The sequence below is a fragment of the Thunnus albacares genome, chromosome 14 (genome assembly GCF_914725855.1).
Source record: "Thunnus albacares chromosome 14, fThuAlb1.1, whole genome shotgun sequence".
NCBI lineage: Eukaryota > Metazoa > Chordata > Actinopteri > Scombriformes > Scombridae > Thunnus > Thunnus albacares.
In genome coordinates this window covers 6,887,428-7,149,357 of record NC_058119.1, presented here as the reverse complement: position 1 = coordinate 7,149,357, position 261,930 = coordinate 6,887,428, and the positions used below count along the sequence as shown (strand labels likewise).

Here is a 261,930-nt window from a genome sequence, read left to right as displayed (position 1 = left end):
CAACATCTGAAAAGACTGAAACACCCATCAGGCCGTCTTTTCATTAGACTTCCGCCATTAAGGTGGAGTTCATGAATAGTTTCCATAATGTGATCCCAGTTTGATATTCTGCACTCCACCACTCTACCACAGCAGTTTTCTTACACTCATGTGTAAATTAATTGCATTTATATCAATTAGTCGGTTATACAATATTTGGGAAGTTATTAAAAAAAAAACCCAGTCAAATTTTAGTGAAATGTAATTCAAGAACACTATCTGCATGTTTTCCGCTACTTTCTGTTGTGGGCAATATTTTTTCTGTATCAGTGCCATATGAATCTGATTCATAAGCCTTTCCACAGCATTTTGAAGTGTCATAGCAGGAAAAGCACAGGTGGTACTGATAATATTAACAATGTTTCCATCCCAGCAGTTTTTTAATGCAATGCAGCAGTTAACAATGTCATTGGTTGCACATGTGTTTGACAAATGAAAATGTCTGCTGCGAAAAAAGTCTTTTTAACTTTAGTTTCCACTCCATATTCCCCCCCCCCCCCCGTCAGTCATGTTCGAGCACTTATCTGTATTGTTTAAAGCAGACTTGAATTACTGTTTTCTTTAGAGCACCTCAGCAGTGTTTGTTTGCTGGGAATAGCCCATGACCCCTGAGCAAAGGCCCGTCCATGACTATGTAACCCTGAAATTACTGTGCTACATGATGCTTGTAATAACAGCCTTCTAACATAGAGAATTTGGCATTGCACTCAACCACTTTCACCATTGCTGCTGCTGCTCATGTACCAACAGAGATGTGTTGACATTATTAATTCATTGTTAATCTAACTTACCTTGCAACCAGTTTACTGTTGGTTTTTTTTTGCTTTGAGATATTGCCTTTGTAGAAAAAGAAGCTAAACAAGAACCAGATTGTGAGAATACAACTCATTAGCATATAAACAATGCGCTCTGTCTCTTTCATTCACTCACTCACACACACAAATCCACCTCACCTATCTTATTAAAATCCTGTTTCCCCTGTCTGACAGTCACTGCACCCTGGTGTGACGACAAGGTGCAGCAGGAAGGAAGAAACATATTCTGAACAAGAACTGTATAATCTGGCTGTAACACTCATGTCATCATTTCTACACTACATTTTGTTATGTGTTTGCAGCTCAAACTTTTTCTTTTTTTTCTTCAGGTTAGAACAGTATTTGTTTGCATAGGTGAGGAGATGTTAGATGACTTGACAGTCAGGTCATGGTCCTGTACTGCACTGTGTTTGTTTTTTGTTCCTCTGCTCAAGTCAAGATGGATATCTAGTTTTGGACAGATCAACTTTGGCCATGCAACACTGAGTTAAGACTATAATGTGATATGTTTTATTGCTGGAGCATTCACTTAGTCAAATACTTGATGTATCAGTGTCATACATGCCTCATAAAACACTGTCCTTAACTAGTTCAGTCACACAGTAGCAGTTTCACGGGCACTTCTGCCACACCCTGTGTCCCACTCATTGTTTGTTTCAGACTGTTGTTTTAGGACCTCTATCAGTTATGAGTTTGACAGGACTGACATCTCAAAACCAAAACTGTACAGTTATATATGTACAGTATACATGTACTGTAGGGGTGATCAAGCATTTTCCATTGTTTCCTAAACTGTGGAATAGTTTGCCTCTCATTATTACATCTTACCCCTCCATTGATATTTTTAAAACTGGTCTTAACACCCATCTCTCTTTTTTTAATAGTTATCACGAAGCAATGACTGGTCACACTGTTAGTTTTCTGTGCAATGCTGCTTGGTTTTCATGATTTTATCCAAATTCCGTTTACTCTGTCTACACTTTTATTAATTTTCTTTTGATTCTCATAATTATGTCTGTCTTTTTTATTTTTTATTGCAGTTCTCAGTCTCCGTAAAGCATTTGGTCAACATTTGTTGTTTTTAAATGTGCCCTATAAATAAATTGACTCGACTTAACTATATATGCAATTGCATGATCCACATGTTCTCTTCTTTCAAGTTTATGTTGATGGAAACTATGAACAATAAAAGCTGGTAAATGTTGTGTGGAAGGCCTTTAAAAGTGGCTCCCTTATAAACCAGTTTCCACTGCTTTACTTTGATGTATTGAACACTTGGGCAGAGTGGTGAAGTGCATGTTGTAGTAGTTATAGTAACCATATGAAACGTGTAATTTTATGGACATTTACAGAAGATCAAATATGTTTTCTGTAAATCATGGTCGACCTGAAATAGTGAGTAAGGTTCAGACACAATGCATGACTCCCTGACAGCTCATGAATGCTGGGAAAATGTAAACCAGACAGATTACATCAGTGGCCTCTCTGTGACTTTTGACTTTGTGGTCTAATGACTTCTTCCTTCCTTTCTGTCCTCCTCTGCAGTGACTCTGGGACACAATCAGTCATGCCATCAGACATCATGCATTTCTCCAAAAGCAGATACACATCACTTACACAACAAATGTGGCAGATCTGTCTATCTTTTACATCCCTTACAATAAAAATGAAAGTTTCTTCTTTTTCTTTAAAAGATGGAACAGTTGATACATACACACAGTTCCCAAACAGAACACTAAAAAATAACAACAACACATTTCATTGCCTTGGACTTTGATCAGACTTTTCCCCTCCTCCCCTCCTACTGAGTAAACACATGAGCAAATAATTTATCTTGTCTCAGAAATAAATGAACTTTACCCACTAAATTTAGTTTGAGTGATAAAGTGTGTTTTCCAGAGTAGTTGGTAAATGGATAAATGTGACCATAGTGACCTTTCACATTAAAATCATCCATAACTTCTGTGCTACAAGTCACTGACACTGACTGATAAATTAGGTAATATCCATTTTTAAGTTGCAGGCAGAACTTGGCCAGCAGGTGGCGCCTAAAGAATTAGTATTAAGATCATCCCATGTGCATTAAGCATGTGAGGAGCACAGGTACAGGACACATTATACAGATGTCTTCTTCACCATCCGCTTTATAGACCAAACGGATTTCATCACTGCATCGACTGAGACACAACAGCTCGTTGTGGTTGTGGGTGGAATAAGCCAAAGATCAAGATAATCTGCTCTTAAACACAGTCTTGTGCTTCATGTCGACAGCTCCAGACACATTACCTAGTCTGCATCTCTGCATGCAAAGGTGAGGAAAGCCTGAGTCACGTCTCTTTGAGCAGTTACATTATGTCTTGCTCTCCTCAGGTAGAGCAGAACATGATGATTATCTTCATTATCAAACTAGATTACTTCACAGGTGGAAAGGAAGACAGTTGTCCAAAACACCAATGCTTTTGTGTAAGCACAATTGAAAAAAGCACAATCTGTGTATTTAATTTGATATAAAGACTTCAAATATATCTCTAAAGTCTTTATTTCTCACATATCAATCTGAAGGTAGCAACTTCTGTATTTTATATGAAACATTTTTAGAACAAACACAAGATAAAGAATCAAAATCACTTGTTGTACATATTGATCTCACCTTTAAAGTTTGCACAATAAACTGAAATAAACTTGAAACTTGAAATATCACATACTATTTATTTTGAAATACAAAGGGCAAAATGCTCTTAAAAAACTTGCTATTGCACCTTACAACCAAGTTGCATGAAATAAAAGCAGCTAGAAAGCCTTTGTAGTAGTCTCAGGAGAGACTGTTGTAGAACATCCGACAGCTTCAAAGAGCATCTGAATTTGTTGGTTCTTTCTACATTTTCTTTTGATCAATGTTTAACTAGGTCTGCAAGGTAAAGGTTTAGTATGCAGCAAATTCACTCATGGCAAAGTGGAGAAATATGAGCACAAGTGCCAAAAGGTGTCACAGAATTCACCACTAGTAATGATGTCTGCATTTATAAAAGGTCTTTTCCATCCTAGTGGGAAATGCTGGTTCAGGTCAGAATTTAATTTTTGTGAGCTGTAAACTGCTGATTAATCTCTTCAGAACAGACAGTGATGAAGTCATTCTCATGAGGCAAACTGCAGAGGGGTTGTATCAGCAAGACAGTTCAGGATGTGGTTGAGAAGATGGTTTATTGCCCGTGACACGATGAACTGCTCCAGCATTCAGCACAGATTTGTACTGTCTGAGGCCAGTGAGGCCATACAGGGGATATGTTGTGTTATTTCTAAAACGTGAGATAGTAAGTTGCTAGAGGAGCACATGGGGGCAATATAATGGCAATGTAAATACTTCATGAATGCTCAAAGGAAGATAAACACTCATTGTTGTATAGTACATGAGGATGTGTTGCCACATGACATTACAATGAGAAAACTAATAAATGGATAACACTATATACACCAGGTATCATGGCACACTGGCAGCAAAGATACTGAAACATTTAAACTTCAATCATGTATTGCTACATCAGCAACAGTATACTGATGTTCAGCCACTGTGTGATGGTTTATAACAAAGGTGCAAAAGGGTTGAAAGCAGTGGTGACCACCAAATTACCAGACGTTTGACAAAATCCTGTTTAATTTCCTTTATTCAGCTGCTGTTTCTCCCATTCTTCAGCTCTGTCTACTTCTGCTGTTACTGCATCTATTTCTGCAAAGGGTCTGCTGGGTCTGGGTCATGCCGACAATAATTTTTAAAGGACTTTTAATTGAAACAGCGATTGTTACTATTAGTACTTTACTGCTTTAGTTTGTTCTACTTTTGAAACATCAAGAAGAGGGAATGTAATACATACATGTCTAGCCTTGTTCATTTATGGATTTACTACAAATTCCAAATCCCTACCAATAAATAATTAAGCCCCCAATCAGCCCCAGCAAGCATAATCTGTGACCATGGATGAGAGTTTTGACTTGTGGTGATGTTGGCACACATTGGCCACAGAATTGCAGATGGTCACATGATCCCTCTATCCCCCCAATGATTTTTTCCCATATACAATCATTATTAAAGACACTGCTGTAATTTTGTCTAAACATCATAAATACTCCAACATGGCTATTAGTATTATCAAAATTTGAACCATTAGGCCAAATAAAAATGGAAAAGAACCAAATCAGCAGATTATTTTTGTGTTATGTGTACAGAGAGTCAGCCAGCTCAGCCAGGGACTCAATGCTCTTTAGGCTCAAAACTTTTTTTTTTGGCAAATACGCCCAGTGACCAACTTTTATGTGAATGAATGTGGGGCCACAGTATCCAGTTGTCTTAAAACATCCATAATGCTCACTCACTGCAGTTTAGGAGAGACTTTTATTCCACTCTTGATACCTGATTTTCTTATTTCCTACTGGAGACCATACCACATACTGTTCTGCAAACAGCATTATCTCCACTGTGTGGGAATTAAGATTCAAGATTCAATACTTTGTTGCCATATCAACATGACTGATTGGAATTTGTCTTAGTTAGTTCACTTAAACACTTAAACAGAAAACAGATGAAAATAGTAAAACCACTCATTCATAAAGCACATAATACATTAAACAAAGTAGAAAACAGAATATCCAATCCATAAAATAATCATAAAAGCATAAAACAATTGGGTAAAATAAAATCCAACACATAAGAACACCATAGATAAAACATTTGCACCTGTAGGGAAATTAGCAGCAGCAGCAAACAACCCGCTAAATAAAATGCTTCAAGTGCATTAAAAACATCTGCCCTAATGCACTAATATGGTGGGAATAAGCCAAAAAAGATTGTCTTACATGTTTTGAAAACAGACTCACAACCCTGGCATGTCTCCATGCTTCCCGAAAAATGAGCCAGGTTCCCATAAGAGAAATATCCCCAAAAGTCTTGAAATCACAATTAAGATTTAACCTGGGTGGTGCTTCCTTAAAGGATCATTCTGGATTATTACAACTTGGGTATTATTGTTGAAGGTTTGGTCATCATTCTTTCCAGTTATAATAACATTTTACTCACCAAGTTAATTGCTGAGATGTGTGAACGCAGCAAGACCGCTAAAGAAAAGTCCACCATGGTAAAACATAAGAGGTCAGTTTTTACAACCCCAAAAAAGAGAAAACAAGGGCAGACTGTGAAATGATTATCCAAAGTGTCTGTTGGAAACATCCATCACAGTATACAGATCCTCCTCTTGCTTCAGTTTTGACCTTTGACCTTGCTATAGTTGTACAAGCTGTTTTCCTGTGCAATGAGAGTGGGTGCACTCACTTTTAATTTTACCTTTAAATAAAATGGTTTAGATACTCTGGCTTGGCTTGTTTTTAAAACCTGTGTGGTCGCTGGACTTTGCTGTAGCGATGTTGCTGTTCACAGATCTCAGCAATGACTTTGATGACTTTTGGTTATCATAACTGATAGAAATGACGGCAAAAACTGTGAAAATGAGACCCAGCTTGTAATAAACTGGAATTATCCCTTAAACATGGGTGCTGGTGATGCTATTGCCAACGTATTGTAAGCTAGAGGCAGATATCTTTGTTTTAGCGATGCCGCAGCCTCTTAAATCAGCTCAAAATACATATGATGGCAAAGAGGGAATAAAAAAACAAGACAAACAGTAAACAATACATCTCCCCCCCTCGTCGCCTGAAGCTTCAGTTTCTCATGTTTTTCTCTCTTAGGCTTTATTTGTGTGGTTGCTGAGTGAAAGCCACCACAGTGGCAGAGAGGCCCAGAATAGCCGAGGGTGGGGAAGGCCAGGCGGACTTGCATGTGGGCTGCTGAGCTGTGTGCTCTGTAGTGTCTCTAAACCATCCGCTGGCCTGTGGAATGGAGGCTGCTTCCTCATGCATGCCAGTGGTCAGAGCCGGGCCTACACACCCTCAACTATTTCTGTCTTCTTCCCTTGCTCTTTTTCATTTTCTCTCTCTCCTTCTGTCCCTCTGTTTCTCACATACAGCTGCCTTTTAGCATTATAAAAAATATTTGGAAACACAGTGGAAGAATACAGGAAGAAGAAAATTGAGTTTAAGAGGGAAAATAGAGATTCACTTTGTCCTCTCCCCTGTGCTCCTGTCTGACCAAAATGTAAAATATATATTTTATTATTCTCCTTTATTTTCACTATTCCCATTCTATAATTTATTATGAGCTGAATAAATGTTTTGGCAAATGTGTTTGACTTATTTATTCCATATACTGTCTGTTTTGAACCTTGCCCAGCTTATTTTTGGCCGCTTTGCTGTAATACAATACTGGTGACAGAATATTTATCTATTTTTTCCCTTGTCGTAAACTGCTCAGGGGAAGGAAATGCTTAAATGTAAATGTAAGTGTTAATAAATAACGCATGCAAAGAGTTAGACGGATGTTGCTATTTTTGGATATTTAAAAAAATGTAAGCAGTACTGGAAGAGGGATAAACACACCCTATGGTGTTGTTAATCACAGCATCAGTCATCAGAGTGAAACGCACTTTTAATGATAACACTGACATTCCTGGGGCGTTACTGTTGCTGATCACACAATTATATGTGGCTGGTTAAGTCTAATTCAATGACTAATGAATGTTTAGCTCCCTCGAGGCAGGGTAGTATAATCTGAAAGAAATGTGAAACATTCCTTTTGTTCAGTATCTGAATGTGTTGGTGAACTGCCCCTCTGGGATATATAAATTCAAAACAACGTAATGACGGGCTATCAGGGAATTCTTCGGCCGTACAGAGAGTGCTATTGTTTCAGGGAGGCCTTAAGTTAACATTTGTTATTGTCCGGCTTTCTTTGCTGACTTAAATGTGCAGTATTCACCAACACAAAGGACCATACGAGTGAAATATTGCCTGTTTGTCCAGATACATTCCAGGCACCTGGTGAAGCACAAACACACAGACACTCACTGTAGAAGAATGTGTTGAACACTGTATAAAACCGCTGCTATATCTCCCACTCATAAGCTCTAACTCTCTCTATCTCCCTCTTTCTCTCCCACACTCACACTTACTGTTCTTTAGTAGCCTGGAAACATGCCAGCTACTGGATTTCTCTACTGTGCATTACATACATGACATACCGCAGAGGCCCACTCTGTATGATTTAGTGACCTAAATTGCCCACGCTGTCAAACCCAACACTTTTCAACCCAGAGATGTAAAGAAATCCCCCTTGCCTCCATCCCCTATAATGCACCCCAGTCTTGTCTTCACATCTCTTTTCAGACACTTCTGTCTGTGTCAGCGGCTGAGGGCTCTGATTGACGGCTAGCCTTGGCTCCAGAAAGTAAGAGATAAGCAGGCCCAGCTGGGACAAGTTTTGTGTCTGCCCACATGATTTAGGCCTGAGTCTGGGACAGCAGAGGGGACCAGCGGCGAGCTGTGTCCCGCCTTCCCCCCCACGCCATGTCAAATACATACCACATGGGAGAGGTGTAGATCAATGTTTGATCTGCCCTGCGGGGGGAATCAGGATATCCAGGGCGGAGCGGTGTGTCTCTCTGTCCTCAGCCTCTGTGTGACCCAGCTGCTATGGGCAGAGAGGATAAAATATATGACTGCTCATTATACCACAGAAAAAAAGCTGATGGGCTGATCCTGGACTCCAGTCTCATCATTTTACAGTTGTGCGCTCTCTCTATGACCCTGCTGACTGGTAAGGTTAGGAGGTTGCATTACATTCTACCTCAGTGAAGTAGAGTGGCTGCTAATCATGCCATGGGAGGTGAGTGATGGCGCAGTAATAGTAGCAGATGTTATCATGGAAGAAAAAGGGTTTCTGTCTGACCTGGAAGAGTGGAAGGTTGGAAGATCATCATCCATTATTTTGTAGTTAGCTATAACGGATAATAAATCAGTGTGAGTGACGATCAATAGACAAGACCAGGGTCAAATCTGTGAAACATGGTACACAGGGTTGTTATAGAGTTATTTGCCTGCATAAAGTACAAAACAACTTTCCCTTTATCTCTTACAACTGCCTCACATGCCTTTGCTTTTTCACTGTCTGCATCATTTCAACATATTTCTTCTCAAAATATTACAACACACAATTATGTAAATATATTACAGAAGTTTTACAGATAGGTAAGATAACTTTTAGCCAAATTGTAGTTTTCTATCATTTGAATCCAATAGCTTAATAGCTCTGCAATAGCTCAGAAACATTCACTCCTGCAGTACATTTCAGTTTAACTGATGTTAAAGGAGTTCATGCCTAAAGTGCTGTACTCTCCCATTATGGTTTACGGTGATTTATGCATTGTTTTAGCCTGTGAATTGCTCACAGGAGGGAAGTGGACCAAAAAAGATTACTCACACATAAGTACTATTCGCCAAAAGTGAACTCAATCAGAAGTGAAATGACTTGCTGTGAAAATTTAGAAGAGAAATAAATAAGTGGGGATTTTTATTCATCACTCCCTCGTTCACTGACTCACTACTCGCTATATGACAGACATGCAATGGTTTACTCAACAGTGAGCAGTAAATCAACATTTCAGACATTTACTAATCGTCGTTTTGCGTCATCACTGACAGCAGTGGAGTCACATAACAGTAATTCTTGCATCTAAATGTGACCATTTTTTTTATTTCAGTGTGTATTTTTTAAGGCACTAGTGGATCGATTTACACTCCGAATTTGGACACTTAAATGAAATGGCAGAGGGTAAAAAAGAACATTATAGAGAAAATAGGGAGTGATTTCAGACACAGCCTAAGAGTCTACAGCTATGCTAGAGGCCATATGAGGCTGTACTAGTGCTAGAAATGCTAGTAAGGCATTTCAATAAATCCACAAATGTCAACCTCATGGTGGTGCTAGCAGTCAGTAGGAGTCATCCTCTGGAAACCATGAATGCTTAACAAATTTCAACAGTAATCTATCTAATAGTTGTTGAGATATTTCAATCTGGTCTAAAGTGGTGGACCAACTGACTGACTGAGTGCCAAAGGAATAGTGAGGGTAAAAATGTAGTTTCTTTCTTAAAAGGAGAATTTCATTGAGTATTGGATTAATTTCAACCTAGATTATTTTAAGTAAACAAAAAAGTAATAAAAATTGACAGATACAGGTACTGTAAATGATAATCAGTCAGTTTCCAGTGATATGTACTTTATAACCGATCACTTTAAATGCTTTGGTCAACAAAAGACAAAAAGTGCAAACACAAAACCATGTTGCTAAATTACAGCAACATAACAAATTTAATTTTATTGCTACCAGCCTTGACCTCATGATAAGGTATTCTTTGGGATCTGAGTGCTCAGAACTTCCCAGGACTTTTATTAACTAAACCTTTAATCAAGAATATTGGATGCTTACAGGCAACATTAGATCATAACCTCAGTCAAATTGTATTCTGAAACTACTAATTTGTTAACTGGAAGGATCTCTGAAAGATGCATTTGTGAGTTAATTATCAGTTTGGCTTCCAATCAACGACCTCTTTGATGGTCACAGTGTTGACACCGCACACGGTTTGTGTACCAGCTATCAAATGCCCTTCCTTTCACATGATCAGCTCTTTTGTGGTCTCTCTGTGCCACAGTCTTTTTGCACACGCTCAGTTTCATCGCACACGCTTGGTGTCTCAATACTTCTGTACACGCTCACTGGCTCTGAATACAATAAAGGCTGAGGTATCCCTGGTATTTGTCTAGCCCCCGCAGCAGCTCCCTCTGCCTTTGACACATACTGGAGTTTCTGAGGAACAAGCCGTTATTACAGGCCTCCGCACAATTCTCTCTGTGGTAATCTCAGTGTTTGAGTTGATAAATGCAGAGTACGATACTGTGTGTGGTATGTATTGATGTTACATAAAGTGAAGGGTCAGTTTGTAAAGAATGTCTGGGTCAGTACACTTCATTACGTTGGAGTAACTGAAGAGGTGTCAAGTTAAAAAACCTGCAATGTTCTTCACTTTAGTCGACACGTTTGGACAGGTCGCCACTGTTTTACCGCTGTCAGCTTGTAAACTACAGCGTCAGCATTACCAGCTTTAAAAGTCATGGCAGAAGTATTGTAGTTTGGAAGTTGTTTTGGGAAGAAAAACATGTTAAAAATATCATCTTCACTTCTACTACCACCACCACTTCTATTTATTTTTTGTGGAAATTTAAGTTTTCTTTGTCTCTTTCACAAGAGACTGTGAGGCAGTGTAAAGGTGGATTGCATGTTAAGATTTGTTCATTTTAGCTCAATGTCTGTGTGGCTGTGGGATCAGTTGCACCTCTACTCAAAGTTTTGCATAATTCACGTTTATACTTTGCCAAAGATGAATTCTTTGTTACCCTATACTTCAGATTATAATTTACATATTTAGAAAGTCACTAATTTCTCTTCAAGCTGCACTTATCAATATTTCTCTATTAACAATGGATCAAGTAACTATGTTTTATGCCAAAGGGGTTGCTTGTAGTGACAAAACAAAAGAGAATTATCATCCTACTCTGCAGTTCCCTCAGTTCTACTGACCATTTTAGCATGTCAACTGTTTTGGTTTTAAAACCTACAACTTTACAGTTTTGTTCAGTCCTACTACTCCCATAGCCTTGTTCTCTGCCACAGCGGGAAGCTGTTTTCAGCAAAAAAGTTCTGCTAAACCCACTGTACACTACTTTCCAAGCAGTGAGAGACAGGCAAAGTTATCAACTAGCAGGTGAACACAGTGAAGCATTTAGGAGCTAAAAAGCTGTGTATTTCCCTCAGGAGACCAAAACAGAGCTAAAAAGACAGCAAATGTTGGATTTACATTTGTCAAGTGGCCAGAAACATGACCTCAGATGAATGCTATGTTGCTCCTTATCTGCTGAATGTTTAAATAGGCAGGACAGGAAAGGGTTGCTTACACGTTGCCATAACAACTTTATAAGGTGATAATGTGTCAGTGTTGGGTTTACTGCTTGTTCTGTTTACCCAAAGTAGCCAAATATCAATTAATGCAGCTTTAAAATGTCCACCTCCTGTATAATGCTATGGTCACACAGTAATTCCTAACAATTATAACTTAACATGTAGTTTTGAAAATGTTTAAGAAAGATTATAAGCTACTCCGTATAAAGTAAACCAGTGTTGATGACGGTGTGTTTCTCTGCTAAACTTACCCCATAGATGTCCATTATTTGAACAAAGCTGGTGGCATTATTCTACATCTGGACTTCACAGACTGAATGAGGAACCATAGGCATCCGTGACTCCGTTGTCACAAAAAAATATATGTGTTTAAAAGTTGCTGGCACTTCTATTAGTTGTCATTTTGATACAGAACACACACAGTACTGTATGTGTACATGACATAGCCGACGTCAACTTATCTAATATCTTCGGGAAAAAAAGGAAACCAAAACACAAAGATTAATTAGATCCATTTAGGAAAGAACGCAGTTACATTCACTGTTTAAAAAGAATGAAATTCTCAAATTGAAACTGTTGAGATACAAAGTGCAGCAGATGGTGTCTGGGTATCTTTAAAAGTCCTGGCTCAAATCTTCCCGTGCCTTTCTGCCTTTCCGTGCTCAGCCTTGTTTTGAAACCAATCATATTCTTTGCTGTGGGATGCTTGCCATACATAGAGCTGCCACTAAAATGAGCAACAATGCCCAAGAAATCCTCAAAAATGTGTTTCTTATTTCAAACAACACAATTAAGCAATTTTATAAGAAGTATGAATGCAATCAACTTAATCAAAGTGTTTCTAAGTCGGCAGCTGGAAACCTCCAACGTTTCTAATGAACTGAGCTTTTGGAGATAATCTCACCAGATGTTACAAAGCACACTGCTGTTGCTGGAAATAAAACCACACATACTTCTATTTAAAGCCGGTAAAATGTAGCCAACACACACTCACTCTGATAATGTACAGTGCCGCAAAACACTCCCAGAGATCATAAATATTCTTTATTATTATTGGCATTATCAGCTCAGCTAAATGAAATCAAAGACATTTTTGACAATAGTTTACAATTTTCTGCACTAAAGCTTCCACTCGCAACATAGTCTGTTTTTTTAAGTGTCACCCACAGGCGGACAATTTTTTCTTCACCCGTGGAATGTTATTTACTGACCAAACAGATAAGACTTTCATAAACCAAACTGGGGCGACACATGAATTCCCAGTGGACATCCAAGTAGGCATGAAGAAAAACAGGAAGTAAGCTTTCAATCAGATTGGAGGTAACCCGACAACGATGTGTTTCAGTTGAGGTCGCTCCCCTCCCAAACTTGTCATGCAACGACCATGTAATATACTCCAGGTTCAAAAATAGCACTGAGCCGCTATTCACTCAGTATCTTACTTGTATCTCTCAAGGAGTGGTGAATATTTTTCCCCTTGTGACCAGTGAAATACACTACTGAAAACTTTACTGTCTGAGCTGTTCCTCGATAAATGCATCCAAACATCAGTTTACTCACATTATCTCCTCACATGAAAAAGCATTATATAACCATTGCTGTGTACATTCTCTGAATTCCAACATGGTGGAGCATGTTCCCGGAGCCTGAAACACATTTCTAATGAGGAACAGACTCTGCCAGGGACCGAAGAATAAATCAAAGATCTGCTAAGGACACTGTATGTACAGTACACCGTGTCCCTCAAGCTATCCGAAGATCTCCTCCAGCACATGTGACATCTATGACCAGTGTTATCACTAATATCCCGCTCCCAGCCGATGATGTGAATGCAGCCCAGGTTGAGGCCTCCAGCTGACCTCAGCTTGACTCTAGCTGGTATCCTACTCTGCTCACCCCTCTATGATATGGGCAAGGGCAGTCTGCCAATTCTCAAGGGCATAATCGTGCTTTGGTTGTGGATGGAGCAGGATGTAGGCTGGTGGAAATGGACAACCACAAGCTGATTGCAATAGGGTGGCTTGTGGCACAGCTACTGGAATTCTAGTGGGAAGACTCACTCCTTACCAAGTGATGTATCACTTGCTCTCTTTCCAAGGATGTGTGCCAGACATTGACACACTAGCGTAGATGTGGTCAGATAGTCTACTTGTAGAAGAGAGTTTGTCTCTGCAAGTTAAGAAAAAAATCTCCCCTCGCATACTCTTACACTATCATCAATTTGAGATTTTTAATGCATTCCAGGAGTTATTTTGTGATGAGATGTTACATTAAATTACTTTTGCTTGTTATACATTTTCCCTCAAAGCTGCCTGTTTACATCTTCCAGAGTGCATGCCTCAATTTGCTGCAATCAGTTGTGGTTTATACATGGAGATCACATTGGTGTGGAGAAGCATAGCAATAATGATAGTGAGCAATAACATTAATGAGTGAGTGTTGGCAAGTTTTTCCCATTTGCAAAATTAAAGAGTCACGCCCTTTACTCCAAATGCAGCATGACCGTGGCTGCATTGCATTCTGGTCTACTGAGGCTGCCGGTGGAAAAGTGGTAAGGTTGGTATCTGTGTCTCTTTTGTGATGATCTCTCACTGTTTGACTGTTTAAAGCAGCGTTTTTGATTTGTTTGCTGAGGCTGATGGAAATGTCATGAGTTTTGCATGTATTTGGTCATAAACAAAAGTATTGGACAAGGACATTGCAATTCATCCTGTGGGGATCATGTACCAGACTGCATAGCAATCCATCCAGTAGTTATCGAGACATGTCAATAAAGAACTAAAATGTCCACCATTAGGTTGACGCTAGAGGAAAAGTCAGAGTATCACCAAAGTCATTAGAACAGATCGTCTGGAAACCATGAACGCACCAAATTTCATGTCAATCCATGTAAATCAGGATATTTCTCTCTGAACAACAAATGTCAATCTAATGGTGGTGCTGGAGAGAAAGTCAGGGGTCATCCACATTTAGTCAATTACATATAAAACATTCCAAACATATTGTTGCTTAAATGTAAGGAACACAAGCAGCTATCTGTTACAAGTGTTGAAGTCTTTTAGAGTGAATGTTTCCTTTAAAGGTTTGTCTCCCACTTGAAGTTTACTTCTTTTTTGTAAAAAAACTGAAAAAGGATCGGTAGGAAACCAAAAAGACGTCTAGTACTTACTGTGAATAGAAACTGTCAAATTGCATGTAGAAGTACTGAACATAGTTATTGCGCTGACAAGTTGCATGACAAAAAAAAAAATCTAATTGAATTTGATTGAGGGTGTTGACCACTGGCTGTCCTTGCTGTCGAACTCCACCTTTCACCTTTTGTGAAGTTTGTTCAGTTGCTAAAATAGACACTATAGCTGAGGTGTTACCTCTGGCGTGTGTGGTCTGCTGTAATTCAGGATGGTGTATCGCCCGCGCACGCACACAAAAAAACATTTTGGGATACGGCCACAGAGCAAGACAGTGTTTAGACTACCCACAATCCCCTCCTCCTCTCCGTTCGGCTACACATCTCCTGCACTCAGAACATTGGCCAGTGCCCTCAGTGTCGGGTCCCTCCCTGTGTGCTGCATGCAGGGCTGAGAACATTGTGAAATGTTTACTGTCAGGAGGAAAATAAATGTGCACAAGTGAAATAGTGCAACCCTGAGAGAAAAGCTTTGATAAGAATGTAAATGGAGCAGTTATAGACAAGCCTGTCAACATGTGGCGTCAGGTCTCCAACTGTTTACAATATATATTGAATATGCGTGCAGAACATGTTGACAAATGCCATGAAACCCCCTCCAGGGACTAGTGGGGAGGAATTTTGTTGTTATTGCTACATATATCTTTATTATTTTAAAGTTGTTCCCTCTGGAAACTAACCATTTCAATGCCCTTCTCAGATTTATTCATAAACATGAACATTTACAAGATGACATTACTCTGTGTCCACACTTGGCCCCGTAAATGGCGGCTACAGTAATGGCTGCAATTATTTAAGCGCCCACAATATATTTTTCCATATCCTCTCTCTCCATGTTGTCTGTGTCAGTCACGTGATAGATGGATTACATAAAGTACATAAAGACTGGGCAAACTTCCATTACACTATCACCAATTTCAAATAATTGCACTGAAAAGCAAACAGCAGCAGCCTTTTTATAAAAGATATTCACTCCCACTCCCCAAACTGGTGCTTTATGTAAGTGTTTGGTATTTCTCACCTCACCCACTTGGCCTCCCTCAGACACCAAGTGATAATGATGTAGTTTACTCCATAATGGGTGTGAACACATGTGTTGTAGCGGCTGGAGGAGGAAGGGTGGAGTCGGCTGATGTATCAACCGAGTGAGACAGAAGAAAGTCATCAGCCACACATACTATAGAAGCAGGTTGCACCTCAAGAGCTACAACAAGCAACAAAGAGGAACATATTGTATGTCAAGTGCTGAGTATGCTTCTTAACTCCTGTTTTCCTCAGTTGATTCCCGAAAGGCTTGTTGACCTGTCCTGAGATCAATGTGTGGTGCGTCAGTTGGAGAAAAGTGACCTCAGTGGAACACTTTAGACAGGACACCTCAAACTGTAGACAAACCTCAGTTAACAGAGAGCCCTTTTGTGTAAGGGGCAAAGCAGACCAAGGCAAATTAGCCTTGAACTGGAATAAAATATAAGTCTAATTCCTCTAATAACACAAACCAAAACACAACTTGTGATGGAAAAACAAAAATAGGTTGACAACCATATTCCTGGCAGACACTGAGTATTCAACAGAATACAGCATACAGTACAAGCTTATGCTGCTGCCTCGGGTTTGGTGAAAGTATAACTGAAGGTATTCAAGAGCAAAATTCTCCAAAACACTGTACAAGTGGGCTCACCAAGGAAACTGAAAAACGGTCTGGGCTAATAAATATCTAACTGTGGGTGGTTGTGACATTTTGGAAACTCATAATAAGGCATCATTTGTAAAGCATATATTAGTTGAACCTACTGGCTTTATTAATGGTCAGAAAGTGATTTATTAATGATTAATGAAGTTTGGTTTGCCAGAGTGAGACAAATCCCTTTGGCTGGTTTATATCCTTATCCACCATAAATTGGCTTTTTAGCCAGCTCCTTTCTTATTAAAATTTACACCTGCTGACTTTATGGTTTATTAAAAAGTGAGTTTTTATTATGACTTACTAACATACAGTATAAAACTATAGGTTTGATGGCTTATTAGAAAGCGAGTAAGTCAACAAGAATGGTTGAGTTCCTTGCTTTATGATAGATCTGCAGTTACAAATACACAATAATTATGATAGTTCTAGTCCTCAATAAAAGGTTCTTACACTACAGTAAATGAAACTGGTTAAAAGTTACTTATTAGTGGATTTTGGTTCAGACAAAGATTTTTCACAATCATAACCTGTCAACCTATATCCTCCCCTTTAATCTTTAATTTTCATTTCCCCACTATTGACTTAACTGACTAACTTTCCAACAATATTAACATTGTATAAGTATTATTTTGGTTGTTAACACTGTCAATGTCCCCTTGCTTAACGCTGCTTTGCATAGTTAATGTGTGCAAAATGCGGTTATTAACAGTGCTACTTGTGTGTTTTGTGTGTTTTCTTGCTTCATATTGCTTTGCATTGCTACATATACTGAATAGTGGATGTTGTTATTGTATTATTGAATTAATAGTTAGCTCTGTGTGGCTTCTGCGATATCTCAAGAATACTGATTTTGTCACTGGTGTCACTTCAGTATCTTGCTGTCCTATGTTTGTATTTCTGAACCTGTAACTTAATGTGCCTTTTTCCCAGAGGACATTTAGACATGTCACAGTAGGAAAAGCTCATTTGTAAATAATATGATTAATTATGGCTTAATTCCATTTAGCTGCTACAGTTTCAGGGCCCTGGTACTGTTCAAGTTGGCTCACTGTCACACTGTCATGTCTTACTGGAACACTTGAATCATATGGAGCCAGCATTAATGTTATTAGTAACGCTATGATACTCACTATGACCAGTCAAAATGTATGCTGTGAAAAAGACTTATTGGTGTAAGGACATCTTGCCAAAGAACTGCTGAAAATTTGCCAGCAAGCAAACACTGGTACCTTTACAAATGTGTAGATTAATGTGTATCCTTTTAAATAAGTAAATGGAATAACCATTTATAAAGCAAATATCTACAACTTAAAAACCCTTTACATTCATTATGCCTTATTAGGAAGTGCTGTGAAAGTTATCACTGACTAAATTTCACATCTCTCTACTACAGGGCAATTTATCTTTTCAGGGGAATTACTGACAGTATCCTTTTAGAGCAGTTGCTCCGGAGTTTCCAAGGTTTAATGGTCTTCCTAAATGAGAAGACAGTGTTGTGTTCCACTTACAGATCATGTGCCGGCCACATGGACGCCGCGATGACATCACCCCAGGGCGACACGACAACACCATGCTAAAAGGGCTTCATTCACAACTGCTGTTTAACTGGTGCTAAATAACGCTTGTGTAAGCTAAATAGAGGGTGTCTCAGCGACTTTAAGCTGTCGACAAACAGACACAACCCTGCATTCATTTAAGTGTAAGACTTTGCAAATCGTTATATATAGCTAGTTATTACAGTTGTGCATCCTTCACATGAAATATAGCAGTAGGGAGAAAGCAGATTAAGGAGAATGAGCTAACCAGGCCAAATTTACCAGGGAGGAGGAGTGGGAATTTGTGGTGTTTGCAGAAGGATCTGCTGCTTCGTAGGTTGGACAAGGCAGGATTATTGTCAAAGTACTATTTGGACTTGTGAGGACATGCATTCACTCCTTTTCCTAACCGCAAACATACACACACACACACACACACACACACACACATTAATTGAAATACAAGCACCCATCCCCCAACATTTATCTTCTTTCCCCTGCCTTTGTAACACACTGTACACATAGAGACACACACCTCTTCCCCGCTTTCCCCATTCTCTTTGGGGGAAACTACACAGAAATGTGTGACATCACCTCTGAGCTGCACCAGTTACCAAGGTGATGAGATTTTTTTTCTATACAAGAATAGAACAGAAATAAAATGGGATTCACAGTCGAGGTCCTTGTCCTTGACTCGAGGGCATCAGGTTAGAACCTTTACACACTGTCTCATGTCAGTGCATTTAAAATCACAGATTCCACGTGAGGAGGTCTGTTTTGGCTGCAGCTACCTATCTATTAACCTATTTGTAAATGTCCTCCACATGTGCTGCAGTGCTGCAGTATTCTGCAGTAATTAGTTCATTCACGTAGTGTCGCCTCAGCCTTCTGCAGCTTTCAAAAATAAAGGACTGTGCACATGATGAGTAACATTAGAATATAAGGGGATTTTACAGAGAGTGAGAGATGTAGTTCGGGAAAATAATGGCTGTTAGAGTATGTGTGTGTGTGATAGACAGATAAGGATAAGAGGCTCAAAAGAGACAGAGACGGAGAGAGTCCAGTCAAGTGTCTGCCGGCTGCTGGCTGAATTTACAGAATAGCTCTTATCAGATGTGGGCAGTCACAAAGTCAGACAGGGTGAGGCACAGTGAGTGAACACACACACACGCACACACACACACACGCACACACACACACACACACTTCCTGTGAATATGAAGGACTGTTTTAGAGAGGAGAGAAAGCCAGACATCCCACGAGGCATTTGCTTTTCTCCACACAGAGCGGATTTGTTGCGAGACCAGAGCTTGTGCTCAGTCATCACTGCAGTTCCAACAAGGCACAGGAAGCACGGAGAATCCTCAAACACCACAGAGCTGCTTAAAAAATCTGAGCCCTGGGTAGGAGAGAGGACAGACATGCACAGGTGCTGCTAGAGAGAGAGAGAGAGAGAGAGAGAGGGGAGGGGAACGAGAACACAGAGAGAGAGAGGCAAAGAGAGAGAGAGAGAGAGAGGAAGAAGAGGGGGAGCGCGGGAGGTGTAGGAGGAGACTTGACTTGCTTCAGAGGGGAAGAGGAGCCGGAGAGCAATTCCAAAACAGCTGTCCGGCAGACGTCCCAGTCGACAGAAGTGCAGCCCCGAGGCAGAGACAGGAGGCAGGGCAGTGTCAACAAGCCACAGGAGCAGCACAGCAGCCACTGAACACACACACATCAACCTGGGGCTGCAGCGATCAGGAGAGCACCGGGGAAGGATCAAGATCTCCCCATCGATATATCTGAGGTGAGTGAGAACAGGAACATGTTTTATATCACACTCTGCTGGTACAGGAATCTGAATTAGAGGCTGGGATAATGTTGCTGCAGTTTACCTGCTGCCATGTTTTAAGTGTCTAGGTTGATATTTTTCGTCAGTCTTAGCAAATGTCTGCAGCAGAATGGGAGATAATTTAAGTAACAGTGAAACGTGTGAACGCGTGCATGCATGGTAAGTCAAGCTTGTACAATAGTGTTTGTGCAGCAGACGCTCTCATACATGTAACACAAGAGCTGAACTGTTAAGAGCAACATGATACACTCCCGGCTTTCCAAGAGAGACATTTTAGTCCGGCTACACACTTAAGGCATGTTCCTCTGAAACGCAGAGCTGGCTTTGCCTTTATCTCTCAAGGGGAACAGATTTGGAGCAGGTTTTTATGGGTAAACTGGGAGGAAAGGACTTTTTTCTTTTTGCCTGTATGTGTTGACATTCCCTTCATGTTTCATACGCTTTGATTCGGCTTCCTGCTCATCTGTGCCAAGGATAACTCTGGCAAGTGCTGGCCATGCTTGCGGGTGGCACAAGGGGAGCGAGAAAGAAAGACAGAACAAATACTCCACCCTGCTATTCGCCATAGTCCCGGCACAGCCACCAGGCCCCTCGAAAGTAAGGCCTTTGCCTATAATTGAGGTTTTTTTTATGTGACAAACAGCTCAATCTATTCTGTAAGGCTACCATTACCCTTTGTGGTATGTGCATTTGCTTTTTATAACAGCCCCAAGGAGAGGGTCTTTTTGCTATTCAAAGATGTGACAGAAGTCAAGGCCATGGTTAGATGTTAGAGCAGTATTTGGAGTTGCCTTGTAGACTACATTATGTCCCACAGTGGGCAGAATAGAAGTTTGTCTCCTACACACTGGTGATGTTACACTGACCACAAGTACAACAGAAGTGCAGAATACCATGTTATTTTTCAACAGCTCCGATTTGAAATGTCAGCACAGTAATCCCATCACGAGGGGAATATTTAGGGGATGCATAGTTTCTATTTTAAAGAATGGGGAAGTTATATACAGGTCATGTTTTGAACAGCTGCTCTCTTGAGCCTCGCTCTGACAATCATTCATCATCAGCTTTGGTGCAGTTTGGCGTACAGCATCATCAAGCTGCATCATTTGTTTAAACTACAGTAGGGTTACACTGCCACTAAGAATATATTGACCCACTTGTTTACACGTGACTTTAGGGCACCCAGAAATACCCAGACAAATCACGAGCCATGTGTTTAATTACCAGATACCAACCCCTCATTTATCTGCCCTCACACTCACAACTTTCATCACCTCGCTCCTTCTGCTGCCCCCTCACTAATAAGTAACCCTCCGAACACGAACTGATGAGGCTAAGCTCCATTTTTAAAGAGGCTGGAGTGGCTCCAGATCACTTCATGCCCAGACAGATAGCTGTTGCTGACCCAATGACACAGTGGCTTTATCTCGCAGCCCCCATTATGACTGGATGGCTGCTCAGGCAAGCAATTTTGAAGTAAGGTGCCATCAGATTCCCACTTCCCTTGAGGTGTTAATGAAACCTGTGACTGCATTCTGCGTTGGTGGTGCCGTCAGGTTCGGACTGGTAAACACGTGCCACGCCACCTCTTTTTGGAGCAGTTCCAAAAGGACGGCGCAAATCTGGCTTTGGCTGGGAGCTATACCAGAATACACCTGCTCATCTATTAACAGTCTGCAGAGACACAAATTGATTCATTGGGTCAAAAGGCCATAAGGATCCATCCTGGGATATCCTGACTTGTTGTACTTGATTCATTTCCTCTTGTGCCAACACAAGGTCAACTAAAATTGCTATGACTCTTCAGATTGTCGGTGTATACTTCAGTCAATACTAATTTACTCATTAAATTAACCCACATGTTGGTTATGCAGTGGATCTCCGGCAGCCACGACCGATATGAGCATATTGTTTTCCTCATACTTTGCTGGTGGCCTCTGGAATTCTTCTCATGTTTGCCATAGGAGCCAAACTGGTCTACCAGCAGGATGGCTGACATGAAGGTCAGACTGTCAGGCTTTCAGCGCACCAGCTGACTTCTCACGGGCCACAAGTGTTGACCTTGGGAAGGATATACAGCAGATATCCCCCTGTGTGAGTTGCAAGAGTTGCTCTTCTGCTAGAGGATTTCCTATGAGTTCCATCTATACTATTGATCTCAACCAGCATTATCACCTATTATAATGCATGGCCTGTGTGTTTTTCATGCCACTGGAGACCAGAGGGTCCACACAGGCCAGGCAGTTGTTATAATTTCATCAAGGCAGACCGATAATCAATAGGTACTGTAAGTTTGATAGCAAGTGTTCCAGATAGCAATGACTTTCTATTCTTGGAAAAGCGCTGCAGAAGTTGACACAGATATAGAAGCATGCACCCACAGGAAGCAGCTTTTGGCTTGGTGGTGCATTTGTTTCACTTCCTATCCAAGCCCAATTTCCCACTGCAGTGAGCATCAGCTGTCAAGGTCAGAAAGGATTGAGGAGCGGCAAAAGGGAGAGATGCTAAAAAAAAAAAAACCAAGTGGGAGAATGAGAAATGGAAGAAAAAAAAAATAAGAGGAAAGCTTGAGCTAAATAAGTGAAGGATATTGCTGTGCCCCCCCTCCCTTCATCAAACACTGCAGCAGTACTCTTTGCCCTCCCCCTTCCCTTTCTCTCCATCACTATTAACAAACAAACATGCTCTCCTTCACACACATGGCGTGCATTCAAAACTGCTATCTCTCACGAGCGCAGTCAGGCACCTCGCACAAACACTTGAATACACAAGCGCCCTCGGAGAGCTATGTTGCCATTCACCACACTCACACATGTTCTGCATCCCTCGGTGTTTGTCATGTCTATATATAGCTCCATAGTGCTCGCTGGGTGACAGGTTTATTTGTGTCGTAATGGCACCCCCCAAATTAGAAGATTTCACCCTGTATTTCATATCCACAGTTTATCGACGTTTTTGCTCTTATAAGGCTGATACTGATGGTGAAAATGATGTCGAAAATGGATGTCAGTGAAGTGGATTCCAGGCTGCTATTTGGATTCAAATACGCAGCAAGTGTCTGTCTCTCTGGCTCCACACTAATGTGCCTGCTGAATAAACATAGCCTACTTAAAGTGTCTCTGATAAGGCTGATGCAGTGTGTCTCTATGGGGTCGGTTGCAGCAGGAATGTGGATGTTTTCTCAGTGAAACCTTTTTTTTGAGGGGGGGGGCGACTTGACCGCCCAGGCACTTTTTTGCAGCAGTGCACTCTGTCAGACGGTCACTGCTGACAGACCTCTCATAAGTAAATATGTCTATAAATGGGCAAGCTCTCTCTTCACTTGTGCTCTCTCCCACCCCCCCATCACACACACACACATACTGTCAACTCCCTTCCTCCACGGAGTGTTTTTCCCTTTCTCCTTGGTTGCTATGTCGGTCAAACCTATCTCTCCTCTTTTTACAGAGTTCATCCTACACTAAGCTGGCTGCCAATGCGGTGACATTTTCTGTTGGGTTTGTAATGGAAAAGCTCTGAGGAGGCAACATACAATTAGGCACCTTTTATCAAATCCAATACTGCTTAATAATGTAACCCCATCCCAATGTATTGAGCAATCCAGTTGGTATCTCAGCCCTTATTCAACCTGAAGCCGATCCTCTGCCAATCAAAGCCAAATCAATTCACACTCTGCATCACCTTCTTTCTTAAGATCCACTTGCTCTGTAATCCCTCGCTCTATCTCTCTCACACAATCCCGCTAAACCCCTTAAACCCCTTTCCTCCCCTCTTTCTCCCCTCTGGTCCATCTCTGTCTATCTCTGTGCGTGTCTGAGCAGTAGCTCGCTCCTAAAACAGGCTGCCCTGCTCTGATCCCACTAAAGTCCCCCTTTGCTTCCCTTCTCCCAATCTGCGGTCCAGCTGTTCCACATTAGCACATCCAGAGTTGTGGAGGCCAAAGGAGGCTCATGTGTGGAAATGTGAATAGAGCAGCAAAAAGCCTTAGACCCGGGCCTCATCCACCTCTGCTCTGGCTTTTAAACTCGCCAGATGCAAGAAATGGATGAGGATTTCTTTTTTTTTTCCTCGCAGGATCCAGAGTTTATTTCTGGGACTTGTGTTGGTGGCCAGATTTATTTTTCTCTATAGCAGGACAGGAGGTTTGTATCAGCAGCACTCATCAGAGGAACTTTCAGGACATTTGTCAGTGTTGTGATCATGTTTTACAAGAAATGATGACTTATTCTCTATTTGTCTCCTATTTCAGGAAAGTGGAAGTGACCTTTCTACACTGGCAGACATCACCAGCCGTGCTTGGAATCCCATTTCCTGATCGATGCCACAATTGCTGAAATTATTTTTGGAGTCCTGCCTGACCGGTGTATTGCTGAGAATGTAACTCGAGCCTCTCCCCTGGGGAACTGTAACGTCCAGAACTTAAAGAGCACTTCCGACTGTTCTGTCCTGTATATCTGAGTTCTCTTCCACAGTTACAGCCATGCCAGCAAAAGCACCCATATACCTGAAACCCACTAATAATAAGAAGGGGAAAAAATGTCGCCTGAGAGATATTTTGTCCCCAGACATGATCAGTCCACCGCTTGGGGATTTTCGCCACACCATTCACATTGGCAGGGGTGGGGAGAGAGATGCCTTTGGAGACATGTCCTTCCTCCAGGGGAAGTATGAACTCCTACCAGGGAAGGCAGACGTCCACCCTCAGTATGGCATCCAAAGTGAGTTTCTGCGAGCAAACAGCACTGGTGATGCTTCCTTTGCTGAGACCCCCTCTCCTGTTCTCAAGAATGCCATCTCCCTTCCGACCATTGGTGGCTGCCAGGCGCTTACACTTCCCTTGATCTCCTCCACCGTGTTCTCCATGCCCCCGGAGCCCTTGGGGGACATAGTGGGGCCTACACCTCCCATGAAACCTGACAGTGCTGAGGAGGTAGAGATCCTGCAGATGGATGCTTTGTTGCGCTCAATAGACGTCTTCAGCAGTGAGCCTTTGTCCATCTCCACAGATATCCAGTCAAAGCCAGACGTCCTTCTGGATCTGCTGGAAAACACAGATGAGCCAACCTCTAAGGCAGTTGCCAAAGCTAACAAAATAAACAAAAGTGAAACCCGGTTTGACAAGCCATCATCTTATTATATCAATGGTCACAGCAACAGCATCTACAAAGCTAACGGAAGCCTGAACAGCAACACAAGCACCGACAGCTTTGACAGCTTTAGCGGTAAAGAGGACTTCAAGACCAAGATCTGCAATGGCAGCGGAGGTCTCAATGGCAATGGCAACTGCAATGGCTATGGACACTTTAACAATGACATTACCCTGGGCTTTAAGGAGGAGCTCTCCAAGTGCAATGGAGAGTGGGTAGACAGAGACAGTGGGGTGGAGGAGGGCCGCATCTGTGATTTTGAGTTTGAGTTTTCCAAAGAGAAGAGCACATCGCAGGATTCCCTCGCCCAGATCACGGGGTCATTCCTCTCCCTCGAACTCGATCTGGGCCCATCCATCCTGGATGATGTGCTCAACATAATGGATAAACCTGCAGCAAAGAGCAGGCCTTGAGCTGCAATGAGGCCCCGAGAGGAGAAAGGGAATTATTAAACTATAGCCATGAGGAGAGAAAGACTCAGAAAGCAATCAAAATGGTGTCTGGATATATCATTGTGATGAAAATGAGCTACAATAGACAGAGCTGCTTATGTTTTTATTGTCAAAACATATTATTATTCTAGCTTCTATGGAGTGTTGGTTCTTCTTTTTTTTGTTTGCCATGCCAGCAGCATGTTCATGATGCATGTGCTATTGAGTTACAGCTAAAACACAGCCATTGTGCCTTTGATTTTAAATTACTGTAAAATGCTACATGATAGATTTGTGTTCTTATGTTGACTTCCACACTATATACAAGATAACTTAACAAGTGTTGAGGTCCTTTGCTTTTTCTACACAGTCTTGAGTCTCAGGCTCTCTTTGAGCATATTGCATTTTGTGACTTTTAGCGTGTTTAACAAAGCACTATTTTGTTTGTCACATCATTCATTTGCTATTTCAAACAACAGAACACTATGCAGATTTGTGTTGTGAAAATTGTAACACAAATAAATTCATTTTGTCCTATCCTGCCCGATTTCTTGCAGGGAATGTGTGCATGTGCCAGAATTGAGAGTCCTTTCCAAAAATGATTAAACAAGTTAACTCAAGAGAGGCTGAGAATCAGAATAACTCTGGAAAAAGAAGTAGCACAAGAGGGAAAAGGCAAACAAGAAAGATACCAAGGGGAAAAAGAGCCACAGATTGACAGAAAGAAGGATAGAATGGATTTATTTTCTCGCCTCTGGCATTCCTTACATTCTGCCTCCCTGCCCTGCAGTGGGAGCACCGGTGGGCCTTCATCTGCCCAACCAGGCGCCTGCTCCATTTGTTTGCGTGTGGATGGGACAGGCAGAGGAGGGGTCTTTGAAATTCCCTGCATTCCAGCCACTGAGCACAAGTGTCCAGGACAAGACATAAATCAGCTGTTTCAAGTGAGGAGGGAGGGCCTTGGTCTTAGAGCCTCACTATCCATCAGCCAGAATGTATAGAGAGATGGGGTTATAAACCACACGCTTACAGCCCACAGGCAAACTTTGTTCAGTGCTGAGTGATAGATGATTCCTCTTCTTCTGTCTAGTTACAATAAAGATATGTTGACCCAGCAGTGTTGAACAAAACCCTTAAAGAGCAGGACAGAAATTATTAGCCTTCCATGCAGCCTCTTGAACTCCACTACCCCTCCGCAGTGACCTCCTCAGCCTGATCCTCTGTCCCTATGGACCATTCAGTGTAGACACATGAAGGGTAAGTCATAACAAGACCCTATGAAGGCTTATAGCAGGCTTCCCCCTAATATCCACTTGCCGCCATGTCATGCTTGTGTAGAGAAAACAAGATCACCTCGATAATAATTATCTGGGTTCAATTCCACCTCTGTCATTGAGCAAGCCAATGTGGCTAACCTCTCCAAATCCTTGAAAGGCCTCAGAATGTCTGTAAACAACCATAACCAGCCCAGCCAAGGCATCTGAAGCCGTTGTAAAATCAGTAGTGTTTTTCCATTGGCACTTTTGGCCACGCCAAACCATGTCGCATTGATTTGCATTTCCATTACCAGTCTAAGCATGCTGAGTTGTGCCGAGTCATGCCCGAGATAGACCATCTCTGGAGTTGGGTCAAAGCACGCCTAACCCGCCTCTAAGCAGGTTGTGTTGACATCTTGTTGGTAGGGCCAACCACAGCCAAGACGTGACGACCCCCCCATCTCCCTGTCAAACAGGCATGTGTTGCAAGACTCACCTCATGTCTGTGTTGGAGACCAGATAGAAAGATATTTTTAAAAGTCTCTGTATGTTCTGCTCCCAGTACTTTTGTAGCTTCTAAATGAATCTCTGTGGTTTGAAGTTTAGTTTCTCTCCTGCGTCCCTGTTAATACTTTCAGATCTCTGCTTTATTTTACTGTTTCCTGTTCACTTTCAGCTGTATAGGAGTCATGTTAAGTTACTGCTGATGAAAACCCATTTCCTGCTTTTGCTGCTTCATATTAAGTTTTTAAATATCAAAATAATGGGTGACTTATATTGTGAAGAATTTATGGGAAATGAATTTGTATATGGCGAAGGCCCAGAGATGTTAGAGGACATGTGAACATTCCTGCACACAAAAAAACCCATGTCATGGCATGATGCCCCAGCCATGGAAAATCCCAACATTAGTGCTAAAGACTTTGCATATGCTGAGCTGAAGCATACGACTTCCAAGCTTGAGTAATGAAAACCTTTGCTGTCAAGATAATTACTATTCTTATACCTGCAATGGTACACCATTGACTTGATGACAGCCTTCATTTGACAGGCGTGGACCCCAAGCAAACTCCCTTTGGTTTACAAAAGAAGCTGTGACCACAGAACTGTAGCATGTTGTGTAACATAGAAGAATTTCTGTAGGGATGCCAAAGATCTCGGACACAAAATACCAGGAAATACCAGTGTTTTATGAAATCCAATACAAATACTCGACATATGTTAGACTCTGAACACTCCCTCTATGTTCTCTGACTGTGAGTTCAGTGCTCCTCATGGAATACAAAGTGAAAGGATTTATTTTTTGTTTGTTTGAGCGACCAGTTGGCTTTGTGCCTTCATAGTTCTAGAGGTTTGTCTTATGTATGATTGATGTTTCTATTATGTAAAGTCTAGATAACAAATCACTGCATCTGTATTTAAATTGCACAACTTGAACAGTGCACTGGCTACTGGCAGATGCAGAGTGTCTTGTCTTGTTCCTGGCTTTAGTCTTCTCTAAGAGCCTGGGGGCAGAGGAGAAAATACCAGAGATGGTAGGTAGAAATAGTCCTGGTAGACTGTTTCTCATTACCACAGGGCCAAGGTAGAAGTTTGACCTGAAGAAACCTTGACTCCAACTGCCTCTGATATTCCAAGTTAACACCACAAACATGCTGTACAGCAACACAATCAGGCAACTCATTGTGCGACACCCACAGACTCACAAGCAGAACAATATTCCACTTGTTTTACAGTCACAGCTTAGCTTAGTCTTTTCCAGTTTGCTTGATTTTCTCAAGAGGAAAGATAATTTAATTGAAAAATGAATATTTTTCTTTTGAAAATCTTTGTTCACATGTATTTTGTGGAGCAAAACTGGTGTTGTTGAAAACAGGGGAGTGATTGCCAAATTGGTGACGTTAGTCAAGAGAGGGAGGTGACAAGGGTGTTGCCACTACCTGCTGCCTTGTAATTTCCCAACCAGTTGCTTTCTTGACAAAACAGAAAAAACCTAAATACTCAATTCTGTCTTTTGGACTTTTATGCTGTGGTTTAGTATGGTGGTGCCAAGGGGGAAAAGAACATACCCAACTTTTTAAGCATGTTAACATGTTTTGGGTTATGCTCCCCAGGAAATACATGTTTAATACATTTTGTGAGGAGAATTCTATCATATAAAATATTAGAAAATCAAGACAGAAAGGCTATTTTTTCAAAACATTTGCCCTTAGGTTACAGATAAATCATTTGAGCATTTCATGACTGTTCCTCCAGCAGATCTGTGATCCGGGGGATCCAGCTCTTCAGTTTCCTGGGCTAAGGTGAAGCTGTCAGTTCACAGATGAATAAGCTTTGGCCCAGAGGCCACTGGTGCCAAAGAAAGCACAGCTCAGACCCAGCAAAATTTTCCACCCAAGCTCCACAACAGAGCAGCATAATGTGCACACTGTCTTTCACATAGAGGTGTTGGTGAAGGAGCCCCTCATAGCCGGACTTGAGCTGTGGAAGGCGGATGAGAGGGGAAACTTTAATAAGATGTTTCCCTGCTCGCTGGCCCTAGATGGAGACAGCAGAGACGTGAGCTGCAGGATAAAGATTCTCTTGTATTCACCTGCTGTAAATGTTCTACCACACAAAATGAGCCCTGAACCCAGATAGAGTACTTTCCATACAGCAAAAAGACATCGGCAGAAGGAAATATCTGAGGTATGAGCACAGCTTTTCTCAGAAATATTATTGTTAAATATTTCTTTTGCTTGCTGGGGAGATATCATTCATTGTTGATACATACTGTACGTGCTCCAAAAATTGAATGCCATGTCCATGATAATCGGGGCCTGAGTAGTAGAAGTTTCTTGGAAACATTTACTTTGGGATGCTGAGCATGGAGCTTGGACTAAAGTGTTCTTCAGATCTGCTGATTTAGCAGCATAGAGCCGCAGCTCCCTTTCAAAAGACAACAACAGCAGAGTGTAGAGAGAGCTTATTCTCAGGGGTGAATAAAATGAGCCTGAGCAGGGGTTGATGCAGTGCAGATACGAGCGAGCTCACATGCAGTTTGGTCTGGCAGGAGATGGATACCTTAGGTTCACTGCGCTGTTGACTGTTGTTTGGCTGACAGTAACCATAGCGAGTTGAGTTTGTATCTTCCGCACGTGAGGGCTGCACTGAAAGGAGGGCAGAGAGAGGGCGAGAGTTAAACAGAGCAGTGTCACCTCAGAGGCACCAGAATACCTCCATGACAAAACCCAGGCACATTTAATTGTGGTGCCACACTATGTAGAGCAAAACAAGAGCTACTGTATGCTTAAATATATATTTCATTTATCTGCAATTTGCATCTTTACTTGAGGGCATTTTGCACTTTGCTGGAATCTACATCTGATCCAGTGTGAATTCTGAAATTCATAAGTGTTCATACTACATGTCATTAAAGTTACAGCAATACTTTAAAGTAATTTAAAAGGTGTTTTAATTAAGATTCTTATCAAAATGGATCAATGGATGATGTGTTATATGAACAAGATTGCTTGTAGTGACAAACCCACAAAATATCCTAATATTTGCATTAGGAGTTGGTGGAGACCAAAACAGAGCTAAAAGAAGAGTAAATATTTAACTTACAGTCATCAGGTGGAAACACAACTTCAAATGAATGTTGTTTGTATCTGCTGGATGTGAAAATATGCAACTGTTTGCTAACATGTTAGCTTTATTAACTTCATGAGGTGATCTTATGTCATGTTATATATGTGTTTTTAGCTGGTTGTGCTACCCAGAGGTGGCTTAAAAAATAATACAGATTTAAAAGTTATTACAATAAATACAAAAATTCGGATTATTTTTAAAACGTATAGTTTAAAAATCAGTGTCATTTGGCATAAGTCACCCTAGACTAGTGAGGTTGATTTTGTGCTCAATATACCCCTTTTTCATGTTCAAAATTGTTCAATTCAAAGTATAGAAGTTTAAACTGTTTTGATACAGTTAATTTATCTGTGAGGGGTTCACTGTACACTGAGTGACCCTGATGGAGGCCACAAGCCTTTGCTTAATTCAGTATATTTAGGGGTTTAGTTAACTTTAAAACAAAACCACAGGAAAGCTAAACTAAAGATAACTGTTTTCCTCAGCAAATACTATACTGCATGCATGTTTTAAACCTTTTGATAAATGGTCATGTCTAATACCAAAACTATTTAGCTAATATGAACTTCAAGTAAATAAAGGAAATTTACACATTTAACAATAATCTGTATTTTCCCCCTAACTAATATCCACTGATGTTTGATTATGTCCTGCAATTCAAGCAGGGCATAATCTACATAGCCTCCAGATACTGTACATTACTGTATTACACACACAGTACATAGGCCTACAGCTTGCAGACAGTGACATTCACTGTCCTCCTGTCAGCTTTATGATAAATACTGCAAGGGTGCTCTGAGACATAGGGGTGAGCACAAAGTCTGCTTAATCGGCTTAATTTACAACAACCCCCACACTGCAAACAATCCATGAATAATTCATATTTATTCATTTTTATTCCAGTTCAGGAAGAATGGGTCTGTGACTGAGCACAGTAGGATGGGACAGTAATGTATGCTCTTTGTCCTTCTAAGGCAGCGCAAGGGAATGAAACCAAAGGCTGTGATCATGTGAGTCTTTCTAAGATCACCCTTGTCTATTTTTTGTCTCTTTTCAAATGGCATGCCCCCAACCCAGGGCAGCAACCGCCCATTAGGGTGCTCTCCTATGGTGCTCTATATTCACCCATAGGAGGTATTTATACATTTGCTCTATACTACATTTCCTCCAAACAACCCTCTGTGAATTCCTGCAATGCCATGCAGAGGGACTACTGGGCTTAGGGGTACACCCCCTTATAGATGTAGGTGACATCACTTGCCATCTTTTCCTCTTGCAGGTCAACAACATCTCTGTCACCCTAATGAGACGACCGTACCCAGTCACCTTTTGAGATACAATAATGGGGTCAGGTCAATGAGTTGCTTTGGGAGTGGTGTTTATTGGCGGATACATGCCACTCCCATGAATAGTTTAAAGGTTGCTATAGTATAGTCTACTATAGTATATATAGCATATGAACTAATGTCTACTGTTAATATTGTCTTCATTGCAACAAGGACTACTTCAGTAGTACATTTTGCATTCTTTCCAAGAGTTGGATGAGATCGATACCACAATCATATGTTAATTCTGCATCCACACAATGTCAGCAGAATGTGAAGAGCAGCCAAACCTCCCGTTCTCTCTACTCTAACTTGTGAGGTTTTTTTTTTTCTTTACACGCAGCTAGGTGGCCCTCCAACAGGTAAAAACTACATAGAACTGTGCAATCTGTTTAAAAAAGTGCAATCTGTTTAAAAATGATTAAAATAAATACCTCACTGTACCATAGACAATGGAACGCAGCAGTGCAACCTTGTGGGATTTTTTTATACATTACACATAAAAAAAATCCATCATTACTGTAGTTAAATGAAATCAATATGATCCCGTACTTAAAACAATCTAGTTAATTAATTCACCAGTACCAGTTAATATAGCCTGCTTAACCAACTGCATTATCACTTGGCAAAACTCGATATGCATGCAGTGATGGAGACAGAGTTGGTTTAGCAGGTAGAAAACCCCACTCCACCCCACCAACATGATGTGTTGTGTTGTGTCCATGACTGGTGTATTTCAGCTGTAATGTTAGCTCATAGACTGTATAGCCTAGCATAAATGTTGGGAACAGAAGGAAACAGCTAGCTGTCTCAAAACTTCAAAATTACGTAATGAGGACAATTTCTGGTTGTAAGGGGAGTTAGTTTGGAAAGTAACACAAAAGAACTTACCTGTCTGTCTCTGCAGCATTTCTGGCTATAGTGTGGGTGACTAGCTACTGTTGGTAAGCACAGTTTCAGTATAGGTCTCTGTACAGATGTGACATTAGCACACCTTGCAACTTCACTGTGACAAGACTCCAAGAAACCACCGCCTCTGCATTTGTTTGTGTACTTGTTAAAAAAACAAGATAATGTGTTAATTAGTGAACTTTAGAGGTGTTGGTCTGTGTATGTTTGAACTTTGGACAGAGCTGGGCAGATTCTGCCTACCTTTAATCTCTCTGCTCAGCTAAGCTAATTGCCTCCCAGCTCAGACATGAGAGTGGTATCAGCTTCTCATCTAAATATTGGAAGGAAAGTGAATAAGCATATTTACCAGAATATTTCTTCTTTTTAAAAGACTCATCCTCCAGAAAAGTTGCTCCACTGATGAACAGGGATTTGACTGTACTGATTCATGGGCTGTTGATAGAGTGTATATAAAGAATGGACGATGTGTCCCCACTTCCTACCACTACGCAAAAGTGAAGCCAAAATATCTCATTTCCGGGAGCTGTCATTTTGCTTTTGTGACATCATTTGAGGCCATAGCCTGCACAGTAGAGTCGCCTGATGGAGGTTTGAGAGCAGCTGTCACAGCTGTCAATCATGACGTCACACCCACTTTACATCGTCAAATAAGTAATAAAAAATACTTATCAGATATTATCAGAAAAATGAGCACTTGAACAAACAGCGTGCAAAGAACGACCTACTTTTGGGGAGCTGTCATGTCGTCCATATTTATCTAGTGTCAATGGGGCTGTTACACCATGATGAGCATTATTTAGTGCTTATGGCTCTCTGAAGGCCTTTGTAAAGCTTACAGCTCTGAAATAGCAAAACTACCTAAATTTGCCAGAAAAATATCTTGGCTCCAGAAAGTCAGCCTCCTGTTCTTTTTCAGTGGAATTACTTCTGGTTGTGTCTCTTGATAACATGCTGAATTCCTGACTGTCTTATTTCTGCAAGAGAGATGACTCAATACCAAAGTGTCCAAGACTATGCAGTAGTTAGTTACAATACATTTTTAATGTGGGTTTTGAATGTCTTCCCTTTCTGATGCCAGGAATCTGCTCATATTTTATTTAATCAGTGTCTGGATGTTATAACTGGGGTTTTAATCTTCTACCTGTATGGCATTACATAGCTGTAGATAGTGAAGTGCATGTAAGCACTGAGCATTCGGGTCAGAGGACTACATTCTTGCCGTTATGGCCTACTGCCTTCAGGATTCTGCCTTTTAAGGTAAGACCCCACTCTGTTTCTGCTTATCCCCGTGCAAGCTTGATCCCTCTGTCTCCCGGGGGCTCACTGGGTGCCCCAGAGTGTCCTTTTATAAGTTGTCACCAGCCAGTCATGCGATCACATCTGTAGGAAATTTCCAAGCAGGTTCCTTCCCTACAACCCTAAAAAGAAACAGCAGCTGGCTGCCATTCATTTTACGCTTTGTTTGGAGGAGCTTTTACACTAAAGATTTGCACAGTTGAATTACGGCCGGGTAGTAAAGTGGAACAACACACAGCATGGGGAGAGCTGGAGAGAGCAAAAAACAAGATCTCCAAACTTCAAATTTTAGGAAAAAAAGGCAAGTGTTATGAACGAGTGCTGATGATATTCGCATAGTGCTGTGACCTCTGTCTCGCTCTCAAGAGCTGCATTGTGCTTTCACCTGAAACACACCAAGCTATGTCTGCGAAATTCATCTCATTTCCATTTGACACCATGGGGAGTAAAGCAATAAAACAGCTTATACTTCAGCCTCTTTCACTGGATTGTCAATCACTGTGAGGACTGAGGAGCGCTGGCTCTCTTCATAACCCCCGTCAACATTAAGAATGTCTTGGCCAGAGTCCTGGTATGCATCAGGATCAACATTAGATGACTACCAAGAGTTTTAACATTGAACAATACAATAAGAGTCAGTGTGTGGATGCAGACATCTCAAAGGATGATTCAATAGCTCAAAGCAGAAAGACATATTTTATATTTCTCTAGGAAATATATATCTTAAAAATCTCTTCCCCTCCTGATAGGCCTATAATTCGTGTTATCAATTCTTCACCCAGGCTGGCAGAGGTAAAACAGTAAATCGAGTGAGCCCTCTATAGGCAAGTTGTGCCATAGCACTGAATTGCACTATAATATTGTTTTGAAAGCTCTCTTTCCCAGCAATATACCACAGGTTTGCTTTGCTGCTGATGGCATGACTTCTTTGTTGCACAACAACCCCATTAATCCCACACACCAACTCTTACATAAGTGACCTTTCCCAGGGATCACAGGTCACAGGGTCTTCTTCTTGCGAGAGGGGAAAATACCAAAGACGTAGTCTCCCAGATGCAAACTTTGTTTTTTGGCCGTCAGCGGTTTGAGGAACATGGCACCGATGTCAGAGTTAATGACCTCCGAGTGCTCATGGCCTTCAGAACTGCTCGCCTGTCCAGTTTTTGAAAAATGTCCATATGTGAAATTGATGAATTATTGATAGTTAGATTAGTCAGATTAGGAGAACCCAGCCACAGGAGTAGCGGTAATTACAGAAGTACTGCTGCTTTTACCAGTAAAAACTCAATGTGTCAGTGGTCACAAAATTGGAAACATATAAATACAAGGCACAACCAGGACACTGTTCAGACAGAGACAATGTTAGTTACACTGAGGTTGTGGAACAAACACCTTTTACTGAGTTTGGGTGGGAGTTTTTATCTGGACACTTATTAAGCTTTTCTAGCACTCGCAATTAAAGGAAATTAATGGAAAACAGAAGTATTAAAAGTTGAAGGTTTTAAAAGATTTGACTGATATTAATTAATGTCCCAGTGATCTAGTGGTCTAGGATGCATATCATGTAATTGCAACGTCGCGGGTTCAATAGACCCTTTTCATGGCAGACATTTTGACATGTTTAAGCAGAAAAACTACAGGTGGGATAATATAACATTAATGAGCCAGCTCCAGGGCTCTGGTATTTTGCATGCTCACTCACTGACGTGCTTACTGGGACATTTAATGGGATGGCGCCACTGTTAATGTTATTGTATACACTTCTGCTTTTCCTGCTTTGACAATGTCTGACGTGAAAAGGGTCTACTCCAGCTTTGGATGTTTGTTATATATCAACCCCTTTGCACTTTCCCAAGTTTCTTGACAATCTCTACTGTGATATGTCAAAATTCAGTCAAAAATGCCCCAAAAATTTATGCAGAGTGGATCCACTAATGGTGGGGAATATAACCTTATTACAAGTGAAAGGAAAATACCCTTTATCCCCACTGTAAATGAGTGGATTACCTCAATTACATGAATAACAGCATTTGAAAAACTGTCATTTAGGCTATTAAGTAGAGGTCATGATTAGTATTTTACTGGCAAAAATGGGAATAGGCCTTTTTCACTGAAAATATTTTGACATGTCACAGTAGGAAACACACAGATGTCAATAATAAAATTTACAATGGCCTAATTCCATTTAACTGCTTTGGTTTTGGAGTTGTGGTATTGTACAAGTTGGTCCACTTTCATGCCTTATTGGGACACTTGACTTGAATGTTTGGATCTTGTTAATGTTATCAGTAACATCTGTGCTTACTTTCTACTGTACATATAACTTCACTCATTTATTTCATGATGAGACTGTATCAAGTTTTTCTTTGTGCCTTTTTGCTTCCCTATGTCTCCCCTCAAAATCTCTCAGTACTTCACAGTGGTTACAGTGATATCAGGATGAGAGAATGGTAGCAGCACCCTCTACTGTTAAAATAGGTGTCTCCAGACCATCTAACCTGATCATTAACAATCTGAAGGCAGCCTCATTTAACAAAACCCCAGAGATTTAACAATCATAGCTTTAACTTTATTAAGAGGATTTTACCTTTGCAGGCACATCGCCAATCTCCAGACCACCCAGATTTGTCTCAGTACTTGACTAGAACATTCCACACTTATGAATGTCAAACACAATTAGGGCTGAATGTGTCCCCAGTTGTCCCTGGGACTGAGGTCTCCTTAGTTTAGAGAGATTAAAATGTCTGATGGTTGTTAAAATTTGCTCTAGATTACGTGTATATCATATAAAGGAATCTGTTAAATTCACATGTTCTTTAGTGTTTGTCCTGTCAGACAGTGTTGCTGGGTTGTCAAACCATTGTTACAGCTCAAAGAAGGTGTTTTGGTGATCAAAGTATGCAGATGACAATACGGATCAACATTTTTGTGCTTTAACCACACAGATCAGAAGATCTTAAGACGATCATGGCACCTCATGGGTCGTCCAACTCTCATCCTTTATAGCACGGTCGCATGAGTGTGATATACAATTATAATAACAGAAATGAGATTTTATTCAGATTTAAGTAAAAGCAGGAGTGTCAATCTAACGCAACTGAAAATGTTCTGTCAAGGGTTACTCTAAAGCTCTTTTACAAAAGTTATGTTTTACTAATGAGATTATCTGCGTTTGCACTTCCCTCCGAGGGCCGGGAGAGGAAGAATGAAAATGACTCAACTATTTTGTGGTTTGGCCTGATCCCAAGTTCTTTTGCATGCAACCTGCTAATTCGTCCGGCCGGCTAACGACCTGCTTGCGTGCCAGTCGATCATTAGCGCCCCATCAGAAACAGTCACCAAACATGTCACATGCCCCATAGTCAGTCTATTCAGGGCTGACTGTTGGAGGCCGTGCAGGAGCAGAGGTGGTCAGGACATACACAGCCAAGATCTTTGGGGAAAAAGAAATGAATTAGCAGTGAGAAGCACGAGACTATTGAAAGCAGCTTTACTGTTTATATGATTTTTAAACAAATTAGAAGTCCCACAGCAACTGTAGTGCTGTCAGATTCAAAGCACCTGGTGGACTGTGATTTACAACATATCTGCAGGATGGACAGGTTGAACTTTAAGAGGTCAAAAAACTAAGAACACAAACATTCTAAAAAATATATAGTATAGTTATCGTAGAAATGCTTGTTATTGATCTTTTTTTGTTGTTGTTTTTGGGTTGTTTTTTTTTTACAATTTTTAAAGGGGTCACTAAAACATATGGATTGTTGCCCTACTGCTCTGTTACTAAACTCTTCCATTGCTGAGGCTTCTGCTGACACCCCAAAACAATGAAGGTGAATACGATTTTGCGTGTTATGCTCAAAACTTTACAAAATTACTTTTTTTAAACGCAGTAGGTGTCAAAATCTTTTTATATACAGTAAATATATAGTATTTATTCTTTTGATTTGGGTGAACTGACCATTTAAACCTCCAGCAAAGCCCCTTAAACCATTTCAGCTATGTATATATTCTATTGAAAAGTATTGCATTTGAGAACTTTCCAATTAACAAACATTGAAGTGAAACAAATAACACAATAAAACAATAATGTACAAACACACACACACACAAACAAAGCTGCCAAGTGAGTACACTGAAAGTGCTGCACAGTATGTCTGAAAAATTCTGTCACTCACTCCAATCCTGGGGTTGTAAGAATGGATTTTGTCAGGGAACTGTTTTTAATACATCTCAGTTTTTGATGAAACCATATGAGAAATTGACCACTGAAAACTTGAGGAGGTAAGGAGTTTCTTGGGTGTGCATTAAAGATTATTGTTTGCCTGGAAGCAGATGCAATATAGTTTCAGAATAGCCGAAAATTCAAATAAGGTTCAATTTATGGCTCAATGTATTTACCATAAAACTTATAATATCAAGCAGGGCTGTCATCTGTCACACTGCAGTGAAACATGTATAAGTGTATGACTGTATGTAATCTGAACTTGGAAGAGAGTAATCAGAGAACAGCTTTGAAATAAATCAGCTATTATTGACTGAACAGGAGTGTATTCTATGCATATTCTCGATCCAAAAAGTCTCAGATACTTATTTATTTTGTACTTAAATACTCAGCCACTAACTGTATATACTCTGTATTTCTTTTTTGTAGACTGTAGAGATGACTGTAATCCTCTATATAATGTCAACTGGAACACATTTTGAAAAGCACTGAAACAGAGAAAAAAAGGTTCTGTACCATCAGCGACATTCAATACCAACAGTACTCAACATAACACTTTAACAGTGGTTCATGGCCACTGGCTTCTTATTTTTCTGGTGCACCTACCACTGAGAGCCAACTCCTATTTAAATGTATTATCATAAATCATAAAGTAACTCTAGGGGTACTCCATTTGGTAAAAAAAAAAAAAGTGCTATTATTTGAGACGGCTGTAGTTCAAAGGCAGATGTAGATGAGAATAGACAACAGAAGAAGGAGCGGGCTGTGGCTTGGTGAATGCTACTGTGTGCAAATCTCAACTCACTCTTTGATGTACTGTAAAGCTGATGGTGAGACTTTGCGCTGAATGTCAATTATTCTCTTTCTTGGGAGTCTCTCCAAGAAAAACTAAATGTAAAAAAGTCTATTTCTGTTTTGCAAGAAGAGAGGAAAGAAAAAAGAAAACTCTCTCCCAGTTTGTTCAGCTTATTTTGGTCAAGTGAGTGAGTTTGAAATCTAATTATTAGTATTTTAAAAGCATATTCCACCAACTTAAGTCTTTATCATGTGTAAAATTGAAACTTGATTTTGGACAGTAATCACATTATTTTTTGGTACTGAGCTAAAAGGATATAGTACTACTACAGTATGTGTCTGTACACTGTGTTAGGTAGTCTTGTAATGTGTGGAACCACTGGGTGGCACCCTGCCATAACTGAGTTCTCTGTAAAACTGACAACAGATGATAATTTATCTGTGTTGCCATGAAATCACACAGAGCTGTGTTCTCTCAACTGGGCACATAACCCAAAACGTTGTGAGAGTTAGTAAGTGTCTTAGCATCAGAGGACTATTGTCACAGGCTTATGGTTTTATCTGTGTCCCCAGATCAACTCCTAAAGGTGTGTTTTCAACATCCTCATAAGAACAAATGTGTAGAAATGTTATGCATATGCATATGACCGTATACGTGATCTTAGATATTCCTCTTCCCTCGTATGAGTTAGGCAATTGTTAAATCTGAGACACTGTTCCATCACTGATGGAACATGTGCACAAGGACACACATGCATGCACACACGAGTGACGTATTAAATACTTCTTCCAATGGTATCACTATTCAGTCAGTGGCAGTAACACACTAAGAAACTCAATACAATAGCAATACTCCAGCAAGCGCTGGATAGACGAAGACTGGTAACTAGCATAAATGGAAACAATGCAGGTTTAAAACTTTTTTAAAAATCTGCTTTGCAAATGTTTTATCAAGAAGGAAACACATTCAACCAATTTGTTAGACCTCAGTTATACACAATGCATTTTGATGAGAATGTTAACATAACTTTTGATTGTTTACAAGAAAACTACAGGGCTGCTGCTTTTCTAGGACAGTGGCTCCTAACTTTTTGAACTTGCGATCCCTTATCACAGGGCCTTAATTGGATCTATATTTGTGCGTTATGGGAACTGGGACTGGAACTGCAACTGTGTGATTGGCTGCTTGTGTTTTCTTCTACTAGTTTCAGATACCATCATCATCAGATATCAGGTGAATACAGTATGAAGCAACTTGAAAAAAGGCTCAGTTATCTTCTCTTATCAGTAACAAACATCTGTCAAAGCCTTTCCACTGCAAACCTTTCGCTTACTGTGACCTTCATTCTCTATCAAAGTGAGTAAAACAATGTAAATACAGAGACCATACGAAATAGTCCAATATTCAGTTATACCACCCCACCATCGCTCATATCACAAAGTAAACAACAGAATGTAACTACTTTGGGGAATATAACTAAAGAATGATACTTTCTGATCATGTATGACACACCCTATGGGATATAAACTGGTGAACTCCAACAGTGAACTAAAAATCAAACCTATGGCACAAGTATCTACAGTGGAACTCCTGTTAACCCCTTGTGTCACATATAAATCCAGCTTTAGTGTGGACATGAAGTGTGAGCAGTTCAACAAAACTGTTTGCTTCACATATTGTTTTTTTTATTTTTTCTGGAATTCTCTTTTTATTGGGTTATACCAAAGTCCATACAAACAAGGTAATCATTTACATAGGCCTTAAAAGCCTTATCCATCCGAGCCTTCTGTATAACACAATTGGAACCAAAGGTAATAAAACTCAGATAGACGCAAAAAACTCAGTAGATAATACAGAAGCAAATGAGGACCAATAAGGTAAATAAAAATACAGATACAAAAATAGAGAATGAAATACAATATAGAAAATCAAACTTAAAAACTAGAACCATGATACTCCATGATACTCAAATCACATTACAGAAAGTGTAAGAAAAAAAACAAACAAGTCAAAGAAATTCACATTAAACAAATAATGGTTGAACAGGTGTAGTGTACACAATCCAACTTTCCCATCTTTTCAAAAACTTGTCCTGTTGCAGTCTAATAGAAAAAGTAATTCTTTCCATCCCAAAAATATCATAATGTCCATCTAATCATCAACTGTAAGTATTTCTGGTGTTAGTCGCTTTCTGGTAATGGCTTTCTTGCCATGCACTTAGAATCCAAAATAGATATCCACCATAAGACGTAATATTTTGTGATGGCAGGGCGCCTAAATACAAGGTCTCTAATTTGAATGTGTCTACCTGGAGTACTTTTTGCATTCGTACTTTATGAACCTCCTGCCAAGTAGGAATTAATAATGGGCAAGACCGGAGTATATGATAATAATTTGTCTTGTCTCCAGCAATAGGAAGATTTGGTATAATGACTCTTCCGATCTGGAGTAATGAAGAACCTAATGAGGTTTTTCCAACAAAACCCTCTCCATAAAGCCGAAATTTGACTTTTCCATTGTAGCTCACATAAATTCTCCCATCCATCTTCCATTATACCTAGGTTTGCTTCCCTTTCCTATTTTTGTTTTATACAGTTGCATTTTGTTTGTTGTAGACCTCTATAAAGCTTTGAGATGTTCGAAACATAAGCTTCTATGAAGACTTTTAGTAGAAAATTGTCCTTGTACTTTTGTTTATTTACCTTCATTAATTGATCAATATAGTGCCAAACTTGAAGAAATCTGTAAAAAAAAAAAAAAAAAAAAAAAATCATTATTCAAGCCATACTGCATCTTCAGATTTTGAAAATTCTTCATGGAGCCCTGATGGAACAAGATATAGTATATTGTTTAGCCTTGAATCACCTATCCCTTAAACCTTAAGTCTACTCTTTTAGTTACAAAATCTGGGTTGTATGCACACCATCCCAAAACTTTGATAGCCTCTTTTAAATGATTTTGTGCTATTACATTGTTGTCCACAGCTTAAGTGGCAAAAAACATGGGCTTCCCAAGTCAATGAAGTTATTCAGCAAAACATTTTCCCCAATTGCAGCTTGAATTGGACACTCCTCTGTTATAGCCACCTCAATCTCTTTCCGCCTAGCAAAACATTCAGGATTACACTAGCACATCAAAGGCCTATAATAATCTTTTAAACATGGGAGTCTGACCCCTCCCTTGTTTTCCACCAACTGTAGGCTCTGACATCTGTTTCTAGGTCTTCGCCCTTGCCAAATGTACCTCGAAATAAGTTTGTTCCATCCTTGAAATTGTCAGTCTGGTAGATCTAGTGGAAGGGACTGGAAAAGCTATCTCAATTTTTCTCAATTTGAGAACCAAAATTAAGAAAAGCTATTGGGTCCCATCTTTTTATGTCTTCCCTAATATTTTGATGGAGAACAATTTTGTTAAATCTTTTGCTACCTTTTCTCCCAAATATCTCATGGATTCTGCTTCCCACTGTAACTGAAACTTTGTCTGTATGTTTTTGAGGGCCTGTGCTTACACTGAGAACTTGTTTTTTTTTTTTAAAAAAACATTCAGTTTATAACCAGAGAAGGAACCATATAGTTTTAGAAGTGAGAATAACTGTACAAGTGAATGTTCTGGGTTGGACAAATACACAAATACATCATCAGCAAATAAGGAAATCTTTTGTTCTCATCCCTTCATATATATGCCTTTAATATATTTATTCTGAATAATCCACTGGCTCATGGGTTCAATAAAAATCGCAACAAGTGAGGACTAATTGGGCAGCCCTGCCTTGTTCCTCAGTCTAATACAAAGGGGTTGGACACTGCTCCATTTATCTTAATTCCTGCCCTTGGTTTATCATAAAAAGCTTGTATTGTTTTAATAGAAGTACTATGAGTCAAATGTTTTCAAAACTCAATATAAAAATGATCAATTCACACAATCAAATTATGCTTTGTTATACGGCTAATTACATGTAAGGTCTGTCTGATGTTGTCTTGAATTTGTCTTTGGTGAGCAAAGCCTGTCTGACCTAGGCTGATGATTTGTGGTAAAAGTCCCTATATTCACTTTCCCAATATGTGTGTAAATATATTATAAACTTGGTTTAACACACTTACTGGTCTAAAGTTGCTGCATCCAAGTTTATCCTTTTCCTCTTTTGGACTCAGTGAAATTACAGCTTCCCTCCAGGAGGTGGGTATCTTGCTCTCCTTAAGGACCTAGTTGAAGTTGGTATACGGAATAATCAATGGGATCAATGAATCTTTCATTACTACTTTGTACCATTCCGAGGGGAACTCATCTGGGCCCGGGGCCGTGTTTGATCTGAGATGAGCTATAGCTGTGCTAATTTCTTTCTCCAATATTTCAACTGCGAGCTGATTACTCTGCTCACTGGTTAATTTAGGTAGGTGAATTGTCTTACAGAAATCCTCCATTTTTACTTTGTCATATTGTAGTTGGGAATATAAACTCTGATAAAATGATTCAAAACAACTTTGTATATCTTTTCATTTGTGGTGTATGAGGTTAGTCAAAGAGTTTTTAATTTCATGAACTGAATTCTCAGCCTGTTGTTGCTCTTCGTTCATAAAATTTCTGTTTTGTAAATAGTAACCTTTTTTGTATGTCTTTTGTGTATATCTTATTTATTTCATTCTTTTTCTTCATTAGTTGCTCTCTATTTTTTTGTCAGTTGTATCTTTGTGTTCTGTTTCAGATCTGATTGTAAATAATCTACAAGACTTGCCAAGACCTCTTTCCGTACCCTGTGCAGCTTGTCATGCATCCCAACGTATCAGAGGGGAAACCTTGCCATTATTATTCTGTTCCAAGTACTTAACATCCCCCTTGATTTGATCCTTCATGTTGTTAAGGATGTGTGTTCAATCTCCACAATGTATTTCTTTGATCCAGTTCAAAGACATCCCCCTCTTGCCCCCCCCGCCCCCCCCCAAAAAAAATTTCCTCTTATCAAAACATATCTCCTTTCTGTGTCTTTCTTTTCAAATATGAGTTCAAAACTAATTTTGCTGGAGATTAGTATCATCACTCTCCTCTTATTGCCGGTCAAATATGATGATGAAAACTGGTACTTAAAGACCATTCTTTTTAATTTTAACATGCTCTGGCTGTAGGGTGTGTTTCTTGCCAAAAAGCAACTTTGCCTTTATTTCTTTTGAGTTTTGATAACATCTTGCTTCTTTTGACTGGATTGAATAAACGATTTACATTATAAGTTACAATTTTAACTGCTTGCATTTAGCGTCCAATAAAAATCAACACAAATATTGATTGTAAACTGCATGTATCAAAGGCAACACCCCAGAGACTGTAGGGAATGACCCTTTGGATGGGCAGGAACATTGTAAGAGCATTAAGAACTGAAGAAATAACTTCCATTTGTGGAATCTTCATTGTGACCCTAAATAAGCCCCAATGGAAAGAGGGCTTTAAGGGGTGCCTCTCCTTCCGACTGGTGGGAGAGGGCCTTCGTTTGCCAACAGGCCTTTGTCCAAGCTGATGTCCATTCACATGTGCAGCTAAGGAACAATCCCTGTCTAGTACAAGTATATTCTTAGTTATAGCCAACAAGATGCTATTTTTGTATGCGGTAATTATTTACAGTCTGTCATCCCATGACTGAGTGCCGTGTCCACAGCACTGCCAGTAAGCGCCAAATTCTAAAACTTTCCAGTCATTTACAGTCACACCAGGTCCCGGCGCCTAAAAGCCTGGAGCCTTTCCTTTTAGTCCAGAATCATGCCAGTGCCTCCTCAGTTCCCTGCTCTCCTGCTCGTGTGCCTCGATAAGTGCTGAACCTGTTCCAAATGAGACTTTTGTGTTTGATGACAGCCACTGGGAGCCCCCTCTTTGCCATGTCTCTTCCTCTGCCGATCCATACAGCACTGTTCCCTCCCGGTAGAAAACTCTTAACCTGGCCAGGAACAGAGTTTGAAATTAGATTTTCTTCTCTTTTATATTCCCTTTGCTTCTTCAAAACATCAGGCACATAGTTTTGATCGAGATTTACCCTTCTTGCCAAGACAGTCTCAATATTTTGTCTTTCATTCTGTAACTTGACATTTTGGCCACAATGAACCTCAGTGAGGCATTCAAGGGCTGCCTCAGTATCATGACACGATGTGCTCTTTGAAGTCATAGTTCAACTGAGGCCAGGAGCTCCAAATTTTCCGGCGCTCTACATAAGAAACCATTGACATGGAATTCTCCTCAGCTCCCTCTTTAACTCCATGAGTTCTGATATTGTCTCTTCTGGAGCAGCCCTCCAAGTCTGTCAGTGTAGCATCCAGGTGAATCTGAAGTTTCAGCGGCTCAGTTATGGCTTCTACAGTAGCTTGTATCTGGGTTTCGGCTGCATCAGTCCTCTCATCAGCCTCCCAGATTCTCGTGTTAGTTTTATTTATTTCTTTATGAATTTCTTTCAGCTGCTGACTTGTCTTTCCTAAACTCCCTCAGTTCTGTCAGAATGAGGCCGGTTCGCATTGTCTGTTTGTTCCCCATTGAAGTCCGTTTGCATTTTCATCATCCTCCATAGCGCTGCTAGCCAGGGATCCCTGGTCGACTCTGTCTCCTTTGAGTAACTCGTACTGCATTGACTTCTTATTCTTTCCTCTAGGTATTCTTGAGGCCCACAATCGTGCATCCAATTGTAGCGAAAGTTTTTGCAGATTTGGGTTGTAGTGGGCTACTTTCAACTCAAAATGTCGGGAGACCATTTTCCTATGCTGCCATCTCCTAGCTTGCTAACCCAGAACAGTGTTTCCCACAGAATTAGATCCTATCTGTGGCGGTAGCTGACCTGGGGGGGTGGGGCTTTCTTAAATTAATTATTCAATAAAACCGTATATAAGGTGCTCCACTGCAAAAAGCATGCAGCTATGTACAGCTAACCTTTACAACCCAGCTGTATTTTGGCAGTGTTGTGTTAAGACCATAGACTAACTTATCAAAGACAATTTGCACGGTTTCCGCCAGTGTATTGCAAGTTGACCCCCCCACCGGCCTAAGCATCTGGGAATTTTAATACGCTTTTGGAACTAAAATGCGTTATACAATAGTGTAGCCACTTTAAGGAATGGCTCAGTGCATAGCGAGTGTGTGGTTGAGAGAGAGAGAGAGAGAGAGCGTGTGTGTGTGGCTGTGCCGACACCGGTCTGTAGCACACACAGACAAGGGGAGGACGACTGCCGCTTAAAACCAGAGCAACCAGCCTGCCATCCAGAGAGAGACACACTGAGAGCAGGCAGAGAGCGGGAGAGTTTCTGCTGAAAACAATCACCAAGACCCGGGGAGACATGAGAGCAGCTGCTCTCTAACAGTTACAGCAGAGAGCAGGAGAGAAGACAGACGTCTCACTCCGCTACTCTGTGCTGCGACTCTGCTGCAGCTGTGGACTCACGGAGCAGATGCTTTTGTTTATAACTGTAGTGTCAGTCTTCCGGCTAAGTATTGATAACACAACAATCCTTCCTCCCGCGCATGAACATGTTTTGATTCAGAGTGAGGAGAGAGGGGATATTCACAAAAGGGTCCATTGTCAATGTGTGAAAGAGAGAAAGAGTGGGCTGAGCAAGTCAATGTGCTGTATGCAGCTCTACTATGAAAAAAAGACTTTTTAAATTGTAAAAAAAAAAAAAAAGAAAAGAAAGAAAATCTAGCGGGCCCCTTTTGGGAGGTCCAGACCATTCATTTCTGTGAAGAAAACGAAATGAAATTGTTATTTTTAGAGCTTTGATTATTTTTATAGATATAAACTTTAAAGGATAAAGGCACGGTGAAGACCTGAACACAAGCTATATTCACAGAGCCTTCATTCTCTGCTAAAAAACCTTGTCCTGTATTAAAAAAGTACGCATTGAAAAGAGCTAAAGAGCTAATAGTACAATGGCTGAGCGTCAGGGAGAAGAAAACACTGCATTTGTCTAAAAGAAGCCTATTGAGTATGTATGATTGTTAAAAATGAAAAAAAAAAAACATAATACAGACAGAGAATTGTATAAAAAGTTCCTAAAAATATAAAGAAAACTCATCTCTGATGCAATATTCACAGGAAATAATCTGCTCAAAATTCATCCAAATCACTAATTTTACACAAACTTTTGTGGTATTGCATTCACTATTTGGGTTAATTGTACAGTTTATCAGTTGTTCTGTACTGTTATTATTATGCATTGAATATAATATGAAATATCCAGAAAATATGTCACTCAGTCAGGGGTTGTCAGTTTATTCAATGACAGAAAAGGGATCCCTTAAGGAAAAAGGTTGGGAACCACTGCTTTATGAGATGTGTAAAAAATCACCATCAAATCACCATCTTAATGAATGTTGCAGAAAAGTTTTTTCTACAACAGAAAAGCAAGCTACATGTTTACTTTCTGAGTCACTAGATTTCCCCTACGGTATTTGCCCCGGAGGAAACTGATGGGCAGATCTTCTCCACCCTCAGGAAGAGACAAAACATAAACATCAGATCTGACTCCATCATTCCTCACATAATGAAGATATTCAAGTGTTAAAGTCCACAAAATTCTAATTGTCAGGTTCACTGGGGAGCAATCATTTCATAGTGTTTCATTAAACAACTTCATATGCCCATGACTTTATTTTCAAACACAAGAGTTTATTATATTACCAAACCGTCTGAGTTCAACACCATCTTATAACCCTGTGTTTGTATTAGCAAGGGCCCCTAGCTGGCACTAATACAGAAAATTATGAGGGAATATTCCAGCTGCTTAATCCTTGCATGCTAACTGATCCATTAAAGCCCTAAAATGATCCGATCCAAGTCAGCTTTCCTAAATTATATAAACCTTATTAGAAGAGTTTAACTACTCAGAAAGTGGAGCAGTAACAATACAGCCGCCATATGACTGAAATCTCATTTGGGGACGCTGCAAAATTATGTTGTTTTTGAAATCTGCTCTGTAATCTCACATGAAAACCTTTTGTTTCATGTTTAAACCAATTGCAGTGACTTAGCAAGCCATGTGGAAAGTTTTTGTTTGGTCTTAAGTGGTCACATTTCAGTTTCTATACTGGTAAAACTTCAGCAATATATATTTTTCATGTGTCAGTGTCTGTGTAAATACTGTATGTGCTAACACTGCAGTTCATGTATTTGTCCAGTATTTGCACGTGTCTATCAGAGTGCATCAGAGAAGCAGAGCTGACATTTGACTTATCACATGACTGACACCTACATAACTGTGATGAAGCCATAATGTGTTTTCTGCCAGAAATGTTGTCTCCAAAGAACAGGCAGTTTGTAAATCCGCAAGTTAAGCTGCTTGTTTCAAAGTGGTGAGATCAAGGAAAGCTCTTCAAAGCAAGTTGAACTGTCAAGCAGACAGTTTCAGTGTTTGAAGTATTGGTTGCCTTCAGCATATAAATGAAAAGTAGTTGAAGGAAATCTGAGTAACTAAATGTATCACAGTGAGAACTTTCCAGGGAAATGGTCACATTCACTATTTTTCACAGCCAGATAGTGTTGATTATTAAGCCTCATGTGCCATCTAGTGTTCAAATCAATATGGTGCAACACCAGCTACTGCCTGTACAGTACACCAGTGGACAAAATGTTAAAATCTGAGAGTCATTCATGTGACTTTTTTATCAATCAGGTGCTTTTTGATGGAATTGAAGGCATAATTCATCATATAATGTAAGTTCATTTCAATGGCTGTTGTTTACAGGTGAAAAACACAAAGTATCTTTACAATGTAGTGGGAGGCTGAAGATGAAAAAAATCTAAAGCTGATATTTAAATTATGAACTCTACGTTGGTAGGTTTTAATAATAATGTCATTTTGTGTCAACAGTTGACATTCTCTGCCATGACTTACCATACATCTCTTATTGAACACCTGATCATCATCACATCTAGGTGTCAGATTTAAGTTTCAGAGAAGTTTAATCAACCTATAACTGATATTTGGGAGTCAGCAATAATACCTAAACTCAGCCAACCAGTCAGTAACTTGTGTAACAGGAAATACAGATCATCTGGAGGTGTGGTTGCATTGTACAGTGTGTTGGCTTTTGCCCTGGTGACTTTTCATAACAGCAACTTGCCTTGTTACCTTACTGATTGGGATTAAAGTCAGGTGTTTAGTGTCTGACTGTCTGCTGGTGCCTTTCATACAAATTTGCCAATCAATAATGACACAGTGAAGGTGAAATGAGCGGGAAAAGTAAACAACTGTGCAGTGTTGGATAAAATGATAGGACTTTAGTTTGATCAGGCGTGTGTGTATGTCTGTCTATAGCCATTAAGGTATATGTAATAGGATGAACAAAGGTACATTTATGTTTTTGCATCATTGCAAATCAGTTAGTCAAATATTTTGTAAAATGTACAGTTAGCATGCTCTGTATATGAACACACACAATGTTTGTTACATAGTAGTATACAGCACATAATATACCATATGGTGGACGTCTTGTGAGAGAAATGGACCAAATTGGGACCAAATTCAGGATTTTGGACCAGCTGCATCCTGAGATGAAGGTGCTTCTGTTTCCATTTTATGGCCTCACCACTCACCAAATACTCCTGACCTTCTGTGAGCAATGGATAATTATAAATGCATTTAAATGATTAAATGTTTCACTGTATGGTTTCACCCTATGCTATCTCTGACAGCTGTAGGAGGTCATCATGTATTCTCTCTGCGCTGCTTCATCAAAGGTCATTAAAAGTAAGGCCACTTTGCTTACAGGATGGGAGGTAATGGCATTAACCATGTGGCTTAATTCAATTAAATGCTTTTAAAAAGGCTGGCAGAGGAAGACAGAGACAGGCATGTTGAAACTCCATCACTCCAAGGTAATATATCAACCTGTGTATAGCAATAATGGGACTGTGGTAAGAGGTTACACCACCCTCTAGTTCAGTGAGGACTCCCAGGTCCCACCTTCCCTGCTATACCATGATAACTCAAGAGTCATAAATCACTTCACGTCAGAAATGATACATGATAATGTTTGTTACCCATCTTCCTTGATTGATTATTTAATTAGTGAGGATGATATCCTTTAAAGGGAAATTCTGACATTATTCTCATAAATGTGGTTGCCACAACTTCGGCAAAACGTGTTTTGTGAGATTACAGTGACCTTGACCTTTGACCACCAAATTTTAATCAGTTCATCTTTGAGTCCAAGTGGACGTTTGTGCCAAATTTGAACAAATTCCCTCAACGTGTTCCTGAGATATCACATTCATGAGAATGGGACGGATGGACAACCCAAAAACATAATGCCTCCGGCCACGGCTATCACTGGCATGGAGGCATAAAAACACTTGTCTCTAAGTCAGACTGAAAATAAACACAGTAAGTACTGCCCTGGATTAGCTACTGTCCCTAACTGCATAGAGATACTTCATATTAGGAGAACAATCATGAGTTATTTCACTTTGATGGTTGATAATATTTGGACCAGAGTAGGTAATAACCAGCCAATTTAAGCCTTTCAGGACATTTTTGTAATATCTGTTTACCTCTGTTGAAGATAAATGATAAGGAATAAATGTCTATTATCACTGCAGATGAATAGGTAGTTTTCTCGTTGCTTGGGCTGGTTGCCCCTGATGTAGATCGCTATGCAGTTAGCAAATAACACAGTAGCTAATTCAGGGGGCTAATTTGTGTGTATTCTTTTGGTCTGATTTAGAGAAAAGTGTTAAAAATGATTCATATTAAATTATTTTAAGTTTAACTGGGAACTTTTAGGAGGCTTGCTCTGCTTGACCTGATATAAGATGTTCAGGCAGAGTTTTCAAAAATCTCTACAACGGAAGAGTGAGTGCAAAGTTAGCAAGACCCATAGTCAGAACAAGCATAATTAAGAGAATAAGACCAAGACTGAAAATTTCCTGCCCAACTGAATTTCCTTTTAAATGTTTCATATCCTTGTGTCCTTTTAGATTATCTACCAGTGCTGTAAAAAAACTGCAAACAGCATTCTGAATATATTTTCCCTGGATGCACCTATCGAGTGTCATCCAGCTTCGCCCCACTGGCCGAGATTTTTATCACAGACAGGTGGAGCAGGAACGTGGGTGGAATTACAGATTTGTCTGCACCGGTGAATCTCTGCTGTCATAGTGGCCAGCTGCCTCCCCCAGGAAAAAAGCAATCAAAGGAACTCCCTCAGTGCTGGGGCACTGCCAGTACGGCTGGCAGCTGAGATTCTCTAAAGCAACGACGGGCTGAGTCTAAGGGTGAAAGGAGCAGATGAGGGGAGGGCTGATGATAAAAAATTCGACTTACTGCAATCAAGACCCTTTTTTCTCATCCAACCAACAATCATTTGCAGGTAATTAACAGAGAGAATGTTCCAGCAGACCCAAATATTCAGAAGTACCCTGAGATGACCTAAATGGGAAGAGTAAAAAACAAGACTTATAGGTGATTAATTCAGTCTTTAACCTTGTTAATCCTCAGACAGATAAACAGAGATGCAGCAGCTCTAATGCGTGCCCATCATGAGGTCTGTGTAAGCACCTCTGTTGAATTCTAATGGAAGATATCCCCCTTTTGAGAAAATACCAATGAATCTTAATTTGGATGCTTAGTTGCCTGTGTAATAGCTAGGGGGTTCTTCAGATATGACATGCTGTAATTTCATGGTAAGCAGTTCCTCTGAGCACCAGCCCCACGAAGCAAGAGTATGTTTTACCAGTCAATTACTACTAAGTGTTTATCTGCCTGCTCCTCCACATTAGGACTCAAGGCTGTTTTTTCATTTGATGAATTATGGATGCTTTGTTACAACTTTTATCTTGCATTTTCTGTGGTAAGAGAACAACTCAAAGGTGCAGTCTGGAGTCATTCTCTCTGGGAGAGCTGTCAAGGATTCGACAGAGAAGTTGCACCTGAGGGATGCAATGACAGAAACACAGACAATCAATTATCCAAAATTCTTCTCAAAACCCTTTTGAATAACCACAAATCCCCATCTATCCATCCAAGGTTCAGCTTCTACTTCCACTCCAGCTTCCTGGCAGCAGGAAAAATGAGAAATGAAAGACATCATGGTCCTCGGGGATAGTGTGCACAAGGTGAGGCAGTGAGATATGTCACTCTCTCAACTGAGGGTACATCACTGTTCTGTAGGGTTATGGAGTATCTGAGAGATGACCTCCTGAGCCATTTAAGCCTGGGCTGCACAACCCAAATGGCTCAGGCACTTAGGGTGGCACTTATGGTGATTTACACACCTCGGATAAATTAAGGGACAGAATTATGTCTGCTGCCAGAGGCACCATCCTCCGCCTGTCAGCTGAGCACTAAATCCAGCACACTGGACAGGAGCTTACCAGGAATAAATTCAGCAAGACTTTAACTGTCAATAATTCAGTTTAATAATGTATACAGGTGACATTGACGTTAAGGCATTTTGGTAACAATTCCACAGCATCAGTGTCACACTTTGAGAATGCACATCCATCAAAATAAAACACGTCACATAAGTTTTCTCTAGTTCACCATGGTTTATTCAAGTGTTTTTGATTGCCTTGCCTTCATCAGGTTGGTGTCTGAGGTCACTTCCAGTTAATTTATATACAATTCATTAAGTCATCAAATACAAAACATTATAATTATCCACTTCTTCAAAATTATTATAGGCAAAATATCATTACTATTAGTCAATACTAAAATTGTAAGAGAAATGTCGATCACCATATCTTTTCACAATATTCTAGCAAATTCATCTCAACTCATCAATGAGTAAAAATGTATATATGTAATATTTTATCCATTTTCTATCCAATTTTTCCTAGCAACCTATTTACACAGTAAGTAAAGTAAAGTCTTTACTAAGACATTTTTTTTAGTTTAAATGATGAGACTACCTAATAGTTATTAATACCTTACTTATATATTATGAGGACTGAATGCAAGTTTCATGAATAGTTTCCTATCATAGTATTTTTTCACACTTCACAATAGAGGCCATGGTAAACTTTGAAGTTTTCTTGTACCTTTACCAGGTTTTACTCTTATTATGTTGTTGCCATAAAAGCCCCCATCTCTCAAGGTTCAGCACTTATAAAACACCTCCAGTGCAATTACCTGTCCAGTGCTTCAAATAATGTCTTCAATAAAAAGTGAATTTGTCAAATCCTCCAAAAAGTTCAACGCTGCAGTTCTGACTCACACAGACATTACAAATCCCTGCCCAGTCTGGACCTTGCCGTGATTGTCACCCAATTTGAATTCAGCACACCCGACTGCCAAGAATACGACTTCCATGTCAGATTTTAAAGCCAGTGAGGAAGATGCAGCTCAAATATGACACAAACAAGAGAAGGTCTGGTGGATCCCTCTGTCCCTGCTTTTAATCACAGTGGCATTTTGAACATTGTAAGGTTGCTTACAAGGTTCAAGCTGAGCTAGAGATGGCAATCATTTTTTTTCTTTAAATCCCAGACTCTCACAGCAGGAAGAGCAGAAGAAGAGGCTGAAAAAGGAGGACACAAACAAATTAAACTTCTGGCTCTTACAGTCACCACTAAATCTGTCTTCCATTGCTTGTTCTTTTTCTTTGTACTCTTTTAAAGATATTCAAATGTTGCTCATTAACTGAAATGATATTTTGTCAGTGTTTGAATGTTAAATAGATTTTAAATCATTACATTTCTGTGAAGGTTTCTCACAAACCACATTTGACATCAATTTTCAATATGCCATGAAGACAACTATTCTTAACAGTCATTTTTAAACCTTTGATAGTGAAATATTGGCAGATTTCCTTTTCTGGTAGCAGTAAAGTGAGACTACTTGACTGATATATGACTCATTGACTCAAATGATCGCAGTCTTTCATTTCCCTGTTAATTTAAGTGTTATTTTCAACTGCCAATCTCACTCTCCCACACATCCTACACAGTTATTGCTATGTATTTTATCTGTGAAATACATTTTATTAATCTACCTCTCAAAGTCTCTTATTAGCTTCAAAGATAAGAGTAACCAGTCAAACCACGTCACTATTCTTTCACATCAAGGGTCAACACCTAGAATGTGAATCATTTCCTTGCACATTTTTACAAGACAACAACAAGAAAGCGAATAGGTATTTCCCAAAATGTTGATCTATTTCTTTAAATCTACATTTACTTTTTTTTTTTTTTGGCAACTTAAGCTGATACAGCAAACAGTTGCTTATATAAGGTTTAGAAGTTAAGTTAATTCACATATTTTAGTTATTATTTACATATTTACATGTTTAAATATTTATATCAGCATCTTTAAAACAGTTCTAATAATCTCCTGAATCTACCTCTGTGGTTTTCCTCACATCTACCTCAGTCTAGGTCCTTCTAGCCTCTGATCTGTTGGTTCAGCAACATGTGAATTAGAAACAAGAAAGTGTGGTTATGAAGCTGATGAAGTGTGGAGAACTGCTGCTTAAGATAGTTATCCATCTCCATCCTGCTGTTTCTTCTCATTAAGAGTGATCCAACTGCCACGTATCGAACCCTAACGTTACAGTTGGTGGCAGCGTGGTGTTATTTTGGTGGTTTTGTGCATTTGGTGAGTTTTATTCCCCTGAACTGTGGATATCATCACTGTGCTACCTTTATTTTTTTACTCTTTGACAGCAGCTGATGAACTGAAAGCTATAAATTTTGGAGATATGAAGGATTTTAACCGTTTTTCTCCATTTTCACGCTTTTTGAGCTGTAGCCCGCTCCCACACAATGACAAGGTCAGTGGATGTTACATGGACCACTGCCGCTGCTTTAACCCCACATACTGTCTCCAGTGCCCTGAAAATTGATCTTCCGCCTGCTTTTAAAAGAGATGGGACAGAATTTTTCACAAGCTGGTCTTGATGCTTTGAAGTGGCAGTGCAGGCTATTCAACTGATGCAGATTTATCTACAGTGATGGCCTCCAGCCTTCCGGCTTGCCTGACTGATGCTGCATTTCTTTACTTGGACAGCCTGCTTGCTTTAACCCAGAGAGACTATGATTTAGTAAAGGACAAACTCAGAGACATTTTTGGGCCAAAATAACTACTTCCATTCTCCCAAACAAATGTGAATGCTTGCCCTCGTAAACCAGGTGAAAGTTTGGATGTGTACAGTGCATATATCACTCGTCTTGCTAGAAGCTTTTCACATTGCACAAGAAGGTTCTGCCACTTTGTTGCCAGCTTGAACCCAATCTTACAGTCAAAAATTCATGAGATGGGTGCAGAGTATAGAAGCATAATGCATTCACTTGAGAAAAAAGAAATTCCCTGTTTTTCTGAATTAATGAGATAAATGTCCCAGAATTCTGAGAATAGTTTTCATGAAAAAACATTTGCTCTGTTTTTCTGAATTAATGAGATCCCTCAAAATCCCAAGAGAAGCTCTCATTCCTACTTGAGAGCTCGATTTTATGGAAGCAAACATGTATCGCTTGTTCAGTTTAATCTAGTTTTATTTTGGTTTTGGTTTGTCGAGCGAAGATTTTCAAAACTCTCTTCCAGCTTTGATAAAATGCCCCATGAAAGCCTCCTATGTGCCAGCTCATCCAGTCAATGGAAAGAGCCTGGACATCTTAGGCAAGTTAACCATTGGAATCAGACTTGGGAAACAGGTATGGCAGCAGGAATTTTAAGTTCTCAGAGGTGCTTACTAGCCAGTTATATTAGGTTGGGATTTTCTGGAAAAACTATCATACTTGTTTTAATGACCACATTATAAAATAACAGCAATTCTAGGCACTGACCGCAAACAATAACGCACAGCTAATAATACAACACAGTAAAAGTAGGCCGAAACGCGACAAAGTGCGATGAAACAGATTTAGCGAATAAGTCATGACGTACATTAAGCAAGTGACTTACTGTAAATGTCCACTTAGGTTACGTTTCTGCTCCACTGATGCATGAACAGATTATCATGAACACAGACCCTGGACACAAACTCGCCACGGACCCTTACCTACACATGCAAATAGTACACACGCAATGAATGTGCCCACCTCAAGCACACATAGTTTGGTTGCACAATAACACAAAAGGCAACACAGCCGCACAGCAGGTATTACTTTGAAATTATGATCTATTTTGACGTGTTTAATTACTGCCATTTTAGGTCTGTTTCGTTTTATACATGCCACATACAGCACAATATATACATCTTTAGTCAAAATACACACCTTAATTTAAATAAAACTATCAACAACAAACCCTGAAAGAATACATGAATGAACATCAAATGTAGTACAGAGCCACAGCTCAGTGATGAGTGACAGCCACAGTGAAATTTACCCTACCTAAACTTCATTGATCATTGAACATTGGCCATGAGTGACAGCATGTTCAGGCGTCTCTGTGTCATCCCTGTCCTTAGTTCATTTTTAATCCCGGACATTTGCGAAAGGACCATTCCTTCGCAGTTGCTGACAGGAAGCTTAAGATACAGTCTTAATGCAATGTATATATTGGGAAATGTTGACTGTAATCCACAATTGAGCGTCTCAATGCTGCAGTCTTCCTGTGAACACAGGATAGCAGTGCAGGTAATAGCGCTGTAGCACCAGCACCGCTGCCAACAGTCCTTTGAAGGAGTACATGAGTTATATATATATATATATATATATATATATATATATATATATGTATATTTTTATATGCACCTTTTGTATATGTGTAGCCTATTTAGAAAACTGTGTATATTATAAAAATCTGTGTATATGTAAAATATGAAATGTATGCAATAGGTGTATTAGTTAGTTAGTTAGGTGTATATGAGTATTTAAGATAGCTACTGTATTTATCAGAAGTCTGAGGAAGACCCTTGTGTTCGAAACATCACAGCAGAAAACAAAAAATTAACTTCTTATTGAACCTTAGTAACGTTCCTTACAATGGCATTCAAAACACCTTCTGTCAGTCATTTTAATACATTTTGAGACTGAAAGTCCACTTGACCTTCTCACCACGAGGTGATAGCTTTTCTGGAGCTTTCAATCATGTCACACAATCTTCCTCAACAGAGGAGAAAAGTGGAAATTTGAACATGTACAATTCCAAGATGTACAACTTTCTGTATTTCTCCACTTCCTGAAGAAGATGGAGTGATATCATTGAAAGCTCCAAAACAGCTACTAAATGGTCAATGTGGTATTTTGTCAACTAGTAAATTAATCTTTTTTTATTGATGAATGGGTTATGAAAACTTTTTAAAAACTTGCAGGAAATTTTACACATTTTTATTTAACAGAAAGCAAACTGACATCAGATCAAGTCCCAGTGGTCAACATTTCACATTTGTCACATTCAGCTGATTGTCAAAATGTGAACCATGTATCACACTGTACACCATTCACATTTTGTGCCTTTAGAGTACTTAGAACAACACAAGTTCTCCACTCTTAATATTGAAACAGACATTTAAAAGGGGCCTCAGTACAAAAAGCGAAAGCTGCTAAATACTGTAACAACCAAGAAAATGAGGCATTCACACTGACATTCACTCACACACAATCTCTCAGCATAGCACAATACTGCCCAAACACAGATATTTTTGTTAAATAGAAAATAGAGGTAGAAAATTTGGAGCACTAAATCTTTCTGATACAATCATAAAGAGAGTTGATTGTCAATGTGAAGATTCACTCAAACTGAGGAACATATTGTCAAACAGAATATTAATTGCAGTCATTTGGAATGAAATCTATCATGTGGGTTCATGAAGAACTCTTACATAATATTAGGCAGGAGAGAGATAAACTTTAAATGATATCATCAGCAGTGAAAGACCTGAGGGAGAAGCTTTCTGTGCTCTTCAAGGAACGTGGGCTGATTTAGTCAAAAATGCTTCAAGTTTAAAGTGAGTGTTCAAAATATGAACACTCACTTTAAACTCAACCAGTGTTTTTTGAGCCTAAAAGATCTTTCTCAAGTTCATTGCCACTGGAGCAGCTCTAGGGTTCGAGGCAACAAAGATTTAAACCTCAGTTCCTCTGGTTTCTCACAAAACTCTATTGAATAACTTTTCAACATGTGAATTCTGTCATGACTTGAGCTTCAAGCTTACAGAAAACTCGTATTCAACTCACATAGTCAGTATCTGGTCTCTGACTTAACTTGATAAACACAGCGCTAATATGGCTTTACCTGTAGGGGATCCTGAAATCTTTCATCTTTAAATGTTACTCCCTAGATACAAATTCAAAACACAATCAAGCACTGAAAAGGGATTTAGGAGGTAGAGAGACAGCAATATAAGCTGAGTATAGCAGAGCTTAAAAGAGACTGACTTGCTCCCCTCTTCACTACATGCAATTAGTGCCTGGACCTCGCAGCTCAAGGGCTGAATAGTGTCTCAGAGACACTAATCAGTTTCAGTTTATAAGACCAGATGGCCCACTTTGTCCTCTGATTCCTCAGGCAACTGTCCAGGTGAACATTTGTCTGCAAACACACATGCACAAATGCTCGCACATACACAAATATACACATGAGTATACAAAACCTAATATCTCTCATACAATTCAGCTCATAGACTAAGTCTATTGCCAGTCCTCCCACTCTTCAGGTTAATGTAGGAAATATAATTTATGAAAAGTGTTTTTGGAGAATGGAAAAATGTCAGAAAAAGAAACTTTTTAGAAAAAATCAATAAAGACACTGTCTCCCCCGGACTGCCTCTGCCTCCTTACTCTGCCCCCCGGCTGGCCTCTCTGGCCCAGGGGGAACCTGGGAGCATGATGCCTTTAGAGACCCACATTCTCCCTCTGACTTCCTCGGGTGAGGTTTCAGGCTCTGGGGTGGCTGATGATGAAGGCTAAGGTGAAAGCCAGGCAGACGTCGCCAACAATGAGCTGGTGGCACTGCAGGCTAGAGACGAAAAAAAATAAAAAGAAGACATACTAACAGTGCAATTAGAGAGAAGCTTCCCACTAGGGGTGTTGTTGTTCCAGTATGGAGAGTTTACTTGTGCTGAGTTATGGTGAGAAAAATCTTTAAGACCCTGTTTAAAGCCACCCACACACCCAAGATATAGAGAGAGCTTTGGTATAAACGCAGTCTGGCACTCATCAACTTATTGTGCATTTACCACACATACCCTTGTGTAACTGAGTGATTAGCATCAGTAATCATTTTTAACCACATGCCAAATATTGCAGTATCATGCTTGAGGAAAATTCAATGATTAAACTATTGTCTTACCTTAATGCTGCAATATGTGACGCTTCGTCTTGGCATCGTAGGCATCAATGATCTCTTCTGCTTTAACTTGGTCTGTGAGGTCACTCTTTTGTGGTTTCGAATACACCACGTTGCTGAGAATGAACACAACGGTAGTGGGCTTCATCCAGGATGGCTTACAGCTGGCTTACAGGGAGGAGGTTAAACAACTAGTGGACTGGTGCAACACCAACAATCTGTCCCTGAATGTCAACAAAAGGAAAGAAATCATTGTTGACTTCAGGAGGAACCGTCAAAATCACACTCCACTCTACATCAACAGCACCACTGTAGAATCAGTCAAGAGCACAAAGTTCCTGGGGGTGCACATCACAGACAACCTGACCTGGACCCTCAACACCTCATTTCTACCCAAGAGATCCCAACTTCCTGCAACGGATGAGGCAAGCACACCTCCCCCCTCCCATCCTCTCTACATTCTACAGAGGCACCATAGAGAGTGTACTGAGCAGCTGCATCTCTATCTCGTATGGAGACTGCAATGCCTCAGACCAGAAGTCCCTGCAGAGACTGGTGAGGAAAGCTGAATTGAATCATCTTCACTCTCATCCATTCAGGACATATCATGCAAATGCTGCTTGACCAAGGCCACCAGCATTGCCGGGGACCCCACTCATCCTCATCATGGACTCTTTGCCCTTCTGCCCTCCAGCAAAAGGTACCATTGCAATTGGTGCAGAACTGTCAGGTTCTCCAAAAGCTTCTCTCGGTTCCACAGGAAGAAATCAACAGTGTCTGTATTTATTGATTTATTGATATGGTTAATAAATTCAAAACACATATATGGCGCGATATTTGTGTGATTTAAACAACTGTCTGCTCAGATTATGCTTCACCAAACACGGTAAAAACAGACTCAGAGTGTAAAAAAACACGGGAGGTCTCCATGAGAATGTCTCGGAGTCAGTGTGGACTGACACATTTAATAAAATGGAAGTGTATCTGTTCCATGACAAACCACTTTCTATGTGAATTGGGCACAACCTCTCTCTCTCCAGTTCGCCAGCCCTCCCACCATTCAACTAGTGCTGGAGACAAAAGACTGTCATCTCCTCACACAGACAGCTGCTCTGATGACTTCTCCCTGTCCTGTGCACAAGCACAAACACCCCCTGCTGCTGATTGGCTGGAATACTGTTGTGTGGCTAGCTCAGAGTCACTGTGTTTACATGCCCATTTACAGAGCCAGTACTGTGTATGGACACCAATTTTTTTTTCAGCGCACACACAGAACAGACAGCTAGTGGACTGTAGTGATAGCTGAATTTGACAAAAAGTGTATTGCATTAGAATTGCTGACATACCTTTAATCTTGAATCTTGATCGTGAGTCTCTCACATGTTGCGGTACCAATGGGTAATGAGAGAGCCAATCTGAAAAGTTTCTGGTAGTTTGGATAATGTCCAGAGACAAGTTCCCTTTTGATGCTCTCAGTGGATACTTTTGGGATTTTTCTTGTCACCATTGTCATCTCAATTAGTGCAAGTCTGGGACTGATGGAGAGTAGGCTTGCATATTGGCTGATCAGGCTCTCTGCACCTCCATAGTCACATTTTAACACTGCATCCATACCTTTTGCAGTTGCCATTGACTAAATTGAAAACCTTGTTAAACACTTGCCCAGAAGTGTATCCAAAACAGGCAGGTATAGCTGACTTGCCCTTTTCTGCTTCATGCTTTGTGTTGCTGTGCCTGTTTGATGTTCTCTCTGACCAAATATGCTGGTGACAACTGCACAGTCAAGAGCAGCTGGTTGTTTGACAGACCACTTGCATGGTATCTCATCCTCGTTATCTACACAAACGCCAACTGACTTGCAGTATGTTTGGATTTTATTCCAGACGTCTTCCCATTTTTGATTAGTCCTTATGCTTTCCAAGCATTTTATCAAGGACTCCAGGCCTTGGACAATGTTGTGTCTTTCCTTTGAAATGCCTTGTGTGCAACATGGACCATGCTGAGTAAATGATGAAAAATAATTAGACTTGCACAGAAATCTGCACGTTTCACATCATTCATTAGACCAGACGCCTCCATAAACCTAGGATGTACAGTTCAGACAAAAGCTCAGTGCTGTAAGCTCTGCTGTAACAACTAGCTCCTTCCAAGTCTGCTGTTTGCCTTATGAGTCTCTGGTTGTGTGAAGAAGGTGTACAGACTCAAGGGTGAGAAAAAAATCCTATTATAATAATCTCCTGAATCCACCTCTGTGGTTTTCCTCACATCTACCTCAGTCTAAGTCCTTCTAGCCTCTGATTGGTTAGTTCAGCTACATATGAGTTATAAACAAGGAAATGTCATTGTTGTGAAGCTGATGAAGTGTGGAGAACAGTAAAGTGCTGCTTAAGAGAGATATCCATCTCCATCCAACTGTTTGTTCTCATTAAGAGTGATCCCACCACCACATATCAAACCCTCACATTACACTTATTTACACATTCAACAGTTACGGAGCAACATTATCATTCATTTGATATGAAGTCAGTGTTTCTGTCCATCTGGTGAATGTAAGTCCAATATTCACTCTCTTTTAGGTTTGATTTTGGTCTCTATCAATTCCTGATGGAAATATCTGGCTATTTAGCTGTTAAATGCTCCCTATGTTCACCAGCTAGTCACTAGCTGTGCCTGTTTGTACTGAGCAAGTAGTGTAATGTGGGGATTTAGAGTTTTTGTCTGAAAACAGCTGTCTGATGTGGCCGAAAATGACACAGATTGGTGAGAGTGAACCAAAATAATAAAGTTGCTGTTGATATATTTTAAAAATATTGATTATAGCTGCTTTAAGGAGACATAACTAAACTCTGATGTACACATGTTGCCTGGATCACTATAGGCATGCACAAGGACAATCACTCCCAGACCTGTATCAAGGAGTGTGACCCATGTAGTTTTATACAAATATGTTTGGCATATACATAAACCATATACAGTGTACCATACTTTATATGAGGCAATTTCTTGAGTTAGACTGTCCAGATGCACAGGTGTGGGTAGCTCCCAATGAGATGAATAAGTATTTTCTTTGTTGCAGATTGTGGAAGTTACAAAGGTGCAACATGCATGTTGTCAAAGTAGCTCTACAAAGTTACCTTGACATGTAATGCTCTATAACAGTGGATGGATTTGAATGCTCTAGAGAAAGACAGGCCATAAATTTACAATGACGATGATTATGTTGTGCCATCGCCTCTCACTAATCAAAAATACTCATCAGGAATTCCATTAGAAAAGGGCATTCGGTTAAAACAATGGCATGAAAAACACTTTTGATTGATTACTTCTGAAGCAATTTAATGAAAGCATATTCAGGGCTGGGCGGAATAAATGTCTCACTCAAAACAAAGAGTGAAAATTTGGGTCAACTTAAATAGCTGAGTTATGTCAACAGTGTGGGCAATCAGTCATTGGCACTTACGTTTAAATAATATTTGAAAATTGGAGCCTTACATACATCAAAGGAAAATGAAATAATAAATGTTACTGCAGTGTAATTTTAAGGTACTCTGAATTTAAAGGCTGTATTTTTCAAGTTGGGCAGGAATGGCATTGTTGACATGCACACTACATTTATACTGCATCAGATCCTATGTGCTTTCCACTCCATCATTTATTTTGAACATGCTTTATGCACACAGGTTAAAATTTGTGCTATGAAAGCACTGGGTTAAATGGCAAGGAGATGAAAAGTAAAGTGGAAAAATGTGCTTAAAACAAGAATGACATGTTGCAGTCTTCTCTCAAGGCTGAAAAAACTCCTTTAGTGGCCTGTCACCGGCCTGCCAGGGAAACTGCAGGAGGAGATAGGATCACTTAATCAGGGCAAGGCTGAGTCCTCTCTACTGGGGATTCAGTTGAACGGAGATAATTCAGGAGTGATGGCTTCAACAACATGGGTCACTGGTTCACACAGAGTTGTGGGACAGTTAGTGGGACTGATTGACAGTTCAAGGGAAAGTGCTATGAGACCTCACTGCTGCACAGGACCACATAGGGAATACATGAAACACTTTGCTACCATTATAAAAGTAAAGAAAAAAAGATAAAAAGGTAGATTAAAGTTACAAGGTCTTGTTGTTGCATCCAAACACTCCTATCATTATTCAACTTGATGAATTGTCTTCTATGACATTGCATCTAGTCTACAGGTGTAGTACTTCACCCATTTTCAAAGATGTTGTAGCAGCAGACGGCAAACACAAATTCCCGTTAAGAAAGCAGTGACAATGTTCACCTGCCTGCTGCACACTTAATTGATTTTTGCTATTGTTTTCTGCATGTAACTAGTTGATTGTGCCCACCTGCAGGCAATCACATACACACACACATAAATACAGAGAGAGAGAGAGGGAGGGAGGAGTGGCAGCAGGTTAGAGAGGCACTGAAATAGAAGTCGAGGGCACGGCAGATGATTTCCCAGGGGCAGATGTAAAGCTGCACTAATCAGTATATATATATATATATATATATATATATATATATATATATATATATATATATATGAACAATGGGTCAAATGACTGTTTGTGACTATTAGGGGTCACTCATGGTCACAAACTGAGAATTGTCACCTGTCTCTGCAGTACCCCTCAGCTCTAGATGCAGCAGGCAGCTGTTTTCATCAAAAAAGCCCTAAAAAACACACACTACCTGCCCAGGACCAAATGGCAGACAGACAAAGTTGGTGGCTAGCTGGTGAACATAGTGGAGGATTTAGCAGCTAAAGAGCCAGACATTTGCCTCAGCAGTTGGTGAAGAAAAAACAGAGATAAAAAGAGACTGTATATGGCATTTACATTCATCAAGTGGCCACATAAACATGACTCTAGATGAATGCTAATGTTGCTACGCTTCTGCTGGATGTGAAAAAGCTTTCTAACATGTTCGCCATAATGATATGTCAGTGTTGTGTTTACAGCTATTTCCACTGCTCAATCAAAAAGTTAAAGAAATAAAAAATGAATGGCATTGTTTCTATCTTATGTAGTATTTTGAAAGTTAACTGGAGCATCATGTGTTTTTGTGTGCTTAAAGCATGAACTTCATGTTCACTGTCAGGAATGAGCACCACCAGTGAAAAATTTCCCTGAGCAGAAATGCACACAGGTGGCCAGACACCGTGGGTGAACAGTGTAAGCAAAGGGCTGCAGCAGAGAAGCAAAGCACCCTCAGGGTAAACATAGCTGTGGCTTGTCAGTTCACTACTTCTCAAGTAGGTCGCTGGTAGATGGTTTTTATTGATTTGCAGGCACCACAGGCATCAGCTGCCAGTACCCCGCAGTCCAAACACAGGCTGGCACACTCAGCATTACCTTTCTATGTTCACTGTTCATTTTCTGCCCCCATTTCTGTCTCTTCATTTTATCAGATGACTGTATTGTAGCACTTTAATCCTGAACTCGAAATTTTGATGACTAAATCAGATTTGATCAATGACTCTTCTCAGACAGTGGTTACACATTTTTTTCATCTAGTAAACAGACAAAACTATCTCATGCACCAGGAACTATGCAACTTTTGGTCTAGTTCAAACACAAAAACAAAGCTGTGGTTTAGATGCCAAATATAACTTTCCCGTAACTTACGCAGGTTTGACATCTCATCTGTGCAGAGAGACTGGGCTGTAATGGGCATGTAAGCCATAAACACTACAGTTCAGATGGGTACTGTTTGTCAGTTTGTGTGTGTGTGTGTCTGGGCTCGTTAGAAGTGGGAAGCAGGCACGAGTCTCCCTCTCATTTGTCTCAGCTGGGCCTTCCTCTGCTTGTACTGATTACCACATCCACTAGAGTGTGATGAAGGAGGAGGATCATGTGAGGAGAAAGGAAGAAAAAGAAATGAAAGCCAAGGCGGCACATGAGACAGGGAGCTAGATTCATCTCAAAAAAGGGAAGTAATGAATGCAGATGAAAAATCTATTCCATAGCCACTGACCACAGTAGCCAACCTACACTGTCAACAGGAGTGCTGAAAAAATGCCATACAGTATGATACTGAGTTTGGGCTTGCTTTGCTGTAGTGTTTAAGTTCGTCAATGTAGCAATGTAGGGAAATTTTGTAACTACTGTAACTACAAGCATATGGCATCTTAACTAAACTGTAAATGTTTGTTTATGTGCATTTCACTCTTGTTTTGCAATCCTTTTTATCAATTTTGTTCGTTTCCCTTATTGTACTCTCCCTCCCCCTCTCCCTGCTCTATCTTCCTCATTGAGTTTGTCCTTGAGATACTGTACTGTACTACCCCTCACACACCCCATCCCTTTCCCTGCCATCACGTTTACATACTCACACATGCACATGTCTCCTTCCAAGCAAGACAATCTGCTGAGTGACCTGCTGGACACATACTGGTGACAAATGTCATTGGCATTTATTCTGTCACCCTTTCTCTCAGTTTCACGCTCCATTTATCAAACATTGAACTTGTCCATGTCAAAGTCTGTATCTAGTGTCTGTACTTTGATGCACATGTCCCATTGTGTACGCATACATACAGTATATTTGGAGAGAGAGGAGATTTATGACCATGTATTCTCATGGCTATAATCACACTTTGCATTGTATAGTAGCTGCTCAAACAAATGGATGCTACATTCATTGTGGGGCTTCAGTGTAGCAGCAGTAGCAGAAGCACTATGTTTCTCCTCAGATTACAATAGAGAGTAAAAGCTTTGCAGTCAAACATCAGGATAATGAATGGAGTCCAATCAATAGTCTGTCTGTTGAGAACAAACCCGTAGAGAGAAAGAACAAGCGCTGTTGAAAAAGACACACTTATTGATTATCTGTAAAACAAAGGTAAGAGATTTCCAAAGGATTTTTCATCATGCAACACACACTATCTATCATACATGAAATTATTGTACTGCTGTTAATGCCTCATAGATGCTGCTGTGTACTCCACACATCGACTCAGTCACATTGAACATACTGAAAGTCAGAGATGGTATTATCTAAACACCTCATTTTCATGTTTTGTGCTTTTGTTCCCTGTATCTGACATGGACATGCAGTTTAAGATACTCATGCAGTAATGGAAACACAACCACATGCTCATGCATATGTGATGTAATTTTGTAGAAATATTATGACACAATGCTTTTTAGCTCAGAGGCTGTACTCTATTGTATTGGAGTGGTTTCTTTGTACGAAATCACTCCCTATTTACTATACTGGGTAGAGCAATACATTTACTGTCCATCTTTCTTTTTTTTTTGTGTCAGAATTTTGAATGAGAAATGTACTGTATGCACTACACAGTGCCCTAAAAATATGCAAGTGTAGGCTATATTGTATAGGGAGAAGTGAATGACTGAATGAGGGAGTGATTTTAGACACAGCCTATGTCATTTTTCACAATGAATCACTGTTTAAATTGACGTGAACATCTTTTCCAGTTGACAGTCAACCAAATTTTAAAGAAATAGTTTGACATTTTGGGAAATACATTTTTTTTGCTTTCTTAGCAAGAGTTAGATGAGAAGATTGATATCACTCTCATGTTTGTACAGTGAGGCTACTGCCGGGAGACAGTAAGCTTAGCTGAAAGACTGGAAGCAAGCCTGGCTTGTAAAACAACAACTTGTCATTTTTACACTTACGTATTTGTATGTATCAAACCAAAGTGACATATTGTGAGTTTTAGAAGTGCCAGAAGGCAGATTTTCTTTTTAGTTGTTGACAGAGCCAAGCTAGCAGTTTCTTCCTGTTTTCCAGTCTTTAGGCTAAGCTAACATCTCCTGGCTCTAGATATTTAGCGTACAGACACAACAGTCATATCTTTTCATCTAACTCTGCAAGAAAGCACATAAGCATAATGCCCCAAATATTTAACAGTTCCTTTATGTGAACATAATTAAAAGTTGCAAGAAATAGAGGGTGAATTAGATGTGTGTTCAATTTCTGGGGTGAAGTAAATATTGAAATACAAATCCCTGTACATTAAACTCAGAGCAACCACAGAAATGGCACAAACATCTCAACAGCTAATGTTAAGGTAATGTTGCTGTTGTGGGAAAATGTTCAAATGGGCCAATAAATCTACAGGTAACCCACAACTTAGTGTTTAACTCAAAACTTATAAGAGAAAGACTCAAAGAAATACACTGGAAGCTGGTAGAGTTCAATGTACTACTATATACTTTAGTAATAATCCAGACATGACTCATCTCAGAAAAAAATGGTGTCTCAAACTTCTCTTACATGTATCAATTGTACCTGGCATTTTCCACATTTCTCACAATACACATGGCCTAGTGGCCTTAAATCATTGCACACAGGAAATCAAAATGTGACATTATTGATCATCCCCTTCCAAATTCCCTTGGGAACTGTCTCTTATTGACATAAATGTTATCTTTGCACAATTACTAACATGTTGCACAGTTACTAGCATAACTGAATGTTGGGGACATCTGTCTCCACCACATTGTCCATATTTACTGCTAGGTGAAGAAAAAGAAAACAAGAAATACACACAATAAGATAACACATTATGTAATGACTACATTCATCAGTCTTAACAAACTTTCCTCCTTAGTAAGCTGCTTCTAACTGCTCATAGACTGGTTGGAAGTGTGTGTATGAGGTAAGCACCCCTTCCTCTGCTAAAACTACATTTATGCAAAGCACGGTCAGACATCTCTGGATTAGAAAAGGAAAGTGCAAGTCAGCATCAAATGTGCAGATCTGATACCTAATACTTTCAGTCCACATAATAATATTGTTCCCCATGGTTGGAGGCGAGCTAGATTTGTGTGAAATTATATCAGCAGTTAAATCTAAAAAGTTGAGTCTTTTTTTTTTTTTTGAAAGGTCATTGTATACAAAAGAAATTGCAGTCTGTTTTCTGGGTTGCAGAATTCCCAGAAAGCTACTATGGAAGCTACTGACATTATTGTTCACTTTACAAATGTGTTTCCATTACCAGTCTATATACAGTATCAAATCATTACTTCATCAAAAGAAAGCTGTGTGCAATATTTGATCAAATTTGATCAGATATTGAGTTCATCCAGTATTTTTCTGCCATATTATTACATTTAATAATCCACCTAGTAGATCACTACTCTCTCTCTCAACCCTCTCTGCTGCAGAGAAAATACAGGTTGGTAACTCAGAGTCAGAGCAGCTTTAATTCTAATTTCAACCCATATTGTGTGCACTGTGCATTAGCCATGCACTCAGGTTTTTAAGAGAGAAGAATTTAATGTCTCAGATTCTGCCCACCAAACCACATCATTTATTTTCACTTTTTAAATATCCCTCCTAATTCCAGACATCTGTAATCTCCTGACTGTGTGGCTTCTCTGATCTATTTCCAAGCAGAGGTGCTGCATGGCAGCTGGACTCAACGCCTCACTGGTTCCACTTCACCGTTGATGGCATTTCCCTGTAAACCTTCCTGGGGAACAGATTGTGCTGCTTCACATGGTCCATGGTGGCTGATAGTGACTCTTTGGTGTGAAGCAGTTGTGTGCTCAGCAAATCGGGACTTTGTACCAGCAGCTAAAAAGCTGCAAGGATGCCATGAAATGACATCACACTCCTTCCTTAATTGGAATAGGAGAATAAAACCCAGCACCAGATTTCTCACATTGATCGTAAGAAAAACGTAAACCTTAAGTGTCTGATTCACCTCATTACATCTAATGAAATTTCTAAGGTTAATGATGTCTCTGTGAGTTATTTTGTCCTTGGCATTAGCCATCACACCTACCCTACTGCTGCAATGACATTAATGGCCACAACATGTTAAATGACCTCTGCCACAATACGTCATTGAGAATGTGAACGGAGCACAACACTGAATCACATTTTCTGTGTCAGTTGCTATTTACTTAAAATAATTAGCAGATGCTGGCGGCTGTCTGCCTCCACCATGTTTGCAACCGATGTGGGAGTCAATCAGAACTGCTGGTGGCTTCAATTAAAGCTAAAATCATTTGTGCACAAGCCAGAGTGGAATGATGCTCCCAATTTCTGATCACAGTAAATCAGTTTTCCCCGGTTGTGACAAACTGCATGAGATTGTTATGACAAGTTAAATGATGGTATTGCTGTATTGATGTAGGTGGGACATCACACTATAAATATGCATAATTTCACATCGGAAATATAGTATATGCCAATATTCTGCATCCTACGCACAGACACATACCTGCTCATCAGACAGAGATGCATTTGTTCTCCCACACATGCTCATCAGACATGATTAGAATGGCAATGATGTGATCACATCTGGGAGGCCAAATACAGCTTTTGCAAAAGTAATTCATGATAATTAGTTTCACAACAAATTGCCCTTAGCGTGGTGACTACAAATGACCCTTGTGGTATTTAATAATCCTATCTCCTTGGAATGGCTCATAGATTTGGCCTATACAACAGAAACAGGTACACTGACATAGTGTGTAATCTAAAATGGATGAAAGCATCAATATGACATTTTTGTGTCACCTTAAATAATAACTTCCCTGTATGCGATGCAATTGACACAGTTTGCAGGAACGTGAGCAAAACAAAAATCCGTCTATATCATCTGTAATAGGTAGTGTGTAAAAAAGATCATAAATATAGAGGTGAAGGTAAAGTCTGGCAAACACTGAGCAGCAAATGCAGCTTTAAGTGAAAAGTTTTTTAAAGATAAAAAGGGTAGCTGTTTGACTTTTTACTCCAAAAGCAGCTTGGGAGACAAGAAACTCAAACACTGAGGAGCATATGACGGATTTATAATGATGATTGTCATGACAAAACAGAATTTCTAAGTGTCATCATACAGCAATGGTCAACAAAGGTTAGCACACAAACAAATAATAATTGTGTTCAAGGCATTTTAAAGCGAGACTATGTGACTGACGCAGTCGTCCTTTTACACATTAAGTTGAAGCAAAGTATAAGCAATAAAACACATCCTATCTTAATTAAAAACGCTTCAGGGTATTGCTGCTACAGCCTTACTTGGTCTGGTATGACCAGTAGCATGGTAGCTCTTGTAGCTCTTGTGGCTATAGCAAAAGTTATCCAGTTTCCCATTTAAAGGAACAGTCTAAAATTTCAGAGGAATGCTTGTTTGGCATTTTAACCAGAGTCAGCGGGAAGATCTTTATAAATGTAATCTCTGGTCATCCAGTACAGAGATTCATGTAGGATGTTTAACCTAGCTTTTCTCAATGACCAGAAACTGTTAGCCCAGCTCCATCAAAAGCAAAATTTTATACATCATATCCGAGAGGTGTATTTTTCCAAACTGTCAGAGTTTTAAAAAGGGTGAACACCTCTCACTCAGGAGCTAAAACCTCATTATTTCAGTCAAGACTAAGTGTCCAGTGTTACTTCTATAGATAAGAGTTCCTGCACCTCAACGTAATTCTGAAGAGCGTTTCTAATAACATGCCAAGAGTACCGCTCAAAAGAACACAATATAATGGGCAGCTTTCAAAGGTTAGACATTAATGGTCTCCAAGATGAAGATCAAAAGGTCAGAGCCAATATGAAGACTTGAGAGACAGTTGTGATGCTTTAACAAGCTCATTGGAGGTGCCTGCACATGACCACCCCTCCAGCTCGTCTGCTTCCACAGTGTCAGTGAACTTATATGACTGATTATTATTCAAAGGCAGAATAAAGAGTCTCCACTTCAAAAGGGATCTGACTGAATCTTTATTTGTTCTGAATATTGCCTGGCAGTCAGCGGCTCAGTGATCGGTTTTAGCACATGTGACAGTTGTAGTTTTGTTGCCACACAGTGGTTGTTAAAAGTTAATAAAGTAAACACATCCCATCTCTGTATATTTGACCAAAACCACAATCTTTACCTTAAAGGCATAGTTCAACATTTTGGGAAATTTTTTTATTTGCGTTCTTGTAGTGAGTCAGATCGATACTTTCATTTCCCATAATATCAAACAGTTTCCTCAGCCAATTGCTGTCGGTGCTTAAACATAACTATAAAGTAACAATATCATGCTTTAGTTGCTATGAACAGACATTGTATCACAAGAACAATGGATGTTGTCAGGAAGACATATGTAATACGTTGTCAGTCAGCAATTTGAAGTGTTCAGTATAAACATTTTTGCTTTGCAATATGATCATTGAAAACATTTCCCCAATATATTTATTAAAAATGTCATTCAGGCAGCGTTATGTTTCTTTCAAAACATATTTTCTGTTGCAAATTAGTAGTATATAAACATCATTCTAGGAGACATGGTTGCCTACAGAGAGGAAAGTGTAGAAGTAAAGGCAGCCCTCTCTATGAAGTCTGTATGTACAGAATAAGGTATCATGAATTATAATATTAGCTATACTGAACCTGCCTGATGTGACAACTATTTTTATCAAAATAGGTAACTTTCTCATACAGATGAAAAGTATACAATGGTATGATGTTATATTAACAGCGAATCCTTTATAATAAAAAATCCTCCTTTTATAGCTTTCTGCAACAATTCCATACATAAGAAATGAAGGACTTTGAACTGGATGAAAGGCATTAATAAAGAATGACTTGCCTACAGGCAGGTGATGTCTGTGATGTTTTTTAATCAATGTATCATTAACATACCGTCAAAGTCAACAGTAAGCCCCCTAATATCACACGTCCACATGTGCCGTGTGTTTCGAATTTTGTTTATTTTAAATAAACAGGCTTCCACACAACTTTACAAGACAAAGCTCTGATCGCTGCAGAGGGAGACAACCTGAGGAAAGTTAGCATCTAAGCTCAGGAAAGGGACGTTTCCTTAATGTGTAGCAAATAACATCTGAATGAATCAATGGATGGATGGATGGGTGGATGGATGATAGAATGTCAGCAGCAGAGAGGATCATTAAAGTGTTACTTGTATCTCTTCGGGTAGCTTGAAGCCTGCTGACAGAACATGACAGATTGTGGTCCGCAGATTATTTTCTCAAACGTTGAAATTGATTCTGAATAGCACTCAAGCTCTGTGACATTTGCCATGGCAATTATGCTGAAGTAAGTAATCCCTATTGCAGAAACCAAAGCTCAGTTTGAAATGATGTACAGTCAGAGCACCATGAGATGAATCTCTAAGTAGGATAAAAGATGGAAAGAACTTGGGGGGGATTATTCTCAACGTCCTTTTGTTAATACACAAAGACAAATTTTAGTCCTTTTTAAATGATTTTCTTCTTAAATGTTGATTTTTAAGAAAATGTATGAATTTCTGTTAAAGCAAAGCAACACCAGTGTAATGTACTGTAGGATGTGTGTACTTAAAAACAAATGGGTTCCCAAGGTTGAAGAAAACATTCACTGCTCCATGATCACTGTTATCACCCTCAACATTTATCTTTAAGATACAACTGCACTGCATGGACAAGCAATTTCCTGCACAAACAGCTATTCTTTGCCTGTACATAAAGAGAATACATTATCCCTCTAAAGCTTTTCCTTCTCAGTGAGCCATGACTTTGACAGTAAGCAGGATGTAAATTCTACACCTCACACTCCAGCCCTGTTGTCACAGCAAGATGCAAACACCTGCTGTTAGAGAGTATGCCCTTACCGCAACAGACTGTACCATTTATGCAAGACAAAATCACCCTAATTCACGAATATGTACCACCTAATTAAGGGACCATATGAAAATTATAGAGGTGAGGAAGGGGGGAGAATCTTATTTTTGATTTTTGCAAAAAGCAAGAACCTCCCTAGTGTTATTGGTGTATTAATATTTTCTTTATCTCTTCTGCCCAAATGCACCTTCATGACCTGTGACACACATGAAAGGCATCTTTTTCGATGTAACTATTTGATCTTTATTTTTCTCAACAGTAAATTTCCTAAGGGATGAATGAGAGAGAATATACCCTCTCCTGCTCTCTCCAGAATTTTAAACTACACCCTCCCCCTTAATATCGATAGATAGATAGATAGATAGATAGATAGATAGATAGATAGATAGATAGATAGATAGATAGATAGATAGATGTAGATTATAAATCCGTGCTTTGTGATTTTTATGTTTGCATACTTTTGTACTATTTTTATTCTGTAAACTTTCACTGCTGTAGTAACCTAATTTCTCAAAATTATCAATAATTGAAATAGTAGCTAAATTGAGGTGTGTTTTTATGATGTGCTGATGTTTTTGAGGGAGTAAAACTCTTCTGGGGTCTGTGCAATTACTAAAATTCAATCATCTCTGTTTCCTGGCCATGGCAGGGCTCTTGTGTCTGATTGCTAGTTGCAAGAAATTGACTGTCACTTGTTTGAAATGTCAGACAGCCAGCAGCGGGCTTTCAATAGCTGTAATCACACGGATGAAAGAGCCTCCACCTGGAAAAATCACTAAGTGAAGGGCAGGTAAAAAAAATAAAAAAGTGGACAGATGGACGATCAGAGGGGAATTAAGGTGAGAAGAGTCACAGTGAATAAAACTCTTTGATTTGAAAAGGGTAGATTTTTATCTGTGGATTTTCATGAAAGTGGCCCTGCTTGGTGACATCAAACGTCATACGTGTGTGTTTGTGTGAATGAGTTAGGAAAAGATGGATTAGCAGCCACAGTGGACTGTTCTGCTGGCAAGGAACACGCAGTCCCTTGACGCAAACATCAAAAAACATCCAAACCTCCTTCCTCCTTAGTGTCTCACTCCTCACAGACAAGCACAAGACAAGACCACAGTCCCCATCAGCAAACCGATTCCTAATGATGTTAGAAGACTTCAAACGAGGCTCTGACTCAGCCCTGCTCCCACAAAGACGAGGGGTAATGCATTAAAGATGAGATGAGCTGATCGTCTTATACCTGCCTCCGTTTTCCCTTGCCACTTCCAGACAAATTCAAAGCTCCACACTCACACAATCCGTGTACCTTTGTTTCAATCAATATCCTATTCTGAAATAAAAATCAGAAAATGAAAAATGGGACTTTTGCATTGTTTCCTTATTATGGATTTTTATATAGTTGGTCAAACACGGAAAAATCCAGTTTCCTTTACTACAAAATGCAAAAGTGTGGCGGTCCAGCTCGCAGTGCATAACACCTGGGGGCCCAGCCAGTGCATAGACCTGGCCCAGTCTGTCGTGCTGGTATGGGATGCTCAGGAGCCATGGGTGCTTCAGAGCCTGTATATATGCTGCTTCTTTTTTTCTTTCTTTTCTTTTCTTTTCTTTCCTCTTGCCTTCTTTCTTCACTGCATGCATACATTTATGTACATTTATGTACGTTTATGTATATTCATGTATGTTTATGTATATTTATGTACGTTTATGTACATCTGACGCACTGCGCAGGGCGCACTTGATTGAGATTTTCACCACATCACTGGGTTCACATCACTGGTCTATAACGTGTCAACAACACACAGACTAGTATTAAGTACTTTTACATGTCCACTGTTTGGACATTGTAACAGGACACATTTAAAAGGACACCATTAAAATTCAATTAACATTGAGCATCAAGAAATGAGGTGATTGTATAAAAATGACACATTTTGGAATTGGTCCTTTTTAGTGAGTGGCTTTGTGGGTTGATATGGATATGGATTAATACAGAGCTTCCAGTTGTGAATCATCCCTATTTCCCAAAAAAGAACACTGAGCTAATATTATATGTACATTTTATTAAGCCAATCTTGGAGTCCTCCCCAGTGTCCTGACAGCCTTTCCTGGAAAGGAAACGCTGTCAGATGCACGCTGGGACTATACATGAGGAGCTTGGCTGCCGTTTCCCTCATGCTGTATGGCACCCTGATCTACTTCCGCTGAGCGTCATCAACTCGCAATCACTGCAGAGCAGAATAGCAGTCACTCAGTTGCCAAAGTGTTACTAGAAAGGGCCCAAATAAACTTCTTGAAAAAACCTTGTTCCCTGTTTGTTCCTCATATCTTTCCAGCTCACTATAAAACAAAGCCCATTGCTGAATAATAATAATAATAGCTGGAGATATGGAGTCGGACAGGGAATATTATTTTCTCAGTTCAGTACCCAGACAAAGAGACAAACAGATCAGTTTGAGGAAACATAAGATTCCCACCCACAATCTATCTACTAAAGCAAAGAATTACTGTCTGTGTGTGTGTATGTCTGTGTGTCCTTTGAGTATCTCTTGAACCGTTCATCAGACTGACTCCACACTTGGCGGGTGCATTGCTGGGGGAAAAAAGGAGTGCAGTGTCAAATTTGGTGCAATTTGGACACGTGACACAATAAATATTACTAAATTTAAACTCTGAATAAACAAGCTATCAGCAGCGGGGCAGGGCTTCTGGGCACGCTGCTGATGCTCTTTTGGTGCAATTTGGACGAATTTTGGTGACACGTTTATTATTAATGAACTGTTTAGTCTCACTGGTGAAGTTTCTGACTGGATTAAAACCATTTAATTTATTAAATCCTTATTGTTTCAATTGATATGTTTGTCAGTTGATACGCATGGTTCATGTTTTGAACAGGCATGTTTTGAATGGGCACTGCACTATAAATAATCATAAAGACTGGGCGATACTTGCATTTCAGTAATCTGACCAGTATTTATATCGGGAAACACAAGGCACAAATACAGCACACACATGTGGATTAAGTTGCTTGTGTTTTCTAGTGAGAAGTAAAGCAGTGCATTTCAATAATCTTCCAGACTTTTAATGACACAGATGGCACAGACTCAATCTTCCTGCGGGATATGATAACAGACAAATTCACTCATGCTGCAAAGTAGGTATGACTGGCGTCAAACCCAACAAGATGTACTCATTCATCACCACAGCAGCACCTAATTAATTTGTCTCTTTGAAGTTTGATTACGAGGGAACCATGCAGGAAATTCGTAAATGGTTTGTCTTTTTAATCTCTTTTTAAGCAATAACTGAGGAAATCATCAAAAAGAATTCTTTATATTTTGAAACATTGCTCTATTTTTTACATTTTGTTTAGAGTCCCTGCATCTGCCCAAAAAAATATTCCAGCTCATAATGCCCTGTAAAATTCTTCTGTACAGATTAAACAAACAAGATATAACATGTTAGTGAGGATTAGGGTTAGGGTCCCTGCTTACTATATAGTGCACTATATTTAGCCTCCACCATTTTATATTTAGTGTAACAATTCTGAGTGTGTAAATGTATCCATTAAAAGTAGTGTCTATATGTTCACTACTTTGTAATACAAATCCCACAATGCGATGCCACATTTTATAGATATAGATAAAAATCGCCATCGTTGGACTCCACAGCTGACAGTGATGATATGAGTGTCTGAAATCTCGATTGACTGCTCCCTATTGAGTATTAACGAAGGAGTGAATGAGGGAGTGATTTCGGACAGCCATATAAGTGAATGAGGGAGTGATTTCGGACAGCCATATTTTTGAGCTCTGAAGTAAGCCAGGCTGGTCGGGTTCCCCTGATTCCACTCATGCTAAGATAAGCTAATTGACTCACAGTTCTAGGAGAGAACGAGTAGCTCAACATTTTGGAAAATACATCTTTTCACTTATTTATGGTGCCTTCAAATGGGGTCGTGTTTAGCGTGTTCGCAAGAAGAGTCCATATGAACAACCCCCTCTTGTGGTATTCACAATTTCGGAAGTGAACATTTTCTGAAAGCTCTGAGTTCACGAGTTGTGATGTGTTGTTGACGTTTTCAGAAATGGCCATGGAAATTCATTTTTTGGTGGATTGTAAGTTAATATATTGTAATTTTAGTTGTACAGTTTTTCTTAGTAATTTTATAATACACCCAGACTTTCTAGCTACATTGAGCGATGGTTAATTTATAAATATTTGTCATCTTATTTCTTGTTCCTCTGCATGGCGTTGAAATACAACCTAAGTCAACATTTCTTGGAAAGAAGCGAAGAATGACAAGAGAACAATGAGGCGTCTTTTGTCGTCCCTGTTGCCTAGCAGCGGTGTTCTCACAACTTAACCACTCGAACACCAAGCATATCGTGTACACAACTTCCCATGTCAGAACCACAAGCTCACAAGTTCAGTTTGAAGGCAGCATTACTCTTATATCTGCCTGTTAATATTAAAGTGCAGCCAGCAAACAGTTAGCCTAACCTAGCTTAACAGTTAGCTAGTCTTGCTGCTTTAAAGCTCACTGATTAACACGTTTCATCAGCCTAATCTGTACAAAAAGTGTGAAAACAAGAAGTTATGGTTTTTACAAGCAGTATTGTTAACTTTGGGCAGAGCCAGGTTAGCTACAGTATTTCCCTGTTTCCAATCTTTACGCTACCTTAAGCTAACCTGGCTGTAGCCTTAACGGATGGGCACTAGATTGGTATTAAAATCTTCTCATTTAAGTCTTGGCAAGAAATCGACTAAGCATTAATAATGAATTGTAATTACTTTTGGTGATGCCTTAACTTTTCAAGCTTCAACATAAGACAAAACTCTTAATTTGTCCATTTGGTTTATGACCAATTGCAAAACATGTTGTATTTTGTTTAGTGTAAATCAGCAAATGTTAGTAAACTCAAGTAAGATGGTTAACATGACTGAACATTATATCTGAGCGTCTTAATGCTGTCATTGTGAGCATGAGCATCCACTTTTAGCATTCAGCTCAAAGCACTACTTAGCCTAAGTACAGCCTCACAGAGCCACTAACATGGCTGCAGGCTCTTTGTCCTGTTAAAGCATAATTTACAATGGAGATGGGGTTTTTTGTTTTTGGTTTTTGGTTTTCTTTTTGTTGGTTTTTTTTTTTTTAGAATGACACCAGAAAAACACCACAATTAAGAAAAAAGCACTGCTTTTAAAACAATGCGTCAACAGTATTTATTTACCTGAACGATTATCATACTGGCTGTCTGACTGTCAGAATTGGTCTGTGTGTGCAGTGCACCCACCTGGGTTGTACAGAGGTAAGGGATATCAGTGTGTGGGCTCCGGTGCTGGAAGTCATTCATTACACTCAACCATCTCTGCAGCCACAAACAATCTTCCACCTGACCTCCATCTACCTTAAACCTGGCCAGGACATAGCCGCAGGTCTGTTCTCACTATGAGGAGATTATCTGAACAGTGACGGTGACTCAAAAAGGATCAGATGGCCTGTAAACTTTCACCATCCTCTGACTGTGTTCTCTGGTTTCACCCCCAACTGTCTATAGGTTTTCAAGCCCCACAGGAGTCTACAGAATAGGACTGGATGTCTGAAGCCTGATTCCTTTCATCATCTATGATCAGCTTCACCACAGGGGCAACACAGTCATATCAAATGGCACACTGGTCTCCATTTAGGCAGTTGGAGGGAACCGCTACACACTTAGAAATGTGAGATGTGCTCAACACATAATGTGTTAAATTGTAACACACGTGCTGCTGTGTCAGATTTGACACAACTAATGTGTCTGTTCCTGTGTCTGTTTAACACATCTATTGTATCAAATAGGTCAACACAAAGATGTGTTAATTGGACACAAAGATATGTTAAAACATGTTTTGATAGATTAATATGCAACTACAACTTTATGATTAAAAACACGTTATGTGTAAATTATTTCCATTTGTGGAAACAAGAGAGAAACATGTACATTTGTTAATGTAAATTTATGACAGATTACATTTTAGACTTACACTTTCAAACAAATCTAAATCACATTGGCGGATTGGCAAATTATTATAAATTAGCCAAGTTATGTAAAATCTTTAGTATCTTCTAAGTGTCTTAAATTACATTTAAACCAGTTATCAATTTGAATCACTAAATTCATGTGTCAAGACTATTTTTGTTTTAGGGACTCACATCAATATTACAAAATAGCTGTATCTTTTTCCCAGTTATCTAGCTAACTTTCTAACTGTTTGATTAACTGATTAAGATGTCCACAACCCCAAAAACAATGTAATTCAATTTAAAATATCTATTCTGAAATAATCATGTCCAGACAGAACACAGTAATGAAAAACATAAAACATCTAATTGGAAACAATTGTCATCGTGTAGTTGCATCCAAAGGGCAAACATATTTACTGTGTATAATGAAATTAAAATCTAAGCTATGCAATTTTGCACCTTGGGTTCAAATACAGCTCACTAGTATCAAAGCTTGTCATATTATCTAAAGGCCAAAAATCTTATGTTTCAGTCATTGTAATCAGTTGATATTATTTTGTTCTTTGCACTGCAAAGGTATAAAAATGATCAAAATACTTTACTAGGATCCTCACAAACATGAGAATTGACTCATTATCTGCCTGTTGCAAGATATGAATGACTTCACCAAACAAAGGCTCTTCTCTATGGTCTGTTCTCAGTGGCACTACAGAACCAGTTCTAACTCTGGCCATACACATCAACACTGTGAGACACCACAAAGATAGTACTAGTCAAAGAAAGGTCAATTTCAAGAGTAAACATCAAGTTGTTCCAACAAGACATCTGCTTTTTTCAATGACCCCACACTAACAAGATAGGCATTGGTGACATCTATTTTCTTAGACAGATTATCACAATGTGTATAGTATTACATCTGTTGAACCTGGTGTTTAAAAGCCAATGTGTTTAACACATTTTTGAAGTTACAAACTGCATGTGCTAGTCTTTTAAATTTTTTTAAATTGTGCTTGGCTTCAAATCACATGCACCAGAGTCTATACAGAGGTCCAAACAAAATCATCACCCTCGGATAATGTATCATAAAATGAAGTTTTCAGAATGAGATTTGTGTCATACAGCAGTCTGAAAAGAGTATGGTGCTCTGTTATCAGCTCTTTCAGGAATACAGCAAGCCCACTTGTAACAACTGGTGCAAATATGATGCTGGGTTTTCCCTCTGTAAAATCAATAAACGCCAGTGTTGACTTTTTCTGTCTACAAGATCTCCTAATAGAAAGGGAAAGACCAGTTAAAGGCACCACATTTGAGACACTGTCTCTTTTACTTCACTCTCGCTGGACCTTAAGTACTTGGCTTGTTTTTCACATTTCCATATCCGTCCTGAAAACTTGAAATCTGGTCATTCAGCTTTTCAAAAGTCATCAGCTCCTCCTTATAAATGAAATGGCGCAGCATTAATTTTACCAAATTTTTTTTCACCAGGAAAAAAAGGCTAACATGTTGCAGCTACCCACTTCCACATCAGACACAGAGCAACATTAGCATTTATTTGGAGTGGTGTTTGAATGCAAGTCCAATATCCCCTCTCCTTTTAGCTCTGGTTTGGTTTCCACCAACTCCTGAGAAGTATATCTGGCTCTTTAGCTACTAGATGGCACACTTTCCAGCAGCTAGTTCCTAACTTTGTCTGCTGTTTGCTGCATCTTATGTACAGTGGGTTTATAAAGCTTGTTTGCTGAAAACAGCTGCCTGCTCCTTTAAACAGGGTTGCTGAACGCATAGTTTCCTACAGATTGCATGTGCATAATTAAAGAATCATCTTATCAGCCTGTCATATGGCAGAAATGTTCATTTTGGGCTGATGCCAATATCATCATGCATCCCTAACTCACACCCCTGGATTTCGTGTGAATGCAATCTAAATAAGCCACTACCAGGGAACCAAGCAACTTACCAGACATGGAATGTCCAAAAACCATGGGTACTCATTGAATTTTTCAGCAACAGTGGGGGAGTACTTGGTAATCCAGGCTCTGCAAGGGGTCTATGTTTTCTCCATGCCTGACTCGATAGCTGAAATGTTCTCAGCTGAGGGCTGCAATCTTTTGATCAGGGTGACCCCACTCATTTGTGCTGCTGGCACGCCAATCCTCCGTGATATCAGGCCTCTCAGCTCCACTGCAGTCATTGGTCACTTTTTGCTTCCTATAACTTCTCTGCTCTTGCTCAAGATTCTGTCTAAGGTTGCACAGTTTAGTCTAAGAATCCACAGTGAGAGACTGGATCATAGTAATGCTCCTGAGGAAGAAAGGAGATGTCAGTGAGCAACACTTTCCAGTTCTCCTTAGTGGTATGTAGGTCTCAGGCAACCAGATTAGACATTTGCTAAGCAATTTTAATCAAAATAGAATAAAGGCTGTGGTTTTAGGCTATGGAACAACAATACATTTTATATGCTGTAGAGTAATAAGACCCAAAAAAATACAAGATATACAATTCTCTTCACTTATTAAACATTCACCAAGGGTAGTGCACTGCTCTGATGACCTCCTGAAGGACAGTTAATTCAGCAATGTAGTCTGGAGCCAAACAGTGTAATATCTTATAGTAATTAAAATTATTTTACAATCAATTCTAAACAAACTGGGAACCAGTGTAATGATGCTAAAATCACAGTAATGTGATTGCATCGTTTGGCTTGTTAGAAGCTTGGCAGCAGAGTTGTATATGAAATTAGATTAAAAAGGAGCATGGAATTTACATTATTAAAATACTAGTTTTACTTACAAATCTTTCCCCTTGTCCTGCCACTGGGACACTACAGCCAGCTTCTCTGCACTAAGAGGTTAAATGGAAAATAGGACAAAAACACCACCACTTCCTCATACATTGACACAGGTACCCTTTTTGTTGCTTCAGTGCACTTGAACATTTTGTCAAGTGAAATATTCATGCTAAAGTTTTGACAAAGTGTGGTATGGTGCAATACTTTCAAACCCACCTCTCCACCAAATCTCCTATGCAAGCCTTCACAAGGAGTTTCCTTTGGCATTGACATATACCTGCAGTCTCATACTCCTTGAGAATTTGTGGGGCTTTCCTCTGAAGTAGTGACTGTGGGGGCTGACTGTGTTCTTGCGTGTTAGTGGCAGGGCATGTAGAGGGAACAATAGACACTTCATCTTATTGCAGTAATTTTCAAGGTCACGACAGCCACTTTCCACAGAGCTTAGAGTAGAGGCATGCATTTACTCAAGAAGCCTAATGCCTATCTTTAGTACACACTGGTCTTTCATTGGCAACTTACTCAGCTGCTTGATATGACCAGAAAAGCTCATCTCAATGTAGTTTAAAATTTCTACAAGAATATCATGATGCTTAATTCACTACCTCTACAGTTTGATATGGTTTTGACAATCATTAGCTAACTGTTACAACAGGAGTGGCTGACTCTGCATCTTGCATACAGTATAAGGTATTAACTGTATGAATCTACAGCGTACGTGTGTGGGTTGCTTAATCACCATGATTACGATTCAATAACTGAATGAAATTATGAATAATTAATGAAATTCATCTCCTTTTACTTGGTGAATAAATCAGATTCTGATTAATAGTTAAAAAGTGTTAAAACATTTTTTGTCTTTGGAAAGTGGAGTAACGCAGAGTGTACCTGATTTTGATTAGTCTCCCCAAGACAGGTTTCCACCTAGGGCCCTCTGGCTGAATAGTAGATATGGAATCTATCAAAGTCCTTCACGTCTACGCTCGTGTCAGCATCAATATATTCCAAGAAATCCACGTTACTCGAATAATCTATCAAGCACACAGACCATTTGCTGGGCTAAGCTTTGATCTATGAGATCCTTGGCACTGTTAACATAGAGAATTTTAAATTACAAGTCTCTTTCTCATCTTTAAAACTGGTTACAAGGACTTCAATAGATTCCAGGTTGTCATAGGTGTGCTGAAAAAAAGGAATACAAACCTAAATTAGCAAGGTAATTTGTATGGTCAACACATAGCCTACAGACATGCAAACCTATATCCACAATGTTGCTGCATAAGTTTTTTAATAGCACTCTGACTATAACTTGCCTATAACTTCTGCATAAAAAAGAAATGCAATATGTTGGCATGTAGCAGCAATAAGCCTTTAAAAAGTAGGCCTAATTATACACCAAATTGTTGTTTTTTTACACCACACACACAACTATGTAGGTATATGATCTTAATAGAGGTGATTTTTCCAACAAAACAAATATTGTGTGTAAAAACTACTTTTCTGCTCAAAATTAGCTTATTTCTGTCTGCTTCATGACATAATAGGCAAGACTCCGAGGTATTTTTCATTAGGCTGCTGCCAAGTATAAATATCAGAAAACTGCTAGCCTCTGTTTGTGCCTCACACAGAGCTGCTGGTAGCATTAATAAGTCTGATCAGAGACGGCAGAGAGGTGACATCGTACTACTCAGTCATTATTGCTTTTCTGTGGCAGTAAACACAACACATGGGCCTGTCAATAACTAACTGTGCTATATTCAGAGCTTTACAAGATACTCAGGGCTAACAATGGCAACATTAAAGATAGAGTCAGTAATTCTGGAGAAAGATTGTTCAATAAACTTTTTGTCAATATCTCCTCACGGTCCGCTAGCTGTCCGTTCCGTGTGTGAGCTGAAAAAAAATCTGGTGTTCATACACTGCACTGGCTCTGTAAATAGTAAATAAACAAAGTGGCTCGGACCAAGCCACATAATGCCAAGATAATCAGCAGGGGCCATTCATGTTTGTGCAAAGGACGGGGAGAAGTCATTAGAGCAGCTGTCTGTGTGAGGACAGTCTCCTGTCTCCAGCACCCATTGAATGGTGGGAGGGCTGGCGAACTGGAGAGTGAGAGGCCGTGCACAATTCGCATAGAAAGCGTTTTCTCACAGAACAGATAGACTTCCATTTTATTAAATGTATCAACACACTGAATCTGAGACAGTCTCACGGAGACCCCGTCTTTTTTATGCTCTGAGTCTGTTTCTGCCATATTAAGTGAAGCTTAATCTGAGCAGGCAGCACACAAATATTCCGCTGTATATGTGTTTTGAACTTATTAACCATATCAATTAATTAAACTGTTGATTTCTTCCCATGGAAATTTCTACTGTCAGTCAGCCTGGTGAAGACAGTTTGGCCGGCTGCTGTCCTTTCAGCTCCCCAGGAGCTGCAGCTGACAGAAGGCTGCTTCTGTGGACAGATGCTGTGTGAGAGGAACAGAAGTGACTCTACAGCTGACACATCGCTTTGGATTCCATATTTCTCTTTTGGTTGTTGATCTCAATGCACGTCCATGAATTTGGGGGCAGAGCTTCTGAAGGAGCACAAAGGGAGGGGTGTATTTATTTGGGTGTATAGTTCAAATATCAACAGTCTTTCTCCAGAATCACTGGCTTTACCTTTAACATGTTATACAGCAGGGTTATGGCTGCATACTGACACTCTCCCACATACACACACACACACTAGAGAGCCTCTCTGAGCTGCTAGCTAAGCTACAATGCAGGTACCACTCAGAAACATTTACAAAGGGCCATAATTGTGTTTCTGGTGCCTGTCAAAGCTCCAGTGGACTCTCTGTGTTTCCAGCATGGATCGTGTTTGTCAGTGTTACAGTTTAACTGGTGTTTAATGTCCAACACAGGATATGTGATACCACAGTTTGCATGTGGTGCACTCAATCTGAAAGGGGAGAGAAAATAAATGAAATTTTGGACAATACTATATTATTCCATAAACCTGTATGCCAATGTGTGTCAGATTTTGAGTTTAAATCCTAGTTGTGGATCTTTGGTGTCAGCATGTTCTCCTTATATTCAGTGAGTTTCCTTCAGATGCTCCAGTGTCCTCCAAAAGTGTAAAAACATGCAGGTTAAAATAATTGTTTTCAGTAAAATTTCTGTGTAAATGTGACTTCACCCAGTGATACTGATGTAATCCATCCAAGGTGCTTCCCAGTCTTTTAAATTAAAGTTGGTCCGAAGTTAAATGAGCCCAACACAGCTGGGATAGGTCATCTGTACAAGTGAAATACATGCATGTAATGAAGTCCGCAGACATTATGTATTTTTGTTTACCTTGTATAGTATACCTGAGTCTTTTAGCAGAGATGTTGCCATATCCAGGCTCAAACTGGCTATCCCCTCCTAGTGCACAGGAAACTGGACATTTCTCCACAGCAGGATTTGTTCTGCAATTTAATGAGTGTGTGATAAGTATAAATATAATGTTACAGTGCCAGACTGACAGAGATAACCAGTACCTTGCACACAAACACATTGCATAATGTTGTGTCCTGCTGCTGCAGTTGGCTCATTGTGGAGTATGCCCATTTCCCAATTGCTGGACACTAAGACCAGTGCTCTGCACATAAAGAACACAGAACCACTGTTTGCCAAACTTCTCACCAATCCATGTTAGAGCCTTTTCAATTCAAGAGCAGTTCATCAGGCACTTCAAGAGGAAAAGTTCATCTTACTCTAGTTAAACACTGATGTGCCCTGAGTTGCTCCCTAAATATTATCAAAATTGCACAAAACATGCTTTCGTCTAATGCATACATTAAAGGGGCCCTATTATTCTTTTCCTTATTTTCAGTCATATATTTAATGTTACAATGTCAGATGTTCATAATAAACATGGCCAAAGTGTCAAATAATGAGGTAAACATATGTAGAAGTAATCCCTGTGAGCAAAAAGCACTGGCTTAAGACTGCTCTGAATGCTTGGTTTCCAATGTTTTTTTCTACTTTAAGTCTGAGTCAACGAGTCAAAGAAGTACCTCACTCTCCAACTCTTTCGCTGGGGCCAAATCCATAATATTCTCAGAATATATTTTACATGGCCCAGTCTTTAACCGAAGAGTCTTCTTTTTCCTTCCAGCCCATATATTTCTGATTAATGTGAAACTATCAATGTCAGTCATTTGTGATGCATCATTTGAGGTGTAATTTGTGTCAGTTTACTCACAGGTTTCTGCATCGTCACAGGGCTCCAGGGACTGGGTGGGTGTGGATGGCCATTTGGAAGATTTTGAGAGTATGGGGTGTAATGAGGTGCATGTCTGTTGAGCCTGTATGTGTTGTGTCAAGATTTGTGCACGTGGTGGATTTGGCTGTGATTGACCAGCCACTGGAGAGAGATCCAACAATTTACTCAATTTGGCAGGGATCCTCTCCTCTGGCTTGATGTAATGGATGAGGTGATCAATGTTTATTTGATTTTTCTTTTCCCCTTTTCAGACACCAGGTCAGCACTTTAGCCACTGAGGGAGATTATTTTGAGAGGACCCAGCATTTCAGTTTCCATTTCCCCCCTTTTCTCTGTTCTCTTCTCTGTGTTTTCAGCAGACATCAACACAGTCACCTACTTTGTCAGTCCTCTCTGCGTACTGTGATTGCCATCAAAACCACAGCCTTACCCACGCAGGTCTCACCATTTAATTCAAACACAATTGGGAAATGGCTCATAGAAGCCAAAATACTGTTAATTCCCAATTCATGTAAAAGTAGTGCAACTGCAGCAACTTAATGTCAGCAAGCTAATGGTGGGTGGTGTTAATGAATCACTGTTGAATTGATTTCAAACCTAATTGTTAATGTTAACCAAATTTCATGCCGACTTTACCGAAATGAGCGACTGTTTTGCTATACTGTCCCAAATTGAATTTTACGTGGTTTAATTTTTGTAATAAGCACGGCAGAAATAAACCTCAAAATCACAACGGAAGTTAGATGTACCGTTAGGCAGCCATGGATTTTGTTAGAGATATGATTTGGCTGATGGCTTATATAGCACATGCCAAATTTACCTTAACACTTACAGTTTGATGAGAAGTCTCCAGTTTCATATTCCGAATTTTGATTTCAGTAACACTTAAGGCAAAATTATCTGACATGAGTGCGAACTGTGGCTGCCCCCAGGGTGTGGCTCTCAGGTAACCTTAAAGCGCTGCAGGAATGTCAGTTACTGGGTTTAGCCAAGGCAATAATTAGCTGAAGACCTTTAGAGTCAAATATGGAACAACAGCCAGCCAGTTAACCGTCAGCAAGTAACCCAACTTGCATACAGTAATTACACATAACGATAATAACCTAACTTAGATACAGTAATTACACATATAATTATACAACCAGAATTTCACCCTGCATAAACATTATTTGAATTTGAAATTTGCTCAAATCCAGCCAACAACTAATGCAATACAAAACAACACTTTGAATAAACACTCAACTGAATATGATTACATTGAATTGATATATTAATAAAAATGCTGCCAAGAAAAAGCATCCTAACTCTAATCAAGTACGTTATGGCACCAAGGCCAAGAACTAATACTAATTTTAAGGGTAGCAGCGCATTATAGCATTGACTTTTGTATTCATGTTAGCTAGCTAGCTGTTAAAGTTAGCATTACCTTAAACCATGTCCTAATTCAAAAATCCTCATATAACTATAATTTTATTTAAACTCCAAATTTCACATGCTTCCATAACACTGACATATGTTCATTACATTAAGGTAAACTAGTAATGAATACCTACTGAAAGGTCTGACAGCATACCAGGCGATGCAGCCTCCGTCTTTGTCTCCTTTGTCTCTGTGGTGCGAAGAAAGGGCGACCACCGCCCGCTGCGCTGGTATGTCATGTTGCTGTGCAGGATTTGTTTCATTTTCCATGGATTTGTCATTATCTGTATTTTAATTGTTGTGTATTAAATTTATTTCATTTCCATCTTTTACTTTAAATTTATTGCCTGCCCTGGTCTAAATTCTGACAGTGTTTTGTGTGGTTATAGTACCAGTCAGGGCCCATAATTGGTAATGCCATGCCCACAATTGAGAGACTGAGAAATATCAGATTAATTACATTAGGATAAATCTCCTTTCAAATTTAACAAACTATGCACATGTTGGCCCAAATTAAATTATCTTATGTTGAAATCAACACAACATGTGTTACAACATTTTTTTGTGTCATTTTTTAACACATCCCTTATTTTTTATTATTATAGCTTTCTTCAGTACACATTTCATTTAATTCCATTTCAACCTTTATTTAAGATACTCAGAAAAGTATTGAATTTACAGTGATGCCAAGATTACAAATAGAAAAACAAACAGACAAAAAACGAAGGAAACATACATAGTCAACAAAATCAGTTAAAACAGTTACAGACAGACAGTGAACGGTTACTAATTATATTCCTGAAATGTCCAAGACGTATGAGAGTATTCAGTTTTAGGTAACATTACAAGAGGTTCCATGCTTTTGCTGCACTAACACTAAAAGCACTAAAGTTCAGTCCTGGCACAAGGTACCTGAAGAGCCAGACAGCCAATGTTTTGTTTGAATTTGTCAACAAGGTTCTTGATATAGTGATTGAATGTGAATTTGGCGTCAAGCCAGATGCCAAGGTATTTGTATTCCCTGTCAATGTTTGAGCAATTGATAGAAGAGATGTGCAGATTACTGTAGTCTGAGTTTTTGGATCTTGAAAAAATCACAAATTTAGTTTTATTTGCATTAATTATCAGTCTGAGATTAATGAAGGAATGTTGCAGTGCATGACAGGGAAGTTGCAGTTTCTCGATGGCTAATTGAACAGAATCAGCAATACAGTATAAATTAGTAATCCGTGTACAGATGGGTTTGGCAGCTATGTAGGGAAAACACAATTTCATTAATATAAATGGTGAACAGGCCATCTGTGATTGGCTAATAAATGTGGCCTGAGGTCTGGTTTCTCTGAATACACCATGCATCTCACCACTACTGTGTACTGTTTGTAGTTCAGGAACCCGGCAAACAGTGTTGGGCATTACTCAGTTACTACTGGCATTACTTAACATGTTAGACGGATTACATTTTCAGTAATGATGAGTACTGTAAGGTAATACAGTTTAAAATTGTAGGAGGTGTAGGAAGGCCAATTAGTCTCTACCAAAAGAAGACAAATGCAATCCCAGACGTAAATACGTAAATATACATCATCAGCAAGAGGCTGCCTCAGTGTATCCCCATTCTGTAATTTATCTCTTTCATAGGTTTACATGAGATTTTTCTACATTTGTGTTGTAACATTAAAGTTAAACCTGCAGTGTGGAACTTTTATATATAAATGAACGTCCAATACATTCAAACCCTTGCCAAGCAAGTTCACACAATGCTGACTAAGCCTATCACCACCAGATAAATCTCTCTGTATTTCACAGTATTTGGAGTTTTTAAATCTCATGTCGGGGGTGACATTCCTGCGCTGGCCGTTTGGCCATTAATCATATAGCTTTTCTAGACTTTCCAAATGTATAGGACTGAATGGATCAAATTCTGATAATGAAACCAATTATTCCGTGGGGGTTGTGTGACGCTCAAAACAATTTACAATTTTGTGTAAGGTAATCACAGCCGAGTACCCCCTTTTATTCTCACTGCCAGAAGGGGGAGACAAAAGTCCTGCACTCCAGCTTTAACAGATATTCAATGTTTATTATCTTGTATAATGTCATCACACCAACCACCAGTCAGTTTCAGTATAATTAACCTCAGATACCATACAGCAAAGGTTATACATGCTAATATTGAATATAAAGGGTGCATTTACACCAAAACATCAATACAAGTAATGAGATATTCTATGAGCATTGCCTGTGTCAATACCTGTGCAGCCCCAGACACTGTGTGACATTTCCCTGACTTTTAAAGCTCCTGTGCATCAGTTCCACGTCCACTATGATTTTCACTTGTCTGCTACCTTCTTCCCCTGGAGTCCCGATTGGAAATAAATTACGGACTTATTTTTTATTGTCTGACAGTGACGTACACTAATCCTGGATTTTGCAGTCCCAGTGCTTTGCTGTTTCTCATCTCAGCTTTTACTTTTTGTCTTACGATTGCTCAATGTTGCATTGGCAATATGGTATGGTTATCCTTGTAAGAACGGTGATAACTTTAGAAGTATGCAGTGAATGGGCATGCCATTCTTGCTAGAAGAGGCTGAAATTTCTGATTATGCCTTCGATGATAGCAGTGAAGACAAACTAGCAAGGAATCTGACTAAAACTGGAAGATAAGACCATGAATTAGCATTTATAGTGGCTTTCCAGTTCTTTATGATTATAGTTTTGTCCAAAACACATTTGTGATTGGCTAATAAATGTGGCCTGAGGTCTGGTTTCTCTGAATACACCATGCATCTCACCACTACTATGTACTGTTTGTAGTTCAAGGAACTCAGCAAACAGTGTTGGGCATTACTCAGTTACTGGCATTAACTAACATGTTAGATGGATTACTTTTTCAGTCATGAGTACTGTAACGTAATACATTTGAAATTGTGTATTTACATTACAGTTACTAACACTCTGTTACTATCAGTTTGTGTTGAGTGATGTGACTGACCTGGGACGTGTTAGTTTGGAGCAGGGACCTAAGGTGTGGGGAAGCCGGTAAGCCTCTACCAAAAGAAGACAAATGTGATGCCAGAAAGTTGTCTTATTTACATGTGTGTTCTTAGATGACTTGCTAAAATTAGCCAAATTATATTCAGGAAATTTAAAGTTGTGTGAACACTATGGCCTCACTGTTAGGAAGGGACTTCTGGAGTGCTATGTCACCAGGGCTAACATCAAAGATCCCCTCCAGACATGTATGAAAATACTCTGCTTGGAGCAATATTGTGTGTCTGATACAGTTTTTCCACAAATGTCACATGTCTCCTTCTTCACTATTAAGTCCACTCTCAGTGTTTGTGCACTGGGGGCTTCAAGATTCCACATCATACTTGTGTAAATTGAATATTGGACTAGGATTGGCTTCCAAGCTGTTTGTGATGTTATAAATCATGTTCTGGACCCATCACTTAAACTCAGATTTTCAATGAGCACAGAGAAACCTTTCCCTTCAGCAGATGAGTGTGAAAACAGCCATCTAGTGTCAAACTGTGCACATACGTGACTCTGCACAGTGAAGAGAACAACATCCAACTGTAAGAACAAGAAGAAAAATATATATTTGAGTGGAGGGGAACTGATCAGTTAGCTGATGATGGTCAGTCAATAAATGTAGTCTGGCTGCTTGTTAAAAGATTTTTCATTTTCTATTTCTACATGTGTCATACAGAAGATGTGACACCTTGGAATGAAGGCTTTGGAGTTATTTAAAGGCACCTGATGGAGCAGAGTGACACATGTAATGTAACTTATTACTTACATGATTAATAATGTAACTACTTTTTCAATTAGTAACATGTATTGGGTAACATAACAGTTTCAAGCAACATGCCCAGCACTGCCAGCAAAGTGGGCAACCAGCCACTCCAGCTATGATGTTATTATTGTACTCCTGAGTTCAGCTCTATGATACCACTTTCTCAGACACCTGAATTTTAGACTATTGTTGTCTTAGGGTAAAAAACTTGGGAGATGTAACATGTAGAGAGTTCTATGAATACCATGAACTTGCCAGCTACTAGGTAATTAAGATTAGCCAAAACAACCACTCACTTCTCTGTATGAGGGAAATGAGAGAAGGAAACTGGTACTAAACTGCTGCAGCATCTAAACACAGTTTTCTTACTGCACATTCAAAGATGTGTAAATATAATTGCACAAAATGTTTTAAGTGTGAAATGTTTCCACAGACATGCTGTACAACACACTGCTGCTCAGTGCTAATCACATGAATGTATAATTTAATACAAGCTATAGTTTATCTTGTGTAATTAAAAACATTTTGTTTTAGAAAATCAGTGTCATCAAGATGTGTAGTGTAATAAGTAGGCTAATGCATGTTGAGCTGAACTCAGTAATCATTGGGTCCTTTTTCACTTCTGAACAACAGAAACAGAAGGATAAAACAACAGAACTGTCACACAATGCTCTGTAATAATTTCGTACTTAACCAAGATATGGGTTATTCTTCGTGACAAAAGAACATGTACATACTGTACATGCCCTTGAGTTCATTTCCTTTATCTGTGTGAGCAGTGAATACTCATTTCAGTTGAGGAAAATGGAAAGTACGGAACACCTGAGGGAGCTAAGAGCTAACGTGCCGGTGGTGAGAATGTGTCAGAGAGAAATGTGTGTGTCCTTACAGAGTGTGTGTAGTGTCTCCTCAACCTAATGTGGTTTGTCACACAGAAAACAGCAAAGGCCAAAGCTGGAGCAGGAGGTAAAACGAGGAGGGAAGTTATTGAGAGAGAGAAGTGAAGGCAGCCGGGGAAGTTTAAAAATGTGGAAGCAAAGTGTGACAAAGCTTGCTTATATGATAGAATCAGCACTTTATCCACATAAAAGAACAGACGTCAGTGTTTTTTTTTGTGTGTCACACAGTCACACAAGCTGCCAAACCACAAGGCAATGATCATGCAACACAATTATTAATTTATTGAGCTAGCCTGGCTAAACATTCACCTATAGCTACTGCATCTAAAATTATTTCAGAACACACAGTGCAAGCAAAATGTAAATACATCACTCATGTAACTTCACAGAAGGTTTAAAGGAAAAATATCTGGCATTTTGGGATATATGCTCATATGCTTCATTCAGAGAGTTAATCAATACCACTGAACATGAATCTAGACAGGACACGATTAGCCTAGCCTAGCATAATGACTGGTAGTGGGAAACAGCTAGCATAACTCTGTCGGAGTTTTCTCTAAATATCCTCTGAATTTTACAAATTAGCTCTTTGTATTTCATTTGTTTAATTCGTACACAATCAGAAATGTAAAAACAAAAATTGGGGGTTTTATGGGGAACTATTGAAATTATTTTTTGGCCAGGCCAGTGACTTCCTAAAGTTTCCACTGGCTACCTGGCAGCCTCACAATGATGAAAAGACTGCAGGAAATCACTGCACCCAGTAAAAAAAAATTGCTTCAGTAGTCCCCCATATAACCACAACATATTGGTTTTACATTTAATTTTTTGTATGGATTAAGACACAACTTGTTAATTAGTCAAATTTGAAGAATTCCTGTAAGATTGTGATGTCTTCATTTTCTATTCTAGTGTCTCTGATTCACCTAACAGCTGTTCTGTATATCCACATCATCTTTTGCCAGATAAAATGCAATAGGCCCTATACCTAAAGGTTTTTGCAAGAATCTGGTTACTCCCTCTAATACTGTTTATCGTGTGTGTATATTTCTCATGCAGATACATTGTATGCGATGTGTCCTCAGGCCTGACAGGGATGTTATTAGAGTACAGCAACATAATACCAGCAATTCAACCCTCAAGCTTGTACCAAGGAAATTATAAGCTAATGGAGTAATAGCAGATTGTAAAATAGCTTTTGGTAATACCTTACCTTTTTTTTGAAAATACCTTTTCACGTTTAATTACATGTTGCTGTGTCTGCAAATAGAGTCATGTTCAGTAAGTTGCCTGTTATGGAATTTTCCATCTTTAGGGATTACACTAGGTCAAGCATGGGCCTTGAAGTCACACTAATATTTTTAAGCAGAAGGAGACATTTTCTCCTTTCCTTGAGACTCAGAGTAACTGTCTGTGATGTTTGGGGAAAAGCAGGAGCCACTCTGATAAAGAGTGAACCAGCGTTGTCCCGGTAACCAAGGTTGGAGAGATGGCCCGAGACTCCCTAGACAACACAGATAGGTGAATGCATAGATTCGTGGGCATAATCAGACATTTGAACCAGAATATGCTGATGGTGATCTGAAGCTCCATGCAACGTGACCTGAACTAACATGGGTAAAGTGCAGTTCCTTGTTTAGAAACTAAATGAGCCAATAAGACTAATTTTTTATATCATGAGATGATTTGTTAGGGTTAAAGACTAAAAATCAAACCTTCAGAAGGCAGAACGGGAAGAGACAACATCTTGTGCAGAACACCTTGATGTTTACTGTTTCTGTTCTCTGCTTAGCCAAGTGTTTCAATATATATTCTCAGCATAAGACATCAAGGCTCCTCAACATTTTCTTCTTCCTGAGGTGTTGACCAATGCTCAGAATTTCTCCACAACTTTTCCTTGAAGTGAGATGCAGTGCTGCTTGAGAAGCAATTTACCATATCTAACATGATGACTGGAGTGTTGCGATTGCCTGACCTGCAGGACAGGACATAATTCAGATGGACATTAATTATGTAAATCTATTGTGAAATTGCAATAAATTATTTTTTAATAGCCACAAATTCTCAGGGGAACCTCCTCCAGACTCCCTTTATAGAGTTTAGATTTTCGGCCTCTGCTAAATCCACCCACCCACCACCACTCCAGCTTTTGAATTTGCAAATGACTTTTTGTAAATTAAGCCTCGAAAGGATGCTTAATATGATAACATGTGCATGTCTGTGCGTGTGTGTGTGTGTGTGTGTGGGACATCAATCCAATTAATGCGATGAAGAGGACCACCAGTTGTTTATGAATCAGCATTTCTGACTGTGACAGCAAAGGACATTTAAGATGACACTGAGGGTTGCTTGCAGTGCATGTTTCAGTGTGAGGTTAGGGGACATCATTGGCAAAGCTGTTCGTTATATAATGATGACCACTGCAGAGAAGTTAGAGCCCCAGATAACCACAAACACTCTAATTCTTATGGCAGATTTAAGAAGCAGCACTTGACTGGCGTAATCCAGCGGTGAGGTGAGGAGACAAGCTGATTGAGTTCTGCAGCAGAAAATAGACAGCTGACACTGACAGGTCCCACTGGGTGTCTGTGATGAGTGCTTTTAATGACTACAAGCACATAAACTCATGTATGAGGAGGGAGCAATTAATTGCATAGATAAAACTAAATCTATGACACTTTTGGCATGCAGTGGTATGTGAGTCAGTCAACATCTGCATTTGTGCAGGAGAAGATATGTGTTGTATTCTGTATTGACTTAAAGGAATAGTTTGTATTTTTTGAAGTGGGGTTTTATATACATATATATATATAGTATGTATACCTATTCATAGTCGGTGTATTATTTGCAGTAGATTTGAGTTGGCACACAGAACCAGACAACCATAAGCAGACAAGAAGCTTAGCAATGTATTGCTGTGGACGGGGCCAGCAGCAAAATGTATTTTAGCCACTAAATAAAGTATGGTAATAATAAAACTCCAGAGATGTCAGTCACATGAAAGAAAGAGGTGAAAACACCTTTGAGAGGAAGGCAGAGAGTTGGTGCTCAAAAGCAAACTGCCACACAGACATTACAGCAGGCTGTCTTTATAAAGAGAGATGTAGGTCGGGAGTCTGACAAATGTGAGTGTGTCTGTGTAGAAAAAAATAAGTAAAATCCATTACATCTCTTTGAAAAACAAAAGTAGCTCAAGGCCACTGAAAATACATAGTTACATGAAGCTTGGAATGCAAAGCTCTGGATGTCTGCACAGATACTGTATCGACTGTATCAACATTTATGAACAAATGAACAATAGCAAACAGTACTGTAAGGAAAATATTGAACACACTGATTATGATTTTCAATGGGAGTAATTTTTACCATGTTTATAGCCTATATAAGTGTTCAATTTTAAATTTAAAAAAACTTTTTTTTTTAAAGTAGCACAAAAATACAGTACATTATACACATATAGTAGGTTGCAGTTATGCAAAGCCCTCATCCATAAAAGGGGTAGACAAATAAGTGATACATTTGTTTATTTAAGCCTTTATTTATACTTTTCTGATGTTATAATGAACTTCTGAAATTAAAGCTGTATTCATTGATATCTTTTCTTTCTTTTTTTTTTTAGTGGAGCAAACTGACATATTCACACATTATCACCTTATAAAGTTGATATGACAAACTTTTTGCCTATTTACACATCCTACATATGCAAAGCAAGGCTGGTAAGAGTGGAGTTTCAGGCCAGAAAACCAAAAAGGATGGTGCAGCTTCAAATATGTAGCATTTAGGAAATGACCTCTGCATCCCTCTGCCAATCAGGTGACAACTCTTGGAAACACTGGTGTAACCCCAGACACTGGCATGACAACAAAACCTTTTGGATCCGTGCCTCCACTGGAGGAGAGAAACCTCCAGGGGTGGAAAACAGATACCAAGCATCCAAGAATACCTCCACTCCTCCTTTGAGGCTCTGAGAATAGCAATAATAACCTTTGTATGTGTCTCACTATGACATGTTCATGTTCACAACACAGGCTCTAGTTTACATTTCTGACACTTAAGCTCTAATGTAACGCTTTTCCACACATGCACACACATCTATCTTATCCAATTACTGCAAGAGAAAGATATGGTTTACCGTAATGAATTATTCATAACTCAATAAAGTGGCACCACAAAGGTTAGCGTGTTAATCTAGAGTCTGTGCCTCTGAATCCCTTTGAAAGGTAATTTCTTGAATTCAGCCGACATCATTGCCCACCATAATTAAGTTGCTTTTTGCAGGGGCAGAATTCTGCCCTCGTAGCTCCACATGAAATTTGACTTGGGTCTCATGAAACATTAAAACAAGGTGATTAAACTACTTCAGAGGAAAGATCCTACCAATGTTTAACCCTTCTTTGATTACACATCATTTGCAAAGAGCAAATATTTATCTATTCTTCACTCAATAAAGGAAATTTTGAAATTACCAATTGTTTTTTCGTTGATCCAACAACCACCTAACATGAGACATAACTTGTTGCAGATTTTGTTTACATCTCAATTTGATTTTACCCTGTAATAACCCTGGATGTATCTTTTAAACATTCATACATTTTTATTCCTCAGACAGACAGTAGAGTTCCTTTGGCATTTTCTCAAAGACACTTGACAGTGAAGGACAATGATGAATCGTAACAATAAATGTCCCCATCGCTGAACATCAAGTGTGATGATGACAATGACAGTCGCTACCCTGAGAAAGAAATGTTACATTACATTTCAAGAATTTACTACATGGCTTTATGAAATTAAACAGCTAATATAACGGCGAGCCAAAAAAAAGGAAAAGCGTTTTAGCTGCTACAAAAGTCTGAGGACAGATGTGAAAAGCTAAAAGAACACTCAGCATTCTGTTGACTCTGTTTCACTCTAGCACTGTATACAGCAGTGCATTACAGCTGCACCATCCCCTGTCCTCAAGTTCACATTCCTGGTTAATCCCTCAGAGAGAGCAGGGATGATATGACACAGCCATTTGAGAGAAACTGGTTTTGGGCACATGCATTATTTCTACTTAACATTTTAAAAAAAGGGCAGGCAACAGCTGCTATAGCAATAAATGTGGTCTAAATATAAGTCGGGAGGCTCCAGTCAGTGCCACTTCGGATGTGGATCTGAGAGTCGAAATCAGTTAGAATCTATCAAGCACTTTTGAAGTAGCTCATCATCACTGTCAAATATTTAGCTGGGTTATTACTTGAATAATTGAGACATGATTAATTAACAGATTTTGAGACATGATTAATTGATGAACACAAAGAAAATTAAACATATCTTAGAAAAACATAATCCTAAACCTAAACCTAGAAGATTAGGCTAAATTCCATTAAACAGGCAAATTTTAAGCATCAAAATCAAAATCAAAAGGAATAGTTAAACATTTTTGGGAAATACTCATTCACTTTCTTGCTGACTGTTAGGTGAGAAGATCAATACCACTCACATATATGTAAGCTAATGAAGCTAGAGCTAGCAGGCACTTAGCTCAGCATAAAAACAGGAAATAAAGGAACCAGCTAAACTGGGTCTCTCCAAAAAATTGGCAGCAACTCTCCGTAAAAAACAGCAACTTTCCATTTTTACATTTAACGTTTTAGATAAACAAACAAGATATAACGTGTTACTTAGTTATCTGTAGATATGCTGATAGGTAGATTTTCTTACCGGTTAGCTGCTGCCTAGCTAGCTATTTCCCCCTTTCTGCTAAGCTAACTGGCTGCTGGCTGTAGCTTCATATTTATCATACAGATATGAAAGTGGTATCTATCTTTTCATCTGACTCTTATTAAGAAAGCAAACTAGATAACTTCCCAAAATGTCAAACAATAACCACTTTAACCTTAACCAAGAACTGTCAGTACATTCATATCTATTTCATGCTCCAGTTGCTACAAACGGATATTTTATTGTAAGAGCTGGTGGGAAAACAAATGTAATAAATTGTCAATCAGCAATTTGCAGCATTCAGGATGAACATTTTTGTAACTTTGCTGATATATGATCATTAAAAAGGCAGGCTAGCTATTTCCTCCCTGTTTCTAGTCTTTAGGCTAAGCTAAACTAACTGCCTGCAGGCTGTAGCTTCATATTTATCATACAGACATAAGTGGTACTGACCCTAACTCTTATCAAGAAAGCAAATATATCTCCCAAAATATTAGAGTATTCCTTTGAACCCATACTTTGTTAGTCTTTGTTTCAAAAGCTGCACTGATCTCTTTGACAGCCCAGAAGTGATTTATTGTTTTGCTCCGGCTCTCTGCAGATACTTCGCGTATTGTGCTTTTTATTTCCACTTAAGAACGAAAGTTAATGACGAGAACTGGGTTCTCAGCAGAATGCAAAAAAGACAAAGACAACAGATTAACACCTTTACTTTTCCCCTGCAGCAGTGTGGTCATGCATACCAGTGGTTCTAATGATTGAATAAGCTGACAGGGCCTGAATATCACCTCTTTTCTGGAGCCCCACACCAGCTTATCCACAAGAGACAGAAGGCAATTTACTCAGTGAACCACTGTAGCATGACTGGAGAGTATCAGTAAAGGTACAATGATATTGAATTATGCGTAGATGTGCGAGCGATAGAACTTGTTCAGAGCTTGGCCCTGCCTGAGGTGCTGATGTTTGTGACATTAAAAAGACACTTAAAAATCATTATAAAACTGATTCACAGCACAGGGAGTGTAATTCTAAAGTAATTGCATCTCAGGGGGGCTCAGCAGTGGGTGCTTGTGTATATGCAAGCAGAGGTGCTTTGCTAAAGAGAGAGGGCTCATATGCTCACAGATTACCCTTAATAAGACTCCACTCTAGGACTTATCATGTTCAATGCCTAAATTGAAGGAGAGAGATACAAACAACTGGGAGGAGAGAGAGAGCTGGACAGATAGAAGGACTGCAAGAAATGCTTTGATTGGAAGCTTGACCTAGTTGTAGAAACTCTGACCACAGATAAAAGCTTTAGAGGAAATTCAAAAAAAGAAGTATCTGTCTTTAAGTACTTATGGAGATTATGGAGGCTTTAGAATTGATTTAAAGAAACACAAAGAATGATGCCTCCACAAGATGTACTAGACCTACATTTGAAGGATGTATTGTCAATGAAGCCTATTCACGTTCTGACGTATACAACACACATTGGACATCTTTTTGCTGAGGATATTAGAATGCCGTTGACCTATTTATTAATTGGATTTTGCTTTTTATTTTTAAATTGTTGCATATATATGGATCACTGTTGATTATTACGCTGCTGTACTGCTGCAGCAGACTTTAAACTGAGAGGTCAGTACTAATCATAGGAAAGCATGTGATGTGTGACATTCAGGAAAATGAACCATTGACCTCAGCATCTTCAGTTTCTTTTTATAGCACCCTTGGTGTAAAAAAGAGAACACGTTTTATCACAGTACCAGACTAGAGCATAAATCCTGTGACTATACCTTGAACAATATACCTTATGAACGAGCAGCACATGGGTGAGTCAGTGCTCAAGCTGCAGAATAATTACAACATTCCTAGATTCTGTGTGTCATGCACTTCCCCATCACAAACTCTCATGTCATCTTATTCAAGAGAGATCTGCTATTTTGAATCAACCTGTAGGCACTGAGAAATGAGGTCAGACGCAAACAACGTCGTTGCTGGAATACAACATTTCAACATAGTGACATTTCTCTGTGGACAAAAGGTGACAGCTGGAGGAAGGAGAGCACCTCAAAATGTCACACAAATTACAGACACACTACCAAACCACGCCTCAACCACTGCAAAATGCACACATAGTGGAAACCAAGTTTTTCCTTTTGGTGCCCTCTCTCTTTTCTTATTCACCTGCTCTTCTATTAGTCTTCCAACTTCCTTCCTACAAAAAAGTTTTCTACTGTAATGAAAACGTTCATACATCATCAAGTGTGCTCTGCCACATAGGCAGGAGCATAATTAGATGTCACATATAAAGTCCTGGTGGGTAGCTGAGGTGTGAGAATCATGCATAATGTCACCTGGGCCGCAGGTAGAAAAAAAGCATTTGTTAAAATAGATGAATGCTAAGTTCCGTGTTCCCAACAGAAAAGACAATTTGCTAGCATCGATAAATTAACATGTGTCATGTTTGTGTATCACAAGTGTTTATGTATGTATATGATAATTATTGATTTTTTTAAATACCCATAATAAATTTCAAATAAATGTTATCTGCATTCTTACATTAAAAACACAATGTAAAGATCCCCTCCAGACATGTATTAAGACATATAAAAAATACTCAGCTTGGAACAATAATGTGTGTCTGATATGAATTTTGTCTGACAAAAAATGTATAATTACCATGTTAAAACCCTTAAAATGGTGTCTACTCCTCCTCCCTCATTAAAAAAAATCCAGAATCTATGAATATGCAAATGTATTTCATGTGAAAAGTTTAACTGCTGGATATAAGATGTCTCCTACTTCACTGTAAAGTCCACTCTCAGTGTTTGTGCACTGGGGGCTTCAAGTTTCCACATCATACTTGTGTAAATTGAATATTGGACCAGGATTGGCTTCCAAGCTATTTGTGATGTTATAAATCGTGCTCTGGGCCCATCCCTTAAACTCAGATTTTCAATGAGCACAGAGAAACCTTTCGCTTCAGCAGATGAGTGTGAAAACAGCCATCTAGTGTCAAACTCTGCACATACATCATTCTGAAGCTCAAACATCCAACTGTAGGAACAAGAAGAAAAACACATGTTGAGTGGAGGGGGATTTACATTTTGTAAGAAATGTAAAATGTATATGCATTCTTGGTGTGTATTAAGTAAATTATTTCATTACACATCACACAACACATCACTGACTGCTAAATCAATAAACCCAGTTAACCTAAATACGACCGGAGATTGTTAGGGCACTTGCATTTCAAAATAAGAGTTTGAAATATTATACTGTGCGCTACACTAAGTGCTGGTGAAATATATCAGCAGTGGTCTCTAAGTGGGGTCCGTTTAGCGTCCGCTTAGTTTAGCGTCCTTGACATGCAAAGGTTTGAGAACCACTGTTCTCTGTGAAATTGTTTGTTTTCTTATATTAAATGGCTATACATGTGTATTTTAAATGAAGTGTTAAACATCGTTACCAAGTTCGTCGCAAAACATGTAGGTCAAAACTATTTTACTGTGAAAGTGTAGCCGGATGTGTAACGTATATAATCTGCCTGACTGAATTCACACTGGTACATTGACCCAGTTTCGGCTCACAGCAGTCTCAGGTTGGTTTGAATTAGCGGCGCGAGGTGCGCGTGGAGAAGCGGCGTGGAGCCCATCTCGTGCCTTGGACGCGCGCTCACACACAGCGCGCTGCACAATGCTGGAAACCAAGTTTTTATCCGCGCAATGAATCCTGTCAACGAAACTAGCGCCGAGAGAAGTGCAGAACAATACATTTTTGCAGTTGGCACCTACAAACTTCTCGCTTTTACCATCGGGACCATTGGAGTATTTGGCTTCTGTAACAACGTTGTCGTCATCCTACTCTACTGTAAATTCAAGAGACTGCGGACGCCCACTAATTTATTACTGGTCAACATAAGTTTAAGTGATCTTCTGGTTTCTGTCATCGGAATAAACTTTACATTTGCTTCGTGCGTCAAAGGTGGATGGATTTGGAGCCAGACAACATGCATGTGGGATGGCTTCAGCAACAGCTTATTTGGTGAGAGAAATAAAACGAGGAAACATTTAAATTAACATTTATTAAATCATTTATTATTTATGTTTGTCACATAAACCTCTTGCAAAATAGTTCAGGACAAACGCATTGCCTGTGTCTAATTATTATTCATTATTCGTCACTCTATTCGTCGCTATATTACAAAAATATCAAAATCGGATTTTGGCATAATTCAGAACATGAACAAATGCAGCGTAGTATGATGAAATTACAAGGCATCTTAAAATATGCACTATTCCATACAACGCAGGCAGGAAATAATGATACTCCACATTGAATTAATTCTGTGAAATATAGTTAAATGTGCTGTAGGTAAAAGAGGAACGTCATTATTATTACTATTACTATTATTATTAATAATAATTACTTTTTCTCTGTTCCATTCATTCACTTCCTCTATACATTTGTGAATGGTCTAAAAATACAGACTGGATGCTGTAGTCTCCTCCCATGAAGAGCTGCAGTAAAAACCTAACGACCTTGAAGGCCTCCTCATTATATACTATTTATCTTTTTTCATCAGTGGGTGTTTTTTTTTGATGTAAAGAAAGCATATTCTGATTCTGCAGGTGATTGCTTTATGCAGAAGACTGCTTTTGACACCTTCACTGTGCCTACAGCTTCAATTTCACAGTAACACGATTGTCCATTTATTACCAGCAGTTCTTGTTTTCAGCCGTGAAGTGTGAATGAATCCAGAAGGGTCACTCTGCAGGTCCCACCCCTGCAGGAATTATAGCTCAGGAGGATGGATGTGTGAAAATGAGCTCATTAGAGCACACCCTCAAGCCTTTATCAGCAAACCGAACACACAGATGCACTGCTCAGTTCTTTCACAACCTTAATGTCCTTTAATTGACATTGTCTTCTTTGCACATAATCTGAAGAACACTGTTGTCTGCTTCTGTCATGTGGCATCACACTTGGCAATGCTGCAACTTTGTTATTAACTTTGAATTGCAGATATGACACAAAGAAGTTATAATTAAAAACTTGCAAAGTTGTTGTTTAAATCCAGATTTGTACTTTTCATCCAAAGTGTGTTGGGATTCTGTATTTCATCACTGAAATTGCATTGAACAGGAAAAAATGTGGCATCCTGTTGCTTTGGCCCACACTCAGATGAGATGACAAGCCTGGCAGATAAATAGGGATTTCAATTACAGCAGCACCTCATCCTGAGAACCGTCGCACCCCTCCCTTGTCATTCACAGTACAGTACTGCAGCTATAAACGTTCGCATGCACAGTGTGACATGTTAAACCCCAAGGTCATGCAATTAGCCAAGGTGTGATTCGATGGGAACATCAAAATTCTGGAGAGCCTGCCTCCCAGCACCTGCACCTGATACAATATTTGCAATATGTGAATCCCTGCTGACACTGATTAATAAATCCAGTAGCTCATACGTTCTTCCTGTGTCCTCTACAGCAGAGTCCTCTGTAGACAAATATGTCGTCATCTCCATCATATGTATTACTCAGTGGAGGTTGTGTATTTGTAAGTTGTGTGTCTATTCACTTACATTGTTGGTGTGTTTCTCTCATTAATCAAGAGATCAATGACTTACAGACAGCGATGTACTGGAGTATGTAATTGGATAGATATATAGGTTATGTCAATGTGTGTGATGTGTATTGACTAAAAACACACTGAATCAATTTTACATACTGTGCCATGAGGACTCAGATTAGCTCTTTGACTTAAACGTTATATACATCTGGGAACAGCATGATGTATAAGATGAACATGAATAGCTACAAATATTTGAGTACACAGTGCATGTATCAGTATGAACCCAACAGCATCACTTTCTGTGGAAAAGCTGTACAAGACAGATCCAGGTCTTAGAGGTGTGCGTGTGGGAGTGAGGAGTCTCTTTCTATGAGTTTTCAAGGACGCTCAACACAATGTTTAAATGTGATGTTTCGCACCATGATGTTCAGAGTTCTGTTTGTACAAAGTGTGATGAAACTCATTCAGTTCAAAGAGACGCTGAGTAGCCGCTGACCCAGATCCCGCAATGAGCGCTCCGCATTACTCAGCGTGCCTGTCTCTCTCTCTCTCTCTCCCTCCCACTGCCAGGCATCGTCTCCATCATGACTCTGGCAGCCCTGGCCTATGAGCGCTATATCCGGGTGGTCCACGCCCAAGTAGTGGACTTCCCCTGGGCGCGGCGGGCCATCGCCCACATCTGGCTGTACTCCCTGGCCTGGACGGGGGCTCCTCTACTGGGGTGGAACCGCTACACTCTGGAGATCCACCAGCTGGGCTGCTCGCTGGACTGGGCATCTAAAGACCCAAATGATGCTTCTTTCATCCTTTTCTTCCTTCTGGGCTGTTTCTTTGTGCCTGTTGGCATCATGATTTATTGCTATGGGAACATCCTCTACACAGTGCAAATGGTAAGACATGCAGATATGCATCATGATAAATTATGAATTAGAGTTAGAATAACCATTAGAATGAATTAATGAATTACATATGAATGGCGGGTAGCTGATTCACATTCTCAGACCAAAATCTTGGAAGGAAACATTAAACAAGACTGTAGAAAATAACAATTGTGCTCATCCCCAACTAAAAATAATAAATAAATATAAATAAAATAAGTTATGACTGAATAAAATGAACATCTTGCCCCAATTGGAGCTGATTACAGATATAAAAGACAATGTGATATTATTATTAGTATTATAAATTGAGTAACGAGTAATCTATTTTTATTATGTCATCGTGACACTGATTTTTATTCTTAAATAACTTTCAGATCTTATACTACAACTGACATTTCAACTGTTTACAATACACACACTCAACCGAAATTTACGTCTTACTTCTCAACTGACTTTGCAACTGCTTTCTTTTTTTCCTCTTCTACTGATAATTCAACCATCCAGTGGTTTCACATCAACTCACAATTCAACTGCTCTCAAATCTTTATCTCCAAATTCAACTGCTTTAAGCGCTCAACAATTTAAGTGATACTTTCGGTCTCAGATCTTCACTTTCGAAATATCAACCAAAAAACGTATTCAGCTCCACCTCTCACAACTTCCACTGTCTTTCAGTTTATACACTTGAACTGGCACTAATTTACTTCCACTTCAACTGACAATTTCAGGGTCAATTTATCATCTACATTTCAATTGACATTTCAACTCCTTTCAGCACTTTTACATCAAGTGATATTTCAACTTTATTCAGTTTACACTCCAGTGCTTGCATATAATTTCTTTCAGCACTCACATTTTAAATGCCATTTCAACTTCTGTCAGTATTTGTATTTCATCTGCCACTTGTGCATACTTTCTCAGATGTGAAAAAAATGTCCCTTTAATATTCAATATACCCCTCATACAAAGATCTTCATATTATTACTTTTGGCTGAAGACAGATTAGAGTCTGACCAATAAATAGGCCCAGCCAATATAAAGTTATATTAGCTCATTGCAGATTTATCATTATCAGCATATATGTCAGCCTAACAATGACAGGAAGTTATGTTTTTTGAAACCAGTCCCATACATATTTTTTAACTGTAAAATGTCCTGCCTAGTACATTTCTTGGTTGCAATTGTTATTGGGAACCTTATCAAACATGTTTATTTATGTTATGGGTTATGTAAAGAAAATCAATATCGACCAGTATATCATTATCAGATTTTCTAAACACACAAATATCAATATCAGTATCAAAAAGCCTGTATCGATCAGGCTGTAGTACAAATACAAACCTAGCAGACTCTTCTGGGTTTTCATTTTAAGAAAAAGAAACTCCTTGACCTTCACTGGCCGGCCATCTTTCATTGCAGACTCTATTATCATAATATGCTTCTGTGCCTTCAGGGCTTGTCCTGTACAGTGGAAATCATTTGAAAGCTCATTTTGCGTCTGTACTGAGTTTTAGAAGTGTCACTGATGTATCAGCTGCACAAGACAGCCTGGTAATAAAGGACAAGTGAGTGGGCTGTGACAGTGAGAGTTGAGTATTTGTGTTCACATTAATGATTCCTGCAAAATTGATAGAATCAGGGATCCACAGGATTCTCTGATCTGTTTGTGTCTGTATCAAATTCTTGTTTGCGTCAGTGAGTAGATGGCCACTGAAGTGTTAGAACAGGATAGCATGTAAGCTAATGCGTAAACCGGAAAAAACACTTTAATCAACTCTAATCAAGCGACCCAGATGTCTTTCTGCAGCACAGTATAGTGCAGCTGCTTGCTTTCTTTGCAACCTTTTTAGGAAGTAAGAGCTGCTGCTTCCTCACAGTCTCAAGCTTTAGCTCATCAAAATTCCCAGCCTCTCTGAAAGTCCCTGAACACCTCAGAGGCCTGAGATGAGCTCATAACACATAACAGCATTTTGCAAGATGCTATGAAAATCTTCAAAGAGTACTCTGAACTCTACAGAGTATTTTTGAGCCAGAAACATGGAAATAGATTGTGGCTTCATTAGAAATAAAAACAGGCCTCATGAATAAAAATGGAAGTTTGCAGTGATTCAATCAGCTGCTGTAGACTGTCTTGGGGGAGTCTAGAAAATAGCCATATGCTTTATCACGTCATCACTTTAGCTGTAGGGTATATTCTAATATATAGTGTTATTAAGGTATTACAATGTTGTTTCTATGAGTTGTCAATTATACAAGATTATGGAAATATTGCAGTATTGGTAATACTTATTATATTATTAATACAGTTTTATGGACTTGAATAGAAACATTCTCAATGGCAGTGGCCTGTCCATTTCTCTAAATCTGCTGATAGTCATGCGTTTAAAGGTATGCTATCCATATAGAAGTAGAACGTGAAGAGTGGAGAGAGGTTTCCTCTGATTTTTGAAAGACAATTTAGAAACGACAGCCCTTTTCAAGTCATGAAAAGGTCACGAGTACATGTTTCTTAGTTTCTGTTCATCCATGTGGTTTCCCAGTGTATGTTCACCTCTACTACCACATCTCTTGTTTGTTTGGTTCCCAGCCACAGTGCAAAAGTCAGCTTGGTTCAGTTTCAGCATTTGCTTTATTTGGAGTGACAGCACTAAACTGAACCTGCTATAGACTAGCTGCAGTAAAAAAAATAAAAAAATAAAAAAATAAAACAGCAGAAACTGTTGCATCAGTGGTGGAAGATGTTTTCATATTCTTTACTCAAGTAAAAGTAGTCTCTGTAAATATGAAGCTACAGCCAGCTTAGCTTAGATTAGTTTAGCATTAAGACTGGAAACTTGCTTTGTCTTATTTGTTTAATTTGTACTAACACCAAAGTGTAAAAATTGCACTTTTGCAATTGGGTTATGTGCTGGACTACATCTGGCAGTAGCTTCATATTTACTGTACAGACATGAGAGTGGTATTGATCTTTCAAACGTGTATCTTACAAAATCAAACCATGCCTTTACCAAAAATTAAAAGTACTCATTATACAGGAGAATCTTAATCTGTCAAATAACTTGTAATTATAATTGTTAGAAAAATGCAGTGGAGTAAAAAGTACAATACCTGTCTCAAATGGTAAGCTGCAAAAGTAAGTGACTAGTATAAAATGGAAATACTGAAGTATAGTACCATAAAATTTTACTTACAATACACTACCACCTTCCACCTTTTTATTTTGACGACATGAAAACCTCATGTAATACAACCAGTCAAACTACCGACATCCAAACCAGTGACCATCTTTTCACTAGACAGCCTGTCAAACTGTTAACTTGTCTTACTGGCTAATATCTTTCCTGTTTGTTACAGCTGCGCTCCATCCAGGACCTCCAAACTGTTCAGATCATCAAGATCCTGCGGTACGAGAAGAAGGTCGCCGTTATGTTTCTTCTAATGATCTCCTGCTTCCTGGTGTGTTGGACACCCTACGCTGTTGTGTCCATGATGGAGGCCTTCGGCAGGCAGAGCATGGTCTCTCCCACAGTGGCCATTATCCCCTCATTCTTTGCCAAGTCCAGCACAGCCTACAACCCCCTCATCTATGTATTCATGAGCCGAAAGGTGTGTAGTCTTGAAACAAGTTTGAATTCTGAGTCAGGTTTAAGGCCAAGAAATAATGTGACATCAGTAAATAGTGTAACATTTATTTAATGCTCTGTGTAGATGGGGAGGGTGATGGCAGTGAGAAGGTTCAGGTCTCGCTGCCGTCTGGAATACACACTATGTTTTGCTCAAGAGTTTTGATTGGCCACTTCCTGTGTGTTCAGTCAATTGTATTCCCCTCCAGTGAGAACAACTGACCTCAGAATTTAATATGGGAAAATAGGGCAAATCAATGGGATCTAAATTAGAGGTGATGAGTTGCTCTCCTCTTGCACTGCTTCAGTTTGTGGTTTAAGCAGAACAGACAAGACAGAGGTGTTTTTAACATTTTAATAGCAGCATTTTTACACAGAAATTAGCAATTTTATGAAATTTGATTTCCTCAAAAGTGCAGCCGGAAAAAATGAGCAAAATGTGAAAAAGCAGCAATTTTATAGAGATGGTAACATCTGCATCATAGATGTATATGCCTCTAAAGGGTTCTATTCATATTTCCAAGCTTCTAATTGTACTGTATGCATGTATTGTGTGTGTAGGAGTGAAATTGTCACTTATACTCGTCTTAGTTTGCTGTCATCCTGCAAGGCTGATATCTTATTTCAGCATGTTTGACAGACAAATGAGTGAGGAGAAGGTGCTATTTCATTCCTGTGTTAAATACCAGCCTTTTATCTTTTCCCTCTGCCTCTCCTCCGACTTATCTTCCCACAGTTCCGGCGCTGTTTGCTGCAGCTGCTCTGTTCGAGGCTCTCTTGGCTGCAGCGCAGTCTCAAAGAGCGTCCCCTGGCTCCGGTCGAGCGCCCCATCCGACCGATTGTCGTGTCCGGCACATGCGGCAGCAGGGACCGACCCAAAAAGAGGGTGACCTTCAGCTCCTCCTCCATCGTCTTCATCATCACCACTGATGACTTCCGCCGTTTGGACGTGACCTCCAAGGCTAGAGATTCCTCGGAGGTTAATGTCATTCAAGTGAGGCCATTGTGATCCACAAGGACTGGACTTCTCACCCCCAAACACTCAGTATGCCTTAGGACCTGACATGTAATTCCAAGCCAAAATAGTTCTATCTGACCTCCCTGGACGTTTTTCTGCGTTTACACACAGTTACAGACTTGTTACAACTTCATGTAAATATCCTTCTGTCAGTTGCAGATTATCCCAAGATCTTTACTAAACCTATTCCTGATGATGTTTTGTCTAACCAGGTAGTATGAAAGTGTGACATCTTCATCTAACATCAGTTGTGGTGATATACAATACATACATGATGATGTAGTTAACAACTAGTAATATGTTTCTCTTAGAAAAAGAATCACACTTATTTGTCAAATATTCCTTATATGTGACAACTGTGTGTCGAGTATTTAGAGGCCAGCGGTGTTAAAGAGTTTGGATCTACATGTGATAGCGGATTTTGTTTTGGTTGGTACCCAACTGCAAGTGTGTAACATGGAAAATAAGCCTTAGCTCCTTAGCCATAAACCATAGTACACACACTGACATTATTGTGTATGGATTCAATAAAGAGATGCTATTTTAAGCTACCTAGCTTGTGTACTTTATCTCATTTTAATCTAAAGCTCCAGTGTGATGAGAGCAGTCACTGTGAAATGACATTTGGTGGAATTATATATGTGAGGACTACAAGAGTGTAATTAGATAAGAGGAGATGAGACTGGGACCTGGGTATGCTCCAGTGAGATGCTCCTTTCATAACCTCCTGGGCTGTCAGCTATGAATAGACTTGATGAATGGATTTCCATAGCTGTTCAAAACCTTATTCAGTGTGGATGTGTGAGTGAGTGGGTCAGTGACTGACTGAGTAGCATTTGTGTTTATACTTCTTCTAATTTGTTTATATGGAGTTCATTCTGTCCCAAACAATTTACATAAAGTAGATGCTACTGAAAAAAAATTGGAGGGATAGATAGATAGATAGAAAGAAACCACATGCTGAGGAAACTTCATTTTGCATGTAGTTACCACATCTGGGTTGTGGGATGTGTTTCAGCCGCTGCCATATTGAACCGGTGTTCTACCAGCTCTCTACAGTAGGAAATACCAGACTTTTGTGCTGCATTTGGATGTTCCATGGAATAAAATGCCAAAATTGAGGCTCAGTGAATCATTTCTGGGCGAGTAGTGATTTCACAACACTACTACTCTACAATACTCTAACACTCTACTGTCCGAACATGTTGAATTGCATATACTGTTTGCAGTAATCTTTGCAGTAGGACTTTCTATCATGGTTATGAGTCAGGTGAATTTGTAGCTTCAATTTTGTATTATTATTATCTATTATTACAGTGTCCACGTACCTACCCGATGATCTCCCTCATAGAATAAACGTTTTTTATGTTTACTAAATGTATATGTGATTAGGGCTGAATCTATATTGATCAAATCTCTCGTACACAAACATGCAGCCTACAACTATTTTAATTTTCCCTCTACTTTTGGTTTTATTTCTTGAAAATGAAGAACATGTCACTGTTATACTGGAACTACTTGATATAACTCACTATATACATCATTTATGTAAATAGTGTGGGAAATGGCAGTAGAGTGTGTGTGAAAATAAAATATGAAAACAGAATTGCTATGCCATAGCATAATAGACATGCACTGACATTTGACATTTTTAATAGTTATAACTATTTGAGAAGGTATTGAGTAGCCATTTTACAACACAATATGAAAACAGAATATACTTCTAAAATAATTACAAAACGTAGGCTCAACTTGAATTCATTGTGGTTATATTGGCTTACTGTGACTGTATTAAACAGAGGTATTTTGGTATGAAAACCATGACAACCCAAACTCTTTGAAAATTGACTGATTGATGGACAATTCAGTGAGTTATGGGAGCTGTAAGAGCAGACGAACCTCTTCTCACAATATACTTGTATGCATTCAGAGGGGCGACTAGACCAGACCAGTATGGTGGCCGTGTTGACACATTGATACAATGACTAGCAGCACCCAATGTGGTATCTATGTGTATTTATCTATGAACTCAAGACGCTTTCTGTGAGCCTGAGTTTAATACTGACTTTTTTGTTTTCACATTTAAAATTGTGCAAAATCATATTGAACACATAATGATTGATGATGCGATTTTAACAGATTTCACAAGTGTGTAACTGATACTGGTTTGAGCCCAGTGCTGGATTTTTTCAGATAAGATTTAAGAACTTATTTAAATCCAAAAATTCATTATGACTGGTATGAGGTACGACAATCATTATTACAGTACATTAATTACCTGTCTGAATTAGAGGATTTAAATACAATCTGGACCCGTCTAGTTCATTATAGTGTTTGATGCTCTGGTCTTTGCACTTGTCTATCAGATCAGACATGGTGCCAGTGCTCAGGAGGTCCCAAAGGCCACAAGCCTGTTCCACATTTTCTCAGCAGGGATGCTAAGCTTGCTGATATCTGGAGGATTTTTCACAAGGAGGTAAGAGCCTCCCAAAACAGCTCCTGTAGCACAGACCAGCAGGCCGCGGTTTATCACCTGTGAAAAAAAACACATATCTTTAATTAATTTGGACTCAGTTCTGTCAGGTTTATGCACAAAATTATGCTCACACCTTAACATAAGGCTTTGTAATGGAATTGCATTTGGGGTAGATCAATCATTAATTAACTGCAAAGAAATTATGTGGCATCTTTATGATGCTGTTAAGTTTCTTCACCCAACAGTAGCTTTAATGGGGTATTCCTGCAATTTGGGGGACGTGGGAGACACATATTACATAAAAAAGGTCAAAATCATGGCAGCAGGCGCCAAGATATTCTGACTTTAATCCCTAGCATGAGTCAAGCTCCGAAAATGCCATAATGTAACTGACTTTCACACATTATAAGGCAACCTTTCTGTTAAACATTTGAAGTCTCTGGCGCAAGTTTATGTAACCCTGATGACACCATCAGAGGTCATTAGCATCATAATTAACTGCACCAATCAAATCGAAAAGATTTTAGCAATTCTTTCAAGGAAATTCATCTGGAAATCAGCATCACAACTAACTAAACTCAAATAACTGTTTCAGAACATGGTCTGTATTTCCCTGTTTTACTTCTTCGTTTATTTTGTTGCTGTACTTTTTTGGACTACTGTGGTTAAACTGTTGTAAAAATACATTTTTAGAGAGATCAAGGGTTTTCAAGGTGTTTTGGGTTACGTCCACATAGCATCCCCATTCAGTCCTTGAATAACACTCATCAGGCTTATTATGATATAATTTATGTATAATAATGTGTTCATGGACTATTATAAAATGCTTTTAATCTGGTTTCTTTCTGATTGAGAGAGGAAGCTTATTGTTGTTTATTGTACTTTTTTCTAAATGCAGCAGTGTAGTTTACAGCATGTCCTGTGACCTTGCTTTTATCTTATAACATATTTTTATAATTATAACAGCCTCTCGGTTCTTGTCTAGGACACAAACCCTCATGCTCTATTTGTCTATTTCCATTTCACACAATTTTATTATATGGTCGACAATCATGTTTTGCTTCTGTATATGCTCCCTACAGTCTTCCTCTACATAGAGGTCATTTTGCCCTCTGTCCACTTCCCTACGGGTTTAAACAATTTACAAGGAAGGGAGGAAGTGCTGTGAAATCCCCGCTGTCCATCTGACAGTGAACCATTAGCGCAGAAGCCATCAGCACAGGTCACATCAGACAGTTTGACACAGCGCCAGGGACTAAAAGGCCAAACAGCCAAGCGTGAGAAATCAGAGACATTTTCGCTGTGCATCAAAGCTCTGTATTTGTGGCAGAAATAAATGAAATGTTTCTAAAAGCTCTTAAAACCCAGTGAGAGTCACATCCGCCTTTCATGCTCACTGCTGATAATACAGCAGCTTCAAAAGAGTCCCGGATTACAATACTAGGATGTTCAAAGGTATGAGATATCCTCCAAAAACGTTAATATGCAGCAAAGATGAAACAAATGACTCTAAAGAGAAAACATATTTTCACAAAGTGCCTTACTTTGTCTTGCCAATGCCAGCGCTCCACGGCTTCATGGTACCTTGTCCTGGTGAAGGTGACCTAGAGAAGGTGAGGGACAAGTAATAATGCAGGTTTTAAGGTAAGCCAAGCAATGTGACAGAAATGTTTATTAAGAAGATACTTGCCATTGTGTAAAGTGGAATTATTGTCTTGGGCATGAAAAAGTGGAGGAAGTTATCAACATGCTTTCGGAAGAGGAACCATTTGGAGTTGACATGTGCTCGCATCTACAAAGCAAAATAGTACATGTGTTAGTGAAGTGAGCCATCTGTCCTTCATACTGCAATGTTGTAAATACATCTTACATCCATATCAAAAACTCCACACAGTCTCCTCTACTCTCTTGGGCAAGACTGCAATGTTGGGAGATTAAGCTAAAACAAAGTGTTGTACATGACTAACATTTGTAAGATCTGTAAGAGTAACAACAGAGCTGAGACCAATTACTGGCATTTTGTGTGCATGAATTTTAATGTGCAGATGGCTGTTGCGTGCCTGTCAGATTTAACGGAGTGTAAATATCTACAGATAATTGGAGTCGGCACACCCAGAACCCGACCGGACTCTCTTATGCCTGTGAATATCTTTTCTTCATCTATCATGTACAAACAGTATGATACTTAGCTAAATCAGTCTTTAAGTGTAGTTTTTATCACCTTCACAGTGAATTATTGTTAGTGTGAAGCAGACTGCATCACTCTCAATCAGTCGCTTCTTTGTAACTCTGACCATAATTGGGAAATAATTAACAATTAAGCAGAATGTTTGTTGGTTGTTGGATTGATGCTAATTGATACTGTTAATAAGATGCTTAAGGACAGAATGTCTTCCATGTGATTACTACAGTACATCTATCACCAGTGGTGACATGTAATAAGGTATATTTACTCTTATACTGTACTTACATAAAATTTTGAGGTACTTGACTTTTGTGTTTCAATTTTATGTTTTTTTAAATAATTCATACTTAATTCATAAATATTGTACTTTTTACTACACTACATTACATACTTCACAGCTATAGTTACTTAGTTTCAGATTTGAATTTTACATATAAAAATAGGATCTGATTATAAAGTTTATAAACTATGATGCATTGACAATGCATGGCATCATCAGGGTTATTTTTTTTCAAACTTTGAAAAACTCCCTTCAGAGCTATGGAATAAACTGTACACTATAGTACTCATGACTGTAAAATCGGTTGAATCCCCCTTTAAGTAAAATTTTAAATATAGAACTTTAACTTGTAATGTGTTGAGTATTTTTGTAGAGTGGTATTACTATTTAGTAAAATTCTCAATACTTCTTCCACCAGTGTGCATCCCATCACTACCTCTAAATTAGCAGGATTAATCTCTAATGGATACCCTGACCTGGTGAGCTTAAATTGGACAAATTAAATAATTACTTCAATGTAGTTGTACATGGCCAGGTCTGCAATTGCGTGGTCATCTGGGACTCTCACTCTGGTATACTCAGGAAGTACAGCACCTGGGCGGATACGAAGGAAAACAATAAGATTTTCTTATGATTTATTGGTTCATTCTGTGTCCTCTCTAATCTTTGCTTGTGTAAAAAGCACTTACTGAGATCCTCATTGAACTGATCCATTACTTCGTCGAAGACAATGCAGTCCTCAAAGCCCTATAAAGCATAAATGGATGAATGAGTCTCCATTAAACCCTTCTCTCCTTTTCTTCTCCTCCATTTAATGTTACTTACAGCATTCATCCCCTGCCCATAGAAAGGCACCACTGCGTGGGCTGCATCGCCCATAAGGACACATTTGTCGCCAATGTGATACGGGGAGCACTTGACAGACACCATGGCCTGCGCAGGCAATCGGAAATAATCCCTCTTGAGAGCATCACTGTGAGGCACAAATGGAAGTAAAACAATTACAAACTCATTTTGAGCTATTTGTTTTGACAGATGCATTTTTCTAAACAAGACACTCGGGTTTTGCTTGGTTCCAAAGGTGTCTGTCACATGTGAATAAGCTGAAACAACCGTGATCTGTCTGTGCTGGTAAAGTTAAAAGTTAAAGCCAAACAGAGGAGCGAGAGCACACATTCAGTTGTTTATGCATGAGCACTCCAAATCAAGTCAACCAAAGGAGGAAGTTAGTGAATGAAAGCCTTGAGCGTTTCTACAGCTCACGCCTCCCCTATCTGTGGTTCACCTCAAATTAAAACCTCACTTCGCAAAGCCATGTAACTGTAAGTCTGCAATTTCACACTTCACAGAACATGGCTGTGGATGTGGCTGAAGTCGACAGAATGATGGGAAATGAAAGTGTTTTGGGGATGGCTTGGCAGGTTGGAAGAAGAGATAAAAGTAGAAGAAGAGGAGAAAAGGGGGTAGACAGGAAGAGGTGGAGGGATGGAGGTGAGAAAGTCACTTACACTCCTATTAGTGGTATGGCATCAGGGAAGTATTTCTGGAAAAACTCAATGACTTCATCTCCTGTGGTAATCTTCTCAAACTCGTCAAAGGGCATGAAGAGGGTACAGGTAAATGTCTTGTCCTAAATTGGAAAATAAACACCGTGCACAGTGATGTCAGTTCTCCAATTTGTTGTGCTACAATTCTTGTCAGGTTAAATCAAGTCATCTCTATTTACACATAGACAAAACACCTTACGTAATGGTTCACAAAGTGAACTTTTTACCTCCTACTGCTCTCCCTGTGGGACACTAGTGCTGTGTTGAACTTTCATTTACTGCTACTACTATGAAAAGTTGCTGTATTTTATGCATCAGTTGATTCGACTGTTGTATTTTTGGTCATAGTGGCCATTTTCAAAAAGAATGTCCTGGAGTAATAAGACTCTACAGTCTAGAGTATACAGCTCTGCTAGGCTATTCTTAGGCACAGCAGTGATTTGTGCTAAATGCTAACATCAGCATACTGACATGGTAATACTGACATCGCTAACATTCTGAGTACTATCTTGGTGCAAGATGAAAAGTCAGGGGCAGTTATTACAATCCATCCTCCACCACTGACCCGACTGTCAGAGAACACCAATGAAACCTTGAAAATATGGTGTCTGCCTACATTCAGAGCAGTCTGGCAGTCCAACGGTGTCATACATCCTTGAAAACTTTCTTTCAGAAATCACTTCAATTGTCGAATGAGCAAAAATACTCCTTTTTGTTTTTAATAGGGTGATCAATTAGGCAGATAACATAGCAAGAATTAAGCCACGCAGTTGGATGAAGAACAGACACAACACAAAAACCATGTGAGACATGTTTCTTTTGTTTTAGTGGAATATATAATCTGATTTAATCTGTTTATCCACAGCCTGGAGTTGCTTTCACAAAAGTTTTAAATTTCATATATGTACTCTTTATTTTCACTGATATTCTTTTTTATTTTTTAGTATCTATGATTAAATATATTTTAAAAAAAGGTTTACATACTTATTCCCAAAGCTTTGAGCCATATCCTGTGCTATATCTACTGAGGAAGGCCATGGGATATGGCTGAAGTTTCCAGGAAAAGTTGAAGGATAGGTTCACAATTTTTCAAGTGTGTTCGCTCACTGTAATGATTCCTCCTGCTAATAATGGTCATTAAAAGATCCCCTATTAGGGCGCTTTCAGTGTAAGTGATGGGGGACTTGACTAATTGTGAACCTATCCTTTCAGCAAGTGGGCCTTGTGTTTAGAATCATTTATTAAAGGTAAGTGTTCCAAAGGTCAAAAAAAAAATTAGCTCACAAAAAATGAGCATCCTTTAATAAATGCTAAATCCTGTGATTTACTGTATGCACAAGACATTTTATATGCATTTTATTATTCCTTATAATTTAATTGATGTTACTTTCCCGCATCTATAAAATCCTCCCTCCTGAATTCATGGTTGCATCTTTCATCATGAATACAAACGTAGAAACCAGACTCCACCCAGCAAGTGATGGATGAAAGTGCTCTGAGGTTGTGGGTGTGTCATTATCTGCCCATCTGAGCAGGTGCTATCTATCAACGTCACAACGTCCTCCCAGAGGACCACCTTTTACCACCATCTCTGTTACCATGGTATCCACAGCAGCAATAATGTGTCTGTTTAGTTTTTTTTCTCAGGTCTAATGTGTTCCTGGGAACTAGGGCAGCATGAATGCACTCCAGAGTCAGCTGCCTTAACCTGGTCTCACTAAAGAGAGCTAAGACGGCTGTTGCTGAGTCAGCCAAGCAGAAAAATCATTTTAGGGATTAAGAAGGGCAAGAGAGACAGAGAGAGGTCTGTCACAAAAAAAAAAAAAAAACAGACTGATGAGAAGGAGGACGCAACTGCTGTGTGAAAAGTAGGTTTAACCTCAGGGAGCTGAGACGTTTTACAGTGTAAGATTCCTGATGAGTAGGTCTCCACTGGCTATGAAGCATCTGCAAACGAGGCTAATTAACCGTATGAGAACATCCCAAAGGTCAATCATGGCCTGGAATTTTCTGAATTGATTATGCTTTTGTCCCTCTGCAACAGCTAGTGTTTACCAGATAATGCGAGATAATAACCTCACAAATAAACACGCATACATTACCCAACTTGCAACTAAAAAGAAGCAAAAAGAATAAACAAAAAATGACTCACCAAGTTGGGCAGGGCGATCATCATGAATGTGTTTCGAGGCCAGATGTGCAGATAATTAGGCTTCATGGCAAACTGCGGATAATGATGAAAGCAAGACAAATGAACGTGAAGATATCCACAATGGTGCCTGAATACTGTGAGCATAACACTAGCAGCATCTCAGCACCTTCACTAAAAGGAGGGTACTGTATGGAGGACTGACCTCTCCATTGATGGGTGGCATGGTGAGTTCCATGTAGCCGTGGGGGATGTAGGTCTGGCTGTAGTTGAAGCGGCTGCGACGAAGGAATTGCTTGCGGATGGCAGAGAAAGCTCCGTCACAGCCTACAATCAGGTCTACCTTGATCTCCTCCTTGGACCCGTCTGACCTGAGTAACATACCAGAGGCATGACAAACGTACAAAACAGTAATAACAGCTGGATTTAACTCACTTATAAAGTAATAACCAGATATATTTATCTTGTGTTTTTTATTACATTTCCCATATTTGGCATTAAATGTTTTTTCTCAGCGTCATTGATGTTGACATCTGCTCATTGCCTTTAAGAGCTGCTCCATGAAACAGGAGTCAGTTTTCCCAAACACCCTTGAAACAGTCTGATGCAAAACATTGAAAGTGCTCATAGTGCACAGAAAGGATGTTGGCTCTGTGATCTGACTGTTCACTCAAGTGTAACTGTAACACTTGTTAAACTGTTAAGCACATCTGAATATTTTTCTTGACATCTTATTTAATGATCCTTACAGGACAGATAATTATGTTTAGTGTTGCCAAATTACTTTAAACAGCATTCCAATTATTTAGACATCAATCAACAATGCTGCAGGGTGTAATTGATTTGATTATTCTTGACCCCATTTCTAATACTAATGTATTCATCACTTTCAGGTCACATCTTGTTTGAGGTAATTCATCAGCATGCAAAACTCCAGATTTATGGGTTACAGATGCATCAGGTCAAACCATAAGACATCACACACTGCTTATGTCTGAACTGGGCCCTCACACATTTATATCTTGATTAGGGTCATCAAAATTATATTGTACATATACAAATGTAAAGATGTACAAATGCAAAGCTAAACATCTAAGAATCCTAAAAAGTTTGTTTCTTAAAGGGTACAGCTCTCAGTCTCAATACAGAACATGTGGACTCCATCATGACAGTTTGGGTGATCTGCAATGGACTGTAATTACATATTGGAGCATATATGCCATTTTGACCATTTTAGCAGTGTGAATTTAGTCTTAGTGGCAACACTATACTTTAGGTCCCCTTATTTAACATTTATGAGCAGTATGCAAACATTTATTAAATAGTTTATAACTCACTATGATGATGTTAGCAGACATAAGTGCTTATGAATGTATCTGTCAACTACTATAACTCCTCCTGAGGGCACCCAGAAGTGGAGGTGGGTGTAGGAAACAGATCATTAATGACAATATACCTAAATAGTAGTAATAAACACTTAAAATATGCTTATATCTGCTTATAACTATATTACAGTGTCCTTTAAACCATTCATTAAATGTTTATATACTGCTTATAAATGCTAAATGCTACAAGGGGGACTTAAGTAAAGTGTTACCTTATTGATCCAACCTTATGAACAGCATTATTTTAAAGGGGCACCAATTTTACACATGAAGTTCAGGTTGGTAGTACTACTCAGCGTGTGTAAACAGTTGTCTGTCTTCTGTAGTCTCTTGTGAGTTCCCCACCTTTATGAAAATAATAAATTTGACAGTATCTGTTTTTCTAATCAATGTTATGAGGATCTATCGCTATCCTTATATTCATATGTTTCACCATGAGATGTTGATGTCATATCACGTCTGCCCACCGCGGTGCTTCCCCATTTCATAAACTAATTAATCAGATTACAATATTGACTGTGTTCAGTGATACTCTAAAGCCTCATTAACATATTAATCCTATGGCGATATAAGTAGATTACTGTACGATTATAGAAGAGACTATGAGAAGAAAGCAGGTCATGCACATGTTTTCATGCTGATGGCTATCTGTACATTTCCTGACTAGTATGGGAGGAAGCTGGCTATCTCTGTGGCATCAGGCTCCTTGTGTACATTTAATTATACAAGCTGCAGAGAACAAATATGAGCTGTCACAGTTCAGTTACAGGGCCAGAGAGGGGGGATGTGTCCTAGATGTGTAAGGTACTCGCCAGGGCAATTTTTGGATTCGAGGCACATTCATTGCCTTTACGGAAAACCTGAATAAAGTGCATTAAAGTGTTTGTGCACTGTGGCAGTAACTGCACAGTGACTCATTCTAATGCACAATTTCAACTAGGTACACGCCGAGCCACCAGGCATAACAATAAATAAATACAGATGACGACATACACGTCAAATGGATTTTTACACATTTTAGATAAAGCAAAATTCAATTTGAAGAAGTCTGTGATCAAATGAAACAGTTTGTCGCCCTGCATACCGTGTTAATAAGTCACTGCATGTCTACTCTAATTCTCACAACTGAAACAACCTGGAGGTGTTTCAGTGTTAATTGGGTTGTAAATTGTGTGTCACATTTACCTCCAAGGACGACGAATCACAGAGCTACAAAAAAAAGTCACGCACAGAGGCTTAAAAGGCAACATGTTTATCACCGTCCCAGACCTCTGGCAGTTAGCATGTACAAGGCCACGTGTTTACATGCAGGGAACATGGTCAATAAAGCTGGAGTTAAAACAAAGAATCCAAATGAGCAGATCCTCCTACTAGATTAGCCTGTGTGTATGTGTGTGTGTGTGTGTGTATGAGATTGGTAACGATTTACCTGACAAAGGTCATTAAACCTGTTTCAGCACTCCAGTCCTGCAGTTTGTGGTCAAAGTTCAACTTTGTGTTTGGATACTTCTCTGCCTCTGTGGGGGTAACATGTTACAAAAAGAGCTTATATCACACATGCAGGCATGACATAACAACAGCAGTTTAATATGACAGGTAATATCTCATTAAAAAACACAGGAAACTTTCACAATACTAATAAAACGGAGTGAGGACACAGGCAGTAAAGTGCTCAAATCAACCCCCTGCTGAAGGGTAATGACCTCACACTGAACAGCATGAATCATGAAAAACACATCACAGCAGTCAGTGAATCTGGTTTTGTGAAAACCTGATGTTTAGGCTGTCACACTCTCAAAAATCTCTTTATCTCCACGTTCATTCCAGGAGTCTGGATCGGCCCTGATAAGAGCGACGAGCTTCACAATCAGCCTTTTTTTCAGGCAATCTAATTAAAGACAGCCCCATGTTGTGACACATTATCTCCAAGCGTACACTGAGGCACTTCATTAAATATTGGGCAAAATCCTTTTAGCCCAAAAACACTAACACATCCCTTGATGTACTTGTGCAATTTAAAGACTCGCATGAAGCTCTGTAATGCAGTGGGATAAGCTGTGGATAAGGTGCAGCTCGCTAGCAAGCAGCCTAATTTAGGAGAATTGTTGTAAAGAAAGATTGAGTCTTTTAACTGGGAGCTTTGTGCAGAGTTCATGAATTAAGAATGTATTAAGGGTATAGACTTGATTGATTCAACTTGACTAAGGCATTCACACGGGCTGAAGTAGAATTCAAGAACATTTATTAACATACTGTGTAATATGCTGTTTGTTAAAAATAGATTGGGGATCCTATTAAGTGATACTTTGCAACTTTTAAAAGAACTCACAGATTGTTACTCTTACAACTAAAAAGTTGAATTCATGAGCTGCTACAGCATTTCTTGGTCTGGTATGACCAGCAGCTTATGGAGGCTAATATTAGCTAATGTTAGATTGTTAATTGTTACTTGTGCCTGCAGTAACCATTGTTCAACAAAATTTAGATGGTTTTGCTTTATAAGTCCGTATGTGTCTTCAGTTTGGCAATAATTTGGTTATTTTGACACACATCTTATACCATGCAGTGTTCAGTGTCAATGTACTGAGACTGTTTAGCACAGTTATGGAGAGACACTTACCTGTTAGCAGCTCTTTGTTTAGATTGGCTCGGTCTACTGACAGGATGTACTGAAAGCAGAACAATCTGTATTATAGCGCAATTCCACAGGTACTACAGCTTCACAAACAGACACTCTATCACTGTTCATTTGAAATGGGAACAGGAAGCCTCTTGGGTTTATATTGTGTCTTCCTACATTCATGTCTCGACATGCTTTCATTGTCTTTCCTGCACATTGTTGTTTAATTTCATTTACCCATGAGATTAACAATGACAAAGAATTCCAGACAGACCAACCATAAATACAAATAACAGACACATTTTATAATGACATACAAACTCAGATCACATCATTCTGACCTCATTCCTGGGCTGCAATGTTTCATTGTTATGTGATAAAAGTAAAGTCTACACATGTTGTCGCTTATGCTGATCATCATGTAGTGCATCTTTGAGTCATTTCAGCCACCCTGCCAGATCTCTGCGTATATATATGCATACTGTGGTTTATTTGTGTGTGTGTGTGTGTGTGTGTGTGTGCGTGTATGCGTGTGCGTGTGCGTGCCTCCAAACACACCTATGTTAATGCATGTGCTGTCTAGCAAGCTGCAAAATGAATATGTAATCTGCAAACTGGCACAGTACATGAGGCAATTCTTACAGTATGCTTACTAACAACCAAACACTTGTAACTCAGATGTAGTGGGGAACTATTTTCAGATATTTGGATCTAATAGGAAATTGTGCAGATAGTGTTAATATACCAAGCCCCTAAAAGAAACAGTTTACCAAAGTCAAAATAACAAGATATAATGGAACTGCACAACCTTGCAAATAATAATTGAATCCATTAAAATATGTTATTAATACCAACTAATCAGTAATTACAGTTATGTAGTTAATCCAAACTTTTTGTGTATTTTGTTACTTGTTTAAATGTCTTATTGCAGGACATCATCCTTGGAAATGACTTAGCATATCTCTTAAATCACAACAGTGTAATAACTATACAGTACTTTAATAACTGACACATGTCCTACAATTAGCAAGTGGATAATATGTCACTTAAGTCATGTCCCGGCCTTTTCTGTGCTGTTGTAATGTGTTCAAATAACTCTAACGGCAGGCTTACCTGGCCTTTCTTGCCATAGGGGATTGGAGACTGTTTCCCATTGTGGGAATGGATCATTCTTGCATGCATGGGGATTCCCTGGGAGACAATCTGAGAAGTAGACACATTATTACAGAAGATCACATTCATATAGATAAAACTGACGTTTAAATAAGGATAAATAATTATGTATGGTCATACTTTGCATTGGCAAATCAGTGTTGTCAAATTATTAGTTTGAGTGGGAAAAGGTTATGACATGAACAGTCAGCTAGTCCATTTGGTCACTCAGTATCTGCCCTTCAAAGTATACATGAAAACCCTGTTTTGTCATGCTGAAAAGTCACGCAAGTGTAAAAAAAAAAAAAGAAAAAAAAAGGGTCTGATGTAGAGCTGTCAAGCGTGCATAACATGCTCAATGCAGCAAATGTGGACCGACAAAAAGGATTGCTGACCTCAGATGCCAGAATTAAACATCTTCAGCAGACTGCAAGCAAAGAAAGCAGGGTGGACAGATTCCCTAGGGCACGGCCACATATTTGGTATTTCATTATTAAAAATCAGGCTAAACAAAAGATTGAAAGGTTTCCACCCACTTGCCTCCACTTCACTATGATGTGTGGTTTAACAAGACTTATACAATAACAAGGGCTGCAGTAATGAATGACCTACACAAGTATATGGTCCCAATTTGTTTCTTAGACACCTTTTCGACCAATAAACAAGATAGGGTCACCTGCAAGTCTGTCCTAAAACTTACTTTGTTTCTACATTATTATTTAAACAATGTAATCAACATACCTTATCTTCCATTCCAACATGCTTCAGTGATTGCCGGCCTCTGTGAGACAGGGCCAGGTTGATGCTTCTCCCCTTCACAACTTTAGCTTTCCGGATATCTGACCAAAATCAGATGAGACAATGTTTCTTTTCATTTGTTTGTGTGTGGTGTTCAGAATGTGTGTTATTTTGAGTGTGGGTCTATTTCTCAGAGAGATGAGTGGCGTGGCAGTGTTATTTACTTAAAAAAGTTCAAGAGAAAGTTGAATACTACCTTCCCGAGTTTCAAAGACCTCCACATCAAAACCTCTTTTGGCAAAGAAGCAGGCATTCAGGGCACCAACCTAAAGGGTGAAGGGGAGTTAATGTGGTTCTTTGAAAATCTTGCCAAAATGTGTGTGTTTTACACTACCAGACAAGAATAATTATCTTTAAACTACACAATGTCAATATTAGGCTGCATATTCCTGAAAACTCTTTTGTTGCCTTATTTTCTTATTTGACTGCAATTTACAGAAATGAAAGTCCCTTTCTCCTAAAAGTACTTCGTAGAACTGACATCCCCTTTTAAAGAGGACAGTTGCCTTGGAAATGGTTGTTATACAGTCAACGGATAAAGAGCTATAATGAATTAATAATTCGCTTTCACTTTTGTCTTACCAATCCACCGCCCACCACTGCTACAACTTTTTTCTTGTTTGGTCTGTCGGCTGATTTCTCCATGATTCTCAGGGCTCTCAGGTGGTCTTACCCACTGGCTGTCCACTTCAAAGTAGTTCACAAGAGTAGTGAGGAAGGATTTAAAGGAGGAGGAGCGGAGTGAATCCCATGCATGACATTCTCGGGACCAGTTCCCTTTTCAAAGTAAACACACCAGACAGATAGCAAAGGGCTTGCCAAACAGCGTCTGACTAACCCTCAGTGTGTGAGTTTCTAAAGGCCTACAGTAGACCAGATACTCTTTATACTTTAGCAATATTATTTGTGTTGAATAGGCAAGAAAGTCACTGACTCAGAAACTCAGAAAATCATCGCCTGCATGTCGGATATAAAGCCAAAAGGATCTGTCTATGGGTTGTCAAAAAATCCTCTAAAATTAGTTGTGTTGTCGTGTTTCGCAAATGAGATGACAAGATAGTATTCAGTGCGTTTACTGAACTAAAAAAAAAAAAAGGAGAGAGATATGATTGGTGGATTATTGCTCTCATAATATCTCCAGTGAAATAATGAATGGCCTTGATTTTTGTAAGTAAAGAAATCCGTCTCCATCTAGTGGCTGTGTGATGACACACATCTATTTCATGTGACAAAGATGTTAATTATCATTATTGTAAAATATATATTTAAAAAAAATAATTTTCAGAATAAACTGAGTTTTCAGAGCCTTCCCTTTTTTAATATCGTGGTGCCATGTTGAAATAGTGCGTATCAAAAGTGTACAAAGTTGACTTCGGAGCCAGTAGATTTCTTTCTTTCTTTTTTTAAAAAAAATATTATTTGTTTATTCATTAATTTATTTTATTTGTAAGGGACCATGTACAGTGTAAAGCATAACTATTACCGCATGTATCCCGGGTTTTGACAGATCTGGGGAAAACTGCATTTTCCTACTATGCACCTTGGGCATGGAATAATATACAAAAACATCTCAAATTAGCAACAGATTATATCCATTGATGAATTTAAGGGCATCATAAACAATGTGGTGATGGGGTTAGGTTGTTGTTTTCTGTGTTTGTCTTGAGAGGCCACTGTGTTTGCATAGCTATTCTTCTGTTTTATTGTGAATTTTTGTATATCATTTATTATTGTAATATGTTGTGATTTTGTACGGCCAGGTATCTCTTGTAAAAGAGATTTTGTGTCTCAGTGGGACTTCCTGGTAAAATAAAGGCAAAATAAATAAATAAAACCAGAGTTAGCTTATAGCTAATTTTCATCTGCAGTCCCTTCGGCAGGTCACAATTAAAACATATAACAGCATAATAACAAAACAGTAAGAAGCCACACACACACACACACACACACACACACACACACACACACACACACACACAGGGCACATTATACAAAGTTACACACAGTAGCACATCATCACACACACCCACAATGTCAACTGGAAATGAAAAAATGCAAGCTTGACAAATCAAACCAAGATTATTTGCGTACATGAGACGACCATGAGATAAAATGTAGAATCAGTGGGTTAAGTAGCTTTTTCCTCCAATACCAGAATAAAAAAAGTAAAATCCTTGTCCATCTTTTGCCTTCAAAACAAAGAAAAGGGTGAGACAACAAATGACAAATATCTTTTTGTGATACATAGAAATCACAAAGACATTCAATCCAGCCGCTCTAACACCTTTGAGATACCAAGATAGAGACATTATAGCCTGAACATCCACAAACAGCGCTACCACTGCATTACATTGCATTCGTCGGCATGTGTCTGAGTTGCAAACCCTAAAATTAACAATACAAGAAGTAAATAATACAAGAAATTCAAAGTTAATTAATAATAGTGAGATAATTGTGGATTTATTTTCTCTAATTACATTTTCATTCGCATCTCGTAATTATGAGATCTTTTTTGGTAGCCAAATTGTCAGGCACAAGTCATGACGCGCAAGACAAAGCTCTGAAACAGGATCCGGCTGTGGAAATCCACACGCAGGCTTTCTAATCGATATCAGAATCAATGACGCAACGGAATTTCTAGATATAAGCTCAATATTTTTGCCATGTGCCAGTCACTTTAAGCCCATTTATATGTCGAATTGATATCTGTTGTCATTATCAAATACATCCGCGGGGGGAGTTTATTGCAGAACAAATAACTCACCATGTTGAATTACACTCTGTTCTGTGTTCGGTTAGTTTAGTCTATACAAAGATGGCGCTGTAAAAGGTTTGTTTTCCATGGGTACAAAGTATGTTTAAGTGCATTAACCGGACGGCCCAGTGTACGAGATATCTCCAGTCAGCAGGAAACGGTTTCTGTCTAAACCAAGACTTTAGGTAAGCGTTGTCTGGCTAATATCGTAACGTTTAGCTTAAAATAACTGAGTTATTGTCACACCAAACGGCAGTCTAGTTAAGTTAGCTACTGAACTAACGTTAGCCCTTGTAGCAGTTAAAGCCGGTTGGTTTACCGAAGCTAGCAGTTAGCTTTGTTGGTACATAAGGTGGCAATTACAAAACGGTTTGTGTGCGGCCCACGTACAATTACTATTATTATAACACTTACCAACAGCGGAAGGTTAAAGGTAATTACAGAACTACACAAGCGAACCCGGCTGCCTCGTGGTTTCATGCTGACTTTTTCGTAGCTTTTGATGCTAATGTAGCAAGCTAACGCTAGTTTCCCTTCTGTAAGTGGGATTATTTCATGTCCTCTAGTGCAGTGGTTCTCAACCTATTTGATGTCAAGGTCCCCCCAAATTGATGCACATCAGGCCGTGGATCCGTATTTGATAAGATGTGGATCTCAGAGATCCCAATCTTATAAGATTAAGTTATTCCATAACTGTCTATACTGTTGGTTGGTAGATTAACAGTGAAGAGCGTGAAACCTATTAACAGAATAGTCATTCTTACACATGGGCTAACCTCTAGTCGGTGAAATAATAGTGAAATTAAAATACCCCCACCCCCAGTTTGAGAACCGCTGCTGTAGTGTGTATTGATAGTTAATCTCTGCTGTGTGCCTGTGTACTTAGCAATATAAACTCATTATTATAACTTATAAACAGGTTGGTTTGTTGTATTTTAGAACTGTTAAAAAATATTTTTGTTTGTAGAGATACTTAAATGCCATATTTCTACTAAGGTGGGTTACATCAACCTTCAACCATGAACTATCAACCATGATGAACAGAAGTCGCTCTTTAGGACGTAGATTTGGTTTTATTTTTTATGTATTTGCCGAGTTGACTTGCGTGAAACCAGGCTTGTATCATGCTTTTTTCTCTCATTTTAAACTGATATATAACTTTAAAAATAAATTGGTACAAAACTGAGACTAAAATTAATATTTTAAATTAACATATGATAGATTTTCACTATAATTGTTACAAGGAAATCAATGCATAAAAAGCTGCAGGCAAGATGCTACTCTGTTTAAATCAACTATCAGCTGTAAACCATTTTCAGACCTCACCTGAGTTTCTGTAGCTCTGTCAGTTTGTTCATTGATATCTTTGAATCATCTCAGAAACTAGCGTTATTTTTCATTCAGCTCCTGAATTTATGGGTAGATCGTCCACCCTGATGTCTGAGCTCACCTGGGAGGCTGCAGCTCACCTGTCTGTGTGTCTCTGTGATGTCAGAGCTCAGGAGTGGCTGCAGCTCACGTAGGGGAAATTATTATAATAAAAATAATAACTCTGCTCTTGATCCACTAATGGAAAGGGGGAGGGATGTTTCTCATTATAATGTCAAAAAAGATAATTATTTGGATTGATTACAGAACATTTTTATTAATCAAGCTGTTATACTTACACTTTGGTTTTTCTTTAAAAAGGACCTGAAATCTTCACTTTTGGGAGCATTTTCGCATACAGTCATAAAGATGTTTAATAAAATGACATCATGTCTGAGCAATGATCACAAATTACGTGAAAACACCTAACACCTGAAATATAAATGTAATAACTAATGTTAGTTTTGTCCAGTGAAGACGTTTTCAACTCTGTCACGTTTGAAACGTTTAAACAATAAATTCTAACCGCCTCAGATTCACCACCGTTCATCACAGACTCCACTAGTGCTGGGATGCAGCTAGTTGACAATGCATAACACAAACCTGACAACTCTGCAGAGATCTAACCATAACATTATGTGGAATTAAAATGGCAAGATTGTTTGAGATCAGTAAAAATATTGGAAGGGTCAAATCAGCAAAACCTTGACATACCCAAATCAACATCCATGCTAGGTGCATTTCATTGCTGCACAGTCTGAGTGAACGTCCAGTTGACCAAATTGTGGCATCTGTTAAACCCCCCTGAAAGTCGCTGTAAATCTTAGTGAGGGCTGTTGCATAAGTTGGGAACCAAACCTAGTATGTCTACACAGTCTTTGTCAGCCTTGTCTGACAAGACAAATAATATGCACTAAATGTCACATATGATGTGATTTTTGTCCCCAAAACATGCTGTGCCTTATCAAAAAACCCTCTGTGCTAAAATCTCCCTAGGCTTTCATGTCAAGTTAAATCAGAATATAATCAGGGCTGGACAGACTCCTTGGCTAACTGTGCTACTCCTGAACTGTACATTTGATTTCCTCCACTGCAGGCTGGTGTCATCCTTGCCATTCAGAATGACCGACCCGGCTGTGAATAGGGTGGTTGGTGACATAATTCGCTCTCCCGAGGACAAACGGGTTTATAGGGGCCTGGAGTTTACCAATGGCTTGAAGGCCATGCTCATCAGTGACCCAACCACAGACAAATCCTCAGCTGCTTTGGACGTGCACATAGGTAATGGTCTTTCATCACTATTGTTATGCCAGGACAGGTACTCTGTATTTTTCATGACTTACCACCTTACAGGGATCATCATTCAAACACTTTGGAAGGCAATAGGGAAAAGACACTTAATATGTTAGTATTTTTTTACCCTTCAAATTACAGAAGTAGTCAGCATTTACATAAGATTGTTGTGGCAGAAAGAGGTGGACAACAGAGGAATCAGATGGTCGAGACACAGGTGTCTGACATGTTTGGCATCGGTACAGGTCACAGGTCACAGTGACCTGGCTCTCATTCTCCTACAAGATATATAGGAAAAAAATGTTGTACTTCACAGATGGCCATAGTTACACCTACAGAGTAACCTCAGTACTGGCCATATGTTATCCAGTATTCCTGCCACGAATAAACCTGTAAACGTAATATTTCTACCACTGGTGTCCATTTCACAGAGAAAACAGTTACCTTGTTTCTGACTGCCAGCTATAACTCCTCCTACTTTGACTAAGCAAGTACTAGGTTGCTTTAACTGCAAGATGAGGAAATGATGATGAAATAGAATAAATGAGAGAGAGAAAATGACACAAGATGTCAATCTACCACAATAACTTGTTAGTATTACACTAGGTATCTTTTAAAAGTCAAGATGCTTTATCTGTGATCTTAGAAAGACATACAGCTTGTTTGAATTCATTTCTGTGACTTTTTCACTTAAATTCACAGGTTCATTATCGGACCCGGCGAACATCTCAGGCCTAGCGCACTTTTGTGAACACATGCTGTTCTTGGGAACACAGAAGTACCCCAAGGAGAATGAGTACAGCCAGTTCCTCAGTGAGCACGCAGGCAGCTCCAATGCTTTTACCAGTGGAGAGCATACCAACTACTACTTTGACGTGTCCCATGAGCACTTGCAAGGAGCACTAGATAGGTACTTTTGTGTTCATTTGATTGGTTTACAAGTATTTGTTTCCATAGATGCATCTCATGTACATCTTGAATGTGTCCTGTATGTATTAATGTTTTTTTTAGTCATTATTGGCAACAAATGACCCTGACAGCCTGTATTCCAGAACATCAACCCTGCTAACTAGTCTCCAAAATGACCATAGAGATGAAAAAACAACTCTGACACAGTATTTACAAAGATAAGCTTCTCTAAGATAGATAGAAAGATACTGGTGGAATTTGAGGCAATATATAACATGAACAGTAATGAAAAATGCTTATGAGTCTTTTTTTTTCCCCCCTGGGTGCATATACAGTACCTTTTATCCAGTTAGACAGATGTCATATGTTCACCTAAGTAATCAGTATACACAGTGCTTCTATCTTTGGTTACCAGACTCAGCCTCATTGTGCTCTCTTTTGTAACCCTCAGCATAGCTCCCACCCCGCCTCAGACCAGAAACCCCAGGCGTAGGGTGAGACTGATGTCCTCTGCCTTGCAGGGGGCTCTGCTCACGTGTCAGCTGTGGTGGTTTGGAGAGAACAGTTGTGTGGTGTCAGAATTTCACCTTTTGGGATAAGCTTACCCACTTATAAATGAATGATAGTCTAGCAAGCACCTGTTTCTGTGTCATAGGCTAATTGTTCCCCTGCAATAGTGAATTGTGAAGACCATCTGGACTGTAGTGGTAGGAAAGGACAGTGCAGGTTATGCTTAAATATTGATGATGTTGCTTCTTTGAAAACATTGTGTCTGAAAGGATTATACGTGTCATTAGCTCCTTAACCATACTCTTGTTATAATAATCAGAATGACTGTATTATATCATACCTTCTGGGTAATGTACATGTCTGGATGGTTGAATGTTTTTCTATATTCAACATGATTGATTATTCAATAGTACAGCTATAGTGGTGTTAGTTGAACATTTTCAGCCAGAATATTTTTTTTAAACCCACCATTTTATGATGGGCTTAACAATTTCACAAGAGCTAGAATACAGGAGGGTGCAACTAAGACTAACAACCGCAAGCACCTCATAATATAATCACATTTCAGAACCAAGGGTCATGGAGTGGTTGCTTTGTAAAAACCTTTTTATTGATTTAAACAACCAGCTACTGTATCTGGCACATTTTTAGTCAGAGCCAACAAGGATTTTGGACGTGACTGTTGCATAAATCTTCCAAGCTACAACAAGAACTAACTGGGGTGTAGCTTTGAAAACATTCAAATTATATGTGGGCTCATCGTTTCCTCATTTGCATGGCAGTTGCTCACTCTTTGTACTTATGCAAATGTTTTCTGTTTCTGCTTTACGTCCTTTTCTGTGTCTACAGATGGTCCTACATACTAGAAACCTTATTTTAACCCAAAACAGTATTAGGCTACCACTCAAAGCCACCTTAACTTTTGTTATCATATATCTGCATGTTGATTCTACATACTTAACTATCTATCTATAGATCTGTCTAATTTTCACTTTGTTTTTTCATTTTGCAATATCTGTAGATTTGCCCAATTCTTCCTGTGCCCACTGTTTGATGAGAGCTGTAAGGACCGGGAGGTTAATGCTGTGGACTCTGAGCATGAGAAGAACCTGATGAATGATGCTTGGAGGCTGTTTCAGTTGGAGAAGGCCACTGGCAACCCTAACCACCCCTTCAGTAAATTTGGAACAGGTAGAAATTCTCCACACTTATCACCAGTCCTCACTTAAACAGCACATTATATTATTCATCATGAATTTTTGCATCATGCCTCCATGGTATGTTGTCATGGTCTGTCACATCTGTATGTCTCTCTCTGTCTAAATATACATTTAACACACAACTGGAACAATATATTTTAGAACACTAGCTCTTTTGCATAGATGATCTGATTTAGATTTTGGATCAGCCTACTAGCATTTTTGCATACCAGTGTTGAAGTAGGTGTTTCTTTAAAGTGCTATGGCTGTGTCATATTTGAATATATGGCGCTTACACACAGAGATTAATCAATGGTTGTGGTTATTCAACATAATTATGGTGGATATTGTAAGATATTAGGCAGCATATATACCTCAACTTATTTGGATTTTGGTAAACACATTTTTTCACATTACTGCAACATTTATATCACTTTATACCCTTTTATATATACATATATTTGATTTATGTGTGAAAATTTCCCCACAAAAAACACACACAGAAACCCTTGCATGTATGACCAAATAAATGAAATAAAAGGAAACTTTCTGTAGAATGAGGTAAACATTGTGGCAGAGGTAGTGTTGATCACTTTATACCTTTTTAACAGTAACCGTGAGGGGAAAGCATCTCGTAGCATGAAAGCAGCTTACTCTGTGTTTCTGTGAATTGCCAGATCAGAGTGACAGGGACTTGGAGTAGCTCCCAGCTCAAAATAGCCACCTGATGGCAGTCTTGAATTATATCTTTATTCCAGTTAAGAATAGAAGAGGATCAGACAGGTCTGAAAGTCCTGCACTCTGAGGAGACAAACATAATCTTCTCCAGATTGTTGCATAGTTCCAAATCAAAAATCCTCAACCACCAGCACTTGCCTCAGAAGTTCCAGTAGGTTACAGTTGTGTTTTAGATTTCATAATCGTTTACAAATGGCAGGGAAGCAGCTTGTTCGTGCACCTGACAGGCTATTGTCACCTCATAAACTACAAGTTGGTTGACCTATCATGTTCTCACAGTTTCCTATTTTAGTCCTCTGAATATTTAATGCCGTTCTCAAGAAGATCATTCTGACATTATTCTGTGGCTGCATCCTTTGTATTCTGAAAACAGGAACATTCATTGTTCCACTCAGTGCATCTATCTGTCCATTCTCCATATTACATAAAATATTCTGTCAATATGCTGCTCATATTTAGGAATCTATTTACTGAAACCTCATTGATAATTGCAGTTGGATAATGAAGATGAACCTGTTTTTTAGACTGGCAAATGCAGATTGATTTAATGTATTTAGTTTTTTAAAGAACTCTTATCCATTGGGCTGATTTATTTCTTTTATAGGTAACAAATTGACCCTTGAGACCAGACCATCTAAAGATGGGATTGACATCCGTCAGGAGCTCCTGAAGTTTCACTCCACATACTACTCCTCTAATCTCATGGGACTCTGTGTGTTAGGAAGAGGTAAGAAATGTCATGTTTAAATGTCACAAAGACCTCAACAGTACTCGTGACATGACAACCCTTTGAATTGTCTCTTACTCAATACAAGAAAGAGGAACAAAGACTGCAAGTCATTGAGGACTTGGTGGAAGTGGCCTAAGGATGTTTACAACAATATCTCTAGGTTTTTTTTTTTCAAATAATTATACAGTATATCAGCATAGCATACACCATTGTCAAATCAATTGAGATACTGTACCTTGGTATAATTACCAAAAACAAATGAGACCATTTGTAAGACAGAGTAGCTTCTACCTAATTCCAGTTGTAGTAATTTTTCAAAGGGTAGTGCATGTTTCCCCTACACCTCCTTTCTTCCTGTCCTGCATGTTTGTCTTCTCTATAGCTTTGCTGAACACAGTGGAGTTGATTTATTGTGTTAACATCATCTCCCCATTGGCCCATCACTAGTTTCACCCTTTGTAATCCTCTGTAGTTGTGAAAAACTCTGCTGCCTGTCATAAAAGAACAGCACCCTCTTCCTGTTCTGTCAATTACAACAGTCTTGGTGTTGAAGGGACAGTTGAACAAATGACCCAATAAAGCTACTGTTATATATCCTAAGATACAACTGACAGTCAATGTTCTTAATGATGGTCTTTTTTTTCTACATTTAAGAATGATTGTTAATGAATTATTGATATTGGGATGTGACACATAGCACCTTTTTAACACTTACTGTCCACACTTAGTGTCCATTTTATCTTAGTTAATTGTATTCATTTTTCTTTACAGGTGTTGAACTCAGTTAGCTCTTATTGAATGAAGTGTCACTTGCATGTTCATCTTCCGCTGAAATGTTGCAACACTGTCATTGCCATTTGAATTGTAAGTGACACAGTGTGACATAAGTGCTTATAAGAGCACTCTAGCATGATTAATAGCTCCCAGTGGCTCTCAGTTACTACGCTGCTGAATGTCTACTATGTTGTGCATTTACTAGTAAAAAAAAATATATATATATATATATATATATATATATATATATATCAAGAGTGACAGTTGCGAGCATCATGGAAGTTGATAATTAATGGTCAAAATGTGATCTCCTCCTCACCCACAGAATCACTAGATGAGTTGACCTCCATGGTGGTCGAGTTATTTGGAGAAGTGGAGAACAAGAACGTGCCTATCCCAGAATTCCCAGAGCACCCCTTTCAGGAGGAACATCTCAGAGTGAGCCTAGCTTATTTTCCCGGTGTTTCTTGCTCTTTATGTCAGAGGTGTGATGTAAGGCCATAGCCAGTAATGAGAAGGTCATTTTCATTATGAACTGACTGTTTGCGATATGAAAATATATATTCATTTCTTTGTTTGGACTGTACAGCATCACTTATCATGTGTTTAGTTTTCTAAACTCTCCTTTAACACTTCTTTAGTAACTTGATCTTCTTTTTTCTTGTTTTCTATCATAGCAATTCTACAAAGTGGTGCCTATCAAAGACATCAGGAATCTGTATGTGACTTTCCCCATCCCAGACCTACAGAAGTACTACAAGTCAAACCCAGGACATTATCTGGGACATCTGATTGGTCATGAAGGACCCGGAAGTTTGTTATCCGAGCTAAAATCTAAAGGTGGGACACAAAGTAGAGCTTCAAGATAATCGACAATAATGTCTTAAACAGCTTTGTGTTTAAGGAACACATTCAACCCTAATGGGTAGCGCCAACACAGAGCACAACACACTTTTTTTAAATATATAATTAATATATTTTTTCAGTATTTCAGGAATATTGTAAAAGTTAAAGTCAATCTACTGATGATCAAATGACAATAACCATGAATATTATTCTTTTAGGCTGGGTGAACACACTTGTTGGTGGGCAGAAAGAAGGAGCCAAAGGATTCATGTTCTTTATCATCAATGTGGACTTGACAGAGGAGGGCCTCTGTAAGTAGTGCTCGCTACATTCACCATTTACTGGTGTGCTTTGCATGTGGTTATAATTATTCCCCACTGTGGTCAGACTGGTATATGTGTGGGTAAATTAAATGTAAACAATGAGCATTGACGCATGTTCTACATGTCACTGCAGTACACGTTGAGGACATCATATTCCACATGTTCCAGTACATTCAGAAACTGCGTACCGAGGGACCTCAGGCGTGGGTGTTTGAGGAGTGCAAGGTAATTAATGATGTATATTCAGTGACAACATTTCAGACAGGAAGGGCAGGACAAACTTGACCCTCCTTATGTCTGGTTACTGGAAAAACTAATTGACAGGCAGCAGAGGCTGATGTATTCCATCCCACCTGCTGACTGTACAGTTAGCCACGTCAAACAAACCTCATTTAGCTTGTGGATAATATTACATTCCAATGCAACATACAAAAAAATGACAAAACTGAGCTCTTGGTTTAAATTCTGTACTTTCCCTTTCTAGAATCTATCTCAACATCTGAACTGTGTGTAGTTGTTATATGTGCTTGTGACATGCTCTCTCTGTCTCTCTCTCTCCCTCCCTCTCCCCCTCTAGGATTTAAACAAAGTGGCCTTCAGGTTCAAGGACAAGGAGCGACCCCGTGGCTATACTTCCAAAGTGGCTGGTTTACTACATGTAGGTCCACTCTCCAACTGCAAAGGTTGTTTCCAGGGAGACACAATGCAGCTCATTGCGTCTGTACCTGCTGTCGTCATCAGGCTTCCTGGTCTGTTGTAAGACTGGAGAATGGAGATTTTTTAGAGCCATGGTCGATATTAGGCTAGACATGTTTTTTTTTTTTGGGGGGGGGGGGGGGTTGTATTACTGTAGCAGCAAGGGTCATTGACTAGAGTACATCATGGCCTCTGTTGCACTTATTACAGGCTTTTTTTCTGTGTATGTCTCCTCCTAGGTTTTGCAGTGCAAATAATTGTCTCTCACCCTCTGTTATAACAAGATGCTTGTAGTCCTCATATTACACCCCTGTGAGATAAAATGTAATAACAGTGTAGCAAGCATTTAGTCTGACTTTCATTTTCTTCATGCAACAGTTTGCATTCTTCCTTCCAGTTATAAAATGTTGTGGTGCACAGATCACACATCTATGGACAATAAAGACACAAGCTTTAACAATAAGTAACCTAACCCCACCCCACCTCACCTCCCACCCCATGCAGTACAATGCTAATGCTATTGCTCTCCGTGTATTTCAGTACTACCCTCTTGAAGAGGTTCTAGCAGCAGAGTACCTTTTGGAGGACTTCAGGCCAGATCTGATTGAGATGGTGCTGGATAAGCTGAGACCAGAACATGTCAGGTCAGTGTGAGAATATCAGTCTCTGGTCATGAACAGAAAATCAATGCCATCCATGTGCTTTCAGCTATGGTCACTTTCCTTACTCCAGTATAATGTACTGGTTGACTTGACTAATTTCACAGCAAACTCTCAACTCCTGAATAAATGTTTGTTTTTTGATGATCAATTACCACAAGACCAGTCATAGTTATGTACCTCAACAATTACAATAGTTTGTCTTCCACAGTAACATTAGGCTAATGCTTTAACACACCACTTCACTAAATCTGGCACTATGTGATCAGTGTGATAAATTGTAACACTGTAATGTATATTACTTGCAGGAAATTACCTTTTTCCTTGAATTTGCTTTATTTATTACATTTGCATTTTGCACAAATAGACACAATACATTATATATGTATAAAACACCAAAGAAATACTGAAGTCTTTGAAACTAGTGTCTGTGCTTACAGTTAAATAGTACTTTTTGTTGCTTGCCAGATGTAATAAAAGTGTTGTTGGCCTACTTTGAAGGCGATGACAGACAACTTTACAAATTTGATTCTCTCTGCAGGTTCGAAAAGGGACTGTTTGTTATATCAGGAGATATGTGTGCTCAGGAATACATTATCAAGATTTTCTCTTTGAATTGGAAATACAGGTGTCCTAATAGGGTTTCACATGAACAAGTTGGCCATTTATGAAATCTTCTCTGACTTGTTATACATGCCCCATGTTATTTTAAATATTGGCACATCAAATTGTATTTGAGCTTGACAACTTGATATGCTGGCAGACATAGTTGGTAGCCAGAGTTTACTGTGTGTTTTGGACCTAAACACTATGTGGTTGTAACATGATGTAAATCTAAGTCTGATCTTTTTTGTCCTCTGTAAACATGCTGAATAGGTTAGATTTTTGAGGAGTGAACTCTGAGAAACTTTTCAATTTTCCTGTTCAGTTTATAACCTCTGCAAGAGGATTACCTACCAGAGACCATATACAACATGAGATTAATGTTGGAAAACAGAAGAAATGGTGCACATATTTGGTGGGAATAGCACAGTCTCTACTTTTGCAGCTGCACTTTGAGTCTTGCATCACAGTCTTGCCTGGCGTAGCTTTAACAGTTTAATTTTATGAGATGCTACTGTTTTTTCAAGCAAAGTGCAGACTTGTAGTAACTAGTCCATTTCTTAATGCTCACCAAGGAAGAAATTGCATGCACTCATTGGCTGACCCTGACAGTTTGCGTGCCAGTCTCCTCTTCTACTGAAGTGGCTATTTAACCTTGGGGTTTTGCCAGCACTGCTTGGAATTCATGACAGTGAAGTTACAGCAAGTTAGGTTGCATCACTAAAATGCTGGAAATTTGGTCGATACACAATTTGGTTTTACATTGAGTCCTAGTTGTTTGTTGTATAACAAACAGTAACCTTCTATTGACACTATGACTGAATAAATAATGTTTAGGTACCATTGAAACACACACTCTAAATGCAGCACACTGAGGGCTTCAACTTTGCAGACATAGGAATTCTAAACAAAGCTCATCTGTTACAGGCAGACAGTGTGTCAATAGATCTCCGCTGCATTGAACGCGATCCAAATTGTGGAATACTAATAGAAAAGTGCTCACATCTCACATTGTATAGCAGTAATAGAGTAACTAATCAGCTCTTTAGAGAGGTTTTTATATCAATGTAAAATGACCAGGTTGACTCCTTTTTTTCCAGAGTTGCAGTGGTGTCAAAGTCATTTGAAGGGCAAACAGACAAAAAAGAAGAATGGTATGGCACACAGTACAAACAGGAGGCCATCTCTGAAGAGACCATCAAGGTGAATCACTGCGGTCATGCTGCTCTCAACAAATCACACAATACTAGCAGTCTGGCTGTTCAGCTTGTGATAAATACATGACAACAGCTTAAGTTTTAGAAGATACTGGTCTCTGATTATACATTTGTGTTTCAGAAATGGGAAAATGCAGACCTCAATGGGAAGTTCAAGTTACCGATGAAAAACGAGTTCATCCCTACCAACTTTGAGATCTACCCTCTTGAGAAAGACTCTCCATCCATGCCCACTTTAATCAAGGCAAGTGTTTTCACTGTACTGCTTTATCATCAAAGTAGCATCACTCTTCATTACAGGACTAGACAGTCTTTGCTTAAATGAGTATTGTGAAAAAATCTCTTATGTTTTCATATGGTAATAAGGGATTGTTGCGACTGAGACAAAGCATTTAGCACTGTTGTTGCCATCATGTTAAGATCAGAGGAACTGAGCTATTAACAACAGCTTGCATATTCCATTCTCTGAAGGAAAGACTGAATAAAAGCTGCTGTGCCTTTTTCTTCATCATCGTTACTGCTGAGTGCAAAGACCACATTGTGATCTGTTGACATCAAAGTCATTTCATTGAATTTATAAGCAAAAGCACACTATATGCTTATTCTGTGAAGTTAAACTGCATTTGCTGACATATTCTCATGCCATCTGTTTTCTTTGAGCGTAAAGAACTTTCAATGAATATGAATATCAGAACTGCCTGTGTGTGGCCTTCATTTCTACCAGGACACTGCTATGAGCAAGGTGTGGTTCAAGCAGGATGACAAGTTCTTCCTGCCCAAAGCATGCCTGAACTTCGAGTTCTTCAGGTACGTAACTAACTTGAACCATCATAATCCTGTTGGGATTTTGAGCACAACATCCTACACCAGTAAATCAACTTTCTACTTGGTAGTACTGAAAGCCTGCCACTACCTAATGTGAGCAATATAGAGTCAGCTGCTCTTTAAGGCAGGATGATGCCAATGGCGATAGAGGATTTCAGGATTTATTAAGAAATGCTCAACTCTAGAACAAAGAAAGAAGAAGACTTAAACTGACTTCCTCGTCCAGTGTTGCTATAATTTACCAGGGAGCCATAATGCTTCCAAAAACAGCTGTGGATTTTCATTTACAGTTGCCACATAGGTGGTATTAACAATATGAGCTGGGCTAGTCTGTACCAGCAAAGTTTAGGCAATAGTTGACAGCTGATACACTCCCAAAGTTTTCTGTTGTTATTATTAACACTGCAATTATTTGGTTCATAGTGTGCACCCAATTGTCAAATACCAAACCAACTGCCCTGCACTGAAATGTTTGTGGTACCGTTACACCCCTAATAACCACAATCAAGTGAATGTTAGAATCATGGACCGAGCTGTATGTGCTAGCTTTTGTTCATATTTCAAAAAAAATGTAGAGACAAACATCTCTACGCTGCTTATGGTTTGTTTGACCACTGCCATTTTCTCTACAGCCCGTTTGCGTATGTGGACCCGTTGCATTGTAACATGGCATATTTATACCTGGAGCTCCTCAAGGACTCCCTCAACGAGTATGCATATGCAGCCGAGCTAGCTGGCTTGAACTATGACCTCCAAAATACCGTCTATGGGATGTATGTAAGTATTCAAATTCTCTCCCTGTCGCCCTCATGCTGCATCCCAAACCAAACCTTAAGTCCCCTTACCCTTTATCATCCTCAGACTTGGCTACTGTAGCTTGGCCAGGCCAGGCCTGGGTTGACGAGTACTTTAAAGCCATCTATGTGGCTAAATGAGAAGGTCACATGACATTGAACAACACAGTGTATTTGGTAAATCATTGTATTATTAGTAGTATTATTTTCTGTAATACCTCAACACTCTCATGTCGCAACCAAAATAAATTGTGTGCAGAAACTCTCCGACCCAGACCTGGCTGGTCTTAGTCTACCCTCTGTTCCATCTGCATCTTCCTCTTCATTCTTCATCAATCTTTTTTCCCCCTCTTTGCTCAACCGCCTCCCACCAAACCCTCATGACTACTTAAGAGGTGTTTATTTCCTCATGTGGTCAGGCAGATTGGATCCTTGTCGTTTCTGTCTTTTAGATTGATTAGGTCTAGCTGCACACCTGTAGTTATCACATCAGGTGAAGCCGGCGCTAGACAGAGCACGAGTCCTCCGTAGAATATATTTGTCTGTTTTTACGGAATAGAAAGCCGGTCACGAGGCTGCATATACATACTCATCTTATCATTCTTCTTGTACTTGTGCTGTCTTATCTTTTTTTTGGACAACCCCTTCAACATTCCCAACAAACATGTATTTGTTTTTTGTTCTTTTTTTCCCCTCCATTAGTCGCTACCTATATGCAGACCCCCTGCACTGCAACATGACCTACTTGTTACTCAGGTTACTGAAGGATGATTTAAAAGAGTATACATATGCAGCCCGCCTGGCAGGGCTGGTGTATGGCGTAGCCTCAGGGATGAATGCCATCCTCGTAAGTAAGCTGTTTTGAAGTCTGGAGGGATCGGGGCAACAGTGAAGGGTCCACTTTGAGGCTTTGAGAGAGTGTGGAAATGGCTGGTTTTCTACGCTCGGTTTGATTATGTGAAGTGCTGTGTGTCCTTTTTCTCCAACTAGAAGGATTTGTGGGAAATCTTTGCTTGCTACTGCATTCCCTGCCCACATCAACTAAATTTATCACCTAACTAAGATGGCTGATTACAGCACTCTGGGCATGTGATATAAGCAGTTTTATTTCTAACTACGATTAAGAAATTCACCTCTTATCACAAGAGAATCTTTTTATTATATATCCTCAGAGGAGAGCACATCTGTTCATCCTTTTTTTTTTTTTTTTCCAAAGCTCTTTGTCACTTCTTTTTCTACGATTAAGATTGGTGTTGTTGAAATGCCGTGATTAGTTAAATTGGGTTTCACTTTAGTTCCTTAGGCACTAAAATGAGCAAATTCTAGGTTTGTGAAGACTTCCGGTGTACACTGTTTTTGTCCAAAGACACATGAGTGACTGAAATTATAGGCTCACTTCCAAAGTTCAGGGTAATGCGTTAAGACAGTCAATGCACAGCAGAGAGCAGTAGGAGCATCTTTACCTACTCTGTGTAATTATTTTGTGTTCTTTTGGCTGCCATTGTGTAGCTTTCATCGTATTGGTGTCATAGAGACCGTACATTAAAAAGTGTCTGTAGCGAGACACAAGGAATAAAACCAAATGATTCAGATTCTCTGAGATATTTATAGTCATATTTCTGCTGATGCAAGTGCACAAAGCAAGTTGGAAGCAGATCTGTATTCAGGAGGTTTGATGGATGTAGTTAAGACCAACCTCTGTGTTTCCCCCCCAATTTATAACAGCAGTTTGTTAGTGTGTGTGAGTCTTACTCTGGGATTCAGTGTTTCAATGTAAAGTAACAACCTGCCTGTGAATGAAACTGCGGTGGTGGTGTTTTCCTCTTTGCTTTCATCTTTCTAACTTCCTTCTCACTAACACTCTGCACCCTTTGTCACATGACCTAGTGACCTGCATTCATTGTCCTGGTATAGATCCTTTTTAGCAAGTACCTTTTTACCATTGTAAATTCATGATTGTAGTCTGTCCTTAGGGATGGCAATTCAACACACTATGATAGGCTGTACGTAATTGATTTGAGTCAGCAGTATTGGTGTGGCTGGCTGGGCGTTCGTCAAGGTTAATGATGTTAGGAGAGATTACTTTTAACAGGTGTCACCGCAGGGACTTAGCGACAGGGAGAGGCGAGGAATGGGATGAGTCTGAGAGCATAGCCATGTAGCTGGAGGTTTTGCTGAATCATGAAGGGCCATAAGGTGTGGATGACACTGCAAAGTGGAGGCTTTAAATAACCTTGACTGCTCTTTTCCATTTTTAAAATATTCAATTTCCATAGAAAAAACCTAAGCATCAACCACCTAGTTCTGTTATGTTTCTCTGAGACACTATAATGAAGTATGTTTGCACTGCAGGAGGTGATGGATCGATGCTTCTTTTAGATCAGTCTTCTTATATAGATGTTGTACCCGGTTTTATAGCACACAGACACATTGTTACAGTGATTTACTTTATTTGTGGTAGTGAAGAGTCATCTTAAGCTGTTGGGTGATGGGCTTTTCTCGACAGCCAAATAAATGCATCAAAACTATCAAGTAACAATGAAAGTAAGATCTGTAAAATGCTTTAGGAAGACCACTGATCATGCTAGACTCTCCTTATTTTTCCGTTTGCTGATGATGTACCACCTTTCCTCTGTCACTGTCTGCCGCAGCTGTCTGTTAAAGGTTACAATGACAAACAGTACATCCTGTTGAAGAAGATCATTGAGAAGATGGCCACTTTTGAGATCAATGAGAAGCGCTTTGACATCATCAAGGAAGCGGTAAGCTCTGACTGCAACTCCGTCATCAGTGAGAAGTCATAATCAGCCAGTTAAAGGACTCTTAGAAATTTACTGGATTGATTCAGCACTTTTTTTTTATCCTGGTTTATAGCACAGAAAAGTAAAGTAACAAAAGTAGTTTTGATATTCTTTTTTTATCTAGTTCATAAAGTGTTGATGTGGAACTGACTTTGCTTTCTCTTTCTGTCTGCAGTACATGAGGTCTTTGAATAACTTCAGAGCCGAGCAGCCTCACCAGCACGCCATGTACTACCTCCGTCTCCTAATGACCGAGGTTGCTTGGACCAAAGATGAGCTCAGAGAGGCTCTGGATGGTGAGACACTGCTCTTAATTTCTCTCTGTCTCTCTTCTGTCTCAAAGTCCCAGCCCTTGTACTCAGTAGCCTCTTTTCTACCGTGGGCCAAACTGAGTTCACTGCAACACAGAATAAATGCAGCTTACACATATTGAGTTCTTCTGTTTACAACTGAGAAAGGGGAGTTTTGTAAATAGTGAGCAGTGTCTGAAATTAACATTTTAACTCAGCAGAGGCCTAAAAATACATACATTCTGTTGAATAGTTACAACAAACATCACAATGGCAGAAAGAAATGTCATTATTTCTCAGTTTCTAGGCTGAAGTTCTGGGCTTGCAGTGGATAAAGGGCTACTCTTTTGCTTCTCTCACCTCAGCTCTTGCCTTCTCTTCTTCTTCCCTCTGTTTTCCTCCGTAAATCCTCATTTGAATGCAGAGGCTGTCCTCCAGCAGATGCCTCCCTAGCTGCAGTCTTCCCTTTCCGCAGTGCCAGTCTGGAACCTGAAGGGCAGATTGTTATATTTTTACCACAGAGCTTACACAGGCTATCCTCGGATTCACACGAGACTCAATTAACCTGCAGGGTCAGGCCTGTAGCCCAGTCACCAGGGCCTCCAATTACCACGGCTTGTTCCCTTATCAGTGTCCTTACCCTCCCGCCGTCCCCTGTCTGGGATCTGTGAGACACTTTCAGTCTCGTTTCCTAGATTGTGTGTGCTAGTGGTGCTGTGGACAAACAATCATTTGGATAAAGTGTGTGTGTGTGTGTCTGTAGTAGCTTAGCTCCTTGAATCTGGGTCAGACGTTGCTTGAATTCAGATTGCCCAGCCCACATTGAGACAGACTTAATTTTTGTGCATGTGTAAGTGAATGTGTTAGTGTGTGTAACCAGACTTGTGTGAATGTCTATTGTGTGACTATTGCTGTACAATGGAGAAGCCACACACACACACACACACACACACACACACAGACCAGTTATTCCTTTTTCTTACTGATTGTCTTGATAGCAGCTCAGGAAATTGCTTGGGATATTGCTCTCTGATTGATTGCTGTTGTCTGTGATCTGTATTCCAGATGTAACTCTCCCACGCCTCAAGGCCTTCATACCTCAGCTATTGTCCCGGTTACATATTGAAGCCCTTCTCCATGGCAACATCACCAAGGAGGTTTGTCACTGTGTTTTTACTGCCAGCTGAGAGAATCTGAATTTTGTTACATCTCTGCCTTGATGGATTTGTAGATTCACAATAGTAAAGCTTTCCCTTCACAATGAGGCAGTAAGTTTCATAAAATAAGTGTATGCATTTTTACTTAGTGAATATAAAATACACCTTTTTTTTTTTTTTTTTTTTTTACTCGAGCAACATTTCACATCACCTCCAGCCTCCCAATGGTATCACAGAGGATTATTGTGGAAAACCTCTTATAAGATCCTGCGATCAAGTCACACTTTATATGAGGTCCCAGCTGTCGCAGCACCCGGCTTTACGCCTCGTAATGATGACAGCGTCACAGTCTGGCGGAGAGAGAATTGGATTCACCAGTGAGAGCAATGATCCATTTCGTCATCACAGAGCAGCAGTGTAGACCTGCTTCTGAAACATCAGAGCAAGAAGTGACCCAAGTAGTTATGAGACTGTGCGTGGTCATGTTTTGATGAGAAATTTGTATTCATTAGCCTCATCAAATCAGGCAGATTAAAAAGCTGGAAAAGATCACCTTAAAACATGATTTAAAAACAGCTTTTGGTGATGTAACTTTAATGACTGTGTCCAGTTTGTGGTTTAATGGCAACAACAGCTAAATACTGTTGCCATGCAGGGTATGTGCTTTTTCTGCTCCAATATTTAAACTTTTGCTCCACAAGCCCAACTTTTTTATGTTTGATGTTTTTTTTTTTTTCCTCCCTTCAGTAACTTCAAATGCTCTGTTAATCTAAATTAGAGAAAAACATAAACCCCCAGTGGTTTTGGTTTTATTTGCAGTGGTTGTGAGTTATCTGCTACAAAGACTTCTGCTGCAGGAAGATAATCCACAGAACTCATTATTTTCCAACTATTTTCTGCAGAAGGTGAAAAAATACTAAGTGTCTGTGGATTATCCTCACTACACTGAACTTTGTTTCTGGAAACGTACATTGCTTTGGGAGTCACAAACAAAATCATTTTAACCACACTGCGAATATCTCACTATTCCAAATATAACCAAACATATCTTCATGACAAGTTAGTGAAAGAAGAAGTTGACTGCATTGCTATAGCCATGTGTACAATCAATTTGCTAAAGAAATTGATGGAAAATGTCCAGTGTCAAGATAACTTAATTCTGGTCACGTAGAACCCACAGCTTAATGCAGCTTGTTGGGGGTTGTCAGAAGAAATTCTGGTATATGTACATAAAAAAAATCACTAACAGTAAAAGGAGCCAGGTCAAGGGAAAACGTGCACAACACAAAGGTAAATTGCAAATCTAATTAGAAAGAGGTTCTCTGCACATCTTCCAGCAATATGCAGCTGAATCAGGTGCTTCTCAGGTGAGGAACAGCAAGTTTCAGATGAGAAAAGACTGGAGCACACTGATTAGCAGCCTTTAATAGTGCAAACAGACCAATGTTTCAACACGACTTTGTCTTCATCAGAATCAAAGGTCTTTGTGTGCTCCAGTCTGTTCTCATCTGTAAATTGCAAATCCATGGAGTGCCAAGCTAAATGATACATAATGTTTTTCTGGGAGTGGAATTCTCCTTAATCAGATTTTTGTCAACTAAAATGTTTTGTTTTCCCTCCCCTGTCTGTTATCTCTCTAGTCTGCTCTTGGCATGATGCAAATGGTGGAGGACACGCTCATTGAGCACGCTCACACAAAGCCCCTCCTTCCAAGCCAACTGATTCGCTACAGAGAGGTGCAGGTTCCAGACGGTAGGTTCTGTACTCCCCACACACCCCATACACACACCAGTTAAGCACTCTTAATCATCATCCGCCAGTCATGACTGTCTCCACGGCGACCAAGCAGAAGGGTACTTATCCAGCGCTCTTGCCCTCGTCATCACTGACGCTGTCTTGCGTTTGTAAAGACTTAATTAAATTCAGTAACCCACATTTTCCTCAGAGGAACATAATTGTCACTGAGTGGAAATGGACGTCATTAAGCAAAATGCGCACACGCCTTCCTCTCAGCAGCTCAAAGACGAATGCACACACACGCAAAGCAAAGCACCTGTGCTGCCTTTCTGATTACATTAGGAAAGTTGAGTGATGTGGCGAGGAAAACCAGAGCTGCCCAGGGCCACCTGGAGACATCCTGTAGCCCACCAAGACATTTTCCAGGCTTGGCTCCATACTGCCAGTCATATGCAGAGCAGAAGTGCAGGAGAAGGACGTAAAGGATGTAAACACAAAACTGGCTCACTAAAAGAACGACAGTCTGTCCAAAAAACACATTATCACACTTGCAGCTGAAAGCTTCAGAGCTGAAAGTTGACTTAAATCTGTGGCCGGTTACACATTCATCTCTCTACTAAATGAAGGAATCTCTGTATGTATGTATGTCCTTCGCATATCTTGAGAAGCGTTCATCCGATCAACTCCACACTTGCCGGGTGTATGGCTGGGGATGCAAGGGAGTGCAATGTCGAATTTTGGTGCAATTTGGACACGCTATACGTTTGATATTAATAAACTTTGAATAAACCAGCTATCAGCGAGCCACTCCACTCTGTGCAGGGTCAGGGCGGAGCTTCAGGTCCCTGCCGACTGATTCCAGCATGTCAGGGAGAGACCAGAGACGAGTTAGAGAAAAGTGTTTTAAAAAGAGAAAAGTAGACAGCTAAACCAGAGCTTTTAATCAAGAATGGACACTCTTACCCCGTGTCTAGACAGAAAGCGTAGTGTTAGCAGCACGTTTAGCAGATCATCAGCGGCGAGTGATTACACAGGAGGCATTCAGGTTCACTGTTGAGCATAGGTCACGATAGAAAGAAATTTTACTTTTTAATACAATGACTAACACTAGACAACAACAAAACAATACAACTTATGGTTTTTCTGTTGCTATAGAAATCTTTATATCAGATATAGTTGTAAAAATAGTAAATCACTTTTTTCAAATCAAAATCAGTTGTGAAAGGTACAAAATACTTGCATACTTGTAATTTATATATTTAAAAATTGATTGAACATTTAAAGCAGTAAGTTAGTTGTGAAGCTTGCAACTGTGTAGCAAGAAAATATGCAGTTTCAGCTCTAACACTAACTTGCTGTGACAGAACAAAATACACAATGACACACAAGCCTGAAATTTCTACCCCTTCACATGAATGCTTTGATTAAGCAAAGACCCTATTGCCTCAAAAAGTTTTTGATCACTTTTCAAGTTAAATTTGTGTTGGTAGACTTTAGAAAACCTGACATGTTGAGAAGAATAAAAACTGTGGTCATGACACTCCCGAAGCGCAGAGCCAGAGTGCTCGGTCAGCATGTATGTAAAGGTACCTGCATTACCCAGCCTCAACTCCACAGTAAGCTTGATCACAATGGACTCAAAGAAACTCAAGTTGAGTGCTAAAGGAACCAGGTTTCCCCATGCTAGAATGGAGGGCCCCTCTCCACGCTACGCTCAAAGGAAAAGTTAAAGAACAGATGAAAGGCTTCAAGAGTCCAATTTAGACCAACTCAGCAAAAATGATGTTGGCATTCAGCAGTACGTCTTTAACTTTCTGGAGAGCGTCACCACTGTCCTCTGTCTGAACCTTCCTGTTATATTGTGTTGCACTCATCTATGCCGCAAGGAAAGTGCTCAAACATAACTGTTTTTTTGCGGGCAACACTTGTGAAAGTTACCGTATGCAGATTGGTTATTTTTGAAAGACTTGATTATACATACAGGATCATCTGTAGGAAAGGTTTATGTAAGGGTGTTCAGGGGGGCTGGCAAAATTTATTTCATAGCTTATCTGAGCTCATGGATCACTGGGTCAACAGAACAGCTTGTTTGTTTGTTTACATGCTAAGTGTTACTTCTCGACATATGTTTAGATATATTTATCTTACCAAAGTCTAGTCACATTTGACAGGATCGCTTTGAGCTTTTCCAGGTTTCTAATCATAATTAAATTTGCACACATATATTACCAGGAAAAAAAATAAAAATGTTTTTCAATATTTTGATAGAAATTACTTTTTTCCTTACTCCTTCATTACCTGTGTCCAATACATGTATCACAATACTACCCCTGGGCATGATAATCAACTTTCAATTTTCTTCCCTACATGTGAAACACCATATGCAACAAAATAAAGTAGCTGCTTAGAATGAAAATGCATGTCTATTATTTCTGCACCATCTCTGCCTTCAGTCTTCAATTGAATAAAAAATGGATTTTTATTTCAGGCCCAGCTTGAAATCATTACCATGGTAATGTGTTTATTTTAGATGGTTGCATTACATAAAGAACTTAAACAAATATTCTCCTTTTCCTCTCAGGTGGCTGGTACGTTTACCAGCAGAGGAATGAGGTGCACAACAATTGTGGCATTGAGATCTACTACCAGACAGACATGCAGACCACCCACGACAACATGCTGCTGGAGCTGTTCTGTCAGATCATCTCTGAGCCCTGCTTCAACACGCTGAGAACCAAAGAGCAGCTGGGTGAGCCCACAAAATGCAAACTATTATGGTGAACACAGCTTGTGTAGCATCTTCCGACACAGTTTTCAAGATGCGGAGAGATAAGAAAAAGCTGTTGCAGTTGTGTTAAATTTGCTTCTAAGATTATATTTATTTATTTTTATGTTTATGATTTATTCAGGCCTTTTTCTTTGAGAATTGTGCCGTTTTAATCTGCCTCCGGTAATTAGATGGTGCTCTATAAAGACCAGAAACCGTGTAAGTGAAGTTTTTAAAGTGCTGTCAGCCATGATGATGTTTAATAACTTGGGGACTGAAGTATACCACATAGCCTTGGAAGGAGTGCTGTAATAATAGCGCCAGACCTAAAATCAAAATCAAGATAAATACAGAGACAGTTTTTTCTGAACAAGCTAAGGTATCCTGTCTGTCCTTTCTGCTGATCTCTTACATGTCTTCTCCTCTGCACCCCCAAGGCTACATTGTGTTCAGTGGGCCCCGGCGGGCCAACGGAGTCCAAGGCCTGCGTTTCATCATCCAGTCAGAGAAGGCGCCCCACTACCTGGAGAGCCGTGTAGAGGCTTTCCTGTGTACTATGGAGAAGGCTGTGGAGGAGATGAGCGAGGAAGCCTTCCAGAAACACATCCAGGCTTTGGCCATCCGCCGCTTGGACAAGCCTAAGAAGCTGTCTGCTGAGTGCGCCAAGTACTGGGGAGAGATCATCTCTCAGCAGTATAATTTTGACAGAGGTGAGGCCTCCTGACAGTCCTCCTCACCTTACTGCTAACTATTCATTCTGTTTAGGCCTCAAGCCAAAAACAGGTATATTTGAATATATTAAAAAACGCTTTCTGATCTATCTGGTTATTATGAAAAGCTTAGAGACTTTGAGATTTCTCCATATTTTGGACAGACCCAGAGGAGAGCAGAATGTTTCTTAGGGTTGCACAAATTGGGATCGATTAAAGCCAGAAATAATCTGCAGCCGTAGCACACCTCTCTCTTGCAGCACTCTCCTGAGTGCCATAATGGATTGTAATGGACCCGATTCACTGGTAATCTGCCTAAAGCCCTCAGTGATGGCTCCCTGAAAGGCTGCCAAGGGAGTGGTGGTGATTACTGATACTAGCAGTGTTAGGCTGCATTCACACTAAATCCGGTAATGCGGCACCTTCCCACAGGGTTGTGCGGAGGTGTGGGCGTGTTTGTTTGTTTGTACTTTAGAATGTAACCGCTGTGAAACAATCAGAAAATAACGTTTTACTTATCTGATTCACTGCTTTGTTCCGGCTACCGCTGCTCCCTCTCTTCATTCACTCACTGGCTCGCTCAACCACCACTGCACTCTCACTCTCTCTCTCTCTCTGTTTTTTCCATTCAATTCAGTAAGCTTTATTGGCATGAATGTCAGATGAACAATATTGCCAAAGCATCAAGGATAATACATAATAATGCATATATAATAAGTCTCCCTCTCTCTCTCTCTGTCTCTCTCTCTCTCTAACTTTACTTTTAACATAATGAAACGAAGACAAATGTGTTGAGTAAATGTGCTACAATCTACTTTACGTACTATCCAGCATGTCTTTTAAATGCTCTTCTCATGTTATGAAACAGTAGTGATGTCCCTGAAACGAACACTTACATTTTCCTGTTGTGTTGCAGATAACATTGAAGTGGCCTATCTGAAGACTTTGACAAAAGAAAACATAATGCACTTCTACAGAGTAAGTAGCACAACTTCATATCACAGTGTCTACCCTTGAGTACATGTAACAGACAGCGAGCGCGGAGACACATCTGTGGTTTCTGCTGCTCTGCTCTCTCAGCTCTCCGTCTGGCTCTTGAATAGATATTATCTGCTAGTTTGGAAGCACCAGTACATTTCATTTTTATTTCAGAAAAGTCTGATGTTCCAAAAAAACAGATCTGAAACACAATTCATATCATGGGACATTTTGAACTCTCTGTAGAGACATAGGATGATGAAGCTGCTGGTGTTAGCTGGGAATCACTTTAGTTTTATGGTTTCCTTTTAATTAAGAAGGTCAGATATTCTAATCATCAATGAGATGTTGAAACTATAAACACCAAACAAATTTGAGCTTTGAGAATTTAAACCTATAATTAAATAAGGAAATAATGAAATAATATTATAATGAACAAAGATAGAATTACTTCCCAAACTGACAGTTTTATTTGCGCAGCCTTAAATGATGATGATGATCTGACTTTAACTGTGGTTCTTTGTGGTTGTGGTTAACGCTGCGTCAACAGCAGAGGTCTCGTTATGAGGCAGCTACATAAATTATGACAATAATCCTACATTTTATGACGTGTTAGTCATAAAATTCTGTAATAATAAAATTCAGTGTATAATAACTCCAGTGTTATGTGAAGCCTCTGTAGTTTGGCATAACCCTAAACCTCCATTTGTTAAAATATTTCAACATGTACTGACTAGATATTACTTCAATATTTGATCATCTCATGGAAAGACAACAGTAACAGACGTACAGAGTGAATATTTTGGTCAGTGTGATGATTTAAACAACATGTTTGTGTTTGACAGCTCATTATTTGAGGACCAAAGCTGATTCTTGACCTTGGAAACAGCACTTGAGAAAATGATGAAAGCACAAGCTGCATTCAGTAGCTGTTTTGGAGTTTTTGATGATATGACGCTGGAGTTTGCACAGTTGTCATGGAAGCTCAGATTTCGGTTTTGAGCATGTTAAGGACTTCTCGTCCATGTCGGCTTAAAAGCTGAGAATCAAAGACTGAACTGGAAACTAGAATTTCGACTGCAACATTTATCTACAATTTCTTGACAATTGGGAAACTCCATCTGCTGTGAAGACTATGTGATATGATCGAAAGCCCCAGAACAGCTACTAAATAGACCTTGTAGTGAGAATGTTTGCTCAACAGTTTGTTTCATGGTGCCACTGCACTCTATACACAGTTAAACCGATCTGAACTTATCAACATGAGTTTCATTTTTATTACTATTTTATATTATTATTATTATTATTATTATTATTATTGTTATTATTATTACAGCAGCTTTTAAAGTGTTTGAGATGTTCCCATATATTTTCTTATTGATAATTAAGAGCCCTACTTACCCAAAAAAGAGGTTGAATAATAAGTTTCTGGCAATAAAAAAAATATATTTAGCATGTTTTATAGATGTTGCTGGTAAATGAACAGCTGATGGTGCTTTTGATAGATTGTGACCATAGAATGATGATGTTTTATCTCCTTTCTATAAATTACGTATTGATCAGCTTAACAACAGAAAAATATCATCAGACTACATGAATATTCATCATATATATTACACAGCAGTGATGGCATAATAATTACATTTCTGATAAAAGGACAATATTGATATGAGCAAAACCACCTACCTTTAAATCTGTGTGTGTGTGTGTGTGTGTGTGTGTGTGTGTGTGTGTGTGTGTGTGTGTGTGTGTGTGTGTGTGTGTGTGTGTGTGTGTGTGTGTGTGTCCAGACACACACACACGGTTTTACTGGGTTCAGTCTGCCCTCCTAGCTTTCATCTCCTCCTGCTTCTATTCATAGCCACGGAGGTGACACTGACACAGGACGCCCACAGCATATCAGCCGCCATAATGACAGCCAGCCACCCTGTTTCAAGGGGGATAAAGGGCCAAAGACACATGGCCCGCGAGAGAATTGGCATTATCTCAGCCCAGCAGAAACCATTACAGGCCTCATGCAGAATAAACCTAATGCATTTCTAATGTCATATCAGCAGCCATCGCAGAATCATTTTCATTTCTTTTCTTCTGTTTTTTTTTTTTTTTTTTCATTTTTTGGTGGCTGGAGTTGATGCTGTCTGACCTGCTGATGAGCCAAATCTTAGTCTAATATAATCCTCCATTCAGAGACAGTGACGAGGTCTGACTGCAGCTAAATCTCTGCAGGCCTGTCAGAGCTGATCCCAGACTCACTGTGAGAAACACACAGCCAGCTGGGCCACAATGAGTCTTTCCCTTCCGTGGAAGCAACTCTGTTTTTCTAAAAAGTTTGAACACAGTGAGAAGTCATTCCAACTAACTATAACATATTTTGTTATTCATGTGCTGTTTGTTTTTTTTCTTACGTTTAAATAATGTCTGAAGCATGGATTTAATGGTAATGATGCTGTTTGACATGGAAAAGAAAAACAACCATAATCAAATCTTCCTCCCTCACCCCACCTGTCCATCTGTGTCCCTGCAGGAACGGCTGACAGTCGAGGCTCCAAAGAGACACAAGGTGTCGGTGCACGTCCTGTCCAGAGAGATGGACTCCTGTGAGTATCTGAGGTCACATGTTGGTCACATGTTGGTCACATGAGCTTTATTTAGACGCTGCAGGTGAGCAGCTTCATTCAGTGTCAGGCTGACCTGTACATCACTGTGTGTGTGTGTTTATCAGGTCCCATAGTGGGAGAGTTCCCCGCTCAGAATGATGTCAACCTGGCTCCTGCTCCCTCTCTGCCACAGGTACAGTAACGATCAGGCTCTTAATTCATGCTTCTCCCTTCACTCACTACCAACATGTGTTCAGTCTGTTCAGATTTTTGTTTTTCCTGAACCACAAAGCTAGTTTAACCAAATCTAGCTTCACTGAGCCTAATATTTGTGATCCTGGATAACTGGTATAGACTGGTTATCAACTGGCTCACTCTGGTTTTTCTGTTGAGCACATTCACATGAAAAAGCAGGCGTTCTTAATTACAATTCAGTCACCTGCAACATGAACACAACCATCACTGGAGTACCAAGTATGACATGCAACAGTGATACTGGTGATTTACAGCAAGCAACTGATAGAAACATTAAAGACTATGCCTATAAATAAGTGGGAATTTTTATACAAGCAAGTAAGTGAGGTAAATAAATGTAATATTAATTTATTTACCACGATGACATTTGTGCTTTTTTGTGCCAGATAAATAAGAAGCAGAGCCGTCAGATAGAGTTCCAGACAGTCCAGTGTGTTCCTCCAGTATGTTTTGTGATCAATAGTCAAAAGCTCAGATCAAGTTTTAGTGACGTCTACATTTGTCCTGACTACTTCCACTGAGGCTGAACATCAGACAGCGACGTTCCTAACTTATTGTTAGAGTTAAGAAAACAATTTAATTGCACGTAGAGCAGTTTCTCTGAAAGGTCACTCAGAAATAGAGTTTGATTTGTAGTTTAAAAACAGTTGAAAGTAAAACAGATCCATGCTGCCTGACCTGAAGAAAAGAAGTGAATGCATGAAGATGCGCTCCTGACTGAAAACAATCTCTAAAAACATGTAGTACTGACAGTGGCAGCGTGTTGTACTTGAACACAACAGTGAAAAACATTAAAAAAAAACCAAACATTCAGTGCATCACTGAAGCCAAAATGAACATAATGAAATATTTCTCTTCTCTGTGGCTTTGAAAATGATTTGGTTTTCTCATACAGCAATATTGATCATTTGCATTTTGATTTACCCAGAGTCACATGGTCACGACTGTGCAGCACAGGTTACCATGGTGATCCAGCTCGATTTTAAAAAAGTGAACCAGTCTCTAATAGTGGAAAACCATAGTGGAGCCCACAGACTGCTGATCTGTCTTCATGATGCAGGTCATGCAGAAATAAATAAATAAACACATGTGATTAGGTGAGGAAGGGCAGGGTCTCTTGTCAGTCACAGTCCCACTTTCTGCTCAGCGTTGCCAAGATTGGGTTGATATGTTTACAACAGACACAGTAGCCACTTGTAAAAACAACATAAACAACACCAAATGCTAAAAACAAGGACTTTAACCTCAGAATAGTGTCAAGATTTCACTCTTGACTTAACATCTTGTGTTTGTTTTGGCAGCCCTCATTGGTTCAGGACATGACTGAGTTCAAGAGGAGTCTTCCTCTCTTCCCTCTGGTCAAGCCTCACATCAACTTCATGGCAGCCAAACTGTGAGCGAGGCTGGCAGGTCAACACGCAGCAGCAGGAGAGGGCGCTGGGCGGGAGGTGTTTCCCCACCTACCCCTCCTGTCAGGAAGACTTTCATCTGACCGAGCCTGCATGAGCGTGTGTGTGTGTGTTTGGGCGAAGACATGTGAATGCGTGTGTGTGTGTGTGTGTGTGTGAGTGCATGTGTGGCAGGCTGGAGCCACTAGAAGAGATGCTTGGAAACTAATGCGTGTATTTGAATCACAAAGTTAGCCGTGTGGTTGTCGACATAGCTGTGATAACGATAGAGGTCACACCAGACTCACCTCATGCTCAAGTCTCTTAAAGGAGACGCAACACTTACACGCATCACAACACGGTGTAGGCTGTTGTAGAGGTAATAGAAACAACCTATGATAAAAAAAAAAAAAAAGAGAGAAAAAAAAAGATGAGGGTTCAGATCCCTTTAAACGACTTCAAATATACCGCAGATGCTTCACAGTAGGAAGCGTTTTATTTGAGATATTCAGACATGCTGCTTTGAGAATGGATAGCGGGTTTGTTCTGGTGAACTGGGGGCTGTAGAAGTTTAAGACAGAAGCTCCATGAAGGTCTTCTTTTGTTTTGTTGGACTGGTAGATCTTTGCCATGTTACTGTCGGAGGCACCACAACTTTCTCACAAAAGACACACTCGGTCAAAAGGAGTGTTTTATTCAATTTTATGCATTTCTGAAGAATAATCTGCCTTATAATTATGGTTTTATTCCGGGCAGATTTTGAAATGTTTTTGCTTGTAAACTGGTAAAATGTTGGGACCCTTTGAGGAGCTGTTTTAAATCGCTGATCACTAAGAACCATGCCCATGAAGGTTGTTCTTATTTTTATTTTTTATTGCATTTTACAGTATGTAAGTCAGACATCTCAGGGGTACCTCCATGCTGTTTTTTTACATTCAATTTTATTAGTGATTGATTCAAAAATAAAAACACTTTTATTGATCTGTTACATCTACATTAGTACTTTGTTCACTTCACTAAATGTGATCAAATCCTTATTGATCTTTAAATTATTTTTGTAAAAGTGAAAGGAATTAATTGCTGTAGAGATGAACTTTTTTTTCTTTTCTTTTCTGTTTGTGAGCTCTGGGAGGATTGTCTTTCTTCTTACTCTCTGTGTCTGCATGTGAGACTTTCTGCAGCTTGTGCCTTTCCAGGGGGGCATCCGTTAGTTTGTATGTGGCTGCACTGAACTGCTCCTGGTCTGATTCAGGGCAGAATCCTGGAGGGTCTAAACCCCCTTCTAAATTGCTGGACTGTGCTCCGGCTGTTACAGCATAGATGTCAAAAAAAAAAAAAAAAAAAAAAAAAGCAGCTAGCCCTTTTCTCTGAAAAGAAACATTTCATGTTGATGTCTTGAGGGGGTTGAAGAAACACTCCAGTCTGGATTTTTTTCTGAATATATGCACTTCTCTCACTAAAGCAATAAACCTAATGATGTGGACCTGAGGACAGTGTGTGAGTGAGACGTGGCTCTGCGCTGCTGCGTAGCTGCAGCAGACGAGTCCCCCCCCCATCCCCATCCCCATCCCCAGCCTCCCTCCAGCATAAACCAGGGAGAGGACTGTTTGTCCCTTCTGATTGGTTAATGGTGCATGGATAGTGATGTCAGCATAAGCGTGACCTGCTCTCTCAGGTGCTAACCAGCTTTGCTGCTGGTGGAGCCGCCAACCACTCTGTTCAAAGAGCCAAAAAAACAGATTTCTGATTTATTTTTTTCCTCCCTTCCCCACCATACCTGCTCTCAGGCCTAGTTCACTGCTCACTCATGGTGCTGCATAGAAAGTCATAAAGGAGTACCTGTATGATTGTACTGTATCAAAAAGCTTCTTCAATGTTTTCCAGCATTTTACTACGTCTCAACCAGATCAAAACCATTTCAACTTTTTTTTTTTTGTTGTTGTTTTTTAAATTTACAAACAAGGCCCTGCTTCATCAACTGCCACTGTGTTAAAGGGCATTAATGCCTGTTGTGGTGGAAACCCAAAGACAACCAGCATCAGCAGCATGCCTTAGGTAGACTTTCACTCCCGCAGGCAGTAGCTTGACAGCGTCTGGGGGGGCCGTGATGAAGCTGTGTTCATATGAGATTAGCAACATTACATATCAGGCTTGGGTGGGCCACGCACCGTTTACCTTGTGAGTTAACTAGTGATTGGTTTACATTTAGCAAATCTGAAGCGTGTTTTTAATTTCAGGATGTCTTTGGCAATATAAAAAGCCTGATTGGCTGGTTGGGTTCATGGGCCGGAGATACCAGAGTGCTGACGTTTTGAGTTTGTTCTTTTTATTGTCTCCTGTGTGTTTCTAATTAATAAACAACTGATTGGAACAGTGTGCGTTTCTGATGCAAAGAACACATCCACGTCAATAACTGGAAAAATACATTTATTCACAGAACTGATACCATGTGACTCTTCAAAGTCAGAAGCAAATGTCTGTACAACACAGTTCACACTTTTAACTTCACTGTCTCTTTTGGCAGAGTTGAGACTTAACAGTGAATGTAGAGGGAGAGCAGAGAGTAGGACACCTGCAAAGCAGGCACAGTTTACACGTGCGGGTTAAATATTCAAAGTGGTCAGCTTTAAGTCATGCCTGTTCACAGGAAGTCACATACTGAATGTTCTTGTTCGCTCAGAGGCAGAAAACACAGACTTGTGGTTCAGTTTTGATAACAGCCCTGTGAACGGAAATATTTGCCACATGAAAAAGTGAAACTGCTAATCACATCATGCTCCCAATTTATATTATTTATTTACTATTTATGGCTATGTTAAATGGACTGTTTATACAGCACCTTGCTCGACCACTCAAAGCGCTTTACACTACATGCCAACATTCACTCATTCACACACACACACACACACACACACACATTCATACATTGATGGCAGAGGCTGCCGTGCAAGGTGCCAACCTGCTCATCAGGAGTGATACAAAAGGGTCGATTAAAGGGTCAGTTCACCCTAATTAGTAAAAAGGCATTTGTTTCTCACTATCTAACTGTGCAGTAATGTTTGATATCAATGAGATTTCTGTTGCTACTTCAGTACAATGAAGGTGAATGAATTTTTTCATAATGCTCAAATCATTCAAAATCAAAATTAACTTCTTACTGTCAAGCTTTCTTCTTAACTTTCTGCCAAAGAAATAGTCTCAAATTACATGAAATTTTAAGTTGAGTTTTTTTTAAAAGGTTATTTTTCGGTGCAACCAAATTCCATTCATCTCAGTTGTGTGGTGGAGGCAGAACTCCCCGACAGATAAATCAAAACTAAAGTGGGAAAATATGTTCTTTTTGTAATTTGGGTGAACTGACCTTTTAATTTACACAAACATTCTGCCAAATTGCTCCAATGACTCATTTCCAATAGCCAGTGTCCAAGTTTCACTTACATCTGCCTGGTAATTACCCCAGACCCACAGTGTCTGACCCGGACTACAGTTCACACTCAGGCAGCAACAATCCCATCACATGTGAGGCAGAAGAGAGAGAGAGGAAAAAGAAAAAAATATGTATATCTATAATTATATTAAAATGAACCCCCATGTTTAAATCCAAAAAAACTAAACGTTTATCAACTTTCAGCAAAGTTTCACGCCTCCCAGTGAAAAGTGCTGCATCAAAGCTCTGTGTGCAATTCACTCAAAGCTTTTAAAAATGCTTCCAGTCTGACATCCCGTCACTGCAAAAAGCTCTGAAAGGACCAAAAGCATCCGTGTCGCATCGTCCATCCTGGACGCGGTGGAGACAGCAGGCTCCTCCTGCAGGGATGTGATGGCAAATGACGTTTTAAAACAACACATAAAAGCATTTTAGAAAATAGAGATAAAGCTACAGAATCAACGTGAACACTGCCAAGGCATGTCAACAGAAAAATGCAACAACCCATGAATAATGCAGGATCTAAAAAAACACACCTCTACTTGAATTCATGAGCTGTGGTCAGTGTGTTACTGGAGTACCTTAGAGTAGCAGGAAGAGTTAACACTTCCTGCTTGTGGTTAATGTACTGCATCATGATTCACAACTGTTAAACACATTTATTGTTTATCATTAATACATTCCATACACGGAAATGATTCATCATTCAATAGAAACCCCTAACACGCTGGCAAAGGGGACGTTTCAAATCTGCAAAATAAACTTTATAAAACAATCATTTATTATTATTATTATAAAACTTTCTAATTACACATGCCCCGCATTTTCTCTTCTTAAAATACAGTAAGTCTACAATACGTATTAGTTATGTGATTGTTGAAACATCCTCCCTCGAGTTCTTGGGAGAGATCTTTGTGTGTAACTGCACGCGTGCTCCAGTGTGTCCACACGTCTTATCCGTCTTCTCCTTACGAAAGCTTCAAAAATTTAAAAACAAGGTGTAGTGGCGGTGGCGGGGAATCCTTGCGTGAATGTCAGCGGCGGTGCGATGAATCACTCCAGAACAGAAGGGGTGAGGAGGTGTGGAGAGGCGGTTTGAGGAGTAGATAACGAGGGTGACGCTGATCTTAAAAGTCTGTTTCACCAGCACTTGTTGCTCAGAGTCTGACTGACAGTTCATCTCCTCCCCCCACCCCCCTCACCCCTCCAGCACAGGTGTGTGGTTCGTCCGGCCGTCCTCCCTCCGGACTGCGGAGACTCCTCAGGCTTCCTCCTGCTCGGGGAAGTTGAGGATCTTGCGGTGGGCTTGTCTCAGGTACTGCTGTTGTTTGAAGTACACCTTAAACGCCCCCTTGATGGCCACGAAGGCGATGCCTCCCTGTAGGGAAAACACAAGTGTGTTGACAGGAGGCTTAAATACACATCACAGCTTTTTTCCTAATTACGACTTAAAAAGAAAACAAGAAAACTTTCATTTCCACACTGACTGTTACTCAGCACCTATGATCCCATAAAATACTGCGTAGTTTCTTATTGTCCAGCTATCAACATGGAATATTATAATACATTTACTCATTTGTACTTGTTGGCTCAATACTTTGAGCTGACAGATTTATATCTAACATCATGGTTGTTTCCTGCTGCATTATAGTAGCCAGGCTGCACAATTTACTTTTTTGTCCACCGGCCAAACGGCTGGTGAATATTCAAATTTTAGCAGCCATTCTATAGATTACATATTATTATAGATGAGAGCAAATCTACCTGCCACTTGCATATTTTACCAGCATTTGGCTGATAGCTGGTGCTAATTTTATGCCCTTATAGTAGCTGTTATGTTCTATTTGAACTAGAATGAAGAATATTTATAGTTGATTTACCATTAAAAAAAAAAAGCTGAACTCAATAAGGAGGCGACAAAAAAATTGATAGATTCCCTTTAAAAATTACATTTCTCCTATTTTTTTGGGGGGGGGGGGGGGGGCATTTTCACCTGCATTTGACAGCAACATTAAAGCGACATTAAACCAGGGTGGTTGTGGTCGTACGATAGATGCCTTTAACCACCAGGCCAGCAGATTCCCCCGGACTCATGAATTCTTTTGTTCCTCTCTGCGTGACAGCTAAATCTAACGATGCAGCTGCACTCCTCGTCTATCCGCCACAAACTTTGGAGACACAAAGCTTTCCGTCAGCAGCGGCAGCCTTTCTGTCAGTCAGAGAGCTGAGAGGACGAGGACAGAGTGTTCAGAGGTATCAGTGCAGCCTGGATCACATGAGCCACTCTGGTTACCTCGCTGTCCTCACCAGTAGGTGAGCTGGTATGTGAGGCTTCTCCAGAGTGACTCAAATGTTGCACCAGTAACACGAGCTAAACTGGAATCATTTATTCACTGATGCTGTGGTTCCTTCAAATCACGAGAGGAATGTGACTACAATTCACTTTCTACTAACTGGAAACTTACTTGCATTACTATAAATATAATTTGGACTTTATTATCGTGACCTTTGTGACCTCAGGAGTTTGACTTGCAGGACACACTCATCTATGTATCTTGTTTTATGTTATATGCATGTATGCATGTGCGTTGCACCCACCAGGATGGTCCTCTGCAGGTTGGAGTTGACGCTGCTGAACATGAGCTTCCCCACTATGGTGGCGATGGTGGGGAACACCAGCGCGCCACACAGGATCCGGGTGGCAGACACGTGGTCTGCCAGCGGGCTGGCCTCCGCCGGGATGCGAGGAACTGGGCAGCCAATCCCTGCAGAGACAAACACAAGGCAGCAGCCAAGTGACAGTTTGATGTCAGTTGTTGGACGGTACAGACCTGAGATGAGAGCTGATCATTTATCACAGAACCCTCTCTCACTCTTTTATGTTCATTTCACATGAAGTTACTGTGTACGATGACGACTCAAAATCAATAAGCTACAGCCGTTCATCACAACCAGTAATGCAGAGTTACTAACATCTCGTATCCAGTGTTTCACATCACAGCTGCTTGTGGTAACTGAGCTTCTGATTCATTGTCTGGATCCATTTTGAAACAACCTCTGGGTCTTAAATGGATTTATGATATTATAAAACTGCTCTGTTGAGGAAGTAATTGTTTTATGCTTTTGCATATCTGTCTCGTTCATTTCACTATACTGTCCAGCCATAGAGGCTGCAGTCTGAATACAGTTACAGCTCCTGCTTTTATTCACATCATCTCACAATGAAAGGAAAAACTGAACAAGATCACCGACATTACAAAAGACAAAACAGGAGCATGACGACATTTGAATATATTAACTGATTAATTAAAGTTGAAAAAGACAACAGTGTGTGTTCTGACCTGGGAAGATGCTGTTGAGGATCTGCAGTTTGTTGGAGTACTTCCTCCACAGGCGCAGGACATAGTCCTCCCAGCGGATCATCTTGCCGAGGATCAGCATGACAGGGATGGTGGGCAGGCCGATGAGTAGGAACAGAGGGTCGGCCCGCTCCATAACATCCAGGCCCTCCTTATGGCCCACCACCTGGAGAGCAGGGGGGACGTTATGATGCAGAGTAACAGCAGAGGAGTCAAACTGGTTCACTTTTAGAAAGAATCCAAGAAAGGAGCAATAAAGGAGCAAAAAAAAAAACCCAAAAACTGTATTTGCACAGAGGGTGTAAGAGCAGCTGTGTGACGATTTATAATGCAGGCTGAATTTTAACAATATAACTTTTACTTTCTCTTTTTTCCCCCTTAATAGAAATATGTGCATGACTTGCAGAACTGCTTTTCAGTACATTATGATTTAATTATCCAGTGCACAGGAACAGTCACCGTCACAACCTTGACAAGTATGAACAGCTCTGCTATAAAGCAAAACCTCTCCGGAAGGATCTCTGGTCAGACCTGCATGACGGTGACGGCTCCGTAGGTGACGGCAGTCCAGTAGATGGAGCCCACCATGATGCCGGCGGCGGCGAAGGGGCCAGCCTTAGAGATGAGCCGGTCGGCCAGGTCCAGCACGTAAACCACGGGACCTGATGGAGACAAACAGCAACGCTCATTAGAAACACTGACTGATTCCTCCTCATTCACTTGTTTTGATACAACACTTTCTAAAAGGAGGTCGCCATTGCTCGCATGTTCCATGTTGTGTAAAAGTCAAGCTGGCAGATGAAGTGACTCAGGAATTTAATCAACACTGACCTGTAACCGCACATTTTCCTTTCCTGCCTACGGCTGTTTACGCTGAATTAAACAAGTTAAAAACGAGATTGAAAGAAGTGAAGACATGAGGAAGCTCACACTAAATAAACATCGTGTTCTCTAGTGCAAAAAGAAAAATGACAACAATGCAGCCATGTTAAAACCAACTTGCTTCCTTAACACGGTGAAACTTTAGAGCAGGCCAGGTATGAGGTGGGTGCAGACTGTATGTAGCAGCTTTATTGACAGACAGGGAGGAGGTATGTTTCCACTGTCCAAAATTAACTCTCTGACTAACCTGCCACGGGGACTGCTAGATGAAAAAAATCCACGCATATTTTTTTTTTACCAACCAAAATAATAAATTGCCTTTTTGTGTCACATATACGTAAGTTTCAGTACATGTCATTGAGATGATAAGGTATTGCCAGGCACCAAATGCGGGTAGAGCGCTGAAACAGTCTGTGGCCGACGCTCCTTCACCTGTTTCACAGCACTGTTTAGATGCAGATTAAAAAACACATATGGGATGCGTGTCTACACTGTATAGAGACAAACATGAGTAATTTCCTCCGAGCCATCACGCCAGATATTTTATTAGATGACTATTTTGGCACAAACATTGACCCACCAGTGTGGCAGATAGCCTTCAGAGATTTACTCGCCAAAACGGAAAATCTACCCGCGTTTGGAGCTTGGCGTGTGTTAATTTTGGACGCTGTATGCCTCACAGGCAGGTTACACTTAGATTAAAAAGAACTGGGTTGAGTCTCATCAACCATGTAATAAGGCTTAATCTGAAGTCCAAACTGGCCTTCGGAGCAGTTAAGTCCCTGTCTGACATGAGGAGCAGGACCTAAAAAACAAATTCTCTGCTGCATCCTCCTCTCTGGAATTCCAGGCTGACTCGAGGGAAATCATGCAATATTTACAGGAAGGCAACCTGATTTCCTCACTCAGACAGAGCCATCCGCATCCTATTAATAACCCAGGAGTCAGTGGGAGGAGAGCAGTGTGGGGACGCCGCCACAGGGACTGAGCACAGAAACGCACCAGTGGGTCTCGATGTGCTGCAGTGGAACCGACTCCCAAACTCCAGAGTCTGGTTTTACCTTCTCACTGTACCGGATGCTTTGCTACATGAACGCAAAATGTTTTGCCAAAGTAGCAACAGTTTGGGGTTTTTAACATGAGAAATTTCTCTAATTATGTTTTTCTAGTAAATGTTCTCACTGGTTTGAAGTGGGCGGGGCATGGTGATATCCACCAATCAGGATTTAGTAATATTTGCTGGAGTTTTTGAGCGTTAGAGTCAAATTAAATAACTAAGCACAGTTTCCTGAACTTAAACTTTAATTGTTGCTAATTTACTCGTAATGTTATAGAAGAATACTTAATATTTGAAACCATGTTTTCTGGAACGTTTTAACCAGCAAAAGTAAATATATTCACCAGAATTCAAATATTGTCTGCAGAAACAATTTGACAGTATCTGATTAGTACGAGCTGTTTAAAACCTTCTGTCTTCATACATATGATCATGGATTATCGTCCAGAGATGTAAAACAATCACATATTTCTAAAAGTGATTCAAAGGTCATCTGAATCAGCTTTCTAAAAAACGTGTCTCTCTGGAGATGAGTGACACATTTTTAAAATAGTGATTTTGACACATGTCTTGTCGAGTTGAGAAATAAGGCAGTGAGGTGGTGTTCAAAGTGCTGAGTCATTGCTGGTTGTGAAAGCAGGACTTGGTTCAAGAACACTTTCCCCTCTGAACATGTCAGCAGCAGATTGATAAATATATTATCCTGTTCATTTGAGCTACAGGCTGGTGTTAAGTAAAAACCAGAGCGACCTTGTAGCGCGGAAAGCTTCCATCGTTTAAAGATAAGGAGGACTGCTGCAGTTGGTTACAGGCCGCTGGTGGAGGAGGAGGATTACAGGCAGGAGCTGCCGAGCCATCTCCAAATCATCATTTAGAACGTGGACAAATTTAAAGCAAACACCTGAGCGGCTATATTTTCATGAGCCTCCAGAGGAAACCAAAGCTAACTGTAACATCTTTAACAACATTTTCACTAGACTACACATCAAGTGTAAAAACGGAAGCAGCTTCCTAAAATAATTCGGAGGCTCGGTGGTTATTTCGGGGTTGTGGGTTTCTACAGTTTGGAAATAAGACAGACTTTATTAAGCTGTTTGTACAGCCAGGCCACCATGAGGCTGTTACCCATAAGTACTTGCCACGAGTTAGTATACAATTCAGCCTCTGTTAGCGACTGAGTACATTTAGCTGTTTACAAGCTCTGAGTTTAGGTCACAGTTCTAAGTCTTTCTCTATAGACAGCAGGGCTGCTAACCACTTGTTGAGGATGAAACCAAAAGCGAGCAAGAGGCGTTTGGCACTTTTTAAAGCTACTTCACACACAACGGAAACATCACACTTTTATTTCTGAAGTAGTTATAAACACAGTGGCTCCGTCTTGTCCACTGCCAACCTCTTGATGCTGTCCAGAGCTCCATTTTACTGCACCTGTGTTTGCCGACCGGATTGATCTCAGAATGCTCGAGTGCATTAATATGGCATATTTTGATGACAGTGTTGGAATCTCTTCCGCTTTCTCCCTGCCTAAGCATTACACCATCACAGGCCGGAGGGAACTGGGTCACCCTTAATGGTCCGCTGGCAGGATGGAGAGCTGAGCAATTCATTTCAGCGAAGGGAAGCAGATTCCATAATTAAGATAATTAAAAAGAAGGGAGGGGGAGAAAGTAAAGGAGAGAGGGGAAAAGTGCAACTGCAATTCCTCAGTAGTGGGCATGCATGCTGGCACGCTGTTCCAGCTGGCTTGTTTACCCTCTCTACGCAGAGCGTCGGTAAAGAAGGAGCAGCAAGGACACGCCGTCCTCGGAGTTATATTGCCAGTCAAATTAGCATGATAGGCTGGCTTTGGCTCCGCAGCAGGTGCTGGTGGGAATACGGCCAGAAGAGTATAAAAAACTACCCTCATCTTTGTGAGTTGCAGTCTTTCTAGCCTCCGTCTCTCCTGTGCCAGAATTCAGTGAAAACAATCAAAACCTAGGTTAATGGAAAAGGTGATCTGTGGGTCCGAATCAACCCCCCGTCTGATCAGGCAGCAGGCAGGGGACCCAGCCAGGAGCCAAACATGAGTAATACCTGTCAGGCCAGTAGAAATGAACTGGCCACAGCAGTAACCCTGAGAAAATAACTACTGTGGCAGCATCCCAACAGCGCTCCCCGCCTCTACCTGTCCACAATTTAGCCTCTATCACCCAAATTGAAATCTGTCATCTCTGTTTTGTCACCGAGCGGTGAAGTATTATTCTGAGGGCTAATTAAAGCTGCTGCAAATACCACCGCTTGTGCAGCCAAGCCACGAAATTTATATTCAAAAAGAATTTATTATCTGTGTTTAAAGCTTTTTTTTTTTTTAACAAACACGATACACATGCAGCGATTGGCTGTCTGTACAACAGGCAAATGATAAATATTAGGCAGTCTTGTGCCTGTATTACCACAATAAGGAATGCAGGGCTGGAATAAAAATGGCAAAGACACACTGCAGCAGTGATGCAGCAAAACAGACAATTCTCTACTCCTCCTACTTTGAAGTGTACTAATGCCCAGCTTATCCTGCAGCAAGGGACTGAAATTCCTCAGATGGTACATAAGTGTAGAACAAGATATAGTGAACTCTTTAAATTTAAAATTCATACAACTATTTGAGGTTTAAGCGATAGTAATGCAGAATACAGATGTTTGGAAATACAAGTCTGTGCAGATATGGTATTCCAAGGAGATTAAATAAAATACCGATACTTATTTGCAAATGCTAGATAGTCCATGTCTGGTACATTCAGTGCCAGAAATGCAAAATTAGCAAATCAGCATGCAACGTCTGCATGCTGTGCTCTGCTGGAAAGGATCACGTCTGAGGCACATCCTGCTCTGTATGGTCTAGAAACGTCACCATCACCGAGCAGAGCTCTAATGATGTGTGAATGTGATGTTAAAGTCACAGGGAAACACTGAAGGACAGCTGCGATTTCATAAATTCATCAGCAGAGCGGCGGCGTCACTTCACTCTTCTCTGTCAGCCTTTGATGAGCTGCAGCGTTGACTACTTGCATGACCCAATTTCACTCCCACTCCTCTCTCCCAGACACATCCAGCATCTCTGCCCGGCTCCCTCGCCACCTCTATCTAACACTTGCTAACGACACTTTTCCCAGTGGATGAGGAGCCTCTCAGGTAAAATTCAGACTCTCTGCATATAGCAGCCACTAATCCACTTCCTGTACGGACACATTCAGCTGCTGGACGGAAAGTGAAAACCTTTTTTTGTCAGAACAAAAACATTTTTCTTAATAAAAAGAATGAATCTCTGAATCGTGGTTGGTTACCAGACAAGAGCAAATCCTGCTAGTAGATGTTATGATTTCCATCTATTAGATTTCTCCATCTATTAACAGGAAGTGAGAACAGGTGGCAATAAAAGGTTAGCACTCTCATAGCTCTCTCCTAAACTCCAAGTAATACATCCTACCTCCTCAGCTCACTACCCCCCTCTTTAGGTCTTACACTTACTTAAATTAATCCTTTTTTTTTTTTTTTTAAATATAGGATAGATATCCCACTGATTTCCAGAAGATCCAGCTGAACCTTACTAGACCTTCTCTCACTTCAAAAAAAAAAAAAAAAAAAAAAAGCAAAACTGACAACAGGCAGCCAGTTGAGATGTGCAGCATCCTCCCACACATCTGCTCAGTCTGTCATCTGAACTGAAGGGAAACCAAAGAAAGTTACACACAGCTAAGACAAAGGTATCACAAGCCTCTGGTTACACACTTATATATATATATACATATATAGATATATATATATACCTCAATAAAGAATGAGTGATGGTGTCAGGAGCCTGCTGTATCTTTCTCTAAGGGTACCATTACTCAGCAGATCAGCCACAGTGAAGAGGAAGTTCCCTTTCAAAATAAACCACCGGCCCATCCATCACAATGTTCTGCTGCTCTTGGCAAAACCACTTGAGCTTTCAAAAACAAACTTTGGAGTGGGTGTCAGGAGCTGATGAGCTTCAGGGTAAACATTTTACCTTTTGAAGCAGAACTATTCATTGGTTGTTGTAATAAAAAAAAAAAAATAAATAAAAAAAAAGAGAAGAGCTGCCAAGAATAACTAACCACAGAGACATCATAATGATGTGCCACACTGTAAGAATAACACTGACACATTATGCCAAAACATGCATGACTTCAAATGCAGCTTTGTTAAACAGAGACTCAATTCATAATGTGTCTTAAAGCCAGAGCATGTGAGAGAGACACTAAGATTAGATAACACAAGCACGGCCATGTATCTCCTTTGGACAAGAAGTCAAGTAAGTTTTCTTGGACTAAACTACACTTGATTTGAATTCAATTTTGCTTGAGTTTTCATATTTATTTAGTCATCAATTAACTGAATATACATTAAAATTAAATCATTTTTTCTAAACACAGTAATCTGTTTGGATTAATAAAACCACACAAGCAGGAAAAGGCACATGAATATGAAGAACATCCCAGATTGTGAGCAATTTGTTCCAATGTAGCGTACAGTACAGACTTCTTTTTACCATGTTGCCTGGCAACTAGTCAGGCATGGCTTCACCTCAATTTCACTGAACCTCTCGCACATCTTCTTTGTGCTTCGGTATACATTTATGAACTCTATGGTAATAGTGTTACTCTTTACCTCCAAATCAAACACTGGGTGCATTAAGATATCTGTACAAAACCTGTGAATGCACTTACTTGGCACAATTCTTTGGCAATACTTGACCTTATCATGACCTTGTTACAACCTTGTCAACGGCCCTATATTAGTTACATGCATCTTTCAGTAATTAATCAAGTTGTTTCTCAATTTGTGTGACACCTTAATGAATCATATATTATCACTGAACACATGTAACTATCGAGATCTGTTTGACTGCTCTACAGAATTATTTATTTCTGCATGTAAGGATTAATAAAGCAGTAACTAACAGGCCCATTGGGACCTGTCAGCCAATCAACACGACCTTAAATACAAAAGGAAAGAGCATGACAGACACATTCACCCTGAGATACCCAGCAACCAGCCAAGTGCCAATAATCAGCTCTCAGTGGTAGATACACACATACATAGGGTTATTTAATGAGGAGGAGGAAGTGTCTAAAGAAGCTCAGCTGAACCTTCTGCTTATAGCGCCAACGTGAGTGACAGCGCAGCCTTGGTCCCTATAAATATACATGAACCTGTTTACCAGCCGGGCCAAGCCTCCTGCAGACTAACATTTTCTTAGAGCCAGGTCCTGTCTCAAATTGCAACTTCTCTCTCTTTGAGGTTGAAATGGCAATGGTCCAGAGACTGATGGGTAATGTAGAGACAGGTGTCCAGAATTAACCTTAATATGTGCAAGTTTTGACATTTGGCAGTAAGAATTTTATAAAAAGGGATAAAACCAACATTTTTATCTCTGTTGTACCTAGAATTTTCTGTCACTGCTGTGAAACAAAAAGCATGAGGACAAGTCACTTGTTTCTTAGAAATGTATGGAAGGATCTGAAACAGCGAGAAACTGAAAAGTGAGCAGGTTCTGGCCAAATAAGCACTGTTGGTGTTCACTAGATGAGTCATAGCTGATGTTTGGGAACAACTGAAGCCCTCGTCATTCTGACGTGTCAGGATAATTGCAGCAGCCGCTTCCCTAAACTGCTGCTGGTCAATCAGCCAGGAGTTGAGCCCTATAACAAGTGAGCACCCTTCTGTTCCTCATTAGGCTGCAAGGAAATATTTACCCAGATCACCACAGAACCTATGCTGGCCCTGGAATAAATAAACATGCACTCAGGCAAGACAAACTGAATAGCTCTCAGAGCTTAGAGTACAGTTACAGGCAACGACTATTATGAGTGCCCTCTGTGGAGCTTCAGCAGTCTATTTACATGGAAAGCTGCTCTATAATGCTGCTTCAGTGTTGACAAGTGGTGGAAAATGAGAGTTGTCTTGACATTGCGACAGTACAACTAATTAAATTCAGATTTATGAGTTTGAAACTTTTGGCAGTTTCTCAGTATGTCTTAGTTCTCAACAACAACAACCAGCAGGAAGGCAATTTTTCACTCTTTTATTATACCTGATCCTAATTTTGCCAATTGTCACTTTAAGGACCAGTGTGTAAGATTTAGGGGGATCTATTGGTAGAAACTGAATATAACAAGTATGTTTTGTTTAGTGTACAATCAGTGTTTTTGTTACCTTAGAATGAGCCCTTTATATCTACATAGGAAGCCATATTAGCCCAGAATGGACAAACCAAACACTGGCTCTAGAGAGGGCCTTTCGCCTTTTTCACAAGTTTCACAGTCCCTGTAGCTGCTCCTACATGTTTGGAAGGGGAGGGTGAGGGGTATTTAGTTGGTTACAATCTGTAACATCACCGCTAGATGCCACTAAATCCTCCACACTGGTCCTTTAATAACCAGGAAAAACTGAATCTTAATTCATGAAGCTAGCTAAAGGTATGTGCAGTCGCGGTTTATCTTGGAAATTTTAATTAAAAAGGGATACTTGTCTCCCTAACATTTCAACAAGCACAGAAACCTTGCTCTGAAATTCAAGCCCCTTCAACCCTGCTCAGTGATCAGTAACTAAAATAAAATACAAAGCTAAGCTAGTGCCTGTTCAAGGTCGTCTTCTTATTTCTAAGCCTCCAGCTCATCTCAGCAGCCCTGGTTATCTCCTGTGTGAGATGCAACCCACCCAGTTTGGGAAAGACGATGAGGTATTCTGCATTGCACTGTGGGCAGGCCACGCGCGCTGTGCTGTTGCCCCGCTGCTTCTCGTCAACCCAGCGCTGCAGGCAGGCCTGGTGAACCCACTTGGTGGAGCCGCGGCAGCGACACGGACGCACCCACTCTGCTGTGCGGTCATCCTCGTCTGTGGCGAAACACACCCAGCAGCTCCTAAAACAAACACACACACACCCACAGGCGGGATGAAAACAATGAAACAAACACACCTTGATCACTGAGAAAAAAAAATCTAAATGAATCTGACTGATAATGTGATCTGTAATGAGACATGACTAATAGATAGAGCTTCTCTCCACAGGCACTGACAGACAAGCAGAGGCCATCTGGAGGGCCAGCTAGCAAAAAACTGCCTGTCACCAATATGACCTGAGATTCTATGTCAAATGAAGGCTGGGTTTTATAACATATTTATAATACCATTTAGGTGGTCAAAATCATTTGGAAGTCCATAATTATCCTGTGAAGGACATACAGGTCCATGTATGTGCATGCTGGCAACTGACGTCTATCAAGATAAAGCTAAATTCCCTCTACATATGAGGACAACGAAATGTCTGACTGCAGTCTAAGGCCATGTAGATGTACCCGGCACATGCGTGTATGTGTGTATCTGAGTCACGAATCACTCTGGGCCAGTGACTCTGCATGAAATCAGCCAAGATCAATACATAAAGCCTATAGGCAAACAAGCTGTGATGCTGACTGCTTGTCACGCATATCTGACAGCACCACAAAAACGGCTCAATGCAAACTCTCCATCCAACAAAGAGGCCCTTCATCCTGCCATCTGGATACGAGGAAAGAATTTCCAGATGATTATATTTCAGATCATATCACAACTACAGATACCATTTCTTATCAAAAACCAATACTTTTATGATCAGTATATTCAAAATGGGGACAACCCCTCTCTTGCTTTTTACTGATTATGGCCACTAGCTTTTCCTCTAGTTTGAGCTACATTCTTCTGATGTTGGCTTTCAGGACTGATCACATCGCTAGTCGAACTTAGATTCACCAGAGAAACCTTATGAAGGTGAACACAATATTCTGAAAAACCACAGGTAGGATGTGCAGTGAAAGCAGAGGGGGGGGTTGGATGGAGACAAACTGAGGAGACAGTCTCCCCTGTGTGTGACATCCAGACAAACGCTGTGTTCTGGCCTCAAGCCAAACCATATTTTAACATCCCCCCTCCCGCCCACAAGCATCCCAACACATCCTCCTTCCCCTCCTCTGAAACTGTATCGTCCCACACACTGAAAGACCTTCAGAGTAAAGACTTCCTCCGTTTAAAAAAGGGGTATGAGTACACCTCCTCAAACTTGTGCCTCCTAACAGGAATGGAGTCATTAGTTAGTATGTTTGGCCTGTCTGCTGCACACAGTCTTCCAATTAATTGGACTCCTTTTGTGAACAATACACCCCCTCGCTCTTCTCCGCTCCATGTCTGTCCAACATCTGGGAGGTAATATGATATCCAAGTTCCCTGACCTTACCACAGTACATCTCCAACTGTGACATTATATTGCTTTTCCATAATTAATCAGCAGTGTGCGGCTGGCTGGAAGGTTCACCACCCATGTGTCTCACTGCATGTGGCTAAGTTCAAGAATCTAGACCAGTGACATTCTTATTTTAGCTGCTAGTACCAGTGAATATAGTCATAGGTTAGATCTGAATAATTGATCAGTGACACTGGGCCATTCTCAAAAACTATGACTAAGGAATTATATCACTTCTCATGAATCAAGTGCAATTTTTACACGTTGTCTGATTATTGCTGAGATGAAGAAAAATAACCAACTAAAACCAAAATGTAAAGACTTCCCTTTAAGCCTCATTCACATTCAGTTAACCCTGGGACTAGTCTATTGCTAGGAGATCCACTGGTTTGAGGGCTGACTGGTTGCCGTTGACCCATTTGCAGCCTATCCGTCTGTGACATTTACGTTCTCATTTTCATAATTACACTGAACCCTGAACAGTTGGCATTTCACTGGATGAATGAAACAATGATGAGTCTAAACACACCTCCTATAAATCCCTGGCATAAATTCAACAAGGAGAGACAGATTGTAATAGAGATGATTGTTTTTCTTCTCATGCTGGGATTATGTACATTTTGGGTGTCATTCACATCAAGACATTTGTGCCAATAAAAAACTTGGCAGATAAATCTTAACTAAATCTAGGGAACAGTAAGCATACATCATCACTTTCATGGTTTCTGGACCCAAGACAGATTGAGAGGTATTAAACAGGACAGGATGTCTTTTCTGAAGTTTTCAAAGTTTAGACAACTAACTGCCTGTTTCTGACCTGCTAGGACGTATCTACAGTTCAGTTCCATTTCCTGCCGTTAAAGACAGGTATGCCTGGAATGGAGGAAACCTGGAGCCTTTTTACTCTCTCTAGGAAGTAGGAAATGTTTCTTACCACATTAGGGATAATAGAAACATCCAACTGTGGTATCAGCTATAGCTATTATTGCTAAACCTATGCCCAGAATGAAGGTGGCACCCCATAAATGCATCTGAAGTATGGAAAAGGTCTGGTGGGTTCACTGACAATCATTATGCAAGGAAAAATTATACTCCACTAAAATTACCCACTGCCTGTGACCATGAGGATTTTGCCAGTTTTTCCACACTGTCCCAGTGTATTTGTACAATCATTCACCTGTTTCACTCACATTTTGCTTTAACTTATCCATAAGGACATGAACATGTCTAGATACCTGTGATGTCACCCATAGCTTTTTGAGGAGATGGTTTAAATCTAGAAGTTATGCTTTACTGCTGTATGCCTTGTTGGCACTTAATTTGAGTTGTGGTAACCACAAAGGCTCATTGTGATGGAAACTCAATTCTGTTAATGAATAGAAGCATGTCTATAAAAACGCTCTCTTTTTAATGGAAGACTAATTTTTAAAACTGCCTCTTCACTGAAATGCTTTTTGGAGAGGTTGGTGGGTTTTATAGTAGCACGTTCACATTGGCTTCAGCATTTATTCAGTAGTTGACTCAGTGAATCCCCATAGAGCACCATGTATATTTCAACCCTCCTGCTCCTACAGTTGAATAATGTATGTCAAATCTCTGGCCCTCTGTCATCGTCATCCTGAGGTCTAGGTGTGCTCTGTTACTGGGGCCACTGGGGAGTTGAGGGGGTCCTCTGTGAAAGACTGTAGATGGCCAACTTGGATTATTTGCTCAGGTTGCTGCCTGTCTGCCTGCAATGGATGATTTTCCAATACTCCCCTGGTGCTGAATAAAACATGACGATGCAGGAGAGGAGCCTTTGGGTCGAGGCGCTCAGGTGTCATGGCCAGCTAAAGGGCCAGGATGGGCACATGTGGAGAATCTGAGTGTGATGGAAACATTAACCCTCCATTCACACTCCTGTCTACTGTCCTCACAGGGCCCATCCCGTAACAGCCCTCCTCCTCTGTGCATCTGTCAGCTATGTGAACCTGCAGCATGCACGAAGCTGCTTGTGATGATTCAGTGATCACAATCTTTTGCACTGTGTACAGAGTGCAGGGCAGTTTTGATGGTTATATAAAAAGGATGTGGCCAGTTCCCATGTCCTACACTGGGGGCCTTAAGATCTCAAAAGATGGTTCAGAGGCTGATACTGAGGCAGTGTTAAAACATGAGGATGAAAAGAAAAGTGGACAGATGCCTCCACAGGAGTACAACAGTGTAGAACAAAACCCAGCACTCCCTTAGAGTCACTGGCTCCTATTCCTGTAACCCAGCCCCACAGCATGACAGGACCTAATACAACACCATCGAAATGCTATCCTCTGTGTGAAACCTTAATCTCCAACTCACTGTTGCCTCAACGCTGTTTAACAGAACTCTTGTCCAGATAAGCCTACGCTGCACATGTACAAAATGATCTCCCGCAGATCAAGAATTTAAGCGCAAATTGATTTGGCTTGTAAACCTCTAAATTCAAAACAATGGACAGTAATAAAACTAGTCTGAAGAACAATCTAAGATTTAATCAATTACACAAATTCAGTATATTATCAGGTGTAACGAATACTTGCTGTTCGATGTACTCACAACGCTACTCCTGATACAGTATATTCACATATTCATGTTCAAAGGTGCTCCTACACCTGCCACATCTCCCCATCACTGCTTAAAAACATCTGGAAGCTTTCCATGAAAATGTCCTTCAAGAAAAGGATATCTGATGATGGCGACTTGCCTGAAAACTGCTTATGCAAGGTGACCTGCCGTCTCAACCGCTTATTTACATGTTGAACAGGCAAACTCAAGTGGGGCTTTGCTGTTTCTACAGTGAGCTTTAATCCACCTAATGCTAACCGACTGCTTTGAAACTTCAAGGGCAGGTGAACAGCAGTGTGTATTATCCTTTTTATTTTAGTTATTTTGAAAAACCTTCAAGCTGCCAGGATCAAAAGAATGTGCAGCAGTGAAGGACTGTGGATCCTTCCAGTCCAGCTTGGCCAACATCACGTGTTTCACCTCAACTGTGGATGTAACTTCAACAATCAAAGAAAGTGCAGACTGTAGGGTTGGGTACCACACTCAGAACTTTTAAGGATACTGACTGAATTGTGTCGGTATTACCGAGTACCTATTCACATTAGAGCAATCGGTGCCAAATTTCAGTACCTTGAGAGCAGGTTGTGTTGTGAATTCAAATAAATACTGATTAGATTCCTTATGAGCCTTTCAGAGAATCCCTCCTAGTTTACTGCTTGTTGCAATTGCACATCCGGGAGAGAGAGTATCATTACAGAAAAAGAGAGAGTGAGACTGCGTTACCGCTGCCCTAAACCTACAACTTGTTCAAGTCCAACACAGTCAGGGCAATAATGAGCCGAAAATGGTCGCAAGTGTGGTTACACTTTTCCAAACTGCAATATTTGTGATGCCAAATGCAAAGCAGGCCATAGCAACACATCTAACCAGGGGAAATACCCATCAAACACAAAAGTAGTTCATTGTTAGAGTAGTTTGTTTTATACTTTAAGTTGTAAATACAATACCTTTATTTATTTGTCATTCAAATATATATATATTTTTTACCCTGTCCATTGTTCATTTGTTTTTGTTTTTTTAATATACTGTTTTCCCCCCATTTTTCCCCTTTTTCCCCAACCCCACTAGCAACTAACCTCGCTGCTATGATTCCTAGATCTTGGGAAGGATATCACATGTGCGTCCTCCATGAAACAGACGACAGTGTTCTCACGCTATGCCCTAGTGACTGCGACAGGCTGGAGGTTGTAGGGACGGCTTTGGGAGGGGAGAGGGGTTTTATTTTGTGTTGGGTGTTACAACAATATGTTCTTAATAAATAACAATGTTGAAATTGAGAAATTTGGATTTAGTTTTACAATTGAAATGACATTTTTGTTATTAGAGAGAGAGTAAAGTACCGAAAAAAGGAACCGTTGGGTACCTGTACCGAATTCAAGGTATCGACACCATATTGGTTCAAATGTGAATAGTACTCAACCCCAGCAGACTGTATCATAAAGACACAGACACAGAAAAAAGGGGTCTGGTGGTGGGCTCTACAGGAATACAGGATGGTAGTGTGATTGACACTGTGTACAAAGATGAGTGTGACAGCATAGCTTCTTTCACATCGTCTCACAAGTCAGGCTCTCGTTCTTTAAGAAGCACATAAGCCACCCCACAAAGGCTCCTTTCACTCAGCAAAGGTCACGTGACTGTGGGAAAACTGGAGGTTCCTCAACACAAAGGCAGGGCACAGGAGCACCAGATTCGGGCCCACAAAGATCTTAAAGGAACGTTAAGGCCTAGGGGGCTTCTCCATGTCTAACTGCTTCTACTCGATAACAAACTAGTCTTGTCTAAGTCAGTTAAACAACACCCCGGGGTGTTTGCCACCCTGGAAGAGTATATTATCCAACTACCAACTACCAGAGTGTAAGTAAGTACCCAAGTGTCAGCCTCTGGTTAAATTATTCTTTGGCAGATAAACTGGTGAATGTCAGCTGCCAGACCGACTGACAAGATGACAGTTTTACAGTCTTGGGCATTTTCCACAAGGTCAACAAAAATAACAGGGTGTCCTTACAATATTGTGCAATCTATACAGAAACAGAATCTCCAGCTTCAAAAATAACCAGATTTGAATCAACACCTTGTTGACAGTTTTAACAAAAATATATTAGTCTTTCAGTTATTGCATGTACTTTGTATTTAAGGAGTAGTTTGTGAAATCTATCAAAAATAACTACAGTACTTTAAAGAAACTGACTTATAAACCCGATTCCGGGAGGTATGTTTATGTTGTTTATCAGTCATTAACAGGTAAGTAAAGTTTGTCCAGAGTCAACTAACACAGGAGCCTCCTACTTCTATTACAGCCTCAGACTAGCCCATAACAGACTTGTGTACTTGTATAACCAGCAGTAGAGGCACTGTGACCTTTGTATTGCATTAACACGTGTGCACAACCAGGAAAAGGCTTTTGTTTATGCTTTCATTGGCCCATAAATGGCTGGCTTCCAAAGTGAAGAAGACTATGATGAATGGTATGTCACTATTGAGCTATTAAGCTTTATTTCTTATGGAAGTCATTAGATTCACATTGGCTTACATTCCATGTCTCACGTGTTATGTTTATCTGGAGATCTTTATGTGCAATATGAAAATGTACACAGTGTACAGACTGTGAGGGGTGGAACAGCATTGAAAAGAGTTCTAGATACAACCGTGAGTTTGAGGCTCACAAAGTGAACATGATGGCCTTCAGTTAAAAGGTGCCCAGCGGAGTTATGTTTGTTTACAGTGTTTCTCACCAAAAACACAAAGCCAATTTCTTAATCATTTTGAAAGCTGCATTTTTATGTTTACTAGCTTGCAGTCTTTTTCCTCCCCGTCTTCCTGTATTGCTGCATTTGGCAAAAACTACGCAGGATACTTTTAATGACTAATGGTTCAAATAACTCAGGCCTGTCAGCTAAACCACCTAGCTTAAGACAAGTCATTTGGCTCAGTTAATGCCACACTGTGCAGGTTATTTCCACAAGTTGAAGGTTACAAAGCCATGATAGGTGAACTGCTGACCAGCTATTGATTTATATTGAGAATATGTCCAATAACCTAAGATGCTTTAGAGTAAATGACCAATAACTTGATGATACTTTGGCCATGACTACAGGTGCTTTCATATTATTATATTAATCCAAACAAGGGCTGCATGATATTGTCCTCAAAAAAAAGGAAAATATTAGAAATAGCTGATAATATGGTCTGGAAAAATATTTGCATTACATCAATATAACTAAGCTATAATTTATACATTTTATATTTGACCCATTCATACAGGCAGCAACAGGGTCAGCAAGCTGGACAACAAAAGCATTCGAAACGAGAATAAAACAAGGAGGTGGTGTGAGGGCCAATAAGAGGGTCAGGCGGGACTAAAATGTGTCCCCCACATCTATTTGTGAAACGCTGCATTGCAGGGGCAGCTGGCTGCTTGTGGCAGGCCCAGATAAGAGCCTGTGGAGCCTTATGTTTGTCAGTGATAGAGGCTGGGTGCACAACTGTCTAGAAGCAAGGGGACATGACATCTTCCTGCTATCAACTCCTCAAACACTGTCAGGGTTATTGCCTCTGCCACACACCCGCAGCACGCAGCTGAAGTACATTTCACAAAGCTCACATGCCCTTCCTTTCTTTTTGCTACTGTACCATGTGCTTGGGAAATGGTTTCAAAGTGTAAAGTTCAATATTGACAGAAAGTGCTGCGTCAAATGCCTACAAATGCCTTTTTAGTACACACTGCAAAAGCTATCAAATGCCAGGGACTATTTTGAGGGAAACGGCACACCAATGTGCTTGGACCGAATGTTGCAGCATCTGCTCACCACCTCTCACACAGAAGATGGAAAATTCTGGTCAGACGTTTAGCGTGATAATGCTTGGAAAGCAGACATCCTGGCTTTGTTTGACTTAAAACAGCTAACATATCTATGAACCCTTGGTTTATTATAACTACAGATGGATGACAAATTAAAGGAAAAACCAACATAAAGTGTCTTAGTAAGGTGTTGGGCCACCATGTGCTGCCAGAACTGCTTCAGTGTGCCTTGGCACTGGTTCTACGAGTCTCTGGACTCTGCTGGAGGGATGAACACCATTCTTCCAAAAGATATTCCCTCATTTGGTGTTTTAATGATGGTGGTGGAGAGCGCTGTCTGACACATTGGCCCAAAAGCTCTTAGGTGTTCAATTGGGTTGAGATCTGGTGACTGTGAAGGCCATAACATATGATTTACATCATTTTCACACTCAAACCATTCAGTGTTCCCTAGTGAACATATAAATTGGGGCATTGTCATCCTGAAAGAGACCACTCATATCAGGATAGAAATGTTTCATCATAGGATAACGGTGATGACTCAGAACAACTTTGTGTTGATTTGCAGTGACTCTTCCCTCTGAGTGGACAAGTGGACCCAAACCATGCCAGCAAAATGCCCCCCACAGCATAACAGAGCCACCAGATCCCCTCACTATAGGGGTCAAGCATTCAGACCTGTACCGTTTTTTCCTAATTTGTCACCCATCTGTACAAACAGAATAAATGTGAGGAGACATTAGCCTGGTCAGTTGAGAAAAATGTTTGAGATTCATCCATTGTCTGAGGTAAAAATAACACTCCCTCTTTACTTGGTGGATGACACCTATCAGATCTAATCTAATTCAGCATGGCTTGTGTGGTCAAGTCCAACATAAAAAGCTTTGTTTGCATTTGAATGTTGTATATTGCCAGGCATATGAAAACTGTTGAAAGCCCAAAAGCATTAAATTCTCACTAAATTAGAACTCATTACAATAATTTAAAATTACTCATCCTCACAATTTTGAGAAGAGGCATTAAATTGTTCTGTGGAATTTTGGACCACGACTTGCACTGTGGAGCAATATTTTATGTATGTGTGTCCCTGTTTTGTTTGTTCTTGTGCATGTACACATGGTTACACTTGTATGCCAATGTCAATGCTAACAAGGGCAGGGAAGAAGAAGACTGCTAGCAAGTTAACATGGATGTTAACAATGCAGGTTTCAAACTTTTAATAATTAGAAATACCACCTTGCAGTAGTATACGTCCATCAATCAGTCAAGTTGCAGTTTACATCCATGTCTGTCCAGACTCATAATATTTGTAAAGAAGACTTTGAAGGAATTTAAAAGTGTATTTTCCTTGTATGTGTTTACATGTTTGGCCAATAAAGCTGATTCTGATAGAAGACAAAGTTGTAGCCATGATAGTAGACGATGCTTCAGATATGGATGTTGCGGCAAAGCTACAAATTCTAAAACGTGGATGCTTCACACACATCTTCAACCCGTCAGCACGGAAGATCTAAAAAAAAAAAATCACCAGTTTTAATGTGGACACCAAGATAAGTGTCACCAATACAATGTCTGACCAAATGTGAAATATGGTCACAATCTCCCCTTCTGTTCCTGAGTTATGGCCGTTAAATAATGGCCAGAAAAGTGTTTTTGCTGAACATTATGATGTCACAGCGAAGTTGACCTTTGACACTTTGGATATAAAAATGTCATCATTTTATCCTATTAGACATTTGTGTGAAACTTTGTTGTAATTAGTGTATGAATTCTTAAGTTATGGCCAAAAAGGTGTTTCGTGAGGTCAGAGTGACCTTGACCTTTGACCACCAAAATCTTAATCAGTTCATTCTTGAGAACGAGTGAATGTTTTTGCCAGAGGTAATGAAATTCCCTCCAGGCGTTCCTGAGATATCGCGTTCACGAGAATGGGACAGACGGACGGACGACTAGAGAACATAATGCCTGCGACCATGCGCAGAGGCATAAAGATCATTTTTGCAAATGTTTCAAAAGGAAGGAAAATGCGTCAAACATGTTTATTAAACCTCAAGGACACACACAATGCATTTTGGTGAGTAACACTGAATGTTAACAAGGAAATTCCACAGGGCACCTTTAACCGACCCTTAATTTTCTCGACATCACATATGCCAACAAAAAACAGGAGCAAGATGATGGCACTTTGGATACCATGACTTGTCCTTTCCACAATGACAATTTATTCTTATTCGTTAATATGGCAAGTGCACTGATAACACAAATACAAATAAAACAAACTTCATCTATTTGCACAACTACTCCCGTCCTGACAGAGCTTTCACTCGCAGTACATTGGATTTAGCAGATTCATTTAACTTGGTTTAGAATTGCATTATGATAACTAAACTAGATTCAGCCTTCATCGCACTTGCAAGTTGTAAAACTTATTGTATTGCAAATGCCTGTTAAAATTAGTTAATAGATGTATGTTGTCCTTTTGTCAGAAGACTGCACAACTCTGTAAAAGTAACTTGATTGTCTCAAACCGCTAACAGCCCACCCAATTAGCCTTCCTTGTGGCTGAAGATTTATAAAATAATATGTACTTCAATAATATATAGAATGAATTTAGGCTGGTATGGTTTAGTGTAGTCTTTACAATGAGTAAACTGTAATATGCAAATAAAAAGGTGGGAAGGTGGGTTTGGTCCTCTCTGCAGGGGGGGTGGGGGTGGGGAGATTTCAGTTTTGTTTCAAATTTTGTGCAGTTTGACCATCACATGAAACTATGCACCTTATTACTAGCCGAAGCTTCAAGATAAAATCCTTCAGACAGCAGATCAACCCAAGCAGTTAACAGTACAAGAACGTTTTTTGTCATAAGCATACATTGTTATGAGGTAGCCACAAGCACAATGCCCTTAAGATGTCAAGTATGGCTGATCAGTGTGACAGGATATTACATGACATCACATAGTAAAGCCCTTTAAATTATCTCTTTTTTTTTAAATTTTATGTGTGTGATTCTAGAATTACATTTTGTCACGGTGAAATGACTGTGCATCACTTTTTCCTTGTAGAGCAGCATGAACAAAAAGCTAAATCACAAAGTGAAAACAACACTGGAAATGTTCACAGCTGAAATGACGCTCAGGAAGTCAAATAAAAAGGCAGAATAATGCTGTTCAGAGTGGGCGTTCAACTTATCACCTACAGAGGTTAGCTGCCGGCTACCACGAAAAATGAGAATGAGAAACCTTTCATTAGACATTAATTTTAGGCTGCAGTGTTTTGTCTGGACTTTATGTCTAATGTGACCACCAAAGTGATGAACTACATGCAGAGCAAAGTTCATGACTGCGCACTGCCCCACAGGACCTGCAGAGTTTCTGACTGTGTGCTCTGAGGGTAGGATTGTATGTGTTTTTAGCTCTAGAACTGTCGACTGACTGAAAATTAAGCTGTTAAACTTATCACTGCAACACTTTTCCAAGTTTCAAAAGAAATTCAATGACTTTTGTATACAGGCATTGAACAGATATGACAGTTTGGCAGCATGATGCGTAGCTCAGTGTGTTTGATTAAATGTACAACATCACAAAAAAGAGTTGGTCAAAAAAGCTTTTTCCCCCCTCAATGGCAGCTTTGCTTTGTTGCCATCTGGAGTTTCTCTTCTATGTTGCTTCCAGCCATGTTTTTTGCCCTTGCTCACTCTTCCTTCATGATGCTTGTCACTTGTACAACTTCAAATTCATGCCCATGATGAAGTTTTTTTAATCAGGTTTGTGGTGTTGGAAGCTAAAACACAGATTTGGGCCAACAAAAACACTCAAAGTGTAATATATGTATTCTGTTGCTTTGTTTGTCTTAATTAGTGTAAAATATGTTCTTTGTTAGTGACAGATATGAAACCTGCTCATCCTTCCTCTTTCATAACTTTTCCTAATGTCAGCAACTCCACTCAAGACTTTGTCCAAATGGGTATACTCAATATGATTTTCTCTCTTTTACAAATCTGTGTGGGAACACCAACTCTGTCCATGCACATAATTCAGACATGTGTCTTTGAATGGTACATATCAAGGGAGAGGACAGCAAACTTGCCATGAAAATTGTATTCAGTCATCTATGTAACAGGAGATAGGCAGACAGTTCATTCTTTCTGTGCCATAATGATAGTTAACCATGAACGTGACAAGTTCAGAAATCTTGCTGATTACAGCCTTTCTTCTGGTCTGAGGGTCAATATTTAACAGGCCAAATATTTGGGGAAAGGTGGCAGTTGACACTTATGACCTTTAGTTAATTTTAAGGGTAACAAGGTCAATGTCACACTAATAACATATATAACATTAAAGTGAATAAGTTCAAAGTAATATGCAGATATTAAGGTCACTTAATGTAGCAACTTATTATAGCAATTTTATGACAGCAGTAGCTAGTGGAGGACGTCCTGTATCAACACTGCAAGAATACACTGGCTAACATTAATGATATTCATTGCAGAGTTTAAGGTCATTAGTCGGTATAACACATATTTAAGTCGAGAAGTTTGTTTGTCAAAAACGAAGCTAACTTTGCCTAATTTCTGTCAACGGTCGTGATTTTTACGCAAGGCTACGTAGCTGCTATTAGCATGTTAGCCTTAAACTTGAACTCACCTGTCCAAATTCTGCTGCATGACCACCGCACCCTCTTCCGCCATTATCGTGGAGAACCAAAAAATACACAAATGCTTTCTTGTTAGTAGATCAGACTGGTTGCTTTACAGATAAAATATAAAAAACGGTACGCCTGTTAATTCGCTGCAGCTGCTGTTGGCGTTTAATCACTTGCTAGCTAGCTGCTAGCTACATAGGCCTTTGTGTTGATACGGCGCGTCAGCTGCAAACGAGCCAATTATTAAGCATAAAACTATACCTTCGCGGGCATGGCAGTCTAAATAGCAGTTATCTATTCAAATAAAAACCCTCGTTACATCAGCTACGGATTCGCCTGTCACTAATATTATAGCATCGCCGTGACCGCTTGACTCCATTGACTGGCCGTCTATGAGGTAACGCAAAATAGAACGGCTGTGCGTAGTTACGTCATCAAAACAAGGGCATCCCCGCAAAGGGGCATGGGAACTGTAGTTTCATGAGGTTTCCCTCCCACATATGGTCAGAAATATCAATTTAATATTCTGAATCCACTCACGATACATCTGCAAGGATACACTAAGGCTTTTTTGGAGAGACAATCATCATGAAGATGCACATATGGCTGCAGAACACTTCTTCTAATTGTGGTAAATTCACACCTTCTGTGAAAGTTGTTTTTCATTAGGATATCATATCATGCTTTCTTACAAAACTGATGTCAACAACTATCTCTATAACTTAATATTCATTGCTTTGCATGTAGACAATGCGCGTGCGTGAGTGTGAGTGTGTGCATGTGAACTGAAGAGAAAGAGAGAGAAGGAGAGACATGACATGTCGCTGTCAGTCACCACTATTTTTATTACTGCCACAACGAGTTGATTCGTCTTGTAATCTTACGTATTCGTCAGCTCACCGCAGCAGTCAAGAAGGAACATATTTGTTGACCAGCCTCTGCATAGTAAGAAACTACAACTCCCTACAGCCTCCCCGGCATCATCCATGCGCCGCAGTCAATCAGCTGTTGAGGCAACTGCTGACTATCTCGGCACAAGGGTAGCTCGTTTGTCATATCTAAACCCAGACGAGGCAAACAGAAATATCTTTATTTACAGAGTCCCAAAAAGGTGAACGATAAAGGTAATTCAAACTTCACGTTAGGCAGAGAAGCGACCACGCTGTGTGTGTGCATGCTGTTTTGTTCGTTTGTGTGGAGGGGGACACATATGGATTAAAGGGGGATTTCAAGGCAAGACAGCTTCATGAAATGTGTCGGATGCCTCGATCAGCGCGATAAAGAGGTACTGGAAAGGTCAGGTTTTGGCAGTGTGTTCAGGAAAAGGGCCGGTGAGGTGAGCCACTGTGGGCTGCTGATTGTGCTGCTTTGATGACCTTGGAAGCGCAGCTCTTGGAGGAGAAAACACGGATTAACCGGTGGGGTGTGTGCAATGCAGGCTATTGCGATTACCTTGAAAGTCCAACTTGTAACACCACTGCTGAAATGATCCGGCATGTCATCGGGAGTGTTATTTTCAAAGTCTATGGACTGTTATATTGAAAGGCCTCAGTGCTGAATGTTAGCTCTCCTGCAGCCAAGTTCCGACAAACAAGAGTATAGACTTATCAATGTTTATGCCTTTTAATTGAGTATAATTTTAATCTTGGATGATTTGGCACTTTGTCATAGCCTATGGTTGTACCTTGCATGTGCTCCAGGTGAAAGAATATGCTCAATTGATCATGCATTATTGTGGTCTATTTACATTTTACATTGTAACGCTAGTCGCTGAATGTGATAATGTTGTGACTGTGTGGCTTTCTGATCCAAATGAATGCAAAATTGCCGTTATAATATTCGAGCGTGTGCTTGATAATTTGTCTTTTGCAAGGCGTTGTCTCTGAAATGCAAAGTGAAGGATCATTTTGCATGAAAGGTTCAACTTTGAATAGAAGATACTATAAGATATAAGTTATTATATTTGGATAATTACTTCAAATGCAATTTACAGTGGCGCTGCTGCTGTCAGTACCAACCAGTGGCTGTCAATGCGGACCTCGGGCAGAGTCCCTCTTTGCGCTATAATAAAATCCCTGACTAATAATTATGTATCATTCCTGCTGGGACTTATTGTACACTCATGAGTTTGGTGAGTTTGTCTCTATGGAATTATTTTCATTTTTTAAGTCATAAAATATCATAAGATTAGTGCATTTTCTTATCATAAAGGATAGGTCTATAAGAGATCTTTGCGCTATAATAAAGTGTTTCAGGTGCGTCACTTTCTACTGCATTAAAAAGGGCGAAGTGTGCCTCTTTTTTTTTTTTTTAAGAGTCATTTTCGTTTTCAAAAAGCTCCGTGGTCGTGTGTGTCGAAGTGCTTGGGTCAAGGTAGAACTGTCTTTTAACCTTGTTGAAGGACAGCTGTATTTTCTGACGTATGTAAATGAATATAGGGGAGGTCCTTGGGCAAAAAAACACACACTGAATCAGTTTCACATTGCAGCTCCGGAGTTCCTGCGTGGAAGGAAAAACGAGACGTGGCGAAATCTGGTGAATATCTACAGCCATATGCTCCGTGTAGGCTATAATTTGTGGGATTTATGAATCATTCTGATATAGTCTTGGGAAGCGTGTTTTTCTCCTCTTCTTCTTTTCGGCTAAATGGGTGATCACGCATTCGCTTTGCAGTTGCCTGGTCCCTCTAACATCATATCCTTGTCGGAGTTGTCCCAGTTCATCAGACACTACAGCAGCCCGGCGAGCCCGGTGTATGATCTCCTGAATTGCAACAATAATAATAACTCCTCGTCTCTGTTTCCCCTCGTTGCAGCTCAGCAAACCATGCAGGATGATTTACTGATGGACAAAAACAAAGCCCAGCCTCACCATCAGCAAGATCCGACGCAAGTAGACCCTCCTCCCTCCACCCCGACCCCGTCATCGGAGCCCACTTCTTCTTCATCGGAGTCGGAGAGCCCGTCGACCGGGAGCAACCAAGCGGCTTCAGCGCTGAACAGCAGCAGCAGCAGCAGCAGCAGCAGCAGCAGCAAGGACAAAGTGCCGATGGAGTCGCCGATCCTGCCCGGGTTGAGCTTCCACCACCAGCCGCAGGAGACCGGCGGCTCCCTTTCCTCCCCTTCCTCCTCTTCGTTTGGGAGCACTTGGTCCACGGGAACCACAAACGCCGTGGACGATAGCTTTTTCCAGGGAATACCCTCGGTGAACGGGACGATGCTTTTCCAGAACTTCCCCCACCACGTCAACCCGGTCTTCGGGGGTAATTTCTCCCCGCAGATCGGTCTGGCTCCCCAGTCCCAACAGCATCAACAGCAAGCCCAGCAGCAGCAGCAGCAGCAGCCCCAGCAGAGGAGATCCCCTGTCAGCCCAAGCCAAGGCCCCTTCCCCCAGAGAAACGCTTATCAGACCATCATGAATAACAGCAAGGGGTCGTCATCGTCGTCTTCTGCCTCGTCGTCCGCTTGGAATAATCACCAAAACGCCGCATGGAGCACAGCCTCCAACCCCTGGAGCGGCATGCAGGCAGGCAGGGACCCGCGCAGAGCTGTGGGCGTCGGGGTAGGGGTCGGGGTCGGTGTCGGCGTCGGGGTACCGTCACCCCTGAACCCCATCTCCCCCATGAAAAAGCCCTATACCAGCAATGTTATAGCACCCCCCAAATTCCCAAGACCGGGTCCCCTCACCCCCAAGCCCTGGATGGAGGACAGCGCCTTCAGGACTGACAACAGCAACAACATACTGCCTTTCCAGGTAAATACATTCCTAGTAACAGCAGGCCTAGGCCTAGCTTTATTGCTTCAGCCTGCGCTTAAAAAAATTTACCACTTTGACATGTTGTCAGTCTTACTCTGCTGGCTCATCTCTCAAAACCAAGGACATTTTTTAATGTGTTCTGTACAAATATCAGATGAAAACCAACAATCCCTGAGATAAAAATACAACAAAGTAGGCGAGTCTAGAATAAGGTCACCCTGAAATCATCAGTACCACCGATTCATTATAGGTCCATAAAAATATTACTTATTTATGTCATTGTCGATTGGACAAATTTTTAATTGAGAAACCATTTTATCGCATAAATCACACGATGTCAACATGTTTTCAATATGAGTAGTATGTTTTTCCACACAGTCATACGTTAACAATATGATGAGACCTTCGGAGAAATTCATTTTATATCGATTCATGTAATTCCTACGAGCATAAATCGCTCCTAAGACCTGCGATACACCGCAGCTTTGACTTCTGTGGCTTTACTTGAATTGACAAATGACCGTCGGGTTTTGCCGGTTGCTGTCAACATTTTTTTTAAAGCTTGTATGCTGCCGGTGTGTGTTTTTGAGGTCAAATAAATGAGTGAGTCCTTGATATAGGCCATTAATCATCGATCATAGCTTTTTTTACGCATTCACAGATAAACACTCTGAGTCGGTCCTCTTAAAATAGTCGTTGTGCACGGTTTATTGCACTAAATGGTTAATTTTCTTCGCTCTGCCAGCTCACACTCCGTGGGGTTTAAAGGACACATGACGCATTCAGGTGCTCCTCGTAACCTCCTCTATTCTCACTAAGAAGCCCGAAATATGCGCGCTTCATTCATCACCTATCCAATCTAATGGTCAGGAAAGGTTTCTTGTTTTCAGTAATTTTATAAGAACACATAACACTAAGTTGTCGAACAGAGTTAGCTGCAGAAAATGTGCCGGGGAAAATCTACATTAGTCATTAAACTTTTTCAATTTATGTGGCCCATTTACTGAAATGTGTTGTCTAAATCTGGGCAGACTACATGGCAAAAAAGACAACAACTGGACGATTAAAAGTTGATGCTTATTACATGTAAGGATGAAAAAAACTAATATAATTTAGCATTTCTCTCTCCCTATTTATAACATGTTGGTAGTTCAGTTGCGCTCACCTCTTAATTTCAAGATTTTCGACGGTACATGAAGGCAACATCAATCCTGTCATATTATTGGTTTGGAGTGGGATGGTGGGCGGGGTTTAACCTGAGATGGAAACGAGGCTCAGGTCCAACCTGGAAGGTAGATGAAGAGCTTTTTCTTTTACAACTTACAAAAACCAAGTAGCCCCACTTTCCAACACATCCAACTCTGCGTGTAAACTCTTATTGTTGGTTATAGTAAAATATTTAACATAATACAATGCTGACATTGACATAATGTGTGTGTTTCTGCCAGCATTTGTGAGCTATAATAACATAATACATGTTGACAGAGGAAAGGGCAAGAGTGTCCTGTTAGTTGCTTTAATGAACAATAAGTTATGACAGTTTCAGTAAGACAAAGTAAATGTGCTCCACACTGATAGTTGACAGGGTTATACACAAAATGCTAACTTGCCATTGGGCCACACATTGGTAGAAGTTATCAGTTGTATTTATAATATTTTCATATTTTATATTTGAGTGTATATCTATCTATCTATCTATCTAGACATATATGAATACACATAAATTCAGCTGTGTTCACCCACACTATAATTGACAGCATTGTGTCTGTTTCATTTTCATTTTTTTTATTGCAGTGGGCTATCTTTCCCTGATTGACATGTCTGATTACAGAGTAACAGTCCCATACTGTATGGCTTTTTTCACATGACCAATCATGTGTTTTCCCCGTGTTTATTTACACTGCTTGAAAAACAAGCCAGCATAAAAAAAAAAGGGAAAAAAAAGCCAGCCGAACACTCCCCCCTGAAGTCACTGGCTTACTTAAAAATGAGTACTTGTTCACCCGATCAAAGCAAACTCTCTGGAGAACGGAGTGTGAGCCAAAATGTTAACCTGTTACTGCAGAGAGGACTACATGCGCAGGCGAAACACAGCCCAGCGCAGGGTGAAATTCCAGCTGGCTTGAAACATATAGCCTTTTGAGGAGATAATGATTGTGTGTGTGAGTCAGTCAGGCCTTCCCAGGCATTATTACCAGGTTTCCTCTGCCGAGAGGCTCTATCTCTTTCTCTTGACTTGGACAGCTTACAGCTCGAGTTATCACCAGAAGACAAGGTCAAGGGGCCGCACGTCATGCTGTATAGAGTGGTCTGTTTACTGAAGTGAAACTCAAGCAAATGGCAGAGATGAAGTGCAACACTCGTGTCTACTTTCATGTGGTTAAGTGGTGTCAGATGAAAAACAAGGGTTAAAGTGGCATATTGGTTCACTGGTGTAGCATACATGCTGATACTGTGCTTTATCTAATTATCAAATATCAGCTTCACATGTCATTGCTAGTAATGTGGAGGTTTCTCTACAAAATGAAGACTTGTCACACAGAGATACCTTATTAAATTACCATATTAAAGGAGAAAAGCCAACCTGATATAATTAGATAGACCTTGAGGTTAATGGGGATGCCATTTCTTTTGCAGGTATTTTGTCATAAACCAAAGTACTGGACAAATTGAAAATTTTACATGATGGTGACATTTGATTAAAAAAAAGCCAGGGGATAATCAAAGTAATTATAATTAAGTCTGGGGGTGACATGAATGTATGTGCCAAATTTCACGGAAAGTAGTTGTCAAGACATTTCACACAAAACCACTTAATGTCAACCTTCTGGTGGCGCTAGAGGAAAAATCAGCTCACCAAAGTCATTTCGATTCATCCTCTGGGCACCATGAATGTCTGTACATAATGTCATGACAATCCATCCAATAGTTGTTAAGATATTTCAGTCTGGACCAAAGTCGTGGACCAAGCAACCAACACTGCCATTTCTAGAGCCATGCTACTAGCATAGCTAAAAAGAATTGTCAAAACTAGCGCAGCAAAAGCTACGATATCCTGATTTATAGTTAAGCTTAAACCCTACAATTCCCATAATGCAAGCAATAGCATCTTGATTTGACCCAACTCAAGATGACCCTCATGACATCATCAAGGTTATTTACTCAGACTTTAGAAAATGTCCTCCAGAGCAGCAGAACACATAATACAACTGCTTTCACAGGCTGACTCTCCATGATGAGTAAACTGACCTTATTATGTGTAAATCTGGAACAGTGCCCTCGTGCTATCAGACATATATATATACCAAAAAAGATAACCTATACAAGTCTTATTAGAACTAGTAATTATTCTGCACATCTGCAAACACCTTTAGCCATTGAACAGTATCTATTAGACAGAGAAGGTATTTTTTAAAGGGCTGTGATGTGATCCTGGCCGTAGCTCACACCTAGCTGCTTAACAATTACACCCATAATTGGAGAGGAGTTATCACCGGGATGCAAGGTCAGGGTGCCACATGTCAACTGGGCCTGTTTACTGAAGTGAATCGTCAGGCAAATCGCTGAGCCGAGCAGCAGGCGGAGGCACACACCGGTCCCCGCAATGTCATGTGGACAGCTGGTGACAGGTGTACTTGTCGTTCTGTAGATCAGTATTCTTCAGATGCCCCAGATGAAACTCAGGGTGAAATGTTGAGTCCTGTGCGCTCTGATATGTGCTCATACTCGCCTGCCGTTGGCTGCCGCTAAGAGACCGAGGAATGTGTGGAATTCATCTTAACATGTCAGTGTCAGGCTTGAGACACAAAGTCACATGAGCGTCTCGGGAGATACCCTGATTTGAATTGATGGTCGTGGTGATTATTGTGTGGTCCTTTTTTTGTGATCGTAATCACTTCACGGCTTATCAAGAGGTTAGAAGTTATTTCGTAGACTGACAGGCGAGTCTCATTGCTGTCTGATGGTCATGCAAAACAGCAGGAGCCTCCACAAGTTTGAGGGTGAAACCAGTGTCATTTACATCAGGAACTTCATGTGGTTCAGCTGGTTTCTGGTATCATTATTGCTTTGTTTGTCTCCTTAACATGCCATTGTACTTTGCCAAAGTACTTGTGTTCCTCATAGCTTACAGATAACTTAGATTTTAACCTTGTATGAATTTAGATAGGCTACAGTATATATTATGGTTAAGATTGAAGCCACAGCCAACCGCTGGAGGTGACAGGGAGCAGAGGGCACGTTAGATCATGCCGTCTGAACGGGAATGCTCACATTAGTGTTGAAACAATTAAGCAGATGAATCATGCAGTCGATCAACAGAAAATAATTTGCCATCAAGTTTGATAATCATCATTTAAAAGTCATTTATCCAAACAAAAAGGCCAAACATTCAGTTTTTCCAGAACCTCTAAGGATTTTGGAAGTAGGATTTGCTGTGTTTTTAATTTAAGATCTTGACAGTCAGTCAGATAAACATCTGATTGTTAAGATTGTGATGGACATTTTTTTTACTCCTTTGAGACATATAATAGACTTAACAGTTAATCAGTTCATCGAAAAAATAATTGTCAGTCTAATTGAACAGATAATCAACTTTCCAATCACACCAGTTCTGTATATTTTGGGTGATGATTTAAACAGGCTTTAAATCCACAATTCAGTTAAACAGTAGGGAAGAGTCAATGCAGTATGTTATGTGAATATCAACTTGGATATATATCTATATATATATATATTCGCCTGTGTCCCTTGGGCTGTTTTGCTTTGGGCCTTTTCCTATTGATTGATTGATTGAATGATTTTGTGGCTTTGAAGGTCATATTAATTTAACATCAGAAGAATTCACAGCTGCTTGCACTTTATACAGTTTTATAAAGGGGAAAAAAACAATAAATGATAAATTCACCATCTGTCTCTGAATCTGGCAGCACTTAACCTTATGGCGCAGACTTTATTGATTAAATCCAGGTATTTCATCCACATCTTAACCTAGTCTGTTTCTAATAAAGCTCTCCCTCATAAATGAACTCCTGTATCATGTTTATGGGTCAAGAGGAAAGATGAGCTGCAGCATAGGCAACAGTGGAGACAGGAACAATTTCAGCCTGCATTCCACACTCTGGGCATCCTACTGTATGTGATGTTCAGTATTAAAGCAACAGTAAAAATCTGTTTGGGACTTTTGTATATATTATCTCTTTAGGTCATTGGACCACAGTGAGCTCTCCGACCCCCGCCCCACGCTGTGTTCATCCACATGTGTCAGGGAGGAGGGGAGGGGGAGGAAACTAAAAGCTCAGCGTTTTAAGTGTTTACCGTTTGTACCAAGTGGGCAGATTTTTATCTACGTGGCGCTGTCGGGTCCAGAGTGGGGGGAATAACACTTTTGAATGCTCAGCCGAATGGGCAACAATAGCTCTGGTGTGCAAACAACGCGGCCCCGGCTCGGGCAGCGGACACAGGACACAGCTGCCAAGCCTGTAGCCTCCAGCTAGGCGCACTCTCAGGCCTCACCTTTGGCACACATGTCATTCTCATAAATTCATTCACAAAGAGTTGGCTTCTAAGCGTTTCATCAGCAGTGAGGGGTTGGTTTGACCTTGAGGTGTTTGATGTAGTATTGACTTGTCCAGTCCAAGCGGACCGGTCTGCTTCACATGAGTTTGGAGAGGTTTTATAAATCACCAGGTCAAAATACGCAACAAATGACACTCAGCTGTACGTGCTGCAGCCAATGATGAATCCTTTATAGCCACATCAACCAGCTTCACTCTGAGGGCAGTTTCAAAACCAGTTGTATCGGGTAGAACTGGGTCCCTGTCAGATGGACTTTGTGCTTTTTGGGAGCGACAGTCCTCACTCAACCTTGATCAATTATACATTGTTTGAAAGCACAGAGCCTCATGATTTTATTTGTAAACCATTTTAAGATGCCAGCACCAGTATAACAGTTAGTTATATTGTAACAGGAGGGCATACACAATAGAACAGTAAAAGATAGAAAAAATGGAATAAAGATTTTAAAAATGGGCAAGAAAAAAATCCTTTCCCCCATTTTTGCCTTTGTAAATGTGGTTCACTTGGACAAAATGACTTTTTTAATGGTAAAATTCAAAGAGTTTAGATGAGACCATGATCATGGCTGTAATTAAAAAGATTGAAGAACAGTAACCTTTTTATTTTGGGTATGTCATTTCTGGGCTTTTGCATAAAAAACAGGGAGCTTGTTAAGGGGCTAAGGGAAATACAACAGTAAGTGAATGTACTCTTGAAAAATCCTCTTTGATTGTATTTTAAATGTGTCAAAATGAATGAAACCCAGAGTTGATAGTTTTGAAACTGGGTCTCAGGAACCTCCACAGCGTCACCAGCAAAATGAAGAATACTTCAAAAATGACAAGATAGCCCAACTTCTCCACCTACAGAGTTGACATTTAAGATATTTTCCACTAAATTATATAAATCTAGACAGATGGGGTTCCTCAGGGCAGAAACTTGTCTGTGCTTTAACTGTAGCTATTTGATATGAAAAGGCTTTAAGAGCCTCCGACAAAGATCCATATCTGCTTTTCAATATCAACCGCATTTACCATCATCCCCGGGGCTGACACATACCTTCGACTTTTTCTTTTTTTTTTTTTTATACCTGTAATATCTAGTCCCGGCTCCCTAATTTATATTAGTCTAGATTAGCTAAGAATGCATCCCGACCTGTCTTGCTATTTTAAGAAAGCCTGGGAGCTGTCGGTACATGCAAGTTGTTACCAGTGATCTACCCTTGTGCAAGGCTACCAACCAGAGTTTGAACAGTGAGGCTAAATGTGCAAGTTAGCCTGTTTCTGAAGGTGGTAATTCAGATCCTCTACATACAGTTTCCCCACTCTACTGGTGATTCAGAAACTACATGTTATTGACCGTTTTGTAATATCCAGAACAATATTTCATGCTACGCACAATATTTACATGCTTTGCCTCATATCTGTCAGCAGCTCTAACTGTAGCTGTCATGATAACATGAAGTATGTCCTTCCCTATGTTTGTTTTGTATATCATGCACTGATGAATCTAATCCGTATCCACTTCCTGTTTTGCTGTGTTGCAGGACCGGAATCGGCCCTTTGATGCTTTTAGCTTGCACTCTTTGGAGAGTTCCTTAATGGATATGATAAGGACTGACCATGACAAAGGTAAACCACACCCTGCCGGTGGCCCACCAATGACTATCGCTGATATTATATGGAGGAATCATTTTGCAGGTTAGGAATATTCATACGTCCATGCTTATTTGGGTTGTTTTTTGCTTCATGGGCATATATCATCTCTGGGTACTTTTTATTTTTTCTTTTGCAATATTTAACAATCTCTTGTTTGCCAATCAATCCAGTATGGATCATCATGTTCTGTTTGAAATTGAAATGAATAATTAACTTTATGAGCCTTACCTGCAAAATCTTGCATATTTTTTGTTTGTGTGTATTTGTATGTGTTAATGTGTGTGTGTGTGTGTGTGTGTGTGTGTGTGTGTGTGTGTGGTGGACCAGATGTGCAACAAGGTGCACTGATGTGGTCTTCCTTTCGACCTGTATTTTCCTTTGCTGTTTCTTCTTCCTTCTGCTGATTGGAATCACTGAGTGAAGAGAGAATGTCACTGTGCTCTTTCTGACTAAATATATTGTGACCATGAATGTTGAGTGACTGCATACATTTTTGTTTTACATGTTTGTTTAGAGTGACAAGTTACTGTTATTTTTCCTCACTGACAGGATTTGTGATCCACATCTGCCAGATCACCACAAAGCAGAATTCAGAGATCATACTTTGACTTTTATTTTGTGTTTTTTGTGTACGCTTGTGTGCGTGTGTGTGTGTGATCATGGGCTTAGACTTGTCATCACTGAATCACAGCCAGAAGATCCAATCAGTGTTTCTAAGAAACCTCAATACACAGATGCAGCTTTTCAAAACAGTAAAATGAAAATGAAATGGCATCACACAGTTTTATGTCTGGAAAAGTATGGCGGACTTATGTAGTCTTTCTTCGTTCTTTTTAAGGCCATTCAATGTATGTCAGGCCTTCTAAGCCAATATTTGTGTAGCAGAGATCACGTGTCTATTGTAAAAACTTTGGATCCCAGATGGGGCCCTGTCAGGTTGGGTGAAAGGTTTTTATGCTCCCCCATCCTCCCATCTTCACAATGGAAAGATTGGTGGGAGGGGTATATAATGAGTAGAGCATGTCGCTTTCTCATGCGTGGAGTCTGTTTTCCCAATCTTGTGCTGAGAGAGCATTGTTATAGCAAAATGGCCATCCTGGCCCGGCCTAACTACACTGGAAAGGTGTTGTAATGTCCTCCAGGGCTTCCCTCGCGATTGTTTATCAATGCAAAACAGAGACAGTGGAGATCACAAGCAAAGACAGGGAGGTTGGTACATGGACACGGCTGTGAATTCCTGCATCTATATTTGCTTGTTTACCTCTCTCGTTGTCATGTAGACGGCACGGGGCTGCTGTAAGCTACGGTGCCAACCACAGAGCAGCTCCACCCTGCTAGCATACCTACTCACCGTCTGAGAAGGGCCATATGCCTCGATCCTCCGTCTGCTGTGTAATCAACAGCAAAAGGCTTAGTTCTTGATGTCTCAAAATCCACTCTGCTAGCCCTCGTGCTGTGCAAAAATGCTTCAGCAGCCTCAGTTAGCTAAATCGAGTCGATATGTTCCAAAGTTACATCCTGTTTAGAGCGAAAATTTGGCTCCTATTTCTTGCAGTGTAGTCGTGTTCTGAGAGAGTAGCTTCAGGAACTGTTACAGCAACTAAGATGTACATAATAGCACATCAGTATTGTATCAAGACAGACTTGAAAAAGAAAAAATGGAACCTGTCTTTTAAGCTATTCCCTTTATTATTGGGTGCTAACTTGAGGAATCACTAATATAGGTCAGTATTTCTCAACTGAAGCCTACTTAAAAGAGATTAGACGATTAGATGAGAAAACACAACTCATATTTTTAAATCTGCAGTAACTTGTCTCCTAAGCCAGCAACTGTCGTAAGTCTGGCATCCCCACTTTGAGGATACAACCCGCCAGCTGAGAACCACCAGTCAAAGCTAATTAACCCAGTAGGCCCAGTTTTTGCATTCGCAACTGAATGGGTCCCACCCACATCCATCCCATCACAGACATTTCTCGCATACTTCTCATTGTGACTGGAATAGTTGTTTTTCCTTGAGTGTTTTATGGGTTCCTCTATATATGTGTGTGTGTGTGTGTGTGTGAGTGGGTTTTAAAGAAAGAGAAGCACTTGTACTGTGATGCGAATGAGAATCGGTGGGTATTCTAAAGAGACTGTGAGGTGACCCCGCCCACACCACTCTTTCTCCTCGTCAAGGCGGGCGAGGCCATCTCGATTCAACCAGTTTTCTTCCAAAGCACTTATTTGGAGAAGAGTCAGCTTCAAAGGGTGTGTGTGTGTTGTTGTCTGTGAGAGAGACTTTATTCTTTCGATCCTCTCAAACTTTGTAAAAGCTCTTTACTCCTGTGTGTGGGGAACAGGGCCGCAGGGACGTCTGAACAAACGGGCCCTTTCTGCAGCAACGCACACACACATACACACACTGGTCTGCATGTAGTTCCTGAACTGGGTCAGCTGAGCTAGGTGCCCCCACATAAACAACACACACACCAGAGATTCTCCCCTTGGCCTGGAAAAACACCACCAGTTTGACAACAGCCGCCACCAGCGTCACATGCACACACACACACATACACACACACAAGATACACACAACCAAATTGTTTCTGACATGTAAATCAACTGTGACATTCCATGCAAAGCACTCGTACCTCACACACTCTTCCAGGCTGTCGCTCATCCTTGTCTTTGGCAAAGACGACTCTACAGACACGATACTGTTTCTGCAGCATGCAGCCACTCCCAGCGCAAACACAATCTCAATCTTGTCACTTATCACTCGAGATACTCAAAAGCGTTAATGAGTCCTTAAGTCCTCGTGCATGTGTGGATCCCTCCCCACCCACATGGTCTCTCTCTCTCTGAAAAAACACACACACACACACACGGTCTCAGCTGGTCTGACTCACATGATCTTACTCATGCGTCAGTTACGGTTTGCATTGTCTCTTTGTGCATGAGAGTGCAGCTTTTACAAGGTTGAACTCCATTAACTTAAGTCCAAATTTAAGCAACAAAGGAGAGCTGCAACTTTTGATTAGTCATATACATGTATAGACGCATTCATATACGTATGTACACAGCCTGTTTTATCTGTCCTGTTGTTTGGATCCTGATTCTAATTTATTGATTTATTTGTTTGAGCATAGTTTTATAAGTCTAACCAGGGACGGGGGCTGTAAATTTGCTTCAGCTAGACACCCTATATGCATTCCTTCTGTTGCATTGCTTATCTTTATGTAACAATATTTATCTGTATGGTCCCTGTTAAATAAAGGAAAATATATTTTTTCATAATTACTTTTTCAATTTCTCATTTAGAGGAATATTTGACATTTTGGGGAATATACTTGTTCTCTTTCTTGCTAAGAGTAAGATGAGAAGGTTGATACCACTCATGTATGTCCGTTAAATATGAAGCTACAGCCAGCAGCGGATTAGCTTAGCTTAGCATAAAGGCTGGAATCAGGGGGAAACAGCTTGCCTGGCTCTCTCTAAAGGTAATAAAATCTGGCAAACAATGCTCACTAATTAAAAATGTGTTTGTTCCATCCATACAAAAACCAAAGTGTAAAAACAGCAACTCACCTCTTTAGAGGGGGGTTATGTGCTGGACTTTTTCTTCGCTGGGACCACCTGCTAGGAAATCAACGGAGCAAAGTTACTGGCCCCATCAAGATATTTCTTTAAAATTCTTGTTGACTATTTTTTTGTGGACTGTAATTGATTAGGTGCTGCTGCTGAGGTGATTTGGTAGTTGGCTGGTAAAACCAACAAATTTTTCTTGACACAGTTTTTTTTAATTGATTTTACAGTCTGTTGTGTTTGGGTGTCAATCTGTCATGTGTTGGTTACAGTCTGTATGAAGCATAATGTTGTTGTGAAAGATAGTAGTTGCCAGTGAATATAATTGTCAGTAGTTGAGGGAGAGCAAACACTGGTGCTGTTTGTCTATGCGCTTGTTGACAAGAGCATTGGTCAATGGATAAGAGTTGACACACAGGCTTTTATCAGGAGGAAAACAAGAGTTGCAAGCATAGTCCAGGTCAGATGAGTTACAGTATGATTAGGCAAGGTGCGTCAATTATAGGAAGAGGTGGGTGTATAACTTTCCTTGAAACTGCAAACATAGAGCCCAGCTGTTGCACGATGGTGTAAAGGTCTTCAGTAAGGTTTAAGTTAAGGGTAAAAGTTGAGTTTTTAGTTAAAGATTCAGCGTTGACAAAGAAAAAAACCTTCCTTCCTCTCTCCTAAGTTGGCTCTTAAAAGATCACATTTGTTCGGAAGAGGAAGTCGATGGGGGTTCTTGTCTTTGTTCAGGTTCAGAGATGGGTCACACCGACTTAACCCAAGGTGAAAGGTCAATATTTGAAACGGCTGGACGGTCCAAAGTTTGGCTGACAAGCTGGACTTGACCTCTTAACTTTTTAACCCACGTAGTTGACAACTCCTGAGATGATCTCACCCGCAGAGGGACGCTCCTGTACTTTAAACATCCTGTAATGACTATACAGAGATAAGATAATGTTTTGTTGGTTGTGTTAAAGGTTAAATTGCACCTTGCTTCCAATAAACTACGCTGTCAGAGTGCCATGTTTTGTTATGGTGGAAAATTCATGACTCCTGCAAGCATGACTGAGCTAATCCAGTCCAGGCAACAAAACAAGTCTGGGCTTGTTTTGTCTATTAAAATCATGGTTTGTCCAGATCTCACAAGCCATGAAATACTATTGAAAGCATTACTATCACTGCCAAGTTTGTGCATCAGGCTTTACTGGATTCTGGAAATCCTCTATTATTGTGGGCTATGAAAGGCATTAAATTGTTTTATTATTATTACTTTTATGAAACATTAAATGACTGATTGAAGTTAATGGTTGAAGTAAGTTTTGGCTTTAATTTAGAAATATGCCCCTTGTGTGACCATTTGTGTTTTACACATAGTTCTCTATAGTTTTACATGTTATGGCTTGATAGCTAAAGCAACTTTGGCCCTTTTTTGTAAGTATCTTGTCCAGGGTTGTTGAGTTCAGCTCGAGCTGGTATGAAGGAGAGGAAGTAGGCCATACTGACAAACACAAACACACCAAATAATTATCTCAGCAAGTTTCCTTTCTCAATCATTCCAGTTATCTGTCAGGTGTGTGATAAACACATGACCCTCAGTGGGTACTGTCATCTTTTTGTACCCCTTTTTTGCTAGTGTTGTGTCGGTAATTGAAAGTTTTTTTGCCGATAGTCTGCAAGAGTGCAGCTTTGGGGCACCCTGCTGCTGAGGTGTTTTTTTTTTCACCAGGGCTAACATTTCCACACCTTGCTGTTGGCACACCCACTCTTCTCTCATAACTTTTGCCAGGGCTTTCACCTAGAGCTGTTATTGGGGTTTTCAGTCTGTGCTATAATGCGGACCAGAGGGAGCAAAACATGGCCAAAGCAGTTGAGAAGAGCTCCAGGTGGGGCGCAGCCGGCGGTGATCCGCTGCATGGAATCTACAGAAAATTTAACCACTGAGGAACCTGAAACACAGCATTCATGTTGATACAGCCTGATCCTCTTTTTTTCCCTGTGAACCCTAGGCAGGAACACATGCTGTGCCAACCTTAATGATACTATATCTTTGATGATAGATGGGGTTGTTGTTCATCCAATGACTCAGCAATTACTTCTACAGAGGATGACATTTGTGGCTGTTAAAACTCACTTCCCTGCCCATACTGTAATTACCTATGCTCTCACATTTTTAAAAAATGAGGATGATGGTACCATGAGACTTTTTGTCATCAAGCCTATAAAGCAAATGAGAAAGCATTGTTACCAATACTTTTTATACAAGGTTAGCCTACTACTTAACTGGAATCAAATCTCAAATTCAACAGACCAAATTCTCAGTTACTGACAGATGTAGACAAGAGACCTAAAGTTGGTTGCATCTATACTGCTGATGTTGCTTTTAACCTCATTTGACCTCTGGTTTCTTGCAGTTTATTAATCTGACTGCTTTGTTGAAACCTCTCTGATGCCTCGGTACCCCCCCACACTGAGAACTTTGGAGCACCCCCATTGGGGCACCAAATCTCAAATTGATGGCCACTGGCTATGTCCAGCTAATCCATCCCTTACTCTTTATCCCATTTCTACCAAAGCGGTCACAGCGAGGTCACTGTCCAGTCTGCAGATTGTCAGAAGGGGAGGTGCTGTTGGATCCGTGCCTAAGGAAGTGGATGGCTCTTATCCAGAGTGGCCATGCTGCTGCTCAGCCATCACGGGTAGGTTGAGAATAGCTCAGGCTCTCGGTGAGGAAATGTCACCAAAACAGCAGCAGCAGCAGCAACTCAGGGGCCCCTCAGGTCCTGCCACTCAACTCCTGGGGGAAGCAGATGGCACATGCCCAAAGCTATTTTAAGGCTTCGGGAGGGCAACTGTCCCCCTCTGTCACCCAAAATGACTAATATAGACAGAAAGGCAATCACAGACCACAGTGTTTGTTGCGACTTTTGCCCTCCTATCAGCAAAATCACAGCTTTGATTGTGGATGCAGTACTTTATTGATCCTCTCCTCTTTTTGCTCAACCAAACCCAGTGGTATTGGGTCAAAGTGCATGAGCTGTTATTGAGAACCACCTCTTGAGCTGGAAGGGATGCTCTCTCAAGGACACTTTAGCCAGTGAGACATTTGAGCTTAAACCCTGTAATTTGGTTTGAGGACTAACAAATAGACCACCCACACATTTACCAATACACATGATTTCATGTAGCTATCCCTTAGGGCTGTTGAACTTGGATGAAAGCCTGGCTTGATGATCAGATGTAAGACTGGTGAGATTGAAAGCAGTAGATGATTGGAGAATTTTCTGGAGAGTTGAAAACGCCTCAGTGTCAGGAGACAACACTGGAGGTTCCTGCCGTTGGATGTGTCCAATCTTTGCCAACAAAATGTTCATCTTCACATGGGAATCAGTAACGGCAAAGAGGTTGTTACGCTAGGACACATAACCATGCATATATCACACATATCTGCGTGATAATACAAACATGTGTATGGATGTATGGGCTTGTCACACTCCATTTGCCCCGGAGCTCCACGGCTGCCTGGATTTTGACTGGCTGCCCCCTTGTCCTCCCCCTACCTTGCCTCTCAGGTTTTCAACCAGGTCTAACTTCTAGTTCCACTCTTGTTTGCAAGCCAGGAAGAGGCCCCCTCTCTGTCCCACTATCTGCCTTCTGTGGCCAAATTTTGAAACTTTTGACATGTCATCTTGTTTGCACCACACAAACTTGCAACATGCAGCTGGTCTGTCTCTCAAAGTCCATGTTACATATGGGGAAACCTAAACTAGCAGTAAAGCAAGGTATCTGTTGCAGTTAACCCCCATAACCCTTTATCCCCACAGCTGCCCCAGGGTTAATGTTGAAGTGATGGTCTGCACAAGAGGATGGGCAGGCTTACAAAGGCAGCGCCTCATTAAATCCAAAGGTTATTTTCCAAATATCGATTTCAAAGATATCCTAGAGAAAATGTTGCTACACCTGCTGTCTTTCTTTAATGAATCTAGCTCGGCTGCTTGCTTGCTGTGTGTTGAGTAAAAAGCTGGTGTAGGCAGATTTTGACAGAGGGCCCTAATTTTAAGTGGTTAGGGATAAAGGGTGTGCCTCTGTGGGTGCCACTGTAAATGATGTTGACAGTGAGGTGGCAAAATTTTGTCCAGGTAGGCTATTTCTGCCCCAGCTTAGGTGTATTTTTGTTGTTATCAGTTGTACTGGTTGGATGACTTAGATGGACATAACAAGGAAGACTTCCATTTAGACATCCCACACCACCCCTCTCCCCATGAAAGCACTGACAGATGGGCCCTTGTAACATGCAGACATTGTCACCATAGCAGAATGCACGCTCTGTTGAATTCCTAGCCTTATAGCTGCCTTTGTTAGTGTGTGTATGTGTGTGTGTGTGTGTGTGTGTGAGAGAGAGCGTGTGCATATGAGATATGTGCCAACAAAGGAATGCGTGTTTCTACCTCGTTTTTCACATCTGTTTTCTGTGGTCGTCTTTTCTACCATTGTATCACGTTGGGTAAATGTGTTGTTTATTCATGTTAAACATTTCATCATGGCTGGCATTTTCCCATTGCCAGCAGTAGAGTGGGAGATTAAAATGAATGACTGTCAAAAGGGTGGCTTTTATCAGAAATTTCCATGTTTTCCCTCCTTTGTAAAATCTTTTCTTTTTTTTCCCCCACAGGACGTATGGGCATCAACTTTCATCATCCTGGAGCAGACCACATAATGCCATTGAATAGTAAGTCACATTTCATTGTAGTTCCCATCATCTTCTTGGAATTAATCAGAATTGTTTCATTTTTTCAGATAAAAGTGTTACTGCTGCTTTTTGTCTTCTGTGTTTTGAAAAAATAAAGAATGGGAGGTATTTCGTGGCATGTTCCCATGGAACACATATGCCTTAGCTACAGGGGCCCATGCCAGTATTCACTGGGCACACCTGCCTACCCTTTGCTAAGGCCTGGATTCCCTGACACCATAAACGTAGGACAGACCTCTAAGCACAGTTGAACTGTGAATAGCACTTCCAAAAATACCCCAACATGTAAGACTAGATTCCCCTCAGTGTCCCACCAGCTGGCAGATCACCAACATTGAACGGAGAGAGAAATCAGGTCTCATGCTGCTGCATGGATGCTACACAGTTTTCTATGTGGGGCCTACCCTTCCAAATGGTCTTTAATTTGTTTTGGATGGGGTCAGGGACATGATTTCCTTAGGTTAACACTGTCCTCTTCTATTTTTTTGGCCATGGCATAGGGATGTTTACCTTCTTTTTGTCCAAACCTCAGTAAAGTATCAGGGATGTCTAGACTGACTTGTGATCAAACCAAATCTGTGAAGCGCTGTGTTGTGTGCCCATGTTGTGCAGGCCTACAGGGTATAGAAATGGGGAAAGGCAGGATGCCTAACATAGAAAAACTTTCTTGGTGAAGCAGTTTCTTCTGTCACATCTTGACAACGCTAGTGCCCCTTCCTCATTTTGTTCTTTTCATCCTTCATATCCTTGGAGAACATGTCTTGGATTGATGTTAAACTGTTGTGTCATGGGATTACGCTCAGGCAAGCACAGATCTGCCCAGATCTTCCAAGTCTGTCAGAACTGGCTCTCTCCGCTGTAGCCTGTGATGTGTGCAGACAGGGAAGCTTTGGTTTCAACTTAGAAGTGTTTTACTCAGTGTTTCTCCTTCATTTCGTCCCATTAGCTTTGAGGCTTCACGCTGTGAGAACCTGAAGGGCTCTACGTTCTCCGGATGGTGTTAGCACTTGAAGTGAGGAAGAAAGGGTGGAGAGGAGTAAGCATAGGTCTACTATCTAGATTCATTGGTGTTGTTCACTTGACAGCTTAGTAGAAGTGTCTGAGGCTTTCTCTTTGCCGTGACTTTGAAGCCAAGCAGAGCAGGAGATATCAAACTCATCATGCCCAGAGGAATCACCCGGCTTCCTTTTTAAACATTTTCTCTCTCCCACACACCACACAGTTAGAGATTGGTACTTACTTTTAACCCCTCACTTTTCTCTTTCCTCTTCTCCCTTGCGGGTTTTATTCTCCCTCAGTGAGGCATCTGACAGTTTCCCAGCACAACGTTTTCTTCATTTTACCCTGGTTGCTAGGTGACTTTGTTTCTGCCAAGGCTAGACGGTGAGAGGGCAAAGCTGCAGAGAGACTGCCCAGGTTTTTTGGATTGGAGCAGATCTTTTTAATGAAAACATAGCAAGGGAGAAGAGGCTCAGAGACAATATATTCCCAGAGAGAAGCCAGAGGGGCAAGTCACACAATAGGACCCTCACAATGCAAAGGCCCATATTGGTTTTTGAAGCGATGAGTCTGCTTTGTGACTGATGAGTTTAGAGGAGCAGGAGGATCTGTTTAGTCTTGTGTTACCCCTCCTGCTGTTTACTGGAATTTACAAAGTCTCATGCCACATTTTGCCTCTACTTTGGTTTGCATTCGCAGCCCAGCGAGATTCAAATTGAGCTCATTTGTGGGAACATTTCAGAGTCTAGGGAAACACTTGAATTCATTCCTGAAACAATATGCGGTGGTGTTAACACACATAACATGAGCTGCATTGAGCGTGTAAATTTATTATTGACTTCTGAAACAGTACTTTAACCAAAAAAATAATTAATTCAATTATAGTTTTTCATGGAGCTTTCAACCATATCTCAGTCTTCCTCAGCTTGTGGAGAGAGCTCAGCTGTCATCACATGACCTTAGTATAGAAGTTTGGTTACACAGGTGGTCGTATATTAAGGGAAGACGGTTGAAAGCACCGGAATTGCTACTGTGAATGTGAACCCTGACTAGATAGAAAGAATGAAGCTCATTTTGAACAAAAAATCTTAACTCAAGGTCTACTTCCAAGCTTTTTCTTGGAACTTTCAAACAGATCTCCCAGTCTTCCTCAGCAGATGGAGTTTGCTCAGTTGTAATGGAGATGGCTCAGGTGTCATCATGTGACACAAGTGTGGGCATTTTATCAAGTGGTAACAGGTGTTTGTATATGGGAGGAGGACTGTGAGATGTGCTTGAAAGCTCTGGAAATGGCTACAAAGTAGGCCTTGATGAACTTGAAATAATGTAGCTCATTTTGACAATTTAAATAAAAAAGTAATGTCCTCTTACTAGGTTTTTTGAGGGCTTTCAATTGACTCTACCGGTCTTCTCGGCAGTTGTCATGGAGAAAGCTCAGTTGACATCACATCATCTACACTAAGTATTGAATGTTGGTCACGTTAGAACAGTTGCTCATCCAGTATATGAGGGGAGAGACAGTGAAATGCAGTTGAAAGCTCCAGAAAAAAAACATAGTAGCATAAATTGAAAAGACTAACGTTGGAAGATATCTACTTTAATTGGCTAACTCAAACTACTGAAATCTCATATTCAAAGACTGTTGACTGTCCATATCACTTACATTGAAAGGACATTATGAAAGGATCTCTTAATGGCCAGATGAACAGGAGGAATGATTACAGCAAGCAAAACTTGTTTCAATGTAGGTATGGGCACCTGACTGTTGTTTTAAGGCACACTTGAAAAATTGTGAACCTATCCTTTAACTAACTGGAAATAATTTTAACAAGAACAACAACAAAAAATGTATTCAAGATCAACTTATTGGCTTATTCTAGCTCTTTCAATCGAATTTCCTGGTCTTCCTTAGCAGATATAACTCACCTACAATAAGTATGGAAAATCAGTCACGTGATAACAGTTGGTTGTAAATGGGAGAAGACTGTGTAGTAATTGAAAGCTCTAGAAAAAGCTAGTAAGTTGACCTTGAGTTCAGATTTTTGTTAAAGAGAGCTACACTGTCTCCTTTTAATCAAAAACAAAATCTGTTAGATTTCCTGAGTCTTTCCAGTGAAATGAGCCTTACACATCTGAAGATAAGATAATTTTAGAACTGGCACATGATGACCAACTGATTAGATGTAAGTGAGATTTAGATCTATTCAGCTATGACACCATAGCCTACTCTCCTCTACCCCCCCCCTCCTCTCTGCACATTATCCTTCCCTTTCAAAGCCCCTAGGCTGCCAGCCATCTCCATACCCTCTCCTTATCCTGTGGGAAGTTTCCACTTGCACCTGGCCTGCCATACCTGACCTGAGAGCAACTTTTTAATATTTCACCAAGGCCATGATAATGACTAACCAGCTCTACCTTCAGTCCTGTGTGCACTCTGCTTTATGGCCTCATTTGTGAAAATTCACAGAAGATTAACACGAACTCGAGCCGTTGTGGGTTCATTAAGCTGCGATTACAATCTCCTGCTACGGGGCGTCGCATTATGCTGCTAAATATCTCGGCCATTTCCGTGGCTAAAGCTCACCTATCCCCTTCCCTTCCATGCGGCATCTGCATGCGTCTGTTGCCAAGGCAGGTGCAGCAGGTTTACTGTGGGCTGGTGCCAGGCTGTAATAATCATCCTCCTCCCGTTGCCGAAGCTTAGGTGTGGCCATCTGTGGTTTCACTGTTGCCTTAGAGATGTTCCTGGTTTGGTTTTATTTCCACAAAACCCATGTCTCTGTATCTCTTTCCTACCCTTGTTCCTGCCCCAACCCTCTGTCTCTCCCTCTGTCTCTCTCCTTCCCCCACTGTGCTGACAAGCAGCCCGGAGCTATGGCCGCAGAAGAGGTAACGTGTGGCATTTTCTCTGGGGTTCTGCTTGCCATGCCGGCCATGTCTCTCCGAGGCTGAGGGGGGTCTTAGTGTGGTGTCACTATCTGCTTTTCATCTGTGCTGTGATTTGAATGAAATCATATTAATTTCGACACACTGTTTTACATTGTTCATTTAATCAGGACGGGGAAAGGATTCACCAAATCTGTCAATATGAACTTTGTTTTGCTTGATGGTGAGAGGGAAAAAAATCTGTTCTTCAATTTTATTTTCTCTCTATTCTGAGTCAGTGTTCTACCTGTAATATTTATAATAAGCACAATAATGCAAATTAGGGATGTATTGCCTATGCATCACATTGTAAAAGAAAAATAACAGCTGTTTAACTAAAAACAAAAAAAACCCCAAATCATGTACAATATGTTTTCAGAATTTCTTAATATGGATGCACTTCTTTGCTCCAGGGGCAGCGTGATGCTGCCACCAAATCACAATCAACCTTTTTAGATGTTATGACATGTTTGTTTGGAGTGTTCCCCAAATGAATCTCAAGGGTTCCACTGACTCAGAAGTGATTCATCATCTGAATGGCAAAGATGGGTGCTTCAAATATGGCTCATCTCTGTTTTGATGTGCTTTTTAACTAATCCTGTCTTTCTTCAGCAAGGAGGAACGCCGCTGTGTGACATTAGTAAGGTCACTCAGTTCTATGTTTTAGTCATAGAGGGTTAAAGTTGGTAAAGTGCAGTTAATAATGGACTGAATGAAAACACACTGCAGTGTTCACAAGGGGCTGGCATGAACACACATAGGAAGAAACACCACTTTGAGAGTGCAGTATTCCTTCCTATGTAAGAATTAATTTGATTACAGTGTTTTTGAAAAAACAGACACATAGACAGACATATCTGGATAGAACATACATGTTGCATTTGAACAAGCAACACCATAGTCAAGAGACTAGTAGAGACCTCCTTGTGGGAGTTTGTTTAGACATATACAGGAATTGTGTGTCTGACTAGGAAAGAATACCATAATCTTGCATATTACTGGATAATCAACTGTCATTCTCATCATGTGCTGCAGTTCTGCCGACAGGTCAGGAAGGCTGTTATTGTAATGACGATTAGGACAGGGAGTGACCAGCCATTTACCAAGATGACATAATTATATCATGCTTATAATGTGATATGCACTATAAAACCAAAAGTATGTGGACAACTGAATATTACACCTGTATGTGATTGTTTAACATCTCATTCCAAAAATCATGGGAATTAATATCTTTAACCTGGGAATCATTGTATGTGCGTGGGTGTTCACATACTTTTGTAAGTCATGTGGTGTATTTGATTTTTTGTTTTTTAATCTATGGGTTTCTTTTGCATTTATAATCTATTAAATGATATTGAAAGATTTAAAGATATAATCCAGCGCTTGTGGTAGCAGGCTTTACATAACATCCTTACAAAATAAGAATTGGACTGCATGTGTTAAGAGGTTGAAGAAAGGCCCAGATATCCAAACTGCTTCTGCAGCTATAATAGGTTCCAGATGTGATTAATTCAGTCTGTCTCTCATACCCTCCCTCCCTTTTTACTTCACACTCTTTTACCTCTCTGTCTTCCCCTGTTTACCCTGTCTGTCCTCCTGGTATTCCTCTCTTTTCCTCTCGGCCCAGGTCGTTCCTGTCTTTTTCCCTTTGAAGATGGTTTCCTCGACGATGGCCACGGTGACCCCTCCTTAACCCCCGGCCTGAACTCCCCAACCCGCTGTCAGAATGGAGAGAGGATGGAGCGCTACTCCAGGAAGGTCTTTGTCGGAGGCCTTCCCCCTGATATAGATGAAGGTAAATGAAGAATCGTTTTATGTTTATCCAGAGTAGGGTTTTTACTCACCATCAGTCTTTTTCAGCCACGCCCTGCTTGTACTGATACATACTGTACAGAACATGCACATTTGGAAACCTCTCAATGTCTTGTCTTTGGCTGCTTGCCACTAACAGTTACACTCAAGTATGTGAGCCTTGTTTAAAGGCATCTTGACAGTTCTTGTTGAGGATATTCATTTTACACTCAATTTAGATACTGTAAACTTGTATTGCTTAAATATATAACTGGGTTTTGTTGTACAGTACTTTTACAGCAATAAGTTTTAATCAAAAAAAAAGTTTTGATAGTTTATCAAATTTAAAGGAATAGTATGACATTTCAGGAAATACTCGTATTTGCTTACTTGCTGACAGTTAGATGAGAAGATTGACACCACTCTCATGTCTGTGCTATGTAGGGCTGCAACGATCAGTCAATTTATCAATTAGTTGATTAACAGGAAAGTAAACGATTAATTGTTTAAGTCAGTTTTCAAGCAAAAATGCCAAATAGTTGATGGTTCCAGGTTCTTAAATGTGAGAATGTGCTGCTTTTCCTTGTCTCAACATTGTAGTAAATAGAATATCTTTTGATTTTAGAGTGTTGGTCAGACAAAACAAGACATCTGATAACATCGCCTTATGATGGGCATTTTTCACAGTTTTCTGATGTTTTATTAGAGTAGGCATTTAACTGCCAGCAGCAGGTTAGCTTAACTTAGCACAAAGACTGGAAATGACCAAGAAGTTGTTCCAGCACATAACCTCCATAAAATCATAACAAGTTGTTTTTACACTTCAGTTTTTGTGCAGATTAAACAAACAAAATGTAACATGTTAATTTGTGGTTATAAGAGGTACTGTTTGGTGGATTTTGTTACCTGTACTTAGGAAGCTAAGCTAAACATCTGCTAGCATTAGCCTTATATTTACTGTACAGTACAAGAGAGATATTGACCTTCTCATCTCATTCTTGGCAAGAAAGCAAATAAGCACATTTCCCAAAATGTCGAACTAATCAGAGCCAAAGAATCAGTAATTCCTGTTTTTTTGTACCTCAGAGAAATGTCTGTATAGTTTAAAATAGCTAGCAATAAAAATAAACCTCAAAATCTGTGTCTTCTAGGTCTTGAGTGTTTTAGTGTAATGTGTAATGTCTGTGACTACCAGTTATGTCATGGACCTGCAATTGTTTCCACAAACTCTTGAGTTTGCCAAGGAGTTTAACTTTAATATGGAATATTTACTTTCATGTGTCTACACAGTTGAACAAGCGTATGTCGAGTGGATGCACAATACGTGCCCTTAGCTGGTTGAAAAATTAATGAGTTTCCACTGCACGATTCAGCCTAGTGCAGACTGGATGTGCCCAGCCTGTGTTCCTGTTTAATGCAGTGGCTACCTCTGCAGCAGGAACACAGCAAAAAATAGAAACTGTGCCTGTCTCGGCACTGAGTGTGGCTCAGCATGGTGTCCTTCAAATGCATATAACCATGAATGTTATCTTATCACTTTATAAACGTGACATTAAGTCTTTTCTTCTCCTCTTTTCTTCATTTTCATAGATGAAATCACCAACAGTTTCCGTCGCTATGGACACCTGGTGGTTGACTGGCCCCACAAAGCTGAGAGCAAATCCTACTTCCCACCTAAAGGTAACAGCAGTTTCTCAGAGCATAATCTAGATTTTCCCATCAGACATCAAAATCTACACCAATAAATATCACCTCAGGTGCTTTTCGCTGTCCTACGTTTTGTAATGGGTCATATTACCAAGAATTCGTGGCTCATGCTGGGTGAGCGTGGAGGGGTCTGTTTATCTGAGCAACCTCCTGTAGTCATCTCACAGAAAGAAACATACCGTATATAATGACTCCATCACAGGGCACCAGGAGTTTTGACCGAAAAATTGTTTGCTTGAATGAGTACCCGAGGAGTGTGAAAGTTTTTCTCTTTTTCTGCACTGCCTCTCAGATGTCACTTTTGGGCAGGTGATCAGAGTAGCACCACCCTCCTCCTGGCCTCTACATCACTCCTGCTGGCCCAGGAGCTGCTGTGTGTCATATTAGGGAAGCTATTAAAGACACTGGAAATAACTGACATTCCATAGGCAGATGGTAATATGCTGCATCTGGAGGACCTGCAGAAATATCTGCCAGTTTCTCCCCCACTCTCATTTTTCAACATCCCCTTTTTTTTAGCTTGGGAGGATTATTTTGAATAGGCTTGGCTCTACTAATATCCAAAGCCAGCAGGAAAAATGCAGCATCCTTTTAGGGGAATGAATGAGCTTACGGCGGCTGGAGGACGCCGCCATGTAAGGGGAGGAGACATGTGGGACTAGTGATCTGTGTAGAATTCATCTCTCACTCTAATTTAAAAACCCCACTCCATTCTCTTAAAAAAGCTCCAAGGGAAACTGCTAAAATATCCTGTTTATATCACACTCCTCATAATAGCTGGCAAGGGAGCTTGGGACAGATACCTGGTGACAGAGTTCTTAGCACTAATAGCTTCAAGGTTGAGAGCAAGTGCACATCTGCATGTGTGTGTGAGTGTGTCCTACTGTCGCGTGGACTGTGTAAGGGGTGATTTATAAATGTGGGATTCGCATCAAGAGGTCATTGGCCTCTCCACGTCCTTCCAAGCTTGACAGAATGGAAGATACTTGTCACTTTCCGTCCTGCTTCACATTAAACTGCTGGCGATGTGTGTCTGTACAGTTATGAAAGTGTTTTGGTTGAGGGATGACTCATATTGTGGCTCAGTCCGACTTCAGGGGCCGGGTAAGACTTATTTGGGGCTTGGAGAGGACTGGCGACTTACAGAGGAAGTAGGAACAGGGACCAGTGTTCTTTGCTTAGACTTTTTTCACCACTCAAATATTCAACAGTTGTTTTTTTTTTTTAAGTACTCTGTCACGCATTGTATAACAATATTTTTAAGTACATTGTCATACAATGCAAGCCAGAATAATGTACATTGGCACACTGTTTCTGTTTACATGATTTCTGCTTCCCCCTGTACTTGTTTTGTCTGTTACAATGGAGAAATAGGTTGTTGTGTTGCTGCATTTTGCTGTTGCCATGTTCTGAAACTGCTTACATATCACTACAGTTTGTTGTAGATCTGACCTTTTGTAACATAACCACTTCCACACTACCACTGTTTAAAAATTAACTTCACAGAGGAGCTGGCAGAAAGGTTACTTTCACTTTCAGCCATGTTTGCTGCTGCTGTATGAAGTCAGGACTTAAATAAGTAAACATTTGGCCATATCGTTAATATCCTGTAATGCCATTAAAGCTGTATTATTTGGGATTTTCTTAATTAACAATGAACCAAATGACGAAGAGGTCACTTGTAGTGATAAACCCACAGAGAATTAGAACCCAACTCTGCAGTTCCCCTCAACTCTACAGAACTTTTTAGCATCTCCTAGCTAATTGTTTTGGTTTCATAGCCCGCAGCTTTACTGTTTTGGTCACTGCTCCAATCGACCCTGTTTCTAGTTACAGCAGGCAGCTATTTTCAGCAGCAAGACTAGGTCAAAACCTAGTATATGGCTGAACCGTGTATTAAACACTCGAGGACTTTTAATTTGTATGTCACCTGGTTGCCATCAGTCATTGACATCATCAGCATTTGTAAGTTGTTTGTTTTTATGTAAGTTTAAGTTTATTTATTTGTATAGCACTTGTCATATGGTAGTTGTAACTCAAGGTGCTGTACACATAAGAAAAACATTAAAAATATTGCATCAGATTTTGGATGCAGACTATATGGTGCTGTTGTAAGAAGGGTTGAGTTAAGATGTAGGCTATTTTTATGTTTTATATTTTATTTCACTTACACACAACCCAAAAATAGTTTTAACACAGTAACTGTCGAGTTAATCATTAATGCTAAGTGTAAATGACCCCAATACAGTGTGTTCCGTGTGTAATGTTTGCATTCATACAAATATTTGTTATATTGCTTTTATTTTATTAACCATGAACACAGAAGTGCTTTATTTTGAAAAGACACTAGACGTATGTAACATGCATAAATTTACAGGAAGTTACACTGGCAACGGTGCACACATCCTCTCCTCTTAAACAGGTGTTATTTGGATAAACTGACTACATATTTGGAATCTAAATGGTTACTTTCTCACCTGAAAAAATGTTAAAACTTAACAAAGTGATATATTAACCGTTTCACAGCAAATATTACAACAGCTTAATCTTCGCCATTGTTGGTGTGAAATGTATTATGGGATACTTAACTTTGGTGGCCTCAGGCTGACCAATGGTGTAACTTCATCACATTATAAGAGCTGGATAGGGCTCCACCGCTCAGCCAATTTTTCCCAGTGGCCAGTCACGGTATTGCAGCAAAAAATCCCCCTGCAGTTCAAAAAGCATTTTCCCCATAGACCACCACTGTAAAAGAGGCTTCTTTAAAATTGTGGACAGGACACCTCAAACTGCAAACAAGGTCAATTATGACTCTTTCTATTGTGAATTTTTGAGCCATGGAGATTTTATATTTGTAAAACTTTCCTCGAGCCAAGAAAAGCGATTTAAAAATGATGTCATCACAATGTAAAGTCTATGGGCCGAGCGGGAACTCGCAGGTGGGGCCAGCGGGAGAAACAGGTGAGCAGTTCTTATTGGACTGAATGGGCGCCATTTTTGGTCTAGTATCCTGTTCTTACAATACATCCATCCAGTTATAGTATGGTTGGTGCTAGACTGGCTGGAGGGATGATTTGCAAAACACTTGCTAGATTTGTACGCTAATCTTAACCTCAACCTAACCCTAAACTTAACCTTTACTTAAACCTAACCTTAACCTAACCTTAACCGTAACCTTAACATAGCAGTAGTTTTATTTGAGTTTATTAGACAAACAGGATTAATGGCTAGGATTAAACCTCTTGTCCAAACTCTAAAGCAGATGGTGGCGGTAATGCACCTAATACGCTGGTTGCCAACCACTGTTATAAACCAAAAAGAAGAAGAAGTTTTTTCAAACAGTGTGGTACATCTTGTCAGTCGAGGTGTTTCCTTTCTGTTCAGCCAGACACAGCAGCTCCACCGTCGACTGTTTCACACTGACAGTCCCGGTGCTTCCTCCGCAGGCTCCACTTGCAGCTGCTTCTTCCCACTTGAACCACCTCAGTTTGTTATACAGGTTCAAGTGGGAAAAAGCAGCAGGTCCATCAGGCAGCTGAGTGAAGTGGAGCCTGTGAAGGAAGCACCGGGATTGTCAAGGTGAAACAGTCCGCAGAAGGAAGCACAGCCAGGCGGTGAAAGAGAAGGCGACAAATCAGCTTGTCATATCAGCAGAAATGTTAATTTCAGGTCGATGCCGACATTTCATTTTAAAGCCTTTATCAGCCAATACCGATGCCGTGCCAGTATTATCATACTTCCCAAAAAATATTAATTGAATGCTGCTTTAAATTATACCAGTATTATCGGAAACAATATATGGTACACCCGATATTTGACTCAGCTTTTTTGGCTATATCACCCTTCAGAAAAAGTGGCTTTTTTTGTTTGAAAAAAAAAAAAAACTATTGCGTTTGCTGTGGTTGTTTGTTGAACCAATCAGCTCTGGTCGCTATGGTGCTGTCGTTCACATCGCCCGGCACTGTCGTCACCGTTGTTGGAAATAAGCTTGAAATGTTAGGGAGCTATTTCTGTCCTTGATTGGGGATAGAAGGAGGGGGAGGAGGTGATGCTGTCAGTACGCTGGAGCCTGAACGCTGGGAGCTATAAACTGCTACAAATGCTAACACTCACGTCACACTGCAATAAGTGTGTCACACTTGTTTGAAGGCATCAAAAGGTTACAAATAAAGTTCGCTGTAGACTGCAGCCAGTTATTATCAGCTTTTTAATAATGTTGTGAGGACAAATTACACATTCAAAACAGAAGTCCATATTTACTGTCTTGCCCCCATATGATTTATGAGTGCAGCAAGGCCCGGATAATGGCAACAAAGGAGCGCTGCAGTAGCAGTCGCAGTATTACACTCCGCTGCCTTTCTCAGGCCTCAATTTATCTTTTCACACTTGTGTTGGGATTATATCCAGTGAGTGACTTCCTCAAATTGAGATGATTAGCGACGCTTAATTTCACCCCTCTACTCTATCACTGACTACTCTCCCATTGCTCCAAAGCCTCAGGGCCTGTATTTGTTTTTAGGAGAGCAGATGTTACTGTCTCCCTCTCTCCACCCCGCCAAGCCCTCTTCTTCTTCTTCTTCACCTTCTCTCCCCTCATCGTGTAAGTTGCTTTCAGCAGTCGGTCTGTTTACATTCTGTGGCAGAGTTACAGCCCTCTGTAGATTTCTTTTTCTCTCTCTCCACTCATTGGATATGTAGTATACATGGAGGTTTGGCTTCCTCTATGCTTTCATGGGAACTGACTCCAGACTTTTGGAGTAGGCCTATATGTGTGTGTGTCTTTGCAGCTAGGAGGACTCTTCTTTTTGCACGTTTGTTCTCTTGTCTACTCCCAAGTTTTAGTGATTGGGAGTGGCTGATTTATTCTTTAGTCATTCTTGTCATTGGCACTATTCCGGTCTGTGTCCTCGCCTATTGGGACTAAATCTGCAGACACGTGTTGGTTGTTCAGTATGAGAAGATAAGACTGGAAGTAAATGTCACAATTAAAGCCAGAGAGATGCACATTGTGACTATGCTAACGCAGTCATCACAGATTGGATTTCAGCAGAGTCAACACAACTTTCAGTTGATGAGGTAATGGAGAGACTAGGATTTCAATGTGGGACTTTGATATAGCAGTTAAGAGGTGTTTGTGTACTACTTGATGATCGACCCTGCAGTATCAGTTCCAAGAGTTTTAAGTATCAGCTAAGCACCAAGTACAAATGCAACACTTTCACTCAACAGTATATTTTTAGACCATTAATCTGGAAAAGTCATTGTGAGTTTAGCATTATCTGGGCGTTGCTTTGTCTTGAACTTTGGTATATTGTATTTCATTTCATGTTATGGAAATGGCTTAATCGAATATTTTGATATTTGGGGAAATTAGTTGTATTCTTGCCAAGAGTCATATCAGTAGATTGATACCAGTCTTGTGTCTATATGGTTACTATGAAGCCACAGAAGCTGCTTAGCTTAGTGCAAAGACCGGAAACAAGGAAACAGCTAGCCTAGCTACCAACACCTCCAAAGCTCACTAAATAACATAAATTAACATGCATTATATCCTGTATTTAGTTATGACAATGTAAAAATGACAACGTGTGGTTTTACAGGATGAGTACCGTACAGTTTCTTGGCTGGTTGTAGTGAATTCTAAAATGTATGTATTTCCAAAATGTCCCTCCAATTTCGCCTAGTAAAACCTAGCGTAATACCATTTTTAAGTGGCAGTTTTCTGGTTAAGTAGTTGCAGGTAGTCAGTTAATGTCTTTGTTTTTATGGTAATTTGAGTAACTGTCGTCAGGCTGCTGTTGAGGTAATCGTTTCTTTTCCCCCTGAGTCAAACCACTGGCCTCTGTTACAGGAAAGACTCTGTCCTGAATGAGGTTATTGGTTTGACTGCGTAACCCACGAGGCACTGTGCCTATGGTTTGTCTGTAAACAGCACTCTTTAGGGTGGAAAATGCTGCGGGTGTATGTATTCCCTTCCTCCATGGACAGTGCTTGGGAGCTCAGCAGCAAAGCCCTATAAATCTCAGGCACGAGCCACTGCAGATCTGCGCTCTCCTCCCGTGGTGTAAGCCTCTGCACTGCGCAAAGATGATGGAAAAAGAGACAGATCCTCAGCATCTTTCAGGACAAATATCAGAGCATTAAAGCAGCATAAAGAGAATATGGTACAGCTTGCCTCCATGGGAGGTCTTACGTGTTGCTGCATTTTAATGGAATGCCTTGCCATACTCTTTCTAACACGTAAATATGACTGAACTGAACATCCATGTTATTCAGGATATTAATTATGATGATGAAATGTGTCCCAATGGACCCTTTTTTTTTGCCAGAAAAGCTTTTTCTTGATACAATACAGGCTAGTGCTTTGTATCAAGAATCACACCCAATTTTCAAATTTTAAAGTGATGCGTCATTATTTTAGAATCTTTTATCAAAATCAGAATTATGGCTGTTAAAAATGTGCAGGATTATAACAGACAGGCGCCACCACAGAGGCCTTCTTTTAGGATTTTAAAAGTGTGAATTTTCTTGAATTTTTGATTTAATTCCATCAATAACACTCTGAATTCTACTGAACACATGAAGAAGTTGGTTGATCCACTTGTGAATTTCATTTTGGTCTGTTCAAATGATGTAACAGAAGTTAACACTGGGGCTTTTACAGCTTTTGCAGGGCAGCATGGAGCCTCTTGCATCAGTTTTGTAACTTTCTAACAGGGTCCATTAAAGTACCTGTCTCTACAGTCTTTATATCCCTCACGCTCCTCCTGCTCCTCATCCCCTCGCGAGCATTTTCAAACCTTGTTTGTACGGCAGTCATTCTTGCTGCTTCTCTCCTTCTCTCCCTACCTTTTTCTCACTGTTTTCCCCCTCTTTCCATCTGACTCACTCCTCTCCCCCTCCTTCTTTCTTTTCTCTCTCTCTCTCTCTGTCTCTCTCCTGCCCTGGGTCATGGAACACGTTGTTCCCTCCTTCAGACTGTATGAGCTGCTGGCTAGCTCTGCCTTTTCGTGCCGCTTTTTTTGTGTGTGTGCAAGACTGCAGTTGTTTTTTTTCACTGAGGGGGATGTCAGCGCTAAACCACATGATTTCCCCCAATGACAAACCCTCTTTATGTAACCCAGCAACACAGGGACAAGGGTCTTATGTCGGGTGATGACGAGGCACATGGAGAAAGATGACGATGCAGAAAAATCCTCTTTTTAGGTTGAGTCTAATTGTGTATTTCTTGAGGCTGGTACAGAGAGGAGTCGGCTCTGTGTTGACCAATTACAGAAAGACAGAGATTAGCTGGTCACTTAAAGCAGCTGATTGCAATTAGTTTTGCATTGTGAATGTTTTGTTGTCCCCATGATGTTGCAGCTGGTTATTAGAGAAAACATCATAGGCTTGCTGAAGTTATTAGCCTGTTCTTTGAATCTACAGGGTGGATAATAACAACTGCTAAAAACTTTTAATTATGAAGAGCCTCTGTGGTTACTTTGAATAATACTAGATGCATTGTGTCTGCTAATGTGTTAGCATGGAGCAATATTGATCCAAAAGGGACACATGGATAATTATGGTGTTTGTTTTGCATCACTTAGTGATGATTATTTCAGCCCTCATGAAGACACACCTGCTTCTCCGTTCTTCTGTTATACAATTGTTATCATTATTATAATAGTGTGGTTGTCTGTTGAGGGTATATTTCTTTTTTATGCTTCTTATGAAGTACTTGACAGCCCATTATTTAAGATTATTATGGAGAGGACTGTGGGGTAAGAGGGGAGCAGATTCTTGCTAGACTTTAAAGCCCAACTTTAAAGTGGAACAAGGATGCCTTGTTGTTGCCACATTTGTTTCTTTTCTTTCTTTTTTCAGCAACCTACTATTACAGTAACTATTAATGGTTCTTGATTTATTGACTTTAGGGCTGCGGCTAACAATATATTTCTATCAATTAATCTGTGATTATTTTGTTATGATTCAATTAGTCGCTTTGTCTATAAAATGTCAGAAAATAATGAATAAATATAATTTCTCTGCATCCATGATGACAATTGCTTTTATCTGATCACTGATCCAAAACTCAAAGATATTAATTCTATTATTATATGCAACAAGAAAAGCATCAAATCTTCACATTTTACTTAAAAGATGACTGAAATTATTATAAAAATGGTTTATTTTCCAACTGTCGACTAAATTGATCGTCTAAAAGTTTCAGCTCATTTGCTTATTTAAGTATTATGTTTGATGGATACTGTAAAATTGTGTTTTTGGTTTACATGTGTGCACTTTTTTTACTTTGCTTCAAAGTAATCAGATTGGAAGGCCGAGGCTTCATATACTACATGGTCATCTACATAAACGTCAACTTATTTAGAGACTAATGTCAGAAAGATGCACTCGTCATCACCGCTCTAGGCACGACACTGTCTGTCTCATCACGTCAGGCGCATCAGGACACACGTCACACACATCCGCTCACACACAGACAAAAGCCATCTCTCAGGGCAGCTGCTGTGTGAGTGCTCATGAGGACAAACACGCCTGCTTACGCACCTGCTTTTCCATTCCACCTTTGATGCTCGCTGCCTTTCCTCTCCTGTCTCGCTTTTGGGCACGCTCCCCCTCCCTCCGCAGCACACGCTCACACCCTTCATCCCTCCCCTCCTCTGATACACACTCAGACGTATCCACATACCACAGTTGACTGGGTCTGCCGAGTCAGACTTTTTTTTTTCCTCCTTTCCCCTCATCTGCAGCAACTCCACTCAGGAATGTTAAAAGTGAAACATGACAGTCGCACATTCCTGTTTGCCATTTTTACTCATGCATTTGTCTGCATAAGTGCATGTGTTGCAAGTTTGTGCGTGCGTGCGTGCGTGTGTGTGTGTGTGTGAGCGAGCAAGCGAGGGTGATCCTGAGTTTCTAAAAGCAGGCCTCTCAAGAGACACCATGGCTTTGTAGTAGTCTCGAGAGACACTACAAAAGAAGGGATTGGAAGTTGGAGACAGAGTGTACTCCAGTAGAAACAATCCTATGAGTGTGTGTGTTTGTGTGTGTGTGTGTGTGTGTGTGTGTGTGTGTGTGTGTGTGTGTGTGTGTGCGCGCCATCCAGCCTGCTATACTCAGATAGCAGGTCATATTTCCCTGACTCATGGGGGCCACAGGTGGTGCCGGGCTTCTGCTAACATAATCAGAGTGATACACTCATAATTCACACAGTCCCTTCAGAGATAACTCTGTACACCACCAATATCTGCTGCTTTTCAGATTTACAATGTCTCCTATCATGTATTTATTATTTGGCTGTCAAGAAGTGAGTTGAGGTCCCTGCTCTTGTTTCTGTGTTCTTTCTCAGTATGCTGTGTTCATTTTGTTCAGCCTATAAATCAAAGCCCTACACCTCACTGGCCCCTGTAGCATTGTATGATTGATGTAGCCTATTGAGTTGTCCCCCCCAACCCCCCTGAAATGGCTTAATAGCTCTGACCTTGGATAAGGTCTCTGCTCTCAATGCTAAATAATTCAGTAGTACAGAGTGACTGTCTGAATTGCTTTTTCTTTCCACCTCGCAAAGACATCACCAAACTCTTTACCTGATGCAACTCACAGGAAGATCCGCAGTGTTCGTTTCAGGCTGATCAAGTTTGCATATTTCCTTTAGGAGCGGAGCATGCAGAGTCATTTAATCTGAGGCAGCGCAAGGCAGCAAGGTGCCAGGTGTAGAGCGTCTTATGGAAGCAGGGAAGACAAAAGAACAGACCACAAGGTCACATGCCTGTATAGAGACAAACTTGTCTGAAACTGTGAATAATTACAAGGAAAGAAGTACAGGGCATAGTCATGGGATTATGACTCCTACAATGTAGACACTGTTGAAAATACGCAAACATCTATGAATTCTTGCCTACAGGACAGACTTTAAAGTGTCATGATCACAAGCTTGTGATTGTTGACTGCAATAGATGTCGTTTCTGTTAGAGAGTGTCTGCTAAAATCCCTGTTTGCTCCCTTCCAGGCTACGCCTTCCTGCTGTTCCAGGAAGAGACCTCTGTTCAGGCCCTGATTGACGCCTGCATCGAGGAGGACGGCAAGCTCTACCTGTGTGTGTCCAGTCCCACCATCAAAGACAAACCGGTAAGTGGACAGACATTCATGGAGTAAACAAGAATATATGTAGATTTATGTCACATGTCCACCACAAAATCAGTATCCAAATTGTACACAAAAAATTGGAATACAGTAAATATACTGCATGTAGCAAGAAAAAAATAGAGTAATTCATGTTTTTTTTTGTCTTTTGCACGCAGGTCCAGATCCGTCCCTGGAATCTGAGCGATAGTGACTTTGTCATGGATGGTTCCCAGCCTCTGGACCCCCGCAAGACCATCTTCGTAGGGGGGGTGCCGCGGCCCCTGCGTGCAGGTAACTTGATTAATATCAATAGAAAATATCTTTTTTGCGAGGCCCCCACGAAAGCCTCTAAATGGGCTTCATAATGTTGACTGGCATGGAGCGCAGAGGCTGGAGGGCTATAATGAAAGTTCTCCCTGTGAGAGAGCAATCCTCTACTTGGGTTTCCAGGAAGCGGGCCAAGTGGTCGTCATGTTAAGAATTCATGGTGTAATGGAAGGCTCAAGTCTTTCTGTTCTTGGGATAAACATCGCTGGCTTGTCTGCAATGTGACCCCTACTAATTATACCGGCAGTTTGAGAGTGCTGCTCTGATGAATAGTGGAGTAGGGTAGATTTTTATATCGGTTAAAAACAGCGTCAGTCACAAACGTCCAAGTTCAACCTTTTCTCTTGGTTTTTAAGAGAGGCTGAAGGCTTTGAAATGGAGAAGAAAAGGTCATTAACTGGCATCAACTCTTGAGAGGACTGGCTGTTAACACTAATCATCTCTCTCACCTATCTTTTTTTTTTCCAGTGGAGCTGGCTATGATCATGGACCGGCTGTATGGAGGTGTTTGCTACGCTGGAATAGACACCGACCCGGAGCTCAAATACCCAAAGGGAGCCGGCCGCGTGGCCTTCTCCAATCAGCAGAGCTACATTGCTGCCATCAGCGCTCGCTTCGTTCAGCTGCAGCACAATGACATCGACAAAAGGGTGAGCGAGTTCAAGCGCTTCATTCACAATATCCGTCCTCTGAAAGAAAGCAGCGTCTTGACCACAGCTGAGGTTTTTGCAGTCATTCCTATGGCATGCTGCAGAGCTGAACTCTGCTTGAGCCCTCTCCCATGTATGAGAGCTTTCATTATAGAGGGGTTTTCAGCCAACTGCTCAGCACAGCCTACAATAACGGAAGGCCAGCCCTGGCTGTGTAATCACCGTAGCCTTTTGCTGCCGGAGTCCCGACAGATGTTTCAAGTTGCAGACACATAGGGTTGGTTTAATTATAGTAGTTCCCTGTACATGTATATCCACTCGGGCTGTGCTGCAGCCTGGTTATTTTAGGCACGCTGGCCAATTGCAGTGAGACAGACTGCGACCGAGAGAGACTGGTTGTCAGCCAGCAAGCCGAGCCTCTGTAGGGCGGGGCTGTCCACCCCACCTCAACTATCACCATCTATCTTCAGCGGGGGTTTAGGGTGTCCTTATTGTGACTGCAACTCAGTGGGATGCAAATAATGTTCAAAAGAAATGAAATGAAAGAAAATGAGAGGAAAAAAGAACATAAAGACTACTTTAAAAATTAGATGCAATAAAAAAACAGCCTTTTGAAGCATTTAATTAATGTCAAGGAATATTTATTTTAAGTTTTGTTTTGTATTTTTAGTTTCAAGAATCAAGTCAAATGATTCATGCTGACAGACTGAACACTTCTATATCCATTGCAGAAAGTAAGGGCACATCCTTGAGAATCAAAAGTTAACTTGAGTTTAAAGTTGTGGTGTTTAAAGGATGTCTGTTGTTGCCACTTTAGTTTCTAATTTTCTCTTTTCTCGCCTTCAGCAACCACAATTCCATTAACTGTAAACGGTTCATGATGATAGGACATAGAAGCTCATTACCCTTGGTCAGCTTCATGTGCGTTCAGTTGATATTGGTATTTAATAGCCTGGCAGCGTTGCCGTTTCTGCCAGACCTTCCTCTCATTTGTCGTGTTGAAGGTTGTTGCTCACAGCAGTGGATATTGTTTTGTAGCTGCTGCGGAGTTTAGCTGAGAAGGACGGTCTCCTACTGTTGAGGGATTTGATAACCTTTCATTTTGTGGCTACGCTATAACAAGGGTAGCATCCACCCGGCCTACTCATGCACTGAGGCGTCTCCATGGCGACTGAGCTCTCATTTCTTTTTCTCCTGGCTAGTGGTCAAACTCATTTCACTGGTGGATGGGAGGATACCTGCTTCAATCTAGCCTGGTTTTACTTTAGATTGGCTTGTGTGGGGTTTGTGGGTTATGGCTTAAAGGAGAGAACACACCTGGATCGACACAAGTGTGTTTTAGCACATTTACATAGCGTACATGTTGGTTGTGCAGATCAGACATAGATGGATCAGAAGAATATTAATGTCATTTGTTTTTAAAGTGGAAACATGAAATTAAAATACTTGGTGTAAATGTTTTTTTGATCCATGTCTGTGGATGACATTAAACTAAACACCACCTCCCATTCTCCTTCTCCCCAGGTGGAGGTGAAGCCGTACGTCCTGGACGACCAGATGTGTGATGAGTGCCAGGGGGCACGCTGTGGGGGGAAGTTCGCCCCCTTCTTCTGTGCCAACGTCACCTGCCTGCAGTACTACTGCGAGTACTGCTGGGCCAGCATTCACTCGCGAGCCGGCCGAGAGTTTCACAAGCCACTGGTGAAGGAGGGGGGCGACCGCCCTCGACACGTGTCCTTCCGCTGGAGCTGAGGGGGGTCACGAGTCAGCCCTGCCCCGGTGAACCCACGCCCGAATCCCCCCCCCTCAAAATCTCCTGCACCCCCGCTACACCTACAGTCCGGGACAGCGCTGCAACACCCCCCCCTCTCCTCCCCTCCCCCGGCCCCCAAGTACTCCACCCTGCTCCCCACAAACACCTCATGAAAAAAGCAAAAAGGATATCATCAAACACAGTACACGGGACTTTCTTCATACCACATGGCTCTGAACTCATTGTCTAGTGTTCCCCTCTGATGAAGCATAGCGGGGAAATGAAATGCGAAAGTCTATCAGCTTAGAATTTGCACTTTGGCACAAAATCTCACTAAACACACACACACACACACACACACAGGATGGTATGTTAGACACCTGGCTACTTTCAGTTCCCCGTTCTGTTGAGTGGGTGGTGTGGTATGTCCTGTTGGACCCCCCTCCCCCCTTACTGAGGCAGAGGTGGGACCATACAAATATTTTAAAAAGTATATATTTTTTGTTTTGTACCTATCTATACATATATAGATAATTTAAATTTAATGTAAAAGGAGCATGCACTTATTTTCAAAAGCTGTAGTTATATCGCCCCTAGTAAAAAATAATAATAATTACCAAAGGCAAATGAAATTAATGCATACAGAAAAGCAAAGTAGGTGGCATAAGATGTAGCAAGATTTAACAACTATCCAGTAGTGTGGGCCCGTAACGCCCAGAGTAAAAATAACACGGCTATATTTGCTCTCAATTCTGACTCTGAAAAATATTAATACCTCATATGCGCAATCAGATTAGTTTGCTTTCGATTTCTAGGTCTTTATTTTTATAATAACATTATTTTTTAGTGTTATGTAAATGTAATGCTGCAATAGCTTTGCTGCTAAATCCATGGTATAAACAGATACCATAAGTACTTTATTCAGGCTAGGGTGTAAAATAATAAATAACTGAAGCACCTGGTGTTTTAGGACGACGAGCTATCATAGGGGGAGGGGGCGCCCCTAGACAACGATGGCTACCTTTTGTGGGGGGTCGGGGTGGGTGGCCCCTAACTGCATGTTTATTTCAATCAGGTTGCTGCATGCAATAGACTTTTCAGTATCATGTCTACTATTCGATTCTGCCCATGTTTGCACAACACACTATAGACGTACGTTCGACTCGCACAAAACTGGACAGACACAGGGAAGACTGGTCAAAGGAATCATGGCGGCTCTTCGCTGTCACAGGGCGGCCAGAGCAGATGGTTCCTGCAGAAACAGGCAGTGAACACATCCAGACGATGAGGGGGGGGAAAAAAATACAACCTTAATAATCACAAATCAAATTAAATGTAGGATTACCATTTAAAGCTGTCTATGATAGGTGAAGTACTTTTTTGCAGTGATTGTTGATATAATTGTGCAATTTTTTATACCGTATGTAGTTAGGTCTGAGTATGCCTAGAACTGTGATTCGCTTTAACTGTCGTTAATGTCCGACATAGAAGTCCTGTGAAACTTCATAACTAGTGTATGCACACGTATATATGTTCTCTTGTACACACACTTGCACCAGTATACACAGAAGCCTCTCGACACACATGAACACACACACACACACACATACACACACACACACACAAACACACACACACACACACACACACACGGACGGCTGTCTTTCTTACGCACACTTAACAGGCCTACAAACACTGAGTCTGATCTGAAGAGAAGACACAACAATGTGAGCTTAAACTGAGAACTGAGGTTTTTGTTTTTTTGTTTTTAAAAAAAAAAAAAAAAAATTTGTTCCACCGTTGACAAAAGCGCACGTTTACGTCCCAGAACGCAACCAAAGAGCTCACGTGTTCGACTTTTGACAGACCACCTAACACACAGAGCAAAACAGCCACCCGCAGAGGAGGCTGCGCTGCTCATGCGGCCTCCTGCAGAGGAGCTGAAGGTGCAGTTGTGCAGTCGATTAGATGAGGAAAGAGGGCAGTTGCGAGGAGGAATTTGGGAGGGGGGCGGGGGGGGGAGTAATAAATTAAAACATTGAAGCTACTGGAGACTTGAGGTTGATAAACTAAGCTCTGCACACGCTCTCTACATGGCTGGCATGGGTGGGTGGGTGGGTGGGTGAGGGTGGGTATGGGTTTGGGGGACAATGTTGCCAGATCATGCAGATGTGCAAGCTGGGGGTTACCATATTTATCCAGATTTTTTTCCTGCAAAGCTTGAAGTAATGGACCTGCTAAAAAAAAAATGGTGGACATATATTTTTTTGTTTTTATCAAAAGGTTATGGTGCGCAGTTCAAACAGGCTTGGGTGGGTGGGTGGGGGAGGGCAGACAGGGGGCTTAGAAACTTTACGTATTGGCTGCTGAAGACAGGGCGGCTTTGGTTTGGGGGTAAGGGTGAGGGGGGGGGGCCAAGTTACACTGGTTTTAGCAGTTTTGTGGATAATCCAGACGGGGTCCTACATCACTGCAAGTTAATGTGTGTCGTCCCCCTTTTTTGTTTGGCCGCGAGTTGTGATTGTCCCGTGCTGGCACCCCGCAGTCCCTCTCCTCTTTCTCGTGTTAGTCGCAAACTGTTTTTTTTTTTTTTTTTTTTTTTTTTTTTTTTGCTTTAGGATAGATGTTTTTGTTTTTTTCTTGTCCATGAAAAAACGAATTGAAACTAAGCAGAAGATACTTTTTTACTGACTTAAAAAAAATAAGAGGCTAACCATGAGTAATAATAAGTATCCCTATGAAAGTGAATTCTGGGTGTTTTTGTGACATTTCTTTCCCCACCCAGACAGGTTTTCTATGTTTGTTCCTTCTCTATGATAGATATTTGTTATGCACTACTCTTTGTATCTGAACAGTTTTCGACAGTCAGCAGTTCTTTTTGTTAAAAGAAAAAAAAAAAGACGATAAAGACGCGTGCTTTCTGACTGACAAGATCTTTTGCAATACCTCAATTTTGAAATATATTAGGAGAGAAACTGATATTTTCTAAGTAAGTTTATTCAGATGAAAAAATATATATTAATTTAATTCTTCAAGAGAAATGATTTAACAGATGGTTGATTTTTTTATTTTTTATCATGCTTATTTGCTTTTATTTTAAGAATTTATTTTTTGAAAAAAGACAACAACTGAAGGAGCTAGAGCTTTATAACTAATATAATGATGTAGTTAGTGTGAGAGTACAGTCTACTTTATTACAGTGGAGGTTAAGAGTTTGAGTGTCCCACTGGTGAAATTGGTCAAAACACCACCGAGAAGAGCTCTTTAGGAAAACAAAATATCAGGTGCTCAGAGAGAAAACTGAACATATTTCCCACGTTTTGTATATTTATAATCAATCATTTACTATGCTGACCAGAGTTGTGAAAGAGATCTTCTGTTCATTATTTTTTTAAGAGAAGTTTTTTATGTTTCCTAAAAGTATGTGCTCCCTTTTGTTTTGTAAAAAAGCAACGTGACCCTGATTTGTTAGCCTGACTTCGTTGGGAGAAAAATAAAAGAGACTTGTGAGAGTCACTGAACAGCTGGAGGTAGAGAGAAAAGAATGTTATTTTTAACACAAAACAGACACAAGTGTTTTCACCTGTAACTTGATCGAAAGCCCCCAAGGTGCATCAATTGACTGGTGGCCTTCTATTCACGCAAGACTTGAATTAGTCCCATTTTTTAAGGCTAAGAACCTTGATTCTTTGTTGTAATGTGCAATACTGTTTGTACTGTTTGTAGAAAAGAAGAAAACAAGAAAAAGAGGCATAAATCTTTATTGCAGAATTATTTTCATTGCAAGCATTGTGATTCACTAAAATCATTTTCTACTGTGTATTTACCTACTCTACCTGCTAGTACCTTCCAGTAGTAATGTAGCCTTTGTACTGAGAAATTTTCATTATTTTTAGAAAGTTTTGCTAAAAAAGAAAAGAATTTAAACATATTTACATATTTTCATTTTTATTTCATATTTTTCTTTACAGACTTATTTCTCAACCATTAATAGTTATTTCTGGGGGAGACTTTCATATCTGGTCAATGTCATTAATATTATTTTGTATTTTTACTTGGAATAAATTAATTTTATGATGCTAATTCTTTAAAAGTTTATTTTTTCGTTTGTTCACTTTTTTCATTTTTGAAGCTGAAAAAAACAACAACTTTGTAATATTGTTACTAAAGTGTCTCGATTCTTGAAATGCTAAGCTTTATGTGTTAACTCGCTGATGTTGCTTACATTAGTGTGAAAATGATCTACGGAGAAAAAAAAAAAAACTACTCACAAACAACAGATTGGTGGTTGGTGATGTTTAAGTGATTCGCAGTGTAAACAAATGAATGGGCAATACAATAAAATGGCAGAATGGAGCATACACGTAGTATGTTGTGATGTAATTGTGGAAGATGGACAACACCACTGACCATTTACATTGCTTCTGCTACTCCAGTACAACTACTACTATAACCACTGACTCTACAATAACTCATCCTCACTTTGTGCGGTGGAGATCAACACTTCCTCACATGTGAAACATTCAACAGCTCCTCTTAAAGAATCAGCTATGTCACATGTCCGCCTCTTTCTAGTTGGTTCGGCCCCTGCAGAGTGTGCACCAGTGTGATTGTATTTAAGTATGAATGTAAATGTAGAGATGCACTGTATAGAGTTTGGGTAGAACATGTATGAATTGTAGTATCTTAATTATCCAGAGGAGGCAATGGTCTAAACTGTTTTTTTTCTTCCCCAGCTTTTAGCTTCTTTCTGTACGTTTTTTTCCCCAAAGTTCTACATTTCCCCTACATTTCCCCTATCCCTATTCCCCTATTATCTTCTGCCATATAAGAAGAGATAAACATTTTGGTGAATATGCTTTTGTTTCTTACCGAGACTTAGATGAGAAGAGTGACACCAAACCTGTTTGTACTCTAAATATGAAGCTACAGTCAGGAGACCGTTAGCTTAGCTTTGTATTAGCACCCGGCCAAGAAATAGCCCGCCCCCTGTGAAACTATATAACTATAGCTTGTCGTTTTTACACTTCAGGTTTTTACGGGTTAAACAAAAGATATATAACGGGTTAGTGAGCTTAAGAGGTGCTGGTAGGCAGATTTTGTTACCTTTGGAAAGAGTCAGGCTAGCTATTTCCCTCTGTTTCCAGTCTTTAAGCTAAGCTAAGCTAATCGGCTGCTGGTTATAGCTACACTCTGAACATTCAGATATAATATTGCTTTCTCGCTGAGAGTTAGGTGTGCCGGACTATTTCTTGGCCAGGAGCAGTGACTTCCTAAAGTCCCATTGTAACCGTGAGGTTAACTCCATGTAAAACCAGAACTTTAATGTTTTTACGCTTTGTTTTTATACAAGACACAACGTGTCAGTTGTGAGCTTTAGAGGTGCTGGTAGGCAGATGATTTTTTTTTTTTAAATTTCAGACAGAGCTAGGCTAACCATTTCCACCTGTTTCCAGTCTTTATGCTAAGCTACGCTAACCAGCTGTTGGCTGTAGCTTCATAAAACAACAACAATATATCTAATTTGTTTAATCTGTACAAAATATTGAGTGTGAAATTGACAGCGTTACAGGGTTTCTGGCTGTAGCTTTATACTGAACAGACAAATGTAAGTGATATTGATATTCTGGTCTAACTCTTAGCAAGAAAGTAAATAAGCATATTTACCAAAATAATATGTCTTCAAGTCAGGCTGAAGCTCCATCTTGAAATGTTTTGGCTTTCCCTTCCTCTGCTGTCTTCATCCAAAAGACTCCAATGCTCATGTGAGAATGTTATTTCTAGCTGGCTTTTTCTACCAGTTTATACAGCTGAGGCTCATGTCTTTAACAAGTCCCATGTTTTTCTCTCTCCCATGGGTCAGTATTATTCACCACCATACCACCAAGTATTTATCCATCTCCAGGCCTTCTTTAGTTTCATCACTTAGCAAAACAATTTATACCTGAACTATATATAAAATAATGTGTATGTGCAAATGAAAAAGATCATGATTTGGATGATGGCAACCATTTTATATATTCCTCTATATAGATATACGTATGTATTTCCTGTAACTAGACTTGGATAGTATACTGTATATTCACTTCTGCTTCATGGGCGTTCTCTGGGTAGGTAAACACTGTAGGTCTCGTCATGTTGTGATCTCAAAATAGATGAAAAAAAAAAAAAAGATTGGTAATGTGCTTTTTTCACAAACATCCCACTACTTTTGAAATGTACATTGTTTTCTCTTTTTACTACGGCATCTGTGTTTTTATTTTCAAAGTTCTTATTTCCTGACTTAAACACTGGTTCTATCTTGGCAAGGCTTTTCAGATTTTTGGCTTGGACCTATGGTTGTCTAATCTTTTGCAGTTTAACTGTGATTTGAAAACATGGAGCTCAATGCTGCTAATGCTTACTACTGCTTCAGAGTTTGTAGTTCCCACCTTAATTTTTCCTTTTTCTGTACTAATAAGCAAATCTTATTAAACGTAGTTGTATGACGCTGTGAAACCTTGTGGTCTTTTGCATGGCATCCTCTGTCCCCTGTTCTGCACCAGAGCTGACCAATACTAACTTGCATTATGCACTTTGGCAACTTACTGTCTTTATTCATACACCTGTCTTCAACCTTTAAGCCAACATGGATGAGAATGCTGTAAAGTGCTCAGAAAAAAAATGACTGACTATTGTGACCCTATTTTAGGCCTAATCAGTACTGTTTTTTTCAGGATGTACAATCACACCATCTACTGGCCATCACCATTCACATGCAAGGGAGAAAAAAAAAAAATAGATATGTAGTTCAAAGGTTTGTAGAATTTATTACAATTCCACGATCATTAACAAAAAGCAGCAATTACAGAAATATGTACAAGTCTATTTTTTTTTTCCTTTTTTAAAATACTTGTGACAAGTTTCAGGTACCAGTTTCAGCTTGGCCCCAAGGTTCAGTCTCTGTAATGCTGCTTCAAGTGCAGTGCTGTCCCACATCATTTTACACCACATTTGGAGAAGCTGGACACAACACAGCTATCATTTCCTCACCAGGGGCTCTCCTGGGAGCAAGTATAAACTAGCGCCATCTGGAGGCTGGGAGTCATCTTTGTCCAAGCACAAACAGCTGCTGAGCTCAGCCCAGCAGTCACCGATGTGCTATAAAAAGCTGGTACGCTGTGATGACATCCTGTGGTTTCTCCAGCGAGCTCGTCACTCTTGCTCCGTTTCCCTTTGTCATACAAAAACATGTTTGTATCCATCAGTCAGGGGTGATGACACGTGTGGCTGGGTATAGCAGTGCTTTTAAGACTTTGTGATGAGAGGAGGGGGGAGTGGGCCAGACAGTAGGGAGGTGCAACCGGGTAATGGTGTCTGAAGCAGTCAACACTGTATATTCTGGCAATGCAATGAGGGAGGAGGGCAGTGGGATGTAAAAGTAGCACCTGGTGCTATAACTATAAAGAATAACTATATTTAAGATATACTGTATGCTTGAGAGGCTCCAGCAGTATCACTGTACACAGTGGTGGAGCTGCTGTTAACTATGTAGATGATGTAAAACAACACTGGAGATGTTTGTCGCAGATGGTACATCGTCATCATACCATTATATTCTGTTAGCTGTTAAGTAAATGTCTTGTTGAAAACCTGTGTGGTTCACTGTCAACAAGCAATTATAGGATGTCTGACAACATTCAGAAATTCTGCAAAGATCAAAGGAAAATGCTTTAACATTGTTGTTGCTTACATATCAATTTGAGAGCGTCCTCAGACTGGCTGTGTTTTACTTATTGCTTTGGGACACTTATTGTAACTATTATCAGTGACTCTTGTTTAGGGTGTCATGGCGGGTTTGGGAAAGGGGCAGATAATTGCAGCAGCAGGGTTCTCCTTGGGCGCTGACCAGGTCCTGCTTGGCCAGCAGCAGACGGGACGACGGATGGAGGCTGCGTGGGGTCATATGGTGCTACTGCAGGGAGTGCATGAAGCTGTCCAGGTTGTACTCTGTGTCGTACTGCTGCTGGTCCCATAACTCTCCCAGGCCGTCCAGCACCGACTTCATAGAGGCCTTTCCTGAGGTTGACGGGGACTGCTCACCCCTCTCACCCTTATCATCCTAAGGAAAAAAAAAAAAAAAAAAAAAGCATGACAAATGTTCAGCTGGACATTGTATGCTCCTCATGTGCACCAGTACAACATATGCTGTGGACATGTTTATGTCAGGAATACAGGGAATGTGGACCAACAGGCTTTTCTCTGTTTTAAAAACCCTGCACACATCTGTTAGATCAAAATAGTACAAACACTACCAACATTCCACTCAGGAAATTGGTTAGTGGAGGTGTGAGCTGAGCTGAATCAAACAGATTTTGATGCATTTTATCTCCTGAACAGTTTACATTAGTTACTAGGAGATGGTCTAAACAACAGCCTTACTCAACGCACATGTGGCCTTTACTGTGTAGTATAGTGTCTTTGCTCTTTTGCCCTGAAGTTTAATGTTATATTTGTTAATTTTAGTCAGGTGTCATAATTTCTTCTGAAGTCAGAAGGGGCAGTATTTGTTTCATGTTTCAGTATTTGTTACAATATGCTGTGGGAAACCCCGACTACTGCCGTCTACACACAAGTCATTAAAAGCCAGTGACAGGTCTGTGGTTTCCCACATTGCATCATTCAGTGTGAGAGAAACCGCTCTCCTTTTGGCAAATGATTTAAGCTTTCAATTGGTACCTTCACTGTGGTCACATTAACAAAAGAAAAGCAGGTTTAAGAAAGCAGGATACTGCACAATATCAAAAGTAACCAGGATACTCAAGAACATAAATATGCCTTATGTTAATATCCATTTAAAGTTTTTTAATTGTTGGTTGTTGTGCATTTCATTATTGTTGAAATGGAGCCGTTATTTTCATATTTACTGTATCATATTTTATTTGTGTGTATAAGGAGCATGTCAGTGCTTTTATTCTGTGGTTTTATACACTGCATGAATAAAATTGACTTTGAATCTTGGGGTTACGAGTATTATCAGATTTCCTTAGTAAACAACTGATTCAGATCAAGTTAGGGCAAACATGCTGGAGCTGCAACTGGTCTGTGTGTGTGTCAGAAACACTTGGAGGTCTCACCTTGTCGAGAGTGAAGAGGTTGAGGAGCTGGTCTGTGCCCATGCTCTGCAGGCTGGCGTTGTCTTGGCTGATGACAGTGTTGGCGATGCTCATCTTGAACTTCTGTAGACCCATTATCTTCTCCTCCAATGTGCCTCGTGTGATCAGCCTGTACACGTTCACCACCCGTTTCTGCACAATACAAACAGTGATAAATGTTAGTAGGAGGTTTGAGATGTGGAGGACAGTCTGCCACCCTGCCAATTTAATTTCACTTGGGTCATAATGCATGAATGGTTTCAGACAAGAGCAGCACTGTCACACGATCCAAAGGCTGTTCACAGCACAGGACATATTTAATAATGCATCAGAGAAACATGTACAAGTTATATCCAAATGAGGAAGCCTGAAGCATTTTGAATTCAGTATCAACTGTCTGCAATTTGAATTTATTAAAAGGAAATGATGATCCACATGTTATTAGGATACCCAATATGTAGCGGTGTTTGTCCTGTATTCTGCTGTATGTCTGTGTGACCAATAGTACCTGTCCTATCCTATGGGCTCGATCCATGGCCTGCAGGTCCCTCATGGGGTTCCAGTCATGCTCCACAAACACCACGGTGTCTGCACCGGTTAAGTTCAGACCCAGACCACCAACATGTGTGGTGAGCAGCAACACATCAATAGATGGGTCATTGTTAAACCTGAGACACAGAGAAAAGAGGCAAAGTATCAGAAAGTGTAAAGTTTTCTAGTTAGAACTATGTCAGTATAAATGGACCTCAGTAGCTGCTCATATTCACAATAATGAATCCAGGATCACTTTCATCCGTTGTTGATTAAATAACTACATCCTCTAACCTGGAAACGATGGAGTGGCGCAGGCCGGCCTGCACACTGCCGTCCAGCCTCAGGTAGGTGACACTAGGTAGTTTGGGTTTCAGCAGGTCATGCTCCACAATATCCAGCATACTCTTAAGTTGACAGAAAATGAGCACACGATGCTGGGCCACTACTGCTTCAGTGCCCCCCTCTGATCCTCCACCACCACCCAGACCACAGTCCAACAGTAACTACAGACAAAACACACGAGAGCCACAACCTGAGACAGTGTAAAGGTTGACAGTACAGTTCAGTCCTGCACAGGAGTGAAAAAAGTTGAGCATCTGTGATACCACAGGCAAATCTGGTCAAAAATACTTAATACACTTTCATAGAAAACATACACACTTGCTGTACTAAGTCTTCACCAGGAAAACTGTATAAAGAAAACTCCATTCGTATTATAGACACAAGTATACTACTTTCATTAAAACTTCCTTGTATAAAATCCTCATTATTATGGATTATGTGTAACATATTCCAAACTTTGGCTCACAGAAGCAGAAATGATGGATATAGTCAATCTGAAAGCTGACACTGTAGCAGGTTACCTGTTTGAGAGCGGAGAGTTTGGGTGCATGCTGAATGTCCCGCAGGTTGGAGTTTTGACATGTCAGCTGCTCAGTGATGCGTTTGTACTCTGGATGCTGTGGGGTCAAGACCAAACTCGGGTGGTTACACAGCTTCCGCAGGTACTGCAGGGCCTGAAAAAAAAAGAAGAAATGAAGGTATATATTAATGCATGGAGGGAGAATGTATGTAGTTACATAATAACTGAACTAGTTTTAGAACAGCAAGAGATAAATGTCTAGAAAAATTGAATGTGTACCTGGAAGACATGGCCTGTGGCCTTCAGTTTAGGTTTTTCCTCCTCTTCTGTAGAGGCCACAGAGATGCTGTCCTCCACACTGGCCTTGGCTCGAGACTTTGCAAAGTCTTCATACAGCTGAACCTGGAGGTAGAGAGAAAGATACCAGATTTTTTACACTGAAATTGTGCCATTATCCAGCTGTAGTATCAGCAGAAAATGGTCACATCACTTCAACCTAGAATTATGTCAGCATATATACTTATAAGGAAGGCATTTAGCTTTTCCTATAATCTTTCTGGATGTTTTTAGTAAACAGAAGACACTTGAACATCCCAGATCACTATAATTACTACCAATGGCAACAAAATGAAGAACGGAAAGATAGGGCACTCAGATATCAGGTAAAATATTCATTAGGTTGTTGTTAGGGGCCTGGAGTACCTGTAGAGGACTCAGGTTGCAGTAATAATCCTGAATTATTTTAGGAGGAAGGTCCTGGAGGACATCCTCCTTCATCCTCCTCAGGAGGAAGGGTAGCACCTGCCGATGTAGGGCTTCCATCGCCAAGACACCTAGAGGGAGAGACCTCAGTTAATATTCTAACCTTAATCTTCTTCACAGAAATGGGATATAAGAATAAAAGAAACAGTTCCAGTGTTTTTGTTAAAGACTGACAGAGAGCCAACATACCCGCTTCCTGTTCCCGTGAGGAACTTTTGGCATCACGGCTGGCCAGGATTGGTTTGCCGTAACGAGCAGCAAACTGACGCTCTGTACCAAGGAAGCCCGGCATGAGGAAGTCAAAGAGCGACCAGAGCTCCAGGACGTTATTCTGGGGATAAAAGGAGAGGAACAATATTCATGTTTAGACTAATAAACATACCAAGAAAGAAACTGAATTTCATAGATCAATAACTAAGACAGGCCCTCACCTGAATGGGTGTTCCTGACAATATGAGTCGGAAGTTGGCAGCCAACTGCTTTATGGCTTTGGAAAGTTTGGTTTTCCCGTTCTTGATGACATGACCCTCATCAAGGATACAGTAATTGAATTTTATATTCCTGCAAAGCAGAAGAGAGAAATCCAGATTACAACAGTGCATCTACCTCCAAAACACAGACTGATTTCTAATTTTAACAGTACTCACCTAAAAAAGTCGATGTCATTTCGTACAACATCGTAAGAGGCTACAACAAGATTGTGTTTTTTCACTTGGTGTTGCAACCTGGAAATGTAGATGTTCAAATCAGCGTCATAAAATTTTTTCAGGGTTCTTAAAAATGTTTCTCTTAATAAACTCCACCAACATTTAGCAAATAACAGATTCACACATAATAGTCATATTCCTTGTGCTTATTCCTTATAGTTATAGTTTTGAAAGTCTACAAATTTAGGACAAGGGTATAAATCATTCTCTGTACACTGACTAAACTCTGACTAAGCCTTACCGCATTCGTTCTGTAGGAGGCCCAGTGTAGTGCAGTGGGTTGAGGTACTCTTTGGTGCAGAACTTGCCCACCTCGTCCACCCAGTGGCCAGTCAACGTGGGGGGACACACCACCAGAGAGGGCATGGGGCTGCAGTCTGCGGCCTTAGTCTTGGCATATTCCTGTGCCCTGAATAGGCATAACACATGCAGAAGGCTGAGTTAAGAGCACTTACACAGCAAAAAAACAAAACAGGATTATTCCCAAAAACATAATATAAGGATCACGATTAGATTTAAAACTGGGATAAATCACTTGAATAAAATGTTCTTAACAGATTTAACAAATGTAAAGCTCTAGAGCTAATAGCTGTATGAGTGATGGTGCTTCTGAATGCTACAATACATCTTGTCAAGTCACAGAAAAGGCAAGCCCATGTACTGATGCTGTATAGTTCAAAGTTAAACACAATAGCAGTAATGTTGCTGTTGGGGTTTTGTACCTGAGGTAGTGATCTCCGGCTAGAATGCAGATGGACTGCAGTGTCTTGCCAAGGCCCATGTCATCACACAGGATCCCATGCAGCTTGTATTTGTTCAGGAAGGACAGCCAGTTCACTCCATCCTGCAAGATGAAACAAAGACTGAAAATGCCATCAGAAAAACCTGATCAGCCTCATTTGTGTAAATGTCATGGTCTGTGGTCATCATGTCATCTTAATGTATGAGATAAATAGTGCTAAAGGCTTAAGAATCAAGCATCAGGTTTTGGTAAAAAGACATAGAAGGCAGAAGACCTGGGAGCAGTGTGTTGACTAATAGAAACAACAACAGTAGCAACATTTGAGCTGGAAGGCTGCTCTGCTCCATTTAAGAGTTAGATGACTTGTCTCAGTAAGACTGTCAGCTACCAACATTTCTAAAGAAGAACCAGCATATAGACGCCCTTTCCATTCCACTGCTTTAAAATTTCCTGTCAGGAAAGCCATTTGCTGTCAGCATCTCTATTTTCTACATCACAGCCTGCAGCATTTAAAGCAAAACCCCATTCTTGAATCTGGCAGAAAAAGGATCAGCCTCTAGGTAGAGAGACAGCTGAGGCACAGAGCACTCAAGTGTTCCAGGAGTTGTTTACAAAGTTGTTAAAACACAGGCTGGGCATCTTTCATCTGATGCTTGAGGAGGTATTGAAGAGAAGCAGTGGACTCTGAAAACCGGCACACACCTGCTGATACTTCCTGAGCTCAGCCTTGATGGGCACAGGGATCTTGTAGTTCTCCAACTTTCTGCCATCGAGCAGTTGCTCCAGGAAGTGGCGTTCTCTGGCCTTCTGACGGATCAGGTCAGTGGACATGGCAGGAGGGTCTGGAATACCTGCCTGGTAGACAAAAGGGAAAATATAGACTTCTTCAGAGGCTAAGCACTGGATGATTATAATATCAGCGTATTAGCAAGTGACATATATATTGTGTTTGAGATTCAAGTGTGCAGAAAAACTGCATTTTAGCCATTTGTGTGGTTCTACCTCTAGTGGCAGCAGGCGGATGAGTGTAGCAAAGCACTGTGTGGCCATGAAACGAATGCTATCGCTGGGGTCGCTCATACGACCCAACACTGGTACTACCAGCAGCACAATGTAGGGTACGATGTCCACATCCAGCTGCTCCATGACACCTGGATATATGCTGGTCAAGGACAATTCAATCCAGAAATAACAAAGCACTTTATTTTGAGCACCTTACAGTATCCTTGATAAATATAGGTCTCATACATACATCCCCATATCTTTATTTTTTCTTTAGTTTTTAAGTAACATTAACTACTACATAACTGTTATAAAATGCATTGTGCCAACTCAAGCAGCACCTATAACACCCTATACACAGCTGAAGATATGTTAGTGTGTGAATAGGATACAGGCCAAGGCCTCGATGGAACCCTCCTGTTTGGTGCAGTCATCGATAGCAGCTAACCAGGGTAGAACACACTCAAGAAAACTGTTCATGGTCTCCAGCGTGGCTATCTTACTGAGCACGCCCACACACCGTGCTGCCATGTGACGCACCGCTGTGTACGGATGCTGCAGGCAGGTGAACAGATGGGGAAGATGCTCCAGAAGCTAAAGTACAAAACAAACAGAAGAGAGACATTCAACAAAAGTATCATTCAATAGTTACATTTCAATTGTTGTTTTGATTCCCTGTGGACTCCCTCCGGTCACTGACTTTTTGAGGCTGACATTTGAGAGCCCAAGGCCTAACTCAACAACAGTGTAGACTGTTTAACAGTTAGGATAAGTGCCATTTTCATATAATGTGATTACAGCACTAGAATTTCAACCAGGTGACTTCACTAAAAGTTGGTGTAATAGTACAATAAAGCAGTCTTGCTGGCTAAATCATACCAGAGGTTTGAGTTCATGAGCCATGGCCCCAGCCATGACTTCTAGCACTTGTAGAGAGTTGACCAGTTCCTGAGCTGCAGTGTCTCCCCTCTCCAGCTGGACCTGCCTATCTAGAACACACAAAAAGACAGACAGCGCAATTCAGTGGAACAGTTTCTCGGACTGCTGACTTCATACATCCAGGAAAAGAGTCTTAGAAGATACCAAGTGGATAATATTGGTGAAATAAAGTTAACTGCGCTGACATACACAGATTGGAATGAAATCTTTCTTATAACTGAGCATAGATTCTTGACTTTCTTCCAATAAGTTTGAATGAAACCCTGAGACGACTGCAAATTGAATTTTGAGCCTAAAATGAGTCTACAAGTTTGCACCTTGAAAACCAGCCAATTATCATACTTGCTAGTCAAGCGTTCAACCTTTTTAAAACACTGAGTATTGATATGGGTGGCTGTGTTTGCACAAATGTAATTGAGAAGTGTAGAAATATTCTGTTATCAGTGTCTATCAAAGACTGAAAATGTGTCAGCAAATGGCAGACAAAGTAAATCAACATACCAATGCGTTGATTTTCATTCACCACCGTCCTCAATGGTCCCACTGTGTTCTCCCAAAGGTACGGCAGAGACTTAGTGAGTTCTGAACCAAAATGCCTGGCAACAGTTGTTAGGGAGTACTCGGCTCCTCTCCTCTGAATAAGAAATGGCCTTTTGCTCTAAGAGAAACCAAGCAAAGAAAAACTGGGTAAACACAACCTGTTTGTCCATATGATGTAAACATGAGCACAGTGTTGTCTCATAGCCTCTGTACCTCATCATTATCTGTACTAATGGTGCTGCCAGGAGGAAGCTCTGTAGTAGGGGTCTTGGGAGCTTTAGGAGCTGGGCCCCTCTTACTGGTGATTGCAAACGCCGCCCTTTGGTGACGGTACAGAGTGATGATGCCTCGAGTTTTGTTGACCATGTGATGCATGCCGTCTTTCTCCAGCCCACTGCCTAATGACATGAGAAAACAAGAGAAAATAAGGGTCAGTAGAAGAAAATGTGTGTGTGCACCAAGAGATAATGCAGAGATGGAGAGACAGGAATGTTTTTGGGTTGTTGTCTGATGGGTTGCATCTGCTTTGGCCAGTGTGCATCATGTTAGCCACTTGGCAAAACAGGACAGACTCTTTCGGTTGATCAAGAAGATAAGAATATATAAGTTTCAACAACTGTTACCTTTAGCAGGTTCCTGTGTGGGGGGTACTGGGCAAGCAGATGAGGGGGTAACTGAGGAGTCCACGCAGGCTGAGGCACAGAGGTTTTTAATAATCTTGGGGTTGGGGCACGGGGAGCGTCCAGCACACTGCTGCAGCAGCTTGGCTATGAAAGAAGCAGCGTAACTCTGAATCAGGGTGTTCTCCTCCCGCTTGATGGCCTCCATCAGAGGCCTGACCAGAGGGTTGAGCTTGTCAGGAAGCACCTGCAGGTTAATCACTGCACAGGCTATAAACATATGCACGCGGAGATGCAGCTGCTGCCATTCGGTGTTGGTCTCCATCACTGTTGCTTGAGCCTGCTGTCGTTTACTGTCCAGCCCTTGCCACTGTTTTGACTTTGTGTTCAGACCCGCTGTGGCCTCTGTGAAGATGGTGGTTACCTAGGGAACAGGGAGGAGGAAAATGTGAGTGACTGGAATGGCAGCGATCTGTTACAGAGTGCAATACCCATTAACCTTTGAAGATGTTAATCAGCTGGATACCAAACCATTACCTAAACTGTCAGTTCAGGAAGTAAAGACCTGGACAGGAAACAAATTATAGCTGGATAATGATAATAGTTGTCCAACACCTTTAAAGCCTTAATGTGATGATAGTAAGGACAAACTAAATTTGTTTTTTAATTTAGATAGAATAGTAGTATTGGTGGTGGTTTGCCCAGCACAATTTTTTCTAGCTAGGGGTGTAATTGGATGCAAATTTCACTGTTCAGTACAAACTACAGCTTTGGGGTCACATTTCTGTATGTTGTCAGTACAGAAAGGAAAAGACATTATAAGATTTCCTACAATTTATTTTATAAAATGTCAACAGTAAGGCTCAATCCAATCAATTTGAAGATGAATCTTTGCAAAGCATAGCTCATGACGACATTGCCTTGCTCACATCCAATCAGTGCACCCACTGAAAGAACAGTTAGTGACACGGCGTCACCCATTACCATACGCAGTTTATTTTTGTTCACTTGTCCGTTCACAAATCTCGCATGATCTAGCTTTCTCTCCTTTTATCTACATCTTATTCGTTTAGTGAATGGTGAAAATGTTTCTGTTTCATCTGATAAAGTCAGAGTGTTTTTGTGTGAAACTCGACTTACCAGTTCGTTGGCTTGATCAATAGTGAAAACACTACAATTGAGGCGGTCTTGAAGGTCTATTTGGGCATCAGCTAGCAAGGCGATAAGCTGCTTGCACTCATTCTGCATGCGTGTAAAGGGGATGGCAATCTCATCATAGTACAGCTGCTCTGACAGAATGGCCAGAAGACGAGGCTGCACCATGGATGACACCACCTGACAATCCTGATACAGGAAAGATTGGAAAAGTAAGTAGAAGTATTTGGATTTAAATGCCTGATATTGATATGTTCATAACAAAAATTCTAAAACTGTGCTATTTGTAATTATTCCACCAAAAAAAACAAAACAAAAAAAAACAACAACTTGATGCTCGATTATTCACCTTCTGCAATGCAGCCCACTCACAAAGCACCAGTGCCACAGCTATGCGCTGCAGGGCAGACTTGGAGTTGAGGTGGAAGAGCAACAGCTGACCCAAAGACTCAGCTGGTCGGATCTCCTGAGATGCAGCGTTGAGCTGAGGGTCACAGATACACCTACAGAGAGCTCCCAGCAATCTGGCAGAGACACAAAAAGAGCAAGGAAACAGTCAAGACTCTGAAAACAAATTGCAATTCAACTTTCTTTTGGAATGAAAGAGAAAGTGATGACTGATCTGACACAACAACAAGTTGACTCCTAGACAATAAGACCCTCCTCAGTCATAAGAACAACATACAAGGCAGTCTTGCATGTATATAACCAAGCGGCAACAACCACAGCTTGAAATTGATGCCAATGCGAAAGTGCCTTAAAGTGCAATATCACTGACGGCCACTAGGTGCTGGCTCACTAGGTGCTGGCTCCATAAAATCCCCGGCTCAATTAGACTCCCATTCCAAAAGCGTCAACTTACTAAGTCAATACATTTTTTCAATGAGTCATTATAGTCTCAATCTCTAAATTCAGGCCCTCTAATAAGTGTGCTGCTGGTCATTTTGGAAATCATTGCTCTGTTAATAAGATATAAAGACAAATAATAGCTTTGATGTCTGCCGTGTGGGCGTTGATTGACAGTTCACTCCCCGGCTCCAGGGCTTGCACTGAGTCAGACTATTGTCTCAATATTTCGGTAAGTTTAATGTTACTTGATAACGATACCTGCCATGTTAGTTAATGTTGGCAGAAATCTGCACCACTCTGTGTTAGTGTTAGTTAGCGTTAGCTTCAGTCCAAGGTAGCATGGCATGTTTTAAGAGCGTGAAAGGAAACACCCTGCACTCCCTATTTGGAAGCTCCTGGCTCCAAACAGAAAAGATGGCACTGACCATATGCAGCAAATCTTGGCTTCAAACTGGCTCAATTGCAAACCAATGGATGATGTCAAGCCTTGCTATGTCCATCTTTATATACAGTCTGTTTATAACTCACCCCTGGATTGTTTATGCTCAGATCTTGTACAATAACTTTTTCCATTTTTGCAGAGCAAACATAATAACTTACTTGGCAGCCATGAGGCGGGCACGGACCACCACGTAGTCTCTTGTCACAGGGTCATCTGTCACTGTCTCGGCACCTGCTATATACTCCTGGACAGTTTCCTTCACCTGATTGGTCCCTTGGCGTGCCTTTGTACCAGCCTTATCCTGTTGCATCAACACAAAACCAATCAACAACACTGTATCATGCATTAATCATATGACAAGGGATCTGTTTGCAAAGCTAACTAAATACCCAGTTTGGACTGCCCTGTACACTCAGAGCACCAGTGAGTGTTCATAGTGCACACAGGGCACTTCAGCCAAAAGGCAGGTTTTGATTGCGTTTTGATTTATCTTGTATCTATGGAAAAATAAGAATTTGGGGAAAAGGGAGAGGAATTTTTCCATGGAAGAACGGAAAAGTTAGTAGTTAGTTGACTGTCCAAATCATTCAGTGCAGCAGCGGTTCCATTGTTGGCATCTTGTTCAATTTAACAACAGGCAGGTTTTTCCAAATTAATTGTGAATATTTATTACAGTTAAATTAACTCAACAAATGGCACGCAGAATAGATTTTTTGTGGTGTAATAAATGTTGCTTCAGGCAGCAAAGTAACATGCAGCTTGTTGTCATCACTAAATTAAACCTCTCCCTCTCTCTGCTTCAAATACATGCACACACACGCACAGCCCAATGCAGACATTATTACTTGATTAATAGGTTGTTGTGTTGAATCAAATTGGCGCCACATCTGAGTGAACAAACTGACAATTGAGTGTTTTGTTGAGCTGAACACAGTGTGGCTTCTCTGCTGTTCATACTGTTCAGGTTGCTAAAGCTCTTTTGGCTCAAACATACAGACTATGGCTGTGGGAATTGTGGGTTACCTTCAAGCTTTACGTCTTGCATAAGTCAGCTAGTCTGTCACCTAGCAACCTCAACAAGGTGCATTTGTTTTGTGTGATGTCTTCACTCACTTGCAAATTATATCTAGAGGGTCATGAAAATAATGCATAGAAATGCTTTAACAGTCTGGCAGTTTGGTAATAAAACCCAGACTGCCACTTTTAATTCTGAATTTTATATCCTGGTTCAATCATTCATCAATGTAATATTATTTATTTAAATAGCTAAAATTGCCATCAACTAGCAGTTACTACTTGGTTTTATTTTTACCCCTTGTCACACATCATTGTCTTTTTAAAAATTATTTTTAGTTTTACATTTTGTTGCAATAGAAATGGAATATTCTTTTTTAACACAAAGCATTTGTTTGCATTTGAAGGTGTAACCACAACACACACTAAATGAAAAGATGAGTTGAGAATAAAGCAATATAAGAATGAATTTCAAGTCTTATTCAGATATGGATAAAGGGTACAACCTTGGAGCGGGCCTTCACTTCCAGCAGCATGTTCAGGTCTATGGGAATGTGTGAGGCCTGCATCATGAGACAGAGCCAGGCGCCCATCCATGGACAGCTGGCTGCTACCACGTACTGCTGGGGGGCTTGAGACAACAGCTCCATCCACACCTGCACACAGGTAAACACATTAACAAAACAAGCCAAAATACAAAAAGCTCACCCGTATACGGGGAATTAAAACTTACTTATCCAAGAAAAGAAAACAATAAAGCCAATGATGGGAACAGTTGAGATTTTTGTATCCTTTCACTTATTTCTAATAGTCAAACTTGACAGGTCATCTTTGTAGTTTTACCCCTCAGATAAAGTGTCAGTGTGAGTCATGCAACAAACCTTTTGGACCAGTTCAAGGATTTCTTCATTGCTCTCTAGTATGCAGGATTGGAAGATGTGCCGGAGCATGTCTTGTAGGATGGGGTTGATCCACATTGCACAGCTCTAAAGAACAAAAAACACAAACCACTGTCATATCAGTCAAACTGTGAACTAATCAATCGTGAGTAAATGAGTGAATGAGTAAATAAATGAATGAAATAAGGCAATTGACTGCATTTCTAATACTTTGGCAAAATACTTGTTCTACTGGATTTAACATATATATTACATGAATGTCTAAATGTTATCCAAATGTACCTGTTCAGCTTTAGACAGCAGTGTGAAAAGGGTTTCCAGAGCTGCACGCCTTACGGACGATATAGTGTGTCTTAAGAACGGCCAAACCCGAGGGACCAGGACTGTTAATGACTGCTGCATGCTGGAGTAGCCAAGAAAGTGTGTCAAAACAAATAGGCAAATTGAATAAAATAATGCCTAGCTACAACATAACTTCTGCTTAACTGCATAGGGTCAGTGCTGATCTAACTTTGTGTTTGTAGCAACTTTTGTCAATGGTGGGCATGCATACTCTGATTGTATGTTTTTATCTAAATCCAGTTCAAGTGAAGTTCAGCCAACATCTGGGCTCAGTACTCCAGTTTACACACAACCGCAGAAAACAGCGGAGACAATTTGCATACTTTCAGCTAAATGACAGGACAGATGAGCCGATACACAATAGTGAGCTTCTTATAAATTTAACAACCAAGCACTTATCATTTGAGGCAGCAGCTTTTATTGTGTGAACTTCACTGAGACTGACCTGCACTGCCGGACCTGTGGGTATGTGAGCAGTGAGGACAGTAACGTCATGATGCTGTTGGTGGATGCAGTGAGGTCGTCCAGGTCTAATAGAGCATCCCACAGTGTGTTCACTATGAAAGGTACCTGAGAGAGACACACACACACACACAATTTCACAACTAAATAAGAACAACATGAAAAATAACTTCCTGCAAGTGAGAGACTTCAACACAAACTGAAACTTGATGAGGACATATTGTTAAACGGACTAGTATTGCCTCTCTGACCTTACTGGGCAGTAGCTGCACCAAGCCTTCCACCACAGGGATCAGGGCTGCAGCTGCCACAGCCCTGACGTCATCATCAAGGTCCTGTAAGCCCACAGTGATGGCAGGGAGCACCCGTGGCAGTAAAACAGAGATCAAGTCCTGAGACACAGATGAACAGACAGATGTAAAGCTATGAGTTAAGAGAGAATTGCCTCTAAAGTGACATCGATCCACAAGGACCACATATGCTTCCAGACCAAAAAAAAGCTTTTTGTTCCTGCACATCTCCTCCCCCCCCCCCCCCCCCCAACACAATTTATATTCATGACCATATGGTGTTCACACTGTAGAACCCCACTATGCTTATGTAACAGCTCATCATATACACACATAGAACAGGTGGTACCTGCCGGACAGCCAGTGCGTACTTGATCCCCAGCAGGCCTCCATGACGGACCTCCCACTGGTCTTCTTTTAGCAGCTTCAGCAGGACATCTACTGTCATGGAAACACCAGTTTCATTCATGTGGCGAAGGGCCACACCAAGCGTTTGTGCACACGTCTCCCTGACAGGAGCCACCACCTGGCAAAGAGGGAGAGAAAGAAAGAAAGAGGATAAATACATAAAATAAAATAAAAACAGAGTGAAATGGCTGGATGACTAATTATACACACACACAGCAGTTTGCTAATATGTGTGGCTAATATTGACCCATTACGCTAGTCAGGCTCCATGAAGGTCAGTTATGATGCAGTTTGTTTGATCTGTATGTGATATAGATATTTATAATAGTGTCATTATCTTGAGTCTCGGTTTTAGTACTACCTTCTGTGGATGTACACTATAGTTTTATTGGTCTAAAAAGGGCTGTTTAATGACAGCCTCCTATCCTACTAAACAGGTCAATTCACAGATTACCTACAATATATAAAAGCCAGTCAACTGCAATGCCCAGTTATGCCTACTTAACTCCCCCTTGGTAGTTTAATTATAATGTAACTCCCCTCTATGGTCAGTTTTGAGGCAGTAGTTTGTGTCGTTTTATCATATTATACTGAGATGTTTGTGATATCTTTCAATTGGCAAGCAGGAAATGTAAAACAAAACAGTTATGAGAGTACACTACAAGGTCCCCTCTGCTTTACCTTGCTATATAAGTGTTACTTCCTTAACATTTTACTCACTGCTGTTCAGCACTGTTGCCACAGTGATGAGGAGGAAGATAAAAAAAAGAAAAAAAAAAAAAAACCCAACTGCTTTCAGTCATGCAATGTAACAAAGAGTTCACACGCATTTGTGACGTTTGTGAGAGATTAAGTGTGATTATGAAAAACCACTCACGGGATGAGGATCAGATGTTATAAGTCACTGACAATATACCTACAGATATAAATAAATCTGAAAAGCAAACAAAGATACTATATGGCCAATTACATATTTCGTTGTGCGTCATGACCGAAATAAACAGACAATTCAGTCTCTCTTCAGTATGCTGCATGTCTCATGTGTTTCACGCACGCACACGTCAAAAAAAAGATGTGTGAAAGACCAACCTCATCAGATACAAAATCTCCAAAGCGGTCCAGAGCAAAGACACAGAGCAGCCGTATGATCAGGTCCTCAATCCATTCCTGATGCTGTCGCAACATCTTACCCAAACCAAAAGTCAGACAGTTAATGTCATGTTTTAACTTTCACAGAAACATTAAAAATCCAAAAAGGAATATATATACCTGCTCTGCAGTGCTTCCAACCAGCTTCCCGCCTCCAGCACCATGGGACTTGAGGATTTCTCTAAGACCTGTGCCTGCACCATGACGGACCTGGAAACAAACACATACAATACAATTTTGCATTCGTTTTGCACTGATTACAGTAAGGCACAAGAACTTAAGAGGAACTAGAGTTACTTGTATGCAGGTATGTTTAACTGTGTGCTAACAGCTAAAATTAAACATCACATAAAATGTGTTTTTACCTCCCATGAAGGATTGAAGAGGTCATTGCAGAGCTCCTCACAGAAGCTCTCCAGAGGCCACTCGTGTATCTAAAGACAAAGCAATGAGACATCAGTACATGACTCAAGAATTCACACCATTTCAGTTGAGCAATTACGCATTCAGGACATGACAAAAAGTTATTGATTGGCCGTTTTGATTCCTTACCTCCTCTAAAAGACCGGAGTTATCTGGAACGTTGTCGATTAAGACTTTATGCTCTGTAGCTGGTTGGTCAATAACTATATTGGTGGTTTTCCTTCGTTTCTCTTCAGGTTCACCTTCAAAACTGTCATTACTAAATTAAAAAGGAGAAATCAGAAAAGTCCATCATTCCAACGTTCCAATAAATTATTAAATACTTATTTTAAACCTGGACCACTTGCAAGCAGACACGATAGTCAAAAGTCAAACTTCTTAAAGAAATAATCCACGTCTCTTACTGAAAATTCTGAAAAGTATGTTGACACAAAGGGATACACAACTGGCTGTGTTCTAAGGACTAAAGGTCCTTTAATATGTTCAGTATCATTCGTGTAACTTAGAGGTATACTATGCAGGATTTGTCAGTTGGCGTTTGTAAACACACAGCATTCAAAGTTGGCCCCTCCTTCCCGGCGAGATTGAGATGACATATGACAAATGTCTCCAGGCATAAACAAACTGGGGATGTTGCAGTTACATCACATGTATAATCTTACCTCTTTTCATTTGGATCCATGTCTCTGGATTTTTGTTTTGCCACTAGCTTGGCCATCCTCTTGGCCTTATTCTTCTGACGACTACTCATGCCTGACCGGAACTCTGAGTCGATCAACTCTGCAGCTTGAATGGGCTGAAAACAAAAGAGTTCATTATTAATTTTAAGTGAAAACACACACACACACACACACCATTAGACACATTACAATGGAGAGCAAATACATTCTGGGTGAGAATTAATGAATCATTTAACAAATTAATTCTAAAGCTCAAAGCATCACAAATTCCCAATGCTGCACACTGCTTCAAGTAAATCTAACCTCCCTGTCCAAATCAACAGCGGCTCTTCTAGACCAAATACCTTCTCACACACACGTCATTTGACTGTTTTACACAGTGCAAGACATTATGCAGGCACAAGCTGTCCATTCTATTTTAACTACTGATGCCAGACAAATTTTAAGAGGTTCATTAATTTACAGCACATTTGACACCTTACATACTGATGAGGCAGAAATATAAAAAAGGCATTACGTAACTGTAATACCAGAATGACAATACTGACAGACTGACTTAAAATGTGTGTAGCACTTCACAACAGATAAGGCACATGGGACACTGACTCTCAGGTTTGATTCATATAAAAAGGCAGGGAAAGGAACGATTCAGCAAGAAAAAAAAAAAAGACCATCAGGCCAAAGAGCAGATGACTTGTGATAAACTTAATACCGCTTTCTGAACAGATATCCTGTCCAGACAAGCCTTCCTGCTGAAATGCAAAAGGTGTACAATAAGATAACAACATGATGTCACTCACACATGTGAACAGGCACTGCAGAGCTCCACAGCAACGGTCTGTCATTATGAGACAAGTTTCAGCCTGCCTGTTTTCTCTTTACCAAGTCAAGTCTAGCTTAGCTAGGCCAGGTCATTCAGGCTATGACCTCAAGACACAGTACAGGGGTCTGAGTCAGTCACAGTCTAACTACAGAGGAACAGTCAACTGCTTTAAGAAGCAGCAACAACAGAAACCCACAGTTTGTCTGACACACTTATCAAGTGTCAGTAAACACACACAACACACAGTGCATGATCAAAGCTAAGAGATAAAAATGAGACCCACCACATGGTTGCGGGAGCTGGATCCGGCTGTGGCCTTGCTTCCATGGGCTCTAGGCCCACTAGGTTGGCAGGTATAGTCTAGGTCCTCATCATTGAACAGCTCCTCTGTGTCCATGCCGATAGCAGCACCCATGTCCAGACCCAACTTCTTCTGAAGAAGCTTCCTCTGCCGAGCAAGACGTTCCTTAGGGTCCATCTCACCTGAGAACCAATGACAGGAAGTCAGGAGGAAAACTTGACTAGATGGCGTAGAGAAATAAAGAAAGAGTACAATGTGGTTGTGTGAAGAATACTGATGATGTGTACGTGAACTTTCTGGAGCTAAATGCTACTAGAAGGCAAAAAGGACTGGTGCTGAATCCATAAATAAATAAAGTGACAATACCATTAATAGCTCTGAAAGTCACCTAGAACTTGCTAAATTTAGTAAACTTCAACAATACAGGGGACCTTGAATCAGGTCACAGGGCAGCAAGGACTGGTACAACAACAGGATGCAGGGAGTTACAAACAGGCAGGAAGTTCAAATTCATATGACCATCAGAAGGTAAGGATGAGCAGCTTTCCCTATTCAAATTGTATTCAAATTCATGGCTAAGTAGCCTAGCTGGTTCTGTCGTATTTGACTATGAGTCAGAAACAACCTCAACAATAAGGGCTGGTGTTAAAGTAGTACAGTCTTGATTAATTATTACACATCACTAAACAGAAGTGTTTGACTTCAGGGACAGAGAGTACATTTGGTCTACAAGGTTTGCTTAGCAGACTAAAGTCTTAATGGGATCACCGAAATCTATGCACATGTCAAAACTGACATGCTGGACGGCGCACACTTAAAATCTCTCCCAAAAGACTAGCCTAATGCTAATACCACCCTAATCTTATATTGATAGCTCAAATGACTCATAGTTTTCCTTTCCACAGATTAGAATCTGTTAAAAAAAATAAAGAGTGAGAGTGTGCCAGCGTAAAGGTTACAGCAGCTGATGGGGGAAAAAAAAAAAAAAAAAAAAAAAATCAGTACAGAATCACTACAAACCAGTTTTGTCATCCTGCAGCTCAAACTCAGCCCCGGCAGATCCCAGAAGAGACGCCCCGTGTTTGAGTAGGCGGGAAATGTCAAAGTGGTAGAAACTCAGTCGGTCACAAGAGGAATCATCTGGCGATAAGTCTTCAGAGGACTCTACAGGAAACAAACAGAGTCTTATAATTGTGCATTTGTCATTCTAACTACTTAATGAATCTGAGGTAATGTCCACACTAATGACAAGACATCTTTTGCCTCCGGTTTGACCTTCCATCCTAAACCATCTTGTGCTTTCCACCCAAGAAAACAGAGCTTTTCTAGAGCAAAGATGTTGCCTGATGATGTAGAAATGTTAATGAGCTAACTTTCTGTTGCTTACTCAAAATCTGTGAGCACTTTAATTGTATGTCAATACAGCTAATCACACAATACAGGTGCTAGTGGTGTAACAGAACATAGTTGATCCTTACGGATCGCCCCCCATTGGTTTCAAGTCATGGACAGACAGTGTGTTACTAACAGGGATTTTGTTAGTAACGACCAAACCAGCATCTAACGGGTCGAAAGTGACATTTGCAGGTATGTTTACATGCTGTTTAATGTGCTGCAGCTGAGCAACTAATTAGCTATTTAGCTGCTGCAAGTTTTGATGATGTGGACACAGGCTATTTTTTGATTCACTACCATGTTTTAAGGAAGAAGGTATCACGCCTCATATTACACTTTAATTTAACAATTGAGTATTTAATATTTTACATATTTTAATATGTTATTTAAGCATTGGACATGTTGAATGTTGTTTTCATTTAAGACCATGGTCAAAAAAATGGAAAGCAAAGTTATATTTGCCTCTATCTTGTATTAGCATTTATGAACCACAATCAAACTGCAGAAAATCTTAGGAAAACATGTCACACTGGAATTGTGTGTTTGGTTATACAAAAAACAACAACAACAACAACAACAAAAAACACAGTTTAAGTGATCATTGAGAGTAGAAACATCAGAACAGAGTCTTAACCTGCTGAGACCAAGTGGAGTATTTTGGGTTATCGCTTCCACATATGTGCAACTTTATCACATGACTGACTTTACGTGTGTTTTAACTAAACCTAAAGTAAACATTAGTGCCCTGAACCAGTGATAAACAATTACATCAAGTAAAACTGGAGAGAATTTCATAAGAATATCTAACTGCAAATCTACTGTATAATATTGTGTGCATGGCTAAGCCTGACATGTCAAATGTAACAAAATGTAAGTATGTAACTGAACCAGCCTGAGAGCTCACCTTCTTTAGGCTTAGGGGATGGGTCCCACTCAGGAATATTCTTCACGATGGCCTCTACAGCTTGGCCCGCTGCTATACGAGTGTCCCAGTTGGGACTCCTTAGGTAGGTTAAGACCTTGTAATTGAGATAAAGAGATCCAATTTACTGCATGTGCATCTTCAATTAAAACTGGATGTCTTACAGAGAGCAGGAAAGAGACAAGTTAAACAGCCAGCACAAACCACAGTCTGTGCCCTTGATTTTCTCACTTTTGTCAAGACATTAAGGTCATCATGATACACAAAATTCAATCCAGGTACTAATACTATATGATATAGCTAGCTCACTGACATGCCAGTAAGCATTACACTGTTATACATTTTTAATGTCTTATATATCTGACTGCAGGGACAGCCCAATATGCCCAAGTTGACATGGTTACTCAGGGATTAAAGCAAGAAAAGGTTTGTAAGCCTGAAAAGTTGTCCAGGAGGAAATGTGTACAATGTATTGAATTAAGTATTATACAAATTTAAAATTGCTCTATGCCTGAAATCAGGCATGATGCCCAATAACTTTAACCCCTGAGTTATTATATTATGGAGACTCATGAAACACCATTTGGACAGGACTATCAAACTCACCTTTGACAGGAGGTTATTTAGTTCATGTGGGTGGAGTTTGACCACTTCTCCAAGCTGCTGGGCTGCTGCTTTCCTGGTCACTGGCGTTGTTCCGGTGTCAAGCAGGATAAACAAACGATCAAGTCTAAAGACACAGGTAACAAAAACAACAAAATGTGGTCAACTGAAATATTACAGACCATGCACAATGCACAGCACAGACATCATACTGGTTCCTGTTTTCAAATTTGAGGATCGCTACAGTTCAAAGACAACTTCTAGGCTTCTAACCTAATCAGAGGGGCAGAATATAGCAGCTAAATATTGAGTTTGTGTACTCTAATTTGATCTTTACATTTATTCCATTAAAATTCTACATAAATATTGCAATTTCACTATAGCAGATAGGCCACATGCAGACATTGTTAACATGGATAAAACCATTATGGATTATTAATTGTTTGGCTTTGCACCAGGGTAACCTGTCTAACCATCAGGGTGTTTCACTGAGGTCAGTGGCGGTCTATTAATAAAGTAGAGTGGATTAGAGATGTACGGGGCGTGAACCCAGGTCCCACTAATACTTAAAGCTGAACTACAGATGGGTCTACTTTGCTATGCAAAAGAAAACCACTAACACCACGTGGCATTATCATAACAATCACAACGGAAAAAACACGAGCAAACACTTTAAGTGCAGATCAAAGCAGTGTGAACACTTGCGCATCTAAAAAAAAGTGACGTTTAAGAAACACTTGCAGTTTGACAAGTTGGTGTGTTTCAGTTTGCACTGAATAAACGGGACATCAACACGACTGGAAACCTTTTCATCTTAATTCTATATTTTCTTCATGTTGTGTGTTCTATGTTATTAATACTGTAGGACTTTGAATTTCACTATGAACGAAAAGTGCGGTAGTCACAAATTACATGTATTTATTATTATTATTATTATCATCAATAAGACCCTAAAACAAGCAGTTAGTGTTAGTTACTCATGTTCGCAAATTGGCTTTCCTGACACAACTTCCCAATTATAGTGAACCTGTGCTTAGCAGAAGACTGCGAAATACGACGAACAGTGAATTTAATTTACATGAGTCCAAAGTGAGTTATGAGCCCATTTGGTGACCGGCCTACAGTTGTGACTAAATTACACCATAACGTTATCATGTGTTAGCTGGCTGGCTCATGTTGGGTCGGCCGTCGCCATTCTTTGCCAAACGTAAAGCTAGCAGGTATGAGCAGGTTAAAACCTAACTTAGTCAGTTAAAGCCAGTCTCACCTTGATACAGCCATGGTCCGTTGTTGTACGGCCTCTCACGTCCCACATTCAACAGGCAACCAGAAATTGGAGAGTTTTGCCGTTTAACGTTTCCAATGCGGCAGATAACAGTAGATGAAGTCATGAGCTAGTTAGCATCTGCCGCTAGCTCGCTGAGGCCCGCGCTGTCGACCAAAGACACCGACTTCACCACCGATTCATGGCTTCAAAGTTGTCCCTCTTGTCTCCTCGGTTATCTTCTCCCACGAAATATCGCCGAGAACTATACGCATACCAATGTATAGCTTAAGTTACCCTTCAGAAGTCTTCGCGGATAAATACTTTAACCTAATAAGGTGTAAAGAGTTATTTTGTTGCACGTTGAGGACGACCCAGAAGACTGTTTTTATATGAGGAGCCATCTTGCATTTATTCCTTCCTCCATAGCAGGCGGAGGCTGATTGGCTACAAGCGTCCGCGGAGAGCCAATCAAAACGCACGTTAAAAGAGGACACGAATGGAAAGGGGAAAAAAGTAGAAAAGGGACAGTTTACTTTTTCCTCATTTATGTCAGATACATTGTTGCATTTTACGTGGCTCTGGTTTATCTAAAAACATTTAGAAATGATACTTAATTGATATGCGTGAATACACTCATATATAGGCCTACACAAGCCAGATATCATTTAATCGCCATTAACTGAATTAAGATCATCTAACACTGGAGCTCTATCTATCATTTTTTGTATTAAAACATATAAAATACTCTGCTTGGAACAGTAACGTGTCTGATGTAGTTTTTCCACAAAAAAGTCGAATGACCACTTTAAAATGCTTAAAATTACATATTCCCCTTCTCCCTCATAAAAAAATTCCACAATCCAGGAATGTGCAATATTTCATTTCAGAAGTTTAACTGGACACAAGATGTCTCCTTGTTCACAAGTCCATTCTCAGTGTTTGTGCACTGGAGGTTTCAGGTTTCCACACTTATGTAAGTTGAATATTGGACCAGGACCTGGCTTCCAAACTGTTTGTGATGTCACAAATCATGCTCGTAGGCCCACCCTTTAAGATCAGATTTTCAATGAGCATAGAGAAACCCCCCCGTCCAGCAGATGAATGTGAAAACAGCTTTTCAGTGTCAAACTCTGGACATACTGTACATCATCCTGCACAGTGAAGCTCAAACATCTAACTGAAAGAACAAGAAGAAAAACACATGTTTGAGTGGAGGAGAACTTTACACATTTGTTCTGATGTTTTATGCTAAGTATGTTTTGTTTCCATTTGTTTATGTTGCTTTCAATTAAACTTGCAGTTTAACCCAGAGCTGACCAGGGTCCTCAAAAGCCAATGGTTAACCTTCATCATGTCAAACAGAGACTCATTTGAAATAGCCTTCATTTAAGAATGAACAAGAATTCTGTTTTAACAAACATTAATAGTGGCCATCAGCTAAAACAATCATGCTCAACATTTCAGATTGCTACAGTTTAGATGGTATTAAGTAGGATTAACCAGCTGGGCAAATATGCAGACAGTTTAGTGGACAACAGTTGTATTGCTGACATCAAATGGTTATGTGCAAAATAGAAATGAAATATGCAGATAGAGCCTAATTTATTGGCATTATCCAACTATTAGCACTATGACTATGGAGCTGTTAAGTAACCTACCCCACAACTGTATCTCAGATCATTTTTATATTCATTTTACATAAATGAATTACCCAAGACTTTTTCCTTTTAGCATGGATCACCTAAAAGGTCAGCATAAGCTCTGCATATGATTACAGAAGGCATAATCATGCACCTATTATTCAGATAAGACAAGGTTACACTTGAAGGCATTTGAAGAACAAAACTAAACTAAAACACATGAAAGTGCCTTTAACACTTATTAGTAATATGAATATTCAGATTTTACTGAGTGTTGTCATAATGAGCCTTACTGAATGTTGTGCTTCTGCTTTCTTGACAAAGTCATCAGATTTGTCATACCTCTTAATCATCATATAATGCTACACAGTATTTTTCACAGGCCGATGGGCTTTCGAGCACAGTGTTCCCAGAGTAGCTGTGCATCTTCGTGTGAGTAGTTTTTCCTCATAGCTGAAATTTTTAGCATAGAGTGAGACAGGCAAGGAAAAGAAAGCATGACTTTATGGGTGTCCTTTCTCAGTCCGTCCTCATAATATTTCATGGTCTTTTAAATTGGAAGACTTTCACATCGTAGCCTTTATTTCTCTCTCAGAAGTTTAAGTATCCTGAAGGAGGAGTCCTATTCTTCTGACATAAATCTGATCTTGAATATCTCAAGCACAGTATGACCTCTATAATTTGAAGGTTTATTCTTCCTCTTCCTGCAATGTGTTTTAAAGTTAATTTAAAAGCTTAAGTGCCTTCCCGCCAGTGCCAGCGTGTTTATGAAGCATTGTCATATGAACCAGGTTTTTGTTTTATACACAGGCTGAGGTTGAGAATGGCATCACTTGAAAACTGCAGATTTCATGTATGTGAAGTCTCCAAAATAATATTCTTTATTATAAAGAAAACTCCAACAAAACCACACAGAGAAAATGTGAAGCTGACATATGGAGGAGGAAGCACTGCATGCATGTGATCAAAACCGCTTGAACAGTAAACGAGAAGTATGACCTATAGAAGAGGGCGGGTTTGGAGATGACAGGGTAGCATCTAATATCTTGTGCATCACTGCAGAGAGCTGCTGCATAGAATTTGAATTTGAAATGATTTTATCAAATAATGAGCATCCTGTCTGTTTTCAGTATTTTGGTTATGAAACATTGTTATGCAATGTCTAAAATAAGCACAGTGCCTAGCAGTCTGGAGTACTATGTGTGCTCACATTTATATTACAGCAAATCCCTGAGAAAATGCAAAGTTTAGAATCTAAATAGATTATTGTGAAAGTAATGTTGACTGTAGTATTATAAAATAAACAGTATGCTTTTCTAAATTAGAAACAGATATGATTCACTTTTGGTTTGCGTTGGTTTTATGGATTTTGTTGGTTTTATGTAAAAACAAAATAAGTGAAAGTGTGAGGGGCATTTTGGGGTAGTTCAATGGGAGGCTTATTACAAGGTAGTTGTTTCTTAACTGTATAAATGTATCTATTTATTTTATTCCACCTATTTTCTAAGGTCACAAGTAACAGAGATGCAGTAGCTTAATTTGAACATACTGAGGTTATTGTCATCTACCAACCCTGTTTCAACATAATTTTGCTCAGTACATTACAGTATAGTAACAGCATTTTATGAAGTGCAATGAATGCATTAATCAATCCATGACATTAACATCGAGAACAATTATTATTATGCACATTGTGTTTCTAACTGAACCATGTTTCACCTACTGATGTCAGTAGATAAGGCAGCAGAATCTTGAAACAGCTGAAAATCAATGTTTAAAAATAGAGAAAGCTGCAGAATCAACCTGATATTACATGATGAATGTGATATTAAGTACTTTTATTAAATAACACTTGATTGACAGTAAGTTTTTTCTTAAGCCATGGCTTCCAGAGAAAGAGAACAACTTTGTCATATGAAAACAATTAATGGCACCTGAACAAATTAAAGCCACAAAGCAGAGTATATTTTCAAGAGATGCTCACAGTGTTTCTATCTTCTCAGAAGACTCAGCAACCTCGGTGTTAGCAGAATTTAGAACTGGTGTTCAAAACTCTTGTTGAGAGAGTTTTATCTTTCCCGCTTCCTGTCTGTTACGGTCACCTAACCTGTAGATCTAAGAATAAACTTTCCAGGATTGTGTTAATGGCCAGCATTACTAGTTGGTAAACCCTAAAAGCCCTTGACTCAACTTTTTACAGAAAGGATGGAGAAGAAGGCAAGGAGTATCTTGGCAGATAGTTCCCATCCTAACTTCAGCCAGTTTGAGCCTTTGAGCTCTGGGAGGCGCTATAGAGTCCCTCTGGCAACTAACAATGTTTTGAGTGTCACAACCCCGCAAAATGACTTATTTTATCAGAATTTGATCCATCTGATAACATTTGGAAAGTCTAGCAGAGTTGCACGATTAAAGTATTTTATCTCCATTCAAGTTAGCAGAGAGCTAACTGGAAGTTAGTCAGCTTGGCCAGCAGAAGTCCCTAGTGCGCATGCTCTGCCCATAAAGCATGCACAGCATGCATTCATCAGCGTGGGAATGTCAAACCCGACACCAGATGGTTTTTTGACTTTATTGTCCACCATGGTAGACGTAAAGTTATATTCTACTCAAAAGATTCCTATCACTACAGTCACAAACAGCATATTGCTATGTATTACATGACATGTCAGGCCTCCTCATCTCCTTTGAATATACAGCAGAGATCTTGATGGCATACTGTATTCATGCTGGCTTGTGTTTGTACTATCTGCCTTTTGAATAGAGTGAAAGCAAACAGATCATCCAATAAGAATAAAAAGAGAGAGAGGAGCTTATCGTGATACAATGATAGAAAATATATTTTCAAAACTTTGTTGGTAATATATCATCTTATTTTATCTCCCTTCAGAGGGTGGACAATGTGTTTTTCATGAGCCACTTTATGTGTAATGAGCTCATGAATCTGGAGGAGGAGGATGCATCAGTCCCTGCAGTACAGCATAAAAATGTGACTTTTTTTCCCCTCCATGTGCAATGTCCTGATTTGATCCGTGTTTAATCCATGAGTAGTGCAGTCACTCCCAGACTAAGCTGTCCTCTGTAACACTATCACATCAAAATCACCATATGAGCTCTGTGTAATACTTCATGTGTTAGAAGACACACTCTAGCTTTTTTGATGACATCACAACATTGAATATCTTGCACTGTTAGTGGTTTAAAAAGGTTAGAGCTTTAACAGCACACATATAGCATTCCACAGTCTAGATCAAGCCATTTCTGACAGTGAGCTCAGTCATCATCCAGCTGATCATCAATATGCAGATTGTTGAAAGTGTAGAGATATGGTGCATGTGTGTTCCAGTTTTAGACCAGCAATATGCCTGACCCAGAGATGATGGAGTTTGTCTACAAACAGATGTTTAAAACACCACATAAAGGTATGAGAATAAGGTGCCGCCTCTGTCATATGTTGCATTCTGACTTATTGACAACCAATCAGTATTTACCTTGACTCCTTTGAGGATTATTGTAGGTTATTAAAAAGGTCTTAATATATAGCAGCTTTCCGTTGAACTGAACATCTTGAAAGTCCATTCACATCTAGCTAACTATATGACTACATAAATAAACAAATGAAGCTGTCATTGCAATTATCTGCTGAATTCTTCCACCTTAAGTTCTTAAAACTGTTTAACCCTATGTAAAAAAAAAAGTCCAGGATCAAACCAAACATATTGTTACTATTTTGAATGTTATAACTTTAGTAGGAGAGGTGATACTTCCTGTTGTAGTGTGAAATCTTCTTGTCATCAAGATAATCATCTTTATGTTTAAGTGTGTTTTGGGCCCTAGCAACATGAAAGACTCAAATACCATAGTGTGCCTTGCAGCAGTCCTCACACCAGTTCCTGCAGTTATTGTCTTGTGAACAGTAACCCAGAGGAATGATTTTGCCTGCATGCACCAAAGGAGCAGTTTGACTTCACAGTAGAACAGCTTGACACGTCGGACTACTTTCAGCCTCTGAAATGTAGTAATTTATAATTCTCTCAGTCTCTAAACGCAACTTCATTCAAGCCCATTCCTCAAGGTGAGAGAGAGACATATAACCAAAGTCTGACATTTGTTAATGCTTATTCTTTAGGCCTTTTCATTTCTCCACTCTTGTGTTCTTCAGTCACCCACTGTGAAATAATTACTCACCAGATTTCGTCAAAAGCAGTCCCTAGAAGAGTTATTTGGTACTTTGAAGTGCTAAAAAGAAGGTTTCCCCCCCAGCTGTTATCACAATTTGAGAAATTCTAATCTGTTTGCAGAAAACTGCAACACACTGAAGAGACAGCTGTAATCAAAGTCAAGACTCTGTTTAATTGAACCATCTTGGGCCTCCTCCTATCATGTGAAGTGACCCTTTCTTAGCCAGACTCCAAATTAAAAGATGGAGGAAAAAATCCACGTTCAGTCATTCATTCAGTGCAGAAATACATTCTTCACATTGTATTAAGACAAATCTGAACCTACAGTATGTTTAATGGTGTAACTTTGTTGCATTTGTATCTTTCAGATAAAACTCTATGCCTCCCCCTTTTTTGCATACTGTACTTCATCTTCACATGTCTAATGTGAGGTGTCCCACAAGAGTCAGTTTTAGGCCCCCTTCTGTTTTGAGTTATATGTTACTCTTTTGCCATGACCTTTGCCAGAATAAAGTCTCTTTGTTGCTTTACTAACATTAGGTCCTGCTCAAAATGTCAGACGCTAGCAGTCTATCCTTAAAGCTTGTCTATCAAGATGTCACAAAATATCTTACAACAAAAATAAATCCCATATTTAAACTGTGCAATATCAGCAGTTCTATTGTTACTTGGTATAACACTGAAGGGACTGAAAATGACTTTCATAAACTTAAGATGCTACGTTGTATTTAGAAGTGAAAATACTGCTGGACTTGAAGGAAAATCCCCTGGAAATTCAGAGAGTACTATCAAGATACAAGTTCCTCTCAGCATGACATGACTAATTATATTACAAATGTTTCTTTTTCACTTTTTCATCTTTAGCTGGATGATTCATAAGTAGTTTCTGTTGTTTTTCCTCTTTGGGAAAATTCATGCCCAAGAGACCTGCTGTGTTTTAGGCTGAGAATGCTAATTTATCAGAGCATTACATTAGACTGATCACTGCATCGCATAAACATACATTCTGAACATGAAAAATATAATTATCTAATTTTTTTAGGGCTTGTTTTACCAGTTAGTGCTTAGTAGCAGATGGATGGGTGGACAGGTGGGTTTTCCAGATACAACATTACAGTCAGGAAGTTTTGGCAACCAGAGAAAAGTATGTGAAAGTCATTTAACTTATTACTACTTCATCTACTGGTTTTTCCATCCAAGAAGTCCCAATGCTATCTGTTACTCCTGGGATATGAAGACCAAACCCAAGAACATTTTCTGGTAAATTAAAATGTTCATATGGTATTGAAACTCAACCCATGCCTCACAGGATGAGTTTACCTTTGACTTTTAAGAATAGGTTCACTATTTAGTTCACATGCCCGTGTACACTGTCCAGGGAAACACAAAGAGGGAATTCTGTTCTAAAAAGACTAACTTTAAGACTAACTTTCTAACTTTAATCGATTTCATTAACGCAGACAGCCAAAGCCTCTTAACTTCGGATAAACTTTGAAATGCATTTTTGCAAAGAGGAGTTGTTGTTCCCCATCACATGTTGGATCAGAAAGGGATCTTTTCATGGGCAGTATGAACAGGAGGAACAACTACAGCAAGCAAAACCTGTTTCAGTGTTAATATGGGCACCTGACTGTTGTTTTAAGACAGACTTTAACTTATCCTTTAACTATAATTCCTCCATCCTTGTTCATTGTAGTTTTCCAGCACCAGCCAAAAACAAGGATTAACACAGAGCCAGTGTGTGTTTTGAAAGGTGTGTAATTTCTGCCGCTGTCCTCACCCAGACAGGAAGATATAGGGAATAAATATACAGTTAAGATAAAACAGAGAGGTAAAGCAGCCTGGACAGCTTCATAAATCATGGTCCACCTACTGGTTTGGCTGCTGAACTAATATCTACAGTGAGTGAACAGCTTGTTTGGGAGGGGCACCAGCCAATCTCAAATAGCAAGAAGACTTTGGTTCTTGCGACCAGGTTCATCAGTCTGCTTCCGCCTCCACAGGAAGCTTTCTGCAGAATATAATAACCCCAGAAAGGAAATGCTATTTCAGTAGCTGCATCATGACATGTAGGAATCAGGAGAGCATGAGAGTTTCACTTGGAAGGCTTGACCACATTGTTTTAAAACAGGAACTGATTTTAAGTTAGAATCTTCCTTAAAAGGACAGCCATGATTGCAGACTCATAATGTTAAAAGTGGAAGAGAAACAAACAAATTTGGAGTTTGTGTAAGTGAGGTGAAAGGGGCACTTTTTCGTGTCTAAACATTCTTGTTTGTCCTTCTCTGATGAGCATGATGGTAGGGACATTTGGTGACCTCAGAGCTATATAACAATAACATCCCAGAATAAATATTTGGCGTATTCATTCCCATTATTTGATGAACCAATCGCATTATCGCAAGTTCAGAGCCAAGAAAACAAGTCTAAACTGGGGTTAAAAGTTGACTGTAACAACGAAAATGACTACACAGTTTATTTTCAATACCGTCCCAAAAATAGAGGTGTGTCATGGGGATTTTTGAACCTGGGCACAGTGGCACTCTAAGACAAATTTTGAAGACTGCTGATATTTATATATGACATTATTAAGGCCAGTATGTGAGGTGAAAACTCTAGTAGGGATTTTTTTCAGGGAGAGACAGCAGAAATGTAAGAGTGTAGTGGAGCTGAGAAGCCACGGAGATAAAAAGCTGCAATAGAGATGTGGCACATACTGCCCTCTACAGACTGTGGATTGCCCTGTCACAAGATATGAGATTTGTTCATATATGGTTCAAAACTAAACAAAACTAAAAAACTCTTGGTTGGAAGGTGGTTCATGGAGAGCGTATTCTCCCATGCTTCTTTGAAACAGAACATCCTCCCCTTTACTGCATTAGATACTGTGAAGCATTTAATACAATGATTCCAACAAGTCAGTATGGAGTAACATATTGGAAGAAATTTAAATCTAGGAACATTGCAGCGAAATTGATAATTTACTGTACATTTACAACCTAATGCAACTAATCCATAATTTAGAAAAGATTCGTTTCTGTCATTGACGGAAGAAACATTCACATCCTTTACTTAAAGTCTCCCTCCAGTCAAAAACGTGTACTGTGCAGAATGATGTACGTGCAGAGTTTGACAACAAAAGGCTGTTTTCATATTCATCTTCTGAAAAGGGAAAGTTTCTCTGTGCTCATTTTAAATCTGAGTTTAAGGGGCATACCTATGGGCAAGATTTGTGACATCACAAGTAATTTGGAGCAAATTGAGGGCCAGATTTTTAAAGAGGTAGAAGGAGAAGATGCCATTTTAAACATGGTAATTAAACAACTTTTGTGGAAAAACCTGTCCGACACAACTGATTATTCTATGCAGAGGATTTTTATACGTCCTAAAATTTCTAAAGTAATAGTAGAAATAACAGTATGTAAAGATACTCCATTACAAATCCTGCATTCAAAATGTACTTAAGTAAAAGTACATAACTAATTAATGTATTAGTAGTAAGAGTACTCATCAGATTATTGGACTATTATTACTGATTCAGTGTAAGAAGCATTTTACTGTTGTAGTTGGAGCTAATTTTCACTCCTTTACATACTCACCGGCCACTTTATTGGGTACACCTTGCAAGTACTGGGTTGGACCCCCTTTTGCCTTCAGAACTGCCTTAGTTCTTTGTGAAATAGATTCAACAAGGTGCTGGAAACATTCCTTAGATATCTTTTTCCCTACTGACATGATAGCATCACACAGTTGCTGCATATTTGTCGGCTGCACATCAATGATGCCAATCTCTCGTTCCACCACATCCCAAAGGTGCTCTATTGGATTGAGATCTGGTGACTGTGGAGGCCATTTTAGTACAGTGAACTCATTGTCATGTTCAAGAAACCAGTTTGAGATGATGTGAGCTTATGTGACATGGTGTGTTATCCTGCTGAAAGTGGCCATTAGAAGATGGGTACACTGAGGTCATAAAGGGACGGACATGGTCAGCAACAATACTTAACCGCTGATACAAGACTGTGGTCAAACCAGCTGTTACATCCTTCTGCACACATTGGTAATGAGGTTTTTCATTGTCACTTTCATTTACTTTACAGTCAACTATTAATATTAAGGTTTGATTCAGAAAGTGAAATGAAAAAATACACTATTTATCTATTGTTCTAAATGCCAAATCAATTTCACTGGCTCACCAAGAAGGTTATGACTCGGGAGAATTCACTATGGGATTTGAATATACAGAGCCTTGAAATGTTTTATACAGATTAACAAGGTATCATATTCAGCCTATTATGAAAAGGAAATGGTCTGTTTCCAATCACTCATTCCACTTCTGACACAGTCAAGAGGAACCAGGTAGCTGCACAAAAAGTTCAAGAACGCTTCACTATGGAATAAAGACCCTTTGAATATAAAACACCTTTTTTTGCTACACAATCCCTCTAAAATGTATATCAATACACAAACACAAATCACCCTGCAAGACCTTTCACTCATGCTTTCTTTGAACCATACCATGCTCTGCCAGTTGGGGGAGGCAACTTTTCTATGTCACCTCTTAAGTCATTCGATTTGCTTTCAGTACCTGATTTCACTTACTGTTTTAGTTCATTGTGGTTTATTTTTGTATTTTAAGTGTCTAGTTGTAGGGTTTTGGTGTCATTACATTTCGTGCCGGGGTCATAGGAGTGGTGTCTGTTTCCAAAGCAGAACCACAATTAGAGGAAACAATGGCACTAACAATGGCATTTATTCAAATACAGAACAAATAAAAAGCAACATTCATGTAACATTTACAAATGTTTTCTAATACTGGCTACAATAAAAGAAATGGCATCATGACAATGCTGAACATACGTGTAAACAACCCAAATGGTAGATCTTGATGGTCTTGATTGTATGCCAAGAGAATCAAGACAAATTCAAAACGTAGACTTTGGATTGAAAACACACAATAATTACTCTAATACATCAAAGATCACCTTTAACCTCCCACACAACGTTCCAATGCTATCAGTGGAGTAATTATG

At 40.1% G+C, this 261,930-nt stretch overlaps 7 protein-coding genes and 1 long non-coding RNA gene across 19 annotated transcripts; 4 read left to right on the top strand and 4 right to left on the bottom strand.

The window, feature by feature from the left end:
• The first annotated feature begins 19,677 nt into the window (after positions 1-19,677).
• cdc42ep3 (CDC42 effector protein (Rho GTPase binding) 3) lies at positions 19,678-26,103 on the top strand. Its single transcript, XM_044373611.1, has 2 exons — positions 19,678-19,943; positions 24,238-26,103. The coding sequence occupies exon 2, from the start codon at positions 24,469-24,471 to the stop codon at positions 25,546-25,548; it is 1,080 nt and encodes a 359-aa protein (XP_044229546.1). The 5' UTR covers positions 19,678-19,943; positions 24,238-24,468; the 3' UTR covers positions 25,549-26,103.
• A 52,685-nt stretch (positions 26,104-78,788) lies between these two features.
• Positions 78,789-87,435, bottom strand: LOC122997131. 2 transcript variants are annotated; one of them, XR_006407151.1, is made up of 5 exons: positions 87,376-87,435; positions 84,910-85,022; positions 82,457-82,750; positions 81,571-81,917; positions 78,789-81,081 (listed from the first exon to the last, which is right to left on the bottom strand). It is a non-coding gene; the product is annotated as an uncharacterized LOC122997131 (long non-coding RNA). The 2 variants fall into 2 exon arrangements; XR_006407152.1 differs by having other exon boundaries at positions 81,785-81,917.
• Positions 87,436-101,201: 13,766 nt separating this feature from the next.
• Positions 101,202-109,280, top strand: opn3 (opsin 3). The gene is made up of 4 exons (XM_044371954.1): positions 101,202-101,674; positions 103,778-104,097; positions 107,443-107,694; positions 108,448-109,280. The coding sequence occupies exons 1-4, from the start codon at positions 101,356-101,358 to the stop codon at positions 108,718-108,720; spliced, it is 1,164 nt and encodes a 387-aa protein (XP_044227889.1). The 5' UTR covers positions 101,202-101,355; the 3' UTR covers positions 108,721-109,280.
• A 1,085-nt stretch (positions 109,281-110,365) lies between these two features.
• On the bottom strand, positions 110,366-126,851 carry LOC122996722 (kynurenine 3-monooxygenase). 2 transcript variants are annotated; one of them, XM_044372332.1, is made up of 16 exons: positions 126,491-126,851; positions 123,904-124,098; positions 123,518-123,587; positions 123,265-123,362; positions 122,485-122,574; positions 121,372-121,420; positions 120,181-120,268; positions 117,572-117,737; positions 117,370-117,441; positions 115,179-115,300; positions 114,496-114,643; positions 114,360-114,417; positions 114,182-114,264; positions 112,896-112,997; positions 112,750-112,809; positions 110,366-111,262 (listed from the first exon to the last, which is right to left on the bottom strand). In XM_044372332.1, the coding sequence occupies exons 2-16, from the start codon at positions 123,964-123,966 to the stop codon at positions 111,116-111,118; spliced, it is 1,416 nt and encodes a 471-aa protein (XP_044228267.1). In that variant the 5' UTR covers positions 123,967-124,098; positions 126,491-126,851; the 3' UTR covers positions 110,366-111,115. The 2 variants fall into 2 exon arrangements, with proteins under 2 accessions (XP_044228267.1, XP_044228268.1); XM_044372333.1 differs by having other exon boundaries at positions 123,904-124,008.
• Positions 126,124-155,226, top strand: ide (insulin-degrading enzyme). Of its 2 annotated transcripts, none has more exons than XM_044372321.1 (25): positions 126,124-126,261; positions 128,541-128,725; positions 129,440-129,647; positions 131,178-131,347; positions 132,698-132,820; positions 133,923-134,035; positions 134,275-134,437; positions 134,662-134,754; positions 134,900-134,991; positions 135,344-135,424; positions 136,003-136,106; positions 137,825-137,927; positions 138,063-138,185; positions 138,666-138,748; positions 140,263-140,407; positions 142,212-142,322; positions 142,537-142,657; positions 143,717-143,808; positions 145,449-145,560; positions 148,127-148,294; positions 148,750-149,022; positions 149,939-150,000; positions 152,525-152,597; positions 152,723-152,790; positions 154,154-155,226. In XM_044372321.1, exons 1-25 carry the CDS (start codon positions 126,176-126,178, stop codon positions 154,247-154,249), a joined length of 3,048 nt encoding a protein of 1,015 aa, XP_044228256.1. In that variant the 5' UTR covers positions 126,124-126,175; the 3' UTR covers positions 154,250-155,226. The 2 variants fall into 2 exon arrangements, with proteins under 2 accessions (XP_044228256.1, XP_044228255.1); XM_044372320.1 differs by lacking the exon at positions 140,263-140,407 and adding an exon at positions 139,399-139,543.
• A 1,424-nt stretch (positions 155,227-156,650) lies between these two features.
• Positions 156,651-182,683, bottom strand: march5 (membrane-associated ring finger (C3HC4) 5). Its single transcript, XM_044372334.1, has 6 exons — positions 182,269-182,683; positions 169,686-169,888; positions 161,558-161,688; positions 161,009-161,192; positions 160,266-160,432; positions 156,651-159,045 (listed from the first exon to the last, which is right to left on the bottom strand). The coding sequence occupies exons 1-6, from the start codon at positions 182,310-182,312 to the stop codon at positions 158,929-158,931; spliced, it is 846 nt and encodes a 281-aa protein (XP_044228269.1). The 5' UTR covers positions 182,313-182,683; the 3' UTR covers positions 156,651-158,928.
• Positions 182,684-182,824: 141 nt separating this feature from the next.
• On the top strand, positions 182,825-223,581 carry cpeb3 (cytoplasmic polyadenylation element binding protein 3). 9 transcript variants are annotated; one of them, XM_044372323.1, is made up of 11 exons: positions 182,825-182,897; positions 185,082-186,019; positions 193,125-193,278; positions 201,456-201,512; positions 205,398-205,421; positions 207,088-207,255; positions 208,842-208,931; positions 218,968-219,086; positions 219,260-219,374; positions 219,879-220,060; positions 221,585-223,581. In XM_044372323.1, exons 1-11 carry the CDS (start codon positions 182,855-182,857, stop codon positions 221,810-221,812), a joined length of 2,118 nt encoding a protein of 705 aa, XP_044228258.1. In that variant the 5' UTR covers positions 182,825-182,854; the 3' UTR covers positions 221,813-223,581. The 9 variants fall into 9 exon arrangements, with proteins under 9 accessions (XP_044228258.1, XP_044228260.1, XP_044228264.1 ...); XM_044372325.1 differs by lacking the exon at positions 182,825-182,897 and adding an exon at positions 183,136-183,390; XM_044372329.1 differs by lacking the exon at positions 182,825-182,897 and adding an exon at positions 183,425-183,551.
• Positions 223,582-224,390: 809 nt separating this feature from the next.
• btaf1 (BTAF1 RNA polymerase II, B-TFIID transcription factor-associated) lies at positions 224,391-251,488 on the bottom strand. Its single transcript, XM_044372319.1, has 38 exons — positions 251,080-251,488; positions 249,816-249,939; positions 249,192-249,306; positions 247,913-248,056; positions 246,875-247,074; positions 245,751-245,884; positions 245,218-245,347; positions 245,031-245,099; positions 244,786-244,875; positions 244,606-244,701; positions 243,458-243,634; positions 243,070-243,210; positions 242,802-242,926; positions 242,297-242,417; positions 241,997-242,101; positions 241,622-241,771; positions 240,260-240,402; positions 239,160-239,334; positions 238,796-238,999; positions 237,659-238,079; positions 237,249-237,433; positions 236,997-237,153; positions 236,436-236,545; positions 235,949-236,150; positions 235,557-235,705; positions 235,257-235,409; positions 234,535-234,656; positions 234,054-234,221; positions 233,753-233,830; positions 233,537-233,666; positions 233,295-233,436; positions 233,046-233,176; positions 232,623-232,745; positions 232,345-232,497; positions 231,773-231,984; positions 231,456-231,615; positions 230,930-231,100; positions 224,391-229,914 (listed from the first exon to the last, which is right to left on the bottom strand). Exons 1-38 carry the CDS (start codon positions 251,091-251,093, stop codon positions 229,765-229,767), a joined length of 5,574 nt encoding a protein of 1,857 aa, XP_044228254.1. The 5' UTR covers positions 251,094-251,488; the 3' UTR covers positions 224,391-229,764.
• Between the last annotated feature and the right edge of the window lie 10,442 nt (positions 251,489-261,930).

Coding starts and splice junctions, on each gene's coding strand:
- cdc42ep3 (XM_044373611.1), top strand. CDS start 24,469: ATGCCAGCAAAAGCACCCATATACCTGAAACCCACTAATAATAAGAAG.
- opn3 (XM_044371954.1), top strand. CDS start 101,356: ATGAATCCTGTCAACGAAACTAGCGCCGAGAGAAGTGCAGAACAATAC. Junction 101,675..103,777: donor CTTCAGCAACAGCTTATTTG/GTGAGAGAAATA, acceptor TCCCACTGCCAG/GCATCGTCTCCATCATGACT. Junction 107,695..108,447: donor ATGTATTCATGAGCCGAAAG/GTGTGTAGTCTT, acceptor ATCTTCCCACAG/TTCCGGCGCTGTTTGCTGCA.
- LOC122996722 (XM_044372332.1), bottom strand. CDS start 123,966: ATGGAGAAATCAGCCGACAGACCAAACAAGAAAAAAGTTGTAGCAGTG. Junction 120,269..121,371: donor AAACAAAGAGCTGCTAACAG/GTAAGTGTCTCT, acceptor TTACCCCCACAG/AGGCAGAGAAGTATCCAAAC. Junction 117,738..120,180: donor GGTTTAATGACCTTTGTCAG/GTAAATCGTTAC, acceptor TATGTTACTCAG/GTCAGACGGGTCCAAGGAGG.
- ide (XM_044372321.1), top strand. CDS start 126,176: ATGTTTAAGTGCATTAACCGGACGGCCCAGTGTACGAGATATCTCCAG. Junction 131,348..132,697: donor CTTCAGTAAATTTGGAACAG/GTAGAAATTCTC, acceptor TTTCTTTTATAG/GTAACAAATTGACCCTTGAG. Junction 152,598..152,722: donor GTCCAGAGAGATGGACTCCT/GTGAGTATCTGA, acceptor TGTGTTTATCAG/GTCCCATAGTGGGAGAGTTC.
- march5 (XM_044372334.1), bottom strand. CDS start 182,312: ATGGCGGAAGAGGGTGCGGTGGTCATGCAGCAGAATTTGGACAG. Junction 161,689..169,685: donor CATCGTCTTTCCCAAACTGG/GTGGGTTGCATC, acceptor TGTCTCCATCAG/GTCCCGTGGTTTACGTGCTG. Junction 161,193..161,557: donor GAGCCGTCACCGTCATGCAG/GTCTGACCAGAG, acceptor CCTGCTCTCCAG/GTGGTGGGCCATAAGGAGGG.
- cpeb3 (XM_044372322.1), top strand. CDS start 183,638: ATGACCTTGGAAGCGCAGCTCTTGGAGGAGAAAACACGGATTAACCGG. Junction 193,279..201,455: donor ATGGAGGAATCATTTTGCAG/GTTAGGAATATT, acceptor TTTCCCCCACAG/GACGTATGGGCATCAACTTT. Junction 208,932..218,967: donor ATCCTACTTCCCACCTAAAG/GTAACAGCAGTT, acceptor GCTCCCTTCCAG/GCTACGCCTTCCTGCTGTTC.
- btaf1 (XM_044372319.1), bottom strand. Junction 237,154..237,248: donor TTAGTACAGATAATGATGAG/GTACAGAGGCTA, acceptor GGTTTCTCTTAG/AGCAAAAGGCCATTTCTTAT. Junction 231,616..231,772: donor CGCCACTCCATCGTTTCCAG/GTTAGAGGATGT, acceptor TCTGTGTCTCAG/GTTTAACAATGACCCATCTA.